General features: G+C 32.4%; 16 protein-coding genes and 1 long non-coding RNA gene across 35 annotated transcripts; 9 read left to right on the forward strand and 8 right to left on the reverse strand.

Moving 5' to 3' along the window:
* Positions 1 to 6,814: 6,814 nt before the first annotated feature.
* pns (DENN domain containing pinstripe) lies at positions 6,815 to 70,852 on the reverse strand. Of its 7 annotated transcripts, none has more exons than XM_069128506.1 (21): positions 70,552 to 70,852; positions 31,931 to 32,040; positions 29,740 to 29,960; positions 20,436 to 20,630; positions 19,294 to 19,765; positions 18,656 to 18,792; positions 18,394 to 18,581; positions 17,953 to 18,125; positions 16,927 to 17,138; positions 16,639 to 16,845; positions 16,157 to 16,331; positions 15,810 to 16,071; positions 15,591 to 15,650; positions 14,600 to 14,707; positions 13,849 to 14,107; positions 13,405 to 13,669; positions 12,930 to 13,242; positions 10,634 to 10,810; positions 10,332 to 10,542; positions 10,037 to 10,252; positions 6,815 to 9,935 (listed from the first exon to the last, which is right to left on the reverse strand). In XM_069128506.1, the coding sequence occupies exons 1-20, from the start codon at positions 70,667 to 70,669 to the stop codon at positions 10,063 to 10,065; spliced, it is 4,053 nt and encodes a 1,350-aa protein (XP_068984607.1). In that variant the 5' UTR covers positions 70,670 to 70,852; the 3' UTR covers positions 6,815 to 9,935; positions 10,037 to 10,062. The 7 variants fall into 7 exon arrangements, with proteins under 7 accessions (XP_068984607.1, XP_068984605.1, XP_068984606.1 ...); XM_069128504.1 differs by having other exon boundaries at positions 13,405 to 13,672; XM_069128505.1 differs by having other exon boundaries at positions 6,815 to 9,969; positions 13,405 to 13,672.
* An 815-nt stretch (positions 70,853 to 71,667) lies between these two features.
* On the forward strand, positions 71,668 to 75,719 carry LOC138187581 (coiled-coil domain-containing protein 22 homolog). 3 transcript variants are annotated; one of them, XR_011175211.1, is made up of 8 exons: positions 71,668 to 71,844; positions 72,355 to 72,526; positions 72,605 to 72,905; positions 72,980 to 73,224; positions 73,311 to 73,727; positions 73,812 to 74,252; positions 74,359 to 74,531; positions 75,236 to 75,719. XR_011175211.1 is itself a non-coding variant. In XM_069128516.1 (8 exons), the coding sequence occupies exons 1-8, from the start codon at positions 71,792 to 71,794 to the stop codon at positions 75,272 to 75,274; spliced, it is 1,749 nt and encodes a 582-aa protein (XP_068984617.1). In that variant the 5' UTR covers positions 71,668 to 71,791; the 3' UTR covers positions 75,275 to 75,719. The 3 variants fall into 3 exon arrangements, 1 of the variants encoding a protein (XP_068984617.1); XR_011175210.1 differs by having other exon boundaries at positions 75,261 to 75,719; XM_069128516.1 differs by having other exon boundaries at positions 74,359 to 74,464; positions 75,261 to 75,719.
* Positions 75,716 to 77,510, reverse strand: LOC138187585 (small ribosomal subunit protein mS27). Its single transcript, XM_069128524.1, has 2 exons — positions 76,170 to 77,510; positions 75,716 to 76,092 (listed from the first exon to the last, which is right to left on the reverse strand). Exons 1-2 carry the CDS (start codon positions 77,238 to 77,240, stop codon positions 75,808 to 75,810), a joined length of 1,356 nt encoding a protein of 451 aa, XP_068984625.1. The 5' UTR covers positions 77,241 to 77,510; the 3' UTR covers positions 75,716 to 75,807.
* A 31-nt stretch (positions 77,511 to 77,541) lies between these two features.
* LOC138187591 (superkiller complex protein 8) lies at positions 77,542 to 79,338 on the forward strand. The gene is made up of 8 exons (XM_069128546.1): positions 77,542 to 77,695; positions 77,793 to 77,902; positions 77,970 to 78,139; positions 78,241 to 78,479; positions 78,592 to 78,685; positions 78,755 to 78,848; positions 78,939 to 79,110; positions 79,215 to 79,338. Exons 1-8 carry the CDS (start codon positions 77,693 to 77,695, stop codon positions 79,314 to 79,316), a joined length of 984 nt encoding a protein of 327 aa, XP_068984647.1. The 5' UTR covers positions 77,542 to 77,692; the 3' UTR covers positions 79,317 to 79,338.
* A 72-nt stretch (positions 79,339 to 79,410) lies between these two features.
* On the reverse strand, positions 79,411 to 174,617 carry LOC138187573 (adenomatous polyposis coli protein). 5 transcript variants are annotated; one of them, XM_069128496.1, is made up of 13 exons: positions 174,467 to 174,617; positions 157,510 to 157,689; positions 145,390 to 145,624; positions 127,499 to 127,583; positions 126,341 to 126,464; positions 93,564 to 93,983; positions 91,494 to 91,688; positions 87,490 to 90,176; positions 87,098 to 87,189; positions 86,842 to 86,964; positions 86,688 to 86,763; positions 85,459 to 85,723; positions 79,411 to 85,310 (listed from the first exon to the last, which is right to left on the reverse strand). In XM_069128496.1, the coding sequence occupies exons 3-13, from the start codon at positions 145,553 to 145,555 to the stop codon at positions 80,931 to 80,933; spliced, it is 8,613 nt and encodes a 2,870-aa protein (XP_068984597.1). In that variant the 5' UTR covers positions 145,556 to 145,624; positions 157,510 to 157,689; positions 174,467 to 174,617; the 3' UTR covers positions 79,411 to 80,930. The 5 variants fall into 5 exon arrangements, with proteins under 5 accessions (XP_068984597.1, XP_068984595.1, XP_068984598.1 ...); XM_069128494.1 differs by having other exon boundaries at positions 86,688 to 86,964; positions 91,494 to 91,685; XM_069128497.1 differs by lacking the exon at positions 86,842 to 86,964.
* Positions 125,511 to 126,393, forward strand: LOC138187596 (uncharacterized). The gene is made up of 3 exons (XR_011175214.1): positions 125,511 to 125,688; positions 125,754 to 125,987; positions 126,252 to 126,393. It is a non-coding gene; the product is annotated as an uncharacterized LOC138187596 (long non-coding RNA).
* Positions 174,618 to 177,317: 2,700 nt separating the features above from the next.
* On the forward strand, positions 177,318 to 178,924 carry LOC138187553 (transmembrane emp24 domain-containing protein 7). The gene is made up of 3 exons (XM_069128474.1): positions 177,318 to 177,626; positions 177,890 to 178,126; positions 178,227 to 178,924. The coding sequence occupies exons 1-3, from the start codon at positions 177,471 to 177,473 to the stop codon at positions 178,440 to 178,442; spliced, it is 609 nt and encodes a 202-aa protein (XP_068984575.1). The 5' UTR covers positions 177,318 to 177,470; the 3' UTR covers positions 178,443 to 178,924.
* A 423-nt stretch (positions 178,925 to 179,347) lies between these two features.
* LOC138187554 (CDK5 regulatory subunit-associated protein 3) lies at positions 179,348 to 181,974 on the forward strand. The gene is made up of 9 exons (XM_069128475.1): positions 179,348 to 179,490; positions 179,831 to 180,005; positions 180,084 to 180,322; positions 180,392 to 180,662; positions 180,739 to 180,869; positions 180,941 to 181,204; positions 181,295 to 181,506; positions 181,579 to 181,750; positions 181,829 to 181,974. The coding sequence occupies exons 1-9, from the start codon at positions 179,485 to 179,487 to the stop codon at positions 181,898 to 181,900; spliced, it is 1,542 nt and encodes a 513-aa protein (XP_068984576.1). The 5' UTR covers positions 179,348 to 179,484; the 3' UTR covers positions 181,901 to 181,974.
* Positions 181,975 to 182,472: 498 nt separating this feature from the next.
* Positions 182,473 to 187,380, reverse strand: LOC138187555 (uncharacterized). The gene is made up of 5 exons (XM_069128476.1): positions 185,478 to 187,380; positions 183,854 to 184,088; positions 182,932 to 183,096; positions 182,717 to 182,826; positions 182,473 to 182,639 (listed from the first exon to the last, which is right to left on the reverse strand). Exons 1-5 carry the CDS (start codon positions 185,608 to 185,610, stop codon positions 182,473 to 182,475), a joined length of 810 nt encoding a protein of 269 aa, XP_068984577.1. The 5' UTR covers positions 185,611 to 187,380.
* Positions 187,381 to 195,761: 8,381 nt separating this feature from the next.
* Positions 195,762 to 198,067, forward strand: LOC138187582 (uncharacterized). 2 transcript variants are annotated; one of them, XM_069128518.1, is made up of 4 exons: positions 195,762 to 196,035; positions 196,303 to 196,528; positions 196,619 to 197,678; positions 197,745 to 198,067. In XM_069128518.1, exons 2-4 carry the CDS (start codon positions 196,310 to 196,312, stop codon positions 197,999 to 198,001), a joined length of 1,536 nt encoding a protein of 511 aa, XP_068984619.1. In that variant the 5' UTR covers positions 195,762 to 196,035; positions 196,303 to 196,309; the 3' UTR covers positions 198,002 to 198,067. The 2 variants fall into 2 exon arrangements, with proteins under 2 accessions (XP_068984619.1, XP_068984618.1); XM_069128517.1 differs by having other exon boundaries at positions 195,765 to 196,528.
* Positions 198,068 to 198,738: 671 nt separating this feature from the next.
* Positions 198,739 to 204,025, reverse strand: Suv3 (Suv3 RNA helicase). Its single transcript, XM_069128515.1, has 12 exons — positions 203,868 to 204,025; positions 203,537 to 203,772; positions 203,233 to 203,455; positions 202,992 to 203,160; positions 202,816 to 202,927; positions 202,564 to 202,694; positions 202,160 to 202,473; positions 201,943 to 202,084; positions 201,701 to 201,859; positions 201,451 to 201,630; positions 201,235 to 201,383; positions 198,739 to 198,892 (listed from the first exon to the last, which is right to left on the reverse strand). The coding sequence occupies exons 1-12, from the start codon at positions 203,939 to 203,941 to the stop codon at positions 198,754 to 198,756; spliced, it is 2,028 nt and encodes a 675-aa protein (XP_068984616.1). The 5' UTR covers positions 203,942 to 204,025; the 3' UTR covers positions 198,739 to 198,753.
* Positions 204,026 to 204,072: 47 nt separating this feature from the next.
* LOC138187589 (uncharacterized protein C6orf163 homolog) lies at positions 204,073 to 208,931 on the forward strand. Of its 4 annotated transcripts, XM_069128542.1 has the most exons (6): positions 205,250 to 205,418; positions 205,496 to 205,768; positions 205,877 to 206,079; positions 206,870 to 207,072; positions 207,137 to 207,314; positions 208,874 to 208,931. In XM_069128542.1, the coding sequence occupies exons 1-6, from the start codon at positions 205,415 to 205,417 to the stop codon at positions 208,877 to 208,879; spliced, it is 867 nt and encodes a 288-aa protein (XP_068984643.1). In that variant the 5' UTR covers positions 205,250 to 205,414; the 3' UTR covers positions 208,880 to 208,931. The 4 variants fall into 4 exon arrangements, with proteins under 4 accessions (XP_068984642.1, XP_068984643.1, XP_068984640.1 ...); XM_069128541.1 differs by lacking the exons at positions 205,250 to 205,418; positions 208,874 to 208,931 and adding an exon at positions 204,073 to 204,500 and having other exon boundaries at positions 207,137 to 208,134; XM_069128539.1 differs by lacking the exon at positions 208,874 to 208,931 and having other exon boundaries at positions 205,251 to 205,418; positions 207,137 to 208,134.
* Positions 208,426 to 209,276, reverse strand: LOC138187595 (protein SPMIP1). The gene is made up of 3 exons (XM_069128550.1): positions 209,085 to 209,276; positions 208,852 to 209,003; positions 208,426 to 208,651 (listed from the first exon to the last, which is right to left on the reverse strand). Exons 1-3 carry the CDS (start codon positions 209,274 to 209,276, stop codon positions 208,426 to 208,428), a joined length of 570 nt encoding a protein of 189 aa, XP_068984651.1.
* A 2,653-nt stretch (positions 209,277 to 211,929) lies between these two features.
* LOC138187757 (mitoferrin-2) lies at positions 211,930 to 214,357 on the reverse strand. Its single transcript, XM_069128892.1, has 5 exons — positions 214,346 to 214,357; positions 213,741 to 214,029; positions 213,329 to 213,553; positions 213,044 to 213,251; positions 211,930 to 212,122 (listed from the first exon to the last, which is right to left on the reverse strand). Exons 1-5 carry the CDS (start codon positions 214,355 to 214,357, stop codon positions 211,930 to 211,932), a joined length of 927 nt encoding a protein of 308 aa, XP_068984993.1.
* Positions 214,358 to 215,048: 691 nt separating this feature from the next.
* LOC138187577 (biorientation of chromosomes in cell division protein 1-like 1) lies at positions 215,049 to 224,840 on the reverse strand. 2 transcript variants are annotated; one of them, XM_069128512.1, is made up of 6 exons: positions 224,430 to 224,840; positions 220,422 to 224,182; positions 219,361 to 219,439; positions 216,706 to 219,254; positions 215,700 to 216,355; positions 215,049 to 215,302 (listed from the first exon to the last, which is right to left on the reverse strand). In XM_069128512.1, exons 1-4 carry the CDS (start codon positions 224,559 to 224,561, stop codon positions 219,246 to 219,248), a joined length of 3,981 nt encoding a protein of 1,326 aa, XP_068984613.1. In that variant the 5' UTR covers positions 224,562 to 224,840; the 3' UTR covers positions 215,049 to 215,302; positions 215,700 to 216,355; positions 216,706 to 219,245. The 2 variants fall into 2 exon arrangements, with proteins under 2 accessions (XP_068984613.1, XP_068984612.1); XM_069128511.1 differs by lacking the exon at positions 219,361 to 219,439 and having other exon boundaries at positions 224,430 to 224,838.
* A 799-nt stretch (positions 224,841 to 225,639) lies between these two features.
* Positions 225,640 to 229,347, forward strand: LOC138187587 (BTB/POZ domain-containing protein KCTD9). 2 transcript variants are annotated; one of them, XM_069128531.1, is made up of 7 exons: positions 225,640 to 225,699; positions 226,998 to 227,119; positions 227,203 to 227,388; positions 227,518 to 227,678; positions 227,832 to 228,058; positions 228,149 to 228,478; positions 228,568 to 229,347. In XM_069128531.1, exons 1-7 carry the CDS (start codon positions 225,655 to 225,657, stop codon positions 228,682 to 228,684), a joined length of 1,188 nt encoding a protein of 395 aa, XP_068984632.1. In that variant the 5' UTR covers positions 225,640 to 225,654; the 3' UTR covers positions 228,685 to 229,347. The 2 variants fall into 2 exon arrangements, with proteins under 2 accessions (XP_068984632.1, XP_068984631.1); XM_069128530.1 differs by lacking the exon at positions 225,640 to 225,699 and adding an exon at positions 225,876 to 226,087.
* Positions 229,348 to 244,465: 15,118 nt separating this feature from the next.
* On the forward strand, positions 244,466 to 246,125 carry LOC138187758 (uncharacterized). The gene is made up of 2 exons (XM_069128893.1): positions 244,466 to 244,496; positions 244,981 to 246,125. The coding sequence occupies exons 1-2, from the start codon at positions 244,466 to 244,468 to the stop codon at positions 246,123 to 246,125; spliced, it is 1,176 nt and encodes a 391-aa protein (XP_068984994.1).
* The last annotated feature ends 42,233 nt before the right edge of the window (positions 246,126 to 288,358 follow it).

Genomic DNA, 288,358 nt, shown 5'->3' on the forward strand with positions numbered 1-288,358 from the left:
AAATTTCCCCGATCGTGGACAATCAGACAAACCGGAAGAAGCCTTGGCAGAGCGTTGGCTCTTACGCAGAGGTATGTTCCGGCGTGGATAATGTGAGTGGTAGGTAATTTTAGGGATCGTGGCCCCGCACCTATTGGAGGTGTTGGGAAAATAACATTGAGCGAAGTAGATAAGGCGGTATTGGTAAACACTCCTAGGGATAGCAACAGGCAAAAACCAGGGGAGGCAGCAATTTAGGAGGAGGAGACTTACAAGAAGATTGTGGGCGTGAAGGAGTAGATTCAGGATGCTGCAGGAGTGCGGAAGACCACAGAAGCGGCTACGTGTTGATCGAGATCAACGGGCAAGCGACGGCCAGCGGGATGGCTGAAAAACTGAACTCTGCGATCGAACAGGAAGTAGAGATTGTTGTGCTCCTAAATAGATCAACGCTTGAATTGAAAAACATCGAATCCCCTTACTACTGAGGAGGAACTTGCGGAGAATATCTGTAGGGAACTGGACATCCAGGATCCCAAAAGGGTGGAAATAATATCTTTGAGGAGGACGCAGTGAGAGACGCAGTTTGTGATTGCCACGGTGCCTACCAGCAACGTCCCGCGGGGTAATGCACCGATCAGAATTAAGACGGGGTGGACCGTCGCAACCGGCAGGGTTCTGCCAAACGTAACAAGATGTTACAAGTGTCATGATATCGGGCACGTGGCGGCGAGATGTCCAGTAGTTAAGTCAGGTAGGGAGATCTGCCGCAGATGCGGCTCAATGGATCATAAAATGCAGGAATGCAGTAACGAGCCAAGATGCACTCTGTGCGTCAAAATAAGTAAATGCAACGTGAGGCACGATACTGGTTCTTTGGCTTGCCCTGTCGCGAGAGAAAGAAGTAAGGAGTGTAAACTGGGTAGAAGAGCTGCGGTCATCAAATTTGGTGAACGGAACAGGGAATAACCCTGTCTAAGAATAGTCGAAAGAAGATTGAAGGAGATTACTAGAACAAAGAGGTTATGATTGAGGATAACCCTGAAGCAATGCTTTTGGTAGTGGTAGGGTTGTCTTTGTACCTAGCAAATCACAATATGGAGCAGATGCGCCTCGAATCTCGCCGAAGAAATACCAATCTTTGGCAGTTCCAGCGAGACTTTATGCTAACTTGAAGAGTAGGAAAAGGAGGGTTTTTTAGTGGGTATGGCGACATCACCTGCCGAATTCCACATAACCCGATGACACGGGTCACTGGGTATGCGTAACGCATTTTCCCCTCCTCTCGCGCAAAAAAAGGAGACCCCTCCATTTCCTCCCCCTTCCTCAGGTATATAATCATCATCACTACAAGAATCACTGCTACTGCTACAAAAAAGTAAATCATCATATACTTCCTCTCTATTTTGATTTCAAAACTGCTGTACAATATTTCCTGCTGAACTGCACCAAGCCCTACTCATTTCGCAAAAAATGATAATTAAACGTAAAAGATAAGTAAGGAATCGCATGCTGCTAAAGTTACATGCTAGCTAGAAAATAATCTGAATCTGAAGCACATCAGGCGCAGTAAGATATCAAACAAGATCCGCGATAGGAGGAAAAATATGTCGGGTTTACATTGGAATTAGGGTTAGGGGTGTGAAACGAATCTTCGTTTGGATTACACATTGTCGATAAGCAATAGAGAAGACATTGACTAGTGCAGATACGATTATTATAGAATTGGACAAGTAACCGTGGTAATTAGATACTCGAGAAACTAATGACAATGATCCTAGGTTCAATAACGAATCCGCGGTCGACGGGATGATGGATGAACGTGCCCACAAAATCTAAGTCGGACTCTTTGTTAAAACGGGGAATATCCACCGAGCGTACAGACGCTAAGTGAGTCGCTAATACGATCTCGCGAGAGAATGACTTTTTGTCGCGAAGATGCTGCAGAGGAAAACTATGATGGGGTGTGTCTAAGGACACGAGATCATCGGATTCGTCGAGGATAGTCTTCGTTCAGAAAGTAAGGGAAATTAACGTTGCTGCTAATTGGTCAATCTCCATATCGGTGGTTAGAAAGTTGCTAGTGGGAGACGCCGTTCGTTGAAAGAAATAGATCTCCCCTATCTTCCCGTAGTTGGGACAAAGACTGTTTATCTGTTTGAAGGACTTTAGGTAACTAGATCTTGGTGTTTATAACGGCCCTCGGGCTAGCTGATCACGTACTGTGGAGACGCATCGACATCTGGCAATCATCTTACTCTAAGAATAGGGTCTGTGTGTGACGAGCCACGGGACAGAGACCGTTGGAATGTTTACTGTCGCGTGTCGCCAGAAATATTTCTTTTAAGGAGATCTATAGAATTACTTCATACCTTTGTTAGACAAAGCGTTCATCCCGTGACCGTGGCCTCGAGCCCAAGCTCATTATCACAAATCCGGAACAAATACAATCGGATCGAAAGACGACAATTGTTTAATTACGCCTATGATAGAATCTAGATTACGGTGTTAAGGGATTTTCCCGAGGTTCCAAAGGGAAGGCTCCGATGTCCTTTCATCTCCGACGAATATATAAAAGTATGTCGTGGCTATTGAGTGGGAAATCTTCATGGTATAAGAGCTGTCATAGGGTGCTTGAGGAATACTAAAAGTTACGGAATTGTTCGGAATCACAAAAGAATCTGGCTGGCAAAATTTTAATTTCCGATTAACAAACGCAACATTTATCCTGAGTCAGAAGGCTTCTAATGGACGTATTCTGAAAGCGCTTTCTTCAAATGAGCTATGAATCCTCAAAAATAAAGTTCGGTATCGGTATGCATATCGTGACAATTCGGTATCGTCATCCAAGCCCTGTCCCTATCTTTACTGTAATATATAAGATTGCCAGAAATATGTCAAAGAACCTATATAGTGAGTTGGATGGGGTTGAATTTCTACGCGTTCCCTACTTTTAGCTTGATTATGAGGGCTTTGGTAAAGATCAGGTAAAATAGAGCGACAGGGACTATGGAAATACACGATTGTTCAGGACAAACCTGGAGTATTTTCGATCTATCGCGGGGAGACGCGTTCGCAAGGAAGCGCGTCAACGGGAGTCGTAAATTCCCGTTGCGATTATAAGAATTGACATCATGAACAGATCGATCCCCTTATTTCCTGTGGGATAATAGGGGTGATTGATGCGGTATAACACTGCGATTAACAGGGTTATAAAATTTCCAACACTTAATACACTCAAGAGTTACACCGTTACGTATGATATAAATGTCGTAGACGATACTTTGAAGTATGACACTCCGATAGATGAGCACTGACTGTTCTTTCGTAGTAGAGCAAGGCCCTTACAGTTGAATATAAGAAGAAGTTGACTTTCTTGGTATAGCAGAAATAGCAATTGAACTGACTGACTTTTCGCTCTCATGCAATTACGGAGGAAAGCTCGGTGTGGGTGTGGTTTTTTGAACGAAGAAAGCGGATTCGTTGCTCACACTTCTCATTAGTAAGGTGAGGGCAACGATCTGCGATGTCCATTGGTTCTAGTCAATGTTAATGAGAGATGAGAGGGAAAGGAAACCTCCTACCAATGTTGCTTAGTTGGTGTCATTGTTTAAGGGAAGAACCGGATTTTCCGTTAGGTCACTACCCGCTTTCTCCGTAATTTTTAAGAACGCATAATATACCCAAGGACTTTTCTAAAAAACCAGCCATAAACCGAAAAAATTTCTAGGATTAGAAAATCCTTCAGGACAAACAGATTAACTGAAAAACATGTGTTGAAACAATGAAGTTAAAAGTTAAAGGTTTATGGTGGCTCCTTAGATTTATTGATGGTCGGAATGACGATACGTGGACCGTTGGCTGTCAAGCAACGAGGGATGGAGTGCAGATACCTTACGCGACATAACACCTGGTATCTATTATTTAAAAAGTTATTCGTAAAAGAGACACTTATGTTTGGCCCAGGTCTTAAATTATTGGCATCCCCTTGCAGGGGACTAAGGAGCATTTATTAGCATTAGCCTTGACGACAATGAAACTGTACAAGACAGGATTATGGCAATTTTCCATGTACAACCGATTTGATTTTTATACGCCTAACAAAAACAACCTTCTAAGGTTCTTTTAGGTTCCTTAGGTTCTATAGATTTCCTCTCACTTCGCAGGATAAAATAGGTGGAGATATAACAATATCCAGTTTTCTAAAGGGAGTGTACAGGTTAATGTCTTCGGCACCTAAATACATATACACGTGGGATGCGACTATGCATCGCACTAGCTAGTTAACAAAATTTTATCCATTGAAAGAAATTTTTGTTGAGAAATGTTAAGTTGGTATGATCACTGGTTGCTACAAGCTAAGTTGGTACGACTTGTAACGACGCTCTTTTGTCTTAGAAGTCGACCACGTTGTTCTATTGACTTGGAGATTCCTGTGTGGTAAGACGTGTTATAAGACTGAATTATTAGACTGAAATATATTGGAGAAAACGAATCTAAGTGAATCGTTAGTTTATAAACCCAAAACCTTATTAAATAACAATTTTCTGTTAGGACCTATCGCTAAAAGCGGCAGTTTTATTACTTAAATGCAGCCTAATCTTAAGTATTAACATTAAGTACAGTCTATAGGACACAAACTCTAGCGAATATAAATATATAAAGCTATCTGATATTTACGTGACGTAGGAAAAGTTAGAAATCAAAATTTCAGAGGCAATCTAAACGTCGTGGTCATATTTCGGTCTTAGTAAAACATATAAATGTGACTAAATCCTTAAGAGATAATGTAAATAACTTATTTGTGGTACTGGGAAAGCCACACGGGGCTATTGGGATTCAGATAGTTAACAAATGGATTAAGTCGATATTGGCAAAGAACGGAGTTGATATGTCAATTATTTCAACTTCTTAAAACTTCTTAGAAACTTATCAATTTTTTTATCACAATCGAAATAATTGATAACCAAAAAAAGGTTGCACTTAATTAACTTCATCGGAAGCGAAGGATATTCTACACTGCGGAATTTACATCCACCATCGTTACTGTCTTCAGAAACATTTGAGGAGCTGATCGAGCTCGTGAAAAGTCACCTACAGTCGAAACATAGCCGAACGTTATGAATTCGAGAAATCCTTCCGATAAATCGGCAAAAAAGAAAGGGTTCACACCGACTAGTACGACAAACGGGATAAAGAATCGGGAGGTGCATATTCTTGCGGTAACCGAATCATATCTCTAAAGTTATGTACAAATAGTGTGTGGCAGATCCCCCAGATTGCTTCACGACGCATTGCTTCACCTTGAACTGTGTCTCAGGACGAACCAACGAATGTCGATTCAAATCCTTACTCGCTTGTTTCTTTTACGTACTCTAAGTGACGGCACGAGACTGTTACTGGGCGAAGCATCTTCGCGGGTCTGTTTCGCATTGTCTGTACATAGCTTAATAGTGTGTCCTCGTGGCGCGTTCCGACGATGACGGGTGCGTTGGTAGGAATCCCCTTTTATCATTGGTGTTGGAGCGTCCGTCTGATCGCCGTTTGCCCTTGTTTGTAAGAAGTCTATCAAATGGGTATAATCGGGCAGTCTTTTGTTCGGCAACGTGCGATGCCATTGGCCTACGGTGGATTGCGGTAACTTTGAGGTGATCAGGCCGCATATCACGGTATTCGACGTTAGCGGATCACCTAATTTCTCTAACGCTTTCACATTTATCTTGACCGTTCCTCTGCAGTGACAAACAACTGCGCCAAATGATCAAGTATCGACATCAACAAAGGTAACCACGTGTTTAGCAGAGTACGACCTATCATCAGCAGAAACTAATACTGCAAGAAGAATGCAACAACAAGGACTTCTAAAAAAAGAAAAACTTCAATAATACTTCCACGAAAACCACATCAGCTGAAACCCTAATACTTCTGGAAGGACACCAGTAGAACCGAAGATTGCAGCGTCCGCAGAAGTAATCACATACCAAAACTCCGCGCTATTATGGAATAATCCGTCACGTGACAATTATCCCATGATAGTCTCAGTATAAATTTTCGTTACGCATTGTCCGTTACACATTGTAGTGCTGTATCGTTTACGCGTAATTCGCGTCAAACTCTGCCGTAGAGAGAAACAACACCGCACAAAGTTCAACCGTACCTAAGAAGTTAATTGTGAATTGTGATTAATACAATTAGTCTTGCAACAACTATACTAACTCAATACGATATTCCAAGAGTGTAATCGACTATACATATAAGCAAGGTGAGAAACTAAACATTGTAATTTTCTTCTTCAATTTCGGACTTGTACCACACGTACGACTTCAATAAAATTATTCATTGATTATTATTGTCAACAATCAAGAAGATATTGAAACTATTTATTTACTTCAAGAAAACTTTAATCCCTCCCGAGCTAGTGCTCTTGCACATAGCGGGTAAGCCGAAACGTGGCATTTAATTTATCAGTTGTTTGGTACGCTAATTAACGCTACCCATACGGTTATATCAACGAATTAGAATATCAAGGATATAACAGTTTGGAAATTCAAAATAGTGCCGCGCCTTAGAAGGGTGCGACAAGTTTTTGAATCCATTGCATTCAGTCGTTTTTGCCTTGTTTCAAAAACAATAAATGAGAGTCGAACCAAATCGAAATAGTTAATAACTATTTCTGGTGGCAGCAACTACCGTTTTGATTTAAATATAATTCGAGAAACCCAAGATTCGACATCCAGAGTAACACATAATGGTTACGAACACCGAAGATCAAGACCAAATCGTAACATCAATACTTAAATATTTAATAATTTTTTAATTATAAAACACAAATCAATCAGTTTTGGTAATTCTTTATTCTACTGTACAGTATTATAGTACTTTGTTTTACATTATATATATATACAATTATATTATGTGGCGCTTACCTTGTAAAAGATCCTATTATACGTTACATGAAGCTTTGTAATTTTTAATTTATATACAAACTTGGTAAGGAATCTATGGAACGATCGAGCATGGATCGTGATTACATGGACATGACTTTTAAATCTTAGATCGAAACTTACGCATAAACTACTTGTTTGAGTATTGTGAATAAGCGCACATCGTCATGTTGAAGTGTCTGAAATATTATTACGAAGCTTATATTTTAAGCTCTTTAACTACGTGTTTGCACTAATTATATATAATTTTGCTGATATATGAAGTATTTTACAGTCCTTTCCAAGTAAAAATTTATAAAATTATAATCCTAAATATTTTATTTAATAATGAACCATTCTATATATTAAAAATAACAAAAAAATTCATTTATACATAATTCATCATAGCTTTTAATTTATCTCACCATTTTTTCCTGTAATATTAATATTTTAAAAATATCTATTGTACATATTTTGTATAAATTCCATTTAACATTTGACTTTATTGAAGATCATAGAGAGATTAAAATTATAGGCAACTTTAACATGACGACACCGGGCATGCTCCAAAGCATAATAAAGTAAAATAACATAAAGTGCAACGCACTATCCTCCAATTTAACAACAAAACGATCACAATACACATTTTACAACTACCTAAAATACAATTTTTTGTTTTCCCTTTTGATTAAACGTGATTATTGTTAAAACAACAAAATATACAATAATCCGTTTAAAAATGATATGAAACATAATTTTATGTGTACAACCGTTTTATTTTTTTCCTACAAAATCTAGGGAAAGTAACCCAACCAGATCATTAAGCGAGTATTTCATTATTTTTGTCAACAATATACAGCAACGTAATTAATTAACAAACGAATCTTAATGTATGTTCCGGATGAAACAACTAATGATACATAACTAACAAATTCTATACTCTTCTTTCTTTCGTCCTATTTATTTTCTTATTCATTTATTAACACATTGCTTTCCACTTCAATATTATTTGATAAAACAGCATACAATAGAATACAAATATAAGTATAGAATACTTAGATATAAAATTTCTATATGATATATAAGTTGGTAAATTTATATTTTGTAATTGAGGAGATAGAGAATCATTCTATTTTTAGAAAGATTAAAATGTAATAACGGATATCATATAAAAAGTTGAAACTTAACGTTGAAAAATGTATTAAAAGATACTCTTAGTTAATAAGCAATGTGTTAACAGAGATTAGAATTAAAGTTTTACATCCACGGATCTATGTAAAAGATGACACGGTAAACTTTTAAATTTGGCCACAGGTGCGAGAGACTCGCTATAAATTATTTCTTAACATGTATCAATGTCATGAATGTACATAATGAACACGTGTGAATACATACTTGATGTTTTGACTTTACAACCTTGTATATTTTATGGTTACAGTCATCAACAAAAGATATTTAAAATTATTTCTGCTTTAAATTAATATTTTTTAAAAGATTAGATACAAAAGTAATTAAATTTAAGGTGAATTGAAAATGAGAAATAGTTGTATTAAATTTTTTTACTTAACGAAATATTTGTTCAATGCTTAAAATTCTTTAGAGTTAGTAATTCTTTATTTAAAATTAAATTTAATGCTTAATTTTAACTGTGTTTAATATTAGAATAAAATAGCAAGAAAGTAAAACGAAACCCCCAAAAATTTAGTATCATTGAAATTATTAAGATTTTTTCAAAAATTGTAGTATACCCAAATAAACTCGTTAAACATTAAAGCTTATGATAAAAGTATTATTCACGCGTGCTTTACGAAGAATGAACAATACTACACTGGTTAATAATACGAAAGAACAATTTTTAGCAATGGGGTGTGGTATTGAATGTCAGTGAAATGCTAGCGATAAAATTGTACTCTGAAAGCTATTTCTTCAAATTAGTGGAGTATTCTGCTTATCTTGATCATCAATTACATTAAAACTTCGAAGAAGCAGCTTGCACGTCAAAAATCAATTGTCACACTTCGAAACTTGTAATAAATGATTAAATCGGTTGGTCCATTTTTTCTTGAATATGCGCATAAATGTTTCTCATAATATATTACGTGCTTCTGATTCTGAATCGAACTACAATACACTAATTGAATTTCAAATTTTACAAGAGAAGAAATATAAATTGCTAGTCTTAAACTTTGACGTTATTGTTTCTTGCAGCTCAGTACTCGTATAAGTACAAATAAAAAAATCTTCGATCATATTCGATAAAAAAAGGTAAAAGAAATAGTATTAACTAATAATGCAGGTATCTGTTCACAAGTGTGTATAAACAACGTATTAAAAAATTAATCGATCATTTTCATGATTTAACATAATGTGATTTATGAGAATGAAGAAAGATTAAAATTAACAAATCGTAAATTTTTTCCTATTCTAATATTTCTCTCGACAAAGTTATATTTCCTATAATTAATGATTTCGATTAATGTAATAAATAATGGAACGTACAAAATTGATATTTATCTTGTCTAACTTATTAATTATTGCAATATACGTTGTTTGCACGCTCTTTAGATATTCTGCTTACGGCAAAAATTGTAAAAAAAACTAAATCCTTAGTAATAATAATATTAATAATACTAATAGTAATAACTAATAGGATCACATCTTTGGTACACTTACGTCAGTTTCAACAATCTTAACTAGTTTCTCTATCAATTATCTACGGCAAGATGGGCGAAATTAGATCATCTATCTTTTCACTGAACTCTTATTGTTATCAATATCATCAACTTTCGGTACAGAGAAAGATCTTTGTTTTCGTTATCACTCATATATCAACTTTCTGTCAAATAATTCATCATTTAAAAACGACTATTTTACATCAGCATAACAGTCTTCATTTGCATTATTAAATTTCTCTTAAATCCTTAATAGTAGAGTTTTACAAAGTTCATCATTTTTCCAATACTATAACATTTATCCTGTTCGCCTCGTATTATTTAGAATTTTATAAATTGTGCCGTTTTAAAGAAATGTATCCTACAGGAAAGTATATGATCAAATTTAAGTTATTCTGCAATCATTTAAAAATAAAAATTTTGTAAAGTGCAGCGTATAGCAAAAAATCCAGCATATCTTACCTAATTATTGGAATGTTTATAATAAATTAACATATACTAGAAATTCCATGAGTCAAGCTCTTTTCGAGGACAATGTGAAATTCGCTTAGTGGTTCAAGAATGTGAATAAGGAAATTTAATAATGTAGTATTTCTTAAGAAAGAAGTTTCTTCATACATGTCTGCAGTAGAGCGCGCTTCACTCATTGGCCGAAGCATTGAATGAAGAAGCTGTTCTCTGGAAGAAGAAAGTAGCAATTATTTTGCAGTAATATACCCAACAAAAATTTAAGCTATTAAAATTATAACTTATATACCTTGCTGCTAAGCAAATGAATAACTGAAATTTTCCATCTTTACCAAGAGTTTGACTGAATAAGTTAATTTGATCAATAAGATGACAATAACATCTTAAAGTTGTAAATCTTTGATTGTTCTCTACGTGAATTCGTCTATCTTTATTCAGCCTCTGTGAATATTCGTCCATTTCTTCCAGCAAAGAAATTTCAAAATTTTCTTTTACACGTACTGAAACAAATAAAAGTTAACTATTTTATTTATTTGACAATAGAAGGTTTAAAATAAAACTAAAATGAAATAGCTAAAAATAATAACTTACAGAGATAATCCCAAACGTAAAAATTTTTCCCAAATATTCTTTGGTTCTTAAAACCGAATAAAAATATCTGCTCTAAGGATGGCACAAGACCACCTTCCCCACAAAGTAAAGCAGTCAAAGAACCATCCTGACATTCTCTTCTATAGTGGAATTTGACAATTGCGTTTACAGACTCTCCTATAAAATTACATAAATTTTTTTGAGTGGAAATTTTATAAATTATAAGTTATAATATAACTTGTATATAGGAAATAATATAATAATTTTGGCAGAAGGAAAAAAGGAGATTGTGGAGATCATAAAGAGCCTGAAGAGATACCTGAAAGAAAAATGTCTTACGCTAAACGTGAAAGAATCGAATGTGATGAGGTTGAAGATGGGAGGTGGAAAAGTGAAAAAAGTGAACTGGAAATAGAAAAGTGAAGAAATAAAGGATTTTACATATCTAATATACAGAATGAAAAGAAATGGAAAAGAACAGGAAGTACATATCGGAAAAAGAGTTAAGAAAGTGGCAGTTGTAAAAAGGCAGATATGAAAAAGGGTTAGGAAAAGGAATGTTTGGAAAGGATTGGAGAAAATGAATATGATTACTCAATAAACTAATATGAACAATCACAGAATACAGAGTAAGATATGGGCGTGGAAAGAGATAGGGAGAAACTGCATGGAAGGTATTTTAGATTGGTATTAGGTGTGGATTGGTATATTCTAGGATACTTGATAAGAAAGGAACTAAAAAGAGACATGACGAGAATGAGAGCAAGAATAAGGACATAGAACTTTGAAAGAAAACTGAAGAGTGGAGAATATAAAAGAGATTGAAGGGAAATATAAGGAAGAAACTAGACGGAGCCTGGTAAAGGAGAGTGCGTGGAAGAAAATAGAAGGAATAGGAGGAAGAGAGGAGGAGGAAGGTGGAGGCAAGAGTAAAAATAGGAGATGGAAGATATAGAGAGAGAAAAGCAGAATGAAGAAAGAGGAAAGAAGAGAAAGCAATAAGAGCGAAAGAAATGCCAGTACATCTGAAGAAAAGATAAAATGAGGATAAAGTGAGGAGACACAAGATTCAGATTAGGCACCGAGATTAGGGAAGGAAAATATTGGTTAAAGTAAGAGAGAAAGGAGTGTAGGCTGTGTGGAAAAGAGGAAGAGACATAGGAATATGTGCAAGAGATATATGCGAGGAAGAACTGAGAGGATAGCAGGAAAACGTAGAGAGGATATTAGGAGAGGAAAGGAAGGCGAAGAGTGGGTGGACAACATAGAGAAGGAAAGATTGAAAATGACCGAAGGGTAAAGGAAGGGTAAGAAGGAGCAGAGTAATGAAATAAAAATAAGGCCAAAAAGAGATGGTTTAGCCAATAAGTTAGATGGTTTAAGGCAGGTGCAATAAAGATCAAATTCTACCATATAGACGAGTGTTTAGTATATAGATAGGATGGAAATGAGACAACTAAATCTAGGATAGCATAAGATAGAATAAGCTAGTTAAGTAGATAAGGAAATACAGAATAAGGATTATTGTAGAACAAAGGTTATTTTGTAATCCCAAAGGAAAAGAAATAAAGCATTATAACTACTGTAACTTGTACATGTACAATGTGAATCACCTAAGAATTGAAGCTGAAATATTTTTGATACTATTATATCGAAAATGTTTCAGATAAAAATTGTATGGTTCCAAGAGAGGCATGTTCTAATGTTATTAATTTTTCTGCAGGTGGGTGCTTACAGATTGTATGAAGGTTAGCTTTGTTTTTTTAAATGGAATCATGTATTTTTTAATGCATTAATCGATATAATTTAGAGATTCTTTACAAAAAATTATTTAGCTACTTGTATCGAAAAGCTATTAGATCTTTTATATGATAAATTTTACAAAATAGAAGTTGAAATATCTACTAAAGTAATAGTTTTTCGATACAAGTAGGTAAATATTTTATGGTAAATCTCAAGCTGTATTGCTTAAAGCATTAAAAAATATATGATTCCATTTAAAAAAAAAAATAAAGTTGATCACAGCACGACTTTTAAGCGCCCACCAATAGACTAACTAATAATAAATAATAAAGCTAACAATATTAAAATATCTAAAACATTTTTTAATATAATTAATAGCTTCAAAAATATTTCAATTTCACCTTTTAAGTGACTCAACCTGTATATAAGAGAAAATATATAAATGATTACATATGTATGTATATATATATTTTTTTTATCGGCATAATATAAACATTTAAATTTACTTTCTGAATTAGAAACTCAAAGGTGTATGTACTTCAATAATATTTACCTAACATATGTTGCAGTTCGACTTGAGACACTATAGGACGTCTAGGTATACTAGGAGACCTACATCTTGGTGGTGTTGAACATGATTCAACCAATTCTTCACTATCGATATTACGTGGTACCAAGGCACCTACTAATAATCTTTCAGTAGATCCATCATCGATACCTCTGCCAAGCCATCTACCACAAGGGAATTTAAATGTGTGCCCTGTAACTTCATTTCTCACCACAACATGTTCCACCATCCATTTTGGCGAAAGACCTGTATTGTCATGTCCTATACGTAATGTAGAGAGCACGCCCAAATTTTTATGCTAAAATAAAAGTTATAAAATTATGTAAAGTCATGAAAAATAATTAATTCTCTTAACATTCTACATTTTCTAAAATTCAGAAAATATTTGCAAATATAGTAACGCATATATTTGAAAAGTCATAAAATGTTAAATATGAATTATGTATTTATAAGAACATACATGAAACACAAATTCCAACGCTCCCTTGGGAATTGGCACTGGATTTGTTTCACACAATGTACCAGAAATAGCGATCCAACTGTTTGCCGAAGTAGTAGCTGCGCTGGCTTTTCGACTAGGAAATATAACGACCCTGTATGGCAATTTCGTAGTTGGATAATTGTTTGTAAAGCAGAAGTAATCGACGGCATTCAACGTTAAAAGATGGTATAAGAATTGTTCCTTTTCTTCTTCGCAACGCAAAAATGCCGAGCGTTTATACTGACTTCTAAAAACAAAATAACATAAAAAATCTTCAATTTTATTACTTATATAATATTCTACAATATAACCAAAAATGTTAACTATTATTTATGTTAGTTGTAAAACACGTTGTAACAACTAAAATCCAATTTGTCAATATTATAAAACTTAAGTAATTAGTAGTATTTCTACCAATCTTACCTTAGCAATCTGGTATCTGATAATAAAGTTTTCAAATGACGAGAAAGAAGTTTCTTTTCAAGTGCTAATCGAACCCAGGCTCTAGCATATCCAATATGCGTTTTAATATCAGTCATTGCCTGTACATTCCGAATATCAAAAAGCAAAGAATTAGGCAAAGGCCTCAAATGTTCAGGGCCAATTTTTCTGTCGCCAGGAGACTTGTGCTTATCCGTGCCTCGTGTAGGCGAGTCGATCTCCAATGCCAGGTTTGGTAGATCTGTTATTGTTAACAAATATAGAAATCTAATTACACAATAATTTTAAATAGACAAAATAATTGACACTCGTTTTTCACACTTTTATAAAAAATACTTTTAACAATGCATGCAAATGATAATCTCATGCTTTGGACGAAAAAGAAATAGATGCATCCTGGAAAAATCATTTCAGGCATTCCATGTACGAAATACAAATGTTTTTATTTTTAATTTAAAATTACGTTATACATGCTAATTATTTCATATTTTTCTAGTACGTCACTAATAAACTAATAAAAGGAAATCGCTTTTGACATTACATATCTACGATACCTACAAGTTGTGTGAATATGTATTAAAAACTGTCTTTTAATGTTTAAGACATATATCAAATCATGCGATTTGCTGATATTTATTATGATTATTAAATTTAAATATAGAAACAGTGTGTATATATGTATTAGAGGAAAAGCTGATCGAATTACTTGTGGCAAGCCAACGCTAGGGCTTACCATTAAAATTCTCCTTGATATAAGAAGCAATTTCAAAAATATTTTTGCCCTTTAAAGATGAAATTAAACGCTCTGGTAATCCAAAAAAGCTACTTGGTGATTTCTTGGCTATTTACAACAAAGAAAAATGAAACGCAAATAAAAATCAACTGAAAAAGAAATATTGATCCACGTTTTAAATAATATTGCGACTCAAAAAGCAATATTTCTAATTTCAATAAAGTAAAGAATTATTTTTTATTTTGTTGTGATACTAAAAGAAGAAATTATTAATTTGTATTAATATTACTTTGATACTAGATAACTAGCTCTTTGCTAGAGCTTTAATATTTGAAACTACTTAATATTTGGGACTATTTATGAAACTTTAATATTTAAAAATGTTTCAATGATACTTTAAAATTATAGTTCAAAATATTTTATTTACTCTTTGAGTTACATTACCATCATAAGTAGAGGACAATATATTTAATACAGTCAACCCTCCTATTACACGATTAATTAATTGCATTGTACTGAAACCGTGTTAAGCAAAATCAAAACAATGTGGTAAAACATACATATGTGCTATATGAATGTTGTTCATATGAATGAATATTTATTAAGTCGTGGTATATAAAATCGTTTCGCAATTTTTGTGCTGTATTATATCGAAACCGAATTTTTATAGTGCTGTGTTATAAGAGGTTGAGTGTAATAGTACCTATAATAAATAAAATTTTAAATAAAATGAAAATGAATAAGACCTATGAAGTAAGCATGAAAAAGGAAGTAGGCAACAATTTAATCATATAAAGAAATATTTGTATTATGTTCTGCAATTCTAAATTATACTTCATAATAGCAAAACACTATATTTAAAACTTGTGATTTTACAGAATCAATATTCTCTTGGAAATAACAGTCAAACATATTCACTATAGTATGTGCACGTTTAGCAAAAACATGTAGAATCAAATAAATAATTATTTATGAATAATGTGTCACTTACAACTAAGGGAGTGCAGAGTATCTACGTATGAGAAACTAATCTCTACTTTTAACACTTTATCTGAAATAGAATAAGACACGTACAATCGAGTCGTTTCCGTAGGACGCACCACGCTAACGCTGCATTTCCAAACGTCATGAATTTTAGTAAATATTACAGTTTCGATGATAAAGTGCAATGTGTGTAACAGATATCAAAATATAACAAATTTCCACATACCAGGAGAAAGAAAATTAGGATCTATTGGTTTACTCGGGTCGTTGCACTCTTCTTCTTGATACATGGCAAGATGCGACCAAAGAGCGCTTTTCCCTTGTTTATTTTGCAATCCATGACTCCAAACTCGTTCTAGGAGATCACAGAGACTGGCAACTAGCGTATTTTCTTCGACATCGGATAACGATTCACCGCCATGACCTAATGCAACTGCTTCAGAACCCATTTTTTCAACCAACATTCTTTTTGTTTTTGATTTACAATCCTTAAAACAAACACAAAAAGCAGATTAACGTAACTTTCTCGTATTAATAAATTTACTTATTTTATTTTCATTTTAGTAAATATACTTTGAGCAATTTTTCAACAAATGTCCAATTTGCTTGTGCTATTAATGCTGGACTCATATCTGCAGAGAGCTTAGTTTGAGGTCGAGGTGATTGTGTTTCTTGAGGTACTGGAGTTTTCCCATTTGACTCCATAGATTTCATTTTATACTTCCACTGAGTCTGGCCTCTCCGACTACTGTTATAGATATAAAATTAATTAAACTCTAAGAATAGAAATAAAAATTGTATGAATAAATAAAATATTTAGACAATTAATAATTATAATAGCTGATTTTCGGGATACTGCAAATAAAAAATAAAATAGTGAATCAAATTATATGATAGTATATAGTAACCTCAGATATACATGTATAATGCTGTAAAATTTCAAGTAAATTCTTACCGAAGTATACTACACGTGAAGCAGGAAATAAAATAATAAACGTTAATATTTCTTGTGTTGATCTAATTGTCAAAAAAATGCATTTGTTCAAAATATTTACCTTTGAGTTGGCTCCTTATTTAATGCTACACTGTCTAACAAGGGAAAACTTCGAAAATACGCTGCTCTATGAGGAACGATCTCTGTAGGTGGATTCGTTTCAAAATCTACGTTTGTCAACCTTTGTTCCAATACCTTTTGCGATTCTTCAATACTTGTACAAGGTTCATAACGTGTCGATCTTACAATACCTTCTCCAACTTTTTTTCTATAATAAATAAGAATAACTTTATCATTTGGGAGAATATCACAGAATAATGTACAAAAAATTTATCTTTCTTATGCTTACCTTAAGAGAGAAATTCTTTGATCAAAAACTCGTGTGTTAAAATCAAGCTCACTCCACGTTGACATAACTTTGCTGTCGACAAGAGATGCAAACATTTGTGTTTCTAGAAACCTTGATAAAAATGGCAAATGCTGTGTGGGTTGGTCAGATAAAAATGTAGCCTTATCAAAAACATGCATACTATCCCTATTATTCAACCATTCATCTTTGTCCTGAAAGAAACAATCGTTTTTCTTTCTCAAATACAGTTTAATATTTATGTTAAATATTATTTATATTATTTATATTTTATAATTCATATTATATAGATGTCATTTATATTATTATAGATATTAGATATTAATTTATATAGATATTATTTTCATAGATATTCATTTATATAAATATAAATATTAGTAGGTAAAAAAGGTAAAAACAGATCGAGATAAACACATTTATTCTTATTTTTGAATTAACGAATTAGCGAGTTTGCTTTTTAACGAACTATATTTGCTTAATTCTATGATAGAGTTTCGAAATAATATCCTTGCGCATAAACATAAGTCTGCAAACGTTTTACTACTGTCTGTCCTACTCTTCCTATTTGTATAGTTTGAATTTGTTGAAAACTTTCTTTAGTTTTGTTGTGAAATATTTGAACATTATCAATGTATGTTTCACAAGTCCGATTTAAATCGTGGAGCGAACACAATAGGAAATAGGATCTTCACGACTTATTCAACTACTTGCAAATCGCTTGTTTCAAAGTAGCCTAATTGCTTCTAACTGAAATGCGTTTGAGCATCATCCTGCATAAAATATATTCATCATATTTAAATGTGTATGTATTTAAGAAATTAACACATGATTCTCCGGTTCATTTCCCATGGAGAAATGAGTCCGAATAAAAACTCACTGTAACTCAAAAATAATAATAAATAGAACATATGTTTATACGAACTTTTCTTATCTTTTTCGCGTACTAAATCAATTTCTAAAGAGATTCTTATATATTACGAAGCAACTTATATGAATACTCTTTCGCACCTGACTTGGTTGAATAACGAAGTGTTCGTAATTAGAAAAAATCTGTACAAAACGGTTCAGAAAAATCTCTCTAATGGCATTGTTAAACATAAGCATCTCTTGATATTCTTCTTGAGGTGAGAGTATCTGCTCTTTCACGTTATCTTCCACTGAATCGATATCTTCCACGTTCACTCCTATAAGAAAAATGGATACTAAACAAAAATGACCAAATGATGCTCTAAAACTAAATATATTTATATTTAGTTAAAAAGCTCCTTTACTATATTTAGCATACAATAACTATAAAAATGTTTAATTCACCTAAGTAAGTCTTCTATTATTAGAGCTCTTAGAAAGAAAGCAGAAAAATTTTATATAAATAAATTTAAAGAAATTTATATACAAAAATTTATATAAAAATATATATAAATAAAATTATATAAAATAAAAAATCTTTACCAGTTCTTTTAGCGATATCTACTATCCTTTGTAACGTGTCTGATTGTGACGTCGGTTCCGGTCGATTCCAATCCAAGACATCGTGTAACGAATGTTTTCTGCGAGGAAGATGACATCCAGAACCAGGAAGCGTTAAACTACTAGTCATGATGTCACCGTTATAATGATTTATGACCGTGTTATCAGTCCTGAAAAAACATTTTATCTTAACAGTTGAAAAATACTCATATAAAAAAGAAAAAGATGAACATTTTCAACTTACTTTCCCGCTTGTGGTACTTTGTACTTGTTTAAGAGAGCTCTAATCTCAGCAATAAATTGCATTTTATGTGGAAATACAGGTAACTCTTCTGGAAATTGGCTACTTTGCTTATCTATATCTACATAACAAAGATTTGCCTGTAACCAAGAAACAGAATCTAAAATAGCGTCATCTCAAACACAAAATAAAAAGAAGAAAAAAGAGAAGACATTTTAACTACGTCAGATTAGATTAAATAACATAAAATAATCTTAAATTCAAACTAGTTCACATATTTCGCACAACTTGGATTAGAAGATTTTAAAATTTTTGCCAAATTCTCTATCTTAGTAAATCTATTCTATCGTAAAACAGAAATGCATACAAGAGAAAAATGACTAATTTTTTAAATGCCCACTCCAAATAACATATTCGGTGTTACTAGCGCATTTTTATTTTTGTATATTTCAACAAATAATTTTAGGAACACAAATAAAACAGTGAAATAACTATATTTTCAAAGAAACATACAACTCCTAAAGAGAGGTATTCCTTTATTTTAAAACATTTGATTTTCCATTTAATTTTCATAATAATTTTCAATGTAAAAGATGATAGAAATTTTAAGGCGCTGATTTTGAAAAGCGCTAAACACTCACTTCGCTGGCAATTTTCAATACACCGCCCTCACTTTGCGCGTGCAAACCCATTATAAATGGTACCGGCGCGTCCAAGAAGTGATGTAGACTGGCAGGCAATATCGGTACGTACACATGTTGCCAGGAAAACGGAAAGAGAAGCGCCGTTATGCATTCGGATACCACCATCAACTTGTGGAAATCTGAACTTCTGAGTAATACTTGATTCTCCAATAGGACACATGTAAACAATTGAATCACACAATCCGCTCCAAGCCATGTGAATATATCCTTCAGAGGGTAATCTAGCATCTGTAACTCCTGCGATGGCGTTGGCTGATGGATAACCAGCTCTAATGGCGATTTCGCTGGCTCGTCATTGGGAATGAAGAACTTTAACGACTTTCCAGGTAATGGTACCGGCACATTGTACAACAAATTGTATACGTATGACTCTAAACTAAGACCAGGTCCTGGATGTCTAGGAACACATCTATGAAGATAAATATTCTGTTAGCTTCCAATAGGTAGTATATATATAATAGGAATGTAAGCTTCGATATTGCCTTAAATTTTACGTAGTTTTAAATGTATATACCTCTAACTTTCTATTATATATTATATAATATTCTATTATATATTATAGTTTTGAAAAGGCTTATATTTCTTGATAGATGATTAATTTCCTAAAAGAATTTTCTGATTCTATAAATTCCACTTAAAATGTGTAATGGTGTCCATAGTACATTTATTCTTTGATTTTTTGTAAGCAAAAACGTTATTTTGCGTTATCTATACTTTTTATTATATTATATGTATATTAGTTAGTATATTAATTGATTGGTTAAATTATACAAGCTTCAGCTTTCTTTAATATTTAACTCCATAAAAGTAATAAAGGAGTACTAAAATGAATTTTGAAGAAATTTAAAAAATAATACGAATCATTGGAAATTTTGAAAAATTTATTTGAAAACTAAAATTTCGTACTTCTTGTCACTAAAAATGTTAATTTATAATATCTTCAAAGGAAACTTAACTTAATTTGGCTTGGGATAATGGTTATTTCAAGGATGAAAGTAGTTTATTAACGATCTTCTACATTATCAAACTAGCGAGAGATGATGGAACGTTGTAAGATGATAAGTTAGATATATACTTACTTGTAGAGATTAGTCAGGAACGTTTTCGCGGCATGAAGGTAAGGCTGCTGGCATAGCAAGGATATCGATTTAGTCACTAGCAACTTGTCTTTGGTAGAGTCGTAGTAGCCTAACGCAGCACCTGGTGAATGTGCTGATAGCTTGAAATGCCGTGGCAACGATCGCGTGTTATGTCCATCCTGGCCTTTTCTTGCCCTGCTAACGCATTTATATTACATCTTCATGCATTCGATTCTGCTAATCTTTATTTAAATTGAATTTCTTTCATTATTTTACGCTAAATTGATAATCTCAAGTAATACAGAATATTTAAAGTAAGTTTCTACATGGAATATTAAGGGGCAAATAGTAGAACGATCCTATTAAAAGTATTTAAATCTTTTAAGTATGTGTTTTATATACGGCATTTCTGCACAAAAATCCTAGATCACGTACCAAATGGAGATGTTTTGTTTTTATGGATGAATATAAAAATATATCGATGTCATTTTAAATTTGTTGTAACTTTTTAAAACGTTTAATTCAAGAATCATTGATAATTTGTTAAAAAGGTATCAATCTACCTCGAAATAATTAATATTTGGTACCAATTTCTTTTGTCTTTCGATAGCAGAAGCCCTTCGTAGAATATTACCGAATAATTTTTTTTTAGTAAACTTATTTTGTACATTCTGTGCAATCTTTAGTATCTTTAGTTTGTACAAGGTTTAGTATTTCATACAATTTATTTGCGTTTATCGTTTCCTTTCTCATGAAACATTCTATATATATTTTACAACATTTAAGTTAGGACGCTAGTTAGGATTTATCAAACAATTTAAACAAAAATTTATAAACAAAAAAAAAGCAACAAACACGGTAATAATTAAAGATTCGCCTTTGCTAATATCATGTAAGAATATTTCCCGAATGAAAATATTTTATGTGAAAACATGATTAGTTGGCAAAACGAGATCACTATTGTAGATGACTTAAGACTTTTGCACAGTACTGTGTATTTATTACATATACTAATAATTTTCTGTTGTCATTCTGTTTCATATGTATATATCTCGATATTATAAATAAACAATATCTAAGAAACATTTTGGAATCGCTTATTCAATGAAAAAACGAAAACTCGAATAATTTAATAGGAAAGTAAAAATATATATTGAAAATTTTAATCAGATATTGTCACGTCTTGCGCTCCACACGAGCCGTAACGTGATACGCCATAGCTCGCGAATAGCACGAGCTACACTCTAGACGAATGGAATTAAAAAACAGAAAACATAAAGGAAATAAAAGATACTACACGTATAAATACTTTAATATCGCAATAAATCAATAAACCAATACACAACATTATTATTGAACAAAATTAAAATCTAAGAATATCGAAATGGAAAAAAGGAACAATGAAACGTCCACTGATACGTACTGCCTTGCACGCGCTCTCCACGCCACAATACAGAGTACACAGTACGATAAGTAGATAATGGAAGTTGAGATGCTACGACCTTCTTACACAGCATTAACAGCAACAAACAACTAGACGCGCCAAAAAATCAAGTATCGGCATCAGCAAAGATATTTAGTTATTCAGCAAGGTTATTCAGTTCAGTTATAGAGTTCAATCCAGTTAGTTGAAATTTTCGTCGAGTTGAATTAGAGTGAGTAAGAGCTCAGTCAGTTAAAAATTTGTCAAGAGTTAATATCAAGTTCAGAAGAACAGTAGTTTTTGCGAAGACGACAATTGTTTTAATATAGTCTTTGAGTAACGTTAAGAAATAGAACCGACCATTTATTAATCGTCAAAGATTCATACAGTCAGTCTTCCAACAACTATGCTAACTCAGTACGATATTCCAAGAATGCGATCGACCATACATATAAGCAAGGTGAGAAGCTAAATATTGTAACACTTCCTTCTTCGATTTCGGACTTGTATCACATGTACGACTTCAATAAAATTATTCATTGACTATTATTGTCAATAATTAAGAAGATATCAGAAATATTTATTTATTCTAAGAGAACCTTAATTCTTCCCGTGCTAGTTCTCTTGCACATAGCGGGTAAGCCGAAACGTGGAATTTTATTTATCAGTTGTATTGATACGATAGTTAACGCTACCCATACGGTTATATTAACGAATTAAAACATTAAGGATACAACAGTTTGGAAATTCAAAATTGTGCTGCGCCTTAAAAGGGTGCGACAAGTTTTGCAAAAATCCATTCGGTTGTCGCGGAAGTAATTAGAGGAAAACCTCCTGGGATATTCGGAATAGTGCCACGCTCTAGAAGGGTGCGACAAGTTTTGAAATCATTCCATTTAGTCGTTTGCCTTGTTTCAAAAATAGCACATGAGAGTCTAACTAATCGAAATAATTAATAACTACTTCTGGTGGCAGCAACTACCGTTTTGATTTAAATATAATTCGAGGAACCCAAGATTCGACATCCAGAGTAACACATAACGGTTACGAACACCGAAGATTAAGACCAGATCGTAACAAATACAGATATTTTCATGTTTAATTGTAAAGGTTTATATTCGTTTCTTTGTTTGTGTCAAGATATTAAAGAGTACAATTATTTTTTGTAGTTTGAAGCAATTATTCGTATATTTCGCTATTATATAATGAGAAAGAAGACTGAGATAGAATGTCGATTATCTGAACAAGAAAGATAATAGCTCGATAAATCAATAATAGTATTCCTGTTCGACTATTCAGATAAAACTATTTCAATATTTCCAACAGAAGAACTCCTAATTACATTTCCAGATATATTTCACATTTGGAAGGTGTACAAGATGTTTTGCTTGATAAATACATACAATGCAAAACAAAAGTATTATCGCATCATCACACACGGACCCCAAGTCTTCGTATAAAATTCTTTGTAAATCTGTAAAGAATGTGATTTTCTGTTTAATTTTTTTGTATAATGTAGCTGTCGACTCTATATATACTAATATATAATATTTAAGTATACGTTTAAAAAATACGTTCAAAAAAGCATTTGATTTACTATTTAGTATGCAATTCGTTTTTTTATAACATTTTTCAGACGATCAGATATTGAATTTACTAAATTTTTTGTAATTTTTGGATCTATTTTGTGCCATTCTTCAAGCAATAATTTCTACAGCTCTTCTTGCTTAGACATAATATGATGTGTTTTAATCCTTCTGCCTAATTCAGACCAAAGATCCTCTACAGGATTTAGAGCTGAGGATTGTAGAGGAGTCGTTAAAATATCCAATGTATTAAAAATGATCCATTATTTAACAATATAGGCTATGTATTTGGAATAATTATCCTGTTGAACATAACAGTCTTGTCTTAAATTTCATTTTTCTCGCACTTTTGCTTTAAAATATTTAAATATCTATATTTGTGCATAGTATTATTCAATATGGTACGTAATAATAATGTAATGGTATATTCAATAAAAACAAACTCTCCTACAGCAGAAGACATTCCCCATATTACTACCCTGACACCACTGCATTTGACGCTTTGAACAGTACTTTCTTTATCTAATCCTGTTGAGGTTTTATATCTCGGAATAGAGAGAGCAAACGCGTGGATGAATGTATTATAGAAATTCTTTATTCAGAAATGTTAAAAATTAGGATTTCCAATGGTTTCTATTCTATGTGATAATGTATTGATAGATGGATTTATTACAGTGGATTAAACAGAAAACGATAATTATTTAACGTGAACTTAATGCAGTAGCGTGACGTGACAACTCTCGATTAACGACTTTTGACTCGTGACTCTCGGGTGGCTAACTGAACAACAACTGCTGCTGTGCCGAAATATATTGATGGCCGTTAGGCCTATTGAAGTTTTCCGACCCTTTCGGCTTGTTGACATTTGCGCTTTATCGTCGATATTGTCTGTGTGTTGACGATCTTTCCGCGGTACTATAATAGAGACTAAAGAAGCCGCTGTAAAGAGAATCGTTGTGCCAAAAACTAAACACTAGAGATGTAGAGTTTTCCTAAAAGTGAGATTCACTTCAACAAATTCAGTATTCAGTTTTCGCTAATCTAAAACCCGACCATCGCATTGAAAAATATCAAATTTAGTTTCATCTGGAAACAGTATTTTTCTAAAATGTTGTGTTTTCTTCTACATAATTAATAGTGAACTCCAATCTTTTATTATTATTGTTGTTGTTATTGTTATTATTATTACTGTTATTATATTGACTATCTTTTTTTTCTTGGTCTGTAAGCTTTCGAGGACATCCGCTTTGTGTAGCATTTATTAGATCGTATGCCAAGAAATCGTTTAATCACACTTCTTACGATAAAGCAACTATAATAATAATACTATACTAATATACAATAATAATGATTACAGCAATAAGTAATAATTTTTGCTATTTCCGAGCAAGATTTTCTTTGCTCATATACACATATATTTAATACATTTTAACATCTTTCTTTCTTTCAGCTATTGTTTCTTTTCTCATTTTATTTCCCATTATTCAGGTTTCTTTTTTCTGCAAAACAATCTTACTAACTAAAAAAATGACTATCAGTTTGAAGGGTGAAACTTCCGCGACATAACAGATGTGCCAACATTGGGAATATTTAGAAAAGGATATTTAGAATATTTAGAAAGTGGAATACACGTAATAACAAATTTTTCAAGTGTGCCAATGCTTTATTCCGCTAAAAACGGACTTTTATGAGTATTTTATCTATTTTCTTTATTATAGCTATCTTTAAATTTCATAATTCATAGTACAGTTAAACTTTAGAGTCGATAGTTGTATTTTGCAAAAACATTAAATAGAGAATCATATTCTTTACAGATCTGCAAAGAATTTTATACGAAGATACTTTTGTTTGATACTGTATCTGTATTGAATGAAACTGAAAACTTTTTTAATTAGTTTCACTTCATAAATATAATACTGTGCAGAAGTCTTACGATTAGGCTACATGTACATTGCTGATCTTATAATGTTAATCAAACATAATCTTTGAAATCGTTTTCACAGACTATTATACAAAAACGAATATTTAAACACTCTCTTCTTAGTGTCAAATCATTCCTTAGTTCAATAAATTTTTGGAAGTGTAATCAATATAAACTTGATATAAATTTTACAGAACATATATGCAATTGTTTGAAATGAGCCATAAAAGGAAAAAGTGTCAAAAAAGTAAATAGCTTTTGTAATGAAGTTTTTCTAAGTAGAATGGTAGAAAGTGGAAAATAAATTTATTAAAAAGTTGTTCGACAATATCCTTGAAAGGACAATCAATGTAATGCAATCGAGAAATTATTAATTCTTAGATTTAAACTTCTTACCGAAAATTAATAATAAATGGCCTTAAATTTTTTCAATAGAATTCAGATTAGAGAACATAACTATAATAATAATAAATAATAATAATAGTAAATTTATAGTTCGTTAGACTACATGCCTATTACAAGAAATTTGTTTGGCATATATTATATAGTTTATGCTTACATACCTACATCGATAGATATTTGCATAAAAATTAATACTATTTTCTTAATCCTAACTTATAATCTAATTTATATTATTAACTAATTTATATTATTTATATTTATATTGTATTATAATTTATATTAATTTATATTTAACACTAGGTTTACGGGACCAGTCAATTTGACGGATTTCAAACTTCGAATTGAAATATCCTAAAAACAATTAATTTTAACCATTTTGCATCGTAAATTAATCATTTCATGTAAAGAATTTATACACACAATTATTTTTTCCTAGGCTTTCTTATTTTTGAAATCTGTATGTAGTACCTATCTCTACGAAACCCGTCAAATTGATGGGCTAGTTGATTTCATAAACAATCCGTTTTTCAAAGACAGTGTGCAAAAGTTTCAGTTATTGTAGACATTTCCCATTATTGTCTCTGCTTATTGTAAGTATTTACAATAGGATAATTGAATTTGGGCACAGTATTTTCTTTTTTTTTACCAATAAGTAATAATACCAATAAGTAGTCTAGTAATTCACCGTTCACGAGCCCTATGTTACTCGTGAAGACGAACGATGGTTCAGATAGATGATTGGTAGATTTTCGAGAACTAAATAAAAATACGGTCGCGGATCTGTATCCTTTACCCCTTATTGCGGATCAAGTCGCGAGATTGCAAATGCGAGATATTTTATTAGTCTGACATGGCCAGCGGGTTTCGCCGAACCCCTATTCATCCTAATTCTAGGAAGTATACAGCATTGGTTACCCTAGTTGGACAATTTGGACAATAAGTTATTGTTTTCTTCAAATTCGTTTGTGCCTTTGTTTGGTCCATTCGACGTCTTTTGTTTGCATAACATGGTTGCGTGTGTGTCTAGTGTTTCTTTCGGGATCGTTTTCCGAACGGCGATATTACGCTGACGCCGTCGAAAACAGGGATTTTGCATTTTTAGACAACCCTAATAATTTTGCAACTAATACTTGTCTAAATATTTTAATTTCTTCCTTGCTGCAAATTTTTTTTTTTTTTTTTAAACCATCAAAGCGTTTGCCACAGAAATCCCCAGAAGTAGTCGTACCAAGTCTTCTGTACCATTTGATCCTTTTTTTTCTAATTGTGGTGACGTAAGAAACCATTTGATCGAAGTGATCTGTACCACAGTTTTCTTCATTGTATTCGGCCGCGACTTGTGATTTTAATGTTGCGAACAAACGTAACGAAAGATCTTTCTTGAGATTCCTTTGGAAACACGTATGGCAGCCAACGTGCCATTCGTACGTTGTTGTTTATTTGGATGATGTTCTAATTATTGCCTGATAATATCGAGTACAAAGAAATAGACATCTCCAATATAAGGCATCAGGCGATACGAAACATAGAGATTTGCGCTAGCTACGACAAGGGCAAATTTGACAACACAAAAGCTAGAATAGTTAGGTTTAACCTCGGTGATTTTGTATTACGCAAAAACGAAGAAAGACACCAGACGAAGTGAGATCCGAAATTCAGGGGTCCATTCGTGATAGCAGAGATTTTAGAAGGAGATAGATATACTTTAAAAAACTTCAGACGGAAAACGATCATATAAAGACAGACATGACAGATTCAGAAAAATGCCAGATAGTTGCGTTCCTGCCGAGTTGGACGTCTGCGGTGATGACAACGACGGTGACAATAATGATGCGAGTACACTGACCTCAGAGGATCATTAACACCGCGTTGTGGTCATAGTAATACACCCAGTGTAGCGTCTGCGCCTTCTGTAATACACCCAGTGTAGCGTCTGCGCCTTCTGTAATACACCCAGTGTAGTGTCTGCGCCTTCTGTAATACACCCAGTGTAGCGTCTGCGCCTTCTGCAATACTCCCAGTGTGGCGTCTGCGCCTTCTGTAATACACCCAGTGTGGTGTCCTGCGCCTTCTGTAATACGCTCAGTGGTGTCCTGCGCCTTCTGTAATACGCAAAATGGTGTCCTGCACCTTCTGTAATACGCTCAATGGTGTCCTGCGCCTTCTGTAATACACCCAGTGTGGTGTCCAGCGCCTTTCGTAATGCACCCAACGTGGTAATATCCAACAAACTGAGATCCATCAGTGTACGAAATCGAAAATGATCTGTCGCGTCATTACGGTCTGACTGGTAACTCACAGAATGCAACTAACGCTTTGAATACAAATTATAACGCTACTAATTTTAGTTCTCTTTCATTTCCTTGCTTGTCAAACCTCCGAACAAAATTTTGTTGTTGAACTGGACCCTTGACTTATTTGAAACATTTAATTGAATGGTAAATAATATCAGTTACGTCGAGTCTAATGTTGGAAAAACGCAATATTTTAGTTACACACGAGGACGTGTGATAGTCAGGATGGCCGTATCGGAGATGGAAGGCCAGCGGGATTTCCCGTCTGGAATGCTGGGAAAACCCCCAATACCCTAGTCCAGACTTTTTACGATAACTGCATTGTAAGCAATAAAGAGAAAAAAAAGAAATAAATAAGAAATAACTTTAATGTTCCGACCCGGCTTTATGACGATGTGTTCGGGTTCAAGGTGACATAACAGGTCACTAGACGTAGCCACGGTCACGGGAGGGACGTTTACCTAACAGAAGTATGGAATGATTATATGGCTCTCCTTAAAAACAAAGATTGACCCGAGAAGTGGGGACAGGAATATATAAGGGCAGTTTCATTTGGATCGACAGCTAGAGAAGTAGAGAGACAGTCAGTTAGTTAGTTAGTCGTTGTACGAATTGCTGATTGAGTTACCCGAATCGCGTATTACGTTGATACTCGTCCTCCCGTGGACCGTGGATTCGTTATCGAACCTGAATCCGTAGTTACTATCATCTCGACCATCCTATCGCCGCTATTACTCATAGTCTCTTGTAGTGTCCACATTTGTACCAATAAACCTTAGCTACATCCGCGATGGTAAAGTAAGTAAAGGTTCATCGAACGCCCCGCAAGTCCACCCTGATTCCGACATATAAAATATGTTTTAAATGAAACACTTCAATCTAATCTCAGGCAACCATATACATATTGTTAATAGATATTGACAAGGCAATAATTGATATTAGTTAGTACAATTAAAAGAGTAATAATCGAAGGTGAATGAATACTAGTCGTACAGAGATCAATAATCATTCAATGTTGGTGTGTTATCGCGATTGAAACAATTATATGTTTCCAGCTACATTCTAAAAGTTTATGTAGATTTTATGAAGTGTTAGATATTTATTAGTAATAAACGGAATTCCTGAGTGATGTAGATATATATCTTGTTTTAATTTGAATTTTTCAGAAAATTTGAGCCTGCTTATAACAGGCAATAACAATAAAGAAACAATAAAGAAATCTTCGATCATATTTTTCGAAATATAAAAAAAAATCAATCTTTAAGCGAATTGCGACAGCTGTCCAAATATTTGTGCACGGTATCGTACGTAGGTAGGATTTAAACTCCCTTCTGAACCATCTCATACGACACAAAAAATATCAATCGATCTACTATAGAATGATCTAAGTTGATCACTAGACTGCAGATTTTTATGCATTGATAAGAAATTTGAAGGTACTGAAATGCACAAAATGCGTATGCGTAACCCTATAAAGTATTCAAATTAGAATATTCGTTATATTATTTACTAAACAAAATGTTCTTGTGTCTGGTTTCTCTAATCGTATTCATAAAAATAAGAATTCGCATAAATAGGTGCAATCTGCTAATCACGTTATCCTTAACGTAACAAAAAGATCAACAGCATCATGGAGGAACTCAAGCAAAGGAAAATAAACAACGGAAAGAAGACTCACGTTGGTGGTGTACCGTTTTGCCCGCTGCTCAGTTCCGTGATGTGCATCGCCTGCAGAGTTTGCATAGCCGCGCATATTTTGCGATTCCGGCACTCCTCGTAGAAAACAAGACTGAACCCGTAGGTTCTGTGCCCGTCCTCCTTGGTGAGCACGAACGAGTGAAACGTTGGTTCCACCGAGTGTTTCTGGGTTCGGAATCTCAGACCGCTTGGCAGGCAGAGCTGCAAGATTGAATATCTAATGAACAGACGTTGCACACAACGCCTTTTCATTTCTCCACTACTTCTTTTCTTCGTCTTTTCTTCCTCTACTTTTTACCATTCGCAACTAGGACGCGGTAGCCTATACAACGCTGTTGATCGCGAACAATGTGTAACCAGTTTACCGTATATACGTCGAGTATTTTGCACTCTTAATTTTACGTCCCAATAATTCTGTTAGAGCTTGGCGAAAAGTACCTACCGTGCCTTTTCCTTTTTCTATATTCGAGGGTGTTTTCGAGAGAAGCCACTCGAGGTAAGTTTCGTGGAATCGGATAGATAAATGAAAAATGGTTTCTCTATTTTAAAAGAATTTTTTAATTGTTACGAAAATAAATATTTCATCACAAAATCAACTAAAAACATTAAATTTTAAAAAATCCTGTTAAAGAAAATGAAAAATATAGCTCAGCATCTTGTCTCTTCGTGTAAGGTATCAAATTTATCTAAAAAAAAGTCGTTGATAATGTAAAAATAAAATTGAAAATATGAGAAATATAATTTGTATAAAATGTTAAAAACAGGAATATAGCATATATTCTTTAGGTATTCAAACGACCAACTATGAAAATATCTTTACTATATGTATATAAAATACTTTATACTTTTAATCTTTCAATTTACTGATTCTATCAAACTTTGTCAAAAGCACTGTTCTTCTTCTTTCTTCTATCTTTAACAGAATTTTCAACGGAACCACATAAAGTCACGCGATAGAAATGGTTGAATAAATAAAGAGCAGTGATGTTTTTTCTGTGTGAGTATATTCCCCGGTAAGGAACTTTTAAGAAACTATAGTTTGAGAAACGTATATTTTTCGCGGGCACTTTTAGGGCGTATAGAGTGTTGAGTTTTTATAATAATTATACTTTATTAGTATTTTATAGATACGTTTAAAAATACATAAATTGGCGAGTAGAGTAAAAATATGTAGAAATTGGCATTATTAATATGATTCTCATTTTAGTTTTTAGATCGTGAAATGATGCATTAGTATGTTATCTGATGAAGTTTAGAAAGTATTAATATAAATTTACAAGATTTATATGAGTTTCATGTCTACTTGTAACTCTAATACGAATTTGAGCTATCTTTAAATGATGAACACAATAATAATAATTCTTTTTTAATTTCAATATCGTTTAACATATAGGGTACAGCATATAAGATATCGATTAGGAAATATTATACTTATACCGAAGATGCTAAAACATGATCCATTAAAACATTAGATGCGAACATTTTGACTGTTATTGTTCTCTTTTTTCTTGCTCTCATTGGTGCCCTTTGTTTTTAGACTTTGATGGTTAATTACTGTTTATATTTTTAACATTATATACTGAGACATTAAATGGTAAATGGTAAATACATATAAAATTTCATAGTTTTATCTGTACCATTCAAGAAATAATGGTATGATCATATAATGATGCGACAACGTCATACACTGATCAATTCTGTAATTATGTAATTCGTATGAAGATGGGTAGAACATAATTGAAAAAAATTTCGTTTATATTAAGCTAAATTTTCTTTGTAATCGCTTGAAACCATTATTTCTTTGTACTTTTAAATAAAACATGTTAATTGTTTCAACTTTTAATAATTATAATAGCCAATCATTTGTTCTTTACGTTCTCATAGTGCATTCACACTTTGAAAAAAGAAATTGATGAAAACTGTTATTGAATATCACTCTACCAACCAGTATTTAGAAATACCCCATAATGATTATTAAAAGCATGCAGGAAAGGAAGAAAATCACATATGGTCCAAATGATCTGTGATAAAGTTCTAGGTAATACGTAATTCCCTAGATTATAAGGTTAACAAAAATTAAAATCAATTCGTACGAATATCGTGAAATTTTACAAAAATTGTGTTTCTCACATCACGATTCTCAGAAACGATAATTGTTGCTAATAACGTACCATGCACACAGCGTGTTCGTCGAAGGGGTTCCATGGTACAGAATCAGGATAATGTCCCAAAACTTTGCTTTTATACGCTCGGTCCAGAGGTGTACATTGCAAGGAGTCACCTGAAATAAAAAGGACAATATTTTGTTAAATTTCTAAGTTATACAAAACATTTTAATCACTCGCGTGCTTCTCTCCTCGGATTTCATGCTATTTTCTTCGCAATAAACATTAATTTATATTAATTTGCTTTAGTTCTGTCTAAGTTAAACAAATCCAAAGGATCCTTTCTTTTTCAAGGACGTTGAGCCAAAAGATAAAAATGCATGTATTGTATTATATTGTATTATATTACATTATATTATATTCTATTATGTTATATCATGTTATATTACGTCATATTACGTTATATTACGATATATCGTGTTATATCGTGTTATATCGTGTTATATCGTGTTGTATCGTGTTGTATCGTGTTGTATCGTGTTGTATCGTGTTGTATCGTGTTGTATCGTGTTGTATCGTGTTGTATCGTGTTGTATCGTGTTGTATCGTGTTGTATCGTGTTGTATCGTGTTGTATCGTGTTGTATCGTGTTGTATCGTGTTGTATCGTGTTGTATCGTGTTGTATCGTGTTGTATCGTGTTGTATCGTGTTGTATCGTGTTGTATCGTGTTGTATTGTGTTGTATCGTGTTGTATTGTATTGTATTATATTATATTATATTATATTATAACGAATATTCATTGAAGAAATATTATTTCTTTAATAATTAATGTATAAAGATGACAACATTTATGGAAACTGAATAATTTAGTTATTTTTACCTATACTGATTAATAATTTATCCTCGACTGATATTGGTGCGTTAAATGACCATAACTAACTAGATTAGATTCCTTAACTTTAAGGTATTCAAGGTATTTTTATTATTTTGTTGTGTATATAATATATCGCGTAAAATATAGAACACAAAATAAAATTAATATTTTAATATTAAGCAATCCCTATTTTTAATTGTAGTGGTTATTTATTTCCCAACGATGGCAGCTGAGAGATAAAATCAGATAAGTGCATTTATTAATCAATTTTTTAGTTTCCTTACAAGCATCGACTTTCTTTTAAATACTAGATCTGCCAACTTTTCATATACAATCAAATATATTGTACATAGTTAACTAAGAGTAAATATTAATATTAAAAGATATATGTACATACTTACACGTTTTTGTAATTAGAAAGACAAAAAATCTGATATTAATCATTTTGTTTGGTTTGGTAGTTCTAGTGTTAATTATGTTAAAAATTTATTAATAGTGATTATGTTCTTTAAAGAAACATTAACAATTTAGGCGATGCAACTAATATGCTCATTGTTTGACTTTTTGATTACTTTTAATAAATCTTTACAAAACTGTTAATTATTCTCCATTCCAAAGAAATTAATTATTTTGTACCGGTAAACTAAAAAAAAATGCATGTGTTAGAGATTAATTAAATTCACATGTTGTGCGTACATTGTCTTCAAGTAAGTTAAAAGCCTGACATTTATGATCATAAACAACGCGTTATGAAAATGGTGAGTTGCAATGCTTGTTAACGATAAGTGGAGACCGTGACCTTTTAACCAAATACTTAAACATGTTCTTCTTTTTAATCAATCTTCGAGTCTTTTCTTAGAGCTAAACGAGGTAGAATCTACACATGTTACAAATTTGTTCAAAATTTGTTTCTTCCGTTTCTTATAAAATTTTATATTATACTTGAATAATTTTCAATGTCACACTAGAAAACAAAAAAATTACAATAACGTAACACAATTATTTGTCAGGAATTGCACGACTGCAATCTTCTGTGTAAATATTTTTAGCATATTGAACAATAGAAGTTGCATTGATCTTACGGTAATTGCATATCATAATCACAATAAAATGATATATTTTTTATGGTCTTATATGTATCTACTATCTTAGTTCAATGATAGTTATAATTCATAGACTTTAAAAAGATAAAAACCTAACCTAGGATATTAAATTAAAAAATTGAATTTAATCGCATCATAATATTTTATCCTATACAGCTACGACAGAATGAAACAGACAGATTATACAGAATGAAACGATTACAGTTCGAGGCCCCGCACATTAGCGACAATTTGTCCTGCGATAGTTTTATCGTTTACGATTAGGGCAACCGTCCATATGAATGTGCGCGTATTTGACGACACGGTTACTGATCTTCTATTTTTGCTCTGGCTCGCATCAATCAAAGTTCAATTTTTTCCTTTAATAATGCCATATACAAATGCTAAAGCAACAGCGATTTTGTCGCTAGTGCTAGCCTCTGACTCATCTGACCTGTAATTTTAGAATTAAAGACATGCACTCTACTTTTGAACACTAGTGTACATTTCTATACCCTCGACCGCAAGATATTCCAAAACATTATATAATTTTCAACGCCAACATCCCCACACAATCATATCCAATCTCCAAACCTCGTAACACTTTCGACCCAAGTATTTGACAGAAGTCTCTCTTCACAGACAAAGTATCATCACAGCGAAACAATTAGTGTAAATTCCTCGTTGCACGAGAAACGTTCAAGTCGGTCAACTATTCTACGAGAAAAGTGATATGTATACGTGTTCCAGATGAGACAAAAAAGACGCACACACATATAGAAAAGGGGGAGATTCGACATTTAAAAAAGAGTTTTAGCAGGGGTGCATTTACTTTACTCCAGTTTGCACATTGTTCTTGGTTCAGTACAGCCTAAGTACATCTTGGAAGCTGCAATTCCTACAGCAAGAAAAGAAGTGAGAAAGAGAGAAATAGAGGAGGAAGAGGGCTCTCCTCCTTTCCTCAGAAAAATTAGAGTCTCTCCACGACAGCGTCGGCAACTTGTTATTGAACGCGGTACATATCCCAGAGCAACTCGACCTGAATGAGACTGTTGAAAGTCTTGGCGATGTTCCAGTTGCCTCGCACACGATGGACACAACAGCACCCTTGTACAGGGTTAATCGTTTATGATCGAACAACTGCCCAGGAAGGCAGTGAAATGCATATGATGTGGGCTCGTTGAGCGAGAATTTGATTACATGGAGTGCATAATTGTTGGCTAACGGAAACGGACCCTCAGCGAAGACAGGACATTATCAGAATAAACTCTTATTCAAATATTTATTTAAATAATAACATATTTAGAAAATAAGTTATTTTAATATTTTTTATTCTATTTCAGTGATTTTCAATCTTTTTCATCTTGTGACACACATAAACCAATTATTAAAATTTTACGTTACACTAAAAAATATATTATATTTGGTTCAAGACGGGACATTTACACTGTATGGCTATGATTGTATTGGCTGTTACCATTTTTTTATTTGTCAATATAATCGAATAAATTATTACATGCTTTAGAAATTTTTGTGGCACATTGGTTGAAGGTCGCTACGTTTGAAATTGAATTTCACCTTGAAACTATAATCTCTGGTACACGGAATTTCTATTTCAAAATTCTGATGCGTAAATCGAAGTACATATACTATATACCTTTACGTATTAGTTAACATATAAGATATTCCATTGATGTTCAACACTGCAGATTTTTTCGTTATTTTAAGTAATAAATGAAAAAATTCTGCAACTAGCTGAATCAGATGCTGCTAGGTCAATCAATATGTGGAGATGATCCATAATTTCCCAGTTTAATTCTTGAACCCTTTTTGAAATTATAAAACTCATAGATACTTACGAGTTTTCAAAACAAAAAATACTCAATTTTACTATCTGAAATTTATTCAATTAAATAAATTGCGTCAAGGTTTAGATATAGGTTTTTAAATATATAGCTACGTCGGAGTTAAGAGTTAACGTAGTTAACAGTGGTGTGCAAAAGTTTCCAATCAGATATCTTGCTGCATGATGCTATGCATAATTTCCTTTCTTAATTCAATTTCTAAAAATGGACCAATCCTTTGAGCAGAAAATACAGCCAAAACCATTATATTTCCATCGTATTTTAATGTTAGTATCTCATATCTCACATCATATTTTTCCAACAGGACGTCTTCTATATTGTCCATTTACCAAAAAATGCCACATCTTTCCAATCGTCTATTGTTCAGTTCAAATTCTGATTCTTCTTACTAATGAAAGGATATTTTGTACCTGATCTAGCTAAAAGATCTAAACGTCTTGTCACAGTCGAGCGACTAATATTAGCAATTCTTTCCTCACGTATTTCGTAGGCTATTTAAAAAGTAGTCTTTTTTGCATCTACTGTAGATTTTCTTTTTATTAGTTGGTCAACTCTTTTAATACTTTTTCATGGTCTTTTACATTGTGGTTGCTCTTTTAGGCTTTTTTCAGAACGATATTTTTTCATAATGTCATTTACCGTCGATTTCCCGATTATTAATATTGCAGCGATCTCGTGAGACGGTTTGCCAGTTTTTGACAAATCAACTATTCTCCCGATAATCAATAGAAGTATTTTCATGTCTTCCTTAAGTGCTGCGACGACGCATTAGTAACTAATTCTGATATGTTGACATCCATATGCAACGCAAATAAAGCGTAATAAACTTTGAATACATTTGGAGATACGCCTGGCCGGAAACTTTTGAAAGCGTCGTATCGACGATTTTGTAAACATCTAATATAAAGGGTAATAAAGAGTTTATTATTTGTAACACTGTTGTCTCTTAGTTGTCGTGCTCGTATATCCAGTAATAGTTCACACTGATCTACATATCGCTTTTAGTAAATAATATAAAAAATATATCTGACCGGAAATTTTTGCACGCTAGCGTATACTCGAAACATTTTATGACGGAAAAATATTATCACTTTTTCATATTATCACGTAACCACTAGTCATATAAAAATACTTACACGTATGCTTTTTTATTGACTTTCTAACATTGTGTAAATCTTTTCACAGAGTAATTTTAAATTGAAATATAAGAATTCTATATATTTATAATGGACATACTATTATGTAATTAGTAGTTAAGTAGAAATATGGACAATACTTCTATGAAAATGTAAAATATGAATTCGTTACTTACGATTATATCATTTTAAAAATAATGATCAAATAATCAATTTGAAAAATGTTTAAAAAATGATATAGGTCTCCTTTTCATAAATAAAAGAAAAGGAACGATTCAATAATCATTAATACGTATATCCATTTCGGCATGTTACCAAGAAGCGGGCTCGGTTTTACAATAATTGCTTATTTAAGATATCCCACTCATGCTTCCACCGCTCACGCTCTTCTCGCGTTTCTTTGGCCTTCTTATCATCCACTCCAACTTACTATACTAAATTATATTCTATTATTCTAATCTGTACTATACTATGCTATCTTTGGTTTCCTAACTCTACATATATTCACATCTTCTCTCATCCGCTTGTATTTTTACTTCTTTTTTCTTATTACACTATCCTTCTTTAATATTGTTGCTTATAACATATTTATTAAGCGTTGTACCTGCTTCCTTAAACAATTCCAATTGCCTGCAATATTCCACCACTTCCTCTTTGAATTCCTCTGCAACTATCTCCCCGTTCCTTAAACGTGGTTTTATTTAGTTCTTCGCATTTGAAAAGTAGCTTATTATTTCTGTGTATCCTTGCGTAGCATACACTTCCTCCCCTTTTCACTATCTCGACATTTATTGTCGTCTTCCAGATTTTCATACGTGATACTTGTCTTTAATTTTTGTATCGACATTTTCTTTTCTTTTCTGTAGATATTTCGGTAGTTGTGTGTGTGATTTCATCTCCTTGCATACCTCATTGTATTTTCCTTGTAATTTTCCATGTAATGTTTATCTGTCTATTTCAATCTTTTTTTACCTTCAATTTTTCACTCATCTTTCCCCTTCTTCTTTTCTGTTTTTCTATACGTGCTTAGTTATAACCGCTTTCATTGGTACATTTTATCCTTTACTCTCCCCATTTCGTTTCCCTCTGACTTTTAATCTTCTCCTCCACGCACTTTTCCAGTAATATTATTCAAAAATTATTATTATACATTTACAAAATGAATATATTCTACATATTTATGAAATAAATTGAAACTTCATAATAACAATTGTAAGAAATTCAATTTCTTCAGATGTAAAATTTACGTCACGATAGAAATTCACGATCATTGCCTAAAGAACAGATTCTTTCAAACTGACAAATTCGTAATTTTTCATAGAAATTTTATAGATTTATGATGGCGTATTTTTTTATGTTTGAATGATCTTTTGTAAAGTATATGAATAAAAGAGCTTGCGTTTCTTATTGCGTTATAAACATTATCCTATTCCTTGCATCTTAATTTCTTTGATACAAGTTTTATACTTTTTATTTGAAGTAAAGATAATAAATAAATAGATCAAATAATTTCTCCAAACAATATTACAAATGAATTTATTTGAAAATAAAGTCGTTTTCAAATAAATTCCAGAATTTAATTTGAGAAATAAATTATTTCCATATTATTTATTTGCCAAATATTTGATCATTTCAAATAAAAGATCATTTCAAGGGATAAGAAATAATTGTTTCTCTCGTATACGAAATATTGTATATTTATTTGTTATGAAATGTTTGCCTTAGGAATAGCTGAATACTGTGATATTTCGTCAGATCAAGGAGCGCGAAAGTTACGAAAATGTATTTTATAATGTTTTTAATCAGAATAATTAAAATATTTATGTTCCTGTTTTTATGTACTTAGAAATGCTGATATATATTGACGGATATAGAGTAATTATAAAGTTATTTTCATGATACAGCATGCTGTAATTTCGTTAATGCTTGTAAAATTTAGTTTCGAAGTTTCAAAAGACTTCCCTACTTTTCCTTTAGTTGTTGGAGTTTAGAAATATCGATTTAAGTTAGCAGATCCTTCTTTTAGGAAAGTTAAAATTCAAAAAAGTTACGAAAAGGTAGAGAAGAAAAAGCGAAAGAGTTGAAATACGAGTGTCTTGCAGTCCAAGTGACTTATAAACTGGTTGTAAAGTGGTTGTGGAAAATAGTTACTCGGATTTAAAGTGACTTCTGCTTGTTTAAATCGATTGTTTCCTTTTTGCAACCTTTTAACTTTGTTTGGACAAAAAATTGTCATATGTGTCCTTCTATTTTACTAATGATATACACTGAACTACCATCGCATTTATGAAAATTAAATGAAAATTAAAACAAAAATAAAATTCTTAATTTTTAATCTAATTTAAAACACTAGTAAACGTGGTTTATTTTAAGAAGAAAGAATCTACTTTTTAATTTATTGTAACAATAAATTAAAAATTGTTCTAAATTTTTTAACTGTTACAATTAGAATAAAAACAAGATGTATACAAAATCTCCCATGAATGATTCATTATTATACACAATGCAATATTTATTTATATTTCGTGGTAGATATAAGTGAAACGAAAGAGATTCTATGACTCAAGCTAAAGGCCCAAATTGAGAATAACAAAATTGCATTGTAAATCGAGTTTGGAAACTTATCAAGTAGCCTGTTGTTATGTGTTTACTTAACAAATTTCTGATTCGATGGGCTATTGAAGAAAGTTATTTTACGCGTGAAAGTAAAGTAAAGAAAAGAAAGTAAAGTAAATTGGAGAATGAAGTCTGTTCGCCTAGTCTCGTTTTCGAGAAAAGTGAATTTGAAAATTTATTGGGTTCGCATGCATCGAGTTTATTCTTGACTAAATATATTAAAATTCTATTTTTCTTAAAACGAGACCTTAAACGAGAAAGCCGCTAGCGATCAGAAAAAGAATCTTCGAGGTTTCCCCCAACGTTTCCACGCTTAATTTACCCCAAATTTCATCTCAAAGCACAAATCAAAACAATCCTTTTACCCATCCAAAATTAATCTCTTGTTATACATCTCTAACTATTGCGGATTTTCACCCACTGTTATCTCAAATAATTTTCCCCACAACAAAACAGGTTCAAAGTGTAGAAAAGTTTACAAGCAACTATAAAAATCTGTTGCAACTTGATTAGAAACATGCAAGATTTGCATAATACTTCCGTCTAGACGATTTTTTCCTAAGATGCGCTTTCCTAAAGGCGCGAATGTACCGGCCACATAAGTTTATAAACGTTTGTGAAACTCTTTGTAGAAATCTCTATTTCACCTGTAACATGTTCGTGTTTTATTTCGTGCAGTTCTTAACAAGTGCATGGGTACACAGGTATAAAAATATGCGGCTATACGTGTAATAATACATAACATTCATATTTTATTTCGCGGGATTATTAATATAGAACAAAATAACCGGATATTTAAGTACATTTATGCAAGTAATTTGTGAAACAAATATGTGATACAAACATTGAATTTGAAACATATGTATATGCCCAATTCACGACTAACTACTAAGAACTAAGAACATGCTAAAAAATATTTAACGATACCAACAACGTCGATTATATCAGATTAGTGCTTCTCTGGAGCCGAAGATATTATTACAACGCAAATGAATCGTTTGTTGCCAGAAGATATTAATACATTATTTCTTTTTTGTAGTAAAACGATTATATGATTAATCTTTGTTCACTGAAATCATATGTTTATGCAACTTAGAATATCATAAGCCTTTTCTGCAAAATACTTATCATTTTAAATATTGAAATATTTTATTATATAGAATCTTCGAAAATGACTTGTTACGATCACCATAGCGCTATAAAAAAAAATATAGCAGCGAAATTAACGTTGACCTTGACCTTGAAATTTAGGGCGAAATTTTTTATTGCGTCGTATTCTTCTCATGATGAGGATAAAAAGTTTGAAAAAAATCATGGGATGCAACTCAATCGTTCTCTTGAAAGAGAATGTTAAAGTTCCATTAATTCTATATACAAATGTATAAATAATTTTATTTATAATATATTTAGATCTCGCAGCCAGATAGACTTCACATAGCATACTTTTGATGAAGCTGCTAGCATCTACTATTACTTATTATCATTCTTTAACACGTGAAATATACCGACAACTGGTAAGGAATAATGAAAGAATGCTTCGGCCCAGAAGAAGCTCCAAATCGTTGTGATTTCCAATGTTTAAATCAATTCAGTGAATCATTTCAGTTCGGATGTACGGATCATATTCGCCGAACAATTAAAACATCAGATTGAATATTTAACCTTCTTCTCACTTCAAATAAACGCATAATCTTAGACATAAACCTAGCCAAAATATAGAAATGCGATGGTAAGTATGACCATTACGTAGATCCGAAAAGACAGAAAGAAAGGAAAAAGTGGAATATCTAATAGTTTATCTGAAGTATTTACGTGTGACAATGGACAATCTTTACTCTGTATTTAACTAAAAAATGTAACCTGTAAAAATTGAAAAACTAATGGAAGTTTCATTTCTAATGGAAACATTTCTTTTCCAAGAAAATGGTTTTTAATCTCGTGGAAAGTAAAATACGATGCAGTAAAAAATATTTAACCTTCAATTTCAAGGTTAAGGTCAATTTTGCTGGTAGTTTCTTTACAAATCTTCACCGATTCATAAGCGTAGAACAATGTTATAGTAGATGTGACAAATAATTTTCAAACACCTTGAACAACGCTTATAATCACACAAAATATATAAAATATGAATATGTAATTGCACTTATATACATGTATTTGTAACATACGTTCAAAATATTGACCTCTACTCTTTAGCAATCGATGGAGATGCACAACGTATTCCAACCAACGTTGTTATCACGTGTGTGACTTGGAAGTAATTTCGGAATCGCTGTGCAATCGGGAAAGACGTGATTCCTCGCGTAAACAGAAGTTGAAAATACAAAATAAAATTTATTCGCGTGAAGTTCCGTTTTTTATAATATCGCATTTGAAAATTTGCTACGAACGTATAATTACGAGAATTAGTATTCTCAATGATATCCATTAAAGTTACGAATCATAATCATTCTTTTTTATGAACTTACTAATAGAACATCTTAAGAAAATAAGTAGAGTGCGACATTTACACCACACCGTCTAAATTTTATATCATGAATCATAAGAGATTGACGCATATGAAAGTAATTCCGAAATGCTAAACAACTTTCAGCGATTCGAACACTTCTAACTAAACGCATAAATGTACGCTATTTATAATCTTTTCTAATCTAAAATCTAAATCTAAAATCATCATTTTGATCTTAATTTAAATGAAAACAATTTTCCACGATGCCTTTTCTTGCATGACCTCACATTTCTAGATTCAAGGTCATTTCAAGATTATAGTATAACAGCTCGTTAACTCGTCTTAATATCAGGTATTACGCTGTGAAGTAAAAAATATGTTACGCAATTTAAAAAAGTCATGGCCACCTCGTGGTATCACCAAGGTATGTTTTCAGTAATTGTAAAGAAGAAAATCTAAAGTCCTTCATTTTGACGGATTTGATAGTTCTGATGTTAAGGAATAAAATAACAATTGAATATATCCAATCCGACATTTCTAAATTGTTCGAATTTTGCATTTCTGTGCGATCGGTGGATACGTGGTTTAAGTAAGGATTGTCACCGTAGTTTCTCTCTTCCCGTCGAAATATCTGGTCTAAACACTTTTGGCATTCTTCCCCGCCGAAATTACCGAGGGTTGCTACACCAGTCATGACAGTTATCATCGATGATGCAATGCTGCAAAAATCTTTATTCTCCTTAGGCTGAATCGAAGGGAAGTTACGTGACGAGAGTTTCGTCTCTCCGTATTTCCTCAGCGGTATTCCCGGTTGCTACCAGCCGTAATTCCAGCTGATTGTTTCGAGGCTTTCAACAAGCCTTGCATTGTATTCAACCATTCAGCGTAATTTCTTTATCTTTGCTTTAGCTCGGACTCCTTTATGCGATGCACAAAGTGTTCGTGTGAATCCTATCAGGATTTTAGTTAAAATTTCTCAATTACATAGAAGACTATGTTTTAGAAGAACGAAATGGAATTCTTATGGAATTGATAGTTCATTAAATATGTATAAATTATCTATAGGAAAACTTAGTAATTATATATTTTGCTATATGCTACGTATACTATGCATATAATGACTCACAAAAGTAATCGAACACTCCTAGGAACATTTTTATAAGTTATTAGATATTATATTAAAGATTTTAAATCTCCTTAGCATTGTGACGAGACCTGACTATCGTGATTATATCGATTAAATTTGAAACAGATCTGAGAATGTATATAGAAATTACAAGATATTTATTGGAATAATGCTTTTAACAGTTAAAATATACAATTGACATTCAGTTCTCAAGATTTTTACTTATACCACTTTAATTCTCAGTCCGTCATTAATTCTATATGAAATTGTGATTAAATAATACTATTATATAAAATCTTGAAAATCGGTAGCTCATTATTGTTTTGTTAATTAAATGGATTCTCAGGAGCAAAACATACTTCTTTTGAATTCAATCAATTAACAGTTAACACGAAACAAAATATCAAAACATTACCTCTCTAAATGATAGGTTATAAACTTAGACAGTTTTGGCAAAGATAGCGACGTTAACTCTAACCTGCTGATAAATAACTTTTACACAAAATTTATTACATGACATAATAATTTCAATCATTTATTGTACGAAGTAATAACTTCTTCTTTGGCATTCAAAATTTTATAATTTTTAATTTGCATTATATATTTGAATCGGCATGGAACGTATGTCACAAAATAACATATGATTATTTTATTTGAAAACGTCAACTAAAATGAAACATTATTTGGTAATAATTGTTAATTTGGTAAGAATCTGTAATTTTCGTGTAGAATACAATTATTTTCTGCAAATTATTTTTAATATAATAAATATATACCGTAATACAATAAATAATATAATATGAAAAAACAATAAATTTTAGTAGAAATGTGGCTCATTTTAATTTTTGTTTCAAATAAAATTTCGGATCATACAGCATTTATTTTATCCAATTTTCACTAAAATTATTATTGATTGCGAATGTTTATGCAGTTTATAGGAAATTCAAAAGTACGAAACAAACAGAGTGCATATAACAGTATGTAAAAGTATATAAAATATTCAAATACTTGTTATAATATTTAACATACAAAGAAAATTTTTGTTTAGCTACTATTTTTTTAATTACGACCGTTTAAAGTATGGAGTTGTGTAAACATCCGCAGTCTTATTACTTACACAGTTATCAAAATAGTCAATATTACAGGTACGTGTCCCCAACCTGTTAATAATTGTTGTATCTGCAATCCAATTATGTATATCATTTGGAAAACAAATTATGTCTAGAGTAACTCACATTAATATGCGCACGAGTATCTGAATATTAGTGTGACATAAAAATATGACAATTTTTGTTTAAAATTTTTTGTACGATAAAACATTACTGTTAGGAAGAAATTATTTACTTATTTTCAAGCTACAATAAATAGTTCATACTAGAATAAGTAATACGATATTTAAATCATATATTTAAATACGTATATATTTTAATAGTAATACGATATTTAAAGCAACAAATGTAGAGATATAATGCTATATATGTTCGAATATTAATGATGTATAATGAGTAACAGTACATAACATACATCCTGTCATACAGGGTGCGGCCAAATAACATGTACAAGCGAGCATAAACTGATTCCTTATAAAAAAGCAAGAAGAAAATATACAGTCAAATTTTTTCGTCTGGGCCTTAGTTTTCGAGAAAATTGTGTTTAAAAATTTATCATGTATGGATATACCATAAGTAGTTTCAGTCTAAGTAGGAGAAACTAAGTAGGAAGTATAGAATAAAATGTTTTTATACGACGCTTTGTTTCTAAGAAAAATAAATTTGAAGATCTATCATGCGCATATGTTCCTAAAAATGAAACCTTAAACAGAAAAATTGTATTCTATATTTTTTACTTATTTCCGCACATAGACTAACCTTCTTCTGCTTGTTTACTTGTGCCTAGTCGGTAACTCGCTGAAGTCACATATGTCAAACAAATTTTTAAAGTCGGTTTTCTCGGAAACTAAACCTCGGACGAAACAATTTTATTCTATATCTTGCTTTTATTTTTTCGTAAGAAATTTCCTCGCGCTCGCTTGTACAGGTTATGAAGCCACATCTTGTATATATCATTGTTCAATTCTAACGAAAAAATCTGTAAGCGCTAATGATATAATTACAGAGAAACTCGGATGTTTACAACAATACCCTATAATATCGTTCGATTTCGATTTAACTTTATCAGGGTAATAATTCCCGTTCTCAACTTTACAGTGTAATAGAGCAGCATCGCAAATGCGATTCGGTCTAATCAAATGGTAGCATTTACCGATTCAAGGAACCAACTGAAGATTAACTCCGCTTGATGACTTTGATTGCCACTATCAATTGCTCTACGGACTAATCTCCGTTTGGAAATTTCATGAACGAAGTAACGACGATAATCCAATAGACCGTGCTATTTGGCAATCATCGAGGCATTTCGATAAATGCCACTTGCTTCTTCCTTTCATTCCAAATTCGTGATTCCTTCGTGCGATTTGATCAAAACATCGACCGATGATGGATCACCTCCGTGACCGTTGTATCATAATTTTATAACTGAACACAAAAATAAAAATATTGCGAATGGGTAGGAAAAACGAGTAGCACGGAATATTTAGAATATGGTAATACATGTTATACATGTTATAAAAGACTTTATATTTCGGCTGCTTTATATATATTACTATGTATCATATTATATATGCTACTTCATATTATTATCTTTAATATTTGATATGTATTAGAGTCCTGCCTATTTTATTAATTTCATATGGATCGTTTATTTTGGAATTATTATTTATATATAATAATTATTACTCTGTGTAAGTCCATTTTTTGGAAAAATCGAGAAAACGAGAAATTCGCATATACTTTGGTATGAACTTTTTATTTATAAGCAATTTACAATTAAAATCTTAAAATAGTTTCTTGTTTTAATCAATTAAAATTTCGATAATAGATGGAGTTGCATAGAAATTTATTTTGAAAGTGGTAATTCACTAATTTTGAAAGTGGTGTGTAAATCCATTCGTTACCATGAAAAGCGATATTGGTCTAGTTAATTCTCGAAAATACTGTTTATATAATGAATTCACATCCACTCAAACACATTATAGGAACATGGATAAGCTAAGTAGACCTTATCAGGATTATTCAGTCGATGGAAACTCGAACACTTCAATATCTCTAAATAAAGGAAAATGGACTTACGCTACTTTCAAAGTGAATGGTCCACATGTGTTTTGTTGTGCAATTTTTTCAGTATCATGTGTATTTATTGAATATGATTATTATTTGAATAGAAAATGTCTTACTTTAATTTACTAATTTCAGTTATATAAGATACTTTGTTCGATTACGAATAAAAAAATTTACCTAAGAGGCCAGAAGTAATTGTCACATCTTTTAATTTATAATTATCTTCTTTAAATATGAGATAGTTATTTTTAAAAAATTTCATTCAACAGAAAAAATATGTATTTGTAACCCTAAAAACAAGAAATATAATTGAAATAATAAAATATTCTAATGCTAAAATAAATATCTGTTTTTATCGTCTTATCATTATTAGACGCCAATATGTCACAATAGCATCCTTACGCAACGGAATTGTTAATTGCCGGTAAAATAAATAGTACAATTTTTATTAAGACACTTGGAAAATGAATGAATGCTTTAAACTTATATATACTTTTCTTTACAAAAGCAACCTAGGCTTATGTAATATGTTTGTAATTTCATCCAAAGTTTCGTTTAGGAGAAAATTGGGTTTGAAAATTTGCCAAGTACCCATACTAATTCCTGAGTGAACATGTTTAAAACTGTATTTTCTACAAAACGAGGCCTTAAATGAAGATATTTTACTCAGTTGATTTTCGACTTAAGATCGGTTTATTTTATCTGCACATGGAACGTATCAGTTCAGCACCGATCAGACAAATATTCTTTAATGCATTGAATTTTCATGTAACATAATGTATCCGGTATCCGACATTCGCTCGAAGAATGCCTTATCTGATGCGGAATACGTTGGGACTTGCCGAAACGTATCTATGTTGACAGTGTGCATATATTTCGGTTCGATTAGGATCGATTAGACGTGATAGCAAGAGGATACTACTAAGAGGATGGATTCTGAAAAACTTATTTAATTTGTTAGAGATTGTACTTACTAGATATATTTTTTTATATAACCAACAAGATAAACATTTTTAGTGATAATAAGGATTAGTGATAATGAGAGAAAAGGAGCAGAATGGAAGTTGGAAAGAAATTAGGGCAATGTGGTAAATACAATAGGTATACATTTATACACATAGTTAAATGAGAAAATATTTTTACTCGGTATTATATGCCTTTACAGATATGCTCTTTGTTGATTGTTCGATCGGATGCCATTGTACGACGAACGTATAGATATGGATAGTGTCCACATCAGAATAAACCCGATACTGAACCGTTCCATCCGAAAACAGGGATAAAAATAGTGAAAATAGATCGGTAATTGAAAAACAGCAAAAGCATTACATGACGCTTGGCCATCGTTGCCTTCAGGAAGATTCATAAAGAAAAAAGAAATCAGATATTACCGTAAATAGCGGTCGCGCTTTTCCACGACTAAGAGGACTTTTGTCGTCATAGACGTGTTACGTTATTGCGCTATCGCTTAGATTGCAGTTAGTACAGTCCCTGGCTCGAAGAGAAAGCACCTACGCGTTTCCTTCACGATGTACGCCGCGCGTTATGCACTTCTGTCGTCAGTGAGCTTAATTGACCGGAGAAAATTGTATGGTGATTGCTTAGTTAAACGATGGGTGCTGCCGGTGTCCTCGAACACGCACGAAATGTAACATTTCCTTTGATTTCATAGGAAACAGCCTCTTCTTACGTGAGAAGAATTTCTATTTCCTTCGTAGCCTTCATCCCTTTCTTAATTGTTTGCACTTTGAGAATTGTGTTCTACGATCGATCAAAAACACTGCCACATTTTTTCGATAAAGAAATCAAAAAGCATTGTTTTAAAAAGAAAAAATATAAACATCTGTGAATTTACTTATTACTTACATAGTAGTCAGTTGTTTATTTTTCATCGATAAAAATAAAAACGAGTAACAATTTGCGTCTTATCAATATCGCTATGATACAATTAGTTCAATATAAAAATTAGTATCGCAAAGAGTTCTGAAAACTTGAAGATCTCGAAGTCTTAATTTTTATTTCATTACAATATCACATTTCTTCTTACGCTATTCCTTTAGTTTCTAGTACAATTTTTAAGGTTTAACATGTTCTGAATTTCCTACATATATTCATAAAAGAAATTAAAAGCCTTTTGAGAAGAGTCAATATTTTATAATAAAAAAAGATATTGATAATACATTATTTGAAATTACTACAATATCTTCCTGTTCTTTATTAATGTAAGAGTTTATAATAATTTATATCATATTTTAATCATATATATTATATTATATATTATGTGTATAATGTATATAAGTATCCTACAAATTTTTTCATCTTCAAATTTCTCATAATGCACGTATATTCACCGTCTAATAATAACAGTTAACAACCTTTTTATCATGAATTTCTACATAATTTTTAATTCTAATAAATTATAAGTCTGACGAAATTCCATTTTAAATTTCTTTTAATTCCATCACTTATCATTTTTCGCAAACTATGATGAAAATCTCTTAAAGCTGCGTAAAATTTATTATTGATTTCTCATCTATATGTTATGATTATAAAATGTGCTGCACTTCAAGACTTGTTAATTGAAAATCAATCTCAAGTATTCAAAAAAACATTGACGTTGTTGAAACTTGTATGCAAAGTATTCATGATTAGGTATGGAAATGTGAAGGTATTTCGCTTGAGTTTCTGGTACATTCGTCACGGATGACGTCGTACAATTTAATTATATATATATATAGTCGAGAAAAAAGATTACTCTAATATTCTTGCTTTCCCCTTCGACTTTAACCCCAATCAAACAACAGATCGCTTTACTGATATATATAGATGTTAGTGAAATCTACACTAACTAGAAAAAATATTTCTCCACCATTGTATTTATTACAGCACTTATATAGTACTAATTCTTTATTCTTTATTCAATTTTGAGTATTCGAGGTGTGCCTCGTCTCACTAGATATAATTAATTAAATTGAAGTACATATATTTTATTTCGGTGAACCTATCAAAAAGCTACCTCTCACCGATTTCGGTGACCATGAAATATGTTGGCAAGATTATCGTTCTGAATAACTTTTTGCTATATGTATAATAGATGCTCTGTTTTAATTTTCAAGTTATATACAAAAGTATGTACATATACAAAAAGTGGAAACACAAAAGTATCATATATGTATATATTTCCTTTCCATATTATATACAAAATTGTACATTTGACAAATTTACTAATAGAACACACATCATACTTATCCGTAAGCAACTCTGTATTCATCCTTTTTTTTACATTAAATAGCTTAATCCTCCTGCAATTCAGAAATTTGGGCCGAAACTATTATTATTCTATTATTATAATATTATATTATTATAACTATTATTATTATAATAATTATTATTATAATAACTATTATTATTATAACTATTATTATTATATAATAACTATTATTATTATAACTATTATTATTATAATATATTATTATAATATTATAATATTATATTATTATAACTATTATTATAAACTAGTATTATTTTCCTCATTGTTTATAGTTACTATGAAGATATTAAAATATTAAAACAGATATACTTTTGCATATAACTCGAAAACTAAAACCCATTATATGTATAGAAAAAAGTTGTTCAGGACGATCACCTCAACAAAATATTTCAAGGATACCGAAATCGATGAGGTGGTAGCTTTTCGATAAATAAACCTTTATTTCATATCATTTAATAAAACAGTAAGGATTCGATTATCCCAACTAATTACATACTTACAAAAAAGGAGAATAATTGAATTTTTTTAATTTTAATAATTCTGCAGGACTACTTTTCATTCGCACTTCATACCACCTGTTGGCTGTTTCTGTAGCAATTCATCACTGTTTCCGCTATTGTACAATTTTCTTTTAATTGTTTCAATAATTTCGTCGCTTACACATCTATGTAATGACGAACTGAGAACGATAACTTGGTTGAAGACTATATCATACAGAGAGTATTAACTATAGTTAACTATAGATATTTGGAACATGTATTTGTTTCCTTTTACTGCTCGACATTGTTTGGGCAATAGAATAATCCAGTAAGTGTTCGAATAGTGAAACGTTCGGAAAATCGACGTTGTATTGTATTTTCACATGATTACAAAAAGGTGATATGTATTATGAAAATGAAACGTTATGAATTGCTAAAAAAGGGCTTCATTGGTAAAGTAAGTTGTAGTCATTACAGCTACACACTTCCGTTATTTTCTTCATATCAAATTCATAAAAGAATAAACTCCAACTTTCTCAGATAATTGAATTCTGAAGTAAATAACGCATCTCATATAAGTGTCCACTACGTTTAAATCGCTTTCATTTCTATATCTTTTCCTAAAGATGATAGTGAAAAGAATTAACAAATATTTACTATAATATTTTTAACTAAATTTATCCTGAACTTAAGAAATAAAGTGCAATATGATTGTTGTAATATGGTAGGACAGCTATAAAATTAATGGAAATTGCATAATATTTCGCTTAACTATGGCGTGACTAATTTACTAAAAAAAAATTGAAGAAATTTTCTCAACCATCTTATATATAATCGTATACTAATAATTACATGGATTGCTGCAGGTAATATCTCATAATATAAATGATTGTTAAGCATTATATATATATATATGTCACTGTTGTGCTAATTGAATTCAATACAAATTACACTGTAACTTAATCACATTGTGCTTCAATTACATATACAAAGTTTCTAATTAATTAAATTGTTAATTACTGTAATACTAAGCATAATTGGCATACAATGTAACTGAATTACAGATCAGAACTCTGGAAAAGTAAGATAAATATTTGTGAATAATGCCATATTTATCACTGATAATAATTTTTTTCTGTTTGAAACCTTTACGTAGTCCTTTCCTCCTTTTATGTCTCAATTTGGTTACTTCTTAATTCGTAATTTTTATCCAATTATATTGTACTTTGTAATTGTGTTTCAGTTACAATTACGAAATGCATTGTAATTCAATTGAACGAAAGATCGAAATTATGAATTACAATGTAATTGAATACGATGTAATTGAATTATATCCAATACTCTGTAATTATAATTCATTGAGTAATACAATTGTAATTCTGTACAGTTTCTTTACATACATATATACATATGTTGCTTCGTTATTGTCATAAAAGCATAAGTATTAAAAGATACATCATTAATTATCTGTAATAATGCAACATAGATATCTAGTTTCTGAAATAATATAGTATAATATTTCACCAACAGGTATGGAACCTAACGGAAGAACCGAAGATCCTATTACAATCGTATGTACATTATGCAAAACCGCAATATTGTTGCAAACAAGTTGGAAAGCTGTAATGGACCCATAACTCTTAGCAACAGAAGAAACAGCATTTTTGAAAATACACAATTTGAAAAATGAATTATTATTAGATATTAGTTATAAGTTATTTTAAGTTTAGTTGTAAGTTGTTTTTAGTCAAATAAATTGATACACAACTCTACAAATAGTGCTATAATTATCTAATAGCTTAGATAGCAACAGTTTTTTCTAACAATTGAGGTACGTGAAATATTATGACGTAATATTACCACACAACTAATGTAATGTAATATTACCATATACAGTTATACAAGTATAATTTTTATTTTTTATTTACCTTTTGCGGTACAACTAACTTCTAATACGTATGTAACTATACTATATTTGAATAATTATAACTAAGTGGTATGAGGAAATAAAATAAATATGTGTATATGTATACGTATGACCATTTTTCAATCTTAATGAATGTCTATATCAATGTTTATCAAAAGTTTCTATATAATTTGAATATTTAATAAGAAAAGAAAGGTCAAAGTCTTTCATTATTTTGTTACTTTAATGAATTTCATAGTTCTAGTGTTAAGATTTAACACTCTCCTCGCTTAAAATTAGATATATCCAAATTTTATCCTTCAGAATCCCCATTGAAAATAATATTCAAGAAATCGAACTTGATACAGTATAAAGAATGTGTATTCGCTGCTTATCTATTCCTTTAGCTCACAAAAAGGCAGAGAGAAAAACGAAATATATGTAGGAGAAAGAAGCTGAAACTTCGCTTTGTTTGACTCTTCAACACTATCTTGGAAAGTTTGCTTCCTCGCAGTTTGCTGCAAGTCGTTATACAACTTGAAAAAGCAGCAAACTGTTTCTTCGCCGAGTGTTAAAATCTTTCTGAATGTTATAAATCGAATAACAAAGTAGCATACTATATCTTTTATAATTTCTTTGATAGCAACTTCATAAGCAGTTCTCAAAAGACGTATTGTGAGGATACAGATGTTCTTACGAACATCTATATTGAACTTAAATGATCCTTATCATTAAGCCAGCAAACGTACATATGTGTTTTTTATGTAGTTTCTGCATCTTAATTTTTGTTTCATAATTTGTTTACAAATTATAACTACCGATTAAAAAATAAAAGGAATAGTCTTCACCATGGTTGCTTCATATCAATTAGACTAAGAAAAAAAACAAATTGAATAAAAAAAAATGATAGAGATTGTACAATTATTCTTATAAAATTGTAAAGTACACACATACATATGCATAGAATACAATTGAAGTAAATTGTGTAAGAGAATATTATAAAATCAAAAGAAACGATACACAAACATATAATATTTAATTAAACACCAATATAGCGTCGTACGATATACATTCATTATAGTATGATTATTTAGCTTTAAAATTATTTTAATTTCTCTATAATTTTTTATTTTTACTTTTCATTTATGTCGTTTTTTTTATATGACGATTTCATTATAGAAATGTACTTTATCATAATAACTAGCTTCTTTTGTTATGTTATTGTTAACTTTGTAATTTTGCAAAGTAATATGCAAGGATCAGTTACTACTACGTAATGTGCCTATCATAGCGTAAGATCAAACTGAAAAGATGTGGCCTCCGATACAACCGCGTGCACGACAGATCAGCAAGGATAGAATGTAGGAAGAAAAGAAGATTACAGCCGAAGAGGGTAACGAAAAACGAGCATTAAACGTTAGGCGTACCCCTATAGTGCAGAAAGTATTGATTCGAGGTTACGCTACACGCGTGAGACACTATGTAACAAGTATTATCCACGAACATAAAGGGCACATCCTGTTCGGGTAAAAATTTTGCAAAACAAAAGCGAGATACATTCATTGTAACTAAATTTTTAACTTATACATTTTTTATCTATATGCATATAGCTATTTTTTATGAGCTTTTATTTTTATTTTTATTTCCACAACATTCTCAGATACAATTACAAAATTAAATAATGATATTAAACAGAAGAAATGAAGATTGAAAAATGTATATTTCTATGGTGTTTAGAAACTTTGAATTTTTATATCTCTCTTTCTTTATTCTTCTTCACACTATCCATTTTTATCGCGCCCTTTTAGAACACAACATTAATCTTACTTCCATTGACCCCGTTTCCGACTCTTCTCAAAATGAAACTTGGTTTGAATGTGTTGGAACATTAATAATCTATCAAGTTTATTTACTACAATTATTGTTCATAATTAAAAGAATTTTTATTCGGAAAGATTGCACGAAAGTGTTACACTTAAATTAATTGCAATATTACCATAAAAATGGACGTTATACGATTCCATCCGTTATTACATTACGTAATATAGCTACTTATGTACGTCACTTATAAATTGCAATACTTATTTTAGAATGATTTCACTTCGTAAACAGTGCTTTATCCAGCTCTCTTCATATGAAACACCGCAAAATGTATACAGTATGGAATTCAAAACAATAATGAAAATCAAAAATAAAATATTAATGGAAAACAGTAAAAAGTTTGAATTCCACTAATAGACGTAAGTAGGTATTCAATTAATAGTTCTCCTCGTTCCCCGCTTATAAATATGTGTATTACACTATCTGAATTAATATATTCTAATTAATATATTCCAGAATAATCTTGGTAATATTATACAATGCAATATAGCAAACAGTAATAATAATATCAGTAATATAGAACAAACACTGTAGAGACACGCTTCAATCTTTGATTTTCTTTTTAATTACATTATATGATTCCATAATTTAACCTTTATGAAAGTTACAGAAATAATAGTTAAAACAAAAAATTCTATCGAATAATTCTAAATAATAATAATGAGTGGTGACAAGGAAATTTGTGAAACTCACTATAATTTTTGTATTTAATAATCTTTGAATTCTTTATCTTAAATATAGTTTAAGCAATTAAAGTTTCACTTCCAATAAATTAACTCTATTCAAAATTCAACGTTTCTCAGAAATGATTTGCTACACATCTTCCACTCACATCTTCACGATAAATCATCCCCCTTTCGACGATACCACGAATTAAATATTATATTTCTACCTATATATTCACACATATTTTCTTGTCAATTTAGTGCAATAAAAAATCATTATAATTGAATTGTATATATTTTTATCGACTTGTTGCTTTAAATTGCCTTCCATCATTTCACATCTACTCGACACACCCTTATCGAAATGCATGAATGGGTACATGACAATCGATAAACCAATGAAAGAGTTAAACCGTTTTTCATCGGTATCCTTCTTTTTGCGAACCTCGGCGTGGCTAAAAATATTTTGCCAACTGGAGCACGATTCGTCCTAGTTCCTCACTTCATTCTGAACTTGTGCAAACGAGACTGAACCGTACAACAAACGTTCGTTTAAATAAAGGCCGCGAGAAAACAATCCAGAAAGAAATAACAAACAAGAGAATTTATAATTTAGATAACGATCAGATACAAATCAAGGTGCTAGAAGAAGTCTGATATTCTACAAAACTTCAATTAGGAAAATTTCTATAAATGTACAGTTTAATTAACGAGAAAAAGAAAATATTCTAACATCTTTAAAATTCATAAAAAGTTACATAGATTGGGGTTATAGATTTATGTATATAGAGTATTGTATTTAGTATTGAAAAAAATGATGATATTTTTATGTCCCATATTTCTTTTTCAAAAAATTTGTAGTAAAAGCAAAACTTTTGATGGTTCTATTTATCATACTATAGTCCAGAAAGAAAAGATACAAATGACTTCCAAATGTAAATTTCTCTTCTGAAAAGCATGGAATTTCTATTTAATCCATTTCTATTTAATCTAAAAATAATACACCTTAATAATATTTATATCTTGAACATAAGCCAGAATGATAAATTCAAGTCCTCTTTCACCTCCTACAGCTCGTTTCAAAACACAAATGATTAGAATGTTAAAATAGTTGCTTCTTAATAAAGTGCAAATAAAAAGATCAATCTTTGAAAATAATTTTCAATTTTTATATTATATTGCGGGTTTTTATACATTTATGCGAAATTTGAGGTTGAAAAATGCATAAAATTCATATAACATATGAAAATATATGAAATATCCAAAACATTCATAATTGTTAGGACGTGAACAAATTTTATTTAGATCTTATTTCTTGAGTTGTACAGATAAATAAGGAAGATCGATAAAAGTATAAATTTGCATAAAAATCCGTAGTTTATTTATTAGATACAATGTCTCTTCGTACAAATTATGCTAATAACAATTTTCAATTAATACAGAATTAAAGTATCAACTAATTACTAATAATAACATCGGTAGAATTTTTAATTATCATAAAACTATCCACCACTTCACATTTCATCCCTTTTCCTCGAAATACTACACCTTTTTCTCAATCTACGAAAGGGTTATATTACCTTACCACACGTGAAATATTATTTTTAGACATATTGGTTTCGAGTATGGAAAGAAGATACGATTCTAGTTTAGACCGATTTCGACGAGAGTGTCTCAGTTACAGGATCATCCCCTTCTTAAACTTCCACTTTAGCTAATTTTCCCCATCTCTTAATTAACTTATTCAATTAGGTTAGTACGAAGTAATTGAAAAAGAAATTTATAAACTTTATCATTTGATGGCATATGATTTTTACAAATAGGATACATTAACATAATTATCATTTATGAAAAATATTTGCGAAACTAAACGGGGCATTCAATTTGTTTAATTAAAAATTCTTAAGTATGTACTAAAAAAGACATATATTTTTACTTAAAGATGTGTGTATGGATTACATATCAATAATAATTAATAATTTTGTCATGTATAGATTAGTAGTTACAATAACATGATTGTTATTTCAATAATTTTTTTATTTTTAACGATTTTTAACGATCAGATTATAATTTCAAAAGAAAGAGGTATTATATGTAAAATGAATCTATCTTCGCCACCACTCACGTAATAACGAACCTATACAGTAACAAAATTTTTTACGGCATTATGTACTTTCTGAAAACACTTTTCGCACTTGAGACATTTTCTCACGCCACCAAAAACAGCATTATTTTAAACTCTACTACCAGATGACTCATTCTCTGTAATAACGTAGTAAAATAACAGTATTAAATTTTTATATTAGAAAGATAAATCATATCTAATATTTCAATATGCTTAATGATCTAAAAACAATGATCTTTGTATGTAAGTATAATTTGTATAATTATTTTTAATGATATTTGTCCCTAACATAAATATATAATATATAGCAAAATAATAATAATACAGTAATACATCGTAACAATGTATTATATAAAATAATAACATAAAATTCAATAGAAATAATTTTAAGAAAATGTGTCGAAATGAAACAAGCCTTATGTCATTGACTTTTTTACGTAAATGTTTATAAAATTATGCTCGATATTATCTTTCAGAAAGAGTTTCGATTTCTATATTTATAATAAAATAAGCGATAAGTAATATTATATAGCTACGTTTTAAGGGAATAAAGATCAATGTTCTGAGAACAAACTGTTTAAAAGCAATTAGTATAATGAAATATCAACATGATAAAACTGCATAAATTGAATGAACAATCCAAGATAAGAAGAATAATCCATGCAATAAGTGAATAATCCAAGTTTATAAGTATTTTGCAACACATAGGAATGAATGCTGGTGCAGCCCATACGTATCATATGAACTTGGCTTTGCAACTATACTTCCGCCCTTTAAATGCGCTCTTAAATAACGTGGACCCTTCGCGCATAAATGACCCCGTTTATGATGACGTCACCCATGCTCGCAATGAGGGAGAAGGAAACATTAGGAAAGTGCAAATAATATATTTTCTATGGTGTATTTAACGTGTTAGAAACTGACACTTTATCGCCTATCAAGACACCTCTCCCACTTTTTACCCTTAATATACCACTCCTACGATATCAATTTTTTCTAATTAGATTAAAGTATTACTTTGCATGATGGACTGTTTAATGTTCAGACGTAATTGATCAATACATAAATGTTAAAGAGAACAGAACATAAAACTGTTGAAAAGCTAACTACCCACCAATCTCGATGATCTTTGGATATGTTATAGAAATGGATATTTTGAATAACTTGATCCTATACATGTAAGAAGTGAACTCATTTAGTTTCTGTGATATTCGCAAAAAATTCCTGGTGCCGCTACGGCGAATTCTGCCTATAGTTGTGCGTCTGTGTAGTGTATGCGTCAGTTTGGTTGCCTGCCGCTTATCTTCTGTTTATAAACGAGGATTGGGAGAGCTTAAAGTGTCGTGCGCAGCGTGCATATGCGACGCTGTAAGAAACGTCTGTTACAACTTATAATTCAATTAAAAGTGTATATCATCAATGTATTGGGTTTGGCTTCGGCTTAGACTCTTCAATCCAGCCGCCACGAGGCAACGCTTGCGTAAAATAACAACAAATTAATTATAAAAATAGTAGGCGAATAAATAATTGATATTATTTTACGAAAGGAATAATTATTTTTATCTCACGGAAGCGCAGCCAGTCGCCTCATGGCGACCTGATTGAAAAAAGTAACTCAAACCCAACACATTAATGATGTTCACATTTAATTGAGTTATAACAGACATTTATTATAGTCTTGCATTTCACGTTGTGCACAAGGTTTTCGAAGAAGCGTGAACTCTCGTTTATAAACAGAAGATAAGCAGTTAGCGGCCTATAGCTAAACCGACGCATACACTGCCACAAACGCGCAACTATAGGCAGAATTCATTGTAATGGTACCGACAGTTTCTTGCGAATATCTCGGCACTAAGCGAAACCGACGCTAATATGCATAGAAAAAAGTTGTTCAAAATCATATCCCTCAGCACGTATTAAAAAATCATCAAAATCGGCGCATAGTTAGCTTTTCTATAGTTTTACCGAAAAGAACAAACGTGTAAAATACTGTACAAATATTTTTATACACACTGTGCACGTATATGTTATATAACCGCTGATAAGTACTCACTTGATAGATTTACGGTAATAGTACATACACATATATGAATTTTATTAAATTTGTAAGCAAATTACAAATTGCGGACTAAAAGTAATTTTTACTATTCGAACCAATGCATTGTAAGTTGATATGTTGTTTAAAAAGCAGCAATAATGCAGATGTACATTGTTTAATTGAATTAGAATGTAAATTAATTTAAAAGTAAGTCATATTTATTTACAGTTTGGAATAACGTCGCTGGTCCTGGTGTTAATAGAAAAAAATCTTCATATGATTTATATTTCATAAAATATAAATAGTTCAGAGCTTTTCAAATAACAAAATAGTTCCGCAAGTTCCGACAAGACAACGAATGTCAAGTAAGTTATAGCACGTTATTTTTCGCCGATTTCAATAATTTTTGAGTATGTGACAAGAACATAATTCTGAACAGCTTTTTATTGTTTCCGCCTTAGCTTCAAGAGATTCGCAAAAAAACTGTCGATACTACTACAGTGAATTCTGCCCATGATCGTGCATCCGTGACAGTTTATGCGCTAGTATTAGTTCTCGGCCCCCTTACGACAATGAGATAAAATAAAGCCTAATCCAAACCTAATTCTTATCTTTTGTTTATAATAAATATAGATTTGGGTTAGATGACATTTTATTCAGCCATATTTTTAGTACGTTGTCACGGATGAAGAATTATAGACAGAATTCATTGTGGTGGTATCGACAGAAGTTAAGACTATGCGACGGTCCTACACATTTATATGTATAGGAAAGAATTGTTCAAAATGTTGATTTCTACAATATATTAAAAAATCATACATCATCAATGAGGTGAAGGACATATCGATAATTACCTAATATTCTACTATGCACAGCTGCAACGATGATAAAAAATAAAATAATTGTAAATTATTTTTCCCGTAAACTTCTGATTGAATTACACTCTGTCAGAAAAAGGTGACCGGATATTTTTGAGCAGTAGTGCACTTACTTATATAATATGAAATCAAATCTTATCAATGTTTTATAAGAGCATACATTATGATAAAAAATATTACTGCAGTATTAACATCGTACTTAACATTAATGAAAGGTCCATTTCATGAAGACAGGTTTATTGATCATTAAATCGTCGTATTAATAACTGACTCAATGCGTCTTCATTGATGCTCCTCGTGATAGTATTGGTGCGCTATGCTACTATAAAATTAAACGTGATTCTACATGTTAGGTTATAAAAATCTAACGATACATTATTGTGTCACTCTGTATAGGAATAAAAAGATAATCGAATGATTACCTACTATCTAACGAATGTATACTAGTGACATAGATACATGTTCCGCGTACTTGCTAGATGAATGTGTTTTCCTTGCGTAAACAGCCATCGTTTACTGATAACCTATACTGTTTACCGGAAACAAGACTCTTCTAGACAGAATAGCTCTTCCTTTATTTCGTCGTAAAATAAAGGAAAAATAGAACAACATAGGGACTAAAATATAAAAAATTCTTTGTGTATAACCAGATATGTATATTTTTAATTGATATTCACAGGCTAAGGATTGTAAATGTCGTTATGAGTACATAGTACATAATACTATGAGTACATAGTACAATCATAACTTCAAAAGCTATAATCATCTTCGGTTATGATGCAGTTATTTAATTGTGATTACATATCGCAATGTATTTGACCTCTAAAAAAGAATGCCGATTCAATTAAGGAAATGTATTTAATTTAACTTTTAAATAACTAATCAGATGCTGACCAGAAAATTGTTATGCGTATATAACCATTCAAATTTAGTATAGTATAATATTATGTGAAAATAATTTAGAGTTAATAGTTTATATCGTCGTTTAAATAAAGTGATACAGCTCTCTATAAAGTCTAATCTAACTCTGCTGCATCGCTCGAATTTTTATATATGTACATACGTATTTCAATCTTACCTTTGTTTTAGCAAGCAAAAATATATAGAATATAAAGAACAACGAATCAGAATCAAAGAGAAAGTGACGCACAGAGAAGTATTTTCAAAGAGCTGGTCAAAACCTAGAAGATATTCTCAAAATATGTGCGCATATATGTTCTTATTAAAAGCTTGTGCCATCTATATATTCTGCGTCAAAATAAGAGATACTCAAAAATAAAAATTTGTTAAAAATGTTCAGTGTTGCAAAATGAAATTTTCAATTTAAAACAAGTACTAAAATATGTCAAACACTCAAAGAAAGAAAAATTAATTCATTTGTAACATTGATGCCAAAATATTGTCAGTTTACCGTAAAATGAAACAAACGCTGACATTGAATGATAGATGTCATCGTTTGTCTGAAATAATCTTTTACGTATCTATTGTATTGTCTCCAAGTCCAGCTATAAGTAAAAAATTAACATTGTAGATATAATGAAGCTGTTAAAAGCCTAATTGTAAAAAGAAAGGTTAAATTACATGTTAAATGTTATAAGGATCTAAAGGATTAATAAAATTCTCATTGAAAAAAACATGAACATATCCCGAATAACAGCATATAACAGTACATACATAAAAGTTTCAAAAGCTAGGATATCGGTAGAATAAAATTATAAAAGGAATTCGAGCAAATATATAATACGTGACATATGATCAAAGGGAGAAAGTCAGTTTATCAGTCATTATTATCAGGCTATTAAATGTTGATTATTTTTTCGAACAATTTGTATGTTTTCTGGTGAAATGGATATTCTAATACTTTCGTAATATTCATTCTCAATAAATTCACAATAAATTTGTATACGTCTGTATTAAAATTACATTTTATCTTGCCAGAGTATTAAAATGTCACGCTATGCGACGTACGCAACATCAACTCCATACATATTTACAATATTTAGACGTATTTCGATGGTGCCTGCAATTCTAGCAAAATTGCTTTCTTGGAAAGTTTCAATTCTACTGCGATATAACAGCAAACGTGATTGCACAGGTCTATATGTTTCCTGTTAAAGTAAAATGCATCGAGGACTGTTACATGTTAATGCAATGTATTCTTCCCTTCTTTTCATTATACCGTACGCCGATCGAATTATGTATGCTCAGTTAAACATACACGTACCTAACCACGTTTGCTTCAATTGAGAAAACAGTTCGCAGAAACGAACGGCAATTAAATGATTTTATTGTGGATTAGATATTATACTTAGATTATATGTTGCCTTATTATTTGTTGCGTTAGTTCTTAAATTAACTCAATATCACTTTGGAAGCTTCTCTTTTTTTATGGATTACATGTGATCTTGATATTAAATGCATAATTAACTAATTAAATTTTATTAATAAAATATGGACATTTCTTTTACGATTATGTTCCTGAAATCACAAAAGCTTCTAAATAATATACATATATATATACTTTTTTATTTGCTTTTAATAGCAAAAATCTATATTATCGTAAAATACATATAATCGAAGAAATAATACGGAACTATACTACTATAATACTATACATTGTACATTATACTACAACACCCCTGAAATACCATTCGTAACATTAATTTTAGGAGAAATAAAAAAATGTGTTTAAATTTTCATTACAGAGCCATATAAAAAAGTTGTAGAAAGTCTTTTAAACATTTTTTTACGTCACCTAGTAAATAAATTCTTCCAACTTCTAAAAAAAAAAAACTCAAGTCATTTGGTTCAATTCTGAAAATGTTATTCTGTTTTAAAGAGTGTATATGATATGTACATCTACGTAAACGATTCTCCTATTTAGCACAACATTTCTATCGTACTTTCTCCTGCATTTATTATGTCTTTTATTTTCATCGTTATCCTCATTTTAAACTATACGAAATAATTACCACACCGAATATGTGCGTATCTATAATTAAACTTTCCAGAAGTAATCACAATAAGAAAAAGTTTTCTTAAAACTAATCGAATCAAACGATTTCTTCAATATTTAAGAAACATGTGGAAACACAATTTACTATATTTCCATGGATACATATGTTCTTTAGTAAAAAAAAACTACGAAAATTGAAAACTCTACTATCAAAACGATACGTGTATGTAACGTTTGACAATATTCAGAAAATGTAATGTAAGTAAAAATATATTCCACTAGTTTATTAAAAATATCCAATTAATATATGCAGATACGTAAGACGAAAAATCTATAATAATTTACCATAGATTTACCAATATCAGGGGGATCATGTAATCGAAAATAATATTAATAATAATGCGAAAACGAGGAATAATATGAAATAATCAAATTGTATTGATGTCTCCATTTTCGAACAAATTGTGTTTAAAAGTAAATATACGAAAATTTAACTAATTTCTAACTAGATAGGTACAGACAATCAACCGAGGATTACATTACTTTACATTATACATTATATTACATTAACTAATTTCTAACTAGATAGAAACAGACAATCGACCAAGGTTATCCTAGATAACAAAATATAATAAGTTAAAGATTGATGAATTGATTGAATAAATTGATAAGTAGAATAAAACTTTGTATTTAAAGCTTCGTTTTGACAAAAGGGAAGTTTGGAAAGTAGAGAAAGTCGTTTTGGAAATATCGAGTCAAAAAATAATTCAGTACACATGTACTCGAAAAATTTTTTAACTGTAACATATTTTATCAAGAATGAGACTACAGGTGCAACAATTTTATTTCACATTTTCGACTTATCTTAACATGTAGTATAACTTCCTGTTAATCGTTCACTCAGATGCAGTCAGGAATTAGTTAAATACAGATGTTACTTGCCATGTTTTCAAACTACTCAATGTGAAGCCTGTAACGTGACTTTGTTACTCTTGACTTTCTTCTAATTTTGAGCTATGGAATTTCTCTGACATCACCTATACCACAAATCTAAGCCCACAGTATAATTCTTATACAATATAATATATAGTAAATTGTTTAAGCAATTTTGTTTATTTTCATCTATCCCTGATGAAATGATAATTTTATCAAATATATTTTCTCGTACCATTTGCATGTTTAATGTTTTTTACAATATTCGCACACTTTGTACAGAAATTTTACCTTTCATAATAACACTTTGAAATTCACTTAAATACATATCGGTAAATATCGACAATGCAGATGCTACTAATAATTATCGGCAAGCTATCGTCACGATAAACATCGATTTCAATATTTATCGGTTCGTAGGAACCATTTAATCATTGACGTTCCTGGTAACTTTAAAATATATAGACTCTCTTTTATAAGATACATTGTTCACAAATAGTTGCAAAGCAGAATTTAATTAAGAAAAGTCATTTTTCTGGCTTATTATCATCCTCCGACAAGCATCGTTTACCATAACGAAGCAGACGTATTTAATAACTGAACTTTGCGAGCGACTGGATCGATCGAGCCATCTCACTATACCAACATATTAAATTGACGAATGGGTGAGTTTGAGCATACTGGTTGCTTCTATTGGGATTGGGAGATATGTGAATCTATTGTACCCAAAATCATCCAAACCACAAGGTAACAAACCTGTAAATGATAACTGTTTTATTCGATACACTACTATTCATTTTTAAAAATAAATTCAATTATCTTCTTAAAATAAATTGTATATAATTCGAGAACAAATAATATTTACAATACTTATAATTTACAAAACTACTTGTTTATTAGCAGATAGTATATATCTATCGATATAAACATCTTTTTATATAAATAATTTAGAAAATTAACATTTGTTAATTAAGATTTGTTGAATTTAATGTCACCTTATAACTAATACTTAAATATAAAATAGATAAAAGTGAAAAGAACCTGTTAGATTCAAAGATATATTTAACGAAATGTAAGTTAAAAGTATAATTATTAAAGCAAAAAGAAGCTGAAAAAATAGATATTTATTTTATTGTATATTTTATTGTAACAAAACTAATTTTGAGATCAAATAGAAAGATAATTTTTATAACAGGGGATTAATTGACAATATATTGAACTTTAAAACTATCCATATATGAAAAATAGAAAATGTGACATATCTTCTTCCGCAGTTTTCTTTTATTGTTAGCATGTTATTATTAATATATAGCAAAAATACAATTTCCCTTTTAATTTTCTGACATTTACGTCACTTGATAACTAAAAGATAAATAAAAAGAAATATTTTAACATAAAATAGTTGAAAGAGGGAATGACTTGATACATTTACAGACACAAGTCTTTTGAAAGTAGAAAATATATCTACGATGTTTTTTAAGAAATGAATAATATTGACATTATTTTTATGTTAATTTAATTTAAGTAATACTAGTGTGCAGAAAGAATAATCTTATTAATATTTTTGTAATGTTCACGAAGATGATAAAAATACATAATCCCAAAGTCAAACGAAAATATAGCTTTGATGTGAAATTGTATCAAACTACTTATTATGTTTCTCACCAATGACTTTTAATTGCAAGAAAAAAGAACAAATAAATATCTATTAAAAATCTAGCCTGTATAACATTTTTTAAAGCTGCGTTTGCTATTTAAAAAATGTTTTAATATAATAAAAGTATATTATTAGGAATATATTTGATGTGATATCTTGAATTCAATTGACTAAAAAACCTTAGTTAGATAACATCCTAACTAGATTATTAATACCGCGCTAGACAAATAAATGAACTTCGTTTCGAAACGCTCTTGTATTCTGATTAATTTTGTTACCCTTGAGGGTGTTCAGGCTGCTCACGATGCATTGCGCTGCATCTGTTGCAGCTGCTCTCAGCGTGCAGTATCTTTAGAATTCCCCTCCGTTTCTTTGTCGCACCGCGCTTTATTCGAGAATTTTCTTTTTTAGAAAAACTCGAGAAAGCTACTATCACGAAATATATCATACGGAAAGCTATCTAACTTTTCCTTCTCTTTTTCCTTTTCTCTTATTCTTACAAATTTTCTTACAAATAAAACAAGTTGCTTTTGTTAATAATCCAAATGCTTTTTCATTGCTTATAATTATCCTAAGATACAATACGTATAAAACAATTTTTGTAAACATATAAAGCAAAAATTTTTGTTTCATTAATAATTTAAATTCATCGTGTATTTGTATAACACATTACGACAATAAAAAATGTCTTTTTTTTTACAAACCAAATACATTTTACGAATCGTTTATTTTATCAAAAATCTTTCTAATTAACAATTTCATTCAATCGTCAATTATTTTATATTTACATCTTATCCCAAACTTAACTTCATCCACTAATATTCCAATTTGCCATAATTTGTGTACAGTTCTATCAGAGTTCATATTTTATCAAAATTATATTTGATATAAAAAGGTGGCTACGCAATTTTGATAAGATAGCTATTATGAAATGTTTGATATCTGAAAATTAAATAGGTTTCATCAGCAATTCTTTCAACGCGTCACTAAGAATATTCATTTTTCGCGACACGACTAAACACGTCGAACGGACGAGGTCGAAGGTTACAATTCAACGAAAGCGGGAATTATCTCTTTCTTGTTGCCATTGTTCACAATTAGCCTTTGTTCGTCGCGCAGAATGAGATACGCTTCTAGGGCGCGCCAGAATTACATTTCAATTTATAGCCCGAGTATTTTTCAGCCGAACGTTGGTAAAAGTACAAACTGCGTCTCGTTTCATGCCGCGTTTCTTTCAATCTATACTGGCAAAGTCTCCACGCGTACAACATTCTTTTATCCCTTTCGGATAAGATTACAACGTTTACTTCTGCATAAAGAAATTCGACAAAAAAGAAAAAAAAAAATTTCCCATAAAAAAGAATTGGAGAAGTGTAGAAACACTTTACGTATTATTTATTTTTAAAACATTAAAAATTAATCTATAAAAAGAAGTTAATTTTCGAGATCTTTTCAATATTTTGGATTTTCTGTAGTATTATAATTAGTATATAAATTTGGAAATTGAGAAATTTAGACTAAAACTGAAATTTTTAATGACAAAGAAGGTAAAATAATATCTATTATAATCTGATTATGGTCCAAAACTTTTCTCTCAAAACATAAATAATTAAAGCTTAAAAATTTCAAATAGATAAATACACTTAAAATATTCTAAAAGTAAATTAAATTCCTTTCAGCAAAGATTCACCTAACTAAAACCTCATAATTGTCTCATTAACAACTAATTGCTAATCTATTGTAATTTTCTTGTAACTAGGAGCTTAATTCAGGTCAAAATTATTAATTGAAATCATTACTTTATATTTGTTAGGAACTTAAATCATAAACGTAGAATGTTAATGTATAACACTAGAAGCTAGTGATAAATTGCGGTATGATATAGTAGAATATAGTAGAATACCAATACAGTAGAATACAGCAATATAGTAGAATATCATACACCACGATGCACACACGTGTTGGATTTAACAACCGTAGAAATTCGTAGCGAAACAAGTGTGTCGTAACTCAATACTAGCCACTTTCATCGGCTAGCGCGCGAGTTTTCAGGATTGAGTTACGCCTCACGTCCGTCCACCTTGGAAAACTAACGACATTACATAAATTCTTCCAAGAAGCTGACACGATCGACTAAGAACGACATTTGATGCTCTTATATGAGACCATATGTATCTCGTTTGAGTACATCTGTTTGGAAATAGTAAGCACATATAACTTGATCAAAATATGCTTCTAAGGACAAAGCAATTACTCATTTGCAAATTGTTTTGTTTCATTGATATCCAACTGGAGATTTTATATGTACTTAGCAAAAGAATTTAATAAATAATTAGAAATATGAAACTTGATAATAATACTGTAATTACGTATTGGTTGTATGTATGATTAAATACAAATTATATCTACATACGGTTTTAATCACGAACATCTGCGTATACCTATTGAATTTTGTGCATCTAACTTAACAAAGAAACTAAAAATGCATTTTGTCATAAAATTATTTATATTTACATAACAACACAATTATTATTATTATTATTATTGCATATTTCTAACAGGAATGAAAAGAATTGAAATCTTGGGATAAAATTAGATAAAAAATTATACAACTTTTCAATTTTTTCAACATCGAGAAGATAATAGAATACTATTGATGCTTACGAAAGACCTGCAAGATATTAATACATACATTGATAAAAATATAATATTAAGCCTACTATTTTTTTATCTCACATAGGTATAACACTATATGTATCTTTTGTAACATTGTCTCTCATATCTTTTTTTAATTCTTATTTCTTAATGAAGGTGAAAATGAATAAATTGTATTATATTTTATCAATATGTGCCTTAGTGTGTCGAAAGACTTCGCAGGGCTAATATTTTCACCATATCTAATATTCTCTATTTAAGAAGAGTACGTTTACTTTAGTAACTGACTATATATAATATGTATATAATTCAATAATAACTAAGACGCGCTTTATCCCATATAATAAATTGCTGTCTTTAGCAGAACCTTTGTTTCGTGTTTTGTAATATGTATGTAATACAAGGTGGTTGGTAACTGGTGGTACAAGCGGAAAGGGGGTGATTCTACGCGAAAAAAGAAGTCGAAAATATAGAATACAAATTTTTTTTAATTTTCTTTTTTTTTTTTTTAATTTTTCCATCGACACAACGATCTACAGTGAGATCCGTTATAACGAGACGTGATAAAGTGCACGCGTACCGAGCGAAAATTCAAAGTCGATTTTCTCGAAAACAAAGCCTCAAACGAAAAATTTTTATTCTATATTTTCGACTTCTTTTTTCGCGTAGAATGTATTTATGATAACATAAATGCGTAATTCTTGTTTCGAATACAAATAAACAGAAATGGAGACAATAGTAAAAAGCGATCTTTAATTGTATTATGTAATATTTAAGCAAAAACCCGCAATTGCAATTTTCTCCAATTTTTTATTCAAAACTGCATTTTCACAACTTCCTATTTCCTACCATATAAAGGAAGCAATTTTTCTTTCGAAGTATTAGTAGTAAATAGAGTATAAGGGAATAATAAACATGGCCGTGAAATGCTAATCTAAATAAGCATTGCGCCAAGTTTGTAGAAATTACGTAAATAAACACAAGAAGCTACAGCCAATCGCTATAACAGAACGGATGGTCATCACTCCACACGTGCAGTTTCTAATGCGGAATTTTCTCAACGATGACATGCTACTATACTCTGTAAAACGATCTTCCGAGTCGTTCTCAGGAAAAATCGTTCAAACGAGAGAAACATCTTTCTTCCCAAGAAGATCCGTTGCTTCCTGTGCCCTCATTGTTCGCGTTTCCAGCGGTTTTGCACGGCTGGGTGTTGCTAACCGTCAGTCGACCAACAGTAAAATATTCAACAAAGTTGACCAACAAATTAGGCTAGTAATTGTATTTTCAACCGCACCACCCGTTTTTTCATCTTGCTACGAACTATTAATCATTGCACATAAACAGTGATGTTTACAAGTTTTGTACGAAAATGAAGACATTGGATAATCTGACACGTGAATAACCGAAATGTAATTTCGTTTCGTCAATTATCAATTTATCGATAACAATCAGTACACCTAATAAAGTATAAGCACCTAATATAAATCGAGATAAATTTTATTGCTTGAAATAATATGTTATACAAATATTTCGTAATTTAATTAATCATTCTATTTATAATAATGTTATATTTTCGTGGCAAAAAAAATAACTGAATAGATAATACCAAAAACTTTCCTTATATTGATATACTGATATTATATCATAAAAAATATTTATTAAGACGAAAGCAGTTTGGGAAATAGATTTTAGTAAAATATACTGTACTACTGTAAACTGAAATAAGTATTGTATAATTTTGACTGCTGTGTTGTAAGTCAGAATAAAAATGTTTAAGACTTGTTACTCTATTTGTAATTAACTTGAAATTACGAGTAACATTAGAATTTATTTTGCCAAAAAATTATTTTAAGGTAACCTACATACTTGACACTGCTACAAAGTGGAATCGTTTAATTCTAATTATTATTTTAGTACAAATAACAAGATAATCTGAACATATTTTTCTCTAATGTATCTATAAATACGTATACCTAAATTATCAAAATAATAATTATATAATAATGTACTAATGATAAACGAATACTGTTTATTGCGCTTAACATTTAGTAATATTGATAATGGCAACATGTTGAAACGTGTAACGAACATCCTCTTTACGGAAGATTAAAATAAGCAACTGAAAATATCGATTTAAGTGGCATTAAAAAATATGAAAATAAAAATACACTATGAACTTGATTATTATCGAGCGTATAAGGTTCTATAAAATGTGGCTTCCTTCTATGTTACTAACTTAACAAGATTATATATGATATGTTGACATTGATGACTATTTGTATTTGAAAACATATCAAGAATAAAACATTCATTCAGGAAAATATTATTACAGAAGATATGCTATCTAACACACTTGAATATAAGACGAATATCTAAAATTTAAAAAAATATTTTATCACTTTATATTACGAGAAGATACTGACGATGTGTTTGGTAGAACTGTCAACGAGTCCGCTCAAAGGGATATATTTTATAAAGGGTGCAATGGCATCGATTGAAATTCACGTGTCAATCACGTGCAAATAAAACAAGTAGTTAAACAACCTATGCTTTACATAAACCTCGCTCCTTAATTAACAAAGAAACTAATCTTACAATCAACAAAAAAAATTCGATAAACCAAGAATGAAAAGATAATGAGAACTAATGAATCTTTTTGGACTCTTGAATACAAGCTATCTTACAGACGTAAATAACTGACAGTGCTCTGTGATATTATCTATCATTGCGCAATCTAGTGATTTCGAAAATTGCAACAGTAGCACAGTCTTTCTGTCAGACCATAAAAGCCACCGAACATTCATAATAGCGATTCCAACACTCGTTGGAGATTAAATAAATACTAAACGATTCGTATCAAGAGGACCATCGTTCGTTTTACCAAAAATGCTCAGAAAAAGATAGTGGAACTCACCGAAATACTTGTCTGGCTCTAGGCCTGAATCTTTGTCTAATCCGCATATGACAAAATAATCCGCGAATCTCTGAGGATGTTGCTCTGGTCCGCGCATTATTCCCAAGCTCCCGTTCATCTTACCCGGAGAAAAAGATCAGATACGGCTCACCTCCGCGGTAGACGAAGAAGCACCCTCACGAAAACGATTTCCACATTATGGACCTCCACGAAACTGTCATTTCACGCGACAGCGAAACAACAGCTGATGTTGACGCGTACAGAACGTAACGCACGACTCCGCGGAGTGCGGATCTCGCCGCGAATAATTGATCTTTACTTTGTCACGTGAACTTGCCTACAAATCGATTCTCGTAGTCGGGGCTGAAAGCTGGCGCGTAATTTTAAATTATAAGATCCATCCAAATTTACAAATTAAAATACTGAATACATACAAATAAATCGTTTCATCATCATTTAGATTTCTATATTTTTTCATTTTTATTTGATTTAAATTTGTTCAACGAGTCCGAGTGTTGGTTGATGTTCATTGAGAAATAAAATTTATTGAGAAATTTAACTTATAATCTTTATATAAAACAGAGTGCCTACGCTACTATTTTCCAACGTTATTTTTGTAAATAATAGATTTGTGAAAAAGATAGAAAAGAATAAAGTTTCACTGTGGTTTAAATAAATTTTTTAAAAGATAATTTATATAATTGTTTAAAACAGTATGAAGTAATAATCTGAACAATTTGTACATATTATATATATAAAACAACTTTTATCTTGATTTCCAATCAAATATTTTTGTACAAACATAAATAAAAGCAAAAATTAATTATTATCACGTGATAAAAAATTTTCAAGGTTTTTTGGTACAATAGTAAATCTGGTTATCTATTTACATAAAATACAAATTTAAGAAAAGATTTGTGGTTGCTTTATAACTTTATATAATATTACATTATATATTATATATTATTTTCATTTTGTCTCAGTTATGGTCATGAAACTTTATCTCTTTTTCGAGGATTATTACATAAATCACAGATGAGAAACAATGAAATGATTAATATATGTCTGTGTAGTATGAATACATTTCGCGTTGGTAAAACTGATAATTTATCGCGCCATCTGTACAATAGTGCACAAATGTTTGTTCACTCATGGACAGGTTAGATTTGTGCAGTTCAAGTTAAATTTCTTTCAATACAATAATATAGTAAAAGAGTATAGGATTTTCACATTTTTACGGATGATGGAGGAAGTTGACAATATAATTATTCATTCATTGCGTCAAATAGGCTGGTAAGATCTATTTTCTGCGACGTTTTATGCATTTAATAAACTCTTGATATCTGATGTCAACCGGTTTTATGTGACTGGAAGTGGGCGGTGATATTTATGTGAATTTTATATTTTATTTTATACTTCCAAATGATAATTTGTAATTTATTTTATCAAACAGGAAGACATTACGATATTACTTTAAAAAAAAGTATATATATATATATATATATATATATATATATATATATATATCGCGACATTGAAACAGTGTTTGCAAATACTAAATGATTAAAAAATAGTTGCAAAAGTGTGATATAATTTTTGAATTAATTGCAAGATTGTATAAAAAATTTATTTTAATTTGTTCTACATGTATATTGCAGAGTTTGATTATCAACCTAAATAATATTTATTTGACACATATGTTATGTAAATTACATTACTTAACACTGCTTTAGCAATTCAGAATTAAATAAAGTATTATTCATATAAAAATACTTTGCAAATTTTTAACATCAATTTTTTTAGTGACATAACAGAGAATATAACAAATCTCAGTGGTTTTAACACAGAATTGGTAGTAGAGGCAACGGTAAAATGTTTAGACATAATAAGACCAGGACTTGGATTGTCAACAATTTTACCTATAAATATGGCAGCCAGATTTCGACTAGGTGCTACACTTGCTCAAGCATGTTCAGTAAGATTTTATAAACATATAAATTATTTATGCAATTTTGATATTTTAATTTTATTGACATCTTGTTTCTAAATTTAGGAATTAGGGTACAAAGGTGATATTGGTTACCAAACATTTTTATATAGCTCAGAAGCAGACCTAAGGAAAGTTTTCATGTTTCTTATTGAAAAATTACCAAAAGAAAGTGATAAACCTCTAAGCGAACCTGTTAGCAATATTGCATTACTAGAAAAATCTATAGCAACAGCAATAGCACAGAGTCTATCAGTTTCATGGTTACCACATTATTGTCATACAAAGGGATTTAGAAATAGAGGAAGGGCAAGAATCCCTTATAAATCTGTGAATTTAGAGGTTCCAAAAATGGAGAGTAAAGAAGGTAAAGTATTGCTTACATTTAATCTATTTTAATATTATAATAATATTTTGATTAGAAAATTTTGTTTGTCATAGAATATCAAGATTATTGCATACATTATCTGCAATCTGTGCCTGAGCAAGTGCAAAATGAATCATCACTTCTACCTTCTTTGATATCTTACAATGCAAGAGCTCTTCATACACATTCAATGAGTATTCTTGATCAAATAAATTGGTTAAATAAACAATATTGCGATAAAATTATTGAGGCTAATATATCTGGCGATGTTAATTTCCTGAATGGAAATTCAATAAAAGATAGAACATTACCTTCCAAAGTAAGCTTCAAAAATATTGATAACGATGTTCACACAGTCTCATTCTAGACTGTTTTATTAATTTTTTATTATCTTTCTGTATATAGCAACCTCAGATAAAAGATAATGGCACTAAAGAAACTAAGATTATAGAACAAAAAGTATTAAATAAGATGGAAAAACAAGACTTACAGATAGAAAAAATAAAAATAGAATGTGAGTGTTCCAGAAATGACATAGAAAAATTGCAAGATGCAATCAAGAAGCTAAGTACCAGTGTAGCACAAGTAACGATAAATTATCAAAATGAGGAGAAAGAGTTAACAATTAATGAAGAACAAAAAAAGATTAAAGCAAGAATTTATGATCTGTTTCAAGATGGTGAAGAAAATATTAAGAAACTAGAGACAGCAATTGAAGTTACTACAAGTAAATTAATCAATTTAGGTAATCAGTGGGAGAAACATAGAGTGCCTCTAATCCAAAAGTATAGACAAGAAAGAGAAAAGCATTCTACTAAAGCTGTAAGTACTATCATCTTAATATAAAATAAAATTCAAATTATTCACGTAAATTTAAAATTTCATGTATTGAATATATATATTTAGAGTGCAAGTCAGAAGAAGCTCGATGATATTAAGTTACTAAAAGAGAAGGAGAGAGAATTACAAGAAGAATGTCGTAATAAAGATCAACAATACTCACAATTAGTAATCGAAGTTCAAAAACTCCCTAAAGAAGTGAATAGGTCGGCATATACTCAACGAATTTTAGAAATAATTAACAATATTAGAAAACAAAGAGATGAGATTAATAAAGTATTAGCTGACACGCGTGAAATCCAAAAAGAAATTAACACACTTACAGGCAGATTAGAAAGGTCCTTTACTGTTGCTGATGAATTAATATTTCGAGATGCAAGAACGAATGAGGCATCAAGAAAAGCTTATAAATTATTGGCCACACTTCATTCTGATTGTAGTGAACTCGTAAGTTTAGTAGAAGAAACAGGTGCGACTATAAGAGAAATAAGAGACTTAGAAGAGCAGGTAAATATTGTATAGTATAAAGGTAATAATATCTTTGAAGATGTTTTTTATATTGCTGTCAAATTATTGAAACCTAATATAATTAGAGTGTCATAATGGATTTTAGATTGATTGTGAGGCTACAAAAAATGTTGGAGCAAATTTGGAAAGGATAACTGCTGATTTGAGACAAATGAAACAAGAAACAGCAGAATTAACGGCACAATTACAGAGTAAAACTTCGTGATTTTTACATAATCTGTGATATTACGATATATTATTTGTAATAACAACGACCAGGTAAAGTTCCATTAACACTTTGATTGCCATGTTGGTCATATATGACTGGCCATGGTTTCTCCTGTGACGCCACAGTGGTCATTGGTGACCAGAGCGCTTGAACTTCTTACAATTGTAAAAATTGTATGAAAATTGACAGTTAGGGCATTTTGAATATAACCGATAAATAGAAGATACTTTGAAACAAAAAGTGCACCATTGAACAATTAAACATTTTTATTAGAATATCAATAAAAGAAAATGCGAACAAATCTTGCATCTAACGCTGCACTGTGTTTGCATCCATATCTTTGAGGGGTAATCTACGAATATTATTATAAACACAGCTTAGAAAATAATCGTAAATGCTGCTTTATAATCATATATATAATTAAAGTTAGAAGTGTGGACATACCTTACTATTATATATTGAATGAGCAAATACTGTTTACTAATATCTACTACACGTTTCAACAATATATTCTGGACGTTTTGTTTACAACGAAATAACAAAGGCGAATGGTTTGTTGAAACAAACGAAGCCTTGTTATAATATGTCGCTATCAACTATTATCAAGGCGCCACTTTTTGCCATATATGCTTTGAATAATAAAAATACTCCCATGGCGTTTTGAGCGAAACGTGTGATTTCGGCGTGGCAGTCAAAGTGTTAATGTTAAAGATAGAATGAGCTTAAGCTTTAATTAGAAAATTTTTACCAAAAGTGAAATTATATTATTGCATTTACAGAACATTCCTCATAAACGAATACGATTACGAAGACCAAATTTTATAGTTATGCAGGATTTGATATATTGCTGCCTATAAAATAGTTTTTAACAGTTATTCTAAATTTAAAAGTAACTGTTAAAACCGTGCCTTGGCCCAAAGTTGTGTGTAACGTAAAATTATACGTAATTCGCTAATCGTGTTTATAAGAGGGCCAAGATGTGACATAAATGGATTCAATATCAACGCTCAAACGGAACGTTATTTGCTACAAAGCCTAATAATTTTTTTAGCATAAACTTTAATTGTACAGTTAACTTCCATATTTCTAAGAAATAAGTGGCTTTGGAAATATCCGCTATAAACTTACATAATAAACATTTAAAAAAATACTTTAAGGAATTATGTACAAAATATGAGAGATAAATAATGTGATACATATTTTTACTGTTTTTTATTATTATAAACCCTTCAAACATAGTTTTCGAAAGTATTTAATTTATTAAGGTTTTAACTATACACATTTATTAAAAAATGATAAATATGTCAAAGATTACTCTTTCTGAATTTAAAGCATTGGTGGTATATATTCTTTTTCTCCTTCTAATTTCTTCAGTTTCCTTTGAGCGCCATGTTTACTAAGGAGTTTTTCCATATCTTCCTTTTCCTTTGCTTCTATTTCTTCTATCTGTAGTTCTATTTTTTCTTCATTTTCAAAGAAAGTTAAAAATCGTTCTTGTTTCTTCATTTCTTCTTTCAATTTGTTTATTTCCAGCAGTTTGGCCTCTCGATTCATTTCCTCTATCTGTTTATCTAATATTAATTGTCTTTTTTTTTCCCATTCGGTATATTTCTGAAATATTAAGCAAAATAATAAATAATAGATTTAATTAATACTCCTTTTGTATTTTTTAATATATTTTCAATTACCTGCAACTGATCATTTATATCTATATCGTGTTGCTTTTCAACTGCAGATTTAACATTATTTTCTAATGCTTCAATTAAATTATCCTTACACAAATTCTTTTTTTTTAACGCATTGACTTCTAACATTAATTGTTCAAATTCATTTGTTGCTTTTTCTTTATGTACTTTTTCTTTGTCATTTTCAATTAAGTCAAAAACTTCATTGTAAACAATATCTCCTTCGACTTCATTTAACCATTGTTTTATTGACTTTGATACAACTTGATATTTTTTATATAATATTAGACCTCTCAGTTGACAAGTTCTTCCTAGTGTATTATTCATAAATTTTCCCTGGAAAGCCAGTGTTTTTCCAATTAAATCAATTGGATCAGTAAGATCAAAATGGTCATCAAAGAAAGGATTTCTAAGATAATTCACACGTATTTTTATTTCTTCTTCAGTATCTTTTATTGGTTCTGATGGCTTTTGCCATGTATCTGTATGTTCTAAATATTTATGACAAGCATATATAGATAGTGCATTAGTTATCAAGTTGTCAGTATCCTCTTGCAACATAGGCAAAACAGCAACTTTTGCAGCACTGGCATAATCTTCTTTTTTTATATATGCATCCATGAGCATGTTATAACACACATAATCGGGAAAAATACCATATTTAAGTCTGTCATGTAACACATTCATAAGTTTTTCAGTAAGATCATTATCAAATAAATATCTTATGACAGCATGATGCGTTGAATCTAAGGTATTTGTTGTTTCTGCACTTTTTCGTAGTTTCTGGATTATACTCAATAATTCTTCTACCTGATCTTTGCTTCGTATGGTATTTGCAAATATATCTATGTCTATGGCACTAACTTTTCCATCAATAAAAAATTTATTGTCCAAGGTTATAAATAAATCCTCCGGCTTGTATTTTTGGAGTAACGAACATTGCAGACGAGCTTTCCATGCATTCTCGCACCGGTACGCTTCTGATAAAAAAGATCGTTTTTGCACCACAGTTTTGTGGAGCTCATGATACAATTTTCTACCAGACCTAAATATTTTCAACATTTTGTACTCCATTTTTTGTCATTAGATCATATTCTTAAAAAGGTAGCTTTGATATCTTTTTATTTGTACAATCAAATCAAACAGAAAGGTTACAATTACGATTGTAATATAATGTATAAAATGAAGTATGTTATGTTATTTTAAAAGTGCACAGTACTAATAAAATCAAGCTGTAATTCTTATTTACGCGTTTCTATTTACATTACCCATTATAATCTATTTTATATATTTCCCAAAATTTTGAGAGTACTTTCAACATAAACACATTTGATTTCAATGAATCCAGCTGCCTGTAAGTCTGCTGCTATCACGCATACGCGCGTGGTGAACTCTCGGATATTCAAGTTACGTATACGTGTGTTTATAAACAGTTAGTATGTATATATAGTTAGAAAACAGTATATTTTGTATTAGATCAAAATCATTTTTAATCATTGTTTGGGAGAGAATACATACTTTCTAGAATGGTGAGGAATATAAATGAATTTGCAAATTATCACGATATAAAGGTTATGTTATTCATGATATGCGACAGTTGCAAAGATGAATTAAAAATTTTTTCAGTATTCGATAGTTAATAAAACTGAAAATGCTCATGAAGATAGCATTTGGACCTGTGCTTGGGGCTGTTTAAAGAAGAAAAAGGAATTACAGCAGGATAATGAAGATTCACGGTAATTAATTTCGATGTATTTTTTATCATTTATATACTCCTGTACAATTTTCTTTATTATATGGCAGTGAATCGGTGCAGTTTAATGGGAATGAGACAGTCGAATATTTGGTAACCGGTTCAGTCGATGATGCCGTCAAAGTTTGGGAACAAAAAGACAAAAGTTTACAACTAAAATATAAATTAACTGGTCACTCGCTTGGTGTGGTATCTGTTGCAGTTAATTCAGATGGTTCAAGTGAATAATTAATAAAAACACAAAATTATTTGCATGTATTTTATTGTAATGAATATGTTAATGTTAGCAGAGCTATATGATATGTACACACATGCTTTTAGAATGTGCATCAAGTTCACTAGACTCAAGTTTAAAACTATGGAATTTGCAATCAGGAGAGAAAATATCAAGTATTGAAGTAGGTCCTGTAGATATTTGGACAGTGGTATTTTCTCCAGATGATAAATTCATTGTATCTGGTAGTCATTCAGGTAAAATACATTTATATGGAACAGACAGTGGCAAACAAGAACAAACTTTAGATACCAGAGGTGGAAAATTTATATTGAGCGTTGCCTATGTATGTATTTATATTGTATAATTGTATGTATCTATGTATGACATTTATATTGTATAATTTTGTGCAAAAATAACACAAGATAGTTTTTATATTATATAATTACTTATTTTAGAGCCCTGATGGTAAATACATTGCTAGTGGTGCAATTGATGGAATTATCAATATTTTTGATGTTACATATGGAAAAGTTTTACGTACATTGGAAGGTAATAACAAATTTTGTTAATAAGTTATTGATGATTTACAATTATTAATATGTATTTGAAATATTTTAGGTCATGCAATGCCTATCAGGTCTCTTTGTTTTTCACCAGATTCTCAATTGCTTCTTACCGCATCAGATGATGGACATATGAAACTGTATGACGTGTAAGTAATTCATAGTTTCAATTCGCATGAAATAGAAATATGATTAAAACATTGAAACATTAATATATTCCTTCTTATTTTTACATGTAGGAAAGATGCTAATTTAGCAGGAACTATGTCAGGTCATGCCTCATGGGTACTTGGTGTTGCTTTTGCTCCAAATGGTCAACAGTTTGCATCTAGTAGTTCAGATCATACAGTTAAAGTATGGGAACTAGCTCAAAGACAATGTTTACATACATTTAATGAACACAATGATCAGGTGAGATATCGTATTACATACAGCATTATGGAATTTTTATTGTAAATTTATAAAGCAGAAAAAGTAATCTGCGATTTGGAGTTGTGAGCATTTTGCTTTTCTAGGTATGGGCTGTAAAGTACAATCCACAAAGAAATAACATGATTGCATCAGTATCTGAAGATAAATCCATTAATCTTTACGAATGTCCATTATATGACAAATAAATTTTTGTATAAATATGAATAACTGTATATTACTTTATGTATATTACATAACATTTAATGTTATGTTTTAATATGAATGTAATATTAAACAAAATAGATATTAGTATCTATAAATTTTATTGTACTGTAATTATTAATATACAAATCATTAAGATGTCTGCCGAATCTAAAATACAGTATAACAAAAGATGAATACTTAAAATCTAAGTAAAAGACGAAGATTACAAAAGAACCCTGAAAAGGAATTCTGGTGTACAGATCAAATCCTGTATGAAGAAAAAACATATAAAGGTACCCTGATGTGGTTCCAAGTTGGAAGGGTTAAATCTAATTAACTCGAACTGGAACAGGGTATAAGACTTGTGTAACAAATACGTAAATAATGAATAGTAAAATCTATTCTATATCGTGTCAAACAGTTTCCTTCTAATGAAATTTTAGATTGATCGGGTGCATGTAGAAGGGAAGATGACGCGATATAGAAACAAACTTAAAGTATCGTACGCATTAAATGCTTCGAACAGTAACAAATTTTCCAATGAAACTAGAAAACAAATGAGAACGTGTGAAAGTAAAATTATTAAACGGCATGCCAATACCTTAAACCTTCCGATCTATAAATACATAATTGATCCGTACACACTCTTAATTGTACCTACATGTATTTTAGAAAGGGTAACAATCGAATCAGTAGACACTTGTTACATGCAAATCGATTTTTTTATGTAATACATATATGACCAAAATAGAAGCTATTTTAACTGTAAATTTTCAAGTAGACTAGAAACTTAAAGTAAGGGTTTACAAAATTTTGTCTCTTCACATAATGCCAGTTTAGCGTTACTTAGACCGCTACATCGATATAAACATCACTACTGCTTTTGTCGTAACATTCTGTTGCACTGAAAATGTCCAAGTTTCGTCCAAATCTTCATTGTGTTTCTATCAGTCTTTAAAAAGTAATTAGACTTTGTATTCAATTGAAAGAATACAAATTAGTTTACGATGGAAACAAAATACAGATCTTATTCCTTGCAAATTTATCTATTACGAAGATGTATAGCGACATATTTCCATATACATCATGAGTCGTAATACATATCACTAAACTTTCTACATTCTTCATCGACGTTTAATATATACAAAATTGAATTAAATAATCGAGCATAATTACTGCTACGTACTACCGATTTTTAATTTTCTTCGTAATTATGGAATTTCTCAATATATGTATATACAACACGCAAAGTGAATAGGAATGATATATCAGGATTTTCGGCTATGTCACATTTTAATTATACCTCTTAAAAAAAAGGGGGGGGGGAATAAAAATTGCATTGCCAATGCACATGCAACGAAGAAAAGTATTCAAACGATTATTCTTCTTATCTTTAGTGTGTAAAAATTAATGAGATGCCATGAAGATTTTCGGTGTCCTTTAAACGATGTGTGAGGTAAGAAAGAAACCTTCAACTTACTTATCAAGTATTCGTAATATATGTACTGCGTGTTGATTTACGATCAATACAGCAGTAAATCAAATGTACAATGACTAGCCTGAAACAGAAAAGCAATACTACGAAAGAAAGTTGTTTACTTTATAACAGGCTCTCACTATACCGTTGTTACTCTCGTAGAAGCTGTGACTATGTCGCTATGACAATCTGTCACTCTGAATTTGCTTTCAGTTTCATCCGGCGTTACTTTGGCTATTTGCAAAGGGATATCTTGCTTCGGGTTATAATTAAAAGGTGGGACAATGGCGGACGCGGGTGTACGCACACCGGACCCATTAACGTATGTTTGTGCAGAACCTTCTGCATTCGCAGAGTCTACTCTTATAAAGGAACCAAGACGTGATATTCGTTTCATGGGATCCACCTCTGCCGTGGAGGATTCGGTATGCTGTGATTTTCGCAGAACAACCGAGGTATCAACTACATCTACGATGTCTTTCTTGTACGTAGAAGCGTCATTAGACTTTACAGGAATCTTGCAAGGTGCGTCGTTTGCGTTCATTCCGCTCAAGTCACAAGAGTTTCTGTATTTCACTTTACTAGGTTGTACGCCCATTACCAATGGCCTCTTCAATTTCGATTTGTACAAAGCTGATTCCGGATTATCATTCTCTTGGGGTACTCCTTCGAACGTGGAACTACGAAACAACCTAAAAGCTGGCGGATTGCTCACTGGAGATGGGGTATCCATCTCGTTAGCACAATTACCAGGCTGTAGCCACTGCCTAGTATCTGGTTTCTCAAACCGTTGCTTATTTTTACTCTCCTCTACCTTTTTCCAAAGGCTTGCAATTTTACTAGTCGCTTCCTTTGCCAATTTTCTAGTTTGCATTCCGGTCGAGGAGTTGGATACAATACTGGAATTACTGTTAGATCTCTGACCAAGAGGACCTACCTTTCGAAAGACTTTACCACTTTCTATCTGTGCAGTACTTTGATTATTGGCTGATATTTTTGCGGTTGCAGTTGCTTTTCCTGTAGGTAATCGTTTTGGAGCCACCAGTAATGGTAATGTTTTCGAAGATTGAATCTTCTCTGAAGCGTTTCCCTTTGATGATTTTGATTGGTGCGCTTGATGTGTCTTTGGCGTAAGTTTTGGTTTCCCAGTTGTTGGATGTACCTTGGATGTTGCACCTCTAATGGGTTTTGCGATTTTCGTTTTTATCGGCGAAGGAGATGAAGACTCTACGGTGGGCGCATTCTTCACTTCTGGTTCGTCTTTGGTAAATGTTCCTTGTCGTTCCAAGGGCTTAATCGTTACGTCCGTCTTAGTTTCTTGTTGATAGTTCGAGGAAGAACACGTTGGAGGTGTGCTGTGCCTCTTTACGGACTTTGTGAAAGTTAATGACGATCCTTTCTGAGGAACTGATGCTCTTTTTGCAGCCACCGATAAAATCTTCGTTCGTTTGTCATCTGTTGAGCTGGGATTCATTTTAGGACTTATATTTGATTTTGTTGATTCTTTCGTCGCTGTACCTGGACTATTGTTATTTTGTCTCAACGTGGTAGCTCTTGTTGCTCTTACAATAGGTGAAGTGTTGCTACGACCTATAGGTATTCCACTGACAGGATTCACCTGTTTCAATGGAGACGATTGTGGCGTTGGCTTTCGCGTAATTGGATTTGAGTAGAGAGCTTTTCTTCTTCCGCGAATGGCCTTTGGACTTTCTGGGTCTGATTTATCCGTAGCGTTAGAATCATTACTGGGATCTCTCACCATTCCTGGTTTAATTATTCGGGGCCTTTTTGTTTCTCTAGGCGGTCCTTCGGTATTATTAGATTCATCTTCGCTCTCAGTTTCCACATTATCTGTATACCTGATGTCTTCTTGCGACCTGGGTTCTTCGATCTCGATTGTTTCCTTATGAGCGTCCTCTGGTTCTTGTACATTGTCCATTTGTTGAACACATGAACCTATCAGTTTTTTAGAAACGCCATTGACAAACCGCATCCGTAGGTTCCGTTCTGATTCTGATTCATTTGATACTAAACTAATAGTCTCGCAATCTAGCAACCCATCCTCGCCAGTTTCATTTGTCTTATTTGATTCGTTTAATGTATTTAACACGATGGTTGCATTTTGTTCCAACATGGTTTGAATTACATCCGATTCGATAGTGTGCGTTGAATCTGGTAATCTATCTTCTATCGCGTTTGTAGTAGTATTACTTTCTGTATCTTTGAATATGCGTTCTGAATCGTTCAAAGTTCTCGTACGATATCTTTCCCTATTCTTCTTTTGCTCGACACGCTTTTTAATCAACGTTTTACAAGCGGATAGTTTTGACAATGTGGGGATAGCAGATTTTACCGGGGACGTTGCTCCCGTTGTCTTTTCAGAATTCTCTTGTTCATAAGTAGCATTAACTTCCTGTTGATTATTTTGATCTTGATTCATGTCGGGGAAGGGATTTTCCAATACCTGTGTTTGAAACCTGGCTCTATCTTCTTGTCTACGTTGTTTAGGTGTCAATTTGGAAAAAGGTGAAATTTTCCCCCGTGCAATCTTCTCCTGTACTACGTTTTCCTGTCGTTCTTCTTCCTCTTTGTCGAGTTCCGCAGCTATAGTATACGTCTTATATCTTTCCTTGGCCAAAGTTCTTTTCTGCTTTGGTGTTAAATTTCTGTGTAATCGTTTCCTAGGCGTGGACTCTGCCGAGCTAGTAACGCAGTATTCAGACGAAATTGGTGTAACTGCCTCGTCGGTATCACCTGCTTCGTCGATCCTGTCTATCATCACAGGATGTGGAGCTTCTTCGGTATGTAATTCCGCGTCAATACACAACGTATCGCTGCATATAGTTTCTGTAGCTTGTTCCACTGTCGACTCATCCATTTCACACACTTCATTGAACAGCGAAGGTGGATTGATGTTCTCCAGATATTCACTCAAACTATTATTTGCACTATTCTGCATAGCTTCAGCGTAACGCATGCACGTCATGGATAGCACATTTGCGACAGGTTTTAATAAGTCGAAAACAGCGTCGCTCCCGCTTAAGTTCTGCGAGTCTTGATCCTTAGAATCTGCCACCTCTGATGTAATACTGGCCACGCTTAACATACTATTTTCCATGTCGCCAACGTCTGGTAACTCGTCCATCATTGATGGTGGTTTGACACTTTCTAAGTGCGAACCAGTACATTCGTTCAACAAATTTTCGAGACTGCCGGTGTGACTCTGAGTTTGACTCAGAGCTCTTTTAGCTACGACACCCAAAGGAAGAGATTTCTTACGACAGCTTCGAGAATCTGTCGAAGATATATTCTTCGCTTGGATTGGAGGCAAGGACGTAGAATTACACCTGTCTCGATTAACGAACGACTCACTACAGTCACCCGAACCTGCGTAGCTAGCTGTCAGTGATAGTAAGCTTCCCATCGAGGAAGGTGGTTTTATTGCTTCTAAATCCATGGACGTCATACTGGTTGTATCTAGTTCGTTCTGTCGATTCATTTCTGCGTCCACCGCTTCAGCCAATTTAATCGCTTCTCTTTGAATAATTTTTGAATTGGTCATGTGCCCATTGTCGCTACTTGCTGTTTCATAACACTCTGAGGTGATTGTTCCTGGTTCTTCTGGTACATCGCTTTTAAATGAAGCGATTATAGGGGCACTAATACTTATGCTAGGAAAAGATACATCATTAGGAGAATCTTCATTCCATGTATCACTCAATATGCTGTGTTTCATTGCGCTCGAATCTCGTTCTCGAATTGCTTCCGTTTGTTGCACGAGAGTCGCAGTTAAGCGATCTAACGAGGCAATCATAGCATCAGGATCCCTTTGACGCCGATATGCATCTTCCTTCTCCACATATTTCATTGAGTCTGCAGGTTTCTGTGCCAGTTTGTGCTTTGAATCAACTTTCTCTTTATTAATGCCATCTATTTCACACGTGTCATTGTACATTTTACTGCTTTCATCAAAATTAATAATTTTTCGCTCCCCAAATTCACTGTCGATTTCATTTATTGTGGTTTTACTTAGCTGAATATTGTCCATAGTTTTCGTTAATCCAGGTTGTATACACAATTCTAAAAGTGCGTGTTCTGATTGTTCCACGGAATCGATCGATTCGCTACTCTCTGAATCTGTTACTTTAGTATAAGATTGTTGCATAGACGAATTCTCAATCGCTTTGTCTTTTAATGTTTTTGATGTTTTATCATTTTCCCACTTAGCAGAATCATCATCTATATTTTGATCATTTTCAATAACATCGTTATGTATCAGAGACGACATGTCTTCGTTCGATTGGCTGTCGATACTAGATAGATATTGCTGTTGTGTAGGTTCTGTGTTAAACACTACTGTTTCATGTAATATCGGGCTATTCCTCAAGTTCGAAGGTAATGAGAAATTGCACAGACTATCATCGCCTAATAATGAACCGCGTTCCGTGTTTCTTACTTTGTCCAACTCATTCTGCAAAACTTGATTCGATTGTTGCATTGGAATTTTAGTTTCTATCACCTGAAATAAGAAAATTCGATGTTTATAAGATATGCGCATTCTTTTGTACATTTCTATTGTAATGTTTCAAATAACGCACAAAGATAATTAAATTCTGAAATTAAATTTATAAAAATATAAAATTGCGTGCACGGAATAAATATGTCACCTTTTGCATAAATTTGGCCGTACTTTGACTATAATCTGACACAATATTCATATTCGATGAGTTATCATTAACGTTATCAGTACAAATATCGGGATCTACCATTTCTTCAGATCCCGATTGTTTCGTATCAAGACTGTTCATGGTAGAATCGACAGATGAATTGCAGTCCATTTGATCTAGTGCAACGCTTGTTTGATACCTGGCAAGATTGCTTTCATTTCGCGGAACTTTTTCAAAATTATTTCCTATAAACGAATGCCTATGCCTAAAAAAGGAAATAACGTAAGAATTATTTTTCAATTAAAAATTATTTGGTTTAGCGAAAATAATAAAAAAATGTGGTAAATGTACATGTAGAACTCAACCTCTTCGATTTCGATGATTTTTTAATATATGGAGCACAATATATAATATATTCGCAAAAAACTGTCGATACAGTGTTCACTACAGTGAATTTTACCTATAATCATGCGTCTGTGACAGTGTATGCATCAGTGTTGGTTGCCGGCCATCGACTGCTTATTTTCTGTTTATGAACGAGACTATGGTCGAGCTTAAAGGCCCTGTGCACAACTATATGTACTTGCGAGGCTGCAAGAAATGTCTATTATAACTCAATTGAAAATTAATATGATCGATGTATGTATTGGATTTAAGTCAGATTTCCCAATTCGGCCGCTGCTGAATTATAAAAATAATAGGCGAATGAATAATCGATATTATTTTACGAAATAAGGTAACTGTTATCATTTTATGCAAGCATTGCTGGCCGGATTGAAAGTACTAATCTAAACTCTAAATTCTAAAAATGATATTTATTTTTAATTAAGTTATAGCAGACATTTCTTACAGCCTCGCTTACGCACGTTGTGTACGAACCTTCATCTCGGATACCCCATTCGTTCCACTCTCCTTTGTATACATAAGCAGAAAATTCCGACCAGGTCATTTTATTCGGCAGTTGGCAACTAAACAGACCTATATATGCTGCCACAGATTTGTGCACAATTCAACGTACAATTCTTTGTGGTAGTAACGATAGTTTTTCGCAAATATCTCGGAAATTAAGACCGACCGCTAGTTACATATATAGGAAAAAGTTGTTTAGAATCATGTCCCCACCACATATTAAAAAATCATCGAAATCAGAAAGGTTGAGTTCGATCTGTACATTTACCAAGGATGTTGTTGATAATTATAGTACATTTATACCGAATCAAAATATTCACCTATTATTTTGCATTCCAATATTAATGCAAGCTGTAAGCAAATCTTCGTCGTCCTCATCGCCATCACTGACTTGATCTAAACATTCGGAAGAGTTGTTTATATTTAATATATAAGGCATGTTACGGGTATCTCCTTTTAGTTCAAATTCCTTACATCCTGAATCGTTAGAAGCCTTCAATGCACTAGTCACGTACGAATTAACACCGTTGGTAGGATAACTTTTATCAAATTTATCGTTTTTTTCAAACATGCCATTCTGTGCATCGTATTTCTTCTCTATAATAAAATAAATACATTTTTAACTGTTTCAATAAAATTCTATAGTTTTAGAGAAAATTTTTCAGCATCATTGAATTTCGAATCGTGTCGTATCGAGAGTGAGTATAAACAATTTTTTCTGTAACTTTACCTGGTTTATTTTTTGTAGAATTGGGCGCTATATTATCATTCTCAGCATATTGTAAGTTGCTCGAAGATACTTGTGTAATTGTTGTTCTTACGCTGCGAATAAAAAATACAGAATTTTTATTTATTTTTTCATATGTTAAATATGTAGAGTATTCTCAGGTTAAAGAAAATAACAAGTGATAGGAAATATGTCACATAGATGTACGTATATGTATATATTATACATAATATATATATCATGATATAACCATGTGTAATTACATATATAATCAAGATAATAGTTACGATCCAAACATTTTTTGTTAAGAAAATAAGTTACTAAAAATGTTCATTTATTTTTTAAATAAAATGTTCTCTTTGCTAATTTTATTAACTACATGAAAGTGTACAAACCTCAATGAATTTTTCATAGAAGTGTGATCATTTCCCTCAACATTATTGTCCTTGATATTCGTTTCAAAGTACTGCAACATTTGACTTCTCTTCTTGTCACTCGAAACTTCCGTACATTCCATTCTGGTACATTCTAAATTCAATTCCTCCGTATCTTGCAGTTTACCTTGTTCCTGAATCTTCTTCAATAAACTCCTCTGTCGACTATCCTCTTGCAAGTCAGAAGCCGATGCCGCTCTAGAAGAATTTAAAGACGTTCCATGTGGAGTTCCTTCTGTGCAATAGGTCTTTACTGTATCTTCGTGGATAAGTTCTTGATCGTTACTCGGGAAATAGTGAGAATGTGGTTTTCCTTCGTCTTCCAGACTTCGTTCAGCATAACGCAAACTATAGTCAGTTGGTTGATCCAAATCCGTCTCGGCATAATCACTGAACAGATTTCCCTCTGTTCGATAACTGACAGTCGGTGAAATAGCCTGTTGTATAGTATTCAACGAACTGTGCTGATGCAAAACAGTCTTGTCGTAGACGTTTCCAAAGTTGATGTTGTCTTTCGCGGGAGAGCTGTTGTTGACGAATGATAACGAGGTCGAGGAGGAGGTTTCTATTTCAGGCTTCGTGCTCACGTACTCGGTTTTTGTGCAAACGTTCAACTCCGTTTCCTCGGAAATACTGGACTGACTACCAGTCTTGAGCACAGACGTGATGCTTTGTGGCAAGTTGTCTTCTACGGAAGAGTGTAGCAAATTCTGTGAACAGGCGGATTCTTGATCCGGAGCCGAGGACCAGGAAATGGTAGAATTAGTGCATCTAAGGTCGACGAGACCATTAAAACCGTCTGACGACTTCAAACGATCCGGGATGGCGTTTTTGTAGCGTAACGTATACTTCTTCTCGGAAGAGATCTTCGAGTGAGCGTCACTGGACATTCCGCTGTCGAAACCGACTGCGGAGTGTAGCGACGAGGACTGTTGTTTTATCTGAATATCAGTAGGAGATAGTCCATTCAATACGTGTCGATTTACCCTTTCAAACATGGTGTCAGAATGAGTGCTTGTTATGGAGCGCATGGAGTCTCTACTCTCGCTTCTGGCGACTCCGTTGCACTTCATATTGGATGTGCTGGGTTGATTATGTAGCTGATAGGAGCGTAAAGTTCGCGTGTTGATTCCCAAGAAGCTATGTTCCACCTTGAACGAAAACTTATCGTCTTTGTTAGTCGGAGATGTGCTAGGTTCGATGTTATCGCAAGTTTCGGCCAAGCTTTGATCTATTTCTTGCTCCAGAGCCCTTTGTCTGCGTGCAACTAAAGTTGGTAGAGTTGGAAGTCCTAATCCGCGTGCTGTCGAGTCTAAGTGGACGAGATTATTACAGCCTGGTCTGGCACTCAGTAAATTCTTCAAGGCTGCGCTTGAACCCATTGAAATCATCTTGTGTTTGGAGTGAATTAAACTACGAAGCATTGGAACTGCGCCTAGGTCCCATAACAGACGCTGATCCTGTGGACATCGGGCAGAAAGATTCCACAGAGCTCCACAGGCGTTACTAACGACGGTTAAACTAGGTGATCGCAATTGTTGTAACAATACTTGCAAACATCCCCTCTCTCTTACAATGGCTCGGTAATCTTCTCTAACAGCAATGTGACTAGATACATTCCTCAAAATACCACCGGCGTTTTCAACAATGGCTAAAGTTTTAGACGGTGCTTTGTAGCTCAACATATCCACGAGGAATGCCAGTGCGCCATCTACGGCACAAATATCCACTTTATTCGTACTACAGTGTGCCGACAGGTTCCAAAGTGCAGACAGTATCGACTTAAGAGTTGATTCCTTCCTACCCTCCATCGCAGCCTTCATCAAACCAGTTACTGCTCCCACTTCCCTCAACGTTTGCTTGCTACTAGTATCAGCTCGCCACGACAAATTTCTCAATACAGACGCTGTGACTTGTCTGAGATCGTCGCTTGGACTTCTCAATTGCGAAACCAGAGCCTTCATGAACTCTCGGAAGGAACAGAGCAATGCTTTATTGTTTCCATCGCCGAATGTCAGATTCGTCAGAGCCATTCCGGCATATCTACGCAATGTGATGCAATTTTGATCGTCGCATTCGCTTCCATGAGCCATATGATCCATCTCGATCAGCTCTGCGACTGCATGAAGTCCACCGAGCTGACACATGGCGTGACGATGAGCTTCGTCGAAGGAAAGTTTCATCAATGCCGCTATCGTTGGCCCGGGATGCCTCTCTAGGTCATCGGGAACCTGACCCGTTTCTAGGGATGTCCTCAGAGTCTGGCAATAGTCCCGTAACTGTTCTAGAAACCGGAGAACCCTCGCCTCCCGGCGTCCAGCCCTCTCGTCGCTTTTGGCATACACTATATTATGCAAAGCTCGAGATGCCTTTTCTCTGGTTTCTGGATCTTGTCCTGGAGCGTGAATCAGTTGTACCAACAGTGGAAGGCACCCTGATTGCCTCATTATGAGGCAATTGTCTATCGAATTGCTCATAGAGAGTAGCGTTGCACTCATGTCCTCTCGGCCCTCCGTGCTACCAAGCATTCCCAGTAGATTGTACACTACGTCCACTTTCGCCCCTAGCCTTCGATCGCCTTGCATTTCCGTGGAACAGCCGAGGGCCCCGCCCGAATTCGACGAGAAGCTCATCACGCTGGCTACGTCCTATGGGAGAGGATGGAAATTAATGTTAGGATTTTGATTTAGGAAGAATACTGTCACCTTTGAAGTCCTTTCCTCTTTATTAAAAAGTAATAATTAAATTAGTTTTTTTAGTAATTAAGAACCTTTATCCTAGTTTCGTAGGGCTTACATTTATCAACAATCGAAGAATATTTGTTCTACTATCTTCGTAAAGTTTCCGAGGAAATTTAAACTGACCTTCAATTTATTTATTTACTTTATACACAAAGGGTTATCTATTCTATTTTCAATTTTTTATTTATATACCATGCAACGTTGTAAATTATTTATTAAATTGTCATTATTTACTCTTTCTAATTAATTGTTTCTATTAAATAATCGTTTAACGTTAATATATTAAACGTTTATAATTATATAAACTATATAAAATTATAAAATACTATATATTATTATATAAACGTTTTAAATATATTATAGAAAAATAGTTCAGCTCGCTTATATAATATTATATTATATAAACTATATATTTATCACACCTTCATTACATTATTATATGTCAATATTTGCGTTAATTTTTCAAATATGTAATATTATATACCTTATGACTTAATAAAATAGATTTCCATAGTAATAAGTTATTAAATCATTCATGGCGATTTTAGCTTCACAAATCGATTGTGTAATAATGATAATGGTTAGTACGATGAGTCAAACTTCTTTTTCGCAGGTCATGCTTCCTTTTCAGCGCCGTCCTTATGATAGGTTACGTATTTATTAATGTCGTTCTGTTCATTCAACTCACGATATATACGTATGTTCCATATTTATATCCTTACACTTTAGATGTATTTTCCTTTTTTTAATATAATTGTATTCTTTAGGATTCTTCAAAATATTAACAGTACGAAGGAAGAGTAATAGCCAAATAAAGATACTGCTGAGAAACTTATTGCACAATAGCGTGAGTAATTGCAGAAAAAGATAGTTTTTGAGTCAATTAACAAAATATATTTTTGAATGTAACTCCTGGACTCGTCACATCTCCAAAGTGAATAATGATATTATTCTTCCACGATTCTTCAAAAAATTACATGGCACATAATTTTGGAGATGTTTAATAAAATCAGTAAAATAACAAAACAGATTTTCCCTGTAATGTAATATAATTTTGAGATTATTTGACTATCAAGATAAGAAATGGCCACTATTTTTCGTAAAATGCGATTATATAACGCATAATTTTGAAATCGATTTGTAAAACTATTAAAGTAATAAAATACTATTATTTTTCCCTAAATTCGATTGTGCGATGTACGGTTCAGGAAAACAGTGACTTACGTTGTGTACAGTGATTGATGTGCTTTGTTGAGTGGAAAAACCCATTTGTTGATTGGCCCATATGTCTCTTCTGATGGGCCACGTTCCCCGATAAGAAGATGGTAATCTGTGGCCCTGTAGGGATATATCTGGTTTGCTGTCTTCCTCGCTACTTCCACCTTCATTGTAACGTTTATTTCTTCTTGTATAAATCTGCTAAACATAGTTAAACAATCTAATTAACGATGAATTCATTGTATGACGACAAAAAATTGTATTCGTGAAAATATAAAAGTTCTTTAAGTATAACAAGTTGATAATTTACTATTAACACTCGATAAAAAATATGAAAACAGACAAGATTTTATTTATCCTCAGCACGAATCAACTGAAATAATAATAATAGGAATTTACCAATTTTTATAAACTCACATCTATTTTTTTAGAAAATATTTCATCTTCTATAGGAAATTCTTTTCTACCACGTATAATCTTAATCAAACATAATTATAATTCCAAATTAAATTATTTTTTTGTAATTTTAAATCTACGACATGAACACCTTTAAAAAATCTTTTAAAACATTGATCATATGTATGTTAAATATGATCATGCTCGTCCTAAAAAAAAAAAGGAAATAAAATAAAACCATTACACTCTAGAAACAATTCAAATTTCCCGCTAAAAACAGAACCGAAGCCATGAAGTTAACTCGAGTCTACTTGCCCACCGTGAAATAATCAACGTTCGTACTCTAAGCGTCTTACGTTCACAGGCTACAGAAAACGTACGAAATAAATTCTTGCAGAAATGTTTAGGGTGACAGGGAGAGTTAAAGAGGGAGGGGTAGGGGGGCGAAAGAAAAAAGTGCAGAGATAGAAGCGCAAGCGAGAAAGGATATAGATATATGAGTAAACGTGTATAACCAAGGGTAGAGAAAGACAGAATGAGCTCTCCGTAAAATCAATACGGAGCTACGTTGGTGGAAGTGCATGTAGGAAGAACTCGTACTCTACAAGCACGAGGCAATACCAGTGGTTTCCAACCATCTCTTTTTAATTACTCGACTAAGACAAAATAATATTAAATTTGTTTGAACAGCAGAAAACATCGTCGATGTATTGTAGATAACGTAAGATTTAACGTAATCTTTGTTTTTCAGATATTTCGGAACTAGTTATATAAGAGTGCAATAGTTTGTTGAACGATTAATTAGCTATAGAGAGTAGGTAATGTGTGTAGAAATTTTAATTAACATACAACCAACTGACGTTTTAATAAACATACAACTTTTGTTGCTCGCTTAATGGAGAACCTTGTACGTCACGCATTTTCGTTTACACACTCTTGAGCATCCCCATAGGTATTAATTGATTTACACACTCGTTATGGCACGGTACTAGACGCTGCGCTTGTGCTTTTAGGAACTGCATTAACTATCTTCGATACAATTACTGTTGTCATCTGACGATAGAGGTTTACATAATGTCGGACAACACGATGACATTTTGTCACCATAGGAGATAACGAAATGTAATGGAGAATGGTAATTTCACTTTCATCACTGACAGTTTATATACCAGTATACAGAAGCTACAAAACACCATGTAAGATTCGAGCAAATATGAAGAAGATCCAAATTAACATCGATAAACATCGATTTATTTGGCACGTCGAATCGTGCAAAAGAAGAAACGATAAAATATTGCCGGAGATTTTGCAATCGCTTATAAAGTTCTTCCAATAACAAACAAAGAAACCAATCCACTACAATGGACAATCGCATTCCCTCGGAGTATTCGAATTCACCTGTTCTATCTGCGCATTACAGGCTTCTCTTCGATTCGGAAAAACAAAGCCACACAACGGTCACTCGACAAAGGAAAAAATATACACAGTCTAGTTCGATCAATTTCAGTGTCATCTCTCCGTGATCGTTCTATGCGAACCTATCAGTCACACGTCGTAGCATGCATCAACGAGGCTGGAGCAGAAAACAAAAGAAAGAAAAGAGTATGCACGAGATAAGCAAGAAGATATAGATAGAAGGAGAGTAAGAATGGAAGGACAGTAAAAAGATAAAGGAATTACCTCGGGGCTCGGCGTGGACGACCTTCGTTCGTCCTCCTCCTTTACTTCTGGCTCCATGGCATCCTCCTTGTTGGTCTCAGCGATCACGGAGCCTAGGTACAACCTTGGCCTGATGTGGGCATTGACGGGCAGAGAAGTGGAGGAGGATGACGGCGTTTTCAACGCGTTTTTCATCAGCGAGCATCTCGCGGATGTCGTCGCCGCTGCGGCGACAGGGTTGAACGCTGCGCCGGCCACGGACGACTCCAGCTCGTGCGCCGCGACGCCGATCAGGGGCGTAGATATCTCGATGTCGTGAGGGCGCCTCTGAGCCTTCCACGAGCCGACACCTTCCACGTCGACGCCTATCGCCCCGCGAAACACGCGACACTCCTCCGACAACAATCTTTCTGCTCTTTTTTGACAATCCTCCGCGTCTTCCTGCAATAATAATAATCAACAAAATGTTGATTGTTCAACAAGATGTTGAATGTTGTTGAAAATGCGTTCTTTTCAAAAATTCGTTGTTTATTTTGTAAAAAATAACAATGTGAAATAAATCGCAGACAAAGTTGGTATTGAGATTTTCCATGAATACCTTTTTACGATCATCTCTTTAAGCGTCTTAGTGTACTTAAAGAATTTGTATAGAGATTTCGTATAGAGACTGTATGATAATAGGAAATAAATGGGAGAGAAAGCTGAAGTCTAGGGTTGCTCGAGAGATTTTGAATGGATATTTGTTTTAGAATGATCTTTCCTAGTATTTTGGTTTAGGTAGGTACATAATTTGCATGAATCTCGAGTGCAGATTGTGCGATAATAGACATTTACTTAAAGAATTCAATTTTAATTACTTATTCAAGTGATTCTCGTTTGTTTGCAATGATTTTTTGGACATCTTTGTTATTTCAATCTTCATTTAAAATCCTAATTTTTAACTTTTAAAAATAAAAAATTCTTTTATTACGGCAAATTCATATGCTAAATAATTATCATTGTTCGTTCAATAGATGTACAAAATATGTTTGCATCGTCCCTCCTTATTATTTACTTTATAACATTTACCGGCTTTGTGATTTATAATTTCGGAAGAAACATATATTTTTGATTTAAAATTACAAAATATACGAAAATTGAAGTAAAGATTATAACCATATGCAAAACAGAAATGAGAAAATGATTAGACATAAGTATGCAGATCTAATCGTTTGTTTCTGACAGATACAACATAATCATAAGGATAAGCTCACATACTTGCATACTTATGTCTAATCGTTTGTTTCTGACAGATACAACATAATCATAAGGATAAGCTCACATACTGGCCGGAAGTGTCACATATACGTAAGCTATATAGCAACGCGTTCTTGTTGTTCCGCTAATCATCTTTCCAGCTCTGTACAGTACAGTACAAACCTATATAGGTTTCAAAATCTAAAACGGATGAAATTTTCTACTAGGTAGAAATATAACAAAAATCGTTATCGAGGAAACGAAAAAAACAAACGTAACAAAATGTACGATTATAACGTACGAATATCTGCAAATATTCATTATGTACGTGGTAATAAGATGTAGATATTGATATTTGTAATTCTAAAGGATTTTTCAGATACGCGTTAATTGTAAGTCAGCCAAGAATAAGCGTAATGTTGGGTAAAACATTCGATTTAAAAGTTAGATTGCGGAGAATTGAGTAACAAGATGTAATGCAAACGTTTGGAATTTTTATGGAGATGTTCTCAACCTTATTTTCACTCATTTCTTTCGTGGCAATGACGATACTGTCAAAGATTTTTTTCCTTCTATTAAATATCTTATGCCTAATAATTTACCATTTAACCATTAATGATTGAAATTTGATTGACTGTATGACTTAGGAATGCAGTCGTTTCTTCGATTGGTACAAGGCGGTACGAGTTAGCATAATATTTTGGTTCGATATTTAATAAGTAGGTATGTAATAAGCCTAATATATCAAACTATTTTAATAAAATTATATATTATAGGTTTTATAAATATAAGTTTATTCTACTATATACTTGTAGCTGTCTTAGATTCCCATTTAATTTTTTTTAATTGTAAAATAAGTTTGAATTTTTGGCTCTGAATTTTTTGCTTTTTGTCAAAAGTTAAGTCAGAGCAAACAATTTAAATAGTATTTTACTTAATGGGTTTGGTTTTGTTGTCCCGGGACCTACCATAAACCATAATCTATCCTCCGGTTAAGATGGCCTGGTGGCCATCTGTAAAAGTATATTAACTCGGACCTGTAATAATCCTGAGGAATAGTTATAAAATTCAACTTTTTACCTTTCTGCCAAGGCCCTTAATTGCTACGAACACTTTACTTGCTATCATCCCTTCGAACAGAATACATTTCAACTTGCTCTTAACGCTTCGCTGAAAACACTTGTATACGCATCAATCGCATTCTTAAACGTTGTTGGAAATAAAGAGTATATTAAACTCAGTGTTATAATCATTCAACCACCCCTATTATCTTAACTGAAATAGGAGATCGGTTGATTCGCGGCGTCGAACATCGTATCGTGACGAGAATTTACGACTCTCGTTATACAACGTTGAACGTGTCTCCCCGCGGAACGATCGAACAGATTTTGTAATAATTATAATTAGATATCATACTAAGATAATACTAACAATAAGATTGCGATATGTAAGATTAAAAACATGAGAATGCAAAGCAATTTGTAAGTGCGTATGATAGGTGTACACTTTGTGTACTACATTGTAGTAACTACGATAAATGAAGTTTGATAAATTGCGAAGATTTTATGGTACCGAAACCGTTATATACGAAACGTAAAACGTGAGAGAAAATGAAAGTGTCAAGACAACATAAAAGACAAAGAAAAGAGGATATGAGATTTTATTATATCAATTTATCATATAATATATGATTTAAAAAATTTCAAGTGAAATTGTAAGAAAGTGAATTATACATATATGTATACTACATGTATAATGTATAATGACAATTAGTATACGTTTCAGGACATAAGTTGTTATATAACGAAGCGTAGGCAGTGCGTTCTTATCATGTAACATCCTCGTGCGGACAAAAGTAACGAGCAAACGCAGTGTCACTCACAATTGCCTGTGCTAAAAATACATTCATATGTGTAGACTATAAGAATTCTTTGAATGAATATCTCAGATATCAAACGTTAACATATAATGAATCACCTTTTAATCATTCAGTATTCTTTCCATGAAAATCAGTGTCATTCTAATTAAATATTTTATTGCAGTAGTATTAATATTTATATCTTTGGGATATAATACCAAAAGTATAACACTGTTTCAATATAAATTATTAAAAAAGTTACTTATTTTAATTATTGGTAATATTTAATGTAGTTGAAATATTATTAAAAATGTTCTAGTATAAGTTATAAAAACGTTCCTTATTTGAAGATCAGCTTTCAAAAGGACACTAATTGGGTATTTTAACCCCTTACTTTGTGATATCGAATCACATTATAAACCAAATTCAGTGAGATGCCTTCAAAGGCAGGCGTTAACTGTATTAAAGTTCAATTCTAATTTTGACTTTAATACGAAACAAGACTGTGAATTAACAAATACAAATTGCATATAACATTACAATGTCTTGTTTTAAACATAGAGCTATTACTTCATTAATTGATACACATATGCGTATATGCAAGGATAGAACATATGGAGTTAATTAAAAAAAAGTAAGATGCATCGGTTAGATTAGCAACTGAACCGATTACTATTCATAGAATTTAATAAAAATGATTAAAGAAGTATTTTATATTTTACTCTTTTACATCGCTTAAATCAAAAATTTAAGTTTTTCTTTGTTCCTAAGAACATATTTCACATTACGATACTTTTTAATCTATATTAATTATTAATATATCATATTTTGAGCGTGCCGCTGTTTGGAGCAGATGTATGGGGCTGGAACATGGAAGAAAGACTGGATAGAATACAAAGAAGATATGTGAAATAGATCTTAGGTTTAGATATGACAACACCAAATTATATATTAATAGAAAAATGCAAGCTAATAGAAATCAAAGAAAAAGCATTAAAAAGAGCAGCAAGGTATGAAGAGAAAGCCTTAGAATAAAAAAAGGAACTAGTAAAGGAGTGTATAAAGGAAAGAGAGAAACTGGGGAAATGGCCAAGAAATGGAGGGACACAGATAGAAGCAAGAGAAGAGCAAGAAAGGGTGACAGCAGACCAAATTGTAGAAGAAAGAATAAAAAGAGAGAAGTAGAAGAGAGGGGGAAAAGGATAAGGGAATCCAAATATAACATACATTACAGAAAAATTACAAAGAAGAATTACCAAAATACTTAGAAGGGAGGATGAAGTGGAAGGACAGAAGAATGTTAGCAAGATTCAGATGTGGAAACAAGACCAAAGCAAGAGAATATTGGAAAGAACAGGGAGAAAAAAGATACAGACTATGTAAAAGGAAAGAAGAAGACCTGAGGTATGTAACAGAAGAATGTGAAATAACGGGAGGACCAAAGGACATAGAAAAAACACTAAATGAGACCGGAGAAGGTCTAACAGGACTAAAAGCAATAATAGAGAAGAGAAGGGCAATACAAGAGACGAGGAGGAACGACAGGAAGGAAGCATAGCAAGGAGGCAAAAATCCAAAGTTGCAATAGTTTTTTAGTCATTAGTTTTTAGTTTTTAGAGATAGATTAATTAGGGGAGTGCAATATAATAGAGTGGATAAGAGGGGAGGTAGATATATAAGAAGCGAAATAGGTGTAAGAGATGTAAAACCGAAAGTTCGTCCAAAGCCGAAAGGCACGGACTAAGCAATAATAAATAAATATATCATATTTTTTCAATTTTATAATTCAATTATCTTTGCAAATAAATTTGCAATTTATTTTTCTTGCAGACATATCTTTAAAGATATTAAGATACATATTAAGCTTTTATTATTTGTCTTTTAATTATATGTAAATTTTAAAAACATCTTTTAATATTAAAATTTAGATCTCCACGAAATATTTAATCATATAAGTTCTAATAAAAGAATATGGAAGTATTATTTATACAGTATAATTCATGCTACCGGAACTGCATTTTCTGATCAGAATTAGATAAAGATATTAGAGATTGAAAAGATGAATGATTTTTCTTACAAGTGTTACGACGCACATGCGCAACTGGCGTTTTAAATAAATAAATAAATAGTGATTTGAAATGTGTATAATACATACATGTATCCTCTTACATGCATAAAATTAATCGTTATTATATCTCAGAATATATGTATATACACTCCTCGTCAAAAAGATAACCCAGGTGTGCTATCTTTAATTTCTCAATGACGCGTGTGAAGTTTTTCGTCTGTAACGTATAATATCAAAACATTATGAGCTCAGAATATGCGGCTTGCTGGAAATAAGTCACAATGTCGAAGATGTTTGTATACAACAAAGAAAAATTGTTCCATACTGAGGTCGAAATGATAACACACACTGTTAATATGTTTAGAAATTGCTCAGTAGTTCATGATCTATCAACGAGTAAAGATTACAGTACAATATTATATAAATTTCCTAAACTAAAACAGCAACGGTTTTCAGTAGCAAAAATATCGAAAGTAATAAGAAGAAGTCGTAGAGTAATACACAATTTCTTAAAAGATGTTGAAGATTATGACAAAAAGAAAATTACTGGTCGGCCGTCAGCGTTATCCGATCGTGATAAGCGAGCAATTTTGCGTGCAGCTTCCAACTCGCAGTTAACAACGAAGCAAATAATGGAAAAATGTAGTATTAGTGCTAGTGTTTCAAGTGTTCGTCGAGTTCTACTATCCTACAAAAATATCAAGAGGTTAAAATTGAAAAAGAAACCTTCGTTAACAACAAAACACAAAGTAGAACGTTTATGCTTTGCAAAAGAAAGAATGCATTGGGAAAAGAAATGGAGAAGGGTACTATTTTCAGACGAAAAAGATTCAACTTGGATGGTCTCGATGGGTTCCAGTATTATTTTCATGATATAAGAAAAGAGACAATGCCAGCAATTCGACGACAAGTGGGAGGAGGCAGCGTGATGGTTTGGGCCGGCATCGGTTATTTCGGCAAAACAAGTATCAAGTTCATCGATGGAAGAATGAATAGTGTCCGATACATAAATTTAATCAAAGAACAAATAAATAATGATGCAGAACGCACTTCTGGACCTGATTACATTTTTCAACAAGATAATGCATCTGTACACATATCAAGATTGGTACAATCATATTTTAATGAAAATAATATATCTATTTTGCCGTGGCCTGCACGCTCTCCGGACCTTAATATTATTGAAAATTGCTGGGCAGAACTTGTTCACGGCGTATACGCGAATGGAAAACAGTATCAACACGTACAAGAATTAAAAAATGCAATTGTACGCGAATAGATTACATTAAGTCAAAATTATATCCAGAAACTATATAAATTGATACCAAAAAGTATAATAGAAGTAACAGAAAATAAAGGGGGATGTACCCATTATTAAATAAGTATATATGTTTGATAAGTAATTATTGTTAGTTACAATTTATGTTGATTATTATTTTTTTATTGTACATGTCTTATCATTTCGTTCTTAAAATAAAACAATTTTTTTTGTTACACACTAAACCTCATAATATTTTTCATTATTTCCAACGAGCCGCATATTCTGAGCTCATAATGTTTTGATATTGTACGTTACAGACGAAAAACTTTACACGCGTCATTTAGAAATTAAAGTTAGCACACCTGGGTTATCTTTTCGACGAGTAGTGTAGGTAATATGGTCGAAATTTTCAGAAATTTGATTAATTTGCCACATATTTTTAATACAACTCTGTACTAAATAAGGTGTTTTACTAACAAATATACATTTAGATATACATAAAAAATAAATACTGCAAGTGTAAGCAGTATTCATCATTTTCCTTTAATACTTATCCTAATGTCAATCAGGAAAGGCGTATGAGTTGTTTCATTTATGTGAAACACCTTATACATAAATATAGTCTATCACAAAAGTCTGCATACACTTTTTAAATATAAAATATTGTAGCAAAAATGTCAGAAAACGAGCTTTTTTGGCACATTAAGACACATATGTATTATTAAAATGTAACACGATTTATTCACTATGATCTTAAATTAAAGAAGAAGTACTAAAATATAAAATACAATGTTACAAAAGTTATATACACCTGTTACATCTGTATGAAATCATAAAGATGGTTTAGTATTATATTAAGACCTTGTAAATGACCTACGCAAAGCGCGTCTATAATTCCTTTGATAAGTTAGATACACAATCTTCGATAACTGAACATACAAGGTGTATATTTTTCAATTTAAGGATTCGTTGTCGAAAAAGATAGGTTTGAAAATCTGCCAGATAAGCGTACATTAGCTTTACTATTATTAAACATGGATAATGTCACGATTTTCTTTCTATTACTTTTTTCCTAGCACTTTTATTTCCATGACGTCAATCTGCACTATTACTTTTATTTACTTTTTTAATGTCTCCAAGCATAATAACAGCTTTGAAGGATTAAAAACAAACATTATTTTGGCGTTTGGAGATTTAAAAAATATGCATAATTCATTACAAAAAGTGCATAATAATTTACTTCAAAGAACAAAATTGTACATACAACATCATGGTCGACGTTTCGAGCACTCGTTAAGTTACGAAAATGATTTTTAAACAGTACCAATCTTATGTATAATATTTTTGAAACAATTCAAATTAAGTATAGAATGAAAGAAAGTGATAAAACGGATCTTAAGCGAACCAACTCCAAACGAAGTCTTAAGCGAAAAAATATTTTTCTATTTTTTTCGATTTGTTTTTGCATGTAAAATTAGCACCCGACCAGCGTATCACAATTTTAGAATATCCCATATATTTATAGATCTTCGTGACTGGCTACATTTTTATTTTTTTACGAATCACAATATCATAAATATGCTGATTGTTTCCTACCTCTTTCTCTCTCTATCAAAAAAAAAAAAGGGACAAGGAAGAAGAACAACGAACTACATGAAAGATGTGGAAGTTTTCACTAACCAAACAGTTCATTCCGACACAAAACGTTTGAAACCGATCCAAAAACTGAGAGCAGCCGTACGATATTGTCTGGCTTAGCATCATCCGGTCGGGAATTATTGCTTTCGTGTATTCCACAGGGTTCACTCATTTTTATCCCACTCAATTTAGGCCTGACAGCCGCGTTCGTTTCCTCACAGTTTCACTCTCTTTAAAGCAAAGCAAACAAACATAGCCGGGGAAAGCGATATTGCTCGAATTCGCGCTGAAAGACCCGGCAATTTCGATTGGTTGTACTTTCTCTCCAGGTTCATGGACGTTCTTCTCGAGCTTCCCGAGCTCGCCATTACGACGTGATCGAGATTTAAACGCCGCGCTGCGCCGTTCCATTAGACACCGTCACGAAACGTACCACTGCGTGCAACAAGCAATTAACCCGCCACGTTCCGGGCCAACGAAAGGTCATCGCTATCGCAACTTGCCAGGCCCTGAAAATGCCATCCGGAACATCTTACGGATCCGGAGAAATTTATGTCGCGTCGATTTTAATGACGGCAAAAAAGTTAAATACTTGATAGAGAAGGAACCAGAGTTGTTGCGATGATCTGGGTATCGAGATATTCTATGAGAGTGCAGGAATTTGCGGATTGCACGATGTTCTAAAAATGGTATTCGCGATATTCTGCAGAACCAGAGGAATTGAAATACTATGCAGAAAAATCAAACACTAAATTAACGGCACGATACAGATTTTTCAGTGTTCTAAATATGGAAATAGGTGAGCCTTCATAGCTGGCACAACTGGAGTTAGGAATATTCTATTGGTGGGCCAATATCATTGGTGGCTTCATCTTCGAACAAGTCGAGTTTGAAAACGCGTCAGGTATATGTGAATTTACCTAATTTCCAATTACATAATTGTTGGAAAGTAGAGATCCCTATTTCACGTATGTTTATATATATATATTTAATACATGTATACACGTGTATTTAAATTTTACATTAAAAATTTTAAATACATGTATATGAACATATCCGTATTTTTAATTTTTCGTGACTCTAAATATATAGGTATCCGAGAAATCTAGGAGATTGCGAAATTAATAAAAGAATATTTCGATATATTTACTGAAATAATGTGGGGAAAAATCACGCGAATCAAAATATGGTTTTATTAATACACGTACATTTAGATACGCATGAAGTAATGCACGGATAGCCATGTACTGAACATATATAGATTGAGATACGGATATTGAAGCATACGTGTACACGAGCCTTTTTAATAGATATATCATACCGTAATCTCTACTATCCTATATAATATGAAGGTTATCCTACGTGCAAAAATAAATCGATAACACAGTTGATGATAGTGTATAGAATAAAATTTTTATATTTAAAGCTTCCTTTAGGAAAAATTGTTATTCTTTATGAACTAACCTGGCACACACATATTCGACGTTTTCAAATTCAATTTTCTCAAAAACAAGGCTTCACTTGAAGAAGTTTTATTATGCATTTTCGAATATATGTAGATTAACTTTCTGCCAATTATCCGTTCTTTTTCAATCAGGTATGAGTCAAACACACATACAAGTTTTCAAACTCAATTTTTTATTCTTGATCTTCTTCTTATTCTGAACCATAGAATTTCTCAGACTTCGCTTGTACCACGAACTTAGAATCACAGTATCTCTTATCAGGTTGTAAGAATTTGCTTATGCGTATACCAGAATATTTTAAATAAGGTATCTGCGATATTGTACAAAATCAAAGGAATTTGCATTCCACAAATATTAGTCTTTTGCAGACAAGGCTATCTCCGTTTCTTTTACGGACAGACTATGTCGTCGATACTCATGCCTATCTTTTTCTTACTATTCTAAGTTCTTAAAATATCTGACAACATTCTGGAATACTAATTTAAGTTTTTCGTATATTATATAATCGTTTCAATGGTTTTTCGGGAAGAATAAAAATTCGCTTTGAATAAAATCACGAGTGAAATTTCATTTGAGCCCTTTTGAGGTTGCCTACGCAGAGTAATAATTATTTATTTTAGGGCACGCCTCATTGATTTTCGTAATCTTGAAATACGTTCGGATCATCATTCTGAACACTTTTTTCTATACATGTTACCGCATTATTCATTGATATTCGTAAAAATCTTCAATAGAATTTAGGTTAGGTACGATTATAGTTTATTCTGAAGTCGACTGCATTTTTATATTTACATATAGTCCGACCTAAACTAACTTATTGATGAGAGAGATAGCCATTTTTAATATTCTATAAATAAAAAAGAAAAAGTAATGGGTTATGGGTTGAGCTAAATTAGTACCCGGTCGTCATTAGGCGACCAGCAATGCTGACATAAAATAATTTTCGATCATTGATATACAGAATGTTACGCTTCATTTTGATCTTCAAGTGATCAAAAGATGTATATATGTATGTTCCAACACGCAATCAGGTGATAATCACACACGGTCTTAATTCGTGAGTTACACACAGAAGTATGCTTGATAGTATATATACGTAAAAGTAAATGGTAGTAATCGGATTCACGATACATTTACAAAATTAAGTGAAATAAAAATTAAGTTATGCTAGAGTAGCCTCATAGCGACCGTATATTATTCTAATCCAACCTACAACCCATTATCCTTCCCATTTATACTAAGGATGATTAATTTTTTATATTAGAGTCAGGTTTACGTTGAGGTTATACAAAAATGGGGCCACTTATATGCTAGAATGAAGTGTAATAAAAATTAAACTTAATTGAAGTATTTGTTGAGTATGTCGGAAATTAAGGCTAAGCAGCGGTAACATGTATAGGGAAAAGTTGCACGTAATGATCTTGATAACATATCTCAAAGTCATCAAAATCGATGAGGTATGCCTTGATGTAAATAATTATCCGCGAAGTTAATAAATAGAAAAATAAGTACTTACTCGAGAAACAGAGATTTTGCAATGTTCTAAATATCGAAATATTTCAGGAAATTAAAAAGTTTGTAAAAATCTATTTCACAACTTTCTGAATATGGTATTATCTAAGGCATCGTGCGAAACCGAGGAAATTTGTATTTCCTAGATATTAGTAAAAGAAGATTAAAATTGTTCCGTTAAATACCTCACAAAATTTGAATCATAGTAAGTCGTGATAGATAGAAGACACATACTTAATCGGGCAATAGATTTTGTCATGTGCTAAATATGTTAATACTATGAGATTGATGGATTTGCATCAAATGCATCAAAATGGAAACGAATTTGAAATACATACATTGTACATAGTACGTCAAATGTTCAATAACAATAAAATATTGAGAAAACAGCATACGAATTCTATCAAACTCATAGAAAAGGAGTTGAGCAAATATTAATATTAATTATTTTTAATTATTAATTAATTATTAATATTAATAATAGAATTAAAATTAAGGAGAAAAAAAAGTGAGAGAGAAAACTAAACGCCATGCAAATTCAAGAAATAAATTGAATGATAATGAGAAAAAATCGTTAAAGATCATACGTATTAAACGTAATTAAAGATGAACGTAATTAAAAAGTAATACTGATTATGATTCAAAAATATTTATTTTAAGATGTTCTTAAAATGGATATGGAATGTTCACCCACAGCTCGCTTCAGTTGAATAATTACAAAAACAAGCAACTAAAAATCATAGCAATAATTGAAAAATAGCCATTCTACAAGGTGTTGAAAATAGAAAAAATGTTATAAATCTGACAGATCTTTAAAAGAAATAACAATGAGAGCAGATCGGCAGAGAATAAGTATTGCGGATGAATTTTGCCACTTTCACTTAGTTTTCTCCAACATTCGAGAAGTTCAAGAACAATGAGTACGCTGGTAACACGAGCAACCACGCGTAACGTTGTTTCAAGCACGATCTTAGAATCACGTTAAATTATAATGAGTTAATTGTAGATGTGTTTGAAGATGGCACTAAAGATTGTTAAAGTACAGCTGGTCGTTAATAGAAAAGTCCATAAGAAACTGATTAGATGAGATTATGTAAATTGCTTCGAAACCATTGGTAAGTTACGGTTCATGGTAGAATTTTGCGTTAGGTGATTCAAATAATATCTACGTAAGAAACGTAGATGAGAGAGTCGGTTGGTGAAAATAATTTTATAGTCGGGGGTTTCTCTTATGGTTTATGGCTACGATTCTGGTTTTCCTGATTTTCACAGACTGTTAAAATTTCTGATGTGAACGCGGAGAGTCGAGCAGTGTAACGATTTTTATCAACTGATTTTTACATAAAACATGGCCATTTAAATCGAGTATCTAGAGTTAGCCATAGACAGAATAGTTGAGAAAGTGGAATAATTTAATGCAGTATTAGATTACTTATACGTCAAGAAATTATAAATGGTAATATAATAAATTGTGAACTTTATTTTTTTTCCTGCTTTCTTCAAAAAGATATTTGATTACGCCTCGCGATCCTTATTACAGTATGCTTGAATTAAAGTGCTAATTTAATATCCTATATTCAATATCATATGATATTAATTTAAAGATTAAAATATATGTATTAAAATAATATCAATTGTTGAAATCAGTTGTTCAATTCTCTATTTACTCATATTTACCAATGTACTATTGTATTGCATCACATCATATTACGTTATGATTTATCATCTTCACGTTACTTATCATGTTATGAGTTTACTTATAGCCATTATTACACATATACAGTTTTACGAATAATTATCTAGATAGATAAATAGATGGATAGATATATAGAGAGAGAATTTCAGTAATTTTACATTCTAACAAATTTAAAATAGATTAAGAAGAAAATTAAAAAGAGAAAATAAACATAAAGGTCAAAGAATAAAAATAGATATAGAAGGAAGCGTAGGAAGAATTAATCGATCCTTTTTTGGCTCGATTAATTATAATTCGATCGACCAATTATATATTTACTAAATTAATAAACGTCTCGCTGTTCATTAAAATCATTTATTTGTTTCACGCACTATTTTATCGTGAAACGGAAAAACTTTAATATGTACTAAACCACTGACTTTCATCGAGTTATAAACTCGTTTACTGCGAACGATAGCAAATAAACGTAACGAACGTATATTAGTCTCCTCGTGTAGGAAGCTTTCTAAAATTGTGCACGATACAAAATTCCATTCTGCAGGCGACAATTTTTCGTATAGGAGAAAATTTTCATTCAATGTAACTCCGCTAACTCAAACTGTGAGTTATTATTCACCTCGTAACTTGCGCATATTAAGTAAGAAATTGACGTTCCACCGACGATGGTGAATCATTCTTAATTGGCTCGTGATTCACAGCAAGTACGTTCAGACGTTAGCCTCAATTTTGCATTTTCGTTTCATTTACTCCTTTAAACATCATCAAGTCGTTTGTTATCATCAGTGTAATTTTCGAAATACATTCATATCGTTTATCTTAGAGCGGGAAAGATTTATTCTATTAAGAACTTTAATTACATAGTGCTGAGACTTTTTTTCACGAAATTTCAAGTAGAAGAAAAATATAAATTAGTTTCTTACGTGTTAGTTAAGACGTTTACTATGATGTTAATAAGAAGTAACATTATTTTATTTTTATATTATTATAATTATAATTAATTATTATTATTATAGTACAGAGTGATATACCTATCTATGCTTTATAAGTATTAGGTATTTCCTTTCTTCAATGCTCTATTATTATATTGTATTATTGCATTGCTACCAATGTAAATTAATACATAGTAATAATATTCAAATAACTAGCAATAATGATTTTTATTAATTTTAAGATTTTAAGGTTAATAATTGTAAGATTTACTTGTAAAAATTTATTTGTTTGATTATTAAACTTATTATTAAGTTATTATTATTAAATGTATTATTATTGCCACAATGTACAAGGGAATTTGTTGATACTAATACTTCGTAATTTGAGATTTGTAAAATTTCATAAATAGTATTAACAAAATTATACAAGAGGGCTTTGAGGATTCTTCGTGATTTCTAATCATGAAATTCTTTGGATGAAAAGAAGAAATAGTAATAGAACATAAGAGTGACATAGGAAATCCGGTATTTTAATATCTACTTTAGCATCAGGTTATTTTACAAGTAATCCGGCTTTTTCAATATGTGTACATACAAGGTGAAAGTGAACGGCTATCTGATGGTAATTAATAGACTGCGTGTGTGTATGCCAATTCAGGTTTATACGAATACGTATAAGTAAAAGAATAGAAATCAAGTACATCTTTGTTTCATTCTCTAAATATTATAACGAGTATTTTATTTTAGACAAGATGTACACTTGTGTATATTATGTGCATTTTTACATATTTAACTTTCTCATAAATGTATAAATATCCGTAGTTCAGTTAACTAATCAGTGGTAGATTTTCTTTTTATTTTCTACAATTGTTTATTACTTTTATAAAATTGTTATCACGTTGAGTTTCATTCTTGTAAGCTTTTAGTAAAATCGCATTATTGGTAATTACTTACTTATGATTGTAACAGCATTAACAACAAATTTTGTTAATTACTCACAAAATCTTTCATTAAAATCACCTTAATACTCTTGTTCTAAACAATTCTCTTAATCTTACAATTTCACTGATATCTGATTACAGTATTTTATCATCGATAATTGATTAAAATCTTATTAATTACCTACAAATCTTTTATTAAAATCACCTTAATAGTTTTACTCTAAAGAATTCTTTCAATCTTGCAATTTCTTTAAAAATATAATCAATCCGTCCATTTTCGTTTCTACTATAGTTTATTATTTAACTATCGATAATTCCAACTTTCTTTAATTATCCATAATTGTTTCAGTCTTACTTCAAATAATTCTCTCAATACTATAATCTCCTTGAAGCAAACGCGTTTTCGAGCGCAATATTCCTCGACTTCCGGTTCAGATCCGAATTAAAACCATGAACGAGGTTTCACCAGTAATTCCCAACGACTTTTCGCCAGTGGAATCCTTCGAATAAAAAGACTAAATAATAGTAGACAAGAGTAACCAAGGAATTTATCTAGCTTTCACCCTGGAACCTTCGCTTCGTTTCTCCTGCCTGCTTCTTATCCAGCCATCTTACTCTGCCATTGGAAAGATAAGTCTCTAGCTCCCATGTAAGGATACAGAGCCCTTGCGTGAGTATCAAATACTTAAGTAAACCGTTTATCGCAGAATAGGTAACTGTTTTTACAATTGAACCGATGATCAAAACTCGGATATACCTATAAACCGGGTTCTGACTCATACAATTGTGTGCCGTTACGTTAGTGTCTGCATGGTTGAGGAATTAAGATAAAGAGGGCCGCTTTATGAAGAAGAAGATGACGAAGCACAAGAAGAAACGAAGAATGTGAATAAAAATCGTACAGACGACTTGGTACGTTGATGTCGATGAACTTTGGTGATTTCAGTGCTTCACGAGACTTTTGGTGTTACACACGTATATGTTATTTGATCCTGCTACGTTCTTTTCCTCACTTACAATTTACAATTCTATTATATTTTTCTAACAGTAAAAAGTATCTTAACAGTGTGAACGAAATATGAAAAAAGAAAAAAATTTTATCGCCATGCATAATTTTCTCCTTCAACTTTATATTCAACATCTTCCTAAGACATTACAAGTACTTTTTGTTTGTTGAAATTAAAGCGGGATTGAAATATGAAAATTCGAGAATCGTGGCAGGGTTAAATGAAATATTTGGAAAGTTATTAATATATATCGAGGAGACAAATCCTAATCCTTTTAAACTGTAAAACTATGATGAAATATCCAGAATGAACGATTTAGAGAATAATTATTTACTTGTCATCAAGATTTCTTGCATTTTTGGTATAGAAAATTGTATACTTGCAGTTTTTTGTAAAAAAAATATTAATAATTCAGCTATGTAGATATAACATTCAATATGTGAAATTTAGAATAATACATTGGATAGCTTGCCAGAGTCTCTCTCGAGCTATACTATAAATGGGGTAAAATGATCATCTTATTTGGTTAAATGATATTACGAAATAATTATACATTAATTTGTTTGAACAAGATGATCTTCCTTTGAATTATTTCTATCTATCAAATAGAATAACATTTTGTATGGTTTCTTAGATAAACAAATATTTTCCAAACTAGTTCCCTGAATAATTTCTGATACGTGATAACTTACGTTAATTAATTTCGACATAAAATAAAATTACAATTCCCAATTGTATCTTATTTTTGAAATGCAGATGATAAATTGGTTGAGGCGTCTTAATATTTTAAGATAATATGTTTTATTCTGACATGAAATCAAATTTGTCCACATCTGGTTCCCTACTGGAAACGAGAAATGAATGCTAGATCGAGAGCATTTCTTTCTGAGTGGTAATGAACTTGGCGGAATTCGATTACGAAGACGAGTATTAACGAAACTGCGTTTTTTGCAACTTTAGTACTTGTTTGGCAAGTATTCAATATAGAAATATAGTGTTACAGTTGTCATAGCTATATATATTATATAATTTTATAACTCTAACATTTCTTTGTAGTTTTAGTCGAAGATCTTGTACGGTATTTTCTTTCTCTTTTATCCGTAGATTTTCATCTTCTAGTTACATTTTTAATGAAAATTACGTTTCTTTATATTGTTAATTTTTAATCAGAAGTTTGTGTACCTAAATTTTTCATTTTTCATTTCCAAATTTTGTAGGTTGTTTGTTTCTTAGATCTTTAATTTCTAGTCGAAAATCTTTATACTTGTATATTTGTTGTTTTCGACGAATCCAGAACATTGGAATCAATGCTCTGCGAGTGCTATTTTTATTTTTGACACGACCAAGCAAGGAAGTGTATTTTAGTCACGTGCAACACGTATACGAGCAGAACACTTCACGTTTCTCATTGAACGTTCAGGTTCAAAGAAATCTTTCTTTCTTATCAAAGTTATCAGCGAAAGGAGAAATTAACTTCTTAATAACTTACAGATAAATCAATTTTTTTTAAGTTCCAACCACAACACAAAAACTAGACAAATTATAGTAATCAGTGACTATAGTGACAAAATCAGAGCACGCTGAGACAAATATCTATATCTTTAATGGCTTTAAAGTTATTAGGATATTTAAATAAAGAAATCATCTATGAATAGTTCTAAGATATAAATTATAATTTATATAAAAAAATGTATAATTTATAAAAAAAATTTAATGGTGAAAGAGATACTTATAATAAAGAACACATATAAAGAATTACAAATCAGCAAGTTTGAAAGGCTTAAATTACGTGATGAGTTGCAATTAATTTAGAATAAAATATCAATAAAAACAGTTAAAAATTTGTTTACCGAAAAGTTTGAAAATAATACTAGATAATACTACAATAATTATAGCAGTTTATAAATGAAAAGAGAGAACATTATTTCCACATAATATTTTAATTCAAATTCGCGTAAATTAGTGAGGTCTTCCTTATATGTGGAGAATATTAATATGTTTCAATCGTGTTTTACTTTAGAACCTACTTTTGCGAAATGCGATACAAACTTAGTTCTCAAAATAAAATTTTCCATTATTCCACAAATTTTTACGATATCGAAGAATTGGAATCATAAATCTCGATATAAATTTAAATCCGAGCTGAGACTTTTGCTTTCGAGCGGTCACTCGAGGAATCTTCTACTATTTTAAACACGGTGCTAGCGTGACAGGATTAAATCTCTCGAGTATTCTTCTTTGCCCTACTTTGGTCTAATTCTAAGAAATAAAGCGACAAAGCCAGCGAATGTACCACGTATTGTGACGAAATAGCATCATTGTGAGAAGTAATGAAGAACGTACGCGATATGCCACAGTAAAGCTACAGCACCCAGTTTAAACTACTTTAATTCATTTAAGACATCGAAACTGCATATATACGGTGTTCTAATATATTTTCAAATGAGACTTCATTAAAACTGCTTACGAGAAGAAATAGAGTAAATGGAAAAAATATTGTTTAAAGATTTATCGAAATACTATATAATATGACTTTTTAAAACGAAAGATTATTACTATTATATAAAAAACATATTAGCATGCAAGAATTTCAGAAAGCATTTCTTTCTATAAAAAATTGAATTCATTTTTCATCTTTTAGATATACATATAATTCCCTATGTGATGCCATGTACAGATTCTATCGTTCAAAAATTTATTACAAATACAAAAATAAATTTCTTTATGTATTATAAACATGCATTTATGTAGTATTAGATATATAAATTTCTCTACACATAAAAGTTTAATTATCAGAGGATTTTCATTTATTGCTGCATTTTGAAAGTTATCTACTGTTTTATCTGGTTGCTGTAACGTTTGCCATCATATCGTACGCTAACTGCAGCAATTTCTTAACCGTGTTATACGAAACTATGTTTTGTCAGTACCATGTTATACAAGAGTTTACTGTATGTAATTACATAAATTGTTGACTTATTTTTATCTTGTATTATAACAAGAGCGAGTTCGTTATCATTTCCTCCGTCTTCCAAGTTATTACATTTTTTTAATGAAGACTCGAATGATTTATTGGAATGAGTTATGTCTTCTTGTCTGATTTATATTTTTCTGTATTAGAACCTATAAAATAGATGAAATAAAAATTAAATAAGAATTTAGAATTCACTTTATTTTCTTCATTTTCGATCAGAAAATATATTAACCAAGTTTAGTCAAAAGATTCAAGAATACATTGTGTGCAGTTTATTAAAAACGTTGCTTGTAACGTAAGGTTGTAAGTAATTAAAAATGGGAGATTTCAGCGAGTAGGTTTAAAATGTTGAATCCAGAATGTTGAAGTATTAAAAAACTTAGGTAAAAACAGAAATAATCACAAAACGTGCAATTGGTACACAATATCAAAGGAAAAACTAACAGAGCTATAAGAATCCGGAATACTATAACTGGAAGAAGAGGAGGAGGTATTACACCAAGTAGCCAGTATAAGGAGCACAATCGAAATTACAACATTTTTGGATGACACAGATATAAAGCACTAAGCTTAAGCTATCATTCGATATATCAATATATAAAGAATCTAACGGAATTAAACAGAGAAGAATATCTAAATTACATACTACGAATAGTTTACAGCAGGACAATTGCTATATATATATATATATATATATTATTATTATTATTTTAATACGTTATATTATATTTCTTAACTTTTTCTTAATATTCAGTATGTATTTATCTTTGTGTATGCAGCACAGTGGTGTATATATATCATAAATCTTTATATATATATATATCAAGATTTATTATTTATCTAACTGCAAGTTCAATTTTCTTATGACTCGTTGCATATAATTAAAAGTGTTTTTCACTTCCTCTCTATTGTTAATGATTAGTGTCTAGAAGAAGTCTTTTCCTTTTTGAAATTTTTTCTTCTTGCATATTATATTGTTCGTATGTACACAACACAATACAATACTATATGTATATAAGTATATATACGCAATTGTATACACTAGCATAGATACATATTAACCATTAAGAGAAAGTTAAGTAATATAATTTAAGTAAATAAAACACAATAAAATAACAATATAGTATAGTGTAAGAAAGTACTAAGAATGCAACTATCTCTTTGTAATAGACCCTGGGCTTTAAGTACAAATAAATTGTTATTATTATTAAGTAATTAAGGAAACAATACGGATCAATGATAATTAAAGACGTAAAATACAGAAGAAAGTAAACATTATTTTAAGTACCACGTTTTAGCATTAATCTCCTATGTAATTGTAAATTTCTGTCGAATTGTAATACAATTGTAATAAAATTCTTTATGGTAAGATAGTCCGAGGTAATGTAGAAACGTAACAGAGAAATTATCATGTAATTTGCATTGTGCGCTTTCGTGGAAAGTCTGCACTGGAAGAAACACGTTTATCAATTTGTTCAACGAGTTATCAGAAGTTATTGAGTTATGCGTTGAAAGAGACGTAGAATAATCAAATTAAAAGACGTCTTTATGAATCATTTGATGCATAATCTAATTTACGATTTAATTGTCGTTTTAATTAACGATATTCAACGTTGCATACATTCTAAACGGAATTATCAATTTCAATTCTTTGTGTTCTTTTTAGATTCATATCGCTGAGAAATAAAAATAAATTCCTTTGTTTCCAGCATGTTTAAATGTTTATAACATTTGCGTCAATATCTTTATATCCAGTATGTATAAAAAGTAAGTGTAGAAACTAGTATTACTACTATTAGTTTCACATCTCTATATCTGTGGAGATCTGTAAAAAGGAATCCGTGCAAAATTGACCTTAACCTTGAAATTCAAGATCAAATTCTTTCCACCGAGTTTCACTAGTTTTTGGACTCGCTTTATTTACGATATGGTTATATATAGCCAGATTATTGTAGCCAGATGCAGGGTAAACAGCATCTATTGCGTATGTACACCTGATATACCTTTATATATCACATTTCTTCCTTCTTTCTTTCTTTTTCAATCTACATAATAGCAGTTCCAACGTGTCAGCTAAGCAGTTCCGGATTTGTATTTCTACAATATATTTTGACCACGTTTCTTAAGAAAATTACGTGTTAATTTTAGGCAATGGAAAGCACGTTTAATCTAATGGTGGAATTATTCAATTCAATAGTAAACTTTATCCGAGATGTAAATATATTATAAATAACATTAGTTTTATATGAATATAAAATTAATGAAACTCTAACATCATTTTGTAAGAGAACGGTTGAGTTGCCTTGAATCTTAAAGTCGAGGTCAATTTTGTACAGACTTTTACAAATGTCTATCGATCCAAAGGTGTAGAATCCTGTTGTGGGGGTTTTTACACTTACAATTTATACAAGAGACTTTAGTTTAGACCAGACTATAGTTTTTTAACGGACGAGGACATAAGAAAGTATTTTCATCTTTTAATGATAGAAGAAATGTTTTCACATCTTCTTAAGATAGAAGAAAACATCGCAAAGTAAGATTAAACGATTTCGAATGGAATATTTCTTGATAAGGAGTCTCTTTTAAAGGTGAAGGTATTTCACAAATTCATTTCGTGTTTTTTAAATATTTCTTCGAAGGCATAATTTTAAACGCGTTTATCTCGAAAAGTGATTTTCACACGTTTAATTCCTTTTTACCAGAGCACGTCATATATACATAGTATACATACATGGTATAGAAGCTACAACTGTTACAAGATATTTATTGAAAGTACACATTTCGGAAAGTGCACCAAATTATTTGGATAGTCAATTATCCATTGCATTAATAAGCACAATATGTAACGAATAATGAGACAATCTTTATCATTAATTGTATGGTTAAAACTACTATTCATGCCGTATACTAATTTTTCACGAATTGTATGTGTAATTTGTACGTACGAGGGTGAGTCATCTAAGAGTTTAAGCTGAAATATTTTCGATACTATTAATTATGTCGGAAAACGTTCCGGATAAAAGTTGAATGGCTTCAAAGGGAACATGTTTCAACGTTATGCATTTTTTTTGTAGGTGGGCGAGCGAAGGAGAAAGGTTATGCGGAGTTCAACTTCGTTCTTTTAAATGGAATCATATATTTTTTAATACATTAATCGATGCAGCTTGAGATTCTATATAAAAAATTATTAACCTACTTATGTCGAAAAACTATTAGTTTAAAGATATTTTAACTTATAGTTTGTAAAACTTATCGTATGAAAGACAAGGAAAAACGTAAGGCACAACTTTTTTATTCGTTTTTCTTATCTTTCATACGATAAGCTTTAGAAACTAAAAGTTAAAATATGTATTAAACTAATAGTTTTTCTCGAGCTGTATCGCTTAATGTATTGAAAAATATATGATTCCCGAAAGAAGCTTAAATTTTTAGATGTCTCACTCCGTATATTCGAATTGGTTTCAAATTTTACTGTTATAATTACGATAGTCGTATTTTATTATACAGCTAACAAAATTTAAAAAATGTTTGCATAATGAACATAATGTATCCTAAGAAAATTGTGTGATAAGTGTCGAATACTTTCACGAGTATATAAATGAAGACAAATTTCTGTTGAAACATTTATGTACAAACAAAGATTCGAAGGCGAAACTCAGACAGAAAACGTAGCATGCTAATCAGTTGTGCGAAAAGGACGCGATCTTCCGGTTGTCGTTTCAAAAGGTGTGACAATAAGCAAACTCGTTGTCGGGTGAAAGATTTAAGTAAATTCATTGAAGATCCCTTGTGAAACGCAAAATACTCTGAGAGAACAGTTGGAATCCTAAAAGTGCGGTGACTCACGGGTGAGAGAAGTGAATAGCTGTGGTTCAGAAAATTTTCAAGTGGAACATTGTCTATGCGATGTATTTAATACATCAAATTAAAGACGATGAACGATAATTGAAGAGGTCAAGGCAAGAAAGGGATAAATCGCATTTTTGGCGAAATTATGTCGTTAAGCGTTCCTTTGTGTCTGTCCGAGAGCAATTTCTTGGTACTGTGAAATAAATCAGAAATAAAAATGAGAAGTTTACTCTGAAGATATCGAACAACATTATTTTAAATTAATATTTACAAAGATAATATGTTTAATCGGATATAATATCCGTTTGATATTTTAGTTGCTATAAATTTAATATCAATTAATATAAAGTAATTAAAAATCAATTTACTAACATAAACGAGAATAGTTAGTAGAAAGTAGAATACTAGAATATAAATAGTAGAATAGTTAAAAATATAATAGTAAAGTAGAAAATAGAATAGTAAATAAAATAGTAAAAAAGTATTAAAAGAAGTATATTATATTAAAAAGTACAAAAAAGTATTAAATAGAGTGTTAGTATCAGTAAATCTATCTTGGCAACATCGAAATATTATTTTCAATTAATTTTCACGAATTTGTCAATACCATAAATTCATCATCGATTAATATAAAATTGATTTATTGGAAACAAAACATAAAGTCGAGCATTATTACCATATCTACTTTAAAAATGTTTAATGACATTATCCGCGATCAATATTTCCAAGACGATATCCTACTCCCAAAATATTACTCAAAATTTTAACTTTATTATGCAGTAACGAAAGCATCAGCGACCCGATATCAGACTATTAATAAAGTATTGATCTCGGCATAAACTAGCTGCGCAAAACAAATAGAAAATACAAAGAATATCGATAAAATCTCATTTCGATACAAATCCAAAGTCAACGATAAAATCCAAATAAAAGATTATTACAAAAAAGGAACGTTGAATTGCACCAACGTAATTCGATATAAAACACAAAATCAAGACTCGCGTGAAATAATTGCTAAAAGATCAACATCGAAACAAAGACCATTCCAAAAAAACGAACCAATATAATCAACGCAGCTAATATAATTCGATACAGAGCCAAAGTGAACAATCAGATAAAATACCTTGGAAGCTAAACAGATATCTTAGGAATAACGAAAGATCATTATAAAAGGAAGAATTATAAAATTCACCTAGTCCGCTCCAGAAATTTGTCAATAACGTGCCAAAAACAAGAACGTGTCATATTCTTCCTCAGCTACAATAAACCCGTAAAAGCCGACCACATTCACTTATTATCCAATCATGAAACAAGGAATTGACACGTTGTAACTCTCACCCCAATGCCATGGTAAATCCTATTAGTTTCTATTTTCATCGATGATCGATGACAAAGAAAAGAAAAAGGAGGAAAAGGAGAATCTTCAAACGGGCAGAATCACCAATCACCTTTCGTACAGGACATCGATACACGTTGCAGGATAGGTCGCAGTATCGCGGTGTAGCCGGCTCCCTGATGGCAGACACTCGATAGCCCATCTCATCCTCGTCCACGTTGATCCTTCGTTCTTTCTCCGATGTATCTACAAACCCTCTGTTGTTCTCCATAATCAGTCTTAGACGATTCTTCTCCGTTTTAACGGTCTTCGGGTTCTGTGGCATCGCACGAGGAAGAGGGATCATCGAGTTGCCGCGTGTTCTTACTTCGAACTCGCTCGCCTTTGACGGAGAAAGCTCTCTTCTTACACCAGACGTTGTTTGTCTTAAGCTCCTTTCCCTATTTTCACCCGGCATAACTTTTCTTTTCTCCGATATTTTATTATAATCCTGTATTGTTTTTCCACCTTTCTCTGTTTCGTCGTTTTTATCGTATTGTGTCTTCCTGTGATCAGCTGATCGGTCAAGGAGCTTCGATCGGACAGAGAAATCGAGAGGTTAAATCGAAAGTTTAAGTCGAGAGGTTAACGCGAAAGAATGGTGGAATGACGCGTCGCGGCGCCCGGTGTAACCTGGCTGGTCCGACGTCGACGCACACCATCAGAAAACCTCTCTTCTCCAGATCTCGACCCTTCTTCATCCACCGAGGGGCAGCTTCATCGCGCTCCATCGGGCGTCGAGTGCGTCGGCACGCATGCGTCGAGGCAAAGATTTTCGAAATGTCCCTCTGGCATTTCATCAACACCTCATCTCGACTGCGCCAAGAGCCCCTTTCATCTGCCGGTTCCTTTTCGCCGCTTGGTTAATTATTATTTTTCACGTGCCGTTTCGTTTGTACTTGTTGCTTGTCCGACTGTTTCTTGCTTCGTTACTCGAAAACGTAGCGACAGACCGCTTCTACGAGCCTTAATTGGTACGCTGACCTCTTGAGAATTTGTGGAATGTGTCGTCGAGCGAGGAACTATTTTTTTCTTTGCACTTCTGACGCTGGTGTAGAGAACGATCGAACGATACGATTTGTAAAACGGACCAGTTATCCACAGTGATCGCTATGCATCGTAAAATCTTGAAACTGGAATTAGGAATGTAGTTACGTACCTGTCAAGTACAGTCTTTTTCCAGATACAGTCCTTTGCGAGGAACTTTCTTTTCCCTTCTTATTGTAATTTTTGTCTTTAAATACGAAATTTTTTGTTGTAATTAACGTTTATTACATTCTATGTTTGGAAGGTGCTGAGTGATCTTAGAATTCTAATTTGTAGAATTTCGGACGCTATTTTATCGAAGGAACAATCTTTCCGTATACTTAATCTTGTACACTTGGTATTACGCTTTATAATTCTTAGTATTATATCTATCGTAGTATCTAGCTGAAGTTGATCTAGGAAGAATTTCTGTTCTCATTCACGATTCTTTAAAAATTTCGTTTCCCTTCGCAATGTTATTTTCCTCGTGACACAGTCGATGGTTTGGTATTACGGGTTCCATTTATAGTTGCACGGTACCACTCGACTCGTTTACGACCCACGTTTTGCCATTCGTTTCGCAAATCAACCGGACGCGCCTTTTGCGGTGAGAGATAAAGAAGGAAAATCAGCTTTCTTCCTTCTCCTGTCTGACTTCTTCCGAAGAAAATTTCAACTCGATATCAACGTCTTACTTAATCTTATTTTTCATTACCTTATTCGGTCCTTAATTCCCAAATAAATTTGTCCAAAAATACAAGAGACGCATGGTTTGTCCAATGCACCTCTCACTTTCTTTAGGCTTTCACTGTCGTAAAAGAATCTTGATACCACGCGAAATCGAAGTTTGCTCCTCCAATTTCTTGCGAATTTTACTTTAAAAATTTAGTACATCTCGAAAGAAAATCACTAACTACCTCGATAAATCCCGTCATTCGATTTTCTTCAAATATATGACATTTCGAAAGAGATTTCCAGAATTTTTCGAATTATTGGTCGTAATCCAAAAGATCGACCATTCTACTCAAATCCTCTGTTCAAACATACATCCTTTTCAATTTCCGTACGAGCGTTTCTACTTTTGAAGCTATTTCCCAAGGAAATCTACCGGTCTCTTCTTTACCGATCTGTGCTCGTTAAAGAAATTTCTGTTCCTTTTCAATTACAGGGATTGTCGAGGACTCCTTCGCACTGTGAACATGCACCACTCCGATTCGTTATTTTCTCGCCCGAACGAGATCGAAAAGTGCCCGAAGACAAAGGTATCGCGGTTCAAAGCGGTTCATCCGTCAAAAAAATCAAGATAACGAGGTCTGACAGAGTCGCGCACGTTTTCTCATACCATGGAACGCTCGCACCGATATATCGTCAGGGGAGATTCGTTTTTAAGTACGATTCAATCGTCACTGTCGCTTCATCGCCGTTTCCGGGGAGCATGGAGCACCGTTCACAATCGATTCACTATTTTATACGAATAAAGCGTTCTTATCTCACGTTGTTCGCACTTTGTCTTCTTCTTTTCCTTCCTTCCTTCGTTCTACTAGTGAAATTACGAATCGGAACGAAAAAATTACGATGAGAAAACGTTAATGAATGGAAGGCGATAAAACCGGAAGATCGAGGGATAACGAGGTATCGACGGGTACATGAGAGCACGGAGCGCGTTCAGGACTACGTAGTGTTGGTAGCTGAAATAAACTGACGTAGGTTAGGGGATCGAAGAACAGCTGGGCTCGGCCTGGCTGCTGTACGCCATCACTGACTCACTCAACCTCTTCTCTCACTCTTCCACTCCATCCTTTATGCAATACCTCTCGCTCTTCCAACACTGTGTCTTTTTCTATCTCTCTTTTTATCCTGTTTTCTCTCTATTCTCCCTCCCTCGCTCGTGCACACTCCATGGATCCGTGACTGTCCTTTTCCTTCTTACGCTACTGGATAAATTCGTTTCTCTCTTGCTCTGCCGCTGTCGTTGGTACGTACGTTCTTTCTCCGCTGCGTGAAATTGTCCTGCCTTTTTTGACGTTTCGATTTGCGTCTTTGATTCATTGGTTTTCTCATAACGCACAAAGGATCGTTCTCTTTATCTATCAAGTAATATTAAGTTTTCTTTTCACTTTTACGACAGTTTAGCTTTTTTTAGAGCCGCTTTTTATCCTCTCTTATTTTTTATTTTCTTGTTTGCTTCTGTTTTATGGTAAGCTTTAGAACACGTTGTGTAATTGCATTTTTGCGTGCACCGTTTCGTTAAACAAGAGGTTGTTTCGTTTTTAATTTCTAGTAGAAGTAACGTTACGTCATCCGTCATTTCATCGACTTCCTTGCGTTTTTATATTTATATACTTGAGATTACTCCTTTGTTCGCATCATACTATTATTCTTATTTCTCTTTTTTTTTTACAGTTTACACCATGCACAGCGAAATAGTGAATATTTACTCAATTTATAATGACCGATTTTATTATATATGACTAGTATTTGTTACTAAATTTTTATCCTCAGCCTAAAATAATTTTTTTCGTGCTTCTGCGTAAATCGCAATCAATTTCAAACGAACCTGTGAACGGAAAAATCTTCGCTTACTTACTTTTCACATACCTACTAATATAATGTATGCAAGGTTATTTATTTCCCCTCATTCACGTTTTTCTGTAAACTACATTTTCTCCTTTTTTCCACACAAATTCCTTTCTTCTATTCGCTGTATCTGTAAGAAACTACATACTATTTTATACTTAGAATTATTATCTTTCCTTTCAATTGTAACACCTCCATGTTTTACTTTATTCTTATCTTTTTTCTGTTATATTTACTCTGTTTCACGGTTATTGAATGTTTTATCTGAGATATCTAATCAAAATCTTTTTTTTCACCTCATTAGGGACGAGTTCTTGAGCGTAGATTGATCAGGAAACGGATTGGCGCCTTGGTATATCGATTAGAATGCAACGTGCGTCAAGTGGAAGCTGCTTTTTATTGTTCTTCGTTATCGCTGGTTATCAAATACTTCGCATATTATTCTGTATACCGTATTTCCTTTGTTGATAAAACGGGGTTTGTGATTTAATCAGTGATTTCGCGATTTATCCGTGAATTTGTTCCGATTGCTCTACTTTGTGCAATGTGTACATTACGTCAATAATACTACTGACAGGAAAGGGTCGAAGGTGATATTTCTTTTTCTATTAAAATTCATGTCACCTTCCTTAATAAAAAATCTTCGTATTTCAAATAAAAGACATATAAAAGGTTTAAAATTCTTTATATAAACAATATACTGCTTTGTTTTACTTTTGTATTCTTACTTGAAACGTTTGACCCATAATCATTCATAAAGGCAGAATAATTGTATGCCTATTGTTACGAAATCGATAATACGATGATTGTTATATTTAATATTTGTGTCGCTTACATGTATTATATTAATAATAATATTCTAATCAATAATAATAAGAAGAAGAAGAAGAAGAATACACTTATAAAATAATAAATAAAATAAATATATATGTAGTACTATGTAGTTCTATATGTATATAATATAAATTCTATTTATGGAAAACAATTGATGTAAGCTTTCGAGATCTTTAGAAATTTATCCATGTATTCTTGCATTTATGCTTTTTTATGTAATTTATATGATTTTTAATTCTTTATAAATTGCTCGTATTTAAGATTTTTTAACTTTATTTTTGCAGAATTCAGTTTTCATAAAATATCATATAAACCCAAGTATTATTTTGCAAAATTAAAGTTACAATGTTTTTTAAACTATCGTTTTCAGACACAAAAACCTTGACCTCTTTTTGTTGAGAATTAGAGCCATCTGTAAAAATGGTATTGACCTGCTAATAAATACATAACGCGATATTCGTACAAAAAAGCTCCATTCTAAAAAAAATATTTCTTGAACGAAAAAATATGACGATGACCTAATAATTTTTCCAAGTACATAGATATTCTAGAAAACTCAGAAGTTTATATCAAATCCAACAGCCACAGTTTCTACGCTGGAAGCAAGGGGAAAAATCGTAGCTCGATTCCCCATGGCGTGATACACTTGAGCCATTTCGTGGGACAGAAGAAACTCTGATCAATAACATTACCCCAAAGAGAGGCGGCAACCCCTCTGCAACGACTACTCCCCCATTGATGGTGAGCGCATGCCCACGAATTAAACGGCATCCCTTCTCGCGATTTCACCATGCTAGCTTTCTCTCTTTCCAAGAGGGAAAAGACGAAAAATAAATATGCGGCAGAGCAAGAACAAAGAGACACCGCGTTTGTACGCGACTTTTATTCAGGCTAATCAGCTGACCTTGATCGTGAAAATATTTCTGATGAAGGAAAACCGGATATAAAATATTTCGTACAGAACCGTGTCAAATATATTTTCCATTGCATTACTCAAAACTATAAGTTGCAAGAAAATGTAAATATTCGAACGATCGGAGCGCTCACTTTCGTTAATGTCGATTTTTAGAAGAGAAAGTGAAAACACTTGAGGGACTATAAATTAGGCCCTTCTCCTTACTGCGCGGAGTCCTAGCGGGCTCTAACGATTTTACAACTGCAACGACTTTGATATTCTTTGTACAATGGTCAACGCGGACGCATTTCAAGCAGTATTCTACGCAATTTTAAATATTACGAATTAACGTTGCGTTTTTATAAATTTTTATAAATTTTTATAAATTTTGCGATTTTATATACATCTTGTTAGTTTTCCACACATTCATCGTCGTATCGTAAAGAATATGTATGGTTGTAAAGCTGATAGTTGGAAGCGATTCAAAGCCAAAAGGTAAGAATGAAATAAATAAATATACAAGAAAAAATAGTTTGTCTTATATAATCCCACTTCTGATATGTGGGAAAAGGATTTAATTTATGGTATCCTCGAGTGTCTTCATTTCCTCTTCTTAAAACCGACGGTAACAAAGGCCAAACAACTGATCCCATGGTTGGGATCATGAGTTTTCTTACAAAATTTATACTTTTTGGTTGAATATTTTAATATGAAAAAGCTTCAATTCTTTTCCTTTTCCTTATGTCAAGGTTGATCGATATAAAATTTCAAACTCTTACATGACATCATTGTATCATATAATTAGTGTATTTTCGATCTATCGCGGGGAGACGCGATCGCGAGGAAGCGCGTCAACGGGAGTCGTAAATTCCCGTTACGATTATAAGAATCGACACCACGAACAGATCGACCCCCTTATTTCTTGTGGGATAATAGAGGTGATTGATGTGGTATAACACTGCGCTTAACAGGGTTATAAAATTTATATTTCCAACACTTAATACACTCAAGAGTTACACCGTTACGTATGATATAAATGTCGTAAACGATACTTTAAAGTATGATACTCCGATAGATGAGCACTAACTGATCTTTCGTAGTAGAGCAAGGCCCTTACAGTTGAATATAAGAAGAAGTCGACTTTCTTGGTATAGCAGGAATAGCAATTGAACTGACTGAGTATAAATATGAAGTGACTGCTCCGTAGTGATGAGAATCAGCGAAGTTCGTTCTTGTGTGATTACGGAGGAAAGCTCGGTGTGGGTGTGTTTTTTGAACTAAGGACGTGGATTCGTTGTTCACACTTTTCGTTAGAGAAGTGAGGGTAACGATCCGCGATGCCCATTGGTTATAGCTAACGTTAATAAATGAAGATTGAAAGAGGAAGCCTCTTGACAAATTTAATAGCCAAAAATGTATAAAATGAACTTAACTTGGTGACAAAAGTTTATAAAATGTTCGAAATATAGTATTTAACAACTGAAACAAATTTCTGCTTATATTCTACTTCTTCTTTTTACCAAATGTCCAGCCGGACAAATTGTAAAGTACAAATTAAATAATAAAAAAAAATATTCTACTTCTTCAATCGTGTTCATGAAAATACGAATTTACATAAATATCCACAATCCGCGGTATAATTATTAAAGTTGAAACTTTCGAATATGTGTCATGAACGAACTGCGAATTTGTATGCAAATTCATATTTTTATGAACACATTTAAAGAAGTAGTAAAATCTAAGTAAGCTTCTAAGTTTATAATTTTACTTTGGATACTTTATACATTCTTACATATTATGTTCGTTTCGTATATCTCTGCATTTTTTAATTTTTAATAAATACATAAAAAGCCGTAGTCTACTTGTGAAAGAAATATTCATTAATATAATATAAATAGAAAGAAATATCTTTCAAATCTTAATGAATCTAATTGAAACATTGAAACGTATAATCTTTATTTTTATATCGATTATACTGCCCAAACTTAACTATACAATTTGTGGTACTTTTAAGCTGAATCGTATGCAATACAGATTTTTCAATGTTTTGTGCATTATAGTGATACTAGTGATTAAATAAAGCTTATTATTTTTAACATAGTGAGAGCATGATGAATAAACGAAACAGAGAACGTTAGCAGCAGCGAAGATTGTCGCTTCTAAGCTATCACGAAATGAGTAATAATCTGCTCGAAATAACATAAATAAAGTCTACCCTAATCTGGACATCACGCGAACTTTTCTCCGCTCCTTTCGTTCTTATTTCTATCTATTAACGCCAAGAGGGTGGCTCAAGGGTCGTTGACTTAAATCTATAATAAGAATGAAAAAAATAGAGAAACATAACAGACATAGAAATATAACAATTAATACAATTGTTCTATACTTTTCGCAAAGTTCGTTAGATTTCACTGTCTTATAATAATTTCGAACGAGTGATTTTGTGACGTTATTTTAATTGATCGAGTATCTAGCAATAAAATAATACGCAAATGTTAAAGATTTCCATTTTCCATACAAATTAAAAATATTATAATAAAGGAAGCAAAACGTTCAACTTACTGATAATGATTCGTTGTTGAAAAACAATAGAAAGAACTAATAACAATAACGCAAACAATAACGATACTATTTAATTGTAATCAAAAATCATCAAATGGATTGATATCGGTATTTCATTGTTTAAGGTCGTTTCAAGACCACAATGTCATCAAACTCGTGTTGATGTCCATTATGACATGTAATTATAAGCAACATACTGAAAGCAAAAAAGTGTTTATGGTCTTAGAATAACCTTCAATATGAGTTTGAGGCACTTTAATTTATTGTGATCGTGTCCTGAATTCGTGTCCTTCATAGCCGTTTTTCCTTATTTTCAATAACAAATAATGTAGTTGTTGAATCCAAGTCAGAAATGCTACGCAACACACATTTATATATGCAAAAAATTGCCGCCAATGCTATAAAAATCAATAGTGGAATGCTTAGAGGGTAACGTTAACGAGTGTGTATCGATTTTAAGTTAGTTCAAAACGAGGATTATCTATGACGACAAGTTGCAAATTACAGTGGGACAGTTTAGCGCGGATGCTGCGTATTATCTTGTTCACCACTTCAGCGTATCATCGTCATTAATGTGTGGCACAGCATGCTCGATACTTTAGCGTGAGTGTATTAGTTCGCTAGCACTGAGAAAATTTTTATTGAAGTTTATAAAAAAACCAACACGTAGAAAGACAAAAAGAGAGAGAAAAGGGAGAAGAAGAAGAAGAAGAAAAACACAGCAGTGCAAACATACTTGACGTGAGTACCCTCGTTAAAAATCTCATCGCCGAGAGGTAATTTACTGCGAAATTATAAATTATATTTTGGCTTTGCTAATAAGCTCACGTTTCTCTCGCCTCAATTTTACTTTCGTTTGTAAAATTAAAAACGCAGGATAACGTAGCAGACAAAATTTTAATAACTCTAACAAATTATAACATTGAATATTCTTTTCTTTATTACGTGTATTGCTGGGAAGTATATTTGTTTTTTTAAATATATCGGAGTTCTGTTTGTGGTTAGTCATTCTGTACGTGAAATGTCTATTTGCTCCGTAAGCTATTTTCCATGTGGACTCGCACTGATCAAAAGGAAATATTGAACCAGCTTACCTGCAGCTTTATTGGACGATGGCTTCGGCTTCTCCAAGTCAAGAGACGGCTGGTTAGTTCTCCTGCTCGTATGCCTTCAGTAGAATCTAAATTTTGATAAGACCGTGGTCGAAACCGGAAATTTCTGTAAAACAAATATATAGAAAATAGGATAATATTGTAATATCAGGTTTATGTTGTAATATTGTAATATTAGGTTATGTAATATAAAATTAATTAAATATACAAATATCGAATGTAAACACTAAACAATAAAACGCAAACAAAATTTCATTTAGAGGGAGTGGACTTTATTTTATTTCCCTGTCATTATAGTATTATACTGTACAATGAATCTATTTGTATTTCGTTGTTGGATTTTAAGGAATATTATAGAAACATTACTGGTTAAAAAACAAATAACATGGATAAATATTTACCATTTAATGACAGGAGAAGCAAGCAAATGAATATTACGACATTTTAATAAAATAATTATTTGTTTTATATGCCATACATATGTATATATACATCAGACTACAGACCTTTTCATGATATAACAAAGATTGGATTTAAATATTTACTGTGCTATGAATATTAGAAACGAAAAAGTTTCTTTGCAATTATATAATTATGATATAATTTAGAGAATATAGAAATATACATATCGAAAGTTTTTGATAAAGATACGAATGCCTTCGAATAATGGGAAAAATAAGTTGTTCAATCCATTCGCAAAGAATAATAGAATGATTCGCAAAGAATGATACATCTTATATAAATGCGATGCTTTATGAAACTTGTTACGCAATATGATATTGATATTATCATATTTTATTAATATACCATTATACCAGCGCCGAATTATTTATTTATAATAATTATTACTTACTAACTTTAAAATTAAAAAACAAACTTGTTATAAATTATAACCATTTCTTCCCGTAAGAAAATAAAATTTTATACATATAAAATACAATTACAATTTTTTTCATTGACGAAGCAAACAAAATTTGGACAGAATTTCTGTGAAGATTTCAAGCATCTATCGATGATACTGGGTAAAACGGTGCAACAAGATGGCTACAATTTCCCGCGTTAAGAGATACGCTTCTGTCGTAGCGAGTGCAATTCTGAAGCAGAAGTATCTTCAAAGGCAAGTTTAATGCTTGTACTCACTTGTATTCCGCCGACGGGTTCTGTCCTGCCTCGTCTTTTCTACTTTTCTCACACTGCTGTATCACGTTGTCCGTTAGGTGTCTTCCTGAAACATGATATTTTATAGAAAGTTAGCGTTGAACTTGCAAAATAACGAGGAATTTTGAAATTATAACCAAATCAATTAAATTTTGCAATGCGTGCAAATGTGCAACTGTTTAGTGACACTAAAGGGGTTTCTTTTGTTTTATATCCTAAAATTAAATTTGCAGTTTGTGATCACAGTAAAGTCTTATTACATTATTGAGATAAGGAGTTTGTTTTTTAAAATAAATGTCCAATATGTATGGAAACAAACATACAGTACAATGTACGGTACAACGATATGCAATGATTTTTAAATTGCTTTATACATAATAATCGCTTAGCAATTAATAGTCATCGATAAATTATATTGCTTCAGATTAATTTTTTATTAAAAGATGTATAACAAAATAGATAAAAATAGATAATAGGCACCTACTCTTGCTTAATATAGAATCATACATGAAACATTAATCGATAGATTTCGTTCATTTCTATTAAAATCAAACTATTTATAACAAAAATCCATTAGTCTGGAAAATACTTTTGTTATGAAATCCTATTAATTGGTAAAGATTATCATTTTGAAATTATTTCTATCTTCTAAATAACATTATATTGTTTGATGTGTAAAAAATTTGATTTTTCTTTAAATAGGCATTAAATTAAGAAATTTAGTACTTAGATTATATGATTTATAAAATAAAAGATTATTAAATTCTTTATAAAGAGAATTTCGTCAATATTATGTTAATATGAAAATACAGGGTGGTTGGTAACTGGTGGTGCAAGCGGAAAGGGGGTGATTCTACGCGAAAAAAGAAGTCGAAAATATAGAATACAAATTTTTTTTTATATATATTTTTTTTTTAATTTTTCCATCGAGACAACGATCTACAGTGAGATCCGTTATAACGAGACGTGATAAAGTGCACGCGTACCGAGCGAAAATTCAAAGTCGATTTTCTCGAAAACAAAGCCTCAAACGAAAAATTTTTATTCTATATTTTCGACTTCTTTTTTCGCGTAGAATCACCCCCTTCCCGCTTATAACACCAGTTACCAACCACCCTGTATATTAACTTGTTAATAGCAGCGTTGTATTCAATCAACCACCCTTATTATCCCAAAAGAAATAAGAGATCGAACGATTCGTGGCGTCGATTAGTCAAATCGCAACGGGAATTTACGACTCCCGTTGGCGCGCTTCTTCAAGATCGCGTCTCCCCGCGAACGTCCGAAAGTTCAAAGGGTATGATCTATCTTTAATTATTCGATAATTTTAACGCAACGGATATCCGCGGGCACTTGCAACTTGGTTGAATGCGCTTGTTCCGCAAGCAACATTGCTTGCTTTTTACCTATCAACGCTCTTCACAAAAATAACCAAATTCTCAGGGAATAGAGAGAGAAAAAAAATAGTAAACCGTCAGAAGATGGTAAACAGAAAAGCGCAGTCGGTCGTGACGTAAGCGGTGAGAACTAAAAAACAGCGAGGATGCAACACTCCGGCGGGTGTTTCACGATTCCACGCTGAGAACTCGAAATTACACGCGTGTACGCACTCTTGCCGACTCTGTCATCGCGCAATACATAATTACAAGAAAGAAAAACAAATTTATATTTCGCTTGTATTTTATTCGTATTTCTTACGTCGAGTCGAGCAATTTATACAGCAAATTTAATTTCATAAGTTACGAAGTAATATCGAAAGCACTTTACGTAGCAAAATCAAAGATGGAGTATGATTTGTCATCCATTTCTATCACCTATAATACGAGAAATGCTTTTGTAAATATGGGGTAAATTAGTTTGTAGAATCCTAGTTTGTAGAAATAGCGTAGTTGTTTCTTCTCGATTAGTGTTTATTTTTTACTTAATCTTTGCCTTTACTATTAATATATATTTATCTTATATATATGTAGTATAGTGTAGTATCGTGGACGGATTGCCTGGAGATATCGGGTGTGTGTTGTCAGCGTATTATAAAGAGAACCGTTGTAACGAGAGTAATTAGTGACGAATGGTGACTGCGTAAACATGGATTGACGGAGCATTAAACGATATTGTAACAATCATACCGTTACCAAACCCACTAGTAGTATATTATTTCCCACATATGTTATTATTATATCTCGTTCGTCCTTATTTAAGAGTTACATGGAGTTGAGCGTACCAGTAACTATAATATGCTTTGTTGGATTTGACACAACGTGTAACGGAAATGAGTTTAGTTTACTTTTACTTTATTTTTATCATTTTTAATTTGATAAATTAGATCGAATTAAAAGAAATGGATAATATAAGCGAAAATAGTCGATAACTCCATTTTTTAATATTCCCAAACATTATTCTCAAATTATTTATAGGTCGCAAACATTTGTCTACAGTTTCTCTACTTATTATACATATTATTTGTAATAAATAAGCTATTCGTACAAACTCTTTGACAATTTGAAAACATGCAAGAGGAGGAATTATTTACAAACAGAATAAAATTTATCTATACTTCTATAGCTAGTTTCTGAGATTATTATTCTACTTGATAATTCTTTATGTGCAATGACTATCGTGGAAATAAGAGTGTTAACGAAATTTACCAGCTCACATTTTATTTGTCGTATATATTTTTTTTTAATATATTCACTGATTCTTACACAGATTAGTTTATTTCAATAAAAATTTCTCGAAAATCGATATTAAGAATGTTAATAAAATAACGAATCTACCGAACTTCTTAACATTCTGAATTTTCCATTTTGTATTTTTCAGCTCCTCGCGCATTCACTTCCTGAGTCATATTCTACAGTTTATTCCAACTAAATGATAATAATCTATTTCCAAAAGCTGTTCACAATTTGGCAGTATTTTAATAATTTCGTGAATAGTAACATATGCACGTTGAAATATTTCCATCAAATTAATTTATAACTCGAAAGAGTATGTTTTATGTGTACGTATATTAAAACTGGAATCAATTGAAATGCATGGAATTTCGAATCTTAATTCAGCACAGGACGGTAGAGAGTTGGTACAATAAAAAAAAAGGATGTATTAAAAGCGTGTTTCACAAGTTGATGATCGATTTCCTGCTTTAATATTCATTTACCTTAGTCTGTTTCAACCGTAAACCGAAGTGTATTGTATGTGAATCACGATGGAGCCTTTACACACAGCATCGGTGACGAAAGTGCATAAATATGCAGTTTATTCACACGTCCGTATAATTGAATGGAGTTTCAGACGAAACAGCCCAAGCGCTTTCCTTAAATAGAACAATCGAAATGTATCCTCTAACGTTCCCAATGTTACTGAACTTTTACTCGTAATAACAAACATAGAGGACACATAAATTTATCGAAACTACTTATTTAGAAATCTGCACGTCGTTCCATTTTTACTTCAAGCGTGTGTTTCTCAAGAAATGTATTTACTTTTGCGAAAGCTCATTATACACATCATTATAATACTAGAAGTACCAGTGTTCTTCATTTGGTTCTGTCAAGTATGTTTTCTTTACATCTTCGAAACGAACACTAAAGAAAGAGCTTTCGGTATTAAAAATAATTTGTTACAAGTAGACTACGAACATTCGTGCAAATGTAAATCTACAGATTTGTTAAACAGAGATTTGTTTTACCCACTGAATATTATGACTACTTTATTTTAAATATTTTCTGTATTTTTGCATACTATATGCATTCTGGATATTTTTATATTTTTAGATTTCCCACAATTGCATAAAAATCTGACGTCTGGTTATGAGCGACAAGGATTATACAATAAACGATAGAAACGATGTTTGTGTAGAATTGTCGGCAGAGTATTGACTGATAAAAAGCTTTAATAACTTCAAAACAAAAAGCGATAACGTCAATTTTTTTTCCTCACAATACAAAGAAAATTATCATCCTTATCCATTACGACAGTCACGAAATTTTTTAAACTTTTGATTAGACGATCATGAACATTTCTTTAAACACGAAGAAAAATTCCTACACCTATTTTGCATATTACGATATGATTAAAATGCGAAACGAAGTACAACTGAACAATACAAAAAATTTTCAACTAGTCGAAAAATGGAGAAAATTAAAAATTAAAAAATTAAAATCGGTTGGTACTCAGGACCCTGCTGATTACCCTGTGAATGTTAAAAATTTCAGGAGTTCAAAATTTATAGGTTTGTAGCACGTATTAAGAGACGTAAAAAATGCTAATTGAATGAAGGACCTACAATAAATTTTTCATAACAGAAGTAATCTCATATCATCTGTAAAAATCGTCATATATTATCAACTAAATGTAAGGATATGCACATAGATTTCATAACATATAAATAGAAAAATTAGTTCGTAATTGAGAAAGGGTAATAGAAAACGATAGAGAAGATGTTTATGATTGATTATCGAAAAACAAACGAAAAAGATACAATAATATTGCTAATTTTCTAAATAATTGAGAATATATTTAATATTACCACATATTCGATATTATCACAATTTGACATTTGTAAGATCCTCGATAGAGTGAAAAAATATGTTTGGTCTCATATCAAAATAAACGAACAGTTTGAATAACACGGAACTATTTAATTGAATTTTGAAAATTGTTGATCATGTCCTTTCCTTGTGGGTTTCATTTGAACTCATAATGGTTATTTTATGATTTCGTTGCAGTAAATGGGATTCAGATAAATGGAATTCTTCTAGCGTACAATCAAAAATATAAACTTACTTATATACTGCATTAGAAACGACACGCTCATTTCCAGCGCGTGTCACACGCGAATCGAACGTTGTTCCGAACTTTCCTGTTTTCACATCTCTTCCAGTGTCAGCCAGGAAAACGCGGTAACCTCGACGAGTTCTCCAAGATAGACCACAGCCTACGTGTTTTCAACGGTCATCGTAAACGTTCCGACTCCGTAAAATAATGTTGAATTTATTACCGGCTAAATATAACACGGAAAGTATTCGTGAACCGCTTGAATCGAGCACAAAACCGAATTCTCTTTCTAATTTTGAGGTTTTGACATCAGCATCGTATGAATCGCAACTGTTTCGCGCAAACGAACGCGTAAGTCGATTATGCAATTGCTTGAAGATTGTTATATAAACAGGAAAAGTATGTATGCGGACAATACAGGAACTGGTTCAAAAATAAACTATCACATCGAACTCGGTAATAAGTTTCTTCTGATAATCTAAAACCAGACGTATGTACAAGATATCAAAAAGAAGAAATCTGATTGTAAGATTTTAATACGATTTTAACGAGTCACGAGAAGAAAGAAAATCAAAAAGGTAAATAAAGTGTTTGAAATATTCAAAACAGAATGATACTATGCAACAAGTTTATTAAAATATTATTTGTTAATTACTGAGAATAAGGGCGATGTCGCTGATTTCAGTGACCTTGAAATATATCGTCATGGTCAATATTCCGAACAATTTCTGCCTATACATATAATCGTCGCTTGGCTTTTAAAGCTTGGCTTTCTCTCGTAAAAGCCGGATTCTCTTTTAACTTTTCAAAATGTTCTTTTCTAAAGACATCGATACTCTATTTGGGATATGTAATTCAGAATGGAGAAGTTCGTCCCAACCCGTGTAAAATACAAGCCTTGAGTTCGTTACCTGCACCAACGACCGTCACACAGCTTAGGCAGTTCATAGGTTTAGCTTCGTACTTCCGGAAATTCGTTCCTAAATTTTCACAGGTAATAAAACCCCTACGGGTAAAGAATTACAAGATTTCTGTCAAGGTAAACACTAAACTCCACTTAATCTCAACCGGTGCTAGTAGGGCCAACGGACAGGTAGAGCGTATTATTGGTACATTGAAAATTATGTTCACAATCATAGAAACGACCGGGCGATCGTGGCTAGACGCGATTGGCAAAATACAGTTGGCTTTGAATTGCACCACCAACCGCGTGACTAAATCGAGTCCATTGGAACTATTAATTGGTAGAGCAGCAAAGACCTTATGACTCGTTGATACCCGATAATATCGAAGAAAGAGAAGTAGATATCTCTGATGTAAGACAGCAGGTAATAGAGAATATACAAATTAGTGCTATGATAGGTACGATAAAGGTGGATTTGACAAAACTAAAGCTGAAGTAGTTAGGTTTAATCTTGGTGATTTTGTATTACGCAAAAACGAGGAAATAAAATCAAACTAAATTAGATCCAAAATTTAAGGGCCCGTTTGTAATAACTGAAATTTTGGTAGGAGGTAGGTGTGTTTCGAAAACAGTAGACGGTAAACGATCCTATAAATACAGTTATGACAAATTGAGAAAAATGCCAGATAGTTGTATGTTGGCTTTACATTAGAATTAGGGTTAGGGGCGTGAAACGAATCTTCATTTGGATTGCACATTGTCGTTATGCAATAGAGAAGACAATGACTAGTGCAAATACAATTATTACAGAATTTGACAAGTAACCGTGGTAATTAGATACTCGAGAAGCTAATGATAATGATCCTAGGTTCAATAACGAATTCGCGGTCAACGGGATGATAGATGAACATGCTCACAAAATCTAAGTCGGACGCGTAATATTCACTGGTCGTAAGGCGTTACTCTCTTCGTTGATGAGATCGCAAGAAGAAGAATGAATTTCCGTCCCGATGATGCCAGAGAGGAAATCTATGATGAGGTGTGTCTAAGGACACGAGATCATCGGATTCGTCGAGGATAACCTCCGTTCAGAAAGTAAGGGAACTTGACGTTGCTGCTAATTGGTCAATCTCCATATCGGTGGTTAGAAAAAGATGCTAGCCGCCTTCGAGGGAAAGTTGCTAGTGGGAGACGCCGTTCGTTGAAAAATAGGTCTCCCCTATCTTCTCGTAGTTGGGACAAAGACTGTTTGTTTGAAGGACTTTAGTTAACTAAATCTTAAGATTTATAACGGGCCCTCAGGCTAGCTAAACATGTACTGCGGAGACGCATCGACATCTGGCAATCATCTTACTCGAAGAATAGTGTCTGCGTGTGGCGAGCCACGGGACAGAAACCATTGGAATGTTTACTGTCGCGTGCCGCCACAAATATTTCTTTTAAGGAGAGCTATAGAATTACTCCATACCTTTGTTAGACAAAGCGTTCATCCCGTGACCGCGGCTACGTTCGGCGACTGATTGTCATCTCGAGCCCAACGATCCTTCGCAAGTAGTCAAATAAGCGACACCCGAATATGGGTTACGCGGCCTGACCAGAAACTTTGCTGACACCCGAATACGGGTGTCGTGGCGGTCAAAGTGTTAACGGTCTACACGACATTGCTCGACGACACGTGGAAACAATACAGATTATTACAAGAAGAATTAGAAGATTTAGGCAAGGAAGAAGACGCGCGAGTTTCCGAAATAACAAACACATATTACGATCTAGTAGTACGAGTAGTGTATTCACACACTCTCATGGATGATGCACCAACATCGTCGTCGAAATCGCTAAGCTGCGAGTCATCTAATGTCGCCGAGCCGATATCAATTAAACTACCAGAAATTCATTTGCCTACTTTCGACGGTACCATCGAGAATTGGCATTCATTTTACGACTCCTTTTCGTCCACTATAGATCGAAGCGAGCGACTTACACCCGTACAAAAATTTCATTATCTCCGATCCTCCTTGACCGGAAAGGCCGCGCGAAGTATCTAATCGTTAGACATCGCAGAGTTAAATTATTCAATCGCTATTGACGTTCTTAAAGAAAAATTCGACTGCCACCGTCAAGTCTGCATGCGCCACTGGGATTTGATTTTCGACTATCCGAAAATAACCAAAAAGACACCCGAAGTCATAGATGATTTTCCCGAGACGGTCAAAGTAAATCTCCAAGCTTTAGAGAAACTCGGTGAACCAGTCATATCAAACGTCGTTCTTATCAAATTATTCACATCGAAGCTACCCTCAGCCATTATTCGCAAATGGCAACGCACATTACCTGATAAGAAAATGTCATATACGCACTTGGTAGACTTTCTTAAAACACGGACGAACGGCGATAGGACAAGCTCAACATCAACCCCGATGAAAAGAGCGTCCGATCAACATAACCGTCAGCGACAAAACGCGCCGCGAAGTCATACATTCACCACCGTACATAAGACGTTGGTGTGTCCAAACTGCCAAAGACAACACGAAATATGGAATTGTGATGTCTTCAAAGCGAAGTCGCCCAAGGAACGCCTTGAAACCGCCAAAAGGGCGTCGCTCTGTACTAATTGTTTAGGCAAGGGACACGCTCTTACTCAATGCTCCGCCGTTTCATGTCGCATTTGCAGACAGCGACACCACACATATTTGCATCAAGACCAAGGTCATGGCAAGTCGCGAACACATATAAGCCGATCATCGAGCGGTCGATCGTCGAGCGACCGATCATCCAACGGTCGATCATCGCCTACTTCACCGACCCCGCGTTCGTCACATCGTTTGAGACGCGCATCCACGTCTTCCCGAACGTCTTCCCGAACGTCTTCCCGAACGTCTTCCCGAACGTCTTCCCGAGCGTCTTCCCGAACGTCGTCCCGAACGTTAGTCACAGCGCAGGTCAACATCTTAAACAATAAAATTCAACCATTCCGTTGTAGAGCTCCGCTAGTCACCGGCTCTAGCAATAACTTTATCACCGAAAAACTTGCCAACTCATTAAAACTCAACCAACGGAAATGTTCGGTCCCAATCGAAACGCTCAACACGTTATCGACGACCTCGAAACGCTATATCACGGGTACGATCACCTCCATTGACGGCACATACGAACGCACTTTGACGTTCCTAATCATACCAACGATATCGACTTGGCTCCCAGATCAACCCGTAGATCGCTCAACGATACAAATACCGAGGAATCTCCAATTAGCCGATCCAAGATTCCATAGACCTGCTCCGATCGAAATCTTATTGAGCGCCGGACAACACTAGCATCACTCTGTGTCGGCCAACTTGGTATCAGTCAATCAAACGGGCCCGACTTGCGTCTGCAAAAAAACTCGATTCGGATGGATCATCGGGGGGAGCTCAACCTCGCAATCATCAGCATACGCATTTCACTCCTCCACGACGGCTTTGCAGGCAGACCTCGCCCGTTTTTGGGAAATCGACGAAGGACCGCCCACTTCACACATTTCGGAAGTGGAACGACAATGCGAGGAACACCTCCGAAATCACGTTTAACGCACCAACGAAGGGCGATACATTGTCGCTCTCCTTTTTAACGAAACAACTCCTTCGCTTGGATCCTCTAAAACCATGGCGATGAAGTGACTCACATTCCTCTGCCGTCGATTCCAACGAGACAAACAATTCGAAGCCGACTATCACGCCGTAATACGAGAATACTTGGAATTAGGACACATAACGAAGATTACCACGGACCACTGCACGGACAACGGATATTTTCTGTCACATCACGGCGTGATCAAAGAGTCCAGCCAAACTACAAAACTCCGAGTCATGTTTGACGGATCTGCACCAACCACCACCGAAGTTTCATTAAACGACGTACTTCATACGGGACCGAAACTACAAGATGACTTGTTTTTCATTCTCCTAAGATTTCGTTCTCATCAATACGTCATTACCTTATATGCCCTAAGAAGATCTTATTGGCCTATCGACGGCCGTAGTCAAGTTTGGAGCACGCTGAAGAAGTGCGTCCGTTGCTGCCGAGCCAATCCACCTTCAGTGGATTACGTAATGGGCGACCTCCCAGCCGCACGGATAACGGAATTTCAGCCATTTACCAACGTCGGAATCGATTATTGCGGACCATTTTACATCAAAGAATGAAAGGATCGCAACCGACGCAAAATCAAGGTATATGTAGCAATCTTTGTATGTCTTGCAGTTAAAGCAGTCCACATCGAGCTGGTCAGCGACCTCACTAGCGAGGCCTTCATTGCTGCTCTGCGAAGATTCATCGCTCGCCGAGGATTCTATGTAACAATCTACTCTGACAACGGCCTTCGTTGGCGCCAACAACGAATTACGAGAGCTCCGAAACCTCCTGCAGTCCGACGATCATAAGGTAAAGGTTCAGTCCTTTTTAGCCGACCGATGAATCGAATGGCATTTCATTCCTCCCAACTCATCTCACTTTGGCGGGTTGTGGGAGGCTGCAGTGAAATGCTTCAAACGACATCTCAGACGTGTCGTAGGTAACAAGCTTTTAATATTCGAAAACTTCAACACACTTATCATTGAAATCGAGTCTATCCTCAACTCCCGTCCGCTGACTCCAATATCATCAGATCCAAACGATCTTCTTATCCTTACTCCCGATCACTTCCTCATCGGAGATTCACTAACAAGTTTTCGAGAACGAGATTTCAGGGACACTCCATCCAATCGTCTCTCCAGCTGGCAACATATTCAAAAACTCAAACAACATTTCTGGCGCCGCTGGCATCGAGAGTATCTGAACGAGTTGAACACCCGAAACAAATGGAGCTAGGACAGTCACGGCATACGAGAAGGCACCATCGTCATTCTCAGAGAAGACAACGTTCCTCCAATGCAATGGCCATTGGACAGAATCATCAGGGTCCAACCCGGCGCAGACGACATCATACGGACAGCTACCGTTCGAACGGCAACGAGCACCCTGGATCGGAGCATCAAGCGGATGGTACCACTACCGAGCAGATCGACTCCAGATGACTCCGAAACAATCAACAGCACCGAAGTCTGACAAGAGATTTACTTTACATCACACCATATCACCTGATCGGTACCCTCTCAACGGGGGAGTATGTTACACCACGAAGCTTACCACAGGCTGTATTTCTAACCGTCGCTCGCGGTCCTACAGTGTCGCAGACAGATCGTCTTATCTGCCCGACGGAACATACACAATGTATCGACGAGCGCATAGTTGTCACCAAGCAGCGAGATCTAGAAACGTCGATTTTGTTCCGTTACCTTTTCCACACAAGAAGGCGGCATACATGATCATAGGCGCGAACAGTGGCGTGACCCGAGCATAGTGGGGGTCGTCCCAGAGAAGACAAAGAAATGATCGAAGGGCAATCAGTCCCTCCTGAAGAGTCAAACGTTATACATCGAGAAGCCTGATGATTAAAATTAAGGTCGCATAGTCTAACGAATTCATTGACTTTCTGTAACATATTTACTGTATTCATTGTTAAACAATTTGTGGCGTGTTCATCTTATTATTGTTAAATATTGCCAAATATACCATTTTATGTTAACCTGTTAATATACTGTTAAATTCATTGAACTACCCCTGCTATCTTAATCGAAACAGGGGAACGACTATTTCGCGGCGTCGATTAACAGAATCATAGCGAGAATTTACGCCTTTCGCTGACGCGTTTTCCTCGCGACCGCGTCTCTCCGCGAACGGTCGTAACAGTCATTAAAATTAGGAGCGAAAAAACTCTTGCTTTCGAGAGAAGAAAAGAAGTCACGCAAACTGTTGTTTTAATTATATTAATTTTTCTAAACAAATTACCAACAATTGTTATAATTATAAAATATTTCCGTTTTGTATGAGGCTTAAGATATCTTCCATTAGAAGAACTTAGAAATATCGAAAGAGATGTGGCGGCACTCATCAGCAAATACCACCACTCGACACTAACTAGGTCGGACGACGGCAGCGCAGTGGTTAGCGCCTTAGGTTACGAACGTTCGGGACCCGGGTTTAAATCCCGGCGACCGGAGTCCGATTTTTCTTCCACGCATTTAAATTAAGAAGAAAAATAGCAGTACCCCATCAGCGACATCTACAGCCAGCAACTACAATTATCATGGACAACACTTACACCTCAGAGAGAAATTCTGAAAAAGAAAATTACTAAGCATGCTAGTCTTTGAACACGAAAGTTCTTTCAAGTATAATATCATTCTAGAGTATAATGCCATAAAAAACAGTAATATTAGATAGACCGCCGAAATATAAAGAAATTATAAAAATATAAATATAAATTTAAGTATGCTTAAATAAAAATAATCCCACCGTGTTAGAGTCCTGCCCACACAGAGAGCGCAACTTAATTCGAAAGGTAATTGTCACATTACAATTTAACGCACTGGATGTCGCTTTAATTTAAACACGACGCATCGACCGTATAATGTATAATTCGTTCTGCACTGGATTGTCAACAGGAAATTTTATTATTTACGTTGGGTGCTTGTGTAATGAGCATCGTTTGAGTTTTTGTAGGCTCTTGCCTTGTATCAATACTATCTAATCGATTATTTCATCAGAGGATGCACGAAGGTGCATACAAATGACCTATCACAATCTCGAATTCACAATAGCCAATTCAGTCAAAATTAACCATTTTACTTAAAACGTATCCAATTGAGCATTTACAAATATATAAACAAGAAAAATAATTTGTATTATTTTATATATCAAATATATAGGTAATATTATTATTTTCCTTGTTACTAAGGATTACAAGGGATTTCGCTTCTTTGGTTTATTTTGCCACTATGTTTACATCTAGTAATTACTATATTATGTATCCGTTTCTTATTAATGATTGAAATACAAATTTTCTATCAAGCTTCTATCAACTACAATACAAGATACTCTTTATACTAACTAGATATACCAAATATATATACAATAAATAATTAAACATCGACTTAAAAATAGAATTAAGCAATAATTTTTCATTAATTGCTTATTCTCATCCCTGCGTGTAATTTAAAAAGGTGACTGATATAATACACATAATATAATATAATTAGCTTATTTTTAATTTATAAAATTTAGTTGCAATATTTTATTTGTTTCGCAGTACTTTATCTAATTTACTAAATTAACGAACGTTATGCAAAAGAATGGATCAGTACTAGTAAGTTGTGACTTCATCAACTACATAATATTTTAACTTTACTGCCCGATAATAATATGGCAACAATTCAACATTTTGCTTTTTTTTACACATTTTATATTCTCTGCCAATTCATATCTTATGTTAAAAAAGGGAAATATAACTTGTCCAACGAAACACGCAGAGAAGTAAAGATACTCGCATCACAGGTGTTGCACGTGCAGTTTTTGCTTTTAACATTAAACCTACCGGCGCGGTTAAATTGACCGCTCTCGCGACTTCTACACAAATTTAACCATATTTAAACTTTATGATATCGCTTCATAATTTCTGACTTTTCCTAAAACATGCATACAGTATATTTTTCGGTAATTAATTTTAGTTTGCTCTTTTATTTTCTGAGAAAAATTTGTACTCTGTCTTGTCTACCGTGAGCGGTCATTTGGACCGCCCGACAAATTATGTTAGTTATTCTTAAAATAAATGCAATCGGTACAAAGAAAAGGCTATTTCAAGGTCAGATGACAAACAAAATCAGTAATAACAAATAATAACAGCTGTTACACCCGCTGTTACACAAGATAGCCACCAGCAGTCAAGACATATCGACTCAGGTCCATAATAATCCTAAGGAACTGCCACAAAATTTAACATTTTTTACAGTCTATTGTTACAAACATTTTAAAAGTCCAGAAGTTTCTTACGGTTATTGCTCATTCCTATAAAACACGGGAAAAGCTTTCCCAACTCCACCCTCGAGTAACTGTTGGTGGAGAACGGTCAATACTCATCAATATTTTCGTATAAATATCGCCGTCACAGATCATATTTTTACTTGCTATTGTCTTTTCAACTAGAATACATCTCGGTTTCTAAGTCGATTAGTCGACATCTAAATTTGTTATCTCTAAAACGCAGACAGAAAGCATCTCGGAGTGTTTTGTGTAAAGTTGTTATAAAAGGAAAAATAAAGCATATCAAATCTGACAATAACTTTTGTATTCCGTACATAGTGTTATTCTGTGGTAAATATTTACCCTAGAAATGTCAAGATTTAAAAAAAAAAATTATAAAAAAATGACGGACATAGAAGAAGACTGTTCAGTGTTATGGTTGACAGCAGAGAGTGAAACTGGGCTCGATGGGACAGTTTGGAGAGAAATAGATACAAGTCCCAAATCTGGCAGGACATCAGTTCATAATATTTTTAGGGATATGCTAAACGGCATATAATGAAAAGACAAGTAAAGACGGCATTTTATCTTATCATTGATCACCGTATAAAGCATTATATAATAAAATGTACGGAAGAAGTATTTAGAGTACTGGGGACTAAGAAGGAGCTAGATGCAACAAAACTAGATGCATTTATTGCTCTGCTATATGCCCGCGGTGTATATCAGGCAAAAAATTTAGATGTCTCTTATTTGTGGAATAAAATTTGGAGACCTGCATTTTTTTCAAAAACAATGAGCAGGAATGACTTTGCTGAAATTATGAGGTTTATACGATTTGATAAGAAGAGTGAAAGAAGTCAACGTTTACGAACCAATAAATTTGCAATGGTATCTACAATATGGGGCCAATTTACAGAGAATTAACAAAATTGTTATAAACCTAGTGCATACATTACTTTTACATAAAGAATCGTGGGGAAAAAGCCATGCAATAAAACTATCAACAAGTTTAGATTCATTACTACAAAAAACTTGTCAAGTAAAAAATTGTAAAGGTTACAAAATTACGAAAATTTGTTTAAGATGCGGGAAATATTTATGCGGCAAATGTACATTTGATAATAAGATAATTTGTAAAAAAATGCAGCAAAATTGTATAAGATATATCTCTATATAAATAAAAGTGTAATTCTATTTAAGTCTATAATTGAAATTAAACAAAAGTAAATTTGGACGAAATGTTATGAAGGTTCATCATTTTATATACATTTAGTTATAAATTAACCATTATCTAAGTTAAATCATAAAAACTATTACTTCTTTAATTACCGGTCATTTTGACCGCACACGGTAGGAATAGATATACACGAAGTGTCGGTAGCTTTAGTGTTATGCCAGTGAAAGATACGGCAAACGCGTTTTTCTCTCGATGTCTCACGCGGACCAGAAGTACATACGTACTTTGGCATGGTATGGCATTAATCCAACCGTTTTGCCTCTCTTGGACTCGCAGACGCCACTTGCCAGACAGCACAACCGTCATCCAACTTCGTACATACGTCTCAGGCTGATAATATTGAGGAACTGTGCAAGAAACGGAAAACGATTGTCCTCCGTCAAAGCAGACACGGAAATAGACGCGACCGAGATGAACATCTTCTGCTTCAATGAATTTTGGTATTCGAACAATATATTCGATCGCTTGCTTCGCCATCAAAGATAATATTTGCTTTTTATAAATTTTCCGTTGAAAACTTGAAACTAGTTATCGGTGAATTCGTATGGAAACTAGTAGCAGTAAATTCATGTTAAATGATCGATTTGTATTGAAATTAGCATGGATAATTCGCCATAGCTGAAAACTATGCACAAATTTTTCAGGAAGAATGGTAAATCAGTTCAAGAAATTTTGCAACATTAAAAGCTACTAACGAAATTTTGGTTAATATTAACATTATTAATATATTGATCTAAGTAAGGGGATAAAAGGGGAGACACGGGAAGAGAATGAGAGTTTAGACAAAAAATAAGAGTTAAAAGAAAAAATAAAATATAAAATTCAGTGTCAACGGAGGTGTATAACAACTGAATGATAGATATAAAAGTTGAATGTGTATTTAGAGCAGAAAGGTAAGGGCATAAGGTTAAAATCGATTGTAAAATTTAGAAATTGTAACGAGTAAGACATAATAGTTACTGGGAATATGAAAGTAAGAGAACATATCAACAGTTTCTCAAAGAGTGGACTAAAACTAAGAAATGCATGCAAAGAAAAAAAGAAGATTATATCACAGGAAGTCGAAGCTTATAGTGGATGTTAAAAAAGACCAAGTAGAAAAGAGGGACAAAATACAAAAAGCATAAGAAAGAAAAAGATGTGAAAACCGTATAAAATAAATAAGAAAGTGAGGCAGAATAATTTAAAGTAACACATACAGAGATGTAAAATCATGTATCTTGCGAGAAGGGAAATATTACATTTAAAAATATATATTATAAAAGAAATTTATATGTCGTGATCTAAGTTACAATTAGGTAAATACAAAATTTTAGTTAATTATATACCGGTACAATAATAAGTTTTACTTATAAAATTGTAACACACGTGGAAGATTTATAGGGTGTAATGTAGTCATTTAATTCTTAAGAGTGATTTAATTATATGAGTAACTTATACAAGATGTATAAAGTCCCGATAATATGTCAAAGTAATGTTTTAAACAAAAGTTAGTTAGTTTTCGGTTCACTACATATTTGGAAATTAGAAAATAAAACAGAATTTTTTAATAAAAAAATCAAGAACATATTGACTTTTTTAAATGGCACCATATATTTTGGACTTCACAGAATTATAACTGATATCAAGATGAATTCAATGACTTACTACACTATGATCTTGAGGTGATCTTGAGATGAACTTTAAGTTCGATTAACAGCAATAGTTCATCGTAGCGCTCAATACAAAACAATATTATTATTACCTTTGCATATTTCTAATAAACTTGTTTTATTTTTTTCGTCTTCCTAAGAACGGATTTGTTCATTCCAACAAGCTTAGGTCAACCTAGAACGAGGCATCGAATTTTGTTGTCTGTAGGAAAGAGCAAACTATGTTTCAGGTTCTTAAATCGATTCATATGATGGTGAATGCTTGCGTTTATTAGTAGTTGTTCGAGATGGTCTATTAATGTGTACGGTGTGATTGCTGTTATCGACACAATGAGTGGGTATTATTATCAAGTACTTATCCTGATTTCATATTTTTTCTACTTTATTTTTTCATTGCATTTTTCTATTACGTTTTGTGTTCAATAGTATGGATATATTTATTAGGTAGATTATCTTTTGATTTTTGCCTTGAAGGGTGATGACTAACCTGTTGTATAGTATTGCTTTGTCTGTGTGTATTGTAGTGCAAGACCACTTATCTCCAAGTATAATTTGTAGTGTTCGTTTACAAGAATAATAGTTGGATATACTTATAGTACGGTGTGTCGCTGAGTAGTCCGCTTTTATTCACTATTACTTGGTGTACTATCTTTACTGCTGTTATTATTATTATTAATAAAATTCAGATTTTATATTAAGGACATAAAAATTCACTATTTATGTATTACAAATTTGTACTAAATAAACAGTTATGATAATTATTAAATAATTGATTACCTGCTCTAATAATTTAAGAAACTGCCATTTTAAATTATTACCTATCACTTTACTAAATTTTTTTATGCGCACTAGTACAAAAACGAAACCAAGGTTCATTTTCTTATATGATTTAAACGCAGCTTTACTGCTTAATGCTTAAATTAAAAAAGATTATTCAAATTAGGAAAAAGCTTGGTTAAGTTGCTCTGGATTCTAACGGTATAATACTAGCTCTTATCGTAAGTTCAACGGACTTTCAGCAATGTCGCGAGCTACATTTACGATGCAGTAAAAAACAATCGATCCAGTAACCGTTATGGCAAATATCCGTTTTTGTTCCGTAGAGGTACATTAAATGTAATAAAGATTTTATTGATATCAAATATGTTTCTTACGTGTTATATATGTACAACAGATCAATCGATTAATTAAAACAAGCTTATAAGTAGAATTTTGTTGAAATTAACGCTGGAAATGATACAATTTCCTCTCTTTGATATTGCTCTTAAAAACAATTGTTGAGCAACTGTTTGCTACTATTTTCTTTTCTGTTTTTCTGCTATTATTTTAAACAAGATTTATTATTAAATTAAAATGTCGATGTTCTTTCTAATGTTAATTCATCGTAATAGAAGAGAAATAAATTGTCATTTCTTTTTACAAAACTTACCGTTTTCATAATTCTTTTGTCCGAGAGAGAAATTGTGGTTTACATCTGGCGGATCAGCATTGTCGAACAGGTCAGAAGACAACTGTCTTTGCAGACGGATCGTTTCATGCGTCAGCTCCCGAACCTGAATGAGCAATTCCTGATAATTCGATACCGGAAGCGTCATTGCTGTACACTGTATCTTTCACTGCGCCCTTGCGCCCAGATTTTGAAAGAACAGCCATCCGATTTGAATCTGTAACAAAATGAATGTTGCTTATCAATATAAAATGCATCTTATCCGTATAATTAAATTGCGAATGTTTACGTATGTTAAATATATAACAAGTATATGACATTTATACATGTAAAATACGCAAATATTCACGAAGAATATGCAAAATGTGTTAGTAACATGTGTGATATAAGTTTAGAAATGCGAATATCATTTGCGATACAATATTTAATAAGAAATATTTAACAACACTTTTGTAGTCATCCTGATATGTTACAGCTTATGTTACAATAAATTATAAGCTTTTTCCTCAAGTTTATCAACGACGACAGCGATGAAGATTAGTAATATTAGATAAGACATTTTAAAATTCACTCATTTAATAAAGGTAAAACTATTTAGAATTGCATATAGCATACGATATGCACACTATATCAATTATACAAAGTAGATCAGTCATCCATATACGGTAAGAAATAGTGGATTTTAATTTTTTTTAGCTATGACGCATCATTCCATGATCAAAAAGCCTATAAAAATTATAATTTAATAAACATATCAGGCAACCTGTAATGTAAAAATATAAATTTTGTCATTTAATAACATCAATAAAAAATTTGGCATTTTGAAACCTTGCTAATTTTTTGAAAATAGGTTTTTCAGTCAAAAGATCTGAAAAAATCCCTAGATATATAACACTACAACTGTAGTAATCTCAAATATTGTTACGTAAATATATATATATTAATAGGAGTAGGAGACTAAAGGAGACTAAAATTTTGTCAAAATGGTTTTGCTAGAAAACTCTCTCGATTGACGTATCATAAATTTATATTGGTTTTGGGATACTTTTATCGTGTTTATTCGGTTATGCTCTTTATTTAGGTTTCATTTCTCTACTAACCTTCTGTAAAAATATGTATTTACATAAACACTCATAATATACAAATAACATATAAAATGTTAAACAAGTATGTAATTATTTTAAAAATTAACACTTGAGGAATTAATATTTCATTATCTTAAAAATATCTACATTAAACGATCAAATTTTATTAATGCATAATCAAGTAGTAAATAATTAGTACGACATTTTTATTATTTTCGCTCAAGACAATATTTTACTGGAACCAAAACAAATTATCATTTATCTATTAATATACAGAACACGATAAGAATACAAAGAAGTAGAACTACATAATTTCTCTTAAATAAATCAATTCCGTGATATAAATGATCGAAAGCAAAATAATTCACAAGATATACCAAGCTTTTGCAGAGAAATATGTTCCTTTAAATTTATACGATTAAATAAAATATATTTGATAATTAATGTGACTAAGACTGACTAAAAAACAACATATAAATAATATTATAAACTATATCAAGATTCTAAGAGATTTTTAATGCAGTGAGTTAAAATAAGCATCTTTTATAATATGAATGCTACTCGTGTTCATGGATAGAATTGCAATGGATAAAGAAGCTGTTTACAATTACGTTTTATCAAAAAGTGAAATACCAATAAATATCAAATATATCAAAATATCAAAAAATGAAATATTTCGTAAATTTTATTTAATTTTCGTTCGTCTGTCCTTGATACTAATAATAGTGTATGATTATATAATAGTACATAATTGGATATAAATCCAAATCTAACGTAAGAAATCGATTAAAAATATTATACATACACAGCTGTAACACACTATCGTTACTATTACTGTATTATTGTATTTATATTTTATATGTAGTAGCGATATTGTTATATTTGTTGCAGTGGTACTTTATATCGCATACGCAGAAAAAATCAAAGGGTTGGTATATCCGAAAAGAAAATGCAGTTGCACTTTTTTTACATAAAAAAAAGGTAGAGTGTGGATAGAGTTATCGCACGTAATGTGAATATTTCAGTTGATTCGTACAACTACACATCTCATATAAATGTTAAAATATAATTATGAATTAATGGCTAACTAACAGTTGAAAGTAATATTTACTATCTCCTTGTGGAATTAACAGATATACGTATGTATGTACATACAATCAGTCACAAAAATTTACATACACTTGTTAAATATAAAATTTTTTAGTGAAAACGTTAACTCTACAAATTCCTTTAACGCATTAATATACAAATTGTTAAAAGTGTAACACAATTTATTCACTCGCATCTTTAGTAAGAAAAAGGAGGTACGGAATATAAAAAATCCCATAGGTATTTGTAGAATTTCGTAACTGGCATACATTATATGAAATTACAATTGTTAGTTTAAAATTTTATTAAAAGTATATTGAAACTAAATGTATGACTCGTCGAAGTATAAATCGATTTCAAATATTATTGTTGAAATTGAGAACAATGTACTTCATAATGCTTAACAATTACAAATGCCGACATTTAAAAATACATCTTGTTGTATCGTAATATTCTACGATAGCTCAATTAAAGAATAAACTCCATTCGACTCCTCCTATTTGTAATTTTCTAATTAAATTACGTTTTGCCAAAAATAAACAACTATCCACATACTTTCGACCGCTAGTGTGCATTATCTAATTTCGTTTTATAAGTTTTATTCTATCTCTAATCATTATAAAAATATGTCTATCTAGAGATGCGAAACATACTGTATTTGTAAAATAATTTCACACAGCAGACCTAGAAAGCTAGATTACATTGTGAAAATCCATTCTGACGATTGTCATTATAGAATTACAAGTGACATCAAAGTCTGAAAAACCGCGAAGAGCAATACCGTATACAGTATACAAGCTAGATTCTGAGCTATACAAACTCGTCATTCTACACGCGGAGAACCCCTTTTGGTTGAAATGCTACGAATCACGAGTCGTTGCAATTGCAAGTCTCCGTGTTCCACGGTTATGCATATGTACGCTTAAGTACTGCACTCGTTCGTGCTTAAAAGAGCTTTTGTCGATAGGGAGGAAATGCTGCAGCCCCTTCCATCCCCGTCGGCACTAGCTCGACACATGAAAAGCGTGCGCGCGTGCACGCAAGTCGAGGGAACCCTAAACTTACCACATTCGTTCGCGTCAACCGGTTTGTTTGTGCATCGTCTAAGACTTGGTAACCACGCTCAGTAGTTACTTCGTCTAATTTTCTGCTAACATTTCTCACGAATTTTTCCCATGTTTCTCACAAATTTTCGCTAATTTTTTCAAAAGTTGTTGTGCAAGTCTTTGCAATTGCGCCAAAGTTTCATACAGGTTAAAAATTATGTTCTCATTTTTGTGTAAATCGGTTTGTAATATGTTTTAATTTTCAAATTGTATTTTGAGAATTGGAAGCAAAAATGAAAAATAATCGTAATATGGATTATGATGATTTAAAGATCATTTTTTCAAATTTTGATACTTGGAAATTTCAGTTTCGAACGTTTATACAGATATTGCGTTGTTTAGAAAATTTATAGCATCCCTAATGGATACTGGTATCGAATTATCTGATACGTTTTCTGAAAATGAAAGTAGTTTTTTGTTATAAACTTCAGTTAGATAATAAGACGTATAAATATATTAATTGAAAAGCAGCATCACTTGTTACATATAAAATAATCCAATGAACGAAGAGTTAAGAAATAGCTGATTTTTGGTTAATTACAATATTATAAACAAATCCTCAAAGATTTACCTATAAAAAATTGTCTTCGCTGCTTTATTAGTTTTTATTCGTTGCATTTAAATATAACATTGAAAAATGTAATTATCTTTAAGGAAATTATCATTAAAGACTTAAATTCTCAATCCAAGTTATTCAAATTCCCAAAAATTCAACCGAAGGATAATAAAATACACAGTTGTTGTAAATACGTATCATCCGATAGAACGATGTAATGTACTTAAAATACCTTTTGATAATAGTACACAAGATGATCTTGAACGCAAGAACCATGAATTCTAGGTGAACCCATGGAAGAAACACAGTTTATAGAAAATAATGTCGCGGAATAAAGGCGTAGCGGGTCTGCCAGAGCGCGTCTGTCTCGCTTCGTGGTCCCCATGACTGGAACCAGTCTAGATTGCAATAAGAAACTTTGGCTGAATGCATTCCATAAAGAGAGAGAGAGAGAGAACTTTTTATTTGACTTTTCAAAGCCAAGGTCGATGGTATTCAATCGATGAAGTACCATGGTAACTCATCGAGTAACAATCAAGTAACATAATTGTATAAACACTTAAGGCTAGTAAATAATTGTAAATAGGTAGTTATATATTCTGCTAAATAGTAATATTTAAATAATCAAAGAATTCTAAATTTCTAATATTATATTTACATTACACCTACGAAGAATATTACTACACCAACCAAGTTATTGATGATAAACTATTGATGATGGTAAACTAACTTATTACAGTTGCTTTTATAGAATATCGGTGTAATATTAATATTAATGTTTAAAGAGTTAAAGTGTAAAGTTGGTAAAAGTTAATGACTATTTAAATTTATAATTACATAATCAAGGAGCGTATAAAATTCTGGTGATGGTGATCACCAAGTTATATGTAAATAAATTACCCGATTATAATTGACCAAGAAGAAATGAAAAAACTCATTAACTTGATAAATTAATTATTTTGATAATTTACTGTTATTCCTTTAGAAATTATATTAGAACAACTAAACTGGCAACTTTGCAGTATCTGCTACCTACGATGAAACCTTTTCAGTGTCATTGTAAAGGAATCATGGAAACTCTCTTATACAATCACACATAATTACTAGTGATGTAAATATCATATTGCTGTATTTGTCAAAATATCGAGAATGAAGTCGATGATTTCATTCATCATTCATTTATTTTATTCATCGCTAAGACAATGAATTTAAAAATTCTTACTTTACATATTGAAACGTAATATTTTAACAATTTTAATTTGATTATTAACAATTCGAAAAGCATTCACTGTAATTGAAGGAAATTATTAAAAAATTCTCAATATAATTTTTGAATTTCAGCATATCGTAATAGAATTAACGTAAATATCGTTGATCTATTTCTATCCTTTATCGACTGAATAGCAAGAGTCCATCGTTACTCTATATTACTCTGTATTTCTGGTATAACTTTTCAAGAAGACATTTTCTCGTTACTTTTACTCATATATCTTATACATTGAATAATATGATTGTATATAGGAAAAGACTGAATAGACCTTGTGTAATTATTTGGATATTTAAATATGTACGTAGAAATTTATAGATACAGGTATTTTATAGATATGTTGATATTTAGATCATAACAGCATAATTTGGAATCTATATTAATTAAATATACTTTATTTTTTTCGTAAAGTACAGTAAGAACTTAAAGGATATTCTGTATAATACTGTAGTTACAAATATTCTTCAAAATAATCATACTTGTTCACTCATTAATTACAATGTCGAGACATTATTAAAAAATAAAGGAAAAATATTCAAAAGTACCTATGTAAGATGACAGTCTAAGATACAATGTATAAACATGCAATGTATGTACATATGTATAATTAACTAAATTATTAGCTATTCGACCATATTTCACCCCTGCAAATAGTTAAGTTCTTCGAGCGCCAAACTTGACCTGGTCACATATGCGAAATGTATGTGCAAGATCTACGTTCTACATAGATATAGACTCCTATTTCGTACGCGCTTAATGCCAAAATTGCGTTCTAAAAATACAGCACCATGTCAGCGTTGTCCTCTTTGCCGTGTTACGTGGAATTTATTAACGCGGTCAACGCTCAGTCATAATCACTTCACGTGTCAAAAACACTCCTCTTTCCCCAGATATATACTATGAAACTTAACGAATTCTATTTCCCAAAATACTTCAAACTTTGAAGTAACTTCTGACGTAAATATAACAAAATGGTACACCTCGTCGAAAATATAAATTAAAATCCTTCCTTGAAGATAACTTTGCAGATGAAAAAATACGATTACAAGGAAGACAATTGAGTAAAATCGAATTATCGTTTTACACTCTGGAAATTTTTACGATACGATCGATTAGCAGCTGCAGCATATTTTTACAGTGAAACTTTTCCAAATCAAGGGTCCCGTTTCGAAGAGAAAAAGGTAATAAATGCGTACAAATTGATTTATAAGGTGGCCTTCTTCCATTTTTTAATGATGGAAGCACAATAGAAGATACAATAGACAGGTTCACATGATAAATGTTGTCGTAGTAGCAACTGTGCAATACAGTGGGTTCTATGCTTTTGATGGAAATAATTCTATGCTTTTATAGAGAAAAGTTAATCATCTCTTTCCCTTTTTGCTAACGAATATCGTCCCAGCGTTCAACTTTTTATAAAAATTGGCAAATATTTTAGTAGCTAGAAATATTGAAAAATATGCTATTGAATAGGACTAAAACTGAATGTGATAAATGTAATGGGGGGTAACTGGGAAAGAAAAATAATAAAAAATCATAATTAAAGCATCTGCGTTGGAAACGGTACAAATTGGTATTATTCGGCCATATTGCAACAGTTCAATTAATTTGAATTTTATTTTGTATTCTATGTATCTGTTTTACATGGTAAATATCGTCGTCAGTTTTTACCGTGTAAAATATAAAATACAAAATAAAATTAACTATCCTAATATTCAGTAATGTAGCCGAAACTATAGTTCTAAGTTCATCATTACGGTTATCGCTCAGTTTTTCATATTGCACACGTGAAAACTGCAAAAGAAAGAAGAAGATTAAATCACAGTCAGACCGTAAACTCATCATCAGTTGATTAACATTTTATGACCATATTATACTATGGATGTTTAATTTTACTCTGCATACCGTTACGACTTGTTGGAAAGAAAAGTGCACTGACCGACGTGGAAGCCTTGTTATAACATAAAAGTCAAGCAGATAGATTTAGAAAAGACCATCTTCTAGAAAACCGAACTTGTTTACTGGCTCGATGCATGTTATTTTATGAGAAGACGGTCAGAATAATCTGGCGATTATGAAATTATTTCATGCATTTGGTCTCAAATTTGGAGTAACGCAGATTCTGATATTGAATCACTACAAAAGAAAGGAATAAGAAGGAAAAATAATTTTTAGCGATTATGAAGGAAATTTAGGATGACAAATTTTGATATTTGATCACTAGCTTTCGCGCTGATACTTTAAAAGAATGAAAGATATATTTATAAAATGCATGTAATAAGTAAGGCGTAAGATTGTGGTTTAATATGTGAAAACTTTTTCTCATTAAGTGCTTCTATGCAAATCCACATAATCATGAAATATTAATCAACGCGTTTATGAAGCTAATCCCTCTGAAGATGCTGGTAATTAACAGGACGAAGATTATACCGCATTGTGTAACGAAATTTGTAAATAATTACTGTAACCTACTTAAAGTTCCAATGTTGATTACTTGCTAGCCCGTAAAAGTTAGTTGATTATTTTCATTTTCCTAAAATTAATTAATAACTACGATAAATATGCAATCTTTTTAACATATCTATACTTCCAGCTTTAAATATACTTCTAAGTACTATACTTAAAAATAATTGGAGCATTGTTCGCTTTATACGAGGAGTAAATCACTCGTGTTACAAATTTTTTATTTTTTTGTGAGATTCTCAAAGCTTAAAATGTGCATTATCGAATCATTTACTGAAAAAGAAGATTAAAAATATTAGACAAGGTTGAAACGTTAAATTTTTAGTAAAAGTTTACAAATTTATGTAATCGATATTATTCAACACTTCCTGAGCTTTGTGTAAAACCAAATGTTTTTAATATTTTATAAAATATTAAAACAAAACAAAAAAGAAAATTTTTAGTAAATACCTTATGAATTTAAGTTATTTGACTCTCTGTCTAAAGTAAAATATATTCGACTTTTCTGTAAAAACATCGATCAACTGCTATTACAAAACCGAAGTTTTCTAAAAATGCAAAGATTAGTTCGGTATAATATAGTAAAATAGTGAAAAGTAAGAAATTTTCATTACAAATACAAATTTAAATAGTCCCACTTGTAAATTTCATCCAAACCCACTTATAAACAAATCGACCATCTATCATCACAATAACAAATAATATATGTACTTCAACGATGAAGAGTATATGCACTTCGATTTCCTAGTTCCCTAAAAAATACTAAAAACAATACGTATTACAATTTCCTATAAATTAGTAAAGAAAGAACGATCCTTAGTTAACTTCAAAACACGACCTTTCTATTAAAAATAAAATAATTTACAATAGCAAAAACAAATCCTCTAAGAGATACTAATTCTCCAATTTTGTAATATCTTTGATCGCAATATATATAATTCCATAGCGATATCTAACCAGAGATTGAAGCTTTAAAATCAATTACCTTATAATTATCCGTCACGAGGATCTCAAAAATCATCGACTGTCTCAAAATGATCTTCGATCTTGAATCAGAAGTAAACGAATTGTCTCTTTCACAAGATGGCAAGGAATAATAGCTCGTGTCACATTCTAAGTTAAACAAGACGCTACGGTAGAAATATACATAGAGGAGAAATGCTCGACACACTGTGAGGCAGACACACGAGCAGAACCTTCTCCTTCTGCTGTCCAACGAAAACTCATGGTGCACGCTCAACGCGGCTACGAAGGCCCTTCCTCCCCCCACTCCAGCGATGGAAGTTAATCGTGGTGGAGAAACCCCTCGTGGCGTTCCTGGTTCGTGTTTAGCAAGGGACAGACTCGTTCTTCGAACATGTGACGAATGCCCTGAATCGCTCCAAATGTTATTCGAAATTAAGAGCTTCGAAAACCTTGAACCACCTAACTTTCTTAATAAATCTTGACACAACTGATACCTAAAATTTTACTGCCTAGAGGAACCGAGCGATCTTATGTATTTTTAACTGTTATCGTAAATTTACTGACTGAGATGTAATTTAAAGATATGTAAAACAATCAGAAGGAAATGAGATCTTATTATAGCAGTGAAAATGTAAAAAGAGCCTACGACAATTTATGTGTAATTTCATTCGTGTAACAGGAAAATTGTTGGTATAATATTAATTTGGGTTTGATCCTTGGTGAAAAATTTACGGATAGACGATCAGTTGAACTACATAATAATAATAATGATATAATGATAAAAATATAAAGTATGTGGTAATTCTGGAATACAGTGACAAAATAAGTTATAGGTTTAATTAACCGTCCGTAATACTATTTTATTATAGTTTGTACAACAAATTTAAAAAAGAAACGCTTTTTATTATTTTGAAATAATGCTAACATCCCTCAAGTTCCTTTTATTTATTTTATTTATTTTACACCCATATATGTCATAAATTGAAGGAACATCAATTGTAGCTATTTTTGGAAAAGTATTAACATCTCCTAAGCTTATTTCCTTCTCTTTTTCCATCTTTATATCCGTTATTTTTCTATTGACAATGTAATTCTACCTTTATTACAAAAATCTATAAAGTTATCACGAAAAACGTATCATTAAATAAAAAGTAATCGAACTTTCTTGAAAAATTACACTATTGTAGACGGGGCATTAAACTATACGACTGTTTGATGGTACATATAATAGAGAGTGACGATAGAAAAGTGAAAACTAGTTCTACTTTCGTGCCAATTTTTGCTTCATACAACGAAGATCGTAAAACGTTTTCGATGATTCAGTATGCTTCAGAGTCTGCTCGTATAATTGTGCTGAAATCGAGTATATACAAAAAACTATCAAAATTGGGGTATCAAGATTGTTGCAAAACCACACAAAAAAAACACAAAGACGTATATATACATATTAAATTAAAAAGACACAAATATAGTAAAGTAATAAATAAAGTAGGAATTGCCTCTATGCCTTTCGTTCGAAAAATTTGAATGTATTTCATTATCAGAATAAAAATAATAAGATTTGGAAACTAAACGATATACGTTTACTGTATCATGTGATTTTCAAACGTAAATATTTTTTACGTTAAAAGGTAATGCGATATTCAATAAAAAATTTACATGTATGTTTTGGATAGGAAGAAAATAAGAACTGTCCAGCTATTATTTAATTTCAAAAGAATTATTGTCTGATATTAAAAAAATAATAATGAAAGATTTAAAATAGTCAAGATTAGAATAAAAAAATATAAAGAATTTAATACAGTAAGATAATAGATAGAGATAAAAAAATTAAAAAAATTTAACTTAACTCAAACTAAGCTACGACTAATAAAATAAAAATTATATTACTGTAAACATATAAAAAAGGAAAGAAAAGAATTGACTGGGATGATTTTTATTTCCACTAAAAAGTTTCATCTCCAAATGTCGAAACTGTACATTTCAAAACAACATTTATTATAAATCAAGCTAATATATCCTTCGATTAATTCGATTAAATTAATTTAAATGTATCTTTTTAATTGATTGCGAAAGGTAATTAAATAAAAAAAATGTTAAATGCACTATAATTTCATGATTTAAAAATTTGAATATTTTTTTTATAGTAAAAGATAATTTAAATACCTAATAAAAGAAAGAAGAAAAAAGCAGAAATATCAGTAAATAATCGTGTATAATATGATTCTCGTTGCGAAGGTTAAATGCGTCTTTTGACCGAAAGAGAAGAAACGCCATCAAATTCTTCGTCGGTTAATTATAGTTACAAGGTTTGTTACAAAAACAGAAAATGCCTTGGTGGGAATGTCTACCGGCTTTCGTGGAACACCATAAAAGCACAAATCGCCATGTGTGACCTGCAACTGGTTGATCATAAAGGAAAGCCTCTCGCGTTCGACGAGACCTCGTTGCATCGCATTTGTAAACCTGTGTCGAATGCGATCGCCTACTACACATTCCTCGTTTAATTCGAACAAGAAAACGAAGTGAAAAAGTTTTTTAGAACCTAGGGCAATATGTATCATCATTTTTAGACGAACAGGGAAATCATTAAAATGGTATTACATAAGACAAATAGATTTATGATATATAATTTTTTATTTTATTTTATTTGAACAATAATAATCTATTTGTACAACTCTGCTAAATATTTATTGCATTTAATACCATTTTTAAGTATATTGCACCATGTTGCTACAACAATTGTACAAGTATTGTTCTTCACAACAATTTTAAATAGTATCGTCTGTTTAATTTTTATTATAATAGGCTTAAATAGAAATTTTAAGTAGAAATAAAATAGAATTTAAAATTGAAATAGAAATAACATTAGAATTTCTTAAACTGTACTTATCGAAATTTTCTTACTTTTTTTTAGCTGATTCGGTTTGGGGTTTGATTAAAGTTACAACTAAAATGCTCTTCGTATAAACTATGCTTATCTTCTAATCTACTCAGATAATACTCAGATTTTGATTAGATTACTGGTTTTAATAAACCTTTCGTACATAAAAAAAAAAGAAAAATACAGAACGTTTTGAAGAACCATTTAAAAAATACACAGTAAGAACTTTCTAAACCTTGTAAGATGTAATTTGTAAATAAATTTAATTCGAAAAAATTACATTCGTATCTATGTAAAAATATTGTAAACTAATTCCTTTCTTGGTTGTGAAACCAAAAAAAAAAGAAAAAAATATATATATATATTAATACATGTACATAAATTACGTTACATTCGAGAGTGTATGAAATTCTTGCATTAACAGAACATAATACACCTTTTGCACCTGAATAATTACATATGAAATTATTTCACATTGTTTACAAAACTGTTTAGAGCATAAACGCACAGAACAACGAATACAAAATTTCCAAGTAGAAACGGATCCCAAATAGAAAATAACGAAAATTACATTAAGTTCAAGAATATTCTAAGTTGCATTTAAGAATTTATATTGAAATAATGTATTCTACGAAATGTGTTTTAGATATAGGAGACCAAAAAAAAATTGTATATCACTAGCTCACCTTCGCTAAACTCGCGCACGTCCTCCAAGATCCCGTATCGTTCTCATAATTTCCCTCTTGATGTAGAAACAGGACAGAGTACTCTTCATGTGCGTGTGTTCTCCTGCGTACAGGAAATAGAAATCCAATACGGCCACGGTAGTCTCGAGCGAGAGGGCAACTTCGGTGTTTCACCTTATCCTGTAAATTAAAACACACACGTCTGGTTTAGACAAATAAGAAAGAAGAGAATGCTATTCCTTAACAAACCGGGACGTATCGCTTTCTCGTTTTAAATCAGATGATATCGAAGCAAAAAGAAGATTACAAAGGTAGTATATGTATATTAATATAATACGCAATATATTGCATAACTTGTATATTTATAATAATAATAATAATAATATATAATAATATTCTTAAAAAGTATGTACAAAAATTCGTTGTTCAAATTAAATGTTAATACAGATTTTGGAATAAAACTTCTTAACAACATATAGCAACTGAAATAGAAATATTTTTATTTTAATGGTGAAATAAGAATCGTAAAAATACTCAATATCAAAAATAAAATCGTAATATTTGAATTGCAGCTATAGAAAAAGGTTTTAACAGAAGCGTATATGTACCTAAAAAGAGAAAGAATTCTTTTTTTGAATAACTAAGAATTTTTTTTCATAAATTTTTCTTATCATTTCCTGCTATTGTTATTAATAATTAAAATACATTTAAAATGGCCCTCGTTATAATAAATAATAAATTCAATAACAAATATAGGATTAAATTATTTACATACACGGTATTTTATCCATTTTGAATTCTTTAATATCTTAGCTACTTTCACCGATACAAGAGATTATGTCAAGGTAAAGTTAAATGGTTCAAAATGACGAATATTGTGATTTGCTATAAGATATTTTTTTCAGCATGACTAAATATTTTGTTATACACCAACACGTGATTTTATTTTTTATAAAAAAGTATTAATATATTTACTTGCATTTGAAAACTATTGATTTAAAGATATTTTAACTCTAATTTTGTGAAATTTCTCATACGTATGAAAGCCAAGGTAATATGCAAAGCAATATACTTATGTTTATGTCCTTCTTGTCTTAAAACTAATCGTTTTCAAATAATCCTTTGCATAGAGAATAAAAATTCACATCGTTTGATAAAATAATATCGCCAAGTTTAAAATGTCGAACAAAAAATCATGAATCGCAATGTTCCTCCTTTTGAACCAGCTAATTTTGTGCTAGCAGAATTTTTTATATCAGCAAAAGTATCTAAGTTGTTAAAAAAAAACAAGAATTTAAATACTCTGTATAATGTATAAAATTGAAATAATTACAATGGTCACAAAAAGTATTTGTACACCACTACATTTATTATTGCATTTATATACCGAAAGTTTAGATCCGAGTATGATAAATTTCGTATCATTTAGCAATAGATTTTTATATGATTACAAAAATTTGATGATGGAAATGAGATGTAGAAGGTGATAAAAAAATCTCTTCATTGGAAAATGAAAGTATGTGCAAATATTTGTTTTACTCACTGTATATGAATACAATTAAATTAACATCTCGATTATTCGTTTAGAGTTGTACTGCTGGAATCAAACAGAGCTAAAAGTAATTTAATTTGATTTAATATGATTTTCACACAATCATTATTCGAGCTATTGAGAAAGAATTCTCAAGATCGCTAGATTGATATAACAAACTAAAAACTAAATACACTTCCACTATTTCTAAACTTATTCTCAAGCAATTTTCTAAATTAAATTATCTACTAAAAATTTCAAGATAATTTAAGTTATGTCCTAAATTATAACTATTATGACTATTTACTTAAATTATGAATATATCACTAGTAATAATTTATTGTATTTATGATTGATTATCTTACAATGATCTTACAGGTCGACGTAATAACTCGAAGGTACCCCTGGAACAGTACATATATGTCTTCGCGAAAAGTAATTACCTACGCGCAGCAAATTGAAGAGAACGCGGATTCATAAATTCATTCGCATCGCATTGTCTGCTTCATTATCGCCAGAACTTTAATTGCAACTTCAAACAAGCGGAGAACCGGCGAGATGCGTTTATTTATACCGTTCCAGAAGCTCGACGTTAATAAACAATTCATCACATATTGGCTGTTACACTCATTGTTGCGAAATCAATTCATGACGCAAATGATCGCCTGCTTCTTCTGTTATTATTTCGTCTGGAGGGAAGGGAGGGGCTTGATTAGCGAATTCATTTGAACTGTAACGATTCCATGGTTCACAAGCGTATAATCTGGAATGGATCAAAGACACTTCCAACGAATTTACAATTGCAGATGCGAAATTGCAGATACGAGATTGTAAAAAAATTGATTAGAGAAAGAAAATCGTGCAGAAACAGAATTGATCAAATAATCAAAATAATTATTGTAACATAATTCATTGTTATTTATTGTTAGAAATTTTCAATGTGAATTTTTTCAATAGACTAACTGCAGTAGGGTATACCGCGAAATAGATAAAATGAAAAAGTTAGGAAAAGATTAATACTTTCTAATGATTAGGCGTGTATCATTATTGGAATAAAAGTTTAAAAAGAAATTGTCATTTCTTTCATAGAAACATATTCCAGAAAAGAATAGAAAATTGTATATATGTAATAATATAATGAATGAAAAATAAAACAAAAGTACACGGATATCTTATTAAACATATAAATTATATTTAACAAGTTCAATAACCTATTCGATGTAATAAAAGATAATCAACACACCGGGGGCAATAGTTTCATCGATTCTATTAACATTTTCTAGTTTACACTGAAATACGAGATTTCACAACGTGTGCAGAGAAAGTTTTCCACTGTAAGATAATGCATTAGATCGCCGATTCCGATTGTCCGTTTAAATGCATGTGTCGCTTTTACGCTTTTTACATACATTTTACAATTTCTGCATTGAATACGCAAAGAATCGTCTTTGTTATAAACATGTTTCCTGTTTAGTATCTTTTCGATTAATATGAACATTTCGCTAATTAATGGATTTGCTTATTGTTTCATTACGAATAATAGATTTATTTCTCAAATCTTTCATTATTCCGATGTGCAGTATTATTCTACATTGAAATAAACAGTTCACGATAAAAGTATAAGTTTGAAAGTAAAAATGGAAGAAAATAAATATTGAAATATGCTATACTTACATTGTTCAATAGTAATTATGTACAGTTACTCCCATTAATATTCGCAATATCTACTAAAAAGGAAAAACTCTTAAAATAGGATCGAACGATTTGATTTTTTTTAGAAGTTAGAAGAATTGGTTTACTAGATGACGTATAACAAATTTTAAAAATATTGCAGTTTGTCGGAATCGCAAAAAATAGCAACGGTCGTTTTTTACAATTTTTTTTATCTGGGCCTATAATGAAAACTTAAACAATACCTTTCATAAATTTACATCAGTTATATGTTAATAGATTCAGTATACATATATGGAAAATTTAACCGAAATCTGTTGATGCGGAAACAAGCCAGAGGCATCGAAAAATGTAAAAATTTTTACATTTATTACAGTTATAGATCGAAAATTGTGAAAAATTACGATTTTCACCATTTTTAGCCATTTATAGCTCATAGCAACATTAACCGATTTCGATCAAATTTTCAGCATGTACACATATAATTGACATTAATTTTCAAAATGTTATTTAAATTTTTATTACACGCCCAAACAAAAGGCTTGTAAAAAGCAATCTTTACCTTCGCCTTCGTGATTCCAACCAATTGCAATTTCTTTTTTGCTTTTTACACGTCATCTAGTAAACTAATCCTTTTCACTTCTAAAAAAGAATTGTCTTTTGGTTTTATTTTAAAAAAATTATTCTGTTTTATTATATTTATGAATATTAATGGCAGTAACAGTAGACAGATATTTTTATGCGAGAAAGATTCCATAACTGTCTTGTTAAAATTATTGTAGGACAAATATATATATTAAAAATTTCAGAACTATTATGTCCTATTAGTAAGTTTCTTATTTTGATCCACCATGAGAAACAATTGGAATATAAACTTAAAAAGAAAAATATATTCTATATTATTACATGTAGTTAATAATCTATGTAAATGTATAATACAGGCAAACATTATTTAGAATAGCTTATAAATGTACAAAAATAAATACTAATGATATTATTCGGTAACTTATAATTATACAAAATTCAAATAACGGTAACGTTTTATCGTAATATAGTCAGATAAGCCGTGTTATAATTAATATTTCATAACTCTTTATTTCAGCGAGTGACTGCCTGCAATCTATAGAACATTTGTAATATTAAATTTTTAACAAAATCTGGTTCTATATTTTCCCAATTTTTGTTTCTAAGTTTCTTATGATAATATGTATATTCAATATTATCTGACACAAGCTATTATATCTTTTTTCATCATTATAATACAAGCATCATGTATTCAATTATTGTTATATTATATATATATTGTTATACAATATAATTATAATTATAATTATATTATTATAATTCTTATAAATATACATATTATAATTATACAGTTGGGAACAAAAATAAATGGACAAGTACAGGTAGATATAAATGAAGTTTAATCGAACGTATTTTTATTGCATTGCATTGAACACTAATATTATATATTTAAGTTTTATCTAATAAATAATTCAAGTTAATATTTACATTTTTATGTAAAGAAGCCATACTGAATGGAGCTTCATTGATATCTATTTCCATTACGTATTCACTTAGTTTCATCCTCGACTCTATTATGTTATGTACATACATATTTACATATGTAGTATGTGTATAACGAAAACTTCTGTTATTTTTCTTCTTTAAAACGACGAAATAATACGTCGTTACACGCAATGAGAATTGCCTATGTACTTACTATTTCCAACCAGACTAAGGCATTATTCAAACAGAATATTCGAAAAATGATTTTTTAAGGATGATTTGATGAAAATGATTTAAAAATGGTTATTTAAATGATATATTATCCCATTTGATTAGATGTTATTTTGAAATAACTATGTGTTGGTTTATTTGAATGGACAAATGATTTTTCTGAGAATTATTTTATTATTTATCTATCATATGAAATAAGTTTTTATCTTATTTGAAATTTTGCTTTTGAACAAATATTTTTTAAAATAATATTTGAAATAATTTCTAATTGTATCGTATGAACATTGTTAATTGCGTTAAGAACACTGATTTTCTCACAATGTCTTATGTATATCATCTCAGACATTTATTATTCAAGGATAATTAAAATTAAAACAATACTGAACGGATATCATTACGTTGAAAAGTAATTAAAATTAAAAACGTTTTATATTTCATCTAAGAGAGTTAACCAAAATGGAAAATTATTTGAAAATATGAATAATCTGATCTTGACACACAATAAAGTTATTTTATGTTATCTGTAAAAGGAAAATAATAACGTAATTGAAACGACTCATTTATTCATATTGTTATTTCTTATTTTTATGAAAAAAGAAATTATCTAATCCTGTTTCAAAGGAATACACAAAAGTGCTGTAAAATAAATCAATGATTTATCTATAATGATCTCTGTAATTATTTATCTTCTTAAATCTTTTTCGTAAATGTTAATGAAGCGATCTTACTTATTTCATTATTCGACGAGTCGTTTTCTACTTCATGCATCGTGTATATACGGTCGCGCTAATTAAGCCCCGTTTGCTTTCACGCGCGGTGACAGATGTTGGATTACGCTCCGGAAACTTTAATTGTAGGTAAATTCGTAGAAAGAAATGCTGTGGATGGAAGGGGTAATATAATGCCGCGGAATGAAGGTGTAACGAGTCTGGTAGAGCGCGTCTGCAAGTCTGCATTGCTCCGTGGTCCATAACTGAAACCAGACTACGCAGCAACAAGAAACAGGTAGATACGTTAGCTGGACGTGCCTCTCTCGAAAGAGGATCTACGTCAGTTTTCTTCCGCGGTTAGATGAATGGGGAGAGGGGGGAGGGAAGTCCTGAATCTCGCCGTCTGCAGTGTCTAATAATAGCGGCACGTTGCATGTTTCTCTTTCTAGCCAGTGAGCCAGCGTTTCGAGAATCGATAACAATGCTCTTAACGTGCGTGTAAAATGGTGCACGTGTACATTCTACATGCATATATGGTATACGTATTGGCATTGAAAATGAGTCAAGTACATCATGTTTCGTTTGTATTAGTTAAGTTAGTCGAATCCAAGTCACTTGACCTGAAGTTTGTGTTTGTACAGATCAAACATAAAACTAATTAAACAAGAAATAGCAGTATGTTATGCATTGTGACGCTAGATTTATGATATAAGTAAAGTCAGGGAAAGTCTATGATTCGAAATAAGGTGAAATTAAGAATAACAAAATTGAGCAAGAGCCTTTACTTCAGAGAATTTGGAAATTTTTCTACTTTGAGACTAGTTCTTAATTAGACAGGAGTGGACTATTGATAGGAGATTTCTACATGACATAATAAGTTGAATACGTTGATTCAAATTTGTTTAGGTAAGTCAAGAATTATCCCAATACACGTATAATCGATAAATTTTCAAACTTAATTTGAATTTTCAAACTCGATCTTTTAAAATATAAAGCCTACAATGTAATTTTATTATTCTTAATTTTCGTCTTATTTTGAGTCATAGGGTCCTTCTTTGACTTCGCTTGCGCCATAAATTTAGGTCCACGATGTATAGCAACCGTTATTCCTTTCAAGTCAAGGCATATGTATTTGAAAGAACTTTAGCTTCATTCGAGATCGTATTTCAAGTCAAGCAAGATAATAATAAGTTCGCATTAGCAAGGTAGTATTAGTATTAATTACGCAATTAATATTAAGTAGTATTAAGTACTCGAACACAAGCAACCTGAACTCGAGTGACTTAACTAATGAGAACCATCATAGAAACATGTAGGAATATTTCAAAACACGTAAATACCAGGTTCACACTGGTAAAGTTGTTTGAATTCAGACGTTTGAATGAATTATAGTGTTTATACATATAGAGACAGAGTTCTTCCAAAGTTCTTCATATATATGGAAATACAATATCTTTTCACTGATGATCAACTTTAACAATTGGAAATAGCAGTATGTTAAGAATTCCTTTTGTCATATGTACATCTTGCTGTTTTATCTTTCAAGTATATGATTTTTTTGGCTGGGGACAATATCCAATACAATGCAGTATTAATGCTTATAACAATTGCAAGAAGTGATTAATAGTAAAATATAGAATGCTTTAAAATGCTAGAACAACTATAGTACAGTAATATGGAGGGGAGCAAGAGGAAACAGCTGCAACGCAATAGACGATAGTTTTAGTCTTAGTTTAATCGTTAATTTTTAATTGCGAATTAGGTTAAGAGTTCTATTTGTTGTAAACTGAGCCAACTAAGTTCCTTTTTTAAGGCCATTGAACCCGAAAAGAAAAATCAAACAGAAGAAATACAGCATAGTAGTATCATTATTAAAACATTAACTATAGTATATTTTTATTATGAATATATAATATAATAACTTGATACCGGAGTTATTTTTAGAAAATATAAGAAAATTTTTCTACATATTGTTGTATTTTTTAAACTAATTGAGATATTGACATGAAAAAATATAATTGAAAGATATAATAAAGACCTTCCAATTATTATTTGCACGTATTATTTACTTAATATTATTCAAATTAAATATCGTTTGAAACAATTATATGTATTTCATATTTACACTTGAAACTGCAATTATTCGATGATATATATAATATTTACGTATGTTCTCATACTTTGTGAATTTGTCAGGAAAATAAATGCGATAAGCGGATACAAAATATATTCTTTTATATATATTTTTAAAAAATACATATAAAATACACAAAATATGCAAAATGTGTAAAATAATCAAGATTTTTAAGTTCCACTATACATATTATCTATTTTCTACAAGATGTATTTGCAGGAACATCCGTACTTTAGTGTTTAGTCGCAAATACGACGTGTCACGATTTTCTAGAAATGTTAGAACATTTCCATTAATAGCTCCAAAATTTGTCATAATCGAGTCAATAAAACATACACAACTATAGGAATACTAATACAGCTATGTATCAGTAACACCTAATAGAAAATAAAAAATTTTCCCACACAGTGAACAACGCGTTACCATCGCCGTCCTTAAAAATCTCCATAAAACTACTAAGTTAAATAAAACGTACAACACCTACAAAAACAGTACTTATTCAGTAATAGTATTATTACAAAATGCAATAATTGCTGCATAAATGGAAGCACAGTAACGTGGATGGTAACAGCTGCATCGATTGCAGCAGTGCTAAATAATAGCAACGCGACAGCAGCAAATACCGCAGCTGATCGAGTACTAATTAAAAAACATACAAAAGAACCTCGCATGCACTGCGTTTTATTTATCTTTTCATGAATTTGTTAATATTATAGTTACTCCGGTCGGTACAAAAAATTCTGTCAGAACTAAATTAATTAGTTCAAGACGACAAACATTGTAATTTTTTCCTTCTTTATAAAAAATATAAATGCACATATCTGTGTTTGAAAATAATTGCTTGTATTTTTGCTCCGTTTATTTTAACTTTATAAGTTAAATTATATTTTAATTTTGTTAAATTTATCCTACGAAATGCAAGAAAAACATAAATATAAGAAAAGCTCTACGTCATTTCTCATTTTACATACGTAATAAGTACAAACTTCTAATTCAAATATCTTTTAAATTAATTATTTTTAGACAAGATATTACAAACACTATTATTAATAATTTTAATAATTTCTTATAAAAAATCAAAACTTGCATTCATGAGCGTATAAAAAAGTATGTATTGTTGCTGAAGGAACTGATGAACTTGAAAACGGTAACCTTGAAGGAATAAAGTCGCGAATCGCAGTGTTCACACTTCTGAATCAACAAACTTGATACAATTCTCTGCCTCGAAAGAACTAATGAAAGTACAAATTTAGGAATCCAACTATTCATTATCCAACTATTTTTGACCATTTAATGAAAATATTGTGAATAAAAAAATCGGACATTATATGGTTTATACAGTGACGGGCAAAAGTGTAAAACACACTCCGCTGATTTTATGTAAAAGGCGATAATACGACTAATTTTTCAAGTGATCGGTAAAGATTAGGTAACAGTAACTACAAGCTGCGTCTAATTAACGAAATTTAATAGTTCATTTTCATTAACATTAATAATGTACAGAACATTTTACAAACATGGACATCTCAAACCATGTTTACAGTTTTGCACTTTAATTATACTCGTCGAATTAAGGTTTCAACCTAGTATTTCGTCCACTTTCCTTTACTTTTTTTTAATGCTTTTAATCTACGAGGCCTACTGTCAATTAAATTTTTAATTATTTGTGGTTCAATATTGTACCATTCCTGTTGTGTTCTTTCCCATAATTCATGAACACCTGAAGGTGGATTATTATATTTTGCCAGCCTTTTTTTCACAATGGACCACAAATTTTCGATCGAATTCATATCCGGACTTTGTGCTGGCCACTTCATCACAGAAAAATTTTGATTTTCTAGCCAGGTTTTAACTATTTTTGCAGTATGCTTAGGATCCCCATCTTGTTGAAATACTACTTCACGTTCATTATATCCAATAGAATTAACTACAGAAGGTAAATTACTTTATAGAATGGTCAAATAATGCTCTTTTCGCATTATACCTTCGATTCGAACTAAGGGACCAACACCTCTGTGAGTGAAGCAACCCCAACACATGATTGAGCCACCTTCAAACTTCATAGTTTGTTTTATATCACCTGGTTGATCATTATTCTCGGATGAAGTCCAATACCAGGACCTTCTGTCGGATTCGAATCTGTTAATTTTGTTTCGTCACTCCATATAACTCTTTTCCAATCTTCGGTCGTCCATTCTTTGTAGGTGTCCACAAATTGTTTTCGTAATTTAATATTTTTGTTTGAAAGAGCTGGTTTACTTTCTTTTTCCTTCGCTCGTAAACCAATTCTCTTTAAAGAGTGACAAATGGTCCATTCGCTAGCACTTATTTCGATTTCCTGAGCAGCAATTTTTGGTGTTTTGTAACTATCCGACCGAATACAGTGTGCAATTTCACGTGCTGCTCTATCCGAAATAAGTCGCGGTCTACCGTTTTGTGAAGAAATTGGTTCACTAACATACTTTTTTCTTATTCTTGCAACTATCGTATGACTGACACCACATTTCTCTGCAATTTGCCGCAACGACAAACCTTTATCACACAAATAAATAATACTGTTCTTTTTATCTTCACTAAGTGGCTTCATCTTGGATTAAGCATATCAAACTGAAAAGTAATCTAACAATGGTGTGGAACAGTTGACTGCGAAACAGTGGACAATCAGTGCTTATTGACAGTTTCGTTTCCCTGACATTTACATGCTATCATAAACGTTTCTGACGAAACGTGCAAAACTGTAAACATTGTTTCAAAACACAATTATAAAATATTCTGTACATTATTAATGTTAATGAAAATGAACTATTACATTTCGTTAATCAGACGTAGCTTGTACTTACTGTTACCTAATCTTTACCGATCACTTGAAAAACTAGTCATAGTATCGCCTTTTACATAAAATCAAATTTGCTCGTCATTGTATATCGATATATATAATAAAGTTCCGTTTTTAAGTTTAATGGAATTACTTAAATTCAAATTTTATTTCAAGTTTATGCAAGAAAAATTAGTTTAAAATCGTTTGAGATTTTTATAACCCGACGATACTTCATGGTACCTCTCATATAAAAATGAATCGTATATGCTTTAGTATAAGATGGTACCAATTCTCAGAGGTAACACGTTTAACTACACAAAGAAAAGATTTCATTGTGTACACGTGATTGAGGCTTGTTGATTTTAGGTTAATTTATATTGTTACATTTTTAAAAGAATTTAGTGTTATAATCAATTTTTTCGGGATGGTAATGTTTATATTACCTACTTGTTTTATATTACATGTGATTGTTAGTTATCGCCACCACTATATGCATTTATGCCCTACTGATTATGATAAATATTTATATTTAGGATATAATATTATTTGAACAACTTTTATATATCTAGAATAAGAATTGTAACACCTAATTCAATATAGATGCCAGAAGTTAATTTCGAGTGAAATGAAATTATTTTTTGGTTTAAAAGAAACAATAGTTGTTAAGTAATACAATGTTATTTTCAATTTCATGCTTATCGATATTGTTTTTCTAAAGTTCGTTCGACGTTAAGTATGCACCACTTTAGATATCCATTTTCGTTATGTGCCCGCTTGCAGTTAGGTTACTTAAATTCAAACGACTTCAACCAACTTGTATAAACAAGACATTCATAGACCCGAGTCATGTAAATTCAAGTAACTTAACCGACCTACAGAGGGATTCAGTGTTCTTATAAACGGTAATATACATATGCAGGGTCCGGTAGAATAACATGTAAAAGCGGACACAATGTAGTTCTTTGTATAAAAATAAAAACAAAAGAATAAAATTTTTAAATTTTCGGTTTAGTTTTCGAGAAAATTGAGTTTGAGAATTTATCAAGTATACTTGAACATGGCTAATTCCGTACCGAACAAGACTAAATAATCGACAGGAAGTCATATTACGTACAAAAACAAATCGAAAATGTAGAATGTTGTTATTTCTATACTCAGAGGTAGGATCAGAATAGTTATTATTTTATTGAATGGATAAATCTATCACACCGTTCTGAGCCAAAAAAAAAACCTTTATTGCACGCGCTTACAAAAACTAGGGATAAAAACAAAAAAGCATCTTAAGCCTATCGATTAAATCTATCGATTGTAACTGGGATTATCTTCTTGTTACTATTTCTTATAACTAACGCATCTGCATATGGATAGCGAGCACGAACTCACGTTGTCATCTTCAACATAGAATAAAATTTTTTCTCGAGACGCTTTATTTCAAATAAAAACAAATTTGAAAATTTATCATACACATGTACTAGGCCTATTCTTAGCGAAACATGTTCAAACTACATTTTCTTGAAAATGAAGCCTTAAACGGAAAAATCTTATTCTATATTTTCGATTTATTTTCAGACGCAGAATGACCATTTGTCGATTATTTAATCCTGTCCAATCCGGAATTATCCATGTTCAAGTATACTTGATAAATTTTTAAACGTGATTCTTTCGAAAACTACACCGAAAATTAAAAGAATTTTATTCTATTGTTTTTTCTTATTTTTACATAAGGAATCACATCTTATACTTGTTATTACTTGTTACTTGTTATTTGGTCGGACCTTGTATACAGCCATTTATACAACGATACTACGCGCATCGTGTATCGCGGTAAATCAGTCTGGCTAGAATAAAAGTCGTCAACGAAGCGTTACAAATGCACGTTTTTTCCAATCTACATTGGCTGTGGATTGCCCGCTAATTATTAAAGAAGAGATTCTCTCAATTATGCGTCAGGACGTTGACCTGTCTATTTGCAAATGTCGCGACGGTGAAAAGTAGAGTTTATCGGATGTGGATGGTAAGAGATCGATTGAACAACGTGTATAACGTTCCGTTCACGTGCGAACGTACTAAGGTATAGGCAGGTATATAAGACTATAACCGCATGAACACCATAAGCACGCACTTTTATGACTTACGGTAAATTTATTTCACAATGTATTTCCCCTCCCTAGCATGGCTGGTGTTCATGTTTCTTGGTTACAATTTTGGAGAATTTGTAGTACTGTTACGAACGTTTCATGGTTATATGGTAAAGTAAGTTACGAGTTGAATGGATAAATGTATTAGCTTGTTGCATAATAAACATGTCACTTTTCTAATAAACAAATTCTTTGTATATTGTTTTGCTTAAAAAGCATCGATGTTATCAATTTTAAGGCACCAAGATCCATTACTACCTTCATTGATTTGATAATATTTTTAAAGCAACTGTATATATATATTTTTTACTTTTTTCTAAGTTCAATATACAGTTTCCAGATCATTTTTCCTTTTGAATACATACTTAGCTGAACTGCTCCGAAATAATAAATGTATGGATACAGATGATTCTTACTATAAATAAAAATTTGTATTCTAACTAAAACAAATTACGCTATTAATGCCGTAAAATAAGTATTACCGAAAATAGTATTTATTATGAAACAACCTGATATTAGATTATCCTATATGTATTGCAACTCTTTTCATATATGTATGTATTAAATAAAGATAAACAATTACCTATCGATAATTAATCACTGATATACTTTCTAGATTAATTTTGCTATAAATTCACAAAATCTTAGTTGTCTGTTTCGTAGCATTCTGTATATCATTACCCGAATGCAAAGCAAATGATAGCTTTTCTATCAGCTTAATAGAATTTTCTGTAAATACTTACTCCATTGCTTGGAAATTAGATAATAACAACAGAAAATACAAATTTTTAATGTAATAATTCTAATATTTTTATATAATAATTTATTTATAATTTATTCAAGTATCACTTCATAAATTTTTAGATTTTTATAATTTCTATTAAATATTTGTTTGAAACTACAATCATCGTTTACGACTCATAAACATATTATATTAATTAATATATATTAATCACAAAAAACAATTGTATAAACATTTCGTTCATTTATTATAATAACCGATGGGTATGAAATAATTGAGTAAAGAAATTAATATTTAACACATTGAATGCCACGCTAGTTTTTCAGGGATTGCCCGTGGCGCCACGATGAATTTTTTAATATACGATACATACAATGTTCAAATATTACCTATAAGAAATATGTTACAATGGATTTATCTCACTGAGGTCACCGGTGACCCCCGTGGCCCCTGAAGTGCGATTTCGTGCGATCACTTATTTTATTCGTTTATCAATTATCTCATATTGTTTCTTCGCGTTGCTAAATAATTGTTCCAAACCATAATCCGTCCTTCGGTCATACTTATTCGGACCTTACTTTAGTATCTTTTACTTTACTGTCAAGGCCCTTAATTGCCATCAGACATCTTTCAAGTCGAAACGTTCCTTAGGGTTATTGCTCATTAAGGTAAAACACGGAAAAATCGTGAACAAAATATCAGGATAACGAAATTGAGGTTTCCATTTCTCCATATGAAAGCTTGCTAAGAAAACCACGTCATGAATTAAAGGCAATGTCGGGAAAGGCTGTAACTGTGTGACGATTTTGCAAAATATGTTATGAAAAAAACTAACAAACGCTAAGGAGGACAACTACAAAAAGCTGTAAAAAAGGTCGTGACATATTGTGAAGACCGTGCTAGTTCACCCTTTCTTTGTTTGGAGTGTTTCAATACGACACATCGCAATATGCACACATAATAGATTATATTTCATGTATAAATAAAACTATTTTTATGTGTTTTATACTGCATTAATTTTATCGCACCATTGTAGTAGCGATGTTAATGATAACAGATTTATAACTATTAACATTTATTCAAATTATGTATTTCTACTAATCTTGGCGCGTAGGTCACCGGTGATCCCCGTGGCATTCAATGTGTTAAGTATAAGATTCAGTAGTATACTGTCACTGTAGTTTTTACATTTAGATGCATATCCAAGTATATGTGTACATTGAAAACATTGGAAGAAATTTATTAATAAACCGAGTGTTTCAGCATCGCGTCCGTCAACCTTGCTTCGTTTATTTGCTATATTCGACTATATTTAACGTTCGTTACATTACAGCACTCGCAATTCGTGCATAACCCAACATCGCTACCCTTGATTAATCATGGAAATTGGCGGAGAAATCATAAAAAAGGACGTAAAATCAACATGATTATTGAAATATAATTGTAAGATGAAACGAAACAAATATATGATTATAAATTTACTAATGTTATATAGGTACATGTTATCTTAACTATCTTAGTATATGAAACATGGACATAAATTAATGTAAAATTTTTAGAAAGAACATTTAAATAAACTTCGTTTTTGCGAAACTCGAGTTTGAGATTTGTAAAATATACATATTTCAATATGGGTAATTCCGGATTGGGCAGGAACGAATAATCGACAAGAGGTTATTCTACGTACGAAAATAAGTAAAGAATGTAGAATAAAATTTGTTCATAGGACGCTTCGTCTTTAAAAAAATAAGATTTAAAAATTCCAGGTCTATTCTTAACTAAACATCGTTCAAATTCAATTTTTTTGGCAACGAAGCTTTAAACGGAAAGATTTTATTGTACATTTTTCACTTATTTTCACTTATTTTCACTTATTTTTTACTTACTAACTAGACTTTCTCGAAGACGAAGTCTCAAATAAAAAAATTTTATTCTATGTATACATTCGATTTATTTTTTCATCTAGAATCACTCCGTATATGCAACCTTTTTAAAATAAATTTTCTAGTAAAAATTAACCGAACAATCTAAAATGAACATTAGCCAACAAATTACATATACAATAATTATTTAAATTACCATAAGTATCGTAATTAGTTCGATCTTCAAACTTATGTAAATATTACTATTGATTTTTAATACGAAAGTGCAGAAAATGTATTTTAATAATTTACAGAATAATTTATCAATAACCATTCATAACCATTCAATATTTAAAATGAATATTTTTAAAAATGTTAAAATGGAACCGATTCTTTAATTTTTCCATTTTATACAAATATACTATGTACATAAACCTTTTAAAATATTTCTTACATTCATTTTGCAAAATACTTCTGCAAAATACTTTTGCGAAATTATTTACAGTTTGCACCCTAAATATTAATTAATTGTTAAAAGCCACCAACCTACATTCTAAACTTCCAAAACATGTCGCACGATATAACGTAGAGACACTGATCCTATATCGATTGCGTCCGAAAGTGTAATTTGATAACAAAAATAATACTATAACAACGACGGGAAAATATCGCAATATCTCTTAAACTTTTTCAATACTATGTATCATTTTAACATGAAAAATTAATACCAGTAGAATAAAAAATAAATAAATAATGAATTTAGCAATAAATTTAATAAGTATCGGAAACATAAATATCACGAATAATATTTCTAATATTTTATTTCAATAATTATTACTTGTGTATAAACTGGAAGAATCTTGCTGTAGGGTAGAATATTTCAAAATACTGTCTTGCTGTAGGGTAGAATATTTCAAAATACTGTCATAAAGTCTTTCGTTTATTGCCTTACGGGTACATTCAGTAAATATTCAGTAGGTAAAATGCTTCTTTGTGACACCAATTCAATTGTAGCTAAAACAATGCACGAATTTCAGAGATCAGAAGAATACTAACTCGTGAAAACCAACAACCAATTCTTTCAATATTTCTTCTACGATACTATTTTAAATATTAAGATATATGTGGAAAAAACAATTACTTGTCTTGAGTAATCACATGTAAATAAACTCAAAAAAGACCAATAGAATAGTTATCACTAAACTGCAGATTTCTATGCAATATCATGTTTTTATGAATGTAACTACAGAAGTAGAACCTAGTTCCTGAGTTTAATGTTTTATCCAACAGTATCTTTCCAACGTCGGATAATATTTCAGAAAACAAAATATGGAAAAGTTGTTAAAGGTATGCATCATTTTCCGTTCAATTTTCCTTAAAACATTAAGAATCTTCTTTGACAAAATAAGAGTAAGATTGAACTTTAAAAATTCATAATCGGATTAAATAGAGATTTGTTTCGTCCACCAAGTATTATAACCAATACTTTGTTTTATATATTTTATATATTTTTATATAGATATTATGCACACTCTGTATATTTTTCCACTGTATATGTTCTACGCATAGACGTTCCAGTGAAGATTATTCGCTTTATCTGAAAGGACTTACTTTATAGACGGCTAGCCTGAAAGTTTTTCAAGTCACCGACCTATGTTAAACCAGATCATCATCTTCTGTCTTGAACTCCAATAATAAGTGTTCTTTCTCTCACGCGCGTTACTTTTTATCAGTTTTTCACGGTAAAAACACAAAAATTATTTTCACGTATAAATTTCTTGTAACTGTGCAAAAGAAAAATTTCTCGACAAAAATAATACTAGTAAGAGACGAGAGAGGTGTACAAGAGACCTGCCTCCTACCGTTGTCGTTCGAAAACTCATGGTGCGAGCTTGATGCGATCGTGTGCTTCTTCCCCCACTCCTATGAAGTTAATCGTAGTGGAGAAACCCCTCATGTTGTTCGTATTTCGAACCTGACTCTTCGTGTATACACGAATACGTGTGTATATACACTATCGCTCAAAAGTTGAATACATATGTTACTGATAAAGGATTCTTCAATTTTGCATACATTACTTGCAATTGACACTTTTATTTTATATACAATTTTGTGTATACATTTATTATTATTATTATGTATGCATTTTTGTGTATGCAAACATATAACACACCTTGTAACGCCATATTATATATATATATGTACATAATTTCTAATTTCTAATACTACACCTCTAATTTCTAACCTACATTATCTAAACCTTATTATTCTAAATCTATATGCGAGTTACAAATAATACGTGATATTAATATCTTTGCACATACTGAAATTGTTAAATGCGAATGAAATGAAAGTTCTAAAATTCTAATTGTCCTTTACACATGCAGAAACTTTTGACGGATAGTGTATGTACGTATATACACAGTCTCAAACCGAACGTGGTCATTACATATTCACGAACCGTGTATGTATACGACATAGAGCAGGTGCTCCAAGATTTTTTATAAAAATTTGTTTTTTGAATACTATTTATAAATAAGTATAGTAAAGCCAATAAATATAGTTAAATCGTTAGAAACGTATGCGTTCAATTATATGTGAAATAATAAGTAATTATATATGCAAATATTACTTAACTAATTACATATGCATGTAAAATCATGACTATTTGTAGCGGTGGTACACGTAATCGATCCCGAGTATACGGAGACATCGATATATATACATATAATAATCACTCTTTAATAGAAATATATTAAGAATATAATCCTAAGAATATCTGTGTTTCAAAATATCAATACATATCAATTTTGCCTATTACGTATTTTAGTTTCCAAATGTTAGTTAGCATTTCTTTATTATTTTCAGAAATTATTTTCATCATTTTCAGAAATACTACATGAAAACCTCCGGTACATTTTAACTTTGATTAAACTCACATTGATTTAGTGATCTACATAGTAACACATCAAATTTAAGACTGCTTGCAGATATCGTTAAAGATCATTCAAGCATGCTATGCGGAATTATAAAAAAATTCGTGACTGTTATTGCCGTGCCAGCAAGGAGTCTAGATTATATGATAGGACGTATACATATGTATGTATATATATATGGTATTACATTACACAAGTATACACTACACTGTCCGCTTACTACACGATATAATCTACGTAATCGCGATTTCATTTTTCTGTCTCGAAAATATCAGATCTATTTCAGACATAGCTTTAACAATTACAGTTAAATATTTAATTATTACAAACTAAATGTTAATGTTTCAAGGGATTTTTCTTTTTTTTTTTATAGTAGTTCTTCATGTAATTCTTTCATGCAATCTATTTTATATATTTTTAATTTTACAGTCTATTGTACTTGCTTGAAATAATTTTTGGGGTGACATATATTTTTCACATTCTTTCACGCTTGATTTCCTTTTATGATGAAAAGTATCTTTATACTGCTCTGCCTCTCTTTTGTACGCCCTCCTTGCCCTTCGATACACGTGATTTGTTCTGCAACAGACTTCCATGAATAAGTAACTTGACAGACGAGGAGACTATATTAGAATGGGAGGCGGGGCCTTAGGGCGCCTCACGCAAATACTACTTTACACATACACGTGTTTCCTTGCAGTATTAAAGTCTTTTCTATCTGATAGGGAGTATACACAAGACCTACAAATCATTCTATATTCTAATTGCATACATGGAAATAAGTTACGTATGAAAATATATACATGTAAAATATTTCATCTATGTAACAAAATTTGATTGCACCCAAAAACAATTATTCAAAACTAAAACTTTTTAAGACTAGACTTAAAAATTTATACGTTTAAATTTCTTAATGTGAATAAATGTTGATTGGAGTTGCAATATATTGTTATTTAAACATTATTCGTCTATTCCAAAAGAGGAAGTATTGAGAAATTGACACTTTGAAACAACATCCGGTTTCTAGAATCATGCAATACACGTAGAGGAAACTATTTAATATTCTTCTATGTCATAAGCACGTGTATTTATTAATACTGTGAAAAAACGTGACAAAACTTATGTACCCATACCCTATAAATTAATCATCGACATTTGATATTCATTAATTTATGGATCCTTGTAATAATGATATACAAATGAGTTAGTAAAAGGTACAGGAGATATAGTTTCATAATCAAAATATATATCTTTTAAATGACGTGAACATGTCAAAAAATTATAACAAAAAGTAACATTTTTTGCGTGTGTATTTTTTTAAATCAATAAAATATTTTATATATGTATGATCAAATTTTTCACTAAATCTTTTTTTAATTGTAACTTTTAATTAATTTCAATTTTCAATTGAAATTCACTTAGAAAGTCTATTTCTTAAAAGATGTTTTATGTAATGTAAAAAGAATTTGAACATTTTTTTGAATTGGACGTCGCCGCAGTTAATTCCGTTTCAGCGGCGCTCCTGTCGTATTAACACAAGTAATATCCGGCCACGTTAAAATAGCTTGTTTGGTTAAAATATTGGCCGGGTCCTTGATCAGTTAATTGAATAGTGTATCCTAAAATCTTTTCTGAACTTAAATGTGAATAATTTATAAAAGACACTAAACTAACGAAGAATGAACTACTGGTCAATTTGTTTGCTGCTTGTCTCGTTGTTTGGTACCATATTACGTACTGGTGGTGTCGAACTATCCTTCGAACTACCTGACAATGCGAAACAATGTTTCTACGAAGAGATCAAACAGAACACGACAGCAATGCTCGAATTCCAGGTATATAGATTATTTATTATTTAATAAGATACTTCTTTTGATAATGTATAGTTATTAAAATAAAATTTACAAGCAATATATGTAGTTTATTTCGACGCAATAATGTCAGCCACATTTAATTTTGTAATCGTTACCAACTTGTCATTGAAACACAAACATGTTGCAACTTTGCAATATCGACACTAAAATTTAACATGTTCTCCGAAGAATTCTTTTATAGGTTATAAAGATGATGTGATTTCAATCAAATAAATGTTTTTTAGGTTGTGACAGGTGGACAATATGATGTTGATGTAATTTTAGAAGCACCGAATACAGAAATCATTTATAAACAAATAAAAACACAGTTTGATTCACATCAATTTACAGCATCAATGTCAGGAGCATACAAAGCCTGTTTTAGCAATGAATTCTCAACATTTTCACACAAACTTGTTTACATGGATTTTAGAGTGGGAGATCAATTACCAGTTGGGGAGCATGTAACTGTTATGACACAGGTAATATATATATATATCAATTATTTTCATATTATATATAAAATATAAAATAAAATGTTTGTAAGATCAAAATAAAAGTCATATAAATATTTTATTTTAGATGGAGTCTTCGGCCGAAGAAGTACATAAGCATTTGAATAGTATTTTAGACTATCAAACACATCATCGATTAAGGGAAGCGCAAGGTCGTAAACGTGCAGAAGATTTGAATACTCGTGTGCTCTTATGGTCCATTATGGAAACACTTACAATTTTGATCATATCTGTGGGGCAGGTGTATGTATTAAGGACCTTTTTCACAGAAAGAAAGCGTTAATACATTCGTTAGTGCATCTGCAAATAATAATACATTCTTTGTTCGCAATACAATAACTAATCCGTCAGAGTAATGTGGGACACCATCATATTTAATGTTTCACAAATTCTACCAATTATGGTGCCATGTTAACTTTGGCCAGTTGTTTGTTGTGTCCATACCTATTTTGGACTGAAAAGTACAACTCCAAAGATACGAAATAATTTAGCAGCAGAAACATGTGGTTTCCTGGAGTATGAGGATGTTGTGTATGCGCGTTCATGTGTGTATAATTTAAATTAAGTTATATAAAACCTAGAACATTTTAACAAGTACCTGCTCTATTATGAGCTATAAGAGGAATGTGGAATCAATTGGACTGTCTCTTTTAATGATAAATTTTTAAGTTATAACCGTACTTTGGCATTGACAGTGTAACATTGTCATGAAAAATACATTTTTCTTACTGTGAATGTGTAACAATAAACTAGAACATTTACGTATGAATGTGTTACTTTTTACAATTACTTTTCCCATCTTACTGAAATATTAATATAACTTGTTACAATTGTACTTAATGTATTGATTGACAAATAAAGAATATCTCAAATTTGCATTTTGTACAATTAACAGAAAAATATGTATAAATTTTACTTCCTGATTTCTCCTATATATATTCTTTGCTTTACATAAATTAGGATTTATATAAAATAAAATCGTATATCCTCGTATCCGAAGAATTAATGCATTATCTTTTTTAACTAATTTATAAAAAAATAATTTTAGCATTCAAAAGCGTAAAATATAGTATATCTATTGCTGATTTTTATCAATCTGCAATTGGAATATGTGGAATATGTATTCCTACACACAATAATACTAATATGTAGTAATCAATTTAAATTCCGTTTTCACGGAAATACGTGTCTTTTAGACAGCCGGCAGAATAACCTTACTGTTACATTCACTTTAATATGCTGACACGACACAAGCAGAGTAACAGCTGTCATAACCAAGAAAGAGACGTAAACAAATTTTAGTAAAACTATTAAAGTTTTATATTATGGAGGTAAATTTTTGAATTCTTACGTATCCGATCCAATATCTATTTTTATAAGTTATTAAAAACGATTTATTTCGTTTATTTTATATATAATAATAGTATTTCCCTTTTTTTTGTTTATCACAATAGGGCTTATAATCTTTAATTTTATAGAATATATTTCTATATGTCATATACTTTATAGAATTAATTTATAATTAAAAATATATTACATTTACTAATAATATCTCCAATGTGATAGTTTATTTATTAATGTTTTTATAATTTTATATAATAACTTTCTTATTTGCAGTATGTGTAATATTTAATATAATTTAAATTATAATTGATGTTATATCTTGTTTAGGAACAGGATATTCCTATTGATATTAATATTGGAAAATTATTAGAATGGTTAATAAACAGAAGACATTGCTCTAAGGACTGGCATGTAAAAGTTTTAACTATCAGAGAAAAAATTAATAATGCAATACAAGATATGCCTGTTCACGAGGAAATTGCAAAATTACTATCTGGTTCATGTATGCTACATAAATATTTTACATTTTATTCTGTTCATAATTCAATTTACATTTATTATTTAATTTTTATTCTTTCAGATATAAATTATTTTCATTGTTTGAAAATAGTAGAAATATTGAAAGAAACTGAAGCTGATACAAAAAATGTATTTGGCAGGTATGGCTCACAAAGAATGAAAGATTGGCAAGAAATATTACGATTATATGAAAAAGACAATTTATATCTTGCAGAAGTTTCTCAGATACTTATAAGAAATGTTAATTACGAAATTCCAAGTACTAAAAAACAAATTCAAAAATTGGAACAAATACAAGCTGTAGGTATTTATTACATGTACATTGTATATTATTATATTGTTTTAAATAATATAACATATTTTTACCAGGACTTTGAAAAAAGAGAGGCAGACCATAAAAAATCAGAAAATGCAGCTAGGTCGGAATTTAATTCACTTTGTAAGCAGCTAGGTATTCCTGGAAAACAAATTAAACAGGAATTATCTGAAAAAGTAAAAGAACTTCCAGAAATTTATGAAAAAATTGCTAAAAAGATTAAGTCATTAGAAAAAGTTGTAGAATTCTATTGTGGTTTTGTTAATTATACTCTTGGTAGACAGTATGATGATGGTTGTGTTCCTATGATACAATACATAGTTGGTATGCTAAATTAATAAAAACATTTTTTAAAAAGTGTCATACATATATTATGCTAAAAATATTATAAATTAATTAGATAAAGGAAATACTACTACATATGAATGGATTTATGGCGAAGCTCCATTATCAGTTAGTGAACCACCTTTAAATATAAGCTTAGATAATGATGATCTGGAGAAGAAGAAAGTCGAAGATATTGATAATGTTGTATGTGAATCATTGTAAAATGTTACAAATAACTTAGAAATTTTTTCTAAATGTTATGGTCATTAATTTAGGGAATTGATTTTGGAGAAATTGATATAAATGGCGGCATAAATTTCGGCGATGTTAATTTAGAAGCTGGGGGTGAAATTGATTGGGGTGATGGAAATGTAGAAGAAGCTGTACTTGGAGATATTGATTATAATATTTCTTTAGAAGAATCTGGTATAGTCGTAGAAGCAGCTGGTCATGAAGGTGGAATTGCTACTGGTACTGAAGCGTACACAGTCCTTGATAATCCATCTACTAGAAATGATTTTATTAACCAGTTGTTTGAGGTATATATATTTTTATCTTTTCTCGTTACAAACATAATGCTTTCAGTGATGATTAAAATTTATTTTCTAAAACAAATTATTTTCTTATAGCTGGAAGCATTTCTTAAATTACGTTTATATGAATTCAAAGGTGACGATAGTGTAAATTTCTTAAGCTTCAGTCAATTACAAGATTCGTCTTGTATTGTACAGAATTCTACATTAGAAAATAGTCAGAATATGTTAGATAACGTTCAAGTTGTCTTATCTGAAATTTTAGATACTAAAGTTCAGCACTTACATAACATAAAACATTCTGCGAGGTAAACCAAATAATATAAACATTATATTTATATATTATTTTAAAGAAATTAAAAGTGTATTTCTTTTTATAGATATGTAGATGTCTTAACTTCATCATTAAAACAAAAATTAAGTTTAGTTGATAAAATGATAGCTTTACAAAAATCTGTGAGAGAGAAACGAGAAAAGTGCGCACAAGAAGTTATTACTGTTCGACCTCTTCTTCAACTTCTTATACAGAGAACAAAAGAACTACAAGTAGAGGTATCTGCAATAATTTTTGTTAATAAATTTCATCTGTTAGCGTATATTTATTTATTAATTTGCTTTTTCTACTTATAGATTGAAAAAGATATCTCAAAAAAATATAAAAACAGAGTTGTACATTTAACCGGAGGTATAAATATGTTGTAAATAACTAAAATAAAAAGGAGAATATATCTACTGTAAATAAGATTTTATTGCAGAATATATAATATCATATACTATGTACACAAATTATCTGTATGCCTTTTTTACATTTTAATGAATACTTACTCCTTTAATAATATAATAGGGATAAAATGAAAGACTGTTTCGATGTATTAGGTTGTCCCAAAAACTTCTTTCGTTTTGTAAGGAAATAATAGATGTACAACATCTTTTGTTTTATATTATTTTATTGAATTATGTATGATCCATTTTGTTCTACTACTACGAAATTTGTTCTATTACTGCAAAGTAGATCATACATAATTCAATAAAATAATATAAAACAAAAAATATCGTACTTGTATTATTTCTATATAGAACGAAAGAAACTTTTGGGACAACTTAATATATTGTCTTGTTGATTTCTGATATTACAGAGAAATTTGTAGCTTTCATAATAAATGTTACAATACTTATTGAAGTACGCTTCTTATCTTTGGTATGAACACAATATTATTAAATCATGAATTAATGTTCAATTCAGTTATTTATATTTTACAATTCTATACCAAATATTACATGATCATAAAAAGATTTTGCACTAATCTCCAAGGTGAAGAAGTGCATACAGCTTTGGTTGTTGGACACGGATAACGTTTTAAACATTCAGCGAATGAACGATCGCATTCACATAATCGCTGAGCACATGATCCAGATCCTCCCCAATTTCCATGTTCAACAGCTACGATATAGAGAAAAATATACTTCCAAATAAAGGTAAGTTATTTAAATAAAAATAATGTATTCTACGAAACTAACCGCATACTGGTTTGTAACCGCGATAACATCTCCAATAATATGGTACAAAGTATTCTGAAAATGTTGGACATTCTGTAGCATCATAGCACCAATCATGCATTTTACAACATCTATAAAAATAATTAAATTGTAATTTAAATTAATGAAATTGGAAATCTATGTTTACATCTTTTTATATCATTGTGAATTCAAATATTTATGCATAGAAAACTTACCTATCTATTCCATCTATTACATATCCTGAACCTAAAAAACCACAGTAGCATCCATATCCCTTATAAGCTAAAGGATTACATCCAGTGGCGCATACTACCATGTTATACAAATGTATCACACCTCTTTTAAATCTTTTGTGCGTTGAGATCTGTTCACTATACATTCTAAAACAATGTACATTTTCTGAATAATTAAAAATTATTTTTTTTGTAGTATAAAAAATTTTATACAGGGTTTCGGAAAGGTGAAGATAAGTATAAGTAAGAATAAATAAATTTATTAAAAATAGAAAAAAGAACTTATACTACGTGTTAATGAAATCAAGTAGCTAAAAAAAAGTTTACATGAATTTATGTCCGAAAGTACTTCGTTGAAGAGTTACATAAGCGTTCAAAGATTTCTTTCTGATAAAGTTGTTCTTAAGGATATTCTCAGATTATTGATATATGTAGATTGTCAATATTTCAAAGTTCTCAACTAAAAGGATCAGTATGTTCTGTCAATACAATATTATTAATGGTTATTAACAAATTGTTAAAACTACCACTATTTCTACAACAGCAGGAATATTCGAAAGAATTTGACGAATAGAGTGCATTCTTGTAGAAGAATGAAATTTCGAGCGTTTATTATAACTGCCAAAACACTTAACAAAAATTTCTGAACGCTTATAACTGTTCAATAAAGCATTTTTAGACATATTTTTGACATAATTGATATGAACTTGTTCTACCTATTTAATCTCATTAACACGCAGTATAAGTTTTATCCCTACCTTTCCGGACACCTTGTATATGTATATGTAATTAAAATTAATATATCTCATATGAATATCTTTATTAAAAGAAATAATGCTACACAAATTAGTGTAATTTTATTAAAACAAAAAATTGCAAAGTATAAAAAGCATTAAACTCTTACGGTAGTTTATTGTCTCTTGTATGATTGTGTGTAAAATTAACAGACGGAGATTCATGTATATATCCATCTTTCTTTTGGTATTGTATAGGTATCGCATCCCATTTTTCATCATTTTGTTTTATATGAAGATTTTCTTTCCTCCGATCTTTTGTGTACTTGAATAAAAGTTTATCTTCAGGTAACTTATACGATTCTCTATCTCTAATTAATTTCTGAGTATTTGGATTATTCCTGGCTATAACAAATATTTGACAATAAATTAAGTAAGATCGAGAAACGCAATAGGTATTATGATATTATGCAAAAACAGGTCAATTCGGATCACTTAATGATCGCCCTGCACGAAAATTTCTATGCATATTTTCGAAGTTATTTTCAGAATATAAATAATATTTATTGCATGAAACGTACTTATGCACGCACATCGTTTATTGTCATTACAAACTTATTTTACCTCCTTCTCAAGTTAGTTATCTTTGAAATTATTGTAATTTCTCTAGTAATTTGATGGTTCGTCATCATTGTCCATATACGATTTCCATGAAATTTATAAATTTAAAATATACACATCACATAAAAATGAATTTATGTTTAGAATGTTATATATTCTAATCTATAGACGATATTAAAATTTTTAATACGAATTATTCATTTTTTTTTCGTTCTAATTGTTGACTTAAAAGCGGTCAAAAATGCACGTTTTCAACCGCTTCTTTTCTTTTCTTTCACGCTTACTGAACCCTAATCTCTAGCAACGAGACACACTTCCGTCTACGGCACATCTTCCGATTATGTCATTAAAAAAACTTATTCATTAACTGCTGTAGAGTAAACGCGTATTATTTTATGATTCGTTTAATATCAGGGGCTCAATAAAGGAAGATAAAAGAGATGGATTATTTATATAACTTAAGAAAATTGTGCGTAAAGCGTGCAAAAGCTTAATAAAGATATCTTTATGTTTTCAAACACTTAGATATTAGAATAAAGTTATCCTTTCCTATATTATTAAATTAAAATATTGTAGTTATTAGCATATCCCTATCGTAAAACCTTTTCTTTAGATGAATGCTGATCAGCTGCTTCCTTTACTATCTCGTTTTAAAAAAGAGTATCTGCTTGTACTACTTTTTCCATTAAGTTTCAAACTTCTTCTTAAGAATAATTTGCAAAAAAAAAAAAAGGAATTTACAATTTGATAAAGTTCGTTGAAAAACCCAAATTATTTAACAAAATAATGTAGCAATATTGTAATGTAATTAGATATAGCATGACATTAGATTCTCATACGAAGATGGTGGAGTACCCATCATGGATATAGGTAATAACATCGAAGTCGATGCATAAACATTACATTAATACATGAACATTGATAAAAATATATATGTAGCTTTCTTTTATTATTAAGTGGCCACGAAAAGTATTTGCACATACCATTATTTTTTTATCAAATTCTACATTTTATTCTCATTGTATCAAATTGTTATAGTCATATGAAAGCACTACCAAATGGTACGAAATTTCATATACTTGGATCTAATTATTTAATACGAAAATGCTATAACAAATATGCACAATAAAGTGCAAATATTTTTTATAGTCACTGTAAATTATTATGACATACCACGACTTTGATAACAAGGCAGCGTTACAAATATCACAAGGGAAAGAAAGATGAAAATTTTTCGACGAGGTATCATCTGTGGCCAATTAGGGCTATGAAAAATTAACACGGCTTTGACTCTTTTATGAATCATTGAATATATGTTTTCACAAATACGAAAACAAGCTTTTAATGTCAGCTACGAATCTTAAAGTTATTCAACATGTTACGATCCGTGGGTTCCAGTATCGAAGAATCGTAACGTTCCACGCGTAAGCACATTATTCATTACGCATTATCGATCACGAGGGATCCATTCAGATTTATTGATCAAGATCGATGAAATCAAAGAACGTGGCGAATAACAATATCCTTTCATACTTTGAAATTATTCTCTTTTACACAATCTCGAACAAAGATCGTTATGTTCGTGAAATTCTTGAACATCCAAAAATCTTCAGATATCATTTAAAATTCATGTATGCAACCATCAGTCTATATATTTGAACAGGTAAATCTTCTTCCAAGCAATGTGATCCATCGACGATTTATTTAAAAAATACGCTCATTGCAAATGTCACTTTCGTAAATATTTAAAAGTTATCAACCATCTTCACCTGTTGCACAAAATATTGTCTTTTTTATTTTAAAATCAGAACTTTTTTCGCTCGAGCAAATTTCTGTACCGCACTGTATCCACTGTTTTCCAAAATCAGAGCCAAAATCCTTTCGTCGGCGGAAGAGTCAAATGAACACTGTCCAGCCTTATCAAATGCTTTTGGTCCATCGATTCCCTCTACAGGGAAATTTACCCCTTCCTACCACAAAACATTTGACGTGTCATGATTCACTGTTTTGCTGAATTCCGTGACTCCGAGTCTTTCCTTTGGAGTTAGCTACGAAGTACTCGAGGAACGGCACTTAGACTGATCCTCTTCATTGAGGAGAAGAGACACGAGGCGCTTAGGCGCACTCTGAGAAACCTACTGTTATACTTTCAACGATTTCCTCGAAGCGGAGAATACTCAACAACTTATTCACCTTTTACTCGCTTTTTATTCATCTCCTATCTCGATCGCTGTTCCAATGGTTTATCTTTATAAGTATATTACTTCGTCTTCTTTTATTATAGGTGTCCTTTTGATGGTTATAGCTTCTGAAGAAGAAATAACATTCGATATGATTATATTTGTTAGTCTCATAATTTAATCCAGTTTCATTCACACACTATTTTTTATTTATTTTTGGGTAGTTTTATTTTTGTTTCTTCTTTTCAGATCTTTTAGCGAGCATATCCTTCATTTCATTATCTTGGAGTTGTTTTGTTAATACAGTGATATAATAATTTGATTTCTAATAAGTTTGTGTTGAAGAAAATATGTAACGAAAGCTATATAGAACGTTTTTATTTTTGTAAGATGAGATTTCATTGTAGATGTGATCTAATTTTTAAGTAGTCCAGCTCTCTCCCAAAAACAAGCTCAGAGGTTAAAGGACAAGCGTAAATGATGCTGCAGAGATTGTTTGAAATCCAAATTCCACGATAATTTTGAACACAAGTAACAATAATTATTTTGCTGATAAAATTGTTTGAATGAATTTATGCCAAATTGTGTAACTTTTATAGAAGATTTGCATTTCTTTAAATTTACATTCTACTATCTTTGCAAAACATTATTTGTAAAATATCTACTGTTGTTAAATATCATTAAAATTCCGTGAAATTGATATCAATTTTTGATATATTATGTAAATTTACATATATTGATAAGGTACAAAATTAAATATAAAACAGAGAAACAACGATGACATAATTTTCATTAAAAGTCCAAGATATCGGTCATATCCCAATAGTCAAGTATTGAGAGCAGAAAATTTACTCGTTGACCGACTGGCCGACGTAGTTTGAAATCGCAAAATAGTAGAACGGTAGAACCCAGCTGGTTCGTATTTACTGGTATAGTGAATGGATGTGTTACGTTGAATCTAGCGGTATTTGCTGTACTTGCAACAGATGTTTGATGCGTCAAATAATTTAAAAAATATAAGACTAATATTCATTTAAAATGTTAAGACTTTATATACTCAAGTTCTTTATCAGATTTCTGTGGAATACTATATCAAAATCGGGAAAAATTCTTTTGTATTCCACTATGGTTTCCTTAAACATGTAAAAAAAGTATTTAGCACGCTGTTCCACACCGAAAGTTGCAAAACTGACAGACATACGAATCAGAATTAGACGTTATCACAATAAATGTTGCTTTAAGTAGATATATATTACATGATCGTAAGCAACTTACATTATTATAATATTATTGTATATCGCTATATATATAATATAAATACATATTATTATTTGAAAAATAAATTATCTTAATATTTGTTATTTTATTTGATGTATATACATACGTATATCGTTGTTTGATTTAACCAGGAGGACAAACTTATTTTTCTGTGTTGCATTAGATTGCTACTGTAAAATTACGTACTTTCGGCAATTTTTTTAAAATTATTTTTACGGAAAATTTTCATATATAAATTTCAAAATCTGGGTACTTCCATCTTTTATACCCTGTTTTGTGCTTTCTTTTCTTCCCTGCCTTTTATGTTTCTTAATCCGATGAAATGTTTTGACATCAAATTTTTTAAAAGGTGAATATTTATAGATAGATATATGTATTCCTCATACATGTACCAAAAACTGTTATCTTGACTCCATCTTCAATTATTATTCGAAATAATCAAATATTTGGCAAATAAATGATTTGAAAATAATCAATTTCTCAAAATAATATTTTGAAATTCCTTGACATACATATGCTACATACTTTTATTTTCAAATGTACAATTATGGACAAAAATAAGCAGACAGGTAATGGAAATGATATCAAAGAAGTTTCGTTAAATGCAGCTTCTTTACACAAAAATGTAAACATTATTTTCAATTATTTACTAATTAGTACGTGTACTATAAGAATATGCAATAAAGAAAAGTTAGGTAGTAGTTGGATTAAGCTTCATTAATACATAAGTACTTCCACTGCCTGTCCACTTATGTTTGTCCTCGACTATACTTATTTATTTTCGTCAAAGTGATTATTTGTCTTCTTTATCCATTTGTCATTTCCATATCGAACAAAAAGAGGCGAACTTTCATAAACTTAAAAATTGTTGAATGTCATTTATATAAAAGGGATGAAACAAAAAAGATAAATAAATAATTTTCGACTCACTTTTAAAGCTTCCAAAATATTCAATGTACAACTTTCAAATCATAAAAGCATTTATAGGCGATTCTCTAGTTACCACCTCACCATATAACAACTTTACCGTGTTACCAATCGTTAAAACATATGCCTCCCATTTTTTATTCTTTATGCTTGACCTCCTCTGATGGAACTTAAAGGAGCAAGACGAGCAATTATTGTGAAATCCGTGCCTTTGAGTAACAATGCCTGCAGCGAGGATTTCAGATCCGATTTCAAAGTCAATCCTCCTGCACCACGAAGGAAAACATCCGTGACACTAGATTCACCGCAGGAAATTGCAAGATCACGCTTGTACACAACCGATAAGCGACAAATAGAACAATGGCCTGTCGAAGAAAGAACGTCGCGAATAGTTTCACTCGCGTTAAGTATCGTTTGTTGATGTCGTTGTAGATATCATTTCCTGAATCACGACAGCTCTCCTGGAATATTTGGCCGAGCGTGACGATCGATTCGGATAAAATTTCCCAACAAGGTGTTGAATAATGTTATATAACAATGGTTAAGTTCATGACATTAAGAGAAACAAGTAATCTGGATCAACCACGTTCTCAGTGATCTTTACGGAAAATCTTTAAGTTACTTATTGCTATACGTTGTAAAATAAATCTTTCCCTTTGTACATTTTACAATCTAAGTCAATCTAAGGAAATAAAAAATATTTATGCGATTTTAAGATAAAGATTTGAAGATGTATTGGAATATTTATTAGAAGTAATGACATTATCTCTAAAACTGAGCAATAGATTAAAAAGTTTATTTTGAATATTGTTTAGAAATTGAAAAATTAGTAAATAAATTAAAAACTTGCAAAGTGTACAAATTATATTTCTATTATTACATTATGCTATATTATGCATGCATATTAATTCATATTACTCTTTTCTTTGTAATATTAAAAGTAATTATAGACTATTTAAACTGCGAATATTTGTGGGCGATAATTATACAATAAAGACATTTACGCACATAAAGTAAATAAATCAGCAAATATGCAAATACATTTTACATACGTTTAGTATATTATCTACGATTTACAGAAATTTTATAATACTTTTGTGATTAATTTAGTACATACATATAGTATTACATTATAATTAGACTGCAGCTTTTACGTATATATGAAAAATTTGAAGATGCAAAAATGCATACAATGCATACAGATAATGTACTAATTGTAAACAAATTATAAGCAATTTGTCCAAATTTGAAGTCGTTGACTGCTTTTTCTTATAACGTTTACATAAAAGAAATAACGCCTATTTATCTTTTGAAATATTTGCTTTGAAAATATTTACGAAAACCATGTTCGCCATATATGTAATTTACAGTTACGGTTAAAATAGCACGCTAAATTCAATAAAACTAAGATATCTTAATTCACAACACAAACTGCTCGCTATATCCTATGCTTAACCAACCAGTCAAAATTTGATATTAACATTGTTACGAACGGTACACAGTTATGACAAATTAAATCAATTTCATGAGATAAATATATCATATATGTAAAGTATACGGTCAACCATACGTTTTCGAACATAAATGTAATGCGATATACGTGTGTTCTTAGATATAAATGTGCAAAAAGTATACATTTTAATTATAGGAAATTTTTACCCAAGTTTTATTTTCTTACTCGCATGCTATAAAAATATGAATTTGTATGAACATCTGTGGTCTACAGATTATTACTTAAATTCCATATAATTTTAAGTTTTTACATAATATAAAATAATATTTTATTTAACTATTGGCTGAGAAAATATCTTGATTCACGTGACAAAAATTCCATCTCTGATAATTATCCTAGCATAAAAGAAACATTTTACAACTTCAATTTCGCCTTTTGTATACGCGAAATTAATGCTGTAAAATTTTTTACAATTACAAGTAAGAACACTTCCGCTAATAAAGTAATGTTAATTGTTGCTCGGCATTTACCTCGGCATTTACTTCGGCATTTACCTCGGCGTTTACCTCCTCCGTGTTTCGAGTTACTCTATGTGCATCTGTATCTGTGCAATGAAATGGCTGTTAAAGGTCTACGAACGAGCATCGTGAGAAAGTAGTCTCTAAAGAATGCGAATCAGAAGGAAACACAGACCAATTGGTTAGCACGCAATCTATCCATTTAAGGTTGCACAACCTAAAAATATTTCCCGTTTGTCAGTGAACAAAGCCAACTACTTTATTTGTCACGATAAATGCGTTTGTTTCTTTCGAAATTACATTGTTAAAATTACACACGTAACAAGTAATTATCAGAGTTGTGTATTATTTAAACGCCAGGTCGTAAGTAATATAATCTCCCATTCTGCATTTTACATTTCCAAGGTAAAATCAAATAGAAGCTTCCGAAATGTACAATCATCGTCAGCAATTAAAAGAGTTAGAAATAATCGATACTAATGAAGGAGGAAAGAAATTCTGTTTCATCGTGTCAATGCTCGGCTGCAGGCAGCGAAAACAATAAATAAGATCACGGAATGCAATTGAAAATTATACCATTCTCTCCATTCTCTAAACTTAACGCGTACGCATTCCATTTATTCATTACTTCATTTCATTTATTTATTTGTTCTTTCTCGTTTCATTTATTCCGATCACTAAAAATTGGTGATGAAAGAAAAAGGTGATTTTATAAATGGTGGTATAATAATTCGTTAATAAATATTATACAATTTTACAAACACGATATTATTTATGGAATGACTTAATACTTGCAATTGAAACAGATTATCTTAAGTTGTTATCTTTCATATTTATTTCAAGTAAAACCCTCCCACACAGGATTGCACACTGAGATATGCTAAGAGAGCATTGCAACTTTTATTTGCCTTCTCTCATCCTTGACATTTTATAGTTCCTTGCGATTTGCAGGTTCATCTGACAAATCTAATCTATTTCTATAACAATTCTATGTATAATATTAAAGTGTGTATTATAAAACTTAAATAGATAGAAGAATGCAAAATAATAGAAATAAAAGAAAAAGCATTAAAAAGAGCAGCAAGGTACGAAGAGAAAGCCCTAGAATCAAAAAAGGAATTAGCAAAGGAGTGTAAAGAAAAATAAAGGAAAGAGAGAGAGAATGGGGGAATGGTCAGCAAGGGAAAAGAGCAAGAAAGAGAAAGAAGGGACTAGAGGAGGTGAGAAAAGGAGGGACGCAGATAGAAACAGGAGAGGAGCAAGAAAGGATGACAGCAGACCAAATTATAGAGGAAAGAAGAAAGAGAGAAACAGAAGAGAGGGGGAAAAGGATAAGGGAATCCAAGTATAATATACACTATAGAAACGTAGCCAAAGAAAAATTACCAAAGTACTTAGAAGGGAGGATGAAGTGGAAGGACAGAAGAATACTGGCAAGATTTAGATGCGGAAACGAGACCAAAACAAGGGAATACTGGAAAGAAGAGGGGGAAAAAAGATGCAGACTATGCAGAAGGAAAGGAGAAGACCTAAGACATGTAATAGAAGAATGTGAAATAACGGGAGGACCAAAGGACATAGGAAAAACACTAAACGAGACTGGAGACGGTTTAACAGAATTGAAAGCAATAATAGAGAAGAGAAGGGCAAACGATAAGAAGGAGGCACAGCAAGGAGGCTAAAGACCAAAGTTGCAATAGTTTTTAGTCATTAGTTGCTAATTTATAGTTCCTAATTTTTAGTTTTCAGAAGTAGAACAAGTAAGGTAGTGCAATAGAATAGAGTGGAAAAGAGGAGAAGTAGACATATAAGAAGAGAAATAGACATAAGAGATGTAAAACCGAAAGTTCATCCAAAGCCAAAAGGCACGGACTAAGCAATAATAAATAAAAATAAAATAAATATAAAACTTAAATAGAATTGAAGGAATCTAACAAATATCTTCTAACATTCATGTTAATGAATTGTGTAGCAGAAATTAGAGCATGTAAAAAATTCGTAACATGTAGCGAAGCATTTATTATTAATGAAACATTTATAGAGCATAGGATAAGGATAAATAACATTATTACATAAATGTATAAATGAATGACATAATAATATTTATTCATTATGTATTTTTACTTTTAATTGTACGATATATGTATACAAAAGTCAAGTTCGTAGAATTAGAATTTAAAAATCGTCGTGAAACGTAGATGTTCAAAATTTTAAATAATTAACATTTCACAGTTATAAATTACAGAAAATTAGCTTGGAATTGCTTGATCTCTGTGAAATTTCCCCAGATCGCGATTGCATCGTTGGAAAGATTTTAGTTCGTCTTAATATGTAAATTAGATACGAGTTACCGCTCTCAAAAGTAGACCGTCTGTGAAGCCAAGTGTATCGTAGCGTAATTTTGCCAGGCGTATCAAGGCTCTACCTATTTTACCCTGAATTCAAGGCAAGCGTCACGTTATCGTCAAATCAATTATGTACTTTCACCAACAATCTTATCAACCGAAATATGAAATGGTAAAACAATTCTAGGAAAGGCAAGACTTATTTACATTTTATGTACAAGAAAAATCACACGAAATCTTTAAGATTCCAACTTTCTACAACATTTCCTTGCAGTAGCTCAAGTTATCATTAGCTTAAGCTTAACGTTAATCGTCAAATAAAATAAATAAAAATTTACCTAAACAGTAACAGAAAATGTCTGAATTCTTATAATTGTATGATAACAAAGTAAAAATGACAAAGTATTAAAATAAAATAAAATAAATTATAATAAATAATAAATGAAATAATAAGAATAGTAAAATGAAAAAATATACATGTTTTATTTATTAAATCATTACATTTAAATAAATTTCTCTATCTATTTATTTCTTAATGTAAACATCGCCCGAATAATTTAAAAAATTATATGAACACAATTTTTCTGTAAATAATTCGATAATACTAAAATAACGCGTTTTAGACATCAGGCATTCAAATTAAACCTATAGCCTGGAAACGAAGTATGTAACAGACTCATCGTTAAGTACTTAATTAAGAAAAATAATACACATAGATATATATGTATATACCTACTTAAAAAACCCTTATTTTTGTAATAACTTGAAGTATTTAAAAAATGTGTAATAAATTTCAAGCGCAATCTGGCAGAAGATCCACTAAAAGGTGTAATTGAGTTTAATCAATTGGCTCGATCGTTTTCAATGAAATTATGCAATTTTCGTGCATTTACTTTCAATGTCGGGGCTCCATTAAGAACAGGACCATTAACTTTCGTTCTTTTTCAACGCTTTCTTGTTCCTCGATACGCAGTGGTTCTTTTCACTTTACTGTTATGGGCATTCTTAGAAAATGTTTTCAGTCAACCAATACGGCGATGGTTGCTTAGACATTTGTTTAAAAAGGGACACAAAAAGAAAAACAGCTTCTTAGCGTAAAACGCAACGATCCTTTGTAATTTCGTAAGTGGTTGATATCACTGAAAATGTCGGATTCGCGCATTATATGCAGTCATGAAAAATCGAGTAGAAACCACAACTGTCTGATTACCAAGGATTATACATACGTTTACTTATCGTCTTTATAAATGTGTAAATGCTTAGATGAAGAATGGAAACTGTATACGGAGTCACAGAAATCGATCACGTTGCAAATTTTGAAGCTGCGGTGTAGACATTATTTAAATAAAATATTTGGAAAATAATTATTTCAATAATAGATCATCTTATTTGGTCCTCATTATGATTTAATAGAAATATTTGAACGTGAATTTCTGCACAATATTATGCTTCGATCAAAATGAACATTTTAAAACAAACTATTGAAAATAAAGAATTTGCTAATCTCACCTTTTCTACTTCACTTTTATTACAATATTATCTTAAATTGTATTTTTAATGTAAAATATTTATCATTTTTGTCTTTATTCAAACCAATGCAAATTAAAGTATACATATTTAAAGAATATATATATATATATATATATATATATATATATATATATATATATATATATATATATAATAAGAACATTACAATTTTAAACACGGAGAACACATTAATTTAACAGAAAAAACAATAACAAAATCTTAATTAATTTCTAAATATTCCCCAATTTAATCTTTTAAAGGTTCAAAAGTTCAAACGTTAACAAGAACATTGAACTCGTTAATCATTAGAAAATAAAAGATACTAAGAAGTTGTTCACTTGCTTCTTTCCTTACTTGCTTCTCCGTTTTAAGGTGGAACATTTCCTGTTCCCTCTTAAAAATACATAAACAATACGTACTTACGAAGCACATGAGATTTATTACCAAAGAAGCTACATTGTTCGCAGATGCACATTGTTCTTTAATTGGACAAGAAACTTTTCAACAAGATGTTTCATAATCAAATTCAATCGTTAATGATCAACTAAGGATATAAATAGGTTATTTCGTATTTGAATCCATTGAGGACTAGCTTCAAGCACAAAATTAAAAAAGCTGAATTAATACTTTCTAAAAAAATAAATATCTCTCGAAAAATTTGATATCATATCTTTTTTACAGAATTCTCGTCCGAAAACTTTGTCCCATATCTTCATCTCATCATTTCGAGAATTGCTCAAGTAGAACAAATTTTAAAGATCATTGAGATTCTTAACTTTAAATCCTTCCTGAGTATGTCTCCGTGTGTTTAATCTATTTCCTCATTAAGAACTACAACTCCGCAACTTACCTTCAAAGAAGAGTTCCTCAGTTCCCACAAACAGTAAATAAAGAGAAAATAGCAACAAACACTAACGCTGGAAAATAAAATAATTTTTTCATTATTTTAAATTTATATCAGTATGATTATAATAATTGTGTCTCATCACAATGTTAATGAAATTGTTTAATGTTGTTTTGAATTGTAAAATGTTTTATATAATAATATATAAAAAGTTTCCGGGTGTGTTCGAAACTGAAATGATGTATTTCTTTTGTGTTTCTTATTTTCTACATTTTATGTTTAATTTTAATTTAATAGTATATATATCTGTTATTCCCTCATTAGATTTCTTTAATTGATCATTCAAATTTTGTTTTGTAAAACAAAGTTAAATGGATTCATGTATAAAATTTTTGCATTCTATATTCATGATAATAAACCAATAGAGGGCGATGAAAGTCAAAAAAATTTAAGATCAAAATAAATAAGTTATTAAAGATGTATTAAAACGTGGGAAAACTCTCAATTTCTACTCAAAATGCTCTGAATCATCTTTTCAAGATGAAGTGCAAAATTAACAACCACTATTGATATCTCCTATTAAATAATACTATTGAGCGAAAATCGAATAGTTGCCTTAAAACAATATTGACGACTGGTGAACAATCATGCTAAATGTATGTAATTAAATGTGAAATTCCATGGAATTAATAGAAAATAATATTGACTGAAGCTTTAAAGCAAATATATATTAACTTCTGATGGTATTTTAGCATAAAGATAGTATAACCTAAATTTATTTTTATGATTTATTGTTTTGTACCATGTCACTTTAAAATAATTGTAATAAATGTATAATATGTACTATAAAAAGCGGTACAAAATGTGTAGTAATAATGTTATATATACTTTAAAGTAAGATAATATAAAAATACATTTTATAGTGTCATTATGACGCGCAAGTGTATATTGTGTAAGGAAACCAATTACAGAAACACTTATAGCTTCTTCTCGGCACCAAAAGATCCAGAGACTCGTAAAAAGTGGCAAAATGCCATAGCTATTGAGAATTATGCTGTTACTGATGATACATATGTCTGTAGTAAACATTTTCACAAAGACGATATTATTACACATTGGGTCAGTGGAGTGCCACCATATGTTATAACTGTAAGTTATAATAGTTCTGTAGCTACTATGTTATATAAATATCATAAATTTTTAAATTATCACATGTGAAAAAATTCTATTATTTTATAGATAAAATATAAAAAATGCAGATTGAGACCAGGAGCTGTACCTGGAAGAAATTATCATCTCGAAGAAAATGCACAAGCTCAAGAAAATTCTGGTGAGTCTGATAATAATATAGGTAAATTTAATAAAGTAAGCACAGTAGAAAAGAAAGAAACAGATTTCCTCATACCAAGAACCGAAGAAAAATTACAAATAAGTAATAATGGGAATCATAAAATTACATCTTTACGTTACCAATTTTCTCATGATATTAATGATTGTATCCATAATTCTAAGCAAAACTTCCTAAAGAAAATGGAATTATCGGAAAATATTTCAAATGTAAATAATACATCTTATAATGGATCTACGATTAGGGAATCTCCGAAGCAAAGTTTAAATCAAGTAAAACAGAGTAAATCAACAAATTTTATGGAAAGTAGTATTATTTCTGATACAAACTTAATGAAAGACATAAATCCTGAAGACAGAAGGGAGAAACAAAATCAATTATCCAAAGAGGATTCTTATTTCAATGTAACCAAGAAAGTCTCAGAGTCTCCCTTTAAAAATTATATTTCTGAAGAACACGAAACAATGATATGGAAGCATAAAGCAGCGAAAAAAGATATTGCTTCTATGGAGAAACCAATAGATAATAATTTTGAAACCACAGAGAATGTATATATAGAAAATCAAATAATGTATAATTTAAATTATAATCAGTTAAATAAGTATTATCCTATGAGTAATGAAATTGATGAAAGTCAAATGTTGTTTGAAGATTTACTTGAAATATGTACAGAGGTATTATTACCACGTGGTTGGTCTTGTTTAGTAACGTCAAAAGGTCTCACAACAACGATAGTGTATTTGTATATGGGAATGACAGAAGGTGGAATGCCATTCACAGAGAAGCAAGTGTTTATTAAGAGTGATATGATGTTACATTGTGCTGTTGTAAATAAAGAAATTAATCCACTTATTCATAACCTCATAAGAGAAGGAAAACATTTACAGGTACAGAGTTTATTAGATATAGAAGAACTTATTGATGAATTCAATCAAAGGACTGTCTGTCAAGGTATTTATATATATTTTTTATTCTTTGAATATTTTCAAGAAATAAAGCTTTTATTTCCTAAATTAGGTATATATAATACCGAAAGATTTCAAAATATGCATCGTATCATAGTTGCTTATAAAGATGGTGTAAAATGGCGACATGTTTTATGTCCACTGATAGTGAATAACGATTCATCAAGATGTACAAGATGCATTTCTCTATCTCACACATTACAGCATAAATTGAAAAAGCTTGTATTTCCTCGCAATCCTTCAATATTTACAGAACAACAGCAGAATATATATTCAGTTCGTCGAAAAAACAAACGTACAAACAGATAAGATCGCAGATATGAATTTATAAATATCTTCAAATAATTTCAAATAAAATTTTTTTGGAAGTACAAATTTTTATTGCGTCTTTTTACCTTAATTATCTCATTTCTAATTCCTGTAGAGAGTACACTAATTGTTTTAAAGATATACAAAAATTATTTAAAAAGTTTTCTTTAATCTGTCTTGCATTATCTTCCAAAAGAAATATTTTATAAGTCTCATTTAATTTACAATAACTGAGTAACATGATTTCTTAGTTACGAAATTTGGGTTTGCTTCCTTTCCTATCTATTGAAGTTTTTTTGTTTTCCTAAAACGATTTATAAAAGTTGATATACTTATTTATAATTTAACTGATTAAATTATAGAAATTTTTTATTTTATAGAAGAGATTCTTTTTACCGTAGACCATTCTATTTTTAATTGTTCTAACATTCTTCGTGTTAGGAGACCTCGAGATATCAACGAAGAACTTAATGTATCTTTCTGATGTTTACCTGCAATATATATGTAATGTAATTTATAGAATTATGAAAAATAAACACATAATGCTTTTAATATCTAACAAATTACCATTTGTTTCTTCATTTTCGTCCGGATGATGCAACTGTTCTTCATTAGTCTCAGAATCTATTTAATAAAAGTAAACATTATTCAACCTATTTTTAATTCCATAAATAAATTTTCAATAATGTCATAAATAATTATAAATCAAATTCTATATAATCGTATATAAATTTTGCTATGAACAGCATACTTCAAACAATCGATGTACCTGTTTTCGCATTCTTAAATAATCTTGCAATTCCTCTAACTCCTTGCTCAATAATTTTATCTAACTCTTCTTGTAATGTTCTAACTGCATTTGCATCAGGAAACAAGTCTGGCATTCGATAACTACAAATAATATAATTCAATGCATTGCACATAATATTTCAGTAATTATGGTACGATTAATAAGAGGATGTTTCTGCGCTATAAATCTATTTATACCACGCCTTGTTTTCGAAATATGGGACTTGCTGAAGAGAGTTTGAACACGTTTCATCAAGAATTAGCTTCGTACATGTGTAATTGACAAATTTTCAAACTCGATCTTTTTTTTAGCACTAAACCTACCAGCGGCGGTCAAATTGACCGCAATCGCGACTTCTACACAAATTTAACCATATTTAAACTTTATGATATCGCTTCATAATTTCTGATTTTTACTAAAACATGTATACAATATATTTTTCGGTATTTACTTTTAGTTTGCTCTTTTACTTTCTGAGAAAAATTTGTACTCTACCTTGCCTATCGTGAGCGGTAATTTTAACCGCCCGACGAAATATTTTAGTTATTCTTAAAATAATTGCAATCAGTACAAAGAAAAGGCTATCTCAAGGTCAAATGATAAACAAAATCAGTAATAACAAATAATAACAGCTGTTACACAAGTAATCTTGTCATAAAACATAATCCATCCCTCGATGAAGATGGCCACCAGCTGTCAAAACATATCAACACAGGCCCATAATAATCCTAAGGAACCGCCATAAAATTTAACATTTTTTACAGTCCATTGTTACAAACATTTTAAAAGTCAAGAAGTTTTTAGGGTTATTGCTCATTGCGATAAAAGACGGGAAACGCTTTCCCATCTCCACCCTCGAGTAACCGTTGGTGGAGAACAGCCAATACTCATCAATATTTTCGTATAAATATCGCCATCACAGACCATATTCTAACTTGCTATTGTCCTTTCGACTAGAATACATCTCAGTTTGTTAGTCAATTAGTTGACATCTAAACTTGTTATTTCTAAAACTCAGACAGAAAGCATCTCAGAGCGTTTTGTGCAAACTTGTTATAAAAGGAAAAGTAAAACATATCAAATTTGACAATAATTTTGTATTCCGTACATGGTATTATTCTGTGATAAATATTTATTCTAGAAATGTCAAGACTTTAAAAAAAAAAAATAACGGACATAGAAGGAGACTTTTTAGTGTGCGATGAACAAAAATCTTCTGCAACTGATAATGACATGGAGACACATGAAAAGCTATTTGCAATCGAATCAGAGTTGAATATTATACATAAGCATTTACGTAAGAACAAAAAGGAAAGAAATTATCATTGACAGCAAAGGGTGAAACTGATGTAGAGAACCAACGTATCAAAACTGGGCCCGATGGGACAGTTTGGAGAGAAATAGATACAAGTCCCAAATCTGGCAGGACATCAGTTCATAATATTTTTAGGGATATGCTAAACAGCATATAATGAAAGGACAAATAAAGACGGCATTTTATCTTATCATTGATCACCGTATAAGGGATCGTATAATAAAATGTATGAAAGAAGAAGCATTTACAATACTGGGGACTAAGAAGGAGCTAGGTACAACAAAACTATATGCATTTATTACTCTGCTATATGCCCGCGGTGTATATCAGGCAAAAAATTTAGATGTCTCATATGTGGAATAAAATTTGGAGACCTGCATTTTTTTCAAAAACAATGAGCAGGAATGACTTTGCTGAAATTATAAGGTTTATACGATTTGATAGGAAGAGCGAAAGAAGCCAACGTTTACGAACCAATAAATTTGCAATGGTATCTACAGTATGGGACCAATTTACAGAGAATTTGCAAAATTGTTACAAACCTGGTTGCATACAGTACTTTTATGTAAGAAATCGCGGGAAAAAATTCATGCAATGAAACTATCAACAAGTTTAGATTCATTACTACAAAAAACTTGTCAAGTAAAAAATTGTAAAGGTTACAAAATCGCGAAAACTTGTTTAGGATGCGGGAAATATTTATGCAGCAAATGCACATTCGATAATCAGATAATTTGTAAAAAATGCAGCAAAGTTGAATAGGATATATCTCTATATAAATAAAAGTGTAATTCTATTTAAGTCTATAATTGAAATTAAACAAAAGTAAATTTGGACGAAATTTTATGAAAGTTCATCATTTTATATACATTTAGTTATAAATTAACCATTATCTAAGTTAAATCATAAAAACTATTACTTCTTTAATCACCGATCATTTTGATCGCATACGGGAGAATTAGGTATACACGAAGTGTCAGTAGGTTTAGTGTTAAACAAAGTTACAAATGACAAAATTATATCTCATATTTTCAGCGTATTTTTTTTACAGAAAATCGTCTCTTTGCTGATTATACCATAATTGCTGAAATGCTCTGTATATTAACACGGATGTTAATCTGTACTTACCTTAACCAAAGATAAACATCCAATACATCAAATAAACTTTCTAAACGTAGAAGATCAGCGAGATTCACTGGCATTTTAGGAGGCCAATTAATTTGTCCACGTAACCATGAAATAGTTGCTGGTTCATTTTTACTGCATTGTCGAGCATACTGTATAAAAAATACATAAAAATTTTTTAATATGAAGTTTTATAATTTTATTGATATTTTAATTTACCTTTAAAAACATACTGCACGTTAGAGGCATCTTTCTATTGACTGGTGCACAACAAAACACATATCGTGTACGAAGAGGTAATGGTATATGTTGTATCGTATCAGCAAGAAATTTAAAATCATCTAAATTGCAAATAAAATATAAAGAGCTATCAAGTTCACATAACGCAATAAAGATATTCTGGAAAAGCAAAAGAAATATATTAAGATCATAATAAATTATAAATTAAATATATATTGAAATATATTACAATGAGATTTGACAATGGTGTACTTGGTAAATAATAGGCATATAATTCTATTTGGTCTGCTGTTGGATGAACTCCAGCTTTTTCAATTTTTTCTGGACTCTGCTGTAGTAGTTTTTTTATTAAAGGAAGATCTTCAGGTCTATAAGTTGTTACAAATCCCTAAAAAATAAAAGATTAGTAATATTAAATTTTATCTACCACTAAAATGATTTTTAATTTATTTAAATTTGATTATAAAGTACCTTCGGCCATTGCGTTCCATAACGACCAGCCCGACCCGCTATTTGTAATGCAGATGATACAGAAATTGTATCAATATCTACTTCTCCTTTCTCATTTATAGTTGGTTGAGTAATAGAATAAAATATAATTCTACGAATATGTCTGAAAAAATATAAATATGTTTTGTATTTTCATTATATCGTGCAAAAAGATTAAAATTTTTAATTATGATCTTACAAATTAAGACCCATTCCTATTGCATTAGTAGCTACTAATATCTTGCAAGGATTATTGACATCATTAAATCTTGCAGCTTGCATTATTTTTGTTCCTGGTGGTAAACTGCCATATATTACAGCTACTTCATGTCCCAGTTTCTCAATATTACTTGATACAGAGAATATCTCATTTCTACTAAAACAAACTATACAGTCTCCTGGTTGAATATTTTTTAAGGAACAAAGTGCCGATTTTTCTACTTCGAGTGGGGTTAATCGTTTATATTCTTTTATTTCTACCGACTCTCCGGTTGTGAGGCAAATAGACTGTACCTATATTATCACAGAAATTATGATATATTATAGTTTAAAAAATTTTTTGTTTCAATATGTTTATAAAGTTTATAAAGTTATATAACGCACTATAGATATGGCAGCAGATTCACCACATAAATGTATTTCATCTGCTACTAGCCCAAGAAGAGCCCTTGTCCATGCCCACCCTCTACCTGGATCACGTATTAGTTGAATTTCATCAATTACACCTACTTCATCTGTAACAATTATTAAAGTATTTTTTGTTTAAATTATTTGATAAAATTATATAAATAAATAATTAAATATAAAAGGTAATAATATTGTATAAATTGAAGATTATTAATTAAATTTACTTACAAACATTTTGTATGTTTGCCATTTCTACAGAACATGATACATGGTTTGCAGGAGATGTTACATTCTTTGCATATCTGTGTTCTTCTCCCGTTACTAGATCACATGGTGTACCCTAAATTTATTCATATTTAATAAGATAAGTAAGAAAAAATAAAATAATTATTTTTTATACTAACTCTGGAGTTACATTTATTAAAAACTTCACTAGCTAATAACTTTAAAGGTCCACAATAAACACCACTTTTTGCTGACATAAATCTTTCTAACGCATGATACGTTTTACCACTATTCGTAGGTCCAGCATGAAATATAATTTTTCTTTTCTTAGACCTAGCTATAGGATACCTAAAATAATAATAATTAAAATAGACCTTTTTCACGCATCAACCTTTTTAAATTTTATAAGTTAACAACTACCAATAAAGTGGACTTCGTAAATCACTGATTTTTTTCAATTCATCTAAACAGTCAATATGTGGATACATTTGTTTTGCATGGTTCAAAAAGTATGGAAATATATCTGTAATATTTCCACTGCCTTGTATAATGTCACTTAAAATAATATGAAGATCTGCAGGTAATTTGTCAGAATCTATACAATGTTTCCGAAAATTTCCCATAGCTGAGGTAAAAATTACATCTACAAATGATTAGATAATTAAGAACAAAAAATTTTACAGAATTAATATTTTATCACATGATATACAGATAAAAATATTACCATCTAATCCGTATTTCGCACCTAGCTCTCTAACCGATTCAGTATTTGCAAAATTACATAAAATTTGTATAACTTTACATTTGCTTAAGTTACCACATAATTCAGTTCCAACATCTGCAGTATCTGAATCTTTCTTTACACAAACTGGTTTAAATAAAGTACTTATAGACTGTGCATTGCCTTTGCTTTGTTTATTTCTTATACTTTGGGTAAACTTAACTCTAGAACCTAACTGTCTAAAAATCATATTTATAAAATAAATTAATGTAATTACTAAAATTCTACCAAATATAATTAAGGTAATTTCAAGTATAATGAAATATTAAAACACCTTAAAACTGATGACACTATAAAATTATTTCGCCGTTTTAATTGTTCTGTGACAAGATATATAACCGGTATCATTTTTATAACTAATTGTATTTATTTTCATATTCTATAATATACCGCATAGAAAACGTAAACCTCGTGTACTAGATAGAAAAGGTTAAACTAGGTGGCGACATCTTCGTTAGTGAAACATACAAACCACAGTCTCAACACTCAATATCGGAAACATAGAAGAAACCGTCCGAAAATTGAGTCGTGAGAAACCAACATGGAAGATGGGAAGGGTTTCGATTCTGCACATGCGTGTCATGTTATTAATGCCTCCGAAAGAGATTGAGACATTCTACTCATCTCTGTCTGTTTCGTAAGAACGCGAACTTTGTTACATTCCATGTTGATTTCTCACGACTAGTTACGACTCAATTTTCGGACGGTTTTCCCTAACAAGTGTCGAGACCCGTTTGTACAATCGTGATGTAGACTAATATAGAGGATAAATCGCTACTATATTTTTCATTTTAATTTATTCACAGTATTAATTTGCATCGTTTACCTTCGAAAGTTATATACATTGTTTACTTTTTATGTAACAATGACCATAAATGTACGAACTTAACATGATTTGGAAGATCAGGTAATTTTTATACTTAGAACATTTATATTCAGGTAATTTTTATAAATTACGAAATCGATCAAATAAAAATCTATTCGTACATAGTTAAAATACACAAAACTAGTTGAAATATACAAATTTCTCCAAAGGATCAATTTCTCGAATTTTCAATTTTCATTGTTTTTAACAGTGTACATATTGCAATTAATATAATATTATATTTGATAAAAAATGATAAATTTTATCAGTTTGAACAAGAAATTTTGTGTATCAATATCAAAATTTATACTTATGCTATTATTTTCTAGTTGTTCCTGATATAAGGGTATTATTTCCTTCTTATAGTTATAAAAACTATAATATGTATAACTATACAATCTAGTGTATAACAGTTGTTGCACTTGAAAATACTTCCCCCTTTTAATTTCTAAAATGTGATTGTTCTATATTTGCATTGTATTTTGACAAATTCGTCTTAAAAATGGATTTCTTGAATGTAAAGTTTCTTAATTTTAACTTATTCAAAACTCTTGTTTTAAAATGTACCGATACGATCTTATCAAAATATTGTATGCATTATACTTTTACATTAAATTAAATTAAATATTATATATATATATATATATATATATATATATATATATATATATATATATATAATTGCATAAATATAAACTGTATAGAATTTGTATTTTTTTCAAATTTTATTATTATAAACAATATATATAGATTGTTATATAATATATATTATTGTCGAATATTCTAAATTTCATAATATTTCTAGTTGAGATAAATTATTCGTTCCTTTGTTTCCTTATTCCATTAATCATTTGTCATTCAGTCAAAAGTATCAACTTGCAAAGGTTAATTCCTTTATAAAATTAATCTCTTTATAAATTTCTCGTATATTACAAGATATTTTAAATACAAAAGTCATGCGTAAGTTGGAATATTAACATGTTTATTACATTGCTACTGCATCTTTAAATAGATGAGAGAAAATGAAATTATTACAGATCAAACAACTCCTAAGTGTAATGTGAAACCGTGTTCAAACAACGATGTTCCACCTTCGTCAGTAGTTCGCGCTTGTCTTGGTCCATCTTTGGCACAGGTGTTTTTCAATTATACTCATCATGATACGATAAAGTTGTTGGATGTATTGACACCATCAAAAACATCAAAAGCATGCTTTTCAATTCCATCTGACCATCATTTACCCAAAACCAAATTCATGCCGTCAACAGATTATCAAATCGTAAAAGCATTCGTGCACCAAAATATATTAGGTAACATTATAGTATATATATATAGGTGAATATATATCAAAATATATTAGATAACATAGAAGTATTCAAAATGTTGTATATAACTGTAATCTTAAATAAAATAATTAGAAGTTGGTGAAGCTCTCTTAGGACGTGTGAAAAAGGAAATTAAAGAAAATCTAAAGGACAAAATAGAGAGGCAATCGCGAGAGAAGTTTTATATGTATCAAGCGAAAAAAAGGCAAGAAGCTGAGCTGCACGTTCAACAGTTGCATGAAAAATACGAAAATTATATTGAAACTGTCCGACGTGAATTACAGAAACAACTTGAAGTAATGATTTTCATTACTTTTTATATTTCTTCCGTATAAATTTTATATACATATAAAGTGAGTATGAATATCATTTAATTATTATTCATTCAGACCATAACACGTGACTATTTATTTATTTGTTTGTATAACGAGAAAAGAAATAGAAGGATATATAGCTGAAAAAAGATTACATCTATTTTATTAATATAATAAATATTAATGTATTTTTATTAATGTTCTTTTATTAATATAGCTTTATTAATACAATTGCATAAAATACCATTGAAAGAATCTAATAAGCTGATAATGCTTTGTAATAATCGGATGTAGAAGCAATAATATTAATGATCTATTAATGACAATGATATATGCATTAAAGCAACAACGAAGGAATTGAAGATCGCATGATTCATATGAAAGAATTCAATGCAGTTAAATTACTTTTATATTTGTAATTGGAGTACAAGTAACTTCGCCAAATAGAAGATCCTATTCTAAACACGTTTAATATATATGCGATTGTGTAATCTTGAATTACCTCAAGGTTGTTGAGTACGAGAATTGTCGAATATTTTCTTTATTTAGCCGGAATGGAATTGTTAGTTATTATTGTATAAATTAACATTTTTATCAAAAAGCATTTTTTAGACAGCATTCGCATATTCTCGATCGTGAAAAATATGCTGTTGAAAATACGCTATTGAAAAAAGTCTAATGAGAAGTAGATATATGTACATATAATGTAGTTTAAAAGTTATGCAAGTCTACGAAAAAAAAAAAAAAAAAAAAAAACGAATTTACTTCTCAGGGAGAATGGTCTAAAGCAGCCGCAGAATGTGCTAAGAACATTCAAAAAGCAGTTGTACAAGAACGAATAAACGTGACTAACGAAGTGACGCGAAAAATGCGCGCGGAAATGACTCACGTTGTCCTATCGTTGTACAAAGAATTTGAAAAGCTGTTTTGCGCCAAAAGGGACAATATAATTGCCGATTTTAATCAGATAATGAGGTTCATAACTGCGCATCTCTGAACATTGCATTTGTATAAGTAATTTGAATTAAAATTCATACAGGGAGCAGCATGTGAAATTGAAAAAAGAAATGCTGGACTTTAAAGAGAAGATGAGCAGAGATTTACATATTCAGAGACATCAGTTTGAAATACAAAATGCCGCAGATTTAATCTATATCCTCTGTGTGGAACGATTACGAAGTAATAAAGAGAAACATATCATGCATGAATACTTTCAGGTAACGAAATTATTCGAATTTCGCTTGTTACATGAGAAGAAATATTTCATAGGAAATTATGCTTTAATACAGCAACAAATCAATGAATTTTATGAATTAATGGTCCGCTTAAAAGATATAATAACCATCTTGAAAAAAGAAATTGTCGATTGTCATATGGAGAAGAAATTATTGGGCGAAGAGCTTTGTAAAGTTACTAAACATTTTCAGAAGTTTATTAATTTTGTGTTTCATGCTATACCGGGCCAAGCAGACTATCTATTACCGTTATGATTACAACATTTGATTAACTCAGATAAGGATAAAGAAAAAAAAGGAAGAAATGGGAAGATAGTAGAAAAACAGAAAAGATTATAAAGTTGTAATCGTTAAATATCTGCTATAAATCTTACAAGCTATTTTTTCGTAAATTGTTATAAATAGGTACATTTTTCTTGAAGAAATGGGATTTCTATAATTCCCTCCTCTTGGTTTTTTAAATGAGGCAATATAATAAATATCTTTTGTTTAATAGATCTTAACAAATTTAGCAAAATCTTTATTACTTTATATATCATCTTATTTAAACAATAGAAAAATACAGCTGTTTAGCTTAGAGGAAAGAATCGTAAAAAGTACGATTTACGAAAAAAAACAGCGTATGAGATGTACAAAATCTATTATAGAAGTATCGTCAAGCGTAAAATATTGTTGATTAAATATGTATTGTTTCCTTTAAAAATACAAAAAATGCAAACTTAAAGTATGTACTGTAATATTTAATATTTGATGAAATGAACATAAAAATATATAAAGAAAAGTAAATACCATAAAGAAATATTCAATACAGAAAAAATGTAAAATTTAGGATATTAATATTTTGTATATGGGAAATATTTACGTGATATCAACGAAAGAAAATTGTTTATTATTTATGAAAACCAGAAGTAGATAAAAAGACAACAATTAAACAATTTCAACAATTAATGAATCATAGTTAATCGTAGATCATAAAGGAAAACGTTCACTTACAAAAATTTTGCTGTTTTTAGAAAAGTACAATTGGTAAAAAATTTTCACAAAACACTTTGAAGTAAAAAGTTACCTGACTAAATTTCCGTCTAATAGGAAACTAATTCATTTTATCATCACATATAAATGTTATTCTTCTCGAAGAGCGATACCATTCTGGATCCCTGTGAAGGCTCGATATTTTTGAATGATAAAATTCACGAATCATAACATTTGTTTGTCCAACTTTACTTCGTGGAATATGTGGATAATCTGTTAAGCGCCATCCGTATATCCAACTTGTGCAATCCGGATAGTAATAGCGATTTTCAGGAATATCTTTTACTCTAAAATAATCAATGAGGATGTTAGCCCAAAATATCAATTTTGCTAATATATATTTTCAATGTAAGAAATCGAAATTAAGAAGAAAACCGATGCAATACTGAAACAAAGAAATGCAACATCAATATTTTTTATTTAAGCACGATTTTAGGCAGTCTTTTTTTTTACTATATTTACAAAAAATTATTATTATGTGTAAAACCTTTCAGAAATATAATTTTCAGCGTTAACAAAACTCGGGGCGTCTTCATACAGAACAGTTCTTACTTGCGGATCAATGGGTTTCGTTATGTTCATATTGATAGAACCATCAGGTTCGAGAGGTCTCCAATTTGGTAAGGGTTTTAAATGTATCTATAAGACAGAAAATCTCATCTAACTTTCACTGTACAACATATATGGGTAATTAATATTAAATATAACACAATTATATACAATATCCACGACTGGTTGTTTTTCTGGTTCATGTTTCGACGGAAGTTTAATTTTCTCCGTTTTTCTCAAATGATCTAATAATTTGTGTTGATTCTTCAAAAACCATCTAATACGTGTGTTTTTTTCTTTTTGTATCATTGCAGTGTGAAATGCTTGGCAACGAGCATCACAGATTCCTCCTCTGGTTGACATATTTTAATTTTGTTATGTACTTAGTAGTTTATACAAAAGAGTGATTCAAATTTGAATATACGCCCATTGATTTAAGAAATAGCTACATTTATAAAGAATTTTCAACATAGCCTAACTCTGAAATAAGATTACATATCATCTCGATATTCTGATGTTTCTCTCATTAATGCAATAGGCAAGAAAAATATTTCCATGACTTGTCTTTATATCTTACAGAATTATTTTATTTACATCATTATTACATGTAATACGTTTTACTGCATGTCATTCAATTACCTTTTAGTGCGCTAACATTATTAACTTATGCAATAATATCAGTGGGAGCATTATTTTATATATAAAGTGATAAAAAAATTAGTAAATTTAACAGATAAATAATGTTATATGTATATTACGAATATTAATTTTAAAAAAATGTATGAGTAACTTGCTCATTAATTTTTCAGGTAAATAGTCCATGAAAATCGATTGATCATCGTGATCGCCGCAAGTATATGTAAAATTTAATTTTGAAGATAATAGTAAAAATTGAGCGGCTAATAGTAATTTTTACTCTTTACTCTTTACTCTTTACTCTCTTACTCTTTTAATATTTATTTAAACAATTAAAAAGAATATACAATTAATTTTGCGCGATAATTAAATTCGGGAGATTGAAGATTACTGTAAACACAAGATATATGTACGTACAAATTCATTAAACACCGGATATCACATGAACACATACTAATAATAATAAATAATGTAAAATGCTTATTCATTCGGTACATTAGTATTTTATACATACAACGTGTATATGTATATGTTTACGTGAATAGATTAATGTACCTATTAAATTGTATTGTAAATTTTTTTCTTGTCAAAAATCATATCTTCGCACCATAAAAATAATTTAAATACCTTTTTCCTTCATTTGAAAAAAGATTCTATCATAAAAAATATATATATTTGCGTACATAAGAATCAGTGACATTTTATGACGTCAAATAATGATATATCGGTAACGATGAACAAGAATAAATAAATATGGCGTGAAGTATGAGTTTTCATATGATATTACTCCCTCTTAAAGTCAACATCAAATGACCCAGTAATCACAGCCATAGGAAGCAATATTATGTTATATTATAACGTTTAGATGCACTGTTGTTTATATTACAAACTGACTAAGGAGCAATTCTTAATTTGTACTTGTATAATCAAGGCGAATTGTACTTATCGCACAATAACGTTGCCGTTTTCTTTCTTCCTAACTTGTTTCTTTATACTGTACATACGCGTGTAATATTAACTTATCTACACTGTTCTACAAAATAATCTAAGTTCTTCTGTACCTTTACGCAACCCTTATCTAACGTTTCATTCCGCAATTGATAAGTTTTTATAAACTTACATTTTATCTAAACTTAGAACATTTCATGTAAATATCGAATACTAAAATTTCGTATCTTTTCTTTCAAAGTATATATGGTTTCCAATTAAAAATTTTTAAGTCATATTTCAAATATATCCTCTTGATTATGCTACACACATTTCTTGTTAATCACTTTTCCATGCATCCCACTGTTTTCTTGTAACTTAAATATATAGTACAATATTAAATATGCTATATAATCTAATTCACTATTCAAGTGGAGCATACTTCTCAAATTTAATGTATCTAAAAATGTTCGTACCAATCAATATAACTTTACCGTATTTAAGTGAAATATTTTCAACAATTTTTTTCTATGCAAAATACATGTATATTCTTTTGATTAAAAATTACGTATGACTCACTTTAATAGATCATTATTGTAACATTCCAAGTTTTTTTACACATCACGTACTTTACGATCGCCAGAATTCATTCACACGATTAAGCTATAATGCAAATTACTTCATAACAAAAATATATAAACCATTTCATAAATAAATTGAATATAGTTTACATATAATTTATCGACAAAATTGTTACATTTTATATTTATAAAATAAATTCAATTTTCTAATTTACATAATAAACTTTTCGCTACTCCATATGAACAGTAGGATAGATGATAGCATGTTTAATCATCTCTGCACACCAGACAATAGTCATCTATACTAGCATCAATATTTTATCATTCAAATAATATTGCTAATTAATAATTTCATTTCATTAGTTTTTTTTATAGTAATACATTGCTAGTTATTTAGTTCAATAGAACGTAATATACAGTAAAAATTTCGATTTTATAGTATCAAGAAAAACGAAATATTCTTTTATACATAATTCATTGTTTTATATTTGCTATTAATTGATAATGTTTTAATTGCTTGGTAACGTGCAAATTCTTACTTGTTCTTTACTTTGACATATTAAAAAATGGAGTCATCATAATGTAGTTGATATATATTATTTAAAACAGTCATACACTAAGAAGTAACGTAAGAAATTTTCTGATACATTTATCTTATTCCGTTGGGCCTGCGTCCTGCACTTGGCTCAAAATGGATTTTTAATTGTACATGTACTCATTCGTTATGAATTATTATACATATGTAATAATACCGTAGCAACAGATGAATTAACGAAATATTCTTGATAAACTCTCCAAATACGAAAAAACGGATACTTTATTCACCATCCAATAGTTTCTCAATGTGATGTCGATAAAAAATTCAAAAATACCTATCTTGTAGTCACATCAAGTAACACTGAAGCTGGAGCATTGTTGTTGAGGTATGCACTCATATCTTGAAAACGACTAGACCTAGAAGTACCTTGAATCTGATTAATGCCACTTGCATAATCGTTGTCAACTTCCGAACTGCGATATCCATCGCCTTGTTTTTTATGTAGTACATATTTGAAAAATTCGTATCTAAATGATTCATAAAAAATTTCTTATGTTTGATATCCTTGATGCTATACAGGGTGTCATATTTAAATAGAACATCTAAATTATTTTTGCTAATGTAAAAATTAAGGAAAAATAAGTCAGAGAAGTTTAAAATCTCCACAAGGTGACCTTAAAAATTATTTCAAAGTCATCAATACTTTCTTTGTTTAATGTTGTACTCAACATCAAGATGAGTTTAGTGATCGTGATATCATAATTTTGAAGAAGGAAAAGAAATTTATATTGGAACAATATAATAAACATAATAAATCAGCTTATTTTATTTGTTTTTAATATTTATCATAATCCAATACCATATTTATTTTTACTCCTTTGTTGTAACAATACATTATGCCCATAATAGTAATCTAATCTAATCAATTGGATTTTACTGATCTTGAAATATTGTAATCTGACAGAATTTAGTATATAAAGTGTTTTTGAGAATGGGTTTATAACAGCCGAGAATTAAATATGCACAATGCATTATTCACCATTAGATTCATTTATATTTTTCAAGATTTTTTCAAGATCATATCAAAGTTATAACATTGTAGGTCATTTAATTAGCTTTACCAACTGCATCATCACATTATAAAAAACAACTGTTAACATATGCAAAAAGTATCAATAACTTAGAATACCCTTTAATTGACATTGGTGAGATTTTTATTATTACCACAAGATGCATGGCTTGAAACGATTTAAACTTTTCTTAGTCATTTTTTCTTACCATTAATGGTAGAGTAAATAATTTAGATGTTCAATTCAAGTCAGACACTTAATCTTTTATAGTTATGACTAATGTATTAATTTGAATAATCTATTTCAAATAATATTGTAGAAATAATATATATAATCATTATTATATTTCATAACGTTATATTTACAACGTATACTTACGTTGACCAACAAATAGTGGTTGCTGGCATTTGATAAAGGACACGAGCATTCAAACCACGGAAATAACCACGTAAACCTCCGTATCTATAAATTGTTTTAATAGCGTCTGTCATGCCTTGAACCTGGACTCCACTCTGTGTATTTAGAAGCGTTTTACAAACATCTAAAGGTGTCGTGACTGCAGCGGCAACAGCTCCTGCTAATGCACCTGTAATTTATATAATTCATTTTTAAAGTTTCAAATGTAATGAAATAAAATACTTCCTTTTAAAAATATATATTTACCTGATACCATATGTGCAATTGGATTATATGTGTGGTCAGGATTCGTGAAAACTTGTGCAATTTCATACGTCATGAAGTGAATCATTTGAAAAGGCACATTCATAGCTAACTGTGTTGTATAACTTCTATAAAATGCATATATACCTTCTTTTCGGTATATATTTGTTATACATGTTATAACATTTCGATAAGGGGAGTTATACATTTGTAATCGCTGTTTAACCACTGGAATAAGATAATTTTATTCTTCATTGAATAAAATTCTAGAAATTATGAATCATATTTAGCTTGTTGTGTTTCTCCCCCCTCCCAAACAAATTTTATATGCTTTAAAATATATATACAATGCATAACAGCTAAATTATATAATAAATAAATAATTTATTTATTTGATAATTGTAAGATGCTTTACCTTCTGCTGGATTCATTATACCATCGTGAAGAAGTGTTGCCAAACAACCAGCAGTTCCATATGCAGCTAAATTTAAATTAGGATTTGTTCTTGAACTCAAGAGTTTGTTTTTAATAAATTCATAACACGAAAAATATAATGCATGTGCAGGACCAGCTCCTACAACCATTACACTCATACCACGAATTGGTCTCAGAAAACCTTCTTGTTGTACCATTCTAATCAGAACTGTTCCTACTCCACCTCTTCCACCTCCTCCCGAACTTGGTGTTAATGCTTGCATTCTTGTCTAAATATAAATAAGATAAAAAAATTATAAATAAGATGAAATAAGGTAAACATCCATGTAAATAAATTCATTTATTTGCTTAATAATACAAGTAAATATTACTTCTCATAACTAATTTAAAATATTGATTTTATACGAATATATATAAAAATATTCAGACTATAATAACACACAAAAGACTGAAAACATTTAACCTCTATTACATTTTTAATATTCTAGAATGATTACTTGATGATGGAAAAAGATATGAAAGTATTATGATAGCTTTAAAACCATGTCTTGCAATTATTTAGAGATATGATTATTTTTTACTGACCTTTTTAATCATTATATCTTTGTTATTAAAAATGTAAGATGATAATAAATGAAAATAACAAATAATAATGCACATATTTATTATTTTCTAAATAATATATGGAACATATAGAATAGCTCATTAAACTTTAAGGAGAGATACATTGTTTATATGAAATAAATTTTTGTACTACTTTATATCTACATTTCCTTGCAAGTATATTTTCTAACAATTAGATGAGAAAGTAACTACTAATATAGATTGTAGGTTGAAAAGAAATCCAAAAATAGAACCTACTGTGACAGAACTAAGAAATGTGTTATGTAATGAATATTTGAATCTCATGTTCTATTTAATCATTTCATGTTGTCAAACAATAAATCTTTTGCAGTATCAAAAAAATACAAACAGAATGGTTTGGATATTGTCTATATACATTTGATCATTTAACATTTAATAAATTGTGTGTGTGTGCGCGCGCGTGCGTGCGTGTGTGTGTGTGTAAATATTCCAATATAACATAATATATAAATCAAATACTGAAATTGTCTTTATATTTAAAAAAAAAATTACTTTATAAAATGTTATTTCTTTATTGATTATAAACTAAATATTAAAACACAAGTTTCTGAATATAATAAAAGAATTCAATTATATATTGTAATAATAAAGAGGGATCATGTAAAAATAATACTTGTACATTTAAGAATTAAAAATAATTAAATAGAGAGTAGAGAGTTTATTTTTTATTACACAAAATCTGTTTTATTCATCATTATCAGTTAACATATATAATTTCATCATTATTTAATTATGTAAATGGCTAAATATATAGTATCAGTAATGTTTTGTGACATAATAAATCGTATACTTGCTATTTTAATAAGTATTGAAAAATAGTAAACAATTATCACAGAACATTAATGCTAAATCATTTGGTGATTAATTCAGTCGTTTGTAAATTCTAAGAATTGGTACCTGGAAATAATTATGAAATTATATTGCTTAAACTGATTGCACAATAATTTTGTAGCTGTGATATAAAACACGAAATTATACGGTGAAATGTTAATATCTCATGAAGATTAATTGTATTTATCTTGAAAATTTAAGTACTTCACTATTTACTTAAGATTACGACAATCACATAACGTAAAACTTGATTTCTAGATTTCGACGAAGGAAATGGTAAAATCCAGAGAACTGTCTTCGAAAATCACATTTATTACTATTCAAAGACTGTGCGACTTGCATTGTCATGATATTAAATGTCATTGAGCTTTATTAGAATACGGCGGAAATGAAATTCCGTGAGATGATAGTTAAGGTTATGTAAAGTACTGAAGAAAAAATGTGCGAGAAATAAAGCTATTACCTTAACACTGTCAAGTGGGTACATCACACAATGTTCCATAATTCCGGCGATTGCACCTGCTGTCATGTGTATAGCTACAGAAGATGTAGGCAAGGTTTCATAAACTTCCGCATTCATATTTTTTGAAGACGTTCCACAAAATTTTAGTTGACGCCTTTTAAAATACCGCAAATTCTATATGCACTCTGTGAAAGCAGACAACACGTTTTCGGCAATAGCTAATGCCGAGTTTACCGTTTATGTAGTAGCATTTGCCTTGGAATCGCCGAAACGTTCATTTGGTAGAATATGAGAATAACGTTCGTTCTTTAAAAATGATGAGACGTAATCGTACTCGTTGATCGTGTCTTAATGGAACCGTATTGGAATTGAAAAGGCTACTACCCCGACAGGCAAATTTACAATGTATAGTCCCCTCCAGGTATTCGTGCCGCAAATAAATTATTCTGCTTGCTTACACTACTTTCATGAAATACAGGGGCACATGGCATTTATGTCTGGTTGTTTATTCGAATCGTTACGGAACTCGATACATACTGGCATTCTTCGCGATACGGTTATATGAAGTCGTCATACATTTGTTCGGTGAGGTTAGGTGTTCGTGCACGTGTCGCGCATGCGTCGTATTCAACCACGTGGTTGGTGCGTGTAGTATGCTACGCAGTAGCAGCTTAATAAGTAGTCTGATACTGTTACAAGCATGCTATTCATGCTTGTACATATATATATATATATATTGTTTCTTACATATTCGGTAAAAGTATCTCGGATGCTTAGCATTTTACCTTAGGTAATGCACTTGATTACAAATTTTAAGGGTTCTCTACTCTATTCTATTCCTTTTAAAATATCACTAACATATATTAGAAATCAATATAAATGTTTATTTCAAAGAAAATATTCATTTTTTGGTAATGTTCATTTTGAAAATATTACTGCTTAATACTTATACGTTTTGTATTATATTAATGCATATTTAAAACAACAATTATGTTTTATAACTTACATTTTTTATATCAATTACACTTATATTTTGTTAAAGAATCAACATTTGTCTTTGTTTAATGTTATAAAATCCAATATAAGAGCCAATGTCACAAAGTAAAGGTAAATGATCAATGTCATTGAAAAATTTAGTGTTTGCTTTGAATTTCGTGCTTTATAACAACATTCTACAGGCAGTTCTATGACACTCTAGACAATGCACGTGTTGTAAAAACACGTACAAGATTGTGTTACGCACCGTATGACAAACTATTCACATATTCTATTTATAGAAAATATCGTGATTACGAACTATCGCGTGCAATACTTTACACGTTGCAGTACTTTCCAAGATGATTCAATCGAGTCAATTATATTAACTTGTTTTTTTTGTATACATAAAAATTCAACGTATGATATAATGTTTTAAATAATACATAAGGGTCTTTGCTCGTATTGCATATTTATATCAAGTATGATTAAATAACAAGGTCGATCGATATATATAGTTTTCCTTGAGTTGAAAGAAAAAACAGACTAATTCAACAGATGTAACTGAAATTTCTTCAATATATAATTTAATTATTTAACCGCTAACTTCATATTTTGTACGATGTATTTCTTTGCAGTTAAATATTCCGTAATTCCATCGACATAACCACGCAATTATACACAATTTTATTTTGACCTTATCATCTGCAACGTTTAAAATGAAATCGCTTTTTACATACTTAATTAAAGAAATTACAGCATTACTTCTAATTAAGAAAATTCCAGTTTAAATATATCATACAATGTAGTAGAACTGTTTATTTAAATATATAAAATTAAAGGTAGGATTTAAATATTTATAGATTGTTTAACATGTATACAAAAAGTCACTTTATTTTAAAGCAATTATAGTAATAATGGGTTTTATAAATTGTTAGTTATTATATTACATATAGCAATAAATATTTTAAAAAGTTGGAAAAAATATTCTACAATATTTTCACAGTAATAAAGTGTAATCTACTTCTATTTTATATACATATTTATACAAACTTATGCATGTACAGAATAAAGAATATGCTTATTAATAAATATAACATTTTTTGTAAAAATGTAATAGTACAATCTTTAAGTATTGAGTTGGAAGTGAGATAGTGTGCAATTAGTCGTTCCCCTGCATTGCAATTTTCTCGTTGCTGTTGTTTCATACTTAAAAAAAAGAAAAAAGTAAAAACGTTTATAGAAACTATAGCTTATCTTCTTTTAACATCACAGAAAAATTGGTTTTAATTACTAACACTTTTGCTAAATTAAAGTGCAATATATTTACCAATAGAATATGTCAAGAAGCAAACAATATTGTTATACTTTGAATCATACATTATTCTCTAAAATAACTGTTCAAAAGTACTAACAATTTTTTCCCTTTAATCTTATCAGGCTTGCACTATTCTTATACATTCTTTATCAACATGTACACTTTAGCAAGTAGTAACTTAAAAGAAAATTACTATAAAATTTCTTATAAGCATACATAAAAGTTATATTATGAGTAATGTATTTGTTTTAAATAATATGTATACAATAATTACCTAACTTGTAGTCCTATAAATATATCATGTACATTTTTAATGTAATGTATTGTATATCAACGAAAATTGCACACTATTAATTACGCATTTGTGTATTTTTTATAAGAAGTTGAATTTTATACAATAATTTTCATATAAGTAATATGAAAAAATATTAATTATCTTTTTTTTATAAACAAGAATTATTCAGATGTAGTACTTAATATAATTTCAAATGTAACTTAAACATACATATTCACAAAAATGTATATATATTCTTGAAAAAATAAATTTTTGCAACAATTTTCAATTCATTCATATACGTATTTCACATTGTTTACGTTTTTCTGAATTTTTCAAAGTATTGTATACTTGATTATTTATTAAATAAATGTTCTTAAAAGATCTTTACTTCTATTTCAAAAATATTTTGAAGTGCATATTTTTCTTTGTTAATACTGTGTTAGATTTAATAATTTTACATAAGTAATTGTTATTCAAATTATAACATTATGTAAGAATTCCTTAAAATATATTTAGTTTTCTTCCTATTTAGATGTAATGCAGATTTTTCTTTTCAAATTTACAATACATTTAAAGAATGCCAATCTATAGAAAACTTTCAAATTTCTCTAATTTAATACATACTTAAAGAAACATTAAATACAGTGACTTAAATGTCTTGCATAAAAGATATGACTAAATTTTTAGAATAAATTTTAAATATATTATAAGTATAATAGTCCACAAATTTTTCCTTGGTCACATCAGTATCTTACATTAATTAAAGTTTAAAAATATTTGATTCAAATATAATATAGGGTGTGTTACTAGAATTAGAAAACAACTAGGATTTCTGTTTATATAAAGTAAAACAATTCAACATCTGAAACTATGAACTACTAGCTATACCTGATTAGATCTCCTACTTCTACGAGAAGAACTTGAAAATAATGGACGTGGTTTGTATAAGTCATCACTTGAATAACGTTGACTGCTTCTATGCCGGCTGCAATTACATAACAAACTAATTATAGTATGATTAGTGAAGATACATCCATATTTTAAATGAAATATTTTAACATTACAAAAAATATGTAGATTTAACTTTTTACATTGTATGTTATATATAATTTGTTGGTATTTGATATCTCAATAGCTTCTAGGTAACTTGTTTTTTTCATAAATAGAGACCTTAAACAAATTTATAATAAATATAAAATTTTTAATTTTTTACATATACTTATAAAAATAAAATATTTATCTAGAAGTTTATAAAAAAAAACTCTGGTATTAACATCCTTCCCTATATTAACCCCTTGACGCTCACGTCCGTGACATATATGAACATGTCCAATTCATGAGCTAAGCCAATATGCCCACCGCTTGATGTTCAATCTAATCACGGATAAAATTGAAACTGTAACACTTTATGCTATTTATAAATTATATTGTATGTTGCTTTACTAATTGCTTCCTTTTATACATATATTAAATGAATAAAAGATAACAATATCCACAACTTTAAAATGGTATGTCTTATTATACAGGGTGGTTGGTAACTGGTGGTACAAGCGGAAAGGGGGTGATTCTACGCGAAAAAAGAAGTTGAAAATATAAAATAAAAATTTTTCGTTTGAGGCTTTGTTTTTGAGAAAATCGACTTGGAATTTTAGCTCGGTACGCGTGCACTTTATCACGTCTCGTTATAACGGATCTCACTGTAGATCGTTGTCTTGATGGAAAAAATTGAAAAACTTGTACCACCAGTTACCAACCACCTTGTATATATGTCTATATTATATGCCTATTTTTTCAGTTTTCGAATGACTAAAATTCTTCCTTATGTTCTCTTTTCGATAGTTTAGAATTTTGTTTTATTGTTTTTATTGTTACATTTTATTCTTTCTATGATTATTATTGTGTTATTGTTGAATTATTACCATATTATACAGAAAAATAGTACAGAAAATGATCTAATCATTGTATAATCAGGCATGTTGAGTACAATTCTTTACTTTTTATAATGACATCTTTAAAAATGCAGAAATGTTTTCATATCCACATAAAATGAATAAATGAAAAATTTGTGCATTTTATAATGGTGAATTTGAGAAAAGCATTAAGGGGTTAAAAAAATAAGTAAAAATGAAAAAGAAATAATTATTCAACATACCCTTTGTCTTCTTTAATCAGATTTGAAGAGGGTATTTTTTCACTTGTTGCAGATACATCACTTTCTGGACTTAAAGGCATAACAAAATTTTCCCCATTTAAAAGTCCTTGTGGAGCACATATGTTTGGTTGAAGCCTTTGCTTCTTAGGTACCAGTTTTCTCTTTTTTATATTACTTAATGCTTCTTCATTAGGTAGACTCAGTCCTTTTTGACTATCGTTATTATTATTTGAATTATTTAGTAATATATCTGTTAATGGGCTAGACGAATGTTTGCGTTTTGGTAAAGGTGGTGCCATAGCTTTTGGCACTGAAGATACAACTTGACCTCCTAAACTCTCTATTATGTCTTCTAAAGAACTGTTTTCTATCAATTCCAATGATTCTAAGAAACTAGAAAATTTTTCTGATTTTTCATTATCTGCTTTGAAGTAACGACAATCTTCGTTATCTTCAGTTTCCATTGATGTTGATTCTATTGCCTCTGGTTGCTCTTTAGATTTTATAATGCAATCTCTATTAATTATACAGCTATTTACATTAGAAAGACTACTATTTTGAGCATCCTGAGAAACATCTTGATCTCTATATTTTGATGTTGTAGGTATCTCTATACTTTTATCATTGTTTGAACAAGTCATGTTATGTGTATTTATATTACTTAACTGTAATTGCTCTTTTTTCTCGCTTACATCTTTTTTATTACTATCAATACTAAAATGGTTTGGTTCTTGAGGTACTACATGTATTTTTATTTTAGATACACTGGTTTCTTGTTGCGTTTCCTTTTTAGAATATATGTCTGCAGAATTATCTATTTCTTCTGCCTTTATCATGTTGTTGTCTGCTTCTTCTATGCTAGAAGACAATTCTTTGTTTTGTGAATTTTCAACTCCTTTTTTAACAGACAATGTTTTTTGAATATTTGAACTCAGTGGTTGGATAGATTCCTTTTCTATTTTATTGGGAAGTGTTTCACTTAATGATTTTTTTATACACAGTTCCATGTCTGACAATTTCAATTTTAGATTAGAATGTGTCTCCAACAAATCTTTTGCACCAGCTTCAGTTTGTAACATCATTATTGATCTTTCTTCTAATGTTAAATTAGTATATTTCTCAGGATATGGCTCTTCATATTCTTCATCTGGTATTTCTATTATTTGAACACGTTCTTCATCTGGCATACTTTCAACATTATCATTATTTATGGTATTTGTTTGAATTGGTTGTTCTATTTTTTCACTAAGTTTCTTCTCTAATTTTTTATTTTCTTTAAGTTTCTGTTTCTCTATCTGTTTCCTAATTTTCATTAATTTTTTAGCTTCATGTATATTTTTTGCAAATTTTGGTTTTTTTACTTTCATTTCTCCTGAAATGCTATAGTCTTCTCCTAGCAATGCTCGTTTTTTTAGAGGCAGGTTAATGTCATTAAATTCTAATTCTTGTTTAATATGTATTTCATGATTATTAGTGTTGTCAGTTTTGTATTCTGTATGTAATTCTGTTGCTTTATCCAATTTATAACTTTGTTGTTCAAATGATAACTTTAGATCACTTGGATGTGATTCTTCAACATTGTCTGATGTTTCACTGCCTGAATTACTCATATGATTTGTTTCTTTAGAAAAAGTTGATGTGTTTGACTTATTATTTGCAATGTTAGATCCAGAATTACTAGACTGTGAACTTTTGCTACTTGACCCATTTGAACCATCTCTATCTGTAGAACGTCGATCATTAGAATTCCTTCTTAAACTAGAATGGTCATCTTTTGACTTAGACTTTTTCTCTTCTCTTCGCCTTTTGTCTTTATGTTGGGAATCACTTTTATTATCTTTCTTGCTATCTAATTTCTCATTTCGTGTTGAACTTTTACTTTGCGTATGATTTTTAGCGTCCTTTTTACCATTTATCTTTTCATTATTTGACTTAACATCTTTTCTTACTTCAGGTTTATCAATCTTTTCTTCTTTTTCACTTTTTATAAATTTCTTTACATCCTGTTTATCTAATTTTTCTGGTGGGTCTGATTTCATACTAATATGATTTTTAGATTTCATATGATCTTTAGAAGTACGTCTCTCATCACGTTTATTCTTATCTCTGTCCTTTGATTCATTTCTTTTTTCTTTCCCATCAATAACTTTTTCAGATGCTTTAATAGTTTTCACTTCGTGAGAACTTGATGAAGAATTTTTGGAGGAAGTTTTATGATCTTTTTTATACAACTTTTTATCTTTTGGAGAATCCTTTTTGTCTTTATTTTCTTTATTTGATTTTGATTCTTTGTTGTCTTTATTTAATTTTTCTTTTTCTGTTAATTCTTTCTTTTCTCTAAGCTCCCTAATTTTTTCTTTGTAAAGATCCTTTAGATCTTTTCCTTCTTTACTAATATTATCTTTCTTGTCTGTTTCTCTTATTTTATCTTCCTTTGTTTTATTATAGTTATCCTTTTCCGTATCTTTAATTTTATCTATAGTTTCTTTTGGTTGATCGTTTTTATCTTTAGGTTTATTTTTATCATATTTGTCATACTTTGAACTGCTATGACTCCTTTCTTTCTTTTTGTCACTACTTCTATCTCTATGATGCTTCCCATCTTTTACATGATTTTTATCTTTTGATTTTGATTTAGATTCATGGTCTCTGCTTTTATCTTTATTATTTTTATATTCATATCTATCTTTTATACTGCTATCTGTAGCATCACGAGAATTTTCTTTAGAGGATAAATTGTTTTTAATAGTTTTAGAATCTTTAACATCTTGTACATCCTTATTCTTATTTAATTCAAAAATATTTTTATTACTTTTATTTTTACTGGATTCATATTCTCTGATAGCTTTAAAATTGTCTTTAATATTTTTAACATCATACCTATCTTTATTGACTTCATCTTTCAATGGATCATGTATCGGAGTTGATGCATGATTAGAAGATCCAAAGTCAGTTACAATAGATAATCGAGAATCAGAAGAAACTTTGCTTAGTTGTGAATCTTGATTACTATAATCAAAGTTGTCTCTTGATAATTCGTTACAAAAATCAGGACTTCTAGATCTATGGCTAGTTAATTCTGATATACCTGATAAATGTGAATCATTGGAATTATTAGATTCATTTAGATTCATAATATCAATTGGTTCAAAAGTGGGACTGTCTTCTTCATCCTCCTCTGTTTTATCATCTGATTTTCCAGATGTATTTAAATTTAAAATACTACCAGTCTTATTAAAAATTTTATCACTTTCATCTAATGCTTTTTCTTCTGAAGAAACCTGTCCATTCTCAGATATACTATCTTTACCTTTTTCATTGGAGATTTCTTCTTCTAGTGACTTTTGTTCATTAAATTTTATATCTTTTTTTATTTCTAAATCTTCCATTGCATCCATAGACTCCAAAGATACATCTTTTAAACTATTTTTATCAGACTCTGGTGAAACAGGATCTAAATCTTTGGGTAATAAATCTTTAAGGCCACACAAACCATTTTTTTCTTTTGCCTTAGGTCTTTCTATTCCTAAAAATTTGTATACTACATCTTCAATCTGATGCATGAAGACAGAATATACTTTTGGATTTACTACTTGATCTACTATGCGTTCTACACCGGCATCTAAATAAGGAGCTTCATGTATGTGCTTCCTTAATGTTTCTCTCAACTGATTTTTGTTTAAATCTGGTTTCCATGATTGTTTGCTAAGGAAAGAATTTACAGATCCTTCTACTCTTGTACGTAAATTTTGATATGCTGGCTGCAATGAAAACGATAAAAATTATTACCAACAATATATATGCCTATAAATAAGCATGAAAAATTGTTATTATATAGTATGTGTTTGAATATAGTAGGTAAAAACCATATATATACATTACTTTAAAAATGACTATATTATGATTTCAAAATATTGTTCAAAATGTATATAGTAATAGTTATATTATTGCATAAGGTTTTAATAATGAATCAATTGTTTAAATATTATATAGAAATATATTGTATACCTTGGTATCAACATCGGCAATACATTCTTTACGAAATTGATCAAAAATTCCTTGAGATTTAACTTCTCCTACAATGTGATCTACTAATCGTGGATCACCTGGTAATAACGTATTAGGTAAACCCAACTCCATGATAAAGTATTTAAAATGATTATAATTCACTTGAATGTTAAACAATCATTCATCTTCACTGACGAAATCATCCTGTGAAACAGTACGTAGGCATAATTTCTTACTTTGCGTCTAGGTTAAATGTTGGATCTGTGTGAATAAATGAATAATAATCAGTAATACCAATCTTTCTATAGCTTCATTCATAACAAGTATCATAGAATAAGGTAGATATTGAAGTCCATAAAATATTTTGTAACAAACATGGGAGAGTAAAAGAAATTAGTATTGTCACGTTATCGCGTGAATTTGCTTTTGGTATGATTATGTGAAGTTGGTTTCTATGATTTTTACCTAGCTACAAACATCTCCTATAAGCTGAAACGAAATTTAAAATTGATTTAATATATGACTATGTGTAAAACAGATCGCTTATAAATTATTGTAGCACAATGCGCTTGTGAATTTTTGTAGATTTTTGTACATAGTGCAGCATAGTATAAATCGTATTGTTAGGTATAATAGTATAAGCTGCAAGTAACGAGTGACTTTAAAATCATAAAACTTTTGCGTCCGACTATACACACCACAGTGATATAGACGGTTCTTGACACTCGCTAGAGAAAACCGCCCAAATATTGAATCGTGAGTAGTTATGAAAAGTCAACATGGTAGACAAAAAGGTTCTCATTTTGCGCACGCGTGACATGATATGAAAATCTTAGACAGAACCAGAGACACTCTACTCATTTCTGTCTGTCTTGCAAGAACGCGGGGACTTTATTGACCTTCCATGTTGATTTTTCACGACTAAAAACGACTCAATTTTTGGACGGTTTCCCTAAGTTTTGGTATATGAATGCTGAGATTTGTTTATATAATTCTGTTTCAGCGCCACAGACGGAAGTCTGTGTTCAGTGTTTTATGGGCATTCGAAATAATCTTAAAGTCCCCAGATTTCATCAAATCGAATATAACAGCAGAGAAGAAATTTCCTCTGATAACAGTATAACACACTCACTTAAATTTGCATGTTTTCAGTGATAATAAATCACAGTTATTTTTATATTTAATTAAAGTTAATTATATTTAATTGAGATAATTAGATTGTTACATGATACGAAACATTATAAAGATATATTTTTTAAATTTTATCTTGGTAATTATCAAAAAAGCGGAAATAAAGTAGTTTAGATTTTCTATAATGATATAATCAAAGTCTGGTAATAATTTTTACCTAAATTACAATTTTCTTTATATGCAGTTATGAAAACGTCAAAACTTTACACTTAAGGCCTTTTCTCAATGAGAAATTTATGATTCACGTTTAGTTGTATGGTATTAACATCTGAAAAATGTATACCTCAGATCTTACAGCCATTTTTAACATGGCAAGTTGTTCGGTGTTAAATGCAGTTTGCTTGTGATTTTATTTTATTTAGTATTGCTGGCTAATACTACTTTTTTATTACATAAAGATTTACAGTTTTCTAGTTATGAAGAGGGTAACACTTTTTGTCAATGGCACCGATGTTTCAAATGGCAAGGTGGCTGCGATTTTATTCATATGCATAATAAATTTTGATTAATTGTTTACTTTTCATTTTCAATCAATTCCTTCACATTATATTTTTTCAACTTTTGCTTTATATCGTAATTAAATTACATATTATTTTATTTTGAATAATATAAATTTATATATTATATGATATACTTATAGAGATATTAGAAAAATGTTGCTACATATACATGCTGTATGTTTATTACATAAACAAAACTTTAAGTATATACTTGGAAATTATCTTTTTTTTTGGCGTGGACAGCTGTTTAGGGAATTTTTATATTTAATATTCTTATAATTTCTTTTTGTTTAAATAAAATATTTAATCTACAAAATAGATATATTTTTATTTGTATCTAAATGTGTTAGTAAATTTTGTTAATTATTGTTAATATGTTAATTAATGAATATTAAATATAAGTATGGTTTATACATATTTATATTTTTTAGTTTTTAAACTGGAGACGGTAATATTTAAATAAAATCTTTAATAGAACAATTGAAATACGAGAAAATATCCTTACAATTTCTAAAACCCATTTATATTTTTTTGTATTTAATTTTTATAAAAGATTTTTATACTTATTAAAAAATTTATGTAGTTAACAATTAAAATAAGTATAAAAGGAGGATTGTAAAAATAAACAGAATTATTGTTTTGTAATATCTCTATGTTATAGATGATAAATTTATACTCATGAAAGATTTAATACATTTTATGGAGAAATGTAACTTAATTTTACTTGTAGGATAGAATTTATATAATTATATCTTTTTGTTTGACTGAATGTTGTTACATGTAATAACAAAGTTTTTCATTCAAAATTGATTTAGATGGTTATTTTAATAAATTATAATAAATTTTAGATATATAATTTGATATGTATTTGTTTTAGGTATTTATAATAAACAGTTCATTAGATGAATTGCTAACAGCAGCTGGTTCAAAATTTAACATTACTGCTAAAAGGATATTTAATGTTCAGGGTGGAGAAATCGATGACATCAATATAGTTCGGTAAAGTAAACTATATCAATAATCAATCTATTTTTCTATTATGTTTATAGCACACATAATTTAGCAGAATGAATTTCTTGCAGGGATGACGATGTTTTATATGTTTCATGTGGAGAAGATTTTATTCCAAAGGATAAGCCTTGTACTCGGAGTCAGATAAATCAGAATTCAGTTAATTCAGAATGGATTACACTGAATGTCGGTGGAAAGTATTTCACAACAACCAGAGATACTTTAACAAAAAAGGAACCAACGTGTATGTTGGCCAGGTAAGCAAATATATTTAATTGATTTATGGTCTAAGCAGAGTTGTAATTGCTATATCAGAAAATGTACTGGTACTGTTTTATTGATTTTTAGTTAATATTTTTGCACATACTTATAATACGAAAACACAGAATGTTTACAGACGCTACAGACACAGAACAAAGAATCTTACCTAGTCGACAAGACAAAAATGGTGCATTTTTAATTGATAGAAGTCCCACGTACTTTGAACCATTGTTGAATTATTTAAGACATGGACAGATAATACTTGATGCCAATGTGAATGCAGCAGGTGTGATTTTTAGAATATTTTGTAACTTATTCATTTGTTAGTTGTATGGGTTTTTGGTGTGATTATGATTTAAATAATTTTTCTATTGAATATAAGATTTTTCTTTTTTAATTGTAATTTTATTTATATTTTTATATATTTCATTTTTTTTAGGTGTTTTGGCAGAAGCACGTTTTTATGGAATAGAAGGTGCCATTGATATATTGACTGCAATGGCAGATGAAAAAGAACTTCAGAGGAGTGGTTTGGTATCCTTTACTCGTAAAGATGTACTTAAAGCAATTATGTCAACACCTACAACTTCAGAACTTAGATTTCAAGGTGTTAATTTTGTTGGTGCTGACTTATCAAAGTTAGATCTCAGGAATATAAATTTTAAGGTAATTAGAATTACTTTGGTGTTATAATAATAAATTAAGTTCATGTAAATAAATAAATGTAGTTATCATAACTTTGAAATAATATTTCAGTATGCAATTATGCGTGGCTGTAGTTTAGCAGGTTCGAATTTATCTGGCTGTTGTTTTGAACGAGCAGATTTGTCTTATGCAAATTTACAAGGTGCACAGTTAATTCGCGTAAGAATGCTGTGCGCGAATTTAGCCGCTGCCGATCTACATTCGTGTAATTTTGAAGACCCTTTAGGTGTACCCGCGAATATGGAAGGTGTAAATCTTAAAGGTGCCAATCTTGAAGGCAGTATCATGGCTGCCGTAAATCTTAGGGTGGCAACGTTAAAAAATGCTATTTTAAGAAACTGTATTCTTAGATCAGCTGTATTAGCTGGTGCTGATTTAGAGGTAGTATCATATTAATAATTATTCTTCTTATAATACATATTTCTTTGTTTTTTTTTGTGATACAAGTAAATTATTTATATTTGTTACAGTGCTGTGACTTATCGGGATCTGATTTACACGATGCGAATTTAAGAGGAGCAAATTTCAAGGATGCTGCATTCGATTTGATGTTAACGCCATTACACATGTCTCAAACGATACGATAAATATGGTTTAGGTTCTGTGATGTAAATATTATATTTATTTAATTCGTAGAATGATTTCAGTAATACAATTTCATAGATATACGATGCATTTAATTATTGTTACGTAAAATTATTGTTGCATCATAAATCTACGGCCTAGCACTGCAATCGACGATTTAACGGATTCATGATTTCTATCTATCTATCTTTGAGTGAGAATATTTACCTTTTTGTAAGTTAAAGATATTAAGGTGGATGAGGATTGTAATTTCGAAAATTAATGAGGGGCATTTCCGTCGATTAATTAATTATGATTTGCTTATCTCCTTTTTTTTACTTTATGTATACATGGCACATATTTTTTTAAAAAACGTAATTGAAGAAAGATACGTAATTTGATACACTGACTTTTGATAAATCATTACATCATTTTACGTAGAACGAGTTGATATTATTTATACAAAGATCGAAGCATTAATTTTGCATTCAAGGTAAATCACCATAGAAAGTGCGCTAGAATTAGGGAAAGGTTTTGCACACATATTTCCTTATTTGATCGTTATATACTTATTTAGAATTTTGTGATCAAAGTGAATTTTGTGACTGATGTGAATTGAATGAATGTATGATGATCATATAAATTATTTATAGTATTTTATCTAAATAAAATACAAAATATATTTATTTTTGTTCATTGTATAATAGAGTCATAAAAAATACATTTATTGTTTTTACATTCTCAGTAAATATTATATAGTAACATATTTGTTTTACATGTTAGTATATAAATTTCGAAGAAATTGTATTTTTTTTTAAACATGTAAAAAGAGTAATATATATGTATATATATGTATATAAGTAGCCACAAACGCACTTAATAGATTTTAATAATTTAAATAGAAGCAATATGAGGTAGTTTTCTTTATAATTAAAAACTATAAATATGGTACTATTTTTATGTTAAATTATTAATATTGATATAAATAATGATACAGAAGTGTTTCTGCAAAACAAATGTAACAGATACACCAAATTATCATTTTAATATATAATATTCAAAATAATTATTTCTGTTGATTTTTAAAAATAAATTAATATTGATATATATATATATAACGATATAACAATAGGGTTTTACAGTGTATAATACAATATATTTTGTAGATATCAGATTGTGACTTAAAAATAGGAATATTTCATACTGTAGAGTTGAAGATTATAAAGTCTCTATAGGATAATAAATTGTTCCTTGTAAATTTCTATAAAAAAAAAAAAAAAAATAATCGTGGTAGATATGGTTATTAAAAATATGCAGATAGATCTTTAAAAAAGATATTTATAATTTACATAAAAATAAGAATTATAATATATTTATTGTGTACATTTCTTCCATGGGATTGTAGGAGCTTTATTTTAGTATATGTTTGATATTTTTTTGCGATGTTTTTTGTAAGAATTATTTTTTTAGAAAGATTTTTTTTACAAAATATTGTTTTTCACAACATAGTTTTATTTTTAATTGATAATAGTGGTAGCACATATCTGTATTAAGAAAAGGTTCTCTCTTCATTCTTTTATACATGTTTTTATGTAGGTGATTATTAAAACATTGTCAAGAATAATATGATTGATACTGAATTAAACTGCTTCTTCGATTTAATTAGAAATTCTACAGTTCCCTCTCATACATCACTTTTTTCTTTTTTTTTATTAATGAAAATCTTTCTCAAATATTTCAGTCTTTTTTTCTATTTCTTTCTTCATTTAGGGGCTTTTTATTTTTTTGGGAGATTTTTATTTTCTGACATTTTTTTTTGACTAATTATTTTGATACAGGATATGAAATGGCTAGAACATTTTAAATATTACATCAGACTATTAAAAATATTTCATGATATCTGATTCTTTTTTAGGGAATGATTTACTATGTTTAATACATAACAGCATGTCAAATTTTGAATAGGATTTAAAAAGGATGATGAAAATAAAAATAAAATAATTTTATAACATATAATAACAGGGAAGAGAAGCTGAACCTTATTTTAAATTTTTTATATTTTTCATTAAATAAAATGAAAGAATTAGGGCCAATATGCACTATCGACTAGCGGCTAGCGACCACTGGATTCATTGAAGTATATGAGCCCGTACGCTCTTGGTCGTGGCAAGCAGCGAGTTTCTAGCGATCACGGAAACATGATCGACATACTGGTGCCTCGTTAGACATGGATTGCCTGGGGAGCACGAGGCGGCTACGGGTTTTCAGGGCGTAGGACCACGCCCTGGGAAACCCCGATGAATCTGATATTCTCCTATAGCCGGACGGTGACTGGTCGGCGCCTTTGGCCCCCGCCAGTTTGCCGATCCGGTGCGGAGAACCTCGGAGAAGTTGGTGGGCCCGTATCCGCCAAGACCACTCACCTCACCTTCTTGTGGGGCTCCCCGTCACCCTGCACCAGCCTTGACCGGGGCAGGGTGCGAAAGAGTGAGTGGCACCAGGATGGAAACCCTTGTTGACGACCTTGGCAATTTTGTATAACAATGGATAGGAAAACGAATCGAAGAATCGTTTACGGTGCAGGGGAGGGATACCCCAGTACCGGCGCAGCCGCGGGTTGTAAAGCGGGCCCCGCTGCGTCGTCATCGAGCAACCGTGGCGCTTACACCGGTTCCCGGGCCCCTCTCGATCGCAGCCGGGACGGTCATCGTGGAGGTTTTAGTCGGTTGGAGTCCGGCACTACCACGCCGCTTTTCCCCAGAAGCGACCTGGTGTCCGTGCGGATTTCCTCCATGTTAATAATAAAAAAAAAAAAAAAAAGAAAAAAGACATGGATTGCCTTTAACACGTTGACTGCCACAACACCCGTATTCGGGTATTTGACTACTTGCGAAGAATCGTCGTAGGTATTTGAAAAGATATTCCATAATAATAAAACTGTTGAATTGTTATAAAAGTAATACGAAAATGGTTTATTAAAAAAATTATTTAGAATGTAAAACTTTAAAGCATTCTATACATAGCTGAGGTTGGTCGGGACAATTTGGACAATAAGTTGTTGTTTTTTTCAAATTCTTTTGTGCCTTTGTTCGGTCCATTCGACGTCTTCTATTTGCATAACATAGTTTGCATGTGTGTCTAATGCTTCTTCCGAAATCATTTTTCCGAACAAGGATTTTTTGTATTTTCAGACAACCTTAATAATTTTACAACTAATAATTGTCTAAATATTCTAATATTTATATTCTTCCTTGTTGCAATTTTGTAAACCATCAAAGCGTTTACAACAGAAATTCCCAGAAGGAGTTGAATGCCAAGTTTTCTGTACCATTTGATTCCTTTTCTAATAGTGGTGGAATAAGAAACCATTTGGTCGGAATAAGCTATATCACTTTCCTTCATTATATTCAACAACAGCTAGTGGTTTTAATGTTGCGAACAAAAGAAACGAGAGGTCGTTCTTGAGATCACCACTTGAGCGATTAGCATTACTAAAATATCGATGGGAGCACCCAGCAGAGAACGCTTGGTACTGCTGTACGCGTGGCCTGACGGAAATTTCTTTGAAAACACGCGTGGCAGTCAACGTGTTAAAAACTGTGTAAATTTCTTTCATATGAAGTTCTTGCAAGAACGTACCCAAGGACGTTATTTATTTATTTATACGTTATAATATTTCCCTTTCCCCCCTTTTTTTATATTAACTTTATAATTATAACAGTTTCTTCGGCATCTATTCTGTTCGAGCATTTCTACAATGCTGACAACCTTTGAGTTTTCGAATTGACGAGCTTGGTCGTCGAGTCCATTCGCATAGTTCTTGGTCGTCGGACGACCAAGTGCGTAATGGCCCTTATTCATTTGATTGAAGTTTCCTTGCGTACTTCTGCACCTTACAACGAAAATAATAATTGGTTAAAGTAGAGATAGATTAACGTCAAAACTATTAGGCCCGCCAAGATAACGATCCAGTACACATGTTGGTGTTTGACCCATAATTAAATTGAAGTCCGTATTTGGTACGTTATAAAATTAAAAATGAGTCGATGTTATTACTAAGGAAGCGAGAAAATAATTTGTTGATAATAGTAGGAAATAAGAGAAACAGAATTACCTGGCAAGGACAGACAGACATAGAATCGTGGATTATAGAATTTGTTAAAACATTGAATCCTCATGCATGGGGTCATGCCTCATCAATGCCTAATTCAATGAATCCTGTATTCCAAAATCCCAATCGAACCAAAAACTTTACCGACGAATATGCGGAGATTATTAATAACTGCATTTTCCCCCAAAAAGACCAAACGATAGTTTTGAAGTTAGTAGAAGGATTGTACATTAAAGATTATATAAATGCTATTGGTAAAATAGTGGCACCTCGTTCCATAAGATTCACTTCACATACACGAGTGTGCATTTACCTCGATTCAAAAGAAAAAGAATCAGTCGGATTATTTAATAAACAAGTAAAAAAACGTTTTCATCAATAATATAAATGTGAAAGTAAGGCCACTGATCTATCCGTTTCAACGAATTATTCTGCTTAATATTATTTCGCATGAAACTTTAGGAAAAAAACAATCACGTTTGAACTGCCTCTAAGATATCCCTTTTAAGGGTTAGCCTTCAAGAATTATGTTTTTCTCATATACTAAGCTTTAGGAGGCCCGGAAGATACATCTAAAATTTCAGAATCCCTTTATTGTTACACGTGGAAAGACTCAGTATAGAGTATTCATAACTACGGATAAGCCTAATTGTTTCTGCTGTAATGAAGAAAGCCATATTACCAAGCATTATCCAAAAAGAGAACATGAGTACATCTATTTATTTCTCACTACGGAAAATAAGAAAGTAAGTGAATCGATCATATCGGCACAGAAACTTAAAGAACCTCTTGCTCCTTCGGTAACAGAGAAATCGATTTTACGACATATCTCAAACAATAGAGCGCACTCTACGTCCATAGAAAGCACGAATATTACAATTATCCAATATTGTTATAATTATATGTCGGATCACGATTCGAATTTTGGGCGCGCGACGACTCTTCATGTGGACTAGCCATCGTTTCACAAAGCCGAGATTTTATTTACACGTATATACAGGTCTATCACTAAGCTTAACAAATAATAAGTACGAATAATAATAAGTCTAACAAACACTAAGCCTAATGAATAATACGATCTACGAATAATTAAATTAAATAATACTATTAGCAATGTTTGAGTTCAAACAAATCCACGGTCACCGGGATAACTCCTTACTAAGCGAAACTAACTTAGACGCAAATGCGATCGTCGAAACTGCTCGATGTGTCACTCTCCAAGGCAATCGCAAGAATGCCAGCCTCGTGGAGATTTTTCTCCCTGTACGATTGCATTTTGTTTTCTATACCCGTTTGGAAGCATCGAGAAGGTTCCAAACGCCGTTGCTAGGCACACTCGTTGGAAGCATCGAGAAAGTTCCAAACGCCGTTGCTAGGCAGTTTCTGCCTGGAGTTTTGATTACTAATACAATGTATGTCCCATTGCATCGGCACCTCCGAGGCAACATCACACGTGGCTAGGCCCGCTCTCGAGGCCGCATGCCGCCACAACCACATTTCTCGGAAAACACATACAACCACTCCAGACCTCCGTTAGATAAAACATCCATCCCGTGACCGTGGCTACGTTCAGCGACCGATTGTCACCTCGAACCCAATCTCGCTTATTACAAATCTTAAGCAATTACAACTATAATAAAATCTAGGCTAAGGTACTAGAGGATGTTCCCAAAATTTCCAAGGAAAGGCTTCGGCTTTCCTTTCATCTCCGACATATACAATATTACAGACATTGACAACACAGCTACGCCAACACGCCATTATCCATAGTACATAATACTATACTAGTTAAATCACGAAACAATACTGCTAAGTAAAAAATTAAAGTTGGAAAGGCAGACCAAATCAACAAAACGCTTGAGCTTGTTAAAATCCTTGTCAACGCCAACCAACACAGAATGCCACTTAATTGTGACCAAGATCTCTTGAAAATGCTTTTGTTGTTAATTGATGTTGATGATGATGATAATTATTCGATTTACACAGATTCGATTTTTCTCTTTATATTTCTCCGACTCGTACAATACGTCTTAACACACAGGATAACTTAGTTTAGATTAACTTAGATTAACTTAGTCAATTAACACGTGGTCGACTTCTAAGACAAAAGAGCGTCGTTAGAAGTCGTACCAACTTAGCTTGTAGTAACTAACGATCATACCAACCTAACTTTTCTCAACATTTGTATCAGAATATTGTTATTAAATAGGTTTGGGGTTTGATATTTAATTAATTCATACAGATTAGTTTTGTATGCTCTGTATTTCACCACCTTGTACGGCCATTTCACACATCGGATACTTAGAAAAAAAAAACGTGGCGAACGGGGAGAAACAGAAGAGAATCGCAAGTAGTCGTACCAACTCTGCATGTAGGAACTAGTGATCATATCAACCTGACATTTATCTCAACATTCCCCTTTGATCGTAGTTTCTACAAGCCCCATAGCTTTGGTAAAATACTGAGTCTTAATTTTATTCAAACCTTTGGTGAGGATATCCACAACGGTCTCAGAACTTGGCACATAAACATAATCTAAAATACCCTTTGACACACAATTCTTAACGAACACACAATTAACGAACTTGGACATGCTTAGAACTCTCAGCGACTACCTCATCCTTGGACCATGAAATAGCTCCAATATTGTCACAGAAAATTTTGCATGGACGGGGACAATATGACAATTGACCCAACTCCCTTAATAGCGAGGATATCCACACAGTCTCCCTTACTGCCTCCTGCATTGCTACAAATCCTGCTTCACAAGTCGACTGAGATATGATAGGTTGCTTCTTCGACAACCAAGATACTGCACCACCAGCAAGTATGAAAACATACCCACTTCTAGATTTTCTACCTACTGAACACCCTGCAAAATCTGAATCGTATTCCTTCAAAGGTTGTCCTGTCTTTTGGTATACCAGCTTTAAAGGTCTTTGGTCTTTAGCAGGTACCTAAAAATACGTTTCACTGGCTTCCGGTCAGGCACAGTAGGATTTGCACACTTTTGACTTAGTTTACCTATTGCGGTATACATTATATGCCCAACAGCTTGTTCATACAACTTTTTGTCAAAAGGTTCATCGCACTCAACATCAAAACGAGCTTCATACTCCTTAGCTAGTGGTGTTGACACTCCAGTCTCATGAGTAATATCAAACAAATTCAGCATTTGACCTATCTGCACGGATTGGTCAAACACAACAGTAGTACTGTTTGGCTTACTCAAATGGACGGACAGAAATTGAGTATCAGTACCCAGCATCCTAACATTTAGTTTTTGCTTAATACTAATTTTGAACATACTAATTATAGTCTTTGTTCCAAACGCAAGAATGTCGTCCACATATGGTACATCGCGACAATTAGATCTGTAGCGGCACTCGACAGTAAACTTTCCAATGGTTTCTGTCCCGTGGCTTGCTACACAAAGACCCAACTCTTCGGACAAGATGATTACCAGATGTCGATACATCCTCAAAGAATATTTTCAGCTAGCCTAAGGACCCGCTATAAATCTCAGGATTTATTTAGCTAAGGTCCTCCAAAGTAAATAGTCTTTGTCTCAACAGTCTCTAAGTCTATCACCTACTACGGGAAGACACGAGAAATTTGTTTTTTCTCACGTACGATGCTTTCCGCTAGCAACTTTCTTTCAAGGGCAGTTAGCATCCTTTTCTAACGACCAACACAAAATTCACCAATTAACAACGACCCTCACTTCCCTCACTTTCCGAACCAAGGCTTTCTCAACGAATCTTTTTTTTTTTTTTTTTTTTACGTGGAGGAAATCCGCACGGACGTCAGGCCGCTTCTGGGGAAAACGGCGTGGTAGTGTCGGACTCCAACCGACTAAAACCTCCACGATGACCCGTCCCGGCTGCGATCGAGAGAGGCCCGGGAACCGATGCGTGCGACACACCGGACCCCTCCCCGCGCACAATACGTCCCCTAATGAAACAATGTGCGACCACGTCACACCGCGCCTCGTAGCCGGAGCCGCCGTGCCAGGCAGTCCGGTTCCCCTACCGGACTGCTTTGCGACCCCGAGGCGTTGATCTGCCAGCGCCTAAGTTTGAATCCCACCGGGGGGCGTGGCGGGCCCAGCGCGCTTCGCCAACGCCACACGGAGTTCACAGGCGATCACCCATCCAAGTACTATCCGTGCCCGGCGCTGCTTAACTTTCGTGATCTGACGGGAACGAGTGCTTTTTTTTTTTTTTTTTTTAGAGTTTATTTACCAAGATACAATTTTTAATACATATTGGGTATTCACAATAAACTATGAATTTCGATAAAGTGTGTTAGGCAAAAGTACCGATACGCGACGGTACGACGTAGCCATACTATATTATGTGTCGGCGTTTTACATTTTTTGTGATTTTAAATCTATTCTCTGGATTTAAGCCGCTGGGGAGCGGAGCTTTTATGTAATTTTGTTTTTGGTTGATTTTTTTGTCCTGAAACTTGGTCGCAAAACAGGACTCATCGGTAGTTTACATTTTGGCGCTGTATGCCTTTGGGGGGGGGATAATAGGGAGGGGGCGGGGGAGGGGGATGTCAAATAGGTTTATTTACAATATTTACAGATTATTTACAATTACACCTGTGTTATGCGGTGTCAGAGTTGTGTTCTGTCGGTTTACTGGTTTTCTCTCTTGTTTTATTATGGATTTGGAATCCACCAATATTTCTTTGTGTTTTTTCTGTGTTTGTCTTTAGTGTCTTTCAGAGGGAGGGCCATGTTGTATCTCCACCTAGTGTCTGCGGTTTGTCCGTTTAAGTTTTCTTCGTAGAGTATAGTTTTGGTTCCTATTTTTCTTTTTATGTGGTATATTACTGGGATGTTATTTTAGTCTTGGAGGTAGTTTTTTTCGTTTAGGTATATGAACGCTTCTGGGGGGATGTAGCCTGTTGCCAGAGTGTTTTTGTGATATGTGTCATTTGGGAATAAGCAACTGAAGATTAGACTGTTTTCTTGTATCTTTGCAGTTTGCGCGAAGTGGTTTCTTGTTAATTTTAATATGTGACAGTCTATGCGGTGAATGTTGGCTAGGTCGTAGATTGTTTTGTTTTTGACATATTTTTTGAATCCGCTGTGTTCGGATCTGTAAGTATTCAAGCAAGCTCTGATGCATTTTCTTTCGAATCTGCGAATTTTTTCCATTTGGGAGGCTGATATGTTGTACCAGATTGGGCAGCCGTAGGTTATGATTGGTCTGATTAGTGCTTGATAGCACAGGATTTTTACTTGACTGTTGAGATGTTTAGAGTAAAATAATCTTTTTATTCTCCAGAATGCTTTACTGGCTTTGGAGAGTTGGATTTGAATGTGCTGCTTGTAGTTTAGTTTATCGTCTATGTTTATACCTAGGTATTTTACGCAGTTTTTATGTGGTATGAGCTCCCCTTCGTTTGCTTTTTCCCTTAGTTGAAATTTTCTGCAGTGTTCCCTTTCTATTGGACCGATTTTGCTTGACTTGGGTCTAAACAGTATGGTTTCGCATTTGCTTGTGTTGGTTTTTAGCTTCCATGTGTTGTAATAATCGTTAATTTTTTCAAAGAGTTCTTGCAGTTCCGTTTTTATTGTTTTGGTTTTGTGGCCTGTTACGTAGATGATTAGGTCATCTGCGAAGGCTATGGAGCGTTTATGGGTGGATGTATTGAGATTAAAGAGGTTTAGTAAGTCACTATTGTAAATATTGAAAAGTAACGGGGAGTTTACTGTGCCTTGTTGCAGACCGTTTTTTATGGAGAATTCTTTGCTTGATGTGTGTGAACCTTCAGTCATTACGAATGTTCTGCTTGTGATCATGTCCCAAACTATTTTAATTAGGTATTTGGGAAAGTTTTTCTTGATTAATTTGTATATGAGACCTGGGATCCAGACTATGTCGAAAGCTTTTTCTATTAAGCAGGCGGCTACTCGTTGTTTTGCGTTTAGCGCCCAGCAGATGTCCGACGTAAGTTTGTTTATTGCGTGAATTGTGGAGTGTTTGTGTCGGAAGCCAAATCGATTTTCTGGGATTATGTCATTTTTTGAGCAGAAGGAGGTGAGAGGGTTGTTTATGATTATTTCAAATACTTTGCTTATGTTGGGGAGGAGACTTATGGGTCGTAGGTTTGCGGGTGATAAGCCGTCTTTATCTTTTTTTGTTATAGCTATCAGTTTGGCTTTTTTCCACTTTTTGGGGAAATATGTGTTGTTTAGTGCATTGTTGAAGAGTACTGTGTAGTACCATTTTATTTTGTTCGGTAGGCGCTTGAGTAGGATGTTTGGGATGCCGTCGAAGCCGGAGGATTTTTTGTTGTTTAGTTTGGAGAAGATTTTGTTTACTTGATTGTAGTTTGTGAAGTAGTTTATTTCTGGTTCCGGTTGTTTGGGATTGTCTGCGGTGTTTTCGTTTGAGAATGTGCTGACTGTTTTGTTTAGCGTTATGTCTTGTTCCATTTCATTTTTGAGTTTGTTTGTTTCGGCGGTGATAATTCTGTTTAGTTGTTCACGGCCCATGTGTTCATTTTGTGTGTGTGTCTTGGAAAAGTGGGTGCCGATAATGTCTAGTTTTTCTGTTGATTTGGCTATTATGAAGTTACCCTCGGTGTCTTTGGTGTTGCGTGTCGTTATACCTGCTTCTTGGATGAGGGAAGCTTTTTCTGAGGGCAATTTGAGAGGTGGGATGGGGTTTTGTCCTTTTGGCCTGAAGATTTGATTTATTTGTGGGAACATGTTGGCTGTGTCGTTTTTGGAGATGTTTTTTATTTTGTTTGTCCAGTGATGGTTTATGGAGCTTGCGAATTCTTGTTTCAGTTGTGTTTTTATTTCGTATAGAAGGTACTTTAGAAATTCTAATTCTTCTCTTTTGTCATAAGAATAGTTGAATTTTATATTGTTTACTTTGGAGAGTATGTAGCTTTTGTCTCGTTGTAGTTCTTTTATTTTATTGTTGATATAGGGCTCGCATAAATTTTCTTGTTTTATGATTGGCACGGATTTTTGGAGAGCGTGTATGTATTTCTATTTCGTCTAGGAATGAGTCGATTTGACTGTTAGTTAGATTGGCGTTGTTGTAGATCTTTAGGTCGCAGTTCTGTTCGAGTATGTTTTGGAATTTTTTCCAATCTGTCTTTTTGTAATTGTACCTGGGTGCCTCGGTCTGTGTTTCGAGTGTTAGGAGGTCCGATGTATTCTTTTTTATGTGAAATATTAGGGCGTTGTGGTCACTGTCATAGGCTAAGGTTTTAAGGGTGTTGTTTGGACGTAGGTTTTGAAATTTTAGTCGCGCATCTGCTAAGCATATGTCCAGGTATGAGCCTCCTTTTGGGTAAGAGGGTAGTTCGGAGCTGTATAAGATTGTTTTGAAGTGAATGCTTTTATTGTCTAGCCAGTTTCTAATGAAGTTGCCTCTCGTGTTGTTTATTTCGTTTTTCCAGCTTGTGTGTTTTGCATTAAGGTCGCCTGCTATTATATAGTAGTCTTCCGGTTTGTTGAGCTGTAAGAGTTCGAAGAGTTTATTGAATTCTTCGCTAAATTCCTTCCGGTTTCCATAGGTTGCGTAGGCTGCAGTGATAAATAGGTTTTCCTTATCGCTTATTTTTATTTTTATGATCGTTGTTTCTAGGATTTTGAAACTTGTTATTTTGTCATTTAGAATTGTTTTGTGTTTTATAGGGTTTTTTATGAGGATTGCTGTTCCTCCTCCTTGGCTGGCGTTCGGTCTGTCTTGTCTTATCATGGAGTAGTTTTTGAAGTGTACTTTGTGTCTTTTATTTAGTTTTGTTTCTGAGATGAGTACGATGTCGGGGGTTTCTTTATTTATTAGGGTTAGCATACTGTATCTTTTTTGATTTGAAATTAGGGAGTTGGCATTTATTGCAATTATTTTCAGATCTTTTAAGTTTAATTTATTTGTTTTTTGCTGTACTTGTTGGTTTTGAGGTTTTTGGTTATTTGTCATATATACTATTGAAAGTGTTGAAGATGGCGTCGAACCTTTCTTCATGCGTTGATAGTGTTGTTTTTATGTCGTTTAATTGCATTTGATGTTCTTTTAGCGCTTGGAGTATGCTTTTTTTAAAGTCTTCAATGATGTTTGTTATGTTTAGTTGGGGGGTGTTGTCGGTTGTAGTTGGGCTTTGGTTGTGTTTGCTGCACGGAGTGTTTCTTTGGCTTTGTGGAAGTCGGGTATGTTTCGGAGGTATAGCGCATGTTTACCTGTGTGTATCCTTTTAATGTGGAAATTTTTGATATTTGACACTTTTTCCATGAGAGCTATTGTGTCTTTTGAGTCTTGGGTTGTGATAACGATGGGTGGAGGTTTGATTTCCCTTGTAGTGGTAGGGGCGTTCGTACGTTCATCCGCGGTGTGTCTGCTGGGGTGTCCGTTCGGTGTCCGGCCCCCCTTTGGCGATGATGTTGGCGCTGGGCCTCCAGGGTTGTTCGCTGAGGCCTGTCGCCTCTCCGGTGATGGGTGTCTTGGCGATGTGGTGGGTCTGTGTTTACCCATTTTGCCTCTTAATGAGTCGTTTTTTTTTTATTTGCTCTAAGGTTGATCACGGCGTTGAATAGTTTGTTGGTTCCTGTTGGGGATGAGATTCTGGTTCGGTTTGTAATATTTCGAATCTATTGCTGGTTGTAATTGCTGGAGGTGGGGTTGCTCTTATGGACCTCATGGTTGCGAATTCCGCAGCTTTTTCTTCCTGTGTGCGGAGAATTTCCTCGTTTGCGTTTACGAGTCTTTTTGTCCTGGCAATCAGGTTTGGTTGTGGATTGAGTTTCCGCATCTTTTGCGCGGAAAGTCCTACGCTATTGTTGATTTCTATAACTGCTTTCTGTGCGTTTATTTTTCTTTTTGTTGTTGTTTTTTTTTTTTTGTTAAGTCTAAGGCGGATTCCGTTTTCTTGCTTTTTGCTTCATTCTCGATGACTCCTATTTTTTTATATACCTTAATTTTGTTGTTTTTTTTTCCTTTTATGATTTTGTTTTTTATTTTTGTTTTATGGCGATGATGTTACTGCAATGTTTGTCACTGTTTGACACTTTTTTTCTTTTCACATTTTGTCACTTTTTCTTTTTCCTATTTGGGAGCGTTAGTTTGCTTTGACGCGCGCACTGTCAGGACCTAAGCCTGATGTCCCTTTCTGGTTTACAGTCAACTGCACTCAGCGCGGCTAGGGCGTTGGCTTCCTCAACGAATCTGATAACCTCGCATCCTTAGACACACCCCATCGTAGTTTTCCTTCGCAGCATCATCGTGACGGAAAGTCAGTTGCTACACAGTCTCTACTCAGTCGTTACACAACGGTCGTTGCAGTAGCAACGGTCCGAGACAATCATTGATCTAAGTTTTCGGCATCTCGAGCAATCACCCTCCGAACGAGTATCGCGCATCAAAACACATCGACCCGAGTCCAAATCAGTCCGCATCAGTGTACACATACAATATAAGGTTAATAAATATTTATTATTAAACCTATTCGAGTGTTCCTTCAGTACCTATCATGACCTAATCACCTCAGATCCTTGAATACATTCACATACACACATGGGTCACTCAGACATGGTTTTAGATTCATACCCTTCAGAATACTGTTCATATGTTTGAACCACATTCTTCCAGCATGCTTCAACCCATATAAGCTCTTCTTGAGTTTACACATATATTGAGCCCTGTCCTTTCCTGGAATTTCAAAGAGTTCAGGTTGCTCCATGTATATGTCCTCATCCAAAGGACTGTTGTATGCGCACTCTACATCAATATGTTCATAGCTCCATTCATTACCAGCACACAGAGCAAGTAAAATTTTCAGGCTCCTACGTTTCACAATTGGGCTGAAAGTCTCCGAATAGTTTACCCCAGGTCTTTGCCAGAACCCCTGAGTTACAAACCTAGCCTTATACCTATCAGAATCCCTTTTGACGGCAAGGACCTATTTACAGTCAATGACATTTGCACCCAATGGTCTTAACACCACGTCCCACACATCTTTATTCACAGGATTGTCCAATTCTGTTAATATTGCCTCTGTCCCCTCAGAGCTTCGTACATATTAATAGACATACACAAACTTTGAGTTTTACAAACCATTGCAACATGAGCACAACTATTACAACTCTTTGGTTTATGTAGTCTTACTGACCTTCTAGGCACAATAGGTACACTTACAACCTCCTCCTGAATCTCCTGATTATTTTCACTAATTAAATTATCCATGAAAAAATCACCTTCTCTCTCATTATTTTCACCATCACTTTGGACCTCAATATCAACTGGCTCCATTCCCTTTTTAGGTTCAAAATCCTCAACATCCCATATCCAATCAGAAAATTTCTTCTTGATGTTACTCGTGTCCACACCAACACCTTTAGAGGGAAACATATTTTCTTTGAACCGAACATGACAAGAGATTATTATTATCTTAGTCTTTGGTAAATAGATCCTGTAACCCTTGACTTATCGGTCGCAACCTATAAAAATCCCCTCATCTGCCCTACTATCAAGCTTCTTTCCACTTGGGCTTATTAGGCACCAAACTTTACATCCAAATACTCTCAGTCTATCAATCTCCCCTTGGATGTCGCATCCCTCACCTTTCCATAACTCCAATGGAATTTTATCTCCAATAGCAGCGGATGGGCACAAATTCCTTATGTGGCATGCAGTACTGATGACTTCTCCCCACAGATTCCTTATGTGGCATGCAGTACTGATGGCTTCCCCCCACAGGTAGTCAGGCAGCCCTGACTGGATGAGCAAACGCCAACAAGACGTCTCAACCAGGGTCCTATTAGCTCGTTCTGAAACACTATTTTTCTCAGGATTCCTAGGTACGGCCTTCCTGTGTAAAATATCCTTCTCTTTCAGATAGTTCTCAAAATTGGTTCCAGTGTACTCACCACCATTGTCAGTTTGGAAGGCACTTATCTTGGACTGATGCAGGGCTTTCACTTCCATCTGATATTCCTTGAAGCATTTGAATACTTCACTGTTTCTACTAATGATTCTAACGTGCATGAAACGAGAAAAATCATCAATGAAAGTTACAAAGTAATTTCCTCCACCTAACGATTTACACTGAACTCTACCACTGACATCACTGTGAACGATTTCCAAGAGACGTTGACACATATGATGAGCTGTCTTTGGGAATGGCACCTTTGTCATTTTACCCTTCACACAGACTCCACACAGTTCATCACATTTCTTCGAATCTTTTTTCACGTTTAGTACAGGGATTTTGCTAATTGCATTTCCATGCAGATGACCCAATCACTCATGCCACGGCACAGCATTCCTAAACGCTTTTGCCTCAATGACTTCAATCTTTTAGTCACTGTTGCCAAACCCACTACGATCATTGTTCACAGAAACATTTGCAACATGTCTCTCATCAGGGACAGTCTCCAAATAGTCTACATCACTCTCTACTTTTGAGGTGAACACAACAAATGTCAAAATGTCAAAGACGGCCTGTAACATCAGATGTAGTGATTATCGAGTTGCTCGCGTCGAAATTACCTTCGTCCAGCATGCGTAAATGGCAGCGCACGTTGCCAAACCAAGAAGTGCCTTCCTATCAACATCTGATGGATTTTTCGAAAACACGGGCAAACGGGAATCAACTCCTCTCTAAAGCAAAGGAAACAAAAGGGTCAACCCACAAACAACATCGTCACCGACAAAACATACCGTATGGGCGAACCTTTGCCACAACCAGCAGGACGTTAGTGTGTCCGACCTGCAACGGACCCCACGAACTCAGACATTGTAGGGTCTTCAAAGCCAAATCGGCTACAAAACGCTTTCAAGACGTAAAAGGCGCATCGCTATGTACAAACTGTCTAGGCAGAGGACATTCGATGACACAGTGTGCAGCGGGTTCGTGTCATATATGCGGGCAACGACACCATACCTACCTACACCGAGAACAAACGCAGGCCATTTCACGGTCGTCGAGCGGTCGGTCGTCGAGCAGTCGTTCATCGAGCAGTCGGTCGTCGGGCAGTCGTTCATCGCACAAACGACCAGGATAATCGCCACCTGGATCATCGAAGTCGCGTTCGTTCCACAATTCGAGACGGACAACCGAATCTTCACGGAAACATACACATTCGGCTCCAAAAGATACGAAAGTTCATGCCCCGTATGAGTCACGCTCATCACGGACCAAGGGCACCGCCACACACTCCTCGTCCAAATCCCAACAGGAGCAAAACTGACTAAAGAAAAAGAGACTACAAAAAGGGGGACCGAGTTGATAAATACATCTCCAAACGGTACACTGCATCATGATCTGCTGGTCACAGCACAGATCGATGTGCTAGACAAAAGGGCATTACCAATCCGAGCCAGAGCTTTACTAGACACTGGATCTAGTATGAATTTCATGACTGAGAAATTCGCAAACTCTCTCGGTATGAAACGAAGGAGATGTTCGGTCCCAATAAGCGCCCTCGACGACTTGACTACAATCGCCAAGAGCCAGATAACGGCAACCATTGTTTCTATAGATGCCAAATATGAACGTACAGTAACGTTCTTAATAATTCCAACGATATCGTCCTTAGTCCCAGACCAACCAATCGATCGGTCCGCCATCCAGATATCCAAAAATCTAAGATTAGCCGACCCAGCATTCCACAGACCAAGCCCGATCGAAATATTATTAAGCTCGGGACCAACCTTAGCATCATTATGTGTCGGGCAGATCAAAATATCCCAATCCACCGATACTGAGTTGTGTTTGCAAAAGACTCGATTTGGTTGGGTTATCGGGGGGAGCCCACCCGCTCAATCGGGTATACACTCCTTTCACGCTACCACAACTGACATACAAGCGGATTTTGCACGTTTTTGGGAAATCGATGAGGGACTACCCACCACACATTTTTCAGAATCGGAATTACAATGTGAGGAGCATTTCCGCAACCATGTCCAACGCAACAAGGAAGGGCGATACATCGTCGCCCTGCCATTCAACGAGAAGCTTCCCACGCTTGGGACGTCAAGGTCCGTTGCCATGAGTAGACTCGCCTCTCTCCATCGCCGATTCCAACGCGACAAGCAATTCGAAGCCACGTATAGTACGGTGATCCAAGAGTATTTAGACTTGGGTTACATGACGAAGATTACACATAACCATCCCTCAAACAACTGTTATTTGCACAGTCCGGTGGTATTTACCGCTTTGACTAATGAATTACCTAATAAATACCAAGTACATACCAAATACACTCCCATCCATACTGACGATTCTAAACAGGAAATAGGTACAGGGTATGCAGTAATCACCTCGCAATCCACTATTAGAATCAGCTTCCCTGTAAGTGCCAGTTATTCCATCGAAATATAATAATTGACGTAATCTTTGTAAGATAGAACCACCACTAAAACACAGCTTTCATATAGACAAGATAAAAAAACCTTGCCAAGTTCTTAAATATAGCTAACTTAATGTAAAAAATTATATAAAATAGTATAGTCGCTGAAGTGAGAAAAAATGAACAGGAAGGAAAACTACTTCGCTGATCCATCAGATAGAGCAGATCCTGGCCTGCTTATGGATAGGTGGGAATAGAAGTAGAGGTAAATTTGAGTAAATCAGAAAGGATTCATGACAGATGCATGACAGAAATGTGCAGGCTATTTCATCCTGCTTAAGCTCTTACACTGAAAGCTAGGGAACTGAATTCCGTACCTAGAGATTGGTATTTCACAAATCAGCCTCTCTGGTTTGAATTCCTAAAAATGTTGAGGGAGCTTTAAGACTAACATCAACCTGATTTGCTATTTCTGTACACACTGATCTGACCTCCCTGCAGTTTGGATATTTTATGTACATGTTTGGGATTAATTTCCAAGGTAGTTGCGGGAAGGTTATGTTCATGGTCGAATATGACCACTTAGCGGAGGGTATCGAATTAATCTAGCATACTAGGATACTGTGGATATGAAATCTCGTATTGGTGACAAAGTGTTGACTGCTGCGAGGCTAAAGGAGAGTAGAGGAAAGTAAAGTACACCGATCGAATGATAGTACCGCCACATACTAAAGCCACAATATGGCCGCGATTAAGTTGCTTTACACGCGGCTTCACGGGTTCTCGTATCCATAGGTATACATATGAGTGGTTTCTCACTCATTTGCTAGTGGGAGTAGAATACTTTAGATACAGTGATGCCCGCTAGAGGCGCTGAGTCGGTAGTGTTGACGGAGTGATGATGAATGGTTGAATTGAAAATGGTCGCGCTTAACGTTAGACGGGAGTATCGATGTGCGCGCTCGCGGACATGACAATATTTTATTGAAGTGTATTCTGTTATAAATGTTTGAAGTAATGTTCGAAAGAAAGGATCACATTTGTGGTAAAAATACAAGGTGGTCCGCATTTCATGGTACAAATGGTACCAGGGAGATTTTGTGATTTAAAGTAAGGCGAAAATCAAAAATAACAAAATTGCGCAAAATTGAGAAAGTTAAGTTTACAAACTTGTGAAATATACGTGACTTTGCTAAATTCCCAGCTAGACAAGAGTAGATAATCAATAGAAGGTTATTCTGCGTATGAAGATAAGTCGAAAATGTACCTAAAATAACTTTTTTTTTTTAGAAGAAAATCTTTTAAATAGAAAATCGAATTTGAAAATTTGCTTAGCACGGGTTAATTCTTCATTAACATTATTTCTTAAAAATTCTTAAATGGCAAAATTTTGTTCTTGATTTTGCGTTCTTTCATTCACTGTAATGTGTTACATTGCATGTAACTTAAACGTAACAACCGACAAATTGTTAATGCTTTCAAAGATGTTTCTACTCGGCTGCAGCACACTTGTCTTCGATAATTATACCACAGATAAGTGCAGTTACGAACTATTGCGAGATACCTGGAACGTAGGTTCACCGAAGCTCCTGTGGTCATAAATTGCCGCTAAATTCCTTGGAGAATCGGTAGACTAGCTATACATTTAATAATCGGCGTTGGGGAAAAGCCTGGCGCGTGTAGAATGTTCAGTTGAATTAAATTTGTTCGTGCCACGACTGTTTGCAGTTACACGAGACGCGTCGATGGGAGACTACGGTCGCAACTTGCTCGCGGAGATTTGTCCTAATCTCGTTTACCAAAGTCCAGAAACATTCATCAGGCTGCTACGGAGTTATCCTCTACCCAGAGTAACGAAATCACTTTAACGAGGCCATCGCAGACGCTCCTCAGGTCGACTATTTCTATTCTGATGGGAATAAGGTTCATTGGAAGTTGCTCTATTCTTTCTCTGTGTCCTTCGTCGACATTGAAGTCTTTTGGTAGGTTTGGGGGGTTAGATGAAAAATAACGAAAAAGAGGTGAAACTATTACAACTGGGATTTGATACCTTAGTCAAAAGATTCTATTCAGTTATGGGAAAAGATCATAATAAAATGTAAAATGAGCTTTCTTGAAACTTTCAATAGTTATGAATATGTAAAAATTTAATTCAATGCAAAGAGGTAATAGAATGTAAGAGTAGTATCCCTGGATTTAGCAAGCCAAACTTTATTGCACAGGGTGTTTGGCTACAGGTATAAAGAAATTTGAGGGATAATTCTTGAAACTAAAATATGATGAATATCAAAAATAAAAAATTGCGTTTTTGGCTTTGTTTTTTAGTTATTGATAATTAAAAATCAGCCGAAATATCCCCGCGAGCGAGTAAACCTCCTTACACGAACGAAATTAGGTCAGCCTAAGCAGCGAGATGCTCAGGAATCCTCAAGTTGAACGATACATTGGCAACAACTTATCTCGTACAAGTCGTAGAGAAGAATATTATATATGTTGTATATATATTATTATATATGTCGGAGATGAAAGGACATCCCTTTGGAACTTCGGGAAAATCCCTTAACACCGTAATCTAGATTCTATCATAGGCGTAATTAAACAATTGGTCGTCATTCGATCCGATTGTATTTGTTCGAGATTTGTGATAATGAGCTTGGGCTCGAGGCGACAGCCAGTCGCCGAACGTAGCCGCGGTCACGGGATGAACGCTTTGTCTAACAAAGGTATGGAGTAATTCTATAGCTCTCCTTAAAAGAAATATTTGTAGCGGCACGCGACAGTAAACATTCCAACGGTTTCTGTCCCGTGGCTTGCCACACACAGATCCCATTCTTCGAGTATGATGGTTACCAGATGCCGACGTGTCTTCACAGTACGTGATCAGCTAGCCCGAGGGCCGTTATAAACACTAAGATCTAGTTACCTAAAGTCCTTTAAACAGATAAACAGTCTTTGTACTAACTACGGAAAGATAGGGGAGATCTATTTTTTCAACGAACGATGTCTCCCACTAGCAACTTTCCCTCGAGGGCGGCTAGCATCTTTTTCTAACCACCGATATGGAGATTGACCAATTAGCAGCAACATCAATTTCCTTTACTTTCTGAACGAAGGCTATCCTCGACGAATCCGATGATCTCGTGTCCTTAGACACATCCCATCATAGTTTCCCTCTGTGGCATCATCGGGACGGAAAGTCATTCTTTCTTGCGATCCCATCGACGAAAAGAGTAACGCCTTACGATCAGTGAATATTACGCGTTTTATTAACAAAGAGTCCGATTTAGATTTTGTGAGCATGTACATCTATCATACCGTTGACCGCGGATTCGTTATTGAACCTAGGACCATTGTCATTAGCTTCTCGAGTATCTAATTATCACGATTACTTGTCCAATTCTATAATAATCGTATTTGCACTAGTCAATGTCTTCTCTATGGCATAACGACAATATGTAATTCAAGATATAAACGAAGATTCGTTTCACGCCCCTAACCCTAATTCTAATGTGGCTCCGACATATATATGTCGGAGATAAAAGGAAAGCCGAAAGTTCCTTGGAAATTTTGGAAACATCCTCTAGTACTCTAGCCTAGATTTTATCATAGCTGTAATTGTTCGAAATTTGTGATAGCGAGATTGTGTTCGAGGTGACAATTGGTCGCCGAACGTAGCCACGGTCACGGGATAGACGTTTTGCCTAACGGAGGTCTGGAGTGGTTATATGGGTTTTCCGAGAAATGTGGTTGTGGCGGCATGCGGCCTCGGGAGCGGGCCTAGCCACGTGTGATGTTGCCTCGGAGGTGCTGATACAATGGGACATACATTGTATTAATAATCAAACTCCAGGCTGAAACTGCCTAGCAACGGCGTTTGGAACTTTCCCGATGCTTCCAACGAGTCTGCCTAGCAACGGCGTTTGGAACCTTCTCGATGCTTCCAAACGAGTATAGAAAACAAATGCAAGCGTACAGCGAGAAAAATCTCCACGAGGCTGGCATTCTTGCGATTGCCTTGGAGAGTGACACATCGAGTATTTTCAACAATCGTATTTCTGTGCCTAAGATCAGTTTACGCTTAGTAAAGAGTTATCCCGTTGACCGTGGATTCGTTTGAACCCAAAAAATATTGTTAATAGCGTTCATTAAACTTATTATTCGCAAATCATACTATTCATTAAATTTACTATTCGTTAAACTTATTATTCATTAGACTTATTATTTGTTAGACTTATTATTCGTTCAACTTATTATTCACTAACTTTATTACTCGTTAAGCTTATTATTCACTAGACTTATTATTTGTTAATCTTTTTTGTAGTAGATTTGTATATACGCGTAAATATAATCTCGGCTGTGTAAAACAATGGTTAATTCACGTGAAGAGTTGTTACGCGCCCAAAATTCCAACCATAACCCGACGTATATATCATTTGTTCTATGCCAAAGCTAAGCTAATATCATAACTTCTAATATAATAAATTTTGTTTGTATTAAATTTTAAAAATACTTTGTAAAAAACGAAAATTTAAATTTGTTATGTTTTCGTCTTATGATTTTTTATATTACATAATCTTATGTTTCTATATTTCAAAATTAACCAATTGATTAAATAGATTAGTTCCGTCTAACGGGAGATTTTGTATTTTGTAATTAGAAATGTCGTTTTCAAGGTATATGTAAGTAAATAAACTTTCAATACTTGCTTTTTTGTTGCTTCGATATGAAAAGAAAGTTATTTTGATATTATATTACGAATTACGAATTACTAAATTTCGTACGTATTTAATCCAATTTTAATTGTGAAAGAATGTTATTATGAATTATATTTTATTAAATTTTCAAATAATTCTGATTGCGAATGTGGTAGTGGCAGGAATACAAAACAAACTCTCTGATTCTCTTTTGGACACCAAAAGTCCCGGCACACTCATTTATTAGCGATTTCTTTTGTCATGCGATAAATGACTCGTGTACGGGGTCACATTTGAGACTTCTTTGATGTTAAATTGCTTCGAGAAACGAGGCTGCTAACCATTTTACCTAGTAGTTCAACTGTAGCTTAATTGTACCACGGAGCAGGTCCCTCTATACTTTCACTACGCTCCTGAAACAGGGGCTCTCAGGATACCAAATGAAAATCTCACGAAATTGCGAAAACGATTATTTTCTATAATAAGAAGTTGCTGTTCAAACATAACAAGAATTTAAGGAACGGTACCAGATTTTTATTTTATTATAATATTATTGCTTGATTTGATTTGTAGTTTGCTTTAACCTATGAAATATCTTTGAATTGAAATACCTTTCCTATTTGGACTTGTAAAATATCCTAGAATTGTTTTACTAATTTTATGCCTAAAAGTCAGATTGATCGATTCTTTTTTGTCATTTTTTTAGTAAAGCTATTTATGTTTTAATATTTATTTTTATTCGTTATTGTCCAATAAGATATTAATAATTATTAGATATTTTTTGTGCAGAGGTGAATTTTTTTACATAATTCAAGAAAACTAGCTTTATATTGTATTTGAATAATTTAATATTTAAAGCTTAAATGTTTTAGATATAAGAGATAAAGAAAATAAGAGGGAATGCAAACCGGAAGCTATCCTAAACTGAAAGGAAGGACTTATGAATAATAATAATAATATTAAAATATTTGGTACTAAAATATGATTTATGATTATAAGTATGATTTCATTTTATTCAATATGGCAAATTTAATATTAAATTATAAATTACAATTATTCTACTTTCAATTATTCTCTTTGTCTCCTACTCTTTGCAATAATACAACAAGATGTATTATAATTGACTACGAAATAATTTTGTATATTTCTACTAAAAATTTTATGAGGATTGATTGGATGTTATAAAGCTTCAAAATATGCTCCAATTGCAAAATTATTCACTAGGATATGAAATATGATCATTAAAAAATAGTTCATTGATAAATAAGTATATGTGATTGTAATGAATCGTGACATAAGAATTGTATAAAAATTCTATTTAGAAATAATTATTATAAATATGATTTGTACTAAAGTATAGCCGCGAGTCTTTCAAAAGTTGAAATATAAATATGCATGTATGAATCTCCAATTTTTCTTTACTTGTATTTTACGATTAGGTCTTTTATAGATGGTATACATTGTGTGATGTGAAAATTTAACAATCATTTGGATATATTGTAGTCAATATCGATATTTTCCAATAGGAAAAATAAATCTGGAACATTATTGAATAATTGAATTGAATTGAATCTTACTCTTCCACGATATAATAATTACAAATGAGTTTATGAATTGCTCTATTGTTTTTAAAGTAATATTTCATGTGTTTGTTATATGATTTTTTATAGTGTCTTTTAACCAACTTAAAATTGTAATTATTTGCTAGCTGTACTGTTTATATTGATAATATACAGTAATTGCATTTAAAACAGTGCAAAAACTTCTTAAAACGTTTTTATAAAGTGATATTTGAAGTTGGGGGTAAAGATTTTATCTATTCTCAAATAGTATTAATTCCTTGGTAGCCAGATAAATTTTTAAGAAAAATACTTTCTTCTTCTTATATTTTATTATACTTTTAATATATTTCAAACGATACACTTGAGATTTCTAAGTATATCCGAAATTTTCTTTGTTCTTTGATTTTTTCCCTACAACACAATATATTCGATACCTGGTTCTATTCTACATTTTTCTGTATATTCTAATCAGTATTCTAATTAACATATTCTAATCTTCAGAAATATTCAAATGTATTGTTATTTTTTATATAGGTACTACTTTTACCTGTTATTATTTATTATCATTACTAAGGATTAAGGAAGGCGAAAAGGGTGAACGGAGAGAAGGAAGGGGAGGGGGTGCAGAGAGAGAGAGAGAGAGAGAGAGAGAGAGAGAGAGAGAGAGAGAGAGAGAGAGAGAGAGAGAGAGAGAGAGAGAGAGAGAGAGAGAGAGAGAGAGTCAAATGGGAGGATGAAATCCGAAGAAAGGAAATAATTAGTTATAAAAAACCAAACAGAGAAGAAGAAGGGGACAGAGACGGAAGTTAGAAAGACTGTTGTGGATAATAATTGTAGATATTTATAATAATAAGTTATGTGCAATATTAAAAAGTTTTAAAAAATTGTAATCCAAGCCCTATTTGTAATTCTAATCCAAGTATGTCAGGCTGAGATAGAACTATCTATTATTATTACTTATTATTTATTATAATACTACTTTATATCATTACTGTTATAATAATATTTATGGATACTTTTTTATATGATTAATACTAATGATAATACTAATTTTTAAAACTATTACTGTTCTATAAAAAATCAGAGCTAAAATTCCTTTCTTCATCTTTCCATTTACTTAACAATTCTATCGATTATCCTCTTATACTCACATTAAACCATAGTTAATTCTTCAAAAATATCGGAGTTCCTCGATTTATCGTTATGTTTAACAACCCGAAAACTTATGCAGGCAAGAGATCGCAGTTCGTGCCGCTGAAAGGAATGAAAGTTGAGAGCCGCAGTTGTGACGTAACGTTAAATTGGAGACTATATTCCGGCGCACGAAATTGCATAGGTTCACTAAATAGTGGCACTTTAGCACGACCTTCCGTTAATAAGATCCTTCGAGTGATACTCGACTGGTGAAGTGTTTAAAGTTGAACGTTAACTCAGATACCTTGTTATCGGCACGCGTTTTACTCCTCCTCTCGCTCCACCTCCGCTAGTTTAGATTCGGATCAGTACCGAAAATGTATTTATAACTTTCGTCGTCGAGGGTGAAAAAGGGAAACACGACGAAGGAAAAAAAAGGCAAGAACGTTTTTCAAGGCGCTTTATATTCCCCTCCCAGCCATATTAGAGACTTAATGCACGTAACGTACGAATGTGCATTACATCGACGTAATTACAGCGTGAAAAAAGTAGGGCAGTTTAAAGTGCACAACGGGGAAAAGTGTTTCAAATTTTTTTTTATGTTATGTTATGTTTAGATTTTCATTGTGCGTTTTACGGCGTCTTCCGTTGTTTAATTTGTCTCTCGGATATTTAATTTTATTCGTTCTACTTTTCATGCGTACTTTTCTACATCTTTCTACATACACCGTACCGTATCCTGCGCTATTTATGCTATACTGTGTAGTATAATATATTACATTTATATATATGTCGGGTTAATGTTGGAATTTTGGGCATTTGACGAACCTTCACTCGAATTTACCATCGTGGTTATAGCTCATATTTGTTGGTACAAATGTGATTATTACAAGAGGCTACAAGTAACAGCGGCCATCGGATGGTCGAGATGTCGATGACAATGAATTCAGGTTTGATAACGAATCCACGGCCAACGGGACGACGAATGCGATGTGATACACGATCCTGGTGTCACTCCACGTGCAAGTAGTTTTCCTCTGAATAGACTCTATCTCAGTCCAAGTGGAACTGCCCTTATACAGCCCTCTCCCAACCTCTCGGGTCAACCTTTGTTTTTAAGGAGAGCTATATAATTATTCCATACCTCTGTTAGGTACACGTCCCTCCCGTGACCGTGGCTACGTTCAGTGACCCGTTATGTCACTTCGAGCCCAAGCCCTAATCGGATTAGAACATTACAACTATTTCTTAGTTTTATTACTTAAGTGTAGCTATAGTAAAAGTCTGGACTAGGGTATTGGGGTTTTCCCCAACATTCCAAAAGGGAGGCCCGATGTCCTTTCATCTCCGACATTTATATGTCGGATTGGCGTTGTGGGTAAGGTTGTGGGTGTTTGATGAATCTTCATTGAAATTAGACATCGTTGTGGTATAACAAAGATACAGTTTATTAACACAAGTATGGATACTACAGACTTGACAATTAACGGCGGCGACTGGGCACTCGCAACCCTAATGACAATAACCTTGGGTTCGATAACGAATCCGCGGTCAACGGGATAACGAATTGATTGTTTCGTCAAAGTCTAAGTTAGACGCTATGTTAGAGCGTGAGAAATTCACTGATCAAAACGCTACATAACTAGTTGCTGAGAGTGCACGAGAGAGAGTGTCTCTCCGTCACAGTAACGCTGTAGAGGAAAACTATGATGGGGTGTGTCTAAGGACACGAGATCATCGAATTCGTGGAGAGATGCCTTCGTTCGGAAAGTAAGGGAAATTGACGTTGCTGTTAATTGGTCAATTTCCATATTGGCGGTTAGAAAAGGATGCTAGCCGTCCTGGAGTGAAGGTTGCTAGCGGGAAGCGTCGTTCGTTGAAAAAATAGATCTTCCCTATCTTCCCGTAGTTGGGACAAAGGCTGTTTGTCTGTTTGAGAGACTTTAGATAACTAAATCTTAATATTTATAACGGCCCTCGGGCTAGCTGATCATGTACTGTGGAGACGCGTCGGCATCTGGTAACCATCATACCCGAAGAATAGGATCTGCGTGTGGCGAGCCACGGGACAGAAAATTTATTTAAATGTGAAGTCTAATATTGTTCCTTTCAGACTTAATTTGAATAAATCGATTTTTTTAGAGAAAAATGCGTATTTTCGTTTACCCGTCAATTTGACGGGTCCCGTAGAGATAGGTATACTACATACAGATTTCAAAGATTAGAAAGCCTAGGAAAAAATAATTTTGTGTATAAATTCTTTAGATGAAATGATTAATTTACGATGCAAAATGGTTGAAATTGGTGCTATGGTTTTTGAGATATTTCATTTCGAAGTTCGAAATCCGTCGAATTGACGGGTCCCGTAAACCTAGTGTTAACAAAGAGTTAGACTTAGATTTGGTGAGCATGTACATCTATCATCCCGTTGACCGCGGATTCGTTATTGAACCTAAGACCATTGTCATTAGTGTCTAATCACCGCGGTTACTTGTCAATTCTAGAATATCCACACTTGTACTAATAATCATATTTGCACTAGTCAATGTCTTCTCTATTGCATAACAACAATGTGTAATCTAAACGAAGATTCGTTTCACGCTCCTAACCCTAACCCTAATTCTAATGTAAACCCGACATATATATCTTTCTATAGGTCACAGTAGTTTTGTACTTTTTGTAAAAGTGGAGAAAAAGACAATAAAAGGAGCAGCACCATTAAATGCTTTCTAATTAACAGTTGAATCTCGCGTTATCCATAATAGCCACCTTTTTATGCACATGCGTATATAAATTATATTATACGTTCTTTTTTATTTAATGATAATGTTTCCCTTCTCGGGATACATGGTTCTACATAATTCTAATTAACATAAATATTATAAAACACAATAAAATAAGAAAAAGTTACCGTTTTACTAACATAGCAAATCTTTATCTTCTGAATTCACTTTGTCTTTCGTAACTTTTGCTTTTTTTCTTGGTTCATCTGTTTGTCTTTCTTTTTCCTTTTCTTTTCGATTTCGCGCATTCATTTTATTACTTCGCCTTTTCCCCCATAATTGCTTCTTTCGCTATTACTTTATCATTTTAGACTCTTTAAGTTTCTCTCATATATGTCGCTATGATAATCCATATACTTTTTCATCTCAGTATCTATTTCCTACATATAAATTATATAAAATTATTATATACATTAAAATTAATGCAAATTGTTCGAATATTAATGTAAGTTACTGTAGATTGTAAATGAACTTTATGGTTGGATAACGTGAAATAAATTAAAATATAATAAAAGTAAGATAAATTCATAGATTGCTACCACGAAATGTTAAACATCAAATTTTTCAATATCTATCTTTGTACGCTGTTCAAGAAGTCTAATTATCCATCATAAAAAACGTTTATACACGATCTTGCAAAATAAGATTCAAAGCACATACTTCACATCGCGTGATTTCATTTTGAAGTGCACCCTTTACGTAACTTCACTATGAAAGTGCACCTTGGATATTCTATAACAACGTGGCACATTCTTGCAGGGATACGATAATATGAAATACCATAGCCTGCATGTATGTTGCTACTTCATATAGGTATTTTTCATACTATCTATATTATCTTGCTCCTTATTCCTCAATCTGGACATTCCGTACATATTTCACATAAATTTAAACACCCTCAAAAATACGTTGACTTGCAAATCAAACTTTTGTATCATTCTAAATTATATCATATAAGGTGTCCTACAAATTATATCCGAAAGTAAAGAATAAAAGTTTTCTTGAAAATAAATTATTTGGTCGTTTATTTGTCACGTGTCATAATTTCACAATAAACAGATATTTTTAATTTTGTTTAGTATTTAGTTACAATAGAGAATTATAGATACTTTGCCCAATAGTTTACAGTTGTTTTTTAACTAATAATATTTATATTATATATTAATATTTTTAACTAATAACAATATTTAGTTTTTAATAACAATATTACAAATTTCATTGTTAAATAAGTGATAAGATATACGTACCTTTCCTGATGATCAGATAAGACGTTAATAAATTTTAGATCATAAGTAATCTGCTCTAAAATATTTAATTATAAAAAATCACTATTAACCCAAGCATTTTCAATTACCCTCGAATATAAAACAAGTCATTTAATTTTTTGCTAATTATATTTTTTGTTGGTTGTAAATTTATTGGAAATAGGAAATACCTATGTTAACAAGGCATCTGTAGTTATTAAATATCTACACATCTGTATTTTATTATTCCTAAAGATATCAAGATAACAAATCATTCACTCAAATCTATTAAAATTTATAACTTTTTAAATAAAAACAGTATATACTTTAATTTACAATTTAATTTAGAATTCTGGTATCTATTTATTTTTAACAAAAATCTTGTTTTTATAAAAGGAAGGCTTTTTCTTATAAAGATATTTTTTTCCTTAAGAAAATCTTTCCTACGAAAAAACAGTTAATCTTTCCGTTAATTAAATAGAAAAAATGTTAAACTTATCTTGAATCTATAATGTCCTTAATCCTTTTCGACTGTGATATTCCATTTGGAATCATTAATTTATTTAGTATCTGTAATAATCATTATAAACCTGAAAATTCGATATGACGTCGTATTGTAATAAATTGAAATCATTTATCCTGAGATATATTTTCCATTAATTTCTAAGTTTTTCTGTTCTCTGAAGCATAAGAAAGAACTACTTGCAAAAAGATATTTGTCATTTGTGAGAAACAATTCAAGTCTGATGTTATAAAGAAAATTACATTAATAACAAAGGGACAATGTTTTTATCTATTAAACGGTTTTTTAATTATTTCGTTTACTGCTTCTTATAAATTTAAAACAAGTAACAAACATAACTATATATAACAAAAAATTAAACGATTTCTTTGAAAGTAAAGGGGCAAGGAAATTAAATATGCCAAAATATAAAAGTAACCTTCTATAACTAAATATTATAGTGCAGATTAGAGTATTTGCAGATTTGATATTAGAGCAAAATGGCAATATGTAAAATTGATTTTCATCATCCCAAATTAAATTCTAGCTAACTTTTTTTACTCTGTGGATCAGACGAAAAACATTTTCATTTTATCTGATAAAAAACTTTTCTCTTTGGTATATATGGTAGACCACCGGTGACTTATGTACTGTTACAGAACTTCTTAAAGATCGCTCCAAGGAACGTCCCGAAGATTCGATTCATCGCATCGACGTCCCCTGACGACGAGGGTCGAGGTCGGAAGGTCAGGTACCGTTCGCTATTTAGAGCAGGACCTTGGTGCCGTTCTTATCTCGAGCCGTGCGAAACGAGAGTGCCAGGAGAAGGAAGGGCCGGAGGGGAAAAAATGGAAAGAGGTACACGCGATGTCGTGTTGGGTGGGCAAAGATGCAAGGGAAAGTTTCCTGGGCAAAAGTGGTCACGTACTGGCTTTGTCAGACGCCGCCAATCTCCTCGAACGATCTAGCCTCGAAAAATCCTACTTTCTTAGGCACTCTGCTTTCCGTTTCTCTCTTTCATTTCTTCTTTTTCTTTTTTCCACGACTTTCCTCTTCGTGGAAGTCGTGAATTCTTCGATTTCTAGCTTTCCCATTTTCTTTTTGTTTGGAATAATTTTTATGAAGAAGGTATTAGATCGATGTGGTGAATTTTGTATACGATGTCTGGAATTTTTTACTTCTATGGAATTAAACAAATAAGTAAGTTTTATAGTTCTTATGAAAATATGAATTGTTCAAAAAATATGAACCGTCTAAAAGTATTATATGCACATCTCAATTATCGAAGATACAGACATCGCCATTTTGATTTTAATCGTAAACAATTGTTCTTCTTTATTTATTTTTTATGTTCCTCGAAATGTCGTTTTCTCGAATAAAACTTTAACCACATAAAACATATTGTATTTAATTGAAATAATTTTTATATTTGTGTGATTTTTCTACTTGTTTTCGGATACATAAATTCTTCGAATGTATTATTTTATATTCTCTACATTTTAATGTAATATTTTATTATCATTCCTTAGCTCTACAGACGAATGAATGCAATATTTTTGTTTTTGTTTTATAAATTATCAATGTTATAAACGATTACGAATGTTCGAATGTTTTTATAATAACTTTTTGGTCTTTTATTCTTTCAATACGTGTCCTGATTATTATCAGTAACTAAATTAACAGAACAAAGTAGAAATATTTGGATGAATAGAAACAAGAATAAATAAAGGAAAAGTTATTTGATAATAAAAAATACATATTTGAAAGACTTTACTTTATCATAAAATACTGGTTAAAAACAGTAACCTGAACAAGTTTATTGTCAGACTACAGAACATTCGAAAATTGTTGGTGATCGATAACCATTCACGTTCTCCGGTTTCATATCCGTTCTGAACTGAAAATCCGGCATGCTTCATCAAATCGTGTCACCCGATATAACTACATAATCTGGCTCATCACAGCCTATTAACAGCGTGGTTTGTCTTATGGGTATAGCCTGTTGCGGGATTGATTGTCGGCAATCTATTTCACCCTCCTTAATTTTATTTCGCAGCACATTTTGCTACGAGACAGTTTTTTTCATGACTTGGTTCCATTATACTATTTACAACAGAGGGAAATTAAGAAAAATGAAAATCACCTGGAAAAAATACAGGCTTGAGACAAAATGATTAAAAAATTAATTGCAATTTTTTGTTATTTTCAAAGAATTCAATAAATATATAATATAACAAGCAAAGAAGTTTTAGCGATAAAAAAGAAATTGCAATAATTTTGCTATTTAATTATTATACATGTCGGGTTTGGACTAGGAGCAGGGTTGTGGGCGTCAAATGAATCTTCACGGGGATTAGCCATTGATGCGGTACATACAGGTGTAGTTTATTACAATAATAGAGTTGTTACAGCCTTGACAATTGATCACGGCGATTAGGCACTCGCGACACTGGTGACGATGACCTCAGGTTCGGTAACGAATTCGCGGTCAACGGGATGATAGATGAACGCTCTCACAAAATCTAAGCCTGACTCTTTGTTGGCAAAACGTAAGAAAATCATTGATCGTAAAATCGTTACTCTTTAGTCGATGAGATCGCGAGAAAGAATGAATTTCCCGTCCCGATGATGCCACAGAGGAAAACTATATTGGGGTGTGTCTAAGGGCACGAGATCATCGCATTCGTCGAGGATAGTCTTCGTTCAGAAGGTAAGGGAAATTGGCGTTGCTGCTAATTGGTCAATCTAAGCCACCCTCTGCTAGCCACCCTCGAGGAAAAGTTGCTGGTGGGAGACGTCGTTCGTTGAAAAATAGGTCTCCTCTATCTTCTCGTAGTTGGGACAAAGACTGTTTGTCTGTTTGAAGGACTTTAGTTAGCTAAATCTTAAGATTTATAACGGGCCATCAGGCTAGCTGAATATGTACTGCGGAGACGCATCGACATCTGGCAATCATCTTACTCTAAGAATAGGGTCTGTGTGTGACGAGCCACGGGACAGAGACCGTTGGAATGTTTACTATCGCGTGTCGCCAGAAATATTTCTTTTAAGGAGATCTATAGAATTACTTCATACCTTTGTTAGACAAAGCGTTCATCCTGTGACCGTGGCCTCGAGCCCAAGCTCATTATCACAAATCTCGAACAATTACAATCGGATTGAATAACTACAATTGTTTAATTACAGCTATAGTAGACTCTAAATTACAATGTTGCGGGATTATTCAAAATTCCAAAGGCGCCGGTGTTCTTTCATCTCTGACATACATATATATTTTCAGTTTTTATTATTATTAATCTATTATTAATTTAACAAATGTGAAAATAAGCGTTTCTATTTTTTTTATTGAAAGTATATCATTGAATTTATTGATTTTAGGATACATATTGATTCCACAGAATTCTTTTTTGGGACCAATCCTGTGGGTCATCGGCTACGACGCGGTGCTTTGCCGTCCCCTGCCCCCGGACAGAGGCATGGTGTGTTACGCCGACGACACGTTAGTTCTGGCTGCGTCTCAGCGAGCTTGCCATCGCCTGCACAGTGCGTGCAATACGCAGGCTGGGCCCTCAGTCTGTCAGGATGTCTTCAGCCAAGTCTGAGGCTATTTGGTTTTACAATTGGCTGTGTAAGGGGGATCGGCCTGTGTTTGGATATAAACAGGGAGGATGTCGAGGTGGGGCTCCAGACGAAATATCTGAGTCTCACCATCGACAGTCAATGGGTGCCTTTTGTGGCTTGCTCCCGAATATCGGTGGGGCCAGAGTCAGAGTGCGTCGACTATACGAGCGAGTCGTCCGTTTCCGGGTCCTGTACGAGGCTCTGGTGTGGGCAAGAGATCTGATGGCGAGTCGTCGAAGTTTGCTTTTTCTTAGGAGGATGCACAGAACGACCTCCATCAGGATCATAAGGGGATACTGGATGATATCCTATGCGTCGGTGTCTGTTCTGGTGGTGTCTTCTCCGTTCGAGTTCCAGGCCTTGGTGCTCCGGCGGGTGTACAAAAATCTGAGGGGCCTGGGCTCGGGCGGGGATTACTCCCCCGACGGGCAGGCGGCCCGAGACGCTCGAGGGGAAGCCAAGAACAGGAGGTATGGGAGCGGTGGCGCTCCGACCTACTCGTCGAGGATCAGGTCTGGGCCCACCGGGCTGTTAGGTTGGTCCTTCCGAACTGGGAAGTTTGGAGGAATCGTAGTGGGTCACGAACACCTGTCACCACTGCGAGGAGAGCGAGTTTTGTCTGGCGTGGGAAGTTCCTCGCCGTGTCCTGCGACTTGCCATTGGCGAGAGTTTGGCCCCCTCGTCAGTCGTAAAAGTGATGTTGAGGGGGCAACAGTAATTCTTCACGGTCCGTTCATATTGCGAAGAAGTAATACTCGCAAAGGAGCGGGCAGAACGAAAGAGGGTGAGTACTTCTCACCCTTCTAGGGTTCCGCGGTGAAGGGTGGCTTTGCGCCGCCTTAAGAGGTCATAGGGGTCGTCACGCCAAGGAGGTTCTGGGTCCTCCTTGGACTTGCACGACGGCCCAGGGGATGGCGCTGAGAGGTGTGGTCCCTCTCAACGCCCAAATTAGAGCTAAGGAATGGCTCCCTCAGAATGGGAGAAGACGCAGGAGTGCTCCGGCAGCAATTCGAGAGAGGCCCCGGGGCACTCCTGTTAAGCGTTAGTAAGGCCATCGTGGGGTTTTAGTCGGTAAGTCTGACACTATCCTGCCGCTTCCCAGAAGAGGGGCGGGGTGTCCATGAGGGCTTCCCCACGTATAAAAAGAAAAGGATATACAGGGTGGTTGATAACTGATGGTACAAGCGGAAAGGGGGTAATTCTACGCGAAAAAAGAAGTCGAAAATATAGAATAAAAATTTTTCGTTTGAGACTTTGTTTTCGAGAAAATCGACTTTCAATTTTCGCTCGGTACGCGTGCACTTTATCACGTCTCGTTATAACGGATCTCACTGTAGATCGTTGTCTCGATGGAAAAATTAAAAAAAAAAAAAAATTTTTTTTTAATTTTTATCCTATATTTCCGACTTCTTTTTTCGCGTAGAATCACTCCCTTTATGCTTGTACCACCAGTTACCAACCACCCTGTATATTGATGAAATATTTTTCGTCTCTCTCGGTAAGTACTATAAACTCATATTTTTAGTGTATAATACTCTAGCTTCACTTTCAAAAACAAGAGACATCAGAATATTGCATCTGCAAGTAGAACTTAGTATTTTAATAATGGATCATGCTAATTAACATTGTGTTCTCTGTTTCCTCTTATGTTTTAATAATATTTATGAAAAACATTTATTATTTTATATAAAATGGTTAATAAATGTTATACGTTCTGCATAAATTTGTTAAATTTTACTATATTAACCGTATAATATTAATAATTTGATGAAGCATGTATATAAGCACACATCACTCGAAAAATTCAATTCTTATAGAGATTGAAATATCGGCGTTATAATATTTTATTATTTAAATTTAAAAAACAAATACAATTTATTATACTGCTTCGATTATTACAGTTGTGCTACTTATTATACGAAGATGTATAAATATATGTAAATATTTATATATTTTTATAATAACATATTCGTACAAATCTTTATTTTTTTCTTCTTCTTTAACGTGGTGGAAATCCGCACGGACTCCAACCGACCCTGTAGGTCAGGGCAGGCCCGCCACCGTCCAACCAAACGTCTCAGTTTGGAAGGACGGCCTCGAGGACCCTTAGTCCCGGCGCACCCGCTCTCATGTCGAGGCTGGCGCGCCATCTGTTAAGCAAGGCCCGCCGAAACCAAACCCTAACGTCGGCGTCCACCGGACTGACCCCGCCCGACAGACCCCGAGTGCGGAGATAAATCTCGCGACACCTTAGGGCCTGCCATTCGAACGGGGGAAATCCGGCGAGCACCGCCGCTGTTGTCGCCGAAATGGTACAGAAGCCCCTCACTACCCTGATGGCCACCGTCCTGTGCAGCCTCCTGACCGCTAGGAGGTTGCGACGGTTGGTCATCAGGTCCTTCGCCCAAATCGGAGCTCCGTAGAGGAGCCTCGATCGCACCACGTCGGCGTACAGCCGGTGCACTCCGACGCCAGGCCTGCCCAGCCGAGGCAGCAAACGTCCTAAGGCGTTCCCCGTCGGCTCAACAGACGGAACCAGGCGCTCGAAGTGAGCGCCGAAGGTCCAGTGGCTGTCGAGGGTCAGGCCCAGATATTTCATGCTGTCTGCGACCCCGATCTCAGCCCCATCCAACCTCAGGCGATAACTCGCCAGAGGCGTCCCGTGATCGGCCCTGCGGCAAAACCACATTGCCTCGGACTTCTCAGGGGACACCCTTGACCCCAATCATACCCTTGACCTCGGCGACCACGCAGGCCACCGCCAACTCCGCCAGACGGACGGTTCTGCTCCACGTCGCGCTCCAGACCAGCACCAACGTGTCATCGGCGTAACACGCTAGTGCTGAGTTCGCACTGCGTCGTACGCGACGTTCCACAGCAACGGATCCAACACCGGACCCTGTGGGACCCCGCGGTACACCGCCCTCTCAGTCATCCCTCCGTCCCGGATGGTGTAGACGATACTTCGGTCCCGGAAGAATGCTCGGACCATACTCCGCAGGTACGCGGGTACCTGATGAAACTCGAGGGCCCAGCATATCCTGTCCCAGGGGATACTGTTGAAGGCGTTGACCACGTTCAGCGACATCAATGACTCGTAACCACGCCGCTTGGCCCCCTCGACAAGGGAGCGGAAACGAGCGACACCGTCAGCCGTAGATCGCCCTCTCCGGAAGCCGAACTGGTCGTCGTGCAGTTCGGGAACACTCCGGGGCAAATGTGACTCGAGGCGGGCAGCCACCTCTCTCTCCAGCAGCTTGCCAGCCTCGTCCAAAAGGCACACTGGCCGAAAGGCGGAAGGCGAGTCCGGAGAGCGTCCAGGCTTCGGCGGCAGGACGATCCGTCCCTCCTTCCACGAAACGCGGAATTCGCCCCGAGACAGGTATCCGTCGAACAGAGGCATTAGTCTCGGGGCCAAGACCCTGGCAATATCCTTCCACAGGAACTGGGGCTCCGTCGGGACCCGGAACTTTCCGCGCTCCGATCCTCCCGATGGTCTCGGCCAATTCTTCCTCGGTGACCCTCGATTCCGGGCTCTAACTTCCCGCGGTGTCACGTGGTTCTTCCTCCGGCGGTTGAGGCTTCTGCTCCTCCTCTTCGATAAAACTGCCATCTTCCTCGTTCGCCGCTCCCGGGAACAGGGTGCCGACAACCTCCTCCAGGAACCGAGGGTCATGCTCTCCGTTGCGGGAGGCGTCCATGGACGGAGTTTGTTCAACACGATCTTGTAAGGGCGCCCCCAGGGATCGGAGTCGAGGCTGGCCAGAAGCTCGTCCCAAGCCCGCCTCTTTGTCTCCTTGATAGCTCGTTGCAGGCGCCTCCGCGCGTCGCGGTAGGCCTCGTACAAACGAGCCATCGTCCACCCGCCGCTTACGACGGGATTTGGTGTATCGGAGCCGAGCGCGGATGCATGCCTCGCGGAGACGAGCGATCTCCTCGGACATGGCGTGCCTCAGCCGGATCGCTCCCTCCTCTGCGTCTTCGTCGGTCGGGGTTCCTTCCAACCAGGCGACGGCTCTAGCAACCGCCGCCCTGAAGTCCTCGTCGCGGTGGGTCGCCACCCATCGCGGGAGTCTTCTTCTCCTTCCCGGTGAGCCGGTGGGCCCGCGCGCACCTAATGAACGGTCGCCCATCGCGCCACTAACCGCCACGTCCATCAAGATTTAGAGGTGGTCCGAGAGGGTCTCTTCCGGGGACACGCCCCAACCAGAATCATGGTGGGATGCGGCAGGGTTTGCCCACGTGAGGTTCACTGTGGATTCGCCCCGCCACGCCACGCACGTGCTGGAGGACCCCCGGTTCGTAAGCCAGAGGTCGAGTGCGGCAGCCCAGTCCTGCAGGCCCTGAGGCAGTCCCACGCCGTTGAGTGAGCATTGAAGTCCCTGAGCGCCAGTGACGGACAGGCATCCAAGCGCCTCGCGCAAGCCGCTAGTCCGTCCAGGAAGGAGGCGAATTCCTCCCGGCTGATATTGAGCGATACGTAAACGGCCACCACGGGTATGTCGCCCTATTTCACGGCAACGAAGTCCCATCTCCGCTCGATCACCGAGCAAGAGGCGCTTCCCGCGATCCCGGTCCAGAATATGGCGACCGGGCCGATCAGATCGCCAGCGCCCCGTGACGCGTCGGGAATGCTGTACGGCTCGGCCACCGCTGCCAGACCGATCCGCCGCACCGCCAGGCTCTGGAACATTAAGTCCTGAGCCCGGTGGGAGCGGTTAGAATTGCACTGCAGGAGCAGTTGTCCTCCTCCTCTTCTTCCACTCACGTCGGGGAAAGCTCCGTCTCCATAGCCTCCTCCGGACCGTTTCCCTCGCAGACGGTGCGTCCGATTTCTCCGTCCTCTCTTCTGGCCCTCATGACGCCACTTGACGGCGGCGTCGTTTTTTTCCTCGTCGCCGCGTCCGCGCCGTCGCCTGGAACGGTCCATGCTTCCTGTGCCGCCCTCTTCTTTCGGGCCGGCGGTTTGCATGCCGGTGACCACATACGGTGCGACTCGGGCAGTCCCAGGTCCGTGCACACCGGACACTTAGGTACTCGCGCCGAGCAGTCGCTGACGGGATGTCCTTCCGGCCCGCACCGGTAGTAGCGCTCCGACCGGTCGGCCGTTGATGTGCAGTCCCGGCTCACGTGACCCGACACCATGCACCTGAAGCATTGGAGTCGGCGCGCGGGGAGGGGGGAAACCTTCGCCGCTAACCAACCTATATTAATCCTACCTCCAGGTCGGGCGTCTCCTCCTCCGCTGATTTTCCTGGCCGCTGTCAGCGGGCAGCGTAGCCACACCTACCCGAGGCCCCGAGGAGCGGAGCGTATGACTCCCACGTTGACCTCGTCGGCGCAGCAGCCCCCGGCCTCGGAAACGGCGGCTACCACATCCTCCGGGGTGACCGAGTTCTCCAGTCCGGTCACTCTTAGCTCGGCCGTCCTTCGCGGCACGGTTACCTTGGCGGACAAGTCCTTCAGCGTGATCGCCATCCGTTCGGCCAATCGCGATGCTTTGCTCCCAGCGTCCTGGCCTAACATCTCGAACAGCAACGTCCCCGTGATCGCCTTCCTCGGTCTTAACTCCGTGATGTCGAGTTCGGAGAGCTTGACTTCCCTTTTCACCACCGATATCGCATCCCTTTACGCGAAGCCCGAGCTGTCCCTCACGGTGAGCGATACCGCGGCACACCGTAGGGGTTGGGGAAGGACAGGCACTTTCTTACCGCGCGCGTCTCGCCCACTAATGTCCCTTTCCTGTCCCGATAGCTCCTGCTCCGTTGCCACTGCCCGCTCTCCGCATGGATTCTCTCCCCGTGTGGGGGCGCACCGGAGGCCGAGCGGCCACCTCCGCGAAAGTCCTTGCCCTTTATTCGCCACTGCCGGCCGCCGGCCCCGGCTCTAAGACCCCTGTTCGCAACGTCGACGACGGCAAAGACGACGATACCCGTCCATCGGTTCTCGCGCCCTCGGTCGACGCATGGACTGTTGGAAGAGGTTGCGCCGCTGGCTTCTTGTCCTTTCGCCTCGCTCTCCCTCTTCCTCCTCCTAAGACGCTGGTGAATCCTACCTTATCGGCCGACGACTCCACGCTCGACCGCGAGGTGTCTCTCGCCGACCGCAACCGTGCTTGCACGGTTCTTGCGGCGACGGCAGCGTCCGTAGCCGGGGGGATCGCTCATCCTGGCATTATTTCTCACCAGCACTCCTCCAACTTACGGAGGAACAGGATATTGAGATCCTCTAGTGGATCTCGAGGTCCTGGACCGCCGAATCTATCCGTTTTTTTAACTTTTACATTACTCTCCAACCCGTCGGGGCAGTGGAGACGGCGCGGCGCTGATCAAGGGTGTGGGGGAGGTGCGGGAGGGAGACCCGTAATCGCTCCCGTTGGAGCCCCGGGAGCATTTCCTTTCGTCCCCCTCGCAAAGGTGATCCGCACCTCTTGTCCTTCGTCGTCGTTATTACCATCTTTTGCTGTTCTCATCGTGCATTCCTGGGTCAGCCGTTCCACCGTCTCTTGGAGACGACTGACCTCTCTCTCTTCTTCCTGGCCGTGGGTCAGTTCCGCGTCCTTGACGGTCATTTGCTTGTCGACCGGTCCGATCCTCATTTCGCCACTCCGCGCGTCGTCGCCGCTGTCACGTAAAATTTATACTTGAGTTGTAAGAGAAAAAGAAAGCTGAGTCGTAACCCAACTATTAGTTTTCTTTTATCCAACTTTACTATAATTTTGGCACTTACAATAACTGAACCGTAAAAAGAGGTTTGTACAAGAACAGAGCCTAGAACAAGAACTGCCCGAGCTGGGTGAAGTATTGGTTTACATACATTTTGGTCTAAGGATGTTGAGAGGCTCGGTGTAGGTTATGATGTAGAAAAGTGTCCGATGGTCGGGGGTCGATATTCTATCTCTGATGTGGACTAAGGTGCGTCACAGCCTTGGTGTAGACTATGACGATAAGGTGGTGATGTGTCCAAAGGAGTCCGAAAGTCGGGGGTCGATATCCTATCTCTGATTTGGACTAAGGTGCGTCACAGCCTTGGTGTAGGCTATGATGATAAGGTGGTGATGTGTCCAAAAGAGTTCGAAGCTTGGGGTTGATGTCTTATCTTTGATGTAGGTGGAGATGTGATTGATGTCACACCGCCGTCGGCACCGCAGCGGATGGTAGAGTCGGCGGCAGCCACAGTGGCAGCCTCGGCGCCCCTCTTCTTCCTTTTATCGGGAGCCGGCAATAACGCGGAGTCCGAATCCCCCGCGGACGCGACCCCCCGCCACGTGCGACGTCCCGCGTCCCCGCCGCAGCTATAGGAGAATATCAGATTCATCGGGGTTTCCCAGGGCGTGGACCTACGCCCCAAGAACTCGCTCCCGCCTCGTGCTCCCCATTCGTACAAATCTATCATCTACTCAACTATCAATCAACGGTATGAGCTATTTATCTAAAAAATAGCTACGATAAAAATGCTGATGGCATTTGAATAATATTAAATAAATAACATAAAAATAACAATCAAAACCTGTTTGATATATCTCTGAATTTTTATACAAATATATTGATTAATTTGAAAAATACGATTTTTTCAAAATCATTATCCACAATAAAACCATTTTGTCGGTAACACGTTGAGGTAACACGTTATATTGTCATATAATTCATCTTTGCTTCAAAAAAAATTTGCAATTCAGGCTTACAAAAAGCATACGTATGTAATGCTGTTAAAAATTGGTGATGGGCTCAAGTCTATTGCAAGTAGATTCAAACATTGATCGACTAGATTCGAACTTTTTATAAGTATTTAGAAAAAATACTTGAATCTAGAGACGACTGATTCGAATCTCCTTCTTTGGGAAATAAAAAAGGTATTCCCAATACCTGTAAATACAATCGTACACTGGTCGAATAAATTCCAAACTTTATGAGCGCCTTACCAGAAATTCTTCATTCATCTAAAATCATTTTTTTCGGTTATCATGATTAAGTAGTTACAAGTACAAACGTTAAAATAAAATTTGTAGGAATCTTGTTTATCGTTTATAGTATTGTTTAATTCACCTAAATTTATTAGAAGAATTCAGTGAAATGGTAATGCCTTAGTGATACTCATGATTCAATATCTACTTAAAGATTATACAGCAGAAATATGAATAGTCCACTTTTGTTGATTTTCTAACATTTATATTCTTTGGTGGCTAAAAAAAAGTATTGCAATGCGAAATATTTGAAGAAGAGAATAATTTAATAGATTTAAAGATGTGAGCCTTTTGGAAATAGATGATAAATTCACGATGTTTAGTAAGAATATTATTATAATTTAATTAACGTTAACCTATAATATTCGAAAATGTATTTACATATAACTATTTAAATATTTACATAAATGAATCGAACCTCTTACAAGAAATAAAGACCATAGTTAAGAAACATGTAGAAATATATAACTAATGTTATTAATATTTCTTAAACGTTTAAGAAGCTGACAAAAACACGTATTTAATCCCAAATCAAATGGAAAGATAGATTTGATGTGGAATCGGTTAACAATATATTGAAGTTTCTTGAATATTGTTTTTCTATAAAAGATGGGAAATGTAATTTATCGTATTTTTTACCTGTAGCTTTCATTTGAAACAGGTCCGATTCATTCAGACATTGAAACAGTCATAAAATTTGTAAAAATCTATACTTCACAAGTACAGTCGGTAAATCATTACACAGGGTCTGGCCAAACGATATGTACTTGAAAGCGAGCATAGGGCATTCTTACGGAAAAGTAAGAAGAAAATATATTATAGAATAAAATTTTTTCAACTAGGGTTTAGTTTTTGAGAAAAACGAGTTTGAAAATTTGTATAATAGTATACTTGAACTTGATTAATCACCGATTGAGAATGGTTAAACAATCAGCAGAGCTAATCAAAGATCCGTATTCTACATTTTATATGCGAAAATAAGTGAAAAACGTGAACCAAATCTTTCCGTTTAAGGCTTCATTTTTAAGAAAATGCATAAAATGATAGGTATTTCAATTTATCTTTCTCGCTTAAACAAAGCGTCTTACGAATTTCAAAATTTTATTCTACATTTTTGATTTATTTTTACTACTAAAATAATTGTCTCCCGATTTTTACTCCTGTCCAGTTCGGAAATATCCATGTTCAAGTATATATGATAAAATTTCAAACTCTATTTTCCTGAGAACCAAGCGTCACGTGAATAAATTTTATCCTATATCTTCTTAATCTTTTATATAAAAAGCTTGTCTGCTTGTACACATCATTCGGCCGGGCCCTGTATCTTCCGAGTAGCATTCGAACCTTATGAAATTAATCTTGGCTTTTGGATATCATTCTGATTTATAACTATTGTATATACTATTATAAACGTGATACTAATGCTATAAATTAATGGGAACGTTAGTTGATCTTTCTAAAAAACGGCACGAACTAGGAAATGAAATGCTGTAATCATTACGGATATCAACGTTCGCGCGCCAACGAGTAAAAGGAAACGAACTGAAGCAAAGAGAACGACGCTCAAACGGTGTACAAGGCTATATCCTGATTAAACAGACTGTAACAATTCATGGCCCGTGAATTATCTCGTTCGAGATTTTCGCGTTTTAAAGGGGTCGTTGTCGTTTTTACGAACCAAGAAACTTCTACTTCTGAAATTATGAGAGCGTGCGCGTGCGCATCTATGTAATTATCCCAGCACAGAGTTACCGTTATTCGCGTCAGAGATTTAAAATTCCCTCATTAGCTAACAGATCCTTTCTTCGTTCAGCCTTCCTTTCACTATCATCGTTCTAGGTTGGAAACAGCGATAAAACTTTTGTATAACAATATGGCATTTAAATCCTGCCTTTCGCGAATACCGGTCTGACACTTATTCTTGATGATTAGAGGATCTTTGATTTTCGGTTGATAAACCCTAGTAGCGTTAACCACAGCATTTTGCGAAATTTTGTAATGGATTATCGTAACTAAATTTAGTGACACGAAGCGTAGATGTGTGAGTTTTATTTCAGTAAATGAAAATTCGATATGTTTGAAACGAGAATCTAATATATATTCGCCATCCTAGTTCTTAACTGTTCTAACACCATTTTTTTTTTAAATGTATAAAATCAATCAATTCATATATGGTCTTATTGCTATAAGAAATACAAATTTGAGGTGTAATAGTAATAGTTAGAGTAGTTATTTGTGGTGATAGTGAGCTACTGCTCGTGTGTGGAAGCTGAGATAGGTTTTGAAGTGGGCGTAGATGTCGCTCTGCTGTGGTACTGCTGCATTTTCTTCTCATTTCTGTATCGTGGAAAGAAAAATCGTCAAATATGATTAAAATAATAATAATAATATGATTAAAATCCTATTTAGAAAACAACCGAATGTTTAGTTCTTTAATTCCTAACTCTATATAGTAATTTTAAGCTTCATAAACTTTAAACTTAGTTTTCGCAGTTTACAAACTAGAACTCCGATATCTGAAATATGTGGATAGATATTTGGAATCATTGTAGGCGCAATTAAGGAATAAAATAATTGAAGAGTTCGTACAAGAGAGTAAAGTTTGCGATGCTGTAATGATAGGAGCGAAAGAAAGGGAGAGCGAGAGAGAGGGAGAAAGAGAGAGAGAGAGAGAGAGAGAGAGAAGAGAAGGAAAGAAGGAAAGAGAGATGAGACAGTCAGTAACATTAGATATATTAGAAAGTACCAAATGACCAATTCATAATTCTTCATAATAATTTTTTAGATTTAACTCTTTATGTCTTAAATTATCTTATTTTAAGTTTTCATTGCAATCATTGTTTTAGATGTTTCAAAATTTTTTAAATAACATATAAATAGCGTTTACAACTATTAAGCAGAAAATGCATATATAGAAATAGTATTTTTAAGAATCATCAGGTTTATAAGCATATTTGACAGACAAGGAAAACAATTATAGAAGTAATGCCTTACATCTATTTCATGCGATAAGTTTTGCAAATTCAAAACTAAAATATCTGCTAAACTAATGGTTCTCGGACATAATAACGTTTTTCTATAAAATGCTAAGACAAATCGATTAATGTAATCCATTACATAATGTATACAAAATATATATGGTTCTATTAACAAAAAGTGACAAAAACTGACCTCCGTATGTCTTCTACATTTCACCTACGAAAATACCATTGACGTCAAATTCCCTTTGGAACTTTAGGAAAATCTTCTAACATTATAATCTAGATTCTAATCATAGCCGTAATTAAGCAATTGTCATTCAATCCGATTGTATTTGTTCGAGATTTGTGATATTGAGCTTGGGCTCGAGGCGACAACCTGTCGTCGAATGTAGCCGCGGTCAAGGGATGAACGCTTTGTCTAACAAAGGCATAGGGTAATAATATAGCTCTCCTTAAAAAGAAATAGTTGTAGCGGCACTCGACAGTAAACACTCCAACGGTTTCTGTCCCGTGGCACGCCACACACAGACCTCATTCTTCAGGTAAGATGATTACCAGATGTCGACGCATCTCCACAGTACATGTTCAGCTAGCCTGAGGACTCGTTACGAATCTTAAGATTTAGTTAACTACCAGGTATGTAAATATGAAACCGGAATTTTTGTATAGAAAATACACGTTTATTGTATGAAAATGATTAAAAATATTTTATTCGAAGTATTGCCCATCGCTAGCTATACATTTTTCCCACCTGTCTGGTGATTGGTGAATACCAATTGGTGAAAACCAGTCATCGAGCCATTTTTGTACATTTTCGTAAGAAGTGAAATGCTGGTCAGAAAGTGCGTGTCCCATCGATGCAAATAAATAGTAATCGGATGGAGTCAAGTCTGGTGAGTAAGCCGCGTGCGAAAATATTTCCCAACTGAACGCTTCGATCGTTTCCTTGACCGGTTTTGCTGTATGCGATGGTGCATTATCATGAAGCAAAATTGCTTTGTGTTGCCTTTTTTGATATTCTGGTCGTTTTTCACGCAAAGCTTGATTCAAATCGATCATTTGTTGTCGGTAGCGCTCAGTATTAACGGTTTCGCCAGGTTTTAAAGCTCGGTGGTCTTTTTCGGTGGTCTCCTACGTTCTTCGTTCCTCGCATCAAAATTGCCACTTCTGAATTTTTTAAACCACTCAAAGCACTGTGATTTACCAAGGGCATGCTCACCGTAAGCTTCGAAAAGCATTCGATGCGATTCTGCAGCAGTTTTCTTCAAATGGTAACAGAAAATCAATGCTGTCCGCAAATCGTAGTTCCCAGGCACAAAATTTGACATGTTCAACGCTATTACAAACTATGCTGTTGTATGAAACTTGTATTGTTCTGAATCGAAAATGTTTGTGAGATGTCAACAAAGACTTTTGGCATCAATGACGCAGTTTAGTGATAACTACATTATCAGCTAGGGCCATCTATAGGCAAATTCCGGTTTCATACTTACAGGCCTGATAAAGTCCTTCAAACAGACAGTCTTTATCCTAACAGTCCCTAAATCTACCACCTACTACGGGATACAGGATACAGGAAGATACGGGAAATCTGCTTTTCTCACGAACAACGCTTCCCGCTAGCAACTTTCTCTCAAGGGCGGTTAGCATCCTTCTTCAACCACCAACATAGAAATTAACCAATTAACAGGAACGTCCATTTCTCTCACTTTCCGAACGAAGGCTTTTCTTGACGAATCCGATGATCTCGTGTCCTTAGACACACCCCATCATAGTTTTCCTCTGCAGCATCATCGTGACGGAAAGTCATTTTCTCGTGAGGTCTCATTAGCGAGTTACATAGCGTCTTTACGCTCGGTAAATATTTTACGTTTTAACAAAGAGCTGATTTACTAATACTTGTACCGTAGACAAGTAGATCGCGTCCGACGTAGACTTTGGAAGAAAATACATTTGTTATCCCGTTGACCGCGGATTCGTTATCGAACCTAAGACCATTGTCATTAGTGTCTAATCACCGCGGTTACCTGTCAAATGAAGATTCGTTACACGCTTCTAACCCTAATCATAATGTGAACCCGACTGTTTTTTCGACCAATCGCGGGGAGACGAAATCGCGAGGAGAGACGTCAACGGGAGTCGTAAATTCCCGTTACGATTATAGTAATCGACACCACGAGTTGATCGATCCCCTGATTTCCGTTAAGATGATAGGGGTGGTTCAGTTAGTATAACACTGTGGTTCACAGAATTATAAATTATATATTTCCAACACTTAAGTTACACTGTTGAGTAGGTATAAATCGTAGATAACAACTTGTTGCACGAAGATAAGATAGATATGCACAATAGAGCAAGGCTCTTATAGTTGAATTTAGTTTGTTAGTGGACGTAATACTAGAGGATACTTAATAGAGGAAGTGAATGTTCGATAGTCCCGAGAACCGATTTAGATAGTTGATGTGAGTTATGTTTAGCGTTGTGTTTAGACTTAGACGTTAGGCGTTATAAGAAGTAAGTTGACTTGACCCTCCTGATGTCGCAGAAGAAGTAGTTGACTTTCCTAGCGGTGTAGGACAAGTGAGGTTGAGTGACGATGCTGTATCGGAGGAAAGCTAGCGATGGGTGTGTCTAGCGCATGGGACCATCGGATTTGTTCATGACATTTTTGGTCAGGAAAGTGAAGGCAGTATACATTGCTTCTGATTGGATAAACGAAGGTTGATGGACTAGGAAGGGTCTTAGCCGCTCTCGATAGAAAATTGAATGCATAATATCTTAAGAATATTGTGTCAAAATTTCAAGTCGATTGGAGCAAAATTGACGAAGTTACGAGTATTTTTATACATGTCGGATTTTAATACCTACCCGACGGTGACTCTTAAGCTTACTCCGGGTTAGTGCATTCTAAACCTTATGGTGATGATTTTTCAATAGTGAAAAAAGAGTGTGTAGGACATGTTCAAAAAAGAATGGGCACTACATGAAATAGTCAAAAATACCGTTGTCGATACTGAAACTAAGGCTGGAAAGAAGATCAAAAGAAAGAGTCTGTCTGGTAAAGGGAAGCTTACGGCTAAAATGATTGATACACTGACGGTATACTACGGTTTGGCTATTAGACGTTACTCTGATTCCATGGAAAATATGAAGAATGTTATCTGGCCAACGTTCTTTCACTACAGTTCGACGGACGAGAATCCACAACATAAAAAATGACCGAGTGGCGCGGACTCGTGGTGCGAATGGCAAAAAGCTGCAGCTGCTAATGCATTGGATTCGTTCAAACACACGTACAGTGCTCTTCCCGAGGATGTTTTGAATGCCATCAAGCCTATCTATGAAGATCTGAGCAAAGATGCTCTTCTGGAGCGATGTGTCGGAAGCTTCACGCAGAACAGCAATGAGAGTTTGAACCAACTTATTTGGAAAATCTCACCAAAGCACTTGAGTGGAACCTCTGTCGTCATCGTTGAAATTGCAGCTTATGTGGCAGCCAGTGTCTTCAATGAAGGTTCTTGTGCTTTACTAACCTTCATGCAAGGCATGGGAATCAGTAGTGGACCAAGTGCTCGTGACTGGGCGCGATCAACTGACTCCATACGTATAAGCCGAGCAGAGCAAGAAGCTGAAAAACAAACTAAAGAAGGTAGGATTCGTCTTAGACAGGAGCAACAAGATGCTTTAGACATCATGGATGATAGCAACATCCTTTATGGACCTGGCATTGATGATTCAGTGTGAGGTAAGCTGATAAAATTCGCCTATGAACGTTTTATACCAGATTTTTTAGTGTTCAAAACTTTAAAGCATTTTCCCCACAACTCACGTTTTCAAAATCGGTGGACTGCAGAACTTCAAAACTACTGCACCGATCCTTTTAAAATTTTGAACACTATTTTTGTACCTAATTTACGAGGTAACGCTGGAGAGTGTTTTTCAAATTTGTTAATTATTCTTATTTTACAGTAACAAATTAGCCGATTTTTTTCGCACAAAATCGTGTTTTTCCCTTCAAAATGTTCCAAAAAAGTGAAAAATTGAAATTTCGAAAAACCCTCCCAGCGTTGCCTGGGGAAATCTGTTACCTAACGAATAAACTTTGATTTTTGATTTCAGATGATCCAGCACCAAGTTATCAGGGACACCGCAATTATACTTTTTTCCGAGACGCGTCCGAATAATTGCTGCCATTGCTGTATTTTTTAATATTTCTCCGTGAAAATTTTACACAATATTCTTCGAATGTCATACTTTAATGTACTATTGGTTTTAAAAAGGATATTTTAACTGTGTCGTCACAAAAAATTCACAAAAACATGCCTTTTTTTGTACGAATTAACCTTACAGCCCCCCCTCCTTAAGACATCTGGTTTCCGTCTGACCCGCGGTGTATGGCCTGGTCTAGGTAGAGGGTCGCCCGACGTAACACCGACATATAATAATGTTAAATAAAATGCAAAATATTCAATATGAGTTATTAAATATGCAATGTTAGGCTAAAGATTTTTTAAAAACATTAGAAGTACTCTTTTTGGTAAGACGAAAGCGAGATTGGGATAAAAATATCAAGAAGTAGGAGGCTTACGTTCGCATGTGTCAAGGAAGACTCTATGACCCTTTCTCGATACGTGCCATGTTAAACCACATTGCCACCGCAATATTCACATTCAAAAGTTAACAGAGAATCCTGGTTTATCGATCGAAGCTCGAAATCCTCATAGGTTACAACGATTCGAGGGGAGTTGGACGTTTAGGTGGTGGCAAAGATAACCGCGGCACTGCGATAAATTCGCGGTGTACTTTCTGTTTTACGGCGACATTTATTAACCTGCTGGCTAGGGATGAATAACGTGACGGTCGCGTAAACGAGTACAAAAGTGTCTTTGCTGGAGGAGAGCGAACGAAAAGAGAAAAAGAATTCGGGATGAATGAGAATGGGAAAGATCGTAGAGTTCACAGGAATGACGGGAAAAAGTGGACCGAATAGGGTGGCCGGTTCTTTGGCATGGATGATGGCGATGAATGTTTAAAACGAGTTTGAATATTTTTGAAGAAATTTTTGTGAAAAAAGGGAAAACGCGACAGTCGGGATTTTTTGAAGGATTAGAGATAATTATAAGGATTTCTGATGGAACTGTATGTGGAAAACTATCGTTTTACTTTTCTATGCACAGTGAAAGACGATTACGCGTTTTAAAATTATATTAAAATTAGCGATATGAAATTGGAACTCTTTTCTTTTGGATAAAAGGATGTTATTTGATTTTGAATTATTTGAGTTTCGATTTTCGGAAAACGCGACATATCTAAAAAAACTGTCTCTTTTACAATATTTGTACAAATTGATTATAAAATTGTATACTAGGATGGGGTTAGGTAACTATTCGATAAAATTATATCATTTAACAAGAAGGATATCGAAATATACAAAAAACTGTTCTCTAATTTTTAATCGCAGTTGTAATATTGTAAGTATCATGATTGTTTCATGATTAGGTATGTGGAACGTTTCTTATTCTATGTTTTTCTGAAAAAATACCTACATATTCTCCTTGGTGTTTATATTTCCCCTGTGTTCTCGTAACATAAGACGTCTCCAAACGCCAATTAATAGTGACCGTCTTGCATAATAATTACTAATTAATAATATTAGTAAATTGACAAGACACAAATTATAGATTATAACTCGATCTTCATGATTTTACAATCATTATTTACAATTTCAAGCCAAATAGAACAATCAAATGACTTGTAAGTGGTAAAGTTTACTTCCAAAATTTCATATACTCTATTACCAAGCTTGTTATTATCTTGTGTTATAGAATTTATTAATACTGATAACGTGTATCTTGTGACTTGTCAAATTTCACTAATAATATCAATTTAGTTGTACAAGGTTTTTTGGTCTCAAATCTAAATCGAGGATGACCTTGATTCAATGAAGAGTGATTCGCTTCAAGAGTGATTGAAATATCTTCGGTCAGAGATTCGGCCTCCCTTCAACCATCCCAATCTTCAACTGTCCCGATTATTAAATACAAATCACGCGCATGTATAGTCTTTTGTCTATTTCCGTTTTTGATAGTAAAGAACATGTATGCTTATTATAAATAATATTCTATTAAAAATTCTCGAAACATAAAGGACGTTAGTTGAGTTATGAAAGAAAAACTTTTTCATTGAATAATTGAGTAATTAATAATTTGTTATTTCAAATGAATGTTGAAAATTTTACTTTTACAATTATGTGGCGGCACTCGACAACAAATACCGCCACTCGACACTGACTTCTGTCGGACGACGGCAGCGCAGTGGTTAGCGCGTAAGTCCTGTTTTGCGACCAAGTTTCAGGACAAAAAAAAATCAAGCAAGAACAAAATTACATAAAAGCTCCGCCCCCCAGCGGCTTAAATCCAAAGAATAGATTTAAAATCACAAAAAAATTGTAAAACACCGACACATAATATAGTATGCCTACGTCGTACCGTCGCGTATCGGTACTTTTGCCTAGCACACCATTACCTAAATTCACAGTTTATTATGAATACCAAAATGTAACAAAAATTGTATCCTTGGTTAAATAAACATCATTAAAAAAAAGCAGTGGTTAGCGCCTTAGGTTACGAACGTTTGGGACCCGGGTTCAAATTCCGGCGCCCGTGTCCTATTTTTCTTCCACGTATCTAAATTAGAAGAAAAATAGCAGTACCCCATCAGCGACATCTACAGCCAGCAGTTATAAGTATTACGGACAACATTTACACCTCAATTAGTTTTACTTTGACAATTTACTTCTTTTGATTAGTTGTGTGTATGTGACGATTTTAAACGGTTAGTGATTTTAAGGCTGTTAGCTGTATTCAGCACGTATGTTCTTTGTGACTATGTACGAATTCCAGGTTTCGACTGTCATCATTTCTTGCCGAGAATGACCTAAATCAAGCTAATTTCCTCAGTCCACGTTATTCTAAAAACATAGCAGTCAAAATTAATCGAACATTAACTTTACATTGCAAAGTTAAAAGTCGGAGAATATACGTGTAAAATCTTTAATTCATCGATCCTATGGCTTATTTAAACAGTTCATAAAAATAATCAAAAAATTTCTAAAAAGAAAGATAATATTAAAGTTTTTGAATATTTTGGAAATTATTGCAAAATTCTTTTGCAAAAATGCCAGTAATTAACGTATTCCTAAAACAAGACGTAAATATGATTAGGAATGTTTCATTATAGAGAAACGACGTATGCCATAAGAAATATAAATTTTTCTGAATGAAATGTGACACAATTTTTTGACATGTTCTTTTATTATTTAGTACTGTTTTTGCAGCCTGCAAAAATTTCTGGTAGAATAATATAATATTTTTTAATTACTATATTTACACAGTAAGTTTTAATATTTTTAGATGAAAAAGATTATATGAGATACTTTACATCTTCCACCACTTAAAGGCTATTAAAAATTCAACGTCCATTTAAAATGGACTGTTATGTAAATTTTGAAACATTTGAAAGCTTTTACGATTTAAGAATTTCATAGAGACATCCAACAAACTGCCGGGGTTTAATGCTGTTCATTGCAAAGTTGCAGGATATTCAAGGATTCTACATTTCTTATATCATAAAGACTTGAATATATTTGAGGAATTTCTAGTGCACTTTTAAAACTACTACTCTCCTCATGACTTTCAAGGTTTTCAAGTATCTCAAGTGGCAATTGTAATCAATATCCTAAAATTGACGCTCGATCCGATCGCCAAATAAGCTTCAAGTTAAAAATTCCCAAACATGAAATCATTTGCGAACTTGCTGAAACACGTTTTCAAAGGTTTATTGAGGTTCTAAATTTCTTCCATCATTAGATTATTGACAAAATTTTAACCTAAAACTCTATTAAGCTTCGTGAAAGTCTTATGTAGTAAGCTGAAAGTATTCTTTTAAGCCCTACGTCCTTTCTAGGTATTTTTTCAATACCGAGTCATCGATAAATTGTCAATAAAGATATTGACTCGTTCAATTTAATATCCATTCCGTTACACTTGTAAGGAATTTTTAAATTTTATATCCAGAATTAGATATCACATTTTAAAATTATAATTTTTCGAAAACATATATGTTATATATATGTTACGTATATGTATGTATATAATATGTATTTCTACTTTTATATATACGTATACTGAACACAATAGTATTCAGTATTTATGTACATTCAAAATTTCAAAATTCTACAAATGCCAACATGACAAATTAAATTTTTTTTTACGTTTTATATCCTTTCGATTCTATGGATGAAACATTTCACATTTGAATAAGATATTTTGTGTATAAGTTAGTTTTAAGTTAGGCTTAGATAAGATTTTTCGACACATACAGGGTTTAAAATAAGCGAACAAGTAGTCGAAGTAGGTATTAACAAAGTTTAGTCGATCTAGTACTAGTATCATATACTTAAATTTTATTTTCTGTACAGGATGTTTCTACCTTCTCCGCAAAACGATGCCAGTATATTGTACGAGTAAAAATAAGAAAAAAGTTTTATAAACATAGGTTCAAGAACGTGAAATAACAACGGACTGGTTTTCGTTCGATTCAGTATAAAAACAGATGGGCGATATTTATTTACTTCGGTTTCTTTAAACTTTTGTCTAGCACCATTTCTTTTAATTTAACGCTCCTCAGAAGCAAAAATCCACTAGCGTGATATCTGGCGATCTTAAGCTGCTTCAGACTCAACTATTCAGGCTCGTATAGCAGACCCGCCGAGAAAATCCAATCTTAATAAATACGACATTAGCACTAGATCAACTACACTTTGTTAATATCGACTTCAACTACCTGTTCACTTATTTTTGTGTCTGGCTGTATGTCTGAGTATGCCAGAAAATTTTATCCAAGCCTAACTTAAATCTAACTTTAAGGCTGCTTCAGACGTAGCTGACTTTAGCTAGTCTTTATTTAGAATCTTCATTAAAATGTTTAGATTTTTGAGCTAGAGCATATTTATATGACACGTCTCTCTGATTTTTCCTGGTAATGCCTGCATATTCTTATAGTACCTAGATTATTTAATAAACAATTGAAATTAATATTTAAATTTTTGTGTAAACAAGTCGCATTTAACGAAATTTCGTTAGTACCTATCACTATCTGTCCATTTATTTTTGCCCCGATTGTATAAATAAATCTTTTCTCTAGCTCAATTCTAAAACAGTTAAAGGTATAAAGATAAAATGATCACAATAATACATACTTCATGTTTCTCAGAGGCTTTGGAATATTCTCTAATGTTTAAATTAGATGTTTTTGGTATTTATTAATATATCTCAAATAATTACAACTAGAAGATAAAAACCCCGAAGAAGTTACTTTAAATAGATATTTCTATAAATATTAATATAAAGAAAAATATAAAGGACTCTAGTACAAAAAAGTTAATATTTGATACGCTATTGCGATCGATATTTCATTATACAAGAAACAGTTGTATTTAAAGAGGATTAAAACAAATCTTTTTTATTTTTTATTCACGTGAAATGACATTCAGTCATAAATATCAAAATGAAGAACAAATGCCAAAGGGTCGTCTAAATAATATCATATCGATTGAGGTAGAAGATAAGGTAGGATTATGTCAGTCAGTAGAATATTTGAGCCAAGATAAAATATTCGCTTTTTAATTTGCCAAATTCGGTTATTTGACTCATTGTTAATGGCATGATAAATAGTGAAATTATATTTGTACATAGCTAAACGACCATTTCCTATCAGTATATAAGTTCTACACATCAAAAATCAAGAAGTTTGTTCGACGAATGTTAATATTCTCACAATTAGTTGTAATTCTCATAATTACAGTAGTGTAGTTTAGTGGCGGTAATTTAGATATTTTATTTTTTATTTTATTAGTTGTTATACAATACCTCGTCACTGATACAGGTAACTCTATCGTAGGATCAAAAACTAATAGTGTCTCATAATACGCAACAAATTTATTATACTGCGCAAAGTTCGAGGTTGAATTTTAAGATGTTGTAGATTAACTGAATCAAATAATTCAATGTGTAATTTGTGGGTGAGATAAAAACTCATCTGCGTGGAATCCATTTTCACTAAACATTCCACCAGTTCTATCGAATATTCATAGTCCTACGAATATGAAAAGGAAGTAGTGTAAATAGTAAAGCGAACAAAGAAAACAAGGTAGAGTGCATTTCGGTAGCAACAGTGACGCCGTGGGGGGTTGGGAATCGGAAAGCTGGGGGTAGAAAGCGACTTCGGGCCGTAGTGTCTCCGCGGACAGCAGCTACACCGCCACGCAGCTTGTCAGGCTTTCCATCGTAACTTTCCTGCGCATCGTTCTCTAGATAAACTTCGGTTGATTTTCCCGCGCAACCCCTTCAACTCGAGTTCATTATTCGCACGTGGTCAAGTCAGCCAAAACACCGTCCATCGTTCCAGTGAAATAAACGAATATTCTGAAAGACGACGATTCAAGGGTCATCTGATTTTGTTTTGGCTCCTGTTTTGGGAACGCATTCGTGAAAAGGTCGAAATATGATAAATCGTAAAAGTGGTTCGAATAAACGATAAAACGCAAGACTATAGAGATTTATGAATTGATTAAGGTTGAAACGTGATATAGTGACATTTGAAACATTGGGATTAGAAAGTAGAAAAACACGGCCGTATTGCGGAAAGAGAGAAGAGGGGAGAGAGGGAGAGAGAGAGAGAGAGAAAGAGAGAGTGTGATGGGTTTCGACGTTTGAACACTCTGTGTCAATTGTGTGTTAGAATTACTTCTTCTCTTGTTGTTTTATTGCTTTTCTTCATAAAGTACAATCGAAGCTTTTTATTTTTGGGAGTGCAAGCACAAAATATTTTGACGATTAAAGCTGACACTAGAGGGAATCGAACGATTCCTCGACGAAACAATGATGAAAGTCCATCGATTCGAGGGTTGCATCGATTCGACGTCTCGATAGTTTTCGAGCATTTTGCACTGTGGAACGGGAACTGGAATTCGCATGTCGATCTCGCCCGTCAGATAACCCAGGAAAACGTCTGTTCTTTTTTTGTGACAACGTTATCGTCCATTCAGGTAAGTCCCCTGTCACTTATTATTCCACGCTAAAAGTGTATGATGAACGACGCTTCACCACGTGGCATTGATCTGTCGAGGTAATTTTCAGAAGTCGTTTTATTGTAAATCGTTGAGTTAAATAGTTGGAATTGGAGAAATTTTTTGACGGAAGTAATAGTAATTATGTTTCTTTAGTGGATAACTTAGCAAATAAAAATTTTAGCTTAGTTCCTGGGTGATAACGTGAAACCAATTTTTATGTTTCAATACTCTTATGCGGTTTTTCCTAATCGTTTCTTCAATTTTTTTTAATATATATATTAATATGTATTTGTGTATGTACACATATATTCTATGTTTCTGTATGCAAACATTCTGTATATGTATTCCTATATACTGTATAACATATTGCACATTACAATTTATAATTTTTATAGAATTAAACAGGTATCGAAAGAAATTTGTAAGAATGGAAATCTATGGATCTAAAATATGTAACATAATCAGTTAAAGAAAGGAAAGGATTGTATAGGTAAATGGGTATAGTAATAATAAAATTAACAGAATTATAACAAGAAATAATATATTATAATTATCAAGATACACAGACATACAACATCTTTTCATTTCATAGTTTTACTGTGGGGAATTTTGAATAAAATTCACTTCTTTTAGCAATGTTTAATTATATCAGATTCATCAAGGGTGGATAATTAAGCTCACCTTTTTGTGATTGATCGGTTAAAAGGTAATCCACTGGAAAATTCATTATTTTTGGAAATCAATAAAGTGTGTGTTTACTTAAATAATTTTGGACGTTCATTTCAGCATATCGCAAATATAATTTTTTCTCCTTTATAGTAAAAAGGAAGTTTTCATTATAATTATATGTTTTTATGTAATTATCGTTTGTTTATTTTTCGGAAGTTTCTTTTCCTATATTTATAGGACTATATTTATTACTCATAAAATTATCTTTGTAAAACAGATCCTAAAAATTAAGCAAAAAATATTTTTTTTAAATCTCATATCTTCGATAGTTTTTAGTATTCTCATTTGATTATCCTTTAATATCGAAAAACATCCGAAATTACTAGCAACCTTCGTAACCTAGATTTGTTCTTAACTTATGTTAAAATAAGAAGAAGAACAAGCATCAATATTATTCGATTTTTATTTAAACGAAATTATTATTCAGATAGAGTTAACATCTATGACTCAAAAAGATATCGATTGTTCAAAGTTTATCTGAATATTGCCAATATTTTTAATATATCCATGAAGGATAATGGTGAGCTGTATAAAAAATGTGCATAAAGCAGTAACATTGTTTAAATGCTTGCCAAAAATACGTAAAAGATCAAGTTAATTATAGATGATCAAAATTACTATTAACTGAGTTTCAGATAATAAGATTACGAAGATACATATGTCGAGTAAAGAATAAGAAATTTATAATATTTACAATGACAAAGCTTAATAAAGAATAAAGTACATATAATATTTACACTAGTGAAGCATAACAAAAAGTGAAAAATATATGACATTTATGATAGTAAATTATAATAAAAATTTGTAACATTTAAGATATTATTTAGTATCTAGTAAGGTACTACTGAAAACAATAAAGAACCTATAATACTTATGATAAGAATATGTAATAATGGTTGGATAATCTATAATACTTACGATACAGTGTAGAGAAAAGGATACGTAAAATTTATATCATTCATAATACAACATTAAAAAGTAGTAAAATATAGTAAAAACGATATTAAAATAGATAGTACTATGACATTTATAATACTATACTAATGTAAAGTATGGGTAATCTATTTATCATGAAGTATCAAAAAGTACCTAAATGGTCTCTCATATCAATGGTGCGGTTATCCAATGCTTTCAATCATCAAACTGCAATATCAAATTTCATTATTCTCCTGTTTTTCCATCGAGACACTTCATTTTGTCCAGAAGATCTTAATTACCGTCACGCTACAAAGATTATGCGGAGTGATTAAAAGCTGGCTACCTTGGATATCCAATGTACTGTTACAAGAGATCCCCGAGGTTTGGGGAGAACACCAGGAAGCAGTAATGCTCGACTCGCTTTGAGCCGCTTGTCACCCTCGAAACACGCTGTCGCGATGTCCCGTGCCCTGTTACGCTTAAAAGCACACTTTCCTGAGCTCGCTGCTGTCCCTGAGGTCACCGCTCCGTATAATTAATTTCCCATTCAATGTCAGATTACATTGGCTGTAGCTAGAAAGCGTATCAAAATCCAATTGAGCCGGATACCATGGGAAGACAAGCTGCGGCATTATCGCCGCGTCAAAGTCGACACATTTCCTCGAATTTTCCGTCGAAAGCGGAAGATTTGATCGTTTCTACTGAACGAAATCGAACGAAACGTTCCAACGTTCCCACCAACACGAATTTATCGTTTCCGGTTTAATTGAAAAACTCCCTCCTTCCGCCCTGCTTCGCCCCTACTGCGAACAGAATCGAAATTTTCAGTTGGCTTCGGTTCATTCGTTTTTTCGTTAATCCAGGGAAAATGAGGGTTGATATTGTGGAACATGGAAGACGTACGAGTAGTAAACTTTGCGTGTTCTGTTTGAGATGTACATATGTATATTGTTAGAATTTAATCTTGAAATTAAGATTAATAATCTGTGGAAGACACAGTGTACGATCATCAATCACCTTATCTGCATGCGATTGATATCGTTGTATTCCAACATATATATATATATATATTGGTTGAGGGAGATAGAAAGATTTAATGTTACTGTTAGCTTTTTCTGGTATTTTAAGGTGAAGCCTGCATGCAGAATTGTAAATGATTGATCTAAAATCTAATTTGGACTTAATAAGTAATTTGGATGCGTTCGTGAATGTTTCCTAAGTGATTGTATGTCTTATTTAAAATGCATTCCTTTCTCAAATTTGTTATATGCATTTTCCACGTTACTCTGCATTAAGTGAATATATTTAATTAAAATAATTTCCATATAAATGAGTGTACTTTCCTAACGACTAATTAGTTTCAGTATTCCGAATTGATAAGAACTATCGGTTTTAAAATTTAAAAATTCTTGTAATAGAACAATTCAATAATTTCTATATTAAAAGAATTGTCCAGATGGAATAGATGATGTCCTTAATCTTCTTCAAATTATATTTTCAGAAACTTTTATAATATTTGTTTAAAACTCGTAGAAGGAAATCACGCAAATATTTTGATTATTTATGACGACTAATAATGAGATCTTGAGTATTAGTATTTATTTATTTTATTTATTTATCGTTTCTGTAAGTGATAGTTTCAATTTATATGGATTGGAATTTTTCAATTTTAATATACTACATTATAATACTTAATTATAATATCTTCATCAATTATAATATAATACATCAATAATCATCAAATATAATACACTACTATAGCACTCTTTTCTAAAATATTATGTTATAATGAAAATTATTAAGTTTTAATAAAGCTTCTTTTATCTTACAATGTTATCTAGTTATTTACGTAAACCAAGATATTTTACGTAGTTCACTTTATTATAATTATTCCAAAAGATTCAGTAATGTTAGATTGCGACCGTAGTCAATGTGTTAATATCATTTAATTATATAATACTGAATGAAACATTTATAAGGCGATTATAAAGCGATTATAAAATTACTATAAAGTGACTATAAAGTGACATAAGTGACAAAATATTTGACAACAAAAGTGTATTTATAATTACTAGACTAGTATAGATTTATAGACTAGAGATACTTCGCAAATATTTGTAAAACGTTTTCTCATATTACGATTTAAATCTAAAATCATAAACTAATTACTTGTATATTTTCTAATTTTAACTGTTAAAATATTGAATAAGAATATTATGTATAACATCTCAAATATTAGTAAAGTTAAGTTAATGTAATTTATGTATCAATTCGATTAATAGAGCTTCATCATATGCAGAAATTGTTTTCGCAAAAAATAAAAGTAAATTTCAATGAAGATTGATTGAAGCAAGCTCTCGATAAAATTGAAGCTGACTTTACGATTTCTCCGTCTATAATATGTATAACGTTTGGTTATCGGAATGCTTGACCTTGCTAGCCCTGCATAACTTCAGGCTGCGGTATTGTTAGGAAGTATCTTCAAAGGTCTCGTAAGTAGATTGGTGCTCAAAACCGCGTCATTGTGGTGGTAACGCAATAGACGTTATTGGGACATCGTCCAACGAAGTGAAACTTACTTAACAGAGTGGATATTTTCGAGGCGTGACGAATTGATAAATTGCTCGATTAACAAATTTTCAATTTCATTTGAATTCAATTCGTTTTGTTCTTCGAACATACTGGGATATATTTGTTGCAAAACTCTTTATTCGGAAATAACGCTTTTTAAGGAATTCTTAAGATTCTTCTGCAATAGATAGAATTTATTTGAATTTTACATGTTTTCGTGATGATCATGAAATATATTTGTTGCAAATTTCTTCTGTTTGATAATAACTTTATAAAGTGACATAATTTTGTAATAGTTTTCGATTTTATTGGAATTCAATTTTTTATCATGCGGATCGTAAAATATATTTGCAGCAAATTTTTGTACTTGACAATAATTTTCCAAAGAGATACTAGTTTGTGAAATATGTCGAATTTAATTTACTCATTTAT

The sequence above is a fragment of the Bombus flavifrons genome, chromosome 15 (assembly GCF_040668555.2).
Source record: "Bombus flavifrons isolate JBK064 chromosome 15, iyBomFlav1_principal, whole genome shotgun sequence".
Lineage (NCBI taxonomy): Eukaryota > Metazoa > Arthropoda > Insecta > Hymenoptera > Apidae > Bombus > Bombus flavifrons.

Coding starts and splice junctions, on each gene's coding strand:
- pns (XM_069128504.1), bottom strand. CDS start 70,669: ATGAACGGGAGCTTGGGAATAATGCGCGGACCAGAGCAACATCCTCAG. Junction 20,631..29,739: donor CAAAACGGTACACCACCAAC/GTGAGTCTTCTT, acceptor ATGCGTTAGCAG/GGCAAGAAAAGGCCAGGATG. Junction 18,126..18,393: donor AGATATCGCTAAAAGAACTG/GTAAAGATTTTT, acceptor TTCTTATAGGAG/TGAACGTGGAAGATATCGAT.
- LOC138187581 (XM_069128516.1), top strand. CDS start 71,792: ATGATGGAGGAAGTTGACAATATAATTATTCATTCATTGCGTCAAATA. Junction 71,845..72,354: donor TCATTGCGTCAAATAGGCTG/GTAAGATCTATT, acceptor CAATTTTTTTAG/TGACATAACAGAGAATATAA. Junction 73,728..73,811: donor AAAAGCATTCTACTAAAGCT/GTAAGTACTATC, acceptor ATATATATTTAG/AGTGCAAGTCAGAAGAAGCT.
- LOC138187585 (XM_069128524.1), bottom strand. CDS start 77,240: ATGGAGTACAAAATGTTGAAAATATTTAGGTCTGGTAGAAAATTGTAT. Junction 76,093..76,169: donor ATATAAATGATCAGTTGCAG/GTAATTGAAAAT, acceptor TTAATATTTCAG/AAATATACCGAATGGGAAAA.
- LOC138187591 (XM_069128546.1), top strand. Junction 78,480..78,591: donor TTATATTGAGCGTTGCCTAT/GTATGTATTTAT, acceptor TACTTATTTTAG/AGCCCTGATGGTAAATACAT. Junction 78,849..78,938: donor CATATGAAACTGTATGACGT/GTAAGTAATTCA, acceptor TTTTACATGTAG/GAAAGATGCTAATTTAGCAG.
- LOC138187573 (XM_069128493.1), bottom strand. CDS start 145,555: ATGACGCTTCCGGTATCGAATTATCAGGAATTGCTCATTCAGGTTCGG. Junction 91,689..93,563: donor CGTCCACGCCGAGCCCCGAG/GTAATTCCTTTA, acceptor AACTATGTTTAG/CAGATTTATACAAGAAGAAA. Junction 90,177..91,493: donor CATCAATCACTGTACACAAC/GTAAGTCACTGT, acceptor CCTCTCCCATAG/GACGTAGCCAGCGTGATGAG.
- LOC138187553 (XM_069128474.1), top strand. CDS start 177,471: ATGAACTACTGGTCAATTTGTTTGCTGCTTGTCTCGTTGTTTGGTACC. Junction 177,627..177,889: donor CAGCAATGCTCGAATTCCAG/GTATATAGATTA, acceptor AATGTTTTTTAG/GTTGTGACAGGTGGACAATA. Junction 178,127..178,226: donor ATGTAACTGTTATGACACAG/GTAATATATATA, acceptor ATTTTATTTTAG/ATGGAGTCTTCGGCCGAAGA.
- LOC138187554 (XM_069128475.1), top strand. Junction 180,006..180,083: donor AAAATTACTATCTGGTTCAT/GTATGCTACATA, acceptor TTATTCTTTCAG/ATATAAATTATTTTCATTGT. Junction 181,205..181,294: donor TTATTAACCAGTTGTTTGAG/GTATATATATTT, acceptor ATTTTCTTATAG/CTGGAAGCATTTCTTAAATT.
- LOC138187555 (XM_069128476.1), bottom strand. CDS start 185,610: ATGATTCATAAAAGAGTCAAAGCCGTGTTAATTTTTCATAGCCCTAAT. Junction 184,089..185,477: donor GCCTTGTTATCAAAGTCGTG/GTATGTCATAAT, acceptor TATTTGTTATAG/CCAGGAATAATCCAAATACT. Junction 183,097..183,853: donor ACAAGAGACAATAAACTACC/GTAAGAGTTTAA, acceptor ACATTGTTTTAG/AATGTATAGTGAACAGATCT.
- LOC138187582 (XM_069128518.1), top strand. CDS start 196,310: ATGACGCGCAAGTGTATATTGTGTAAGGAAACCAATTACAGAAACACT. Junction 196,529..196,618: donor TGCCACCATATGTTATAACT/GTAAGTTATAAT, acceptor ATTATTTTATAG/ATAAAATATAAAAAATGCAG. Junction 197,679..197,744: donor TCAAAGGACTGTCTGTCAAG/GTATTTATATAT, acceptor TTCCTAAATTAG/GTATATATAATACCGAAAGA.
- Suv3 (XM_069128515.1), bottom strand. CDS start 203,941: ATGATACCGGTTATATATCTTGTCACAGAACAATTAAAACGGCGAAAT. Junction 203,456..203,536: donor TGCGAAATACGGATTAGATG/GTAATATTTTTA, acceptor AATCATTTGTAG/ATGTAATTTTTACCTCAGCT. Junction 201,631..201,700: donor CACCATTGTCAAATCTCATT/GTAATATATTTC, acceptor TTGCTTTTCCAG/AATATCTTTATTGCGTTATG.
- LOC138187589 (XM_069128539.1), top strand. Junction 206,080..206,869: donor AATTACAGAAACAACTTGAA/GTAATGATTTTC, acceptor TTTACTTCTCAG/GGAGAATGGTCTAAAGCAGC. Junction 207,073..207,136: donor GATTTTAATCAGATAATGAG/GTTCATAACTGC, acceptor AAATTCATACAG/GGAGCAGCATGTGAAATTGA.
- LOC138187595 (XM_069128550.1), bottom strand. CDS start 209,276: ATGTCAACCAGAGGAGGAATCTGTGATGCTCGTTGCCAAGCATTTCAC. Junction 209,004..209,084: donor AACAACCAGTCGTGGATATT/GTATATAATTGT, acceptor TCTGTCTTATAG/ATACATTTAAAACCCTTACC. Junction 208,652..208,851: donor GAAAATTATATTTCTGAAAG/GTTTTACACATA, acceptor TGATTATTTTAG/AGTAAAAGATATTCCTGAAA.
- LOC138187757 (XM_069128892.1), bottom strand. Junction 213,554..213,740: donor TATAATGAATCCAGCAGAAG/GTAAAGCATCTT, acceptor ATCTTATTCCAG/TGGTTAAACAGCGATTACAA. Junction 212,123..213,043: donor ACCACTATTTGTTGGTCAAC/GTAAGTATACGT, acceptor TGAATCATTTAG/ATACGAATTTTTCAAATATG.
- LOC138187577 (XM_069128511.1), bottom strand. CDS start 224,561: ATGGAGTTGGGTTTACCTAATACGTTATTACCAGGTGATCCACGATTA. Junction 224,183..224,429: donor TTGCCGATGTTGATACCAAG/GTATACAATATA, acceptor TTTTCATTGCAG/CCAGCATATCAAAATTTACG. Junction 219,255..220,421: donor CTGATTAAAGAAGACAAAGG/GTATGTTGAATA, acceptor ATGTAATTGCAG/CCGGCATAGAAGCAGTCAAC.
- LOC138187587 (XM_069128530.1), top strand. CDS start 226,037: ATGAAGAGGGTAACACTTTTTGTCAATGGCACCGATGTTTCAAATGGC. Junction 227,389..227,517: donor CCAACGTGTATGTTGGCCAG/GTAAGCAAATAT, acceptor ACGAAAACACAG/AATGTTTACAGACGCTACAG. Junction 228,479..228,567: donor TAGCTGGTGCTGATTTAGAG/GTAGTATCATAT, acceptor TATTTGTTACAG/TGCTGTGACTTATCGGGATC.
- LOC138187758 (XM_069128893.1), top strand. CDS start 244,466: ATGGGCGAACCTTTGCCACAACCAGCAGGAC. Junction 244,497..244,980: donor TTTGCCACAACCAGCAGGAC/GTTAGTGTGTCC, acceptor AAATCCCAACAG/GAGCAAAACTGACTAAAGAA.